The following is a 288,358-nucleotide window of genomic DNA, read 5'->3' as shown; positions in this document are numbered from 1 at the left end:
TTCAAAAACTGGAAGGAATGGGATATTGCTTATTGTCTGGGCAGTAACAGGAAAAGGAACAGAGTTTAGCAGGAGTCCAGATGCCTGAAGCGTGGCTGCATATTTGAGTCTGTACCAGTCACTCTGCTAGAGTAACAAACAGCCACAACACTGCTGAGTCTTATAATAATGAACAACTGTTTCTCGGTTTTAAGGGCTAAAGGTTAGCATTGGATCTGCTGGGCTCTGCTGGTATGATGTGTCTTCTCCTTCCAAGAACTGAGCAAGGAACAGCTTTTGATGACAACACTGCCCACAGCTAAGCATGAAAGGGGCAGGGCAGGAAGAAAGCTCGATTCCACATTGTCTTGTCTGGTGTCCTCAGTCGAGTCACGTGGTTACATTTTGCCCTTTTATCAAACTACAAGCTTCTTGAAGGCAGATATTAGGCTTTGGATTCCAAGTTCTTTGATCTTCTAGCGGGTTACCTTGGGCATGTGTTTTGGCTTTGTGTGATCTTGAGTTCCTCATCTGTTACATGGGGATAATAGGCCCACATTTAGGTCTGATGTGAGGAGTAAATGAGATAATACCTAAGTCGCTCCTGGGACAATAGAAGCTCAGTAAGTTTTCACTCTTGCCCTATTTGCCTGTCTTCTCTTTCCCCTCCTCCTCTTCTTCCTTTTATTGTCCTAGACATTCTTTTTCTCTTATTATAATTGTTTCATAGGACAAATTTTTCTTGACAAGTATATGTGTATTCTAACTGTTCTTGCCAAGTAGTTGGTGGGTTATCAGCATCACTGGAAATACTACAGCATGGTTTTTATTATTGACAGCATGCAGCTCTGTCAGAAGTTTTACTAGCACACCTGAGCTTCCTTATATACTTTCAAGCTTTCTCCTTAGTGTGGTCTCTTGTCATGTCATTTTTTTAGGAGGGTTTAGGAGATATCTGAGTTTAAAAAAATAAAGGAGAAAATGAGAAGAAGGGGAGGAAAAGTGCATTTTACAAATAAGGAGATCAAAGTATAAAGCAGTTGGTACAACTGTTCAGGTGATGAAATTAGGAAGTGGGGCTGGACAGCTATAGCTGGGAGTAGAACTGGCCTTGTATCTCCTCAGTCAACATCCTGTCCATTTGTACTTTGCAAGCACCCTCACAAAACATGATTTCCCGTGGCTTCTGCCTGGAAGTGTTTGGTCATTTCTTGCTGCATGCATTGTTGCAATTTCTCCCTGCAGGCGCGCTCGGCCAGGAGCCACTCCCCTGTGACCTATGACACGCCTTGCTGCCAGCCCCGGCTTCCTCAAAGGTTGCTCTCCTGTACGTCGCTTTCCTGCTGGTCATCACATTCTTTCTAGTGATGAACTTTCTAGATTGCTGATTCTTGCCAAACCAGTCCGTCCCTTACATTTGTTCTGTGAGTTCTCCAGGGAGGGTAGCCATTGTCTGTATCACGCAGTTGGTGATCAATGCTGTGTATATTGTTTGTGGAATATCGCACCTTACATAGGCAAAGGGAAAATGTATGGATGCACATATTTATCAGATATATTTTGGGCATCTATGATGTGTCAGGCAAGAGGTGTTGGGAGATAGGAGTTAAGAAAATTTTGATTGTAGAAGAAAGTACAGTTTTTCAACAGAAAAGAAGTAGAAACATAATTCAAGTTGTATTCCTTAGTTTCCTATGGCTGCTATAACAAATTTTCACAGACTTGGTGGTTTAAAATGACAGGAATTTATTCTTTTAAAACTTTGTATTCCAAGGACAAAGTCAGTATCACGGGTTTGCCAGGACTGTGTTCCTTTTAGGCTCCCTATCTCAAGACCCTTAATTTAATCACATATGTCCTTTTAATTTTTTGTCATATAATATTCATAGGTTCCAGGGATTAGGATATGAATATCTTTGGAGGATATTATTCAGCATACTATGCAGATCATGGGATCATAAATATCTTTAAGAAATTTTCACATAAGAATATTAAAAATAGAGTACTTAATTACTTAGTACTAAGAATTTTTGTCTGTATTTTATAATAGTTGTGTTATTTAGAATTGTATTGACCTATTTGTAACAGAACATTCCCCACTGACCACCACTTTTCAGAAGGTGACCTAAACAATAGAACTTTACTTTTCTTTGATAAAGATCATCCAGAAGCAGGCAGGCTAGGGCTGACTAGTGTACAGCTTTAAAGAATCATCAGATCCCAGTATCTTTCCATCTTTCCTCTCTGTCACACCTGCATTCCACCCTCAGGGTCACTTCGTGGTGACTCCCAGGCTGCTGCCGCTCCGGGCATTACACATGCCAGGCACAGCACCTTCTCCTCCCATCTCCACGTCTAGGATGTAATAGTTGCATGTAGATGCAGAGTTGCAAAGTTCGGGTTTCCACCTGAGCACATTGCCCACTTCTTTTTCTAAGAGAGAAAGGGAGCTGGCTACTGAAACTCCATCAGCATTCTCTTCACAGTAACACTCTTAAAACCATTTTTGGGAGCAACTTTTATATGTTAAAGCACAGCTTAGGTCTGGGAACACAAAGATGTGTTATGATGGTCTCTACACTTAAGTGACTTGCAATCTGGTTAGGAGACAGAATGTATAGAAAGGGATTTTAAAAATACACGTTAGTATCCAATGAGGGCTCTAGACAGTAAGTGCGTGTGGTACACCGTCTGAAAGAGGAGGGGTAAGTAGGACTGCGAACAGTTGGATGAATAGGGGACACTATTCCAACTGGAGTTTGTTATGAGGGCAAGTGTAAAGGCATGAATGCTCACGAAGTGACTGGTGAATACTGAGTAGGGATTTGGTCAGAGACGTGCATGGAGGAGGAAAGCAGTTCCCCACAGGAACCTCCGCTCACTCCCCGAGGGAGCAAGGAAGGGATCAGATTTGTGAGTAATGACAGAAATATTAAGAATGTTAGCATATGCCCAGAAACTCTGTAACTTCATATGAAGTGCCATACAAACACTTCACATCCTTTGAACAATTCTGCAAGGCGAGTATAGTATTTAGTTAGTTAGTTTTGGTGTAGTCATCATTCCTCCTCTGCAGGGTGGTCCCTTCCCAATCTCAGATGAGGACACATTCAGAGACTCATCCAAACCCCCAGCGGTTGGGAGGAAACTGCGGCACAACCGGTGGCAGCATCTGGAGAGAAGGTCTATGTGCGGTGGCGACTGTGATCCTTGGAGCTTCCGTTTGTGGGGATTCAGCCTATTCTTTAGTGCTCGGGTCATTGCTGCTCTTCCACGTCATGCCTTCTTATTGCTAATGTTGGTCAGAGGTAGTTTCCTCTGCTGACGGCAGACGAACTCTAACCTTTCAGTGTCAGAGAACATGCTGCAGGCAGCAGCCCCTCGGGATATGGGGGGCACTGGGAACCGCTTTTCAGTTAGGATTGGACAGAAGGCAGTTAGACCTCCGTTCAGATTTCAGGACATGAAACAGCAGACCCTGGTACTCAGTGGTGAGATAGATCAGTCAAGGTAGCACTTGTGTTGCTGGAGACTGTGTTTCCAGAGCCATAAAACTGGGGAAAGGTGGCTGCCCTCGACCCCAGGGAGGGGGACACGTCAGGGCTGCGTTTGAAGAGACAGTGGCAAGTTGATGCAAGGGATAGACATGCTCAAATCTTTAAAGCCTTAAAGGAACAGGAACAGAATGAATCTCGAAGTGTTTTTGTGACCAAGATAATATAATTGCTTACTGCTTGCAGCTGTAGAATAGATTTTTAAAAAGATTTTATTTGTGTACTTTCAGTGAGAGGGGAAGAGGGAAGAAAGAGAGGGAGAGAAACATCGATGTGTGAGGAAAACACCAATTGGCGGCCTCTTGTAGGCCACCATATGGGGACCCGGCTCACCGCCCAGGCAGGTGCCCTGACAGGGAACCGAACTGACAACCTTTCAGTCTGTGGAGCGATGCTCAACCCACTGAGCCACTTCAGCCAGGGCTGTAGAATGAGATTATTGAAAAGCAAATTCTATTTTTGTGAGTGACTTCTTTTTAAAAAAATTTTAATTTTATTGTCCTTCAAGTACAGTTGTCTGCCTTTCGCCCCCACCATCCCTCCCCGACCCCAGCCGTCCCCACCTCCCTCCCCTGACTCCACCCTGCCTTGGTTTTGTCCATGTGTCCTTTATTGTTGTTCCTGAAAACCCTTCGTCCCATTCCTCGCATCATCCCCTCCTACCGCCCCTCGGTCACTGTCAGATTTTACTTAATTTCAGTGTATGTGGTTATATTTTGCTTGCTTGTTTGTTTTGTTGATTAGGTTCCACTTCCAGGTGAGAGCATATGGTATTTGTCTTTCACCACCTGGCTTATTTCACTGAGCATAATGCTCTCCAATTCCATCCATGTAAATGCCACCTCACGTAGCTTTATGTTCAACTTACGGCATGAATGAGAAAAGAGTAGGATCTGCCTAGGGAACTAGAGAAAGCTAGGGGCACGGAGGGCACCTGGAGAATCCCAGATTTTGAAAACGCTCTGAATTTCCCTTCGCTCTTTCCTCCTCTAAGGAAGCCATAGTCCCTTTCAGAAGGAAATGAGCATTTCACCCATTATCTAACCATCGGGGTTTTCTGCTGATAATCATTTTCACTGATAATTGTGTGTGGACTCTAAGAGTAAATTGCAGAATCAGAGTTCAGTGATTCCACTTAGCGTTGTCACAGAATTTAGCAAATTCTAAAAACTGGGGCAACATTGATGGGGTTGGGATTTTTGAGGATTGACCCAGGATGACAACACGTGAATTTGGATCAGGTCAAATTGTTCCATAGGCATTTACTCACTAGACATCCTTTATTAGCATGGGCGTGATCCCAATGCAAACTTGGGCTGTCCAGCACAAACCTGGACGAGAGGCTGGCTCCCGCTACATGATGACAAAGTGCTAGAAATCCCTGGGCCTGGCATAGAGGAAGGAACTCAAGAGACAGAAAGGCTGAATTTCATTTATCAAATATGTCTCCGAGGGGGCCCAGAATTTTTCAAAGGCGGTTTACTAATTGTTCCAACCGGCCCCGAATGCTGCTGACCTGCATTGCCCAGGAAGTGGGCTTTCTGATCTCTATGAGGCCGGAAGGAGTCTCGGGTGGACACCGTGGGTGGTAGCAGTGCACTGCCAGAGGCAAAGCTAGCACGGTTATGATGCGAGGCAGCAGGGCCAATGCGATGCACAGGTACTTCTGGCTCCAGTTTATCATGGAGTCCTCAGGAGTGTAAGCAATGCACATTCCACTAAGATTCCCTACCCTGCCCTCCCCAGCTCCAAGTTCAGCAGGCAGGGGAGTGAATCAAGTTACCCCACTAGATAGTCACAGTTAGAGATGGAAGTTACTTGGTAGTCCTAGAGCTCCTTGACTGGAGTGGGGTCTTGATTAGGAAAGATGCTACGGTGTTATTAAGTATGGACACTGTGAACCTTCCTCCTGGCCCTCCCTGCAGCCACTGCCTAAGTACCTGTGCCCTGGAGAATGGGAAATTGTACAACTTTTTAGACACTATGGAAACTGGCTCTCATCAAACCTACGGCGTGTTGGAATGCCACTCCTGTCCCCTGCAGTGGAGGCTTATTGGGAGCAGATGACATATGGGTTTCTGACCCTTATTCACCTCATGGTGGGCCCAGGGAGACCCCAAGCTCATCCTGTAGATAGTACTCCAGTTACTGAAAGTGTTATTGGAATACATAACCTTAGCAAACTGTAGAATCACCACACTGGCTCCTTGGGCTGTGGTATAAAGGACCAAGAGGATGTCACTGGCGACCCTCTCATTAATGAAAGTGAACATATGAAACCGGCTGCACTGGGACTGGGACTGGGACTGCCGCCACTGGTGCCGGCATCGCAGACCAGGAGGACATGGGCTTGGCGGTTCCTACCACACGTTCACTCTTTTCCCCATCATTCCTCCCATCGGAGTGGAACACGGTGGTGGACTGTGATAAAGTTAACAAGGTGGTGATCTCAAACTGGTTGATGTTCCAGAGATGATCTCCTTACTAAAGCAAATTAATACATCTCCCAGAATTTGTTTTGCAGCCACTGATGCGGTGAAAGCATTTTCTTCCTTCAGATAAACAGGTTTGCCATCAGCTGGAGGGAAAGTGGCCCAAGTCTGAGGTCCTGTCAGTTCTCTGATTCTGGATCAGAACACATAGACTGTAGGGACCTTGACCAGCAGTTGGCAAACATTTTCTGTAAAAGGCGAGACAGTAAGCATCTTGGGCTCTAGCCCATATGGTGTCTGTTGCGACGACTCCACTCTGCTGTTTAGTGTGAAGGCAGCCGGAGACAGTATGCAAATGGCTGAGTGTGGCTGGGTTCCAACGACACCGTGTTTACCAAAGCAGGCTGAGGGCTGGATCTGGTCCGTGGGCCGCAGCTTTCCAACTCCTGATCTTGACCATCAATACCTGTAAGACGTGCTAGGCCTTATTATGGTGGTGACAGTGTGCAGACGGGACCTGGGAAGCAGGAAGTGGCAGGTGCCCTGTGACAGAGGGCGGGAGATGGAGTCTGAGGAAGCACAGGGGCTTGCCGCTCCAGCGGAAATCCAGGGCAGAGTTCAGTAATGGAGGAAAGCGAACGTCAAATTCTTCATCTCGACTTCCCTATCCTTAAGAATGAGGCACAATTCTTTGGATTGTGGAGCCAATGTGTGTCATATTTAGCTACCTGGCTTTGCCCATTTACTAGGAACACTGAGAAGCAGCTCGTGGCCCCATGGTTAGTTTTTAAAATAAACCTGTGTTGACACCAGGCTTTTCTGCATGTGAGCAGAGGACATGGCTCCCTGCGTGTGCATGGAAATGTTGGTGGGCCTGAGTGGGGACTGTCAGGCTGCCTCCCTCCCTCCCTCCCTCTGTGTGTAACTTATGAGTCAGGCTCCTGGAAGGACTGTGCTGAGCGTTACACATCATGAAACCCAGAAGGCTGAGCAGAGATCTCAGATTTCCTCTTAAGCTGAGTAACAGCTTAGCTCATCTTGATGTTAAGAGCTGTTCAAGGAGTTTGCTCATTCCAATGTGAACCTACCTTCTAGTTTAGCAGCTCGTCTATAAACCGAGCAGCAGAAACCTGCTCGCTTTTAATTTTTAAAAATATGTTTATTGATTTTAGAGAGAGAGAAAGAGAGAAACATCAGTGAAACATTGACTTGTTGCCCCCATGGGCATCCTGACAGGGAACAGAATCCTGCACCTTTTTGGTTTACGGGGCAAGGCTCCGACCAGTGGAGCCACACTGGCCAGGGCAGAAACCTGCTTCCTTTTAAAGGAGTGGTGAACGGGACAAGCGAGTAGGAAAGAGAGTAGGTAAAAGAAACACGGAGATAATCAGTGGGAGTGTAAAAGTGAACATTTCTCCTTACAAAGAGAAATGGATACTCAATGGGAAAGATTTAGGTAACACAGAAAAGCACAAAGAAAGAAGCACAACTTTTTTCCACCCAGAGATAACCACCATAACATATGGCCTGTTGTATTCTAATCTTTTTTCTATGCTATGACTCTGTGTGTGTGTATTTAACAGAATAATAGTACATATGCTCACTTATAACCTGCGCTTGAAGTTTGCAGTATAGTGATCATTTTTCCACGTCAGTAAATATTCTTATACAACATGACTTTGAGTGATTACATACAATCTCCTTAAACAGAAAATGCCTTAACTATCTTAGCTAGTGACTGCTGTTTTAAATTTAAGAATCCATGTCTCTTGCAGAGGCTATCTGCCAGTACAGAAAATTTTATGATTTTTATGATTATGTCTCCACAATAAGCTGTCACTATATATGGCTTTGCCGGATCACTGTGCAGTTTTGGAGTACATCTGAGGTCAAGAGCTATTCCATTAATTGAAATAATTAAGGTATCTCTGTTCTCGGTAGATTTTCCCAATTCTCCTTTTTATGACATTAGTCATAGTAACTAAAATGCATGTCATGTTTTAATGTAACCCCTGTCAGTTCTGGGAACACCATTTGTGCAGCAGTCATTTTCACCTAAAAGGCACAAAGCCAACTAACAAAACAGATCTATTACAATGTCACAAATGCGAGTCATTCATTTGGAAGGTGTTTACTGAGTACCGAAAAAGAACAGGGCAGGACCTTTCTGGGCGAGCAATATTCCATAGACATGGAGCTTCCACAATGAGCAAGGATGCTAGAAAAATATCACTTTTTTTCAAAGGATTTGCTTTCTATATAGAGGGATAAGATATGGAGCCAAGAGTAATTAAATAACTACAAAAGATGTCATAAGGCAGTGTTGAATGATGGGTGCAGGCAATAGGGGCTGTCATTTAAAGACCGTCAGCCCCTCAGGGTTGGAGCAGTCAGAAAAGGCTCCATGGACAAAACACTAACCCTTCAGAGGATGGAAGTCGGAGGGGAGAGCTGTAAGCTGAGGCTAGGAGACGTATGTTTGGCCTTGGGGAACAGTAAAGGGAGCCTCCCGGAAGTGTAGGAGAGGAAGTCAAGTCTGAAAGGACTGCTAGAGGAGAGAGGTCCTTGAATGTTAGGCTAGTGAGTTCGGACTCCACCCCCTCCTTCTCCCCCCCCCCCAACCCCACACATCACAGGAGGGGGCTTTTTAGCAGTAAAGTGACACAGTGGGCTGAACACCTTGGTGTGACAAAAGTCAGTTCTTAGTCTTAGGTTCTCTGAAATTTCTTCCGTAAGACTTTTAATTTATGTTGGAAGCTAAATTGTTTGAGCAGCATCACTTTATCCTTGCTCTTTGATGAAGATCCACATGTAGAAACCAGCCCTATGGTACGAATCCAGTTATAAATTCATGTGTAGAATTTGTAAAATTAACTTAAATAGTTCTAGTGATTGCACTAGAATTTTCTCTCCTGAAAAAGCATGATTAAGACATTGTCTGAGTTCAGTGAAGTTTCTCTTATTAACCTTTTTGTCTTGATACATTTTTATATTATGAAACAAATATAACATTGTTGAAGAGATTTTGAAAGCAGAAAAGCTCCTATAATCAAATTGAAATATAACTGTTTAACTTTTATGTCTTTCTAGTCTGGTTGAATGCATTTATTTTTACCCAGTTACAATAATGTATGAGCATTGTAAATATGTTAAGCTATGATACTATGATGTATTAAAGCAATCATTTCAAAGATTTGTTGAAACATCTTTGGATACATAGACACAATTTAATCATTTCTCCATGTTTAGATTGTTTCCTTTTTTCCCATTTTGATTAGAACTTTCACTGTGGAGTGTCATTGGTGTCTGGTGTGCAGAGATGAGAACTCAGGTGTGATAAGGTCTCTTGGGTCCTTGGGAGGCTGTGTGGGTATGTACGTATGTGCAGCACTAAAAATGTTCCCCACAGTTACAATCAGCTGGAAGACAGGCCTGTGGTATACAGGATGTGGCCGAGTGCCTACTGCAATTCCCTGCTTTTTCACAGTGATTTGCGCTTGGCTTTTTTCATCTAGTAATTTTATTTAGAGATTGTTCCATATCAGCACCTACAGTGCTCTTGTTTCTTTTCAATGGTACTGAATTTTATCCAATTCCTATGGATGGGTCTTTCATCTGTTCTTGATCTTCTGTACTATAAACAATGCTCCAACAATGATCCTCACAGTGTGGATGTATCTATAGCATAAATGTCTAGACGGGGAATTGCTGGGGAAAACAGTACAGAATACGCATATAAAATTATGATCGGTGTTGTTGATTTCCTTCCAAAGTGGTTTACCATTTTTATTCCCTCCAGCAATGTTTGTGATGGTCTGTTTCCCAAACCCAGGCCAACTCAGTGTATCTATCAGTTTGATGGGTAAAAAATGGTGTCTCAATTTAATTTGCATTGAACCTAAAAATACTTAACATTTTAAGTTTGGGATGCTTTTGAATCAAGTTTTTCTCCGTAATTGGACAAGCAAGCTTCATCCATGGATGTGAAACAGACACAGCTACTACTAGAGGGTGTAAGTTGGTGAGAATAAATAAAAAGCAAAAACTCCTGGCCAATGACGGAGATAGGAACAGTGTGTAATTTTTTTTTGTCTTTTTTCCTTCTCCGTTTCCATCAGGTAGCAGTAGTAGGAAGTTGTGGGTTACCCGAATGTCTCAGTGTGCTTGAGCCTTGCTGGAAGGCATGGAAATTTAGGAAAGCAAGGCGAGAGAGGGCTTGTCCGTCCACTTCTCAAATTCCAGGTACCCCTCCTTTCTGCCTAGCAGAGGCAGCATATCTGCAGAATCAGGGAGAATAATAAAGAAATAATGGAGGAAAAAAAGAATTTAAGGATAATTTGATGTGGGAGAGGCGTTTTGAGTCACTATTTCTTTCTATTACTGCATTTCACGAACTGGCAGGAATCACAGGGTATTACGTTCAGTGTAGTAAGGGAACCTCAATGGAACGGAACCCGTGTTTTAGGTTTTTTTTTTTTTAGAAAATGGAGTATGCTGTGAGTCACGCTCTATTCGCAAAGCCCCCCATTCATTATTTATTTGGGGGGACTGGACGTGCATGACAGGAATATATGTGCTTGCGCGTAAGACCCCCAAATCAGGCAAGGTTGGACTGGGAGACCTGTATTAAGCAGAAGACCGTACAAATACACTGAAAAATATAATGCCCGTCCCCCCCCCGCCCAGTAAATTCTTGGCTCCCCCCATATGTAAGAAACATCTGTATCATCGCACAAATACAGTTTATCTTCACTGGATCCTATTCTCTTTTGATGAGCTTTAGATGTTAAGTGAGGAACAAGCGTGAGTGCGGGTAACACCAAAGTGCACGGAGCAAATTTAGATTTGGGCCCGACCTTAGGGTCCAGATTTGCACGCGGAGTTCCGCCCCTACCCAATCAGGGGAAGTCCCCGTTCTACCTCCAGTTATTTTAAAAGCAAGCGGTTTTTAGAGCCCCGTTCTGCTCTTTGTGCTCGGAGTCGCTCCCTCGCAACCTAACGAATTAGGGTAAAAAAACTCCGCGGCGGTGCCCCACCGCTGGCCGCCCGCGTGAGCAAGAAGCGTCCGTCGCCCGCGCCGCGTTCCCGAGCCCACGCCCCCCGCCGCCGCCGCGGCCCAGCCCGGCCCCGTCCCCTCTCCAGCGCCCCCTCCCCGGCGCGCTGCGGCTGGCCCTCCCCGGAGCCCCGCCTGACGCTGCAGCTGGGCCCGCGATTCGCCATTGGATTAAAAATAGCAGCGTCCCCCACCCCCCGCCCCGCCCGCCGGCCCCAGGCCCCCGGTGCCCGCGCCCGCCCCGCGGCCCGCTCTCCCGGCCCGCCCGCTCCGCTCCCGTCGCCCGCGCAGCCCGCCGCCGCCGCGGGCAGACCCGGCACCGCGCTCCGCTCGGCTCGGCTCGGCTCGGCTGAGCGCCGCGGCCATGCAGCGCCGGGGCGCCCTGCTCGGCGTGCCGGGCGGCAGCGGCAGCAGGAAGATGGCTGCAGGGGACGTCGGCGAGCTGCTGGTGCCCCACATGCCCACCATCCGCGTGCCCAGGTCCGGGGACAGGGTCTACAAGAACGAGTGCGCCTTCTCCTACGACTCGCCGGTAAGCGGGGCTCCGCGGCGCTCCCGGCGCCTCGGGGGAGGGTCCCGGCGCGGGGGCCTGGGGCGGCTGCGAGCGCGGACTGGGCGGCACGTGAAGCGGGAGGGGGAGATGCGCCGCGGCCGCCGGGGACCTCCTCCGCCGGACGCCGAGTTGGCTCAGGGGCCCCGCGGCTCGGCGGCCGCTCGGCGCTGCCTGCAGCCCACGGCCGGGTCGCCAGGGGGGTTTGCGCCGCCAGCTTCCCAGGGCCTCCGTTACCTCCCGCCTGCCCGCAGCTCGGCCGCCGTTTGAAAGACCGAGCGGAAGAGCCCCCGATCGGAACTGCGTGTTGCCCGGGGTTTGCCTCCTCCCTGGGGCGAGAGCGGAGGGGCGTAGGTGGACGGGATTGATCCCCGCCGAGGCCCAGGGCCCTTCTCGTGGACCATTCGCTCTGCCCAGGGATTCCCACTCCAGGACAACGTTAATTTCCTCTCCGAGCTTAGCTTCCTTCACTTTCCATTTCTCCCCCTTCTTTTCTCTCCGTAAGAATGTCAGAAGAAACCTGCTGGTACATCTACTCGGACAACAGAAATGGGGGGGCTCCTGGATTATTATGGTTTCCTTAAACCTCTCCCCTTACCCCATTTAAGTGAGTCACTTGGACTGAAATGCACTAGTATAAATTGTTGAGAGTTCAATCTCGAGTAGTGACCTCAGAGACCGGAGGGTGAAGTTAAGACCGATCCCTGCCTTCCACCCAGGGCGCCGAAGGTGGTTTTCACCAGGTTGTGTGTGTATGTATGAGAAAGAAAAGGAGGATGAATGTCCCTTTCAGGAGTCAAAATGGGCTTCAAAGTGACTCAGCTGTCTGGCGTTTATCATGCCTTTCTGAGGACCAGGTTATTTTTATCCACCCACTTTAGGTCTCATGTGTCACCCGCAGATCTCAGTACAGCTGGGAGGTGCACGGATTGGAGGGGCTGAGGCAGGGTTCACAGTAGTCTGACATATTTTATTCGTATCATGCCGAGTACTGTTGGAGGGAAAAACCCAACCCTATGAGTGGTAATTTTTCAAAGTGATCTGTCTTTGTCTTGTGGGTTATTTGGCTACTTCGAAGAGTGTTGTTTGGCATACACCGGAGCGCCAGAATTCGTGCCCTCCCTGTGACATTTAGTGTTTGTTTTATGTTAATTCCAGATCATTTGGGGGAGAAAAATCTCACTTATTTGTTCATTACATATTTTTTCTTTTGAAAAGGTTTATGTTGCGTGGAATGAAATGGTTGTATTTACTTAGCATATTGTGAACACACCATTTACAATGACTGTCAGCAATGGCATCAAATTCTGTTATCCAGAAAGTATTTCCAAATGCCATTTTCTGATTTTTGGGTCCAGTGTCGGCCAGGTTCTTGCTAATAGCTCCTAAGGGTGAGGGATGATTGCCCTCACTTAATGAACAGATTGTGAATGCCGGGAAGAAAAAAGGGGCCAAGTCCAGTGGAGAGCACAGTATGTCCAGTGGGTAAAACCACTTTTTCTGTGTTAGGTCTGGTTGCCCTTCAAATATATATATTTAAATTTTTATTAGAAATCTTTACCTCATTATATGCTGTATAGCAGGCGTGAAAAAGTTGATGATTTTAATTCACTTCTACAAAATAGTTACTGGGAGCTTCCTGTGTGCCAAACACTATTCTGGCAGCATCTTGTCCGGTGTAAAATGATGATTCCATTCATGTCATAATAGTTCCTTGGGGGAAGATTGGGCTTATTTACAAGGCTGGTGAATCAGTATATTTCATTATGTGTTCTGGGGAAGAAGAGAAGGAAGGTTTTGTAACAAATTTTATGAAAGCACAGTGCGTGATAATGTGAGATCTTTCCGTATGGTACTTAACACTTCGTCATGAATCCAACAAGATTTCTTGTGCACCTACCATGTGCCAACTCACATAGGCATGGCTGAAAGAACCCTACAGAACAAAATTCATTGGTTCCAAACATACTGGAAACTTTAATCCATAATGACCATAGGACTGTTGAAGAGAAAAGGCCAAAACTGTTTGAGTGACAAAAAATAGTCATCCTTGCTTTGGATACTTTTGAAAAAGGTCATAGATGAAGATAGAAATAAAGACCAACTTTCTAAGCAATGTCAGTCACATGCATGAACACGTAAAGCGTGAATGTTATTTTCTTAATGTGCTTGGGATGTATTTGGAAAGAAAAGATTGCTTTAACAAGAAATGAGTCAGAGCCAGGTGGGGAGTAGAAGATGGGGTCCCTGAATACCTGGAACAGGATCTGGATTTTATATGCGTGTGGGCAGTCTTAGAAAGCTACTGGAAGTCATGTGATTTGAAGTGGTGATAGAGCAAGACCGAACTGATCAGCTCTCACCATGTGTCTCGCATAGACATGTTGTGAGCACCCTTGTGGGTGTAAGTAGTGAGTGGGGTGGCAGGGTGCTCATTTCAGTGTTCCTGCCCTTCCCTCCTCCTTACTTTCTAGGGCTTAGCGCTTAGCAGGGACTTAGTAACATTTCTTCTGGGATAAGTGAGAATTTGGTGTTTCACCTGCCAGTCTGCTTTCACCCCAGGCCCAGTTTGCCACCTTCACCTGTAGGTTGTCCTCTCCGTGACTTGGTTCATCTTGCAAGGTCTGTAATGTGACCTTCCGGGAGAGTGGGGACTGTGCATCGTTGTGTCCTCAGCAGCCTCCCCAGCATCCGGTACATATGACAGGAACTCAATGAATGTCTAGGAAATGTGTGAATTACATGAGGTTTCAGGTTTGGAAATTGGCAAGGATACAATGTACGGGAAACTTTGGGAAAGGAATCACGTGGGATTATGTAGAATGGTGACTTCACTGATTGTGGGGGGCAGATACGAAAGTGAGCCAGACAGGCAGAATCCTTGCTCTGTCACCCAGCTGTAACTGCTATGTGCCTCAGTTTCTCCATCTGTAAAATGGGGCTCATAATAGAAGCTATCTCATGGAGTTGTATTGTGGATTGAATAAATCAGTGTGCTAAGTGTGCCTGGCCAGTTGATACTCATGGAGCCAGAAAAGAAAGGAATGCAGTCAATCATGGTTGTAAGCCTGAGTGTTTGGTTGTGAGGGCTTATGTGAAAAGTTTGGTGTGGTTAGTGGGGAAATGGGTTCGCACTTCTGCTCACAAGTCTTCAAGGACCACTGTGCAATATCTGCTCCCATCCCTAGTATCGTCCAGCCCTCATTCATCACAGTGTACTCAGTCTCGCTTCCCCTCAGTTTCCAGGTTGCCAGCTCCAGGCAGCCTGGGCTGGAGAGAGTGTGTGAGAGTCATTTCCTTTTCCAGGACCACCTTCCTTTTCTTGATCATCTCTCTGGGTTCTACCTCATTTTTCCCTTTCTGCTTCAGACTTCACCCTTTCCTCTGAGGCCTCCACTGTTTCTTAGGGGCTGCATCATACACCATAGCAGTTAGTTATAGTCTGTCTTCCATGATTTGTCATTATTTTATTTTCTTTTACCCATTTAACTGGTAGTTTTAAAACATTGAGTGTGTGTGAAGCCTCATACGAGGCATTAGTTATGGGAGGAGCTGGGCCACTGTTGTGCTTCTATGCCTTTCCCACCTGTCTGGGGTGGAGAGCTTATCTTACGTCTTGTCCTAGCTGGAATCAACTGAAAGATCGAGACCAGGGCTGAGGCCTGGGCAGTTTATTTTGGAAAGGTATCCCAGGGGACAGAAGTGGAAGATGTCCAATGGAATAGTGACAAAGGGGAGGAAGGAAAGCCCTCACTCTTCCATGGTGGTATTTGTGCTGGAGAGGCTGAGAATCCCTGTCACCAGCCGCAGCTGCGACGGGAGAGAACCTGAGGCAGTGAGGCTAGGTCCTCGGGCAAACAGCTCTCTGCACCAAAGGGTGGCCTGAGAGGACGTGAGACCAGCAGAGTCAGCGCTCCCACACCTCCTCTTTCCTCCCAGTGTCCGTCAGCACTATTTTTGTAAAAAGGAGTCTCCCCCCCCCCCCCCCCGCCCCATTCTCCAAAGCCCTGAGATCTCTTGGTGGTGTTGAGATGTCAGAGTTGGTTCTCTGCTTTCCTGGGAGTCTTTGCCAAACTCAGCTGGATGGGGCTCCATGGGGGGACTGGTGTAGCTGCCTGTTGGGAAGGGCTTTGAGGTCATTTACTTGTGGGAAAGCTTCATATTAGGGGCTTAGTATGTCCTTCTGTGATATTATGATTTATAATAAGGAATGGATACTTCATGTTTGTTCCCAGCACAGAACTCCCCAAACCCTTGGAATTTCCTAAATGAGAAGGGCTAAGAAGGTGTTCGTTATTCATAACAAGCTCCTTTTAACCACACCCTGTAAGCACCGTTTTGTTTTCTGTCTCAGTTCTAGGTCCCCCATGTAAGTGAAGTCACACAGTATTTGACCTTTTGTGTCTGGCTTATTTCACTTAGCATATCCTCACGGTGCATGCATGTTGTAGTATGTGTCAGAATTTCCTTCCTTTGGAAGCTCGAACACCATTCCATTGCAGGTGTGTACCGCACTTTGTCTACACGTTCCTCTGTTGATGGGCGTTGGGCTGTTTCCACCTTTTGGCTGTCATGTGTGAAGCTGCTGTGATTGCTGGTGTGCACGTGTCTGAGTCCCGTTTCGGCTGCTGTGTTGTCATGCATGCTGACTTCACGCAGTGAGACTCGCCATCATAGTGCCTACTTGGAAGGGAAAACAATTTCATGTAGGATCTATGTGGAAAAATTGTGATCCTAATGGATAAACAGGAACTGATATAAAATATAAAATAGTAAAGTAAAATTTAGGGAGCACAGACTGTTTTCTTTGAAGATACAAACCTAAACTAAGTCTAATTAGTTTCACAAAGCAGAAGCTCCCTGCCCAGAGCCGCTGATTGAAAGGTGGTTTCACGGCACAGCCCCTCAAAGTCTTTGGCCCTTTGCAAATATTTTTGAAGACCCCAAAGTGCTGTTATGTGGTTTCTGTCTACCGATAGTTACTATCTTAGAAACTAAGGCAGAAAAATTGAAAATAGCTTCCATTCCATTAGCTCAAGTGGTGATGTCATCAGGTGTTGCGAAGACTGAAACATGCCACCGTGTGCTCGTGAGAGAACAGGAGTGAAAAAGGCAGATACGTTTGTGTGACAAAAACAAGTCGACATTGCAGATTACTTGAAGGGCCTTAGAAGAGGGCATCACAGCGTTCCCGGATCGTACTCTGAAAACTGAGGTTCTAAGGTTTATGCAGAAAAGTGCAGCTGGTCCCTCCAGTGCCAAACCCACTCTCACTGTGGCTTCTGTGGGTTCACTTTTTTACATTTGTGGTGATTGAATAGTTAATTGGTTGTGAACCTTAGCTCAGCCAGAAATATCGTCTCGTACATTCTTGTTATGAAGCAAATTAAAATGTAGAATATGCAACTCCTTTTGAAAAAATTTGCAGCTACTGGGACAGGAATTGTCCGCTCTTTCAGAGGTGAGAAGTCTTTGTTTTGTTTGCTGTGAGCTTCACTGGAGTGTGAGCTGGCCGGATGCTTCTTTGGGGAACCTTATCTTGGAGGATCATGACTTTTTTCCTTTGACCACTGGTTAGGAGACTTCTGTCAGCTCTTGCCTGCAGAGCCTGTCTGCCAGTACCCAGGGGGCCCAGTGGGAGGGGAGGACAGGGTGGCCTCAGCACCCGCACATTGGTACTGGCTGGAGTTGTCCTCTGTCTGGTTCTCCACCCTATCCCTGTTTTGCTGTGGTGGCTGGGAACCGGGACACCTTTGACGGCAGGCTGCTGATTCTGAACCTGCCAGTGAGAGAGTCAGAGGCAAAGAGAAGAAGCAGTGATGGCTGATGCAGCGTGGCATGTGGCGGATGTGGGGTTTTCCTCGTTCTTGGGACTCAAAGCCACCTCGGGCGAGGGGAGGCTGGGATCACCTGTGCAGTTTTTTGTGAGGCTTGTGTGTCTTGATTAACTGAACATGAGTGGTGGTTTCTCTGACCTTGGCTCTCACAGCTCTTGCCATGGTTCTGTATGCCTTCAAGCCCTGGTACTAAATCCCTTCCTGCCCGAAATATCCAGGATAGTTTGTATTTCCAGACTAACGCTGGACTGATACACGTTACCCCTCCATCTCCAAGTCCCTGTGTACTCAGGATGGAGCCCCTATTCTCAACTGAGCCTAGTGTCCCATGGGGGATGGGACCCGAGTCCTTTGTTTTTACCCGCTTTGGAGCAAATCACCAGCAGTTTGCTGGTCGAGGGACGCTTGGAGTGTAGGAGGGCTCTGGGGCACTGACTGCTATCGGGACAGATTTCCAACCCTTGTTTTAGTCCCTGCTGTACCCCAACTGCCAGAGTTACCTGAGGCTGTCGCTGTGGAGTCTTTTGGGAATTCTGGAGTGTCAATCAGAGTGTATTTTGGCTTTCCCTGCTACAGACTTAGCATTCAGCTTTGTCAGCTTGTCTTAGTCTTTTTAGCATTTACCCATCTGCCATCCAGGTTCCAGATTTTGTTGCTATGGTTTATGTTTTCTCAGAAAGTCCTTTCACTGTTCTTTTATTTGGGCTGCAGAAAGGAGTGAAATTGATGTGTGTGTGTAGTCTGCCCTGGGCTCTCTGGAGTCCTACTTTTCCAAACTAATAATCAAGAAGTCGCTAGCTGCCTCTTTTTGGCACTTGTTAATTACCTTTAAAGTTGTATCATTTTTACAGTTCTGGGATGTACCATATGATGCTGACTGTGTCAGGGAGCAAGAAAGTTTGTCATCTTGGCTGTATCAAATCTGGACACCTGTGCAATTGCAAATTCTGTGTTTATTCCCCGCATCACCCTTCCTGCAGACGGGAGCTCACGTACGGTGCTAGGTGCTGCCATCATTTAGAGCCCTGACTAGGAGATGCCCCGACTCTCTCCCTCACCTTTAAAACAATTGTGTAAAGTGCATGTAATGGAAACTTGACTTTCTTAACCATTTTAGGGTGTGCAGTGGTATCAAGGACTTTCATATTGTGCAACCATCACCACTGTCCATGTCCAGAACTTTTCATCTTGCAAAACTGAAATACTATCCCTGTCGGCAGTAACTCCCATTCCCTGTCCCCTCAGCCCCCAGCCCTTGGCAAGCACAGTTCTGCTTTGTCTCCATGAATTGTCTGCTGTAGGTGTCTGATGTAAGTAAGATCCTATAGGGTTTGTCCTTTTGTGACTGACTTATTTCACTTATCATAACATTTTTAAGGTTCATGTGTTGTATCACGTGTTGGAATTTCCTTCCCCTTGAAAGCAGAATGATACTCCACTGTATGTGTATACCACAGTTTGTTTACCCACTTGTCTGTTGGTGGACACTAGGGTTGCTTCCTCCTTGTGGCTGTTGTGAAGAATTCTGCCAGGATCCCAGGTGCACCTTCCTTTCTTTTACTTCGCATCCCACTAGCGACCAGGTTCCCAGGTTCCTGCATAGCCTCCTCTCTCCTTCCCCATTGCCAAGGGTCACGCCCTCATCGTCTCCTGCCTGGACTCTTGCAGAAACCTTGTAACCTACCTCCTTGCCTCCCTTCCTGTCCGTCACATTGTATTGTCCGTTGTCTTTCTGAAACGTCGGTCTTTTCTTGTCATTTCCCTGCCTAGAAATTTTCAACAGCACCAAACAGGCTGTTCCAATACAGCACGTGCTGACCCAACTTTCCTGGCTAGAGTTGTCATTTAGCCCCTGCCATGTGGTTGCATTCAGTTTGGCCCAGAGGGTGCTGTGTGCTCAGATGTGCGGAGCTCAGCGTGGAATGCCTTCTGCCAGCCCCAGCCCATCACCCCCAGCAGTAAAACCCTACTGGTCCTTAAACAGCAGCTCAGGTGTTCTCTGTGCTTCCTCTCCCTGGGCCCCAGCTGAATTAGACATTGATTGTCCTGCACTTTCAAAGTACTTTGTACATCTCTGTCATGGCCAGGATACTGACTGCGGAAGACCTGGAGTAGCCGAGGTCTTTGAGAATTAAAGAGGAAGAAGTGCAGGAGGGAAAAGCCTGCCATTTGTGATTCCGTGTTTAGCAGGCAGCCAGCATTGTATTTTTTATTTTATTATGTTATCTGACAAGCCATAAACTTGACCCTTGAAAAACTAGGGAGAGGTATTAGCCAAGTGTTTTGTGTGTTGTGAATGTTGGTGCCCCGAGCGATCTTGGTAGAAGCTATCACACATGGTGTCCCTCAGGGAGATGACAGAGGGCTGGTCTCTGTGCCACGGCCTCGCGTGCAGTATTACGGGGGTCAGACGAGGACTCCCCTTGTCCCCATGCACAGGGAAGATGTGCACAAGAGCACCAGTGTTTAGGGTTAGAGCAGGACAGTGCAGCCATGACAAGAATTCAGTGAATCTGAACAAGTCACGAGATTAGAGATGTCGCTTCAGGGGCACAGTATGTGCCTCTCGTGATAACATTGAATGTAAAATATTTGTTCTGTATTTACTAGCGAGTATTCACACTTAGTTAGAGCCCACCGTACACCCGGCACTGCGCTCAGTGCCGTGGGTGGTGGGGCGGGCGGGGGTATTTAGGGGGAAACAGAGGACCCTGGGGAAGGGAGTGATGACGTGGACCTTCCTGTCACAGCGGAGGAGGGCGAGCGCCAAGTCTGAGTCTCTGTCACGAGGGAAACCCTCTACTGGGTACTCTTGTGTCTGTCGTCTTATGTAATTATGGTAGTAATTGGCTTAGAGATGATCATCGCTGTTGCTGCCGTGTTTTACAGATGAGGAAACTGAGGGTCAGAGGTTAGGTAGCTTGTTCAAGGACTTGCTCTAAGACTGATACGTGACAGAGATGGGACTTAGCCCTGATGTGTCACGAAGTTGGACCCTGAAGCACATCTGGGATAGCCCTTCAGTGTGGCAGGGGGACAGCCTGAGGACAGTGGTTATTTGGCGTGGCCATCCTGGAAGTAGGATGAGGACTGGTGGGTTGGGAGGTGGGGAGCTCTGGAATAGGAATTCACTCAGGAGTCTCTCGTGATATTGGAGCGGGTGTGCTTTCCTTAGGGTGATGCCAGTGGGGGTAAAAGTAGTTGGGAGGTGGGCATAAACTCAGTGGAAATTTTCATGAATGGTATGACCCAACTTACTGCCAGACTATGCAGTGAATGAAGGAGTGGGAGGAGTTAAAGGCAACTTCACACCTTGTGGCTTGGGACATGGGGTGAATCAAGGATGTAAATTAGGAAGGTCAGATGGTCAAATGCAAGTGGACAAGTCCCGTATGGCCACTGGGAAAATAAGGGACTGGAGCTCTGCAGAGTCTGGCGGTCCCTTGTTTATCGACCCAGGACTTCTGAGGGGCCCAGGGACCCACCTCCTTGCTGCTAGGACCTTTTCTCCCCAAGTTGTAGAGGAACCAGCGACCAGTACAGGCCTCTTGCCCTCCCACTGATTGGCTCAACTTTCAGAGAAACTCAGGAGTCTGGGCAGTATTTTTTTTCCCAGAGTTAGAAATTTGAACAGATAATGATGCTGCATCAGTAGTTATAGACGGAATGCATATACACTGAAATAAGATCACTCTAGGGGAAATTTGCCCCATGTTTACTACATGGTTGATTGACCAAGAGGTTGATGTTCTTGAGTTGCAGTTGTGAAAGCTGTGTCCTGATCAAACCAAGTGTTGCTTTTTTTTGTCCTGGTTAATGCTTTGGGTGTGGCTGTAAAGTGGTGACCTGGACATAGATATCTCTGTCCCCAGCAGCTCTTAGAAATATACTTGGCGGTCTGTTACTGGGATTAGTGGGTTGGATTGGCCCCGAGGAAAGAGAACATAGGGTCCTGAAGGTAAGGAATGGGGCAGGGAGATGGGATGCATCGTATCCTTTGGGAGCAGCTGCTGAATTGCACCTTTGGACATGCCACTGGGGCAGGTCCTGCCGCTGAGTCTGCAGCTGAGGCTTTGGAAGGAGCCTCAGTCCATGTGGACCGTCTCACTCGGCTCCCACCAGCTGGGTGGGACCATGGGCAGATCCACTGGCTGGACACAAGCCGATGAGGGTGGGTGGACTCTGGGGTCACCAGACTCTGCAACTACTTCTGCAGGGTCCAGAGCCCAGCACCCTGGGTCTTGCCAGGGAGCTGTTAGCCTGGAGCAGCCACCTCCCAGGGGCTTCAGCTGCCTTTTCAAGCTTGGGGAGTGGAGCTGGCAGGACCTGCCGAAGCCCTTGTCCTCCCCCGCAGGGCAGCCTGGCAGACAGAGCCCCTGGGACAAGCTACTTACTTGAGTGGCCTGGCTGTCCTTTGCCCGACCCTTTTATTTGCTTGAAATGAAACAGCTTGAACAACAACAACAAAAAGGAAGGAACCGCTCTTTTCCCCAGGCCCCATGATGGCGCGTGCTTGCCGGCAGCCGCCCACCTGGCTCCTGACGCCAGCAGGACATCTGTCTCTCAGTTGCTCCAGGCAGCACGTGGTGGGGCAGGGTGGAAGGGGGTGGGTCAGCCTGGCCTGGGTCCAAATCCCCCCACCCTTTTACTACTCAGTGGCGATTCGACTTCAGCAAGTACCTTAATTTTCCTGAATTTCTCTGGGCCTTAGTCCTCTCTGTCATACCCACTGTGCACAGTTGTAATCACGGCTGCTCATTAAACGTGACTTACTGCCACCTGTCTCGTTACTGGGGTTTAGTGGGAGGGAGCCCTCTGAGAAGAGGGCGAAGTGGGATTTATAAGGTCTTGGCTTTGCCAGAGAGACGTGCTGTACTCGGTAGCTCTGCAGGAGGTTCTCCATGCCCTAAAGTGGACACCTCGGGCACGGTGTGCGCTGGCCCTGTTCGGGGGAACTCTGTTCAGTTCAGGGCTGTTATTTATACTCAAGTTCAGCTCCATGTGATGGGCTTTCATGGGTTAGCCCGGAAAGCTAAATCCTCATGTATAATGTAGTTTATCAGGAGAAATGTATCCTGAAGAAAAACTGTCTCTTTTAGAAAATAATAACCCATGACTGTGAACGGTTTTTACCTTTGACAAGGGGGTTTCACATTGTTTTTTTTTGGGTGTAAGCTGGGAAGCACTTCGGTGCAATATGGCTTCCTTTTAGCGCCACTGCAGACGCTCACCTCAGTGTCTTCATCCTCTGCCGACCTTTAACTCGCCCGCTTGTGCTGTGAGCCCCAGAGGAGCTGCTCTTCGTGCCCCCGCACCCCTGCTGCCCCAGCGATTCGGGTCCTCACTGCTCCAGATGCCCAGAGCAAGGGTTTGGTTTTATACTTTGGAGGCAAAAAGTTAATAAATGGTGCCTCAGTGGGACAGTACATTTATATTCTATCAAACCTAGCTGTTCGGAAGGCTTTAGCCTTGCAGCTCTAGGGCGTAGGTGTCCTCTGCAGAGAGGAAGACCCCCAAGTCGGAGCAAGCTGGGAGAACCATTACTGCATTAACATTTCTATTTTTTTCCTGACACATCATGGCCACGGTACGATTTATGAGTCCAGCAGAGAGGCCTCCACCTTCTTGGGATGATATGTATTTGCTCTTTTCTCTTTATCTTTACAGACAAGTTTATTTCAGTGGATTTGCTGTTGAAACCAAAATTCCGGGTTTTGCGAGTACCGTATCTCCCACCGTATCTGGTAGTTCTGCCGTGCTGGTCAGCTGCTGAGCTCCGGCCTGTCTCCGACAGTGCGTTTCTGTGTGTTTCCCCTCCTGTGGGCTGCGTCCTGGCTGCACTTGATCTGGAGCCTGTTTTACTTTCTTATCGCACATTTGCTTCCCATCTGCAAGCATTTAATTTTGTGTTTAAAAATCGTCGTCTGTTTGTTTTGCTCTAGGAGCCAGAATGTGCTGGGGATTTGTACGTTGGAATACTCATGTCTACCATTCAGATACAGAAGTGTGCGAGAGGCTGAATTAATAGGCAGATGGCTGCTTCATGAAAGCAAGGATTGAGCAGAGAGCAGTGGGCAGTCTTGTGAAGTAATGAGTCAAAACACTGAGGAGTTGTCCTTGCGTTGGCCCTTTTCCACACACCCCTGGGTCTAATCCATCTTCCAGGCTTCCGGGCTGTCTGCTAAAATCACGTCCTGAATCTGCCCAAGTTTGCCCATCGCGGCTGAGAGCCTCCTCCCCCTTTCCCCTGCCCCTCCCCCAGGCTCAGCCACCACGGCGTCGCCTTGTGGAGACAGGGGCTGTGGGAAGAGCTTTCTGTGGTGATGGGATGGTGCTGTGTCAGCCTCTTCCAGTGAGTTAGCCCCTCGCCACAGGCAGCCATTGAGCAGTTGGAAATGTGTTCAGTGTGACTGAGAAATGGAACTTCTAATTTAACCTAATTTAAATTAATTTAGATTTAAACCTTCCCGTGTGGCCAGTGGCTTCTGTATTGGTCGGCGTGGGTCTAGAATGTATAATAGCCTTGTAACCATATGTTCTCCTGACACCCCTCCCGGTAGTGCTCCCCCGCAGCCAGAGTGAGCTTTTAAAAATGGAGGTCGGGGTGTGGCACTGCCCACTCTAAAGCCCCCCAGAGGGCTTTGCATCCCACTGGGTGGGAGCTCCAGATCTTCTCAGGCCCTGAAGCCACTTCTGCTGGCCTCTGGGGACCTGTCCTCCTCGTGTCCTGCTACCTCCTCCCCTCACGTGACTCTAGCATCCTGCCTTTCTCCCTGGGTTTTGGGGATGTGGCCAGGCTTTCTCTGGAGCTGTGGCCTTTGTACGTGCTTTTTGGTCTAGCCAGGGGCTCTTCCCACTTTGCTCTCCTGGCCCCTCATCCTGGAGCTGTTCCCTCACCCCTCCCACCCCGTCCCCTGGGCTGCATGGTGACCCCAGCCCTCTTGTCTCTCCACCCTCCGTCCTGCTTCTCTGTTACACTGTCTGCTGGAAATGACCCTCTCTGTCTCATTTGTGTTCTGTCTCTTCTTACTAGGATGTTCGCGTGTCATCGGGGCGCCTGCCTTGCTTGTCTCTCTCTCTCCCAGCTGAATAAACTCCTGCTGTGTACCCCCACCAACCTCTCTCGTCCCGAGGACGGCATCATGGCCTCATTCTCTGTCACAGCTGTTTCCAGACCCCACACAGACTGTCCCCCTTCTGTGAGCGTGGATGGCATCCAGCTGGGGACAGTGTCCTCGATTTGTTTCATTTTCTCTTGTAATCACATTCTAGTCTGCCCGCCTGAGATTACAGTCCTCATTTCCTCTCTTTCCCTTCTGTGCTCCCCAATTTTCTTGGCTACACATTTCAAAGTAATCTCTTAGTTATTTCAGATTGTACTTTTCACCTGAGTAATGAGACTGTGCAGCGCCTTAGAGCTGTGACGTTGTCTTGCTAAAGCGTAAGAAGAACTTTGGTGAAGAGAAGGGAACATTGGGAGGATTGCCTGTGCTATTCCATATGCATACATTTGGTTCTAAATACATTCAGTTGAGGAAAATTTTAGTATTCTGGAATAAGAATGAGAAAATGCCAAACGACAGTGTGAAGAAAAAACCCCATGTTATCTCCCCCTGCTGAGGTGACGTTCGTGCCACACAGTGTGTGTGTCACCTAGATCGTAACAGCACGCTCACGGTTCGGTCACCTGCTTCCTCCGCTCGGAAATACCTCTCAATAAATACCACAAGCCAATTTTAAATGGCTCAGGAGCGTTAAATTTCATGGATGTGCTGTAAATTACTAAACAAATCTGTTGTTGGACATCAGGTTATTTCCTTTCACTATCACGGGCACCTAATTTACTTAACATATTTTCTTTTCCTTTTTAAAATCGCTGTTCTGGAAAATACTGTGTTCTTTCTCTTTTTGTCTCCCTTTGGCAGGAGTGTGTGGGACGCAGTCTTGTGGGATATCAGCATGTCATTTGCCCTGTACGAGGCTTTGTTGTGACTCCGTCCACCTACCTCATGTTTCCCTTTGTGGCGGTGACCGCTTGTTTTCCACACTGCCCTGTGGTTCTAAAAACAAGTGTCACGCAGCGGCTCTGTTTCCCGAGCCTGCCGCCGCTCACACGCTCATGCTCCCTTCCTGCCTTCCAGCGGAGGCTGGTCTCCAAGAACACGCCGTCGTAAACAAAGTTCTCCGAACACCTCCTGATTGACAATGCGGGGTATTTTTATTTAAAATGACTGTTCACTGGCTACTCTGAAACATGATGTAACCTTGACCTTTATATTCACCACTGTTTTTAATGTTCTTTTAAATGGCAGGTAGTATAATACAAGGTGACTTCTTCCTTGATGTCACTTCTAAACAGTACGTAGGGTACTGCATCGTAAAGCGATAACTAAATGGCTGTGGATCCGTCGTGTCTATAGTGAAATGCAGTGGAGAATGTGTTTAAATAATGCGCAGGCTTCTGTAATGCTGCTCTCCTCTCTTACCATTGGGTCATCAGTGGGAGAAGTTTTCAAAGAAGCATTATAAAGCCTCAGAGAAGTGTTGAGTGATTGTTTCTTTCTTTTTAAAAAACATTTTATTTTAGAGAGAGGGAAAGAGAGGGAGGAAGCAGGGGAGAGAAATGTCAGTGTGTGGCTGCCTTTCACGTGCCCCCAGGCATGTGCCCTGACTGGGAATTGAACTGATGACCTTTCGGTTTGCAGGCCAATGCTCAATCCAGTGCTCCACAGCAGCCAGGGTCTGAGTGGTATTTCTTGACTTTTCTGTGATTTTAGGTTTCTGAGTAAAGTCTGTGCATCTCGATCAAGTTTCTGTTTGGTGCATGATGAAAATGATCATTGGAATCTTCTTTAGCTAAGAACGTGCGGAGAAGAGCGTGCTGATGGCCCCCATGGCCATCCCCCCTTTAGCCATTCTGGGTGGGGTGTCCTCTGAGAGTAGGAGCCAGATAAGGGTCCAGGGTGGGATGGCTGTGGGGCGGCAGCCTCTGTCCCAGAGAGCCCTGTGAGCTTGGTCGCAGAAGGTAGGACAGCTGGAACAGTGGGTTCAAGTGTCCAAGCTGCTAAGAATGCGACTTTAGCCAAACAAACCAGAAAAGCTAGTATTTCTGCTGGGGCCTCAGGCTGTGTTCCGTGCATGACCATTGGTTTTCTTTTGACGATCCCCATTACTGAGTCATGCCAAAGGCTTGAAATGGAGCCTGTGCTAGGAACTATTGAAGAAAAGGGCACCGAGGACAAATTTGAGAGAGAGATTAAACTGTGTAACAGAAGGACAGACTAATGACACAGAACCTGCCATTCATTCCACGAGTGTTGTTCCATCCTGCTCTGTACCAGCTGCGGCTTTGGGAATTCGGCGATGCATGTGACACGGTTTCCTGCTCGCCAGGAGCCACTGCGCAGCTCAGCTTCTCGGTCTACGGGCCTCAAATGAAGGAGGCTTGGGTTCCTCACAGCCACAGATTTCAAATAGCAAGATTCTAGCAGTTGTGAACTGAAAGTGGGTTTGGGGCTCAGGACTGTCAGCGTGGGCAGACGAGCGGGGAGATGTGGGAATTGGTGGTGGGCGGAGGCCTGCAGGTGGCCCGTGGGCGGGTGGACTGGTGTGGTACCTGGGGAGCAGCTTCTGTTGTGCAGACCGTGCCATGGGTAGCTGGTTTTGATGGCGCTGCTCTGAAGGCTTGCGGCCTGATGTGGTGCCCCCAAAGATCCTAGAAGTGACGCTTTCCTGGCAGTTCACCCAGCTCTTGCCCAGTGCTCCGCAAAGTGTAGCCACCTGACTGGTGCCAAGAGATAGGCACAGACATTGAAAGTGAGTATTTACCAATTTCTGTAGCAACTTGACTTTGCAACCAAGTTCAAGTACGTGAACAGGATGTCGATCCATGTAGGTTTTGCGGGACTTCTATGTGTAAATTCACATCTGGCCGGAGCTGGGAACTGGTGCGCTTGGGACCCTGTCCCCTTCCCTAATGAATAGAAGCAGAACGAAACAACCTCGTCCTGCATGGCATTGGTTTGAGAAACAGCATTCCAGGCCTAACATGGAGGTAGCGGGAGGTGAGGCTGTGGGCCCCAAAGTCAGGGACTTAAAATCGATCTAGGGCCCTGGCTGGCATAGCTCAGTGGATTGAGCGCGGGCCTGCGAACCAGAGTATCGCGGTTCAATTCCCAGTCAGGGCACATGCCTGGGTTGCAGGCCAGTTCCCAGCAGGGGACGCATGAGAGGCAACCATACATTGATGTTTCTCTCCCACTCTTTCTCCTTCCCTTCCCTTCTCTCTCTCGAAAAAAAAAAAATCGATCTAAAGCCATTTGCCACATTCCATTTTCGGTTCAGGTCTCCGTCAGTGTGCAGACGCTCCTCACCGCCCCTTCTTCCCTTTCCTTCTGGTCACCGGCCTGGGTTCTCTTTTCATGGATGTTATTTTTCTGTGTACATTGTATGCAATTCTGTGCACGTGTTCTGTACACATTACACACAATTCACAAACTCATCATCATAAGGAGTATTAAAGTCTTCGTTGTGTTCACATGCCATAGTTCTTAGCTCCTGTTTGGAGCCATTGCTCCTTTTGCCTGTTATAAATAGTACATCCATGAATATTTTTGAACAAAGTGTTTCTTTTTAAATTTTCTTGGGGTTCCCAGAGTCTGTATCCAAAGAAGAAGTGGTTTTATTGCTCCACAGACACACAGAGCTGATTTACATTGTGGGAGTGGATATATAGACTTCCTCTGAGGCTCCAGGCCGTGCAATTACAATACTTTTTTGTTTTGCTAGTTTGGTAGGCTTATATACTCTCCTTGAGATTGTTTTAATGTGCTTACTTCAGGAGGTGAGGATGTGATGATTTGATTTTAATATTTTCCCACATTTAAGACTAAACAGTCTTAAAAAGACTCTTACCAAGTTGAAAGTGGATGTTGACATCTTGTGTGTAATTTTATCAACTTTACATGGAATGCATGTAAGCTTTTCTTTGTTGTATTTCATATCTTTACCATTCTGTTGTTGGTTGTCTCATTGTTTTGTTATATTTGGTGGTGTAAAACTTGTTCATTAGTGTTTATATATTTATACTCAACTGTGCTGTCTCCTTTGCGATTCTGTGTTTTCTTGGCCAGAAGTTATTTTCCCCTCCACAAGGGGAATAAATATGCTATTCTGCTCTTTTCTAGTTTTTAAAATGCTGTCTCTTGGATCGCTCGGGACCTTATTACAGTGTTTGGTATAAGATGTGGATCTAGGTTAATTTTCCTCTATACCGAAGTCTAACTGTACCAGTAACTTTTGTTAGTGATTTCCCCCTTATTCCTGTGATTCTTGTGATTCTTGTGGCTTGACATAGTAAGTTTTTGATATTTAGAATGAATATATTTTTGGAATCTCCATTATTATACTACCATTTGTTTCAAAAATTAACCCAACGTATGTGCGTTTTGTTTGTAATCTATTTTAATAAAGCGTCCCACCACCATGACTTAGAAAGAACATCATTTTACATCCTTTCCTCTTATTCTTCGAGTTGTGTTTCACTGTTAGTTGGTATAGTTCTCTAAATCTACCTGATTTTTAAAAATTGTTTAATTTTTATTTTCTTTTAAAGGCATTGCATAAGTCCTAAGACAAAGGACACCGGACGTGAAGAAAGAGGCCCGCCCCAGTCTGTCCGATCTAGTGCAGTCACTTCTCTTCTCGTGCGTGCCCTGCTAGCTTGACTACAGAGCCGGGCTGCGATCCTTGTTTCTGCACTTTTAGCACTGTGACTACGCAGAAGTCCTGCCTGACTTCTGGCTGCACTGTTGGCCCCATGAAGACAAGTGCTTTGGGTGCTCTTGGAAGCAGCGATTTTAGGGGGGTTGTGGCTGGGTAATGAGCAGAGGAGGCTGAGGGTTCGAAAACCTTATGAGTCAGTCAGCTTGTCTCCGACCCAGGCTGTAAACCCTTCTCTGTGCTTTGGTCACAGAGGAATTGGGAGAGATGTGTCAGCACAGACTTGTCACCATTAGTGAAAGAAGCTGTATGTGCCATGGGGTATTGACTGTGTATGTGGCAAAAACTGCCTGACGGGGCCAATATTTAGACATGAGTGAGGCAAGAGGGGAGAAAATGTAGATCGTTAGACTGGGGCGTTTGTTCTGTATGAGGTAGCTTCTCATGTGTTCTGTCTCAGTGTGTCCTGAATTTTTAGAATTACTGGCAAGTTCCCTGGGTGGTCTCCCCATCTCAGAGCTGCTAGCAGAGGGGCACATGTGGCTTCAGAGGGCATCCGTGTGCCCGATGGACGATGCCTGTGAGGTTTTAACAGAACCCTTCCCGGTGTGGCGGGGTTCGTCTCTGAGCGAGCGCCATGGCATTTTTCTGTGCGATTATGGACTTTGTGACAGTATCAAGTGACTCCAGAAACTGAGAATGAATGTTTAGTATATTAAATTTTTTATCTAATTCCCTAATAATTCAAAAACTCTTGGCAATGAAATTAGCAAAGACTTTATGATTATTTCAGAGATTATAAACTCTTACATTGGATCACTACTCTACACTTAAACATTTTTCTTCTTCTACTTGATAATTTCCTGGTTTCTTACTAGTTGCCTAATGTATTTTTCTGACAGATTAGTATTTGTTACCCCCTAGCCTGAGTGGCTGTCAGTCACTTTTTCCTTCTACCTGCTGTTTCCCCTTGTGAAAGGATTGAAATAATAGGAGATGCATGTAATACACAGAACTTTTAGCTTGCAGTGAATAATTACCAATATCTGTGTGGTACATTACAGCACAGAATGTGTTTCATCTTCTTTGAGGTTCATGAAACCCTGAGCGGTGGGAATTATTGGTACAGCCATCTTTATAGAGGTGGATACTTGCAGCTCAGAGACTGTGTAGCAACCTGCCTTCGTCTACAAGGTGATTAGTGGCAGTTCAGAAACTCTGGTTGCAAATCTCATGTTTCCCCTGTGTATCTCCTGGTTATCATTCTTTTGGACAGAATTGCATTTTATTGGAAGAGAATGCAAGTGTTTTGTTTTGTTTTTTTAAATCACAGTATGTGGTGCTCAACTTAATGGGCTCAATGAGTCATTGACCACTATAATGATGCTGTATGTTTTTTCTTGAGGATCATGACTATGCAAAAGAAGATGCTTATTTTAAAAAGTATTTTGAAAATACTTTCCAAACTTACTGATCAAGTGAATGTAGTGTGAAGAACTTTCTAATTTTATTCAAATGATCTCATTTAAGGGAAAAATTTATCCATAAGAACAAGCTGTAGAATTCTGAGTTTTTGGATGCTCCTTTATAGTCAAGCTTTAAAAATTCACTTTGGAGGTATCTGTTGCCAGAATATAAAATCAAGGTTGATTTTTGTCTATCAGCCTGTACCCCACAGCCTTGCTCTGTTCATGCATTGGTTTTACTGGTTGTTATTTCTAGTAGTTGATAGATTCCTTCCAATTTCCCATATAAACAATAATGTCTTCAGCAAATTGAGACCATTTTACTTTTTTCTTTGTCATCTTCATACTCTTTTCCTTTGATTTTAGCAATGTATATGCTACAGTAATCGTCACGAGTTTGAATTAGTTATAATGTTCTCATTGTGATAAGACTCCTTTATGTCTGGCTTGTAAACCATGCAGACAGTGTTGGAGAATTTTATTAAAAGTTATAATTTCAAAACATGTACTGATTCTCATTAGCAATATATGAAAAATAATTTTTGAGTTATTAGGACTTAACATTTTTTTCATATATTGATAATGAGCATCGGTATATGTTTTGAAATTGTAAAGGGAGGACACATGGTGATGGAAGGAGACTTGACCTGGTGTGGTGACCGCACAGTGCAATATACAGCTGATGTGTTACAGAATTGTACACCCGAAACCTATATAATTTTACTAACCACTTTAACCCCAGTAAGTTCAATAAAAATTTAAGAAATGCAATGTCAGGAATTTTGATAGGTGTTCGTTGGCAATTCTGGCAGTACTTTAGGAACTTTTAAAAGTTTACAGCAGTGAGACAAACAGGATCTTACTGAAAATCCACTCCACTGAGGCAGTGGGGTAATTTTAGATGCTAAGTTTACAGAGAAGCATGTCAGGCTGAGTGAGAGAAAAGGAGAGATGAGGTTGGGGTGGAAGTCAAGTATCTAAAGTGCAAACAATGTTTTGACTATTCATGGTAACAAAATGCCTATAATTAAATAATATTTGAGATATTGCACGGGGGGATAAAAAGAAAGAAGTCCAAATTTACCTCAGACGCTTCCAAGCTGTGTGAACATGGACAAATGACATACTTAGTTTTTTTTTAAAGAACTGTAAAATGGAAGTAATAATAAGCAGCTTGCAGTATTGTTTGGATCAGAAATAATATATGTCAAGCACTTGGCACATATTAGGCATGCAATAATGTGTACTGATAGCTATGATTGTTACAGGACTCCGTTCTTTAGCATTTACTTATTAAATCATTATTTAGGTATTAAATTGTTACACTTTATTCGTGGATACTAGCAAGTATCACGTGTCATCAGAGGAAGGGAACAATATCTTTGAAGAACTCTGTCTTGCTAAAAGCGTATAAACACTGTGTACTGGAGTCTTGCCCTGACCAGTGAGGAAGTAACAGTGACAGACCACTGCGGGGATAGTACTTTAATCATTTGCCAACTTCCTTCTGTCCCTTATTGTCATTTACTCTCTTGTGGGGTGTCAGACAACCATGCTTACTTCCCAGGACCTTGAGGACCTTGCTGCTGTGACCCTGTGCTCCCTTGTCCAAGGAGCACCCAGCACCTGGGGTTGGGGAGACGCTGCCACTGTGGATGTCTGTGGGGTCACTGGCAGTCACTGCCGATGACTCTGACAGCCAGGCGGCCTTTGCCCTTTGCCAGGCTTTGTCTTCATCATTCCCCTTCCTTCCCCTTCCCTTTCTCTGTGTCCAGACTGCTTGGTGAGGCGTCCTTGGCTAATGGTGTCACCTCTTTCTTCTAGAATTCCGAAGGTGGACTCTATGTGTGCATGAATACGTTTTTGGCCTTTGGAAGGGAACACGTTGAAAGACATTTTCGAAAAACCGGACAGAGTGTGTACATGCACCTGAAAAGACATGTGCGAGAGGTGAGAGATGCATATTTGGAGAACTGCCTTGGTGTCCTTCCTGTAACATTGTCTTACGGTGTCTGTCACGTGGGGATTTTACTGTGCCGTGTAACCCCTGGTTCTCTGATGATGGGAAACAGAACAGGGCTGTTCGTAGAAATTCATAGAGTCCCCCAAATCTTTCCTTAACCAGATTTATTTTTCTCTTCCTCTGAACCTCTGCTTCCAGTTAAGAAGATATGAGTGGACTGATGGAAAAATATTAAAGTAAAAAAATACAAAAAGGTACAGAAAATAATACAAGATACACTCATGAATCTAAAAGTTAGAAATAAAAAGTATCTGGATCTTTTTTGCTTCATACTGTTTTTTCAGCAAGAGAAAGAGCTTTCTGGAAAGTTGGAGTCTGTTTTGTTTCCCTCACTCCCAGAAGTGACCATAGTCATAAAGTTGTTGTTTCTCATTCCTGTGCATGTCATTATATTTTATTTATGAGTAGGTATTCATCATCGATATGTAGACTGATTATGTGTTTTAAAGATGTAGATAAATAGTGCCATACTCTTACTTGTAATTCTGTGTAAAACTTTCCCTCTCAGGGAAACAGTTTTGAAGTCTGTCCATGTTGTGATGCATTTGGATGTACTTAATTCAATCGAATAGTTGTTTGGTATTCTACCTCGCCATTTGTTATTCCGTTCCATTGATGAACATTTAGCTTGTTTCTATTTTTTTTTGCTTCTATTAACAATGTAACAGTTAACATTCTTATACTTTTCTCCTGGGGTACAGGTTCAAGTTTTTTTAGGAAATATATGTAGAAGAGGTAATGTTGGTGGGGGTGTGTTCATCCTTACTTTTACTAGATGTTGAGAAATTGTTCCCCAGATCGGCTGCGCCAATGTAAACTCCTGTCTGCAGTGAACTCCTGGGTTTCCACAGCACCAGTCTGATGGCTGTGAAGTAGCATGAAGATATTTGGCATTTCCTTCTGTGAGAGTTGGAATTCTTTATTTATGTTTATTGGCCATTCTGGTTTTCTCTTCTCCAAAGAGGCGCGTTGCCTGTTTATATTTTTGACCTATTTCTCAGTGGATTTTTCTTTTCGTTAAAACTTTTATTTAGTTCTTTTCACATTCTGGATATAAAAACTCTTTGCTCTGTGAATTATTTTGTAGAAGAAAAGCTTTGAATTCTGATATACTAAACTTTTATAAATTGTGCTTTTTGTATGGTGACTGAGAAATTGTTTTCCAACTTAACGCCATAAAGGTATTTCTTCTGATGCTTTTCTTTTTTGAGAAGTGCATGTGTGTGTGCACATGTGTGTTTTAACATTTCAGATCTTTAATCCATCTATAATTTATTTTTACATTTCTGTGAAGTGTGGGAATCTACATTTTATTTTCCATGTTGATAACCAGTTGTCCCACTATTACTAGAGTTGCTCAGTCTTTCCCAATAATTCATAGTGCCACTTTTTTTTTCTTTTAAAGATTTTATTTATTTATTTTTAGACAGAGGGAGAGGGAGAGAGGGAAACATCAGTGTGTGATTGCCTCTCACACGCCCCCTGCTGGGGGCCTGGCCCATAACCGAGGCATGTGCCCTAAGTGGGAATCGAACTTGCGACCCTTTGCTTCGCAGGCTGGCACTCAGTCCACTGAGCCATGCCAGCCAGGGCACAGTGCCATCTTTTTTTTATATTTTTAACTTGCTGTTACCACATGGATCTCTTTGAGAGCTGAGTTCTTTTCTGTTGATTTTCTTGGCTGTTTTTTGGTCTCTGCATTGGTGTGACAAGCCTTGCTAGTGCAAGCACTTTTTCCATGTTAATTTTTCCCAGAACTTTTCTGGGTTTAGACATTTATTTTTTTATATGCATTTTGGAATCAGTTCATCTAGTTTAAAAAATCCTGTTGAGATTTTGATTGTGATCACATCTAACCTGTTGATTAATCTGTAGTCCATATCATCATATAAGTTTCATGAGGGCAGGTAATTTTGTGTTTTGTTCTCTCCTGTGTCCTCAAGCACTTAACAGTGCCCTACACATAGTAGGTGCTTCATAAACATGTACTGAATGACTACTCAACGAGCCATAGCTTTCTGTTTATTCATGGCTCTTTTATGTCCTTCAACAACATTTTGTAACTTTCAGTAAAGGAGCTTATATTTTTTTAGCTTGTTTAAAGGTATGCTGTGATTTTTGTAACCACCGTAACCGCTGTCTTTTATTTTTTATGCATTTTAATTGGCGATTGGTGATATTTGGAGATATTATTAATTTTCAAATGTTGATTTGATGTTTACCGACACCGTTCAACTTTCACTTTGGTTCTAATAGTTTGTAGATTATCTTGGATCTTCTAAATCATCAATTTTCAACCTTTTTCATCTCATGGCACACATAAACTAATTACTAAAATTCTGTAGCACACTAAAGTATATATTTTTTACCAGTCTTACAAAAAATAGGTATAATTTTGATTTATTCACACCAGACACCTATGGTGGTGTTGGCTGCTGTCATTTTTTATTCTTTGACAATCTAAGGGAAAAGAGGGTCAGTGCTCTCGACTGAATAGTTGGGTATTGCATGTTTAAAAAATGTTTGCAGCACTCCAGTCGAAAATCGCTGTTCTAAGTCATCAGTGCTGATTGAAGTTCATCTACTCTGTCACCCTCGCCTACTGAACATGTCCTCTGTTTAGATTTTGGACAGTGAGGACAGATTCCAAATTAGACAGTAGGGAGAGGAGGGTGAAGAGGAGGAAGAAAGGCCAAGAGGTCAGAGAAGCCATAAACCCAGTGATTAGCTTTAAAATAATCTAATGTTGGCTCAATATTGCATGATTTACATTCACTACTCCTGTTAGTTGGGGCATAGCAGTTCTTGGGAAGTCCTCTCTGTCCCACACATTTCTTAGTATCAAGTGATGGCAATTTTACAGAACTGGTGGTGAGGGGAGAATGTAACAGGCCCAGAGACTCGAAATAACTCAGTCACGGTCACGGAGTTAGTGGCAGAACTGTGGAATGCTGATAATCTCGTACAGTTAGCTCTGCCTCTGAAAGTTTAAGTTAAATACAGGGTCTAGCACAAATAATGCCCCCTTTTTAAGTACAAAATCATAAGCATGTAATTTTGTAACATAATATCACACTCAAGCACACCATATGACATTTTAGGTGAAATGCACAAATTAAAGCTACAAATTATTACAGCCATATTATTACCCTGCCAACCACACTCACACAGGCCTTACTTCTGCCCGACCCTGAATTTCACTCTCCGATCACAACCCTCTCTTGGTGTGGCTCTTTCACTCATTTAGTTTGATTCGTTGTCCCTCTTTGACACCTTCAGGCCTGTGGCTTGTCCAGGCAGCCACTTCCCCTGTTTCGTTAGCCTGCTCATCAGTTAGGATGCAGGACTGCAAACATTCTCTTATCACCGATACCCTCAGTGACCCTTATCCCCTTGTCGTGCCTCCTTAACTGTCCTCAGAACTCCAGCCAGCGTTCACATTGGTGTCATTCTCTGCGTTCAGGTGCACACAGTTAGGAATCCTGCACTACCGTGGCGTCTGGGGCCCTGTCCTGTTCCTGGCCCTCCCCCTCTGCTGGGCCCTGTCCTTGCCCAGCAAGCCAGGTCTGTACTCTCTCCTGCTCCAGACTTTGGACACTTCCCTCCCTCCTTGATTCTCAGAAAATGATTTGCCTTGTACTTTATGGAGGAAACAGGGACCCCAGGACAGAAACTCTCCGAACCCCTTTCTTGCCTCCTGGGAGGTCAGGTGCATCCAGTTCCTCTGTCTCAGCCAAAAGCTTGCTCTCTCTGTCCTCTTGGTCCCGTCTCCTCCTACCTGCTCGTTCACTAACTCCACTCCCTCTGATATGCCCAGTCGCTCCCTCTTCTGGCTTTTTTTCTCCCACCTTAAAAAAGCACACGCTACAGAATTGCCCCTTTAATGTGCCCTCCTTTAGTCAGCCCATGCTTCGATTAAAGCGTCTTTAAAAAACCTCTCTGCTCTCGTCATCTCCAGTGCACCTCCCGTTGAGTCCAGCCTTTCAGACCGCCCTTCTTCACCTTCCTTCCCTGGCATGGCTTCCTTCACTCACCCTTCAGGCATGGCATTGCCTAGGGTTTCCATCTGACCTTCTGTCTTTTCTCTGAAAGCTGCTCTTCCTCGTTACTGTCGTGCACATCTTGGTTTAACCACTGCCTCTGACCTGATGACTCCCACATCAGTGTCTTTCCAGAGCTGAAGATCTGACTCTGACCAGGCTTTTTCTACTTGAAGCATCTCATAGGTACTGCAGACTCACTGTGCCCAGCCTGAATAAGTTATCTGTCCTCTTTCTGAAAGAGCGAAGAGTTGCTCTTTGTCTTGAATTCTGGAGACCTAGACATCCTCAGGATCCTGCTTTCGTTCCATGACTGGTTGGTGGCCAAACCTTGTCTGGGGCAGCCAGATAGCTCTGAGGTCCACCCCGCCCCCTGCATCCCTTTCTTCCGGAGTGCTCATCAGCCCCCAGAAGGACTAGTGCTGTAGCTTCCTGACTAGTTTCCTTCCCTCAGACTTGCCGCCCTCAGTCTACCCAGTCTGCGTGCTGTGCCAGAGCAAACTTTCCAAATGCTTGTATCTGTGCATCTTGTCTCAAATCTCTGATGTCTCTCCCTTTGTTGCAGGGTGAAGTCCAGACTCTTTTGCGTGTGATTACAAGGCCCTCGGTGATGGGCCCATGGAGCCTTTCTGACCCTCAGTTTTACTCCACTAGCCTTGTGCTCTAGACACAACAGACCACTTCTCTTTTTTGGAACACACAGATTTTATGCCTTTGTACAGGTTTTTTGTTTGTCTGTTTGTCTGGATGCATTACTTCTACCCCTACCCCTCTTTTACCTGTTGCATTCCCTGTGGTCAGCACATCCATCTCTCTGTTCCTCATCCGTCATCTGTCCATTCACCATCCACCCAGCAACTTGTTGCTGAGCAGCTGTCGTATGCCAGGCCTGCTGTTCTTCTTACTTGATTATCTCTGGCCACGTACTGCACCTCCTGAAGAACTGTCATTTCCTCCTTATTGTCATTATCGAAGTCGGTAAGTCTGAAGGAAGGATGCCATAAGCTTCTGTAGAGACATTCGAAGGGACCTGCAGGATTGTTAAATGTGCGCACGGAACAGGTTTATTTTACCTTTTTGAGGCAGGTAAGTGGAGGAGAGAGGAACAGAGGCTCTGAGGCTGGGGAGGAACGGGTTCCAAGAGAGTGACATATATTTGGCATTAGTATTTGGAGAAACAGGGTTCTGAGCTGAAGTGTTCAGTAATTCTGACATTCCTAAAATGTGAACTATAAACTTACAGTAGAAGCTGTGAAAATATCGTGTGAGAATCACGAAGATGAGTCGCCTTCAATGCCAAATGGTAAAATGTGGGCAAGGAGACTTAGAGCTGATAACAGCAGGGACCAACGACGCTGCCGTCCCACGTGACCACGGGAAAAGGTGTCGGAGTTCGACCCGCACCCCGCCCTGTGTCGGAAATGTGCTCTTCTTCTGTTAGCTGAAAGAATGTACAGAATGTACAAGGTGGACATGCTGTTTTGACCATGAAAACAAACATTTTTATAATCCTGTTTGAGAGTAAAATTTATTGTGTGTCAGAGGGTAACAAATGACCTCTTTTGCACGAACACGTGATGGGCATTCATTTCATCGCTGCCAGGGATTTCTGTGAAGCTTCGGGTGGTAACATCGCCAGCCACGAAATGTTGAGGGGAGTTAGATTGATACGTAGTATGACCAGCATATCAGTGACTATCTATTGCTATTGATTAAACCTTTCAACAGTAATAGTTGGGCATGCCCAGGCCCAGCCGCTGGGGACCTAGCAGGTAGCAGAGGGAGCGTCCTCCACAGTCGCTCCCGTGTTGGGCGTGGACTCCGGCCCCTTGGGAGGATGTGCTGACTTGAAGTTGAAGCATCTACTTGTAATTCACTTTGATGCCTGGTTCCACTTCCCTTTCCAGTAGTGCTTTCTTTATAACTTGGTGAAAATAATCAGGTGGAACAATAGCATTGCCCTTCACTTACCTCCATTGACCTGGGTCAAGTTCCTGTTTATCCTGGAATCTCGAATCCAGGTTGAAGATTTGCTCTGGACTTTTATAAAACCTGGGAACCTCTGAGATTTACCTCCCCCCTCCCCTCAGTCATCTGTTCCATGGGTTGCATTTTAACAATTTCTTGTTTTCTTTTCAGAAGGTAAAAGGGGCATCCGGTGGAGCTTTACCAAAAAGGAGGAATTCCAAGATTTTTTTAGGTAATGTACATTGTTATCAATAATGTGCCTAGATTCTGTGTGTGTGCACATGTGTGTGTGCATGTGTGTGTTTGATTCAGTATACTAGGTTGCTCATTGCTCTACAAGTGAAGAATGAGTGGAGCCGGTTTGCCTTGGGATGGTTGACTGCATCTCATGCTCACTGCTCACTGAGTGGTGAAGATGTCACCACTGTGCTCTTAGCCGGTTAGCCTTTCAAAGCCCTCCTGCCTGCAGTCACTGGGGAGCAGTTGTGATTTTGCATCTGGTCTTCTTCTTGCTGCATTTAAAGAAAAGCCAGTTTCATGTCTTTCTTTTTTTAAAAATATTAGCCAAACGACAAGAGTTCATTGGGGTTTTACTTTTTCCACTGATGTCCTGTCGTGTCTCAGAATCCTGTGTTGCATGCAGTAGTCGCGCCTCCTTAATCCTGTCTGATCTGGCTCGTTCCTCACTCTCTTTTCACCTTTAATAATTGTGACTTTTTTGAAGAGTAGTGACCGGTTACCTCTTTTTTTTTTCCAGTAGTGATCAGTTACTGTGTAGTATGTACCTCAATTTGGGTTTGTTTGATGGTTCCTCAGTATAATAAGTCTGAGGTCATGTGTTTTTGGCAAGTGTCCCGGAGGGTGACATGTGCCCCTCAGCATGACAGCAGGGGCACGAGGTGCAGTGTCTTCAGGCTGGTGAGGTTCAAGGTGTCTGCTGGGTTTCTCCCCTGTGAAGTTACAGTGTAACTAATAAATGCGTTGGAGCGGTATTTGGAGACTAGGCTGGTACCTTGTTTCTCCTGAAGGTTTTGCTTGCCAATTTTATCATCCATCAGTGGACCTCACCTACAGCTGTGATTGCTGTGGTGGTCGCCTAACAGTGATGTTCTGTCTCCTTCGTTCAGAAGAGCTGAATTTGCCTATGCAAATGAGTACCGGTTTCTGGTACCATGTTATCATCATCACATGCCATAGCAAGCTTCCGACAGGGTTTTCTCGGGAGAAAAAGTAGTTTGCTGATGTCTGACGAAGCAAGTTCAAATCCCTAAATGCCTGGGATTATTGTTTGCAAGGAATTTCAGAATCATTTGCATATTATAGTTTCATTTCGGTAAAAACACTTGTACACACATATGTACGCATACACACACATAGTCATACATGTATATCGACACATGCACACACATATGATATGCACATGTGTACATAATGTATGTACACATGTATATAGTTGTTTGCATGGGAAATAATAGAATAAATAATAAATAATACAATAATAAACCATGTTTCATGTACTCAGCTGTAAACTTACTTTTGCCCCATGCTGTATATCTAAATATTGATATGTTTGTATATGTGCACACACCTACACATGTAGGTCCATGCATGTATGCATCCATGTGTTTGTACACACATGTGCATACATGACTGAGGGTCTGGAAGAGTCTGTCAGAATACATTCCAAATTGTTAAAAGTAGCTCTTCCTTGGTGGGGGGATTGAGGTGATTTTTATTTTCTTCTTTTTGCTTCTCTGTTTTTAACTTTTTCTATAATGAATGTACATTATTGTTGAAATGAAAAGGCATGTTCGTTATTCGTAAAGTAAAGCCACTGGAGACAGTCACAGGGCTGGTTTTTCTTCCTGCTTTGATTCTCCCTCTTGTCCTCTAACCTGTTTCTTTTACTCACAAGACTTCAGGGCTTGATTTCCTTAGTGGTCATTTGTGCTAGATGGTAGTGCCAAGTAACTGTTGTAAAAATTAACCCAAAGGTAAGCACTGAGGTTTTGTGCTGCATTCGCTCCCCGGGAGCGCTGACCCACCAGCCTCCCCTACAGACTGCTCTGCGTGTCCCCAGCATTCCATGTCCCCAGAGACAGAGAGGTGCTCACAACTCACAGCCCAGCAAAAATGCCCTCTTCGGGCTGTACCAGTTGTTTTCACAGCTAAATTTGAACATCATTAGTACTCATTAGCACTCCCAGCCCATTTCTTTCTACCATCTTATACCAGATGCATCACAAATTTATGTTGGCTACTTAATCCCAGCAAGAATTTGCTTTTGCAAGCCCTCGTTTACAGCCTTCCCAGCCGATGCTGCCCATCTTCCAGCGGCAGGCACTTTTCCCTGTTGCCCTGATCGTGGCTCTGTCTTAAAGTTGGCGTGGTCTGTAAGTGAACTGCAGTGAAGGGCTGTATTAAGATTACACATGGCTTATGTAACAGAAAATTTAAACTACTGGTGAGCTTAAACAAGATAGTTGTTTATTTCTCTCATGCATAGAGGATGTGGGAAAGCAGCAAGTGCGGGCTGATGTGACAGCTTCATGTTCTATTAGAGTCTAGAGTCTTCCCATATTTCTGCTTTACTCTCCATGCTGACCTGTGATTTTTAACCTCATGCTTATTTCATGTTCCCAGAATGGCTGCTGGAACTCCAGCCATCATACCCTACCTGGAAAGCAAGAAAGATGAAGAGGGAAGGACAAAAATGTAATTTCTCAGTGGAGTTGCTTTTTTTGTGTGTGTGTCAGATTTCTTACAGATCTTTAAGCAGCACTTTAGTTTATATGTCTCTGGTTAGAACTTGGGCACATGGCCACACCAGGTGCTGCACAGGAGACTGGAAAGTAAAGTCTATTAACTGGCTTCATTAAGTAAAGCCTATTTACTATACAAGAAGGGGGGTGGATGCCAGGAGGCAGCTCGCAGCTTCCGCCAAAGATTCCTTCCCTAAAAGGAGCATTGGGGTTGTGTCTTCATGGAGAGGAAGAGAATCAGAACTCTCTTGCCGTCTCTCTTGTTCGTTTGAATAGAAAGTACTCTCTCACTGCTGTCGACATGTAGTTATGATGCCCCTGCTCCTTCCCGAAACTCATGCAGATGACTAACACTTTCTCCTGGAGGGGGGCTTTTTTCCACATTCACTTGATGACTAGCGAATAATTCCTTTTCCTTTGGTTTAGCAGTCACATGAAAACCATCGAACCAGTCGGCTATGACCTTCAGTACTGGTTTTATAAGGAACGCTGAGGCCATTCGCTGGTGCGCAGTGGCTTACCCCGCGTCTCCTGAGCACCATCCTGCCCTCAGCAGTCAGGGTACCTTCCTGCTTTGTTGGTGTCCATCGGGGAAACCACAGCTCAGCACCCTTCCTCGGCTCTAGTTTTGCTGGGGTGTGTGTGTGTATACGAGTTTTACCAACATTGACAACTATGGGTAACTTTCGAATCATTTACACTTTATACTTCTTTTTGCATTTAGCATTTCAAAATTTTCTTTCGAATGTATGACCCATGGAGAAAGCTTAAAATTGCAAAGTTATAAGAGGATCTATAATAAAGAACAAATTTCTTTCTCTCCCTTCCGTGTCCCCCAGCTTCCTGGTTGGTCTCCCCAGAAACAGTGTTTTGTGTTTGTTTTTAAGATTTTATTTATTTATCTTTAAAGAGGAAGGGAAGGAGCGAAATATCAATGTCTGGTGCCTCTCATGAGTCCCCCGCTGGGAACTGGCCTGCAACCCAGGCATGTGCCCTGACTGGGAATTGAACTGCAATCATGTGGTTTGCAGGCCCGCACGCAGTTCACTGAGCTGCACCAGCCAGGGCTCAGTGTTTTCTTTTTGTATATCCTTATATATCGCCTGTATTCTTTCAGCGATAGTCTATACGTATACCATGCTTTTAGACTTTTTCCTGTAGGCCGTGGTGAGCCTGTAACACTTTGATTCCCCAGCTGTGCTCTGAGGCAGCCTGGGGTGCTGCAGCCGACTCACAGGTGCCCCTTGGGATGCACCTTTAACTCCTGAAGGGCACACAGTGGTGCTTGAACAGTGCATGAACCATGAGCTCATGTCTTTTCACTATAGAGTATCCAGTATTCCTTTCAATGACTTCATCTCTTTGTGAGGCTGGTTTTTGGTGGTTTCTGTGGTAAAAGATTAGTACCAGGTGAAAATGAATGTGGAATGGAAAAAGGGAGGCATTGTCTGGCCTGATTCAAAAAGAAGCTGTCGTGCCTGACAGGTGCACCCATCCCACAAGTATGGAGTTGTGGCTGTTTAAGAATGAATAGAAACATTTTGTTCTTTCAATTTATGTGCATTATTTTTCCAAATGGCTACTAAGTAGTTAGAACATAAATACTTATTAAGTTGTTGGGGCCTAACTACTAACTAAATAAACAGAATGTGAGGACTTTGTGGGCTGGGGGACTTCCTGATGCTGTGTACAAATTGCTGGGATGCTATGAGCTGAGAAAGTGTGAGTAGCTCTGCGTGAATGTTTCAAATGAGGAAGGGGCACTATTACAGAAGGATAACTTACAACAGTATGACAGGTTGTGCATTTTAGAAATAAGCTGATACAATGCTTACTGTTTGTAAACGAGGAGAGGAGGGGATGTGAGGGAGTCTAGGATCTTTAAAGAAATACCCAGCACTTGAGATGTGATTCTGGCCTAATCTGACACGTTTTCATAATAAAACTACACATGTGTATAAATGTCTAAATAACTGCTAATGCATTTCATAAGAATACCATATTTTTGATATGTTATAAAAGTAGTGTTAAATATTCAAATTTTTGTTAAGGACCCCATCCCTCCAGCATTCATAAATAGGAGTGAATGAGTTAGGTGCTTCCGTGCCTGAGGGCTGGGACTTCAAAGAGCTACCTCGACCTCAGAGAGCTTACAGTCTATTTTGGGGGGCTTTGGCCTTGGCATTTCTACCTGATGAGACACAGGCTGTACGGAAGTTCCAGGAGTGGGGTTGTTTGGAAGGCTCACCTGTGCCTGTCGTGGTCAGGAGGCCCCAGGGACTGGGGCTGTCTCTCGTCTGAAGCAGGAGGGTCTGTGCTCACAGGCTTTTCCCCCCACACCTTGCGTGAAGGGTAAATGGTTGGTGGGATGGCACAGCCCGGGGCAGGCAGGCTGCTCTCCCCCAGCACACAGACCGAAGTCAGCGCAGTCAGGCCAAGGGAACGCTGAGCTGGGCGCGGGGCCCTGGCGTTCCGCAGGGGTCCAGTCCCCCGCACTGCTTCGCAGTCGGGGCAGCCTCCTTCCTGGAGGTGGCTGTGACCTCAGCCGCTTCTCCCGGGGGTCTGAGAGGCTCACTCAGGTAGACTTGAGGAAGTGGTATTTTTATCTAAATTTTTTTTAAACTTAGGGGAGGGGCAGGAATTACCAGTTACTAGCCACAATGGGAAGTGATCGCTAGGAGAAGTTGGGGGTCCCTGTAGGTTTCTCAGCTACATATTTTTGGGGTGGTGAGACTCTTAATTAGAAAAACTTGGGAATTATAGAATTATGCTTTGGATTGTGGGGTCATATATATTCAGGAAAAACCCTAGATCTGTCCCTTAAAATAAGAGTGTAGGTGCTCTCTGTTGGTTTTCTCTAATTTAAATCAAGATGTTTGGAAAGATCATGGTCCCCTTTCATTGTATTGAATTAAAAATAAAAGTGAACTATAAACTAAGTGTTGAGAAACACAGCAAAGGTCTGCTTTTTTTTTTTCATGACAGTGGTCTCGCTTCTTTTGAAACATGTAGCAGTTATCAGTTAACAAAACAAGCAGCCGAAACCATAGCAACCCTCTGATGCTCTTGTGGTGCTGTTGTCTTGAGTGTGGTGGGTTTTAACTTCTGTGTGTCCTCTCACAGACACTTGCTGGGTATGTGGCGTGTGCTGCCCATCGCGTAGGGGCCGGGGACATGGAAGGTGGATACGACCCATTTCCTGCTCTTTCAGCTTAGTCTGGAAGCATTCCAAGTTATATGTTCTCCACGTTTGGATCACATGGCAGATCTGCATGTGGTATCGTGGTCTTCCTCAAACTTCCCAGGACTGCTTTGGAGCTGGGCAGCCTGAAGGAAAGGAGGCACTTTTGGTCCTGTGGCCAGGAGTGTAGAGAAGGTGGTGATGGTGATGATGAAGGTGATGGTAGCTGCTGTCCGTGGAGCCCCTGAGGCCTGCCGAGCCCTCTGTGAGGTGCCTTACACCCTTCCCTTGTTGAACCCGCTCAGCGGTCTTGTGGAGTAGATAAGGTTATCTTTCGCTCACTCTTGAGGGAAACGAACCTGGAAAGAACTTGCCCAGCGTTACAGAGCTACTGAATGTCAGGGTGGAGTTTTCTTGGACTTAGTTTATCATTGTTTTTGCCCAGGTGAGATTTGAATCAGCATTAAGTGAGCATGTTTTCTGTGATAGACACCTACGTAGTATGTCAAGTAGGCTGAATTTGCATGTTAACAACAGGAGATTTGTACTTTGGTTACTTAAAATTGTTATAAATGATACAATAAAGAAAAATGTAAGAATAGAGAAAAGTTCACCCACCTGGTATTTTCATTTTCTCAGGTTTCTTTCCAGTTCTTGTTTGTGAGTGTAACTTCCACAAAGTTGTCTTTACAGTGAAAGTGGTTTTGTATTTTTAGCATTACTATAGCATAAATGTTTTCATGTTTCTACCCACTCTAAATAAATCTCATTTGAATAATAGTCTATTGGGTTGAACACCATCCCACAGACATGGGGGCATTTAAATTTTTATAACGTAGAATATAGATGTAGAATATAACATATAAGATAGGTATAGATATTGAGGCATTCAAATTTTTGTGATGTAGAATGACTGTCTTTGAGTCATTTCCTTGAACAGAATGCCCTTCTTAAACTCTTAGAATCTTCTTTAACATTGTTTTTTGGGAAATAAAACTCTTACAGCTGACAACATTTTTGTTTCTCCAAAATTTTCTACATTTCTACATTTTGTACATTCTATTTTCTACATTTCTGCATCTTGTCATTTAGGATCTTTCATTAAACTGTTTACTGCTCTTTCATTTTCTTCTCAAAACTGCTCTCCCTTTGGAGAATTCAGGAGCAGAGCTGTACACAAAAAGATACTAGGTTTTGGTTGGCGGCAGACAACAGGGTAATGACAGAATCTGGATCCTTTGGCATTCAGCTGGCCGCTTTGTCCTGTGAAGTAACTTTCTCGTATCTATAGAGCCCGTGTTTGTGTACCTGTTTATGTGTGGGTTTGTGTGTGTGCGAGTGGAGTGTGGCTCGGTAGCTCCTTGTCACCATAGTTCCAAACATCTAAATACACGAACATGACCTGGCGTGCTGGCATCCTGTGAACTCGAGGCTGAAATGTCTGTGTAAGTGCTGTGAGCTGTGACGAGACATTTCCCTGAGCCTTCACCTGACCTTTACTAGAGATCAGCCAAGCAAAGGGGCGGTGACTTGGTACAATAGTCTAGAGGACCTCATGTATCTTACGGAAAATTCTCCTCAGCCCGAGGGCAGCAGGACAGTTTATGTTGTGGAGTTCCCCCTCCGATGAACCATGCAATATCTCAGCAACTCAGAGCGGGGGAAGAGGAGTGAGAGGCAGAGAGGGAAAGACAGAAGTTGAGATTTTATTTTTCAATAATAGCTACTATTATTGATGACCTATTCTGTGCCAGGTCGCTTGTCTACAGTTTCTTATTTATTCCCCATACAAAGTGTATGAGATAAGTGTTATTATCTCCATTCTGCAAATGAGGGAACTTAAGGCTTAGAGAGTTTGTGACTTGCTCAAAGTCGTATTAATATTTGGAGCCAGAACTGAACCTGGGTTTATCTACTACCCCGAAACCCATGTGCTTTCTTCCATATTACAGTTTTGGGAAGAACACTCCAACCCATTCTCGTGAAGTCAGGAGCCAGGCACCCAACAAATCATAACGAACAGTCAGTACTCTAAACATCTTTAAAGAATTGAATATCTACACGTGTTTCACTGTAAAACTGTATGATATGATTCAGTCTTCTTTATACTACTCTGTCACTTACCAATAAGTGTTCACGACTCAGGACTGATGGAAAGGCCTTTTACTCTTGCTTCGGGGCAGGTGGTTGGTCCTGTCGGAGGAGGGAGTTGTCAATGTCATGCCCTTGGTCTGTCTTCCCCGTGGATTTCTGGCTTTCCCAGTGAGTGCTGCCTTGGTGTGGAATGTTCTTTCTTCACGTCTTGTTCTTTGTTTTTGTTTTCTCCTCAGATCTAGATACTGATGACGATTTAAATAGCGACGATTATGAATATGAAGATGAAGCCAAACTTGTTATATTCCCAGACCACTATGAAATAGCACTACCAAATATTGAGGAGTTACCTGCCCTGGTCAGTGAGTGTGCACGGCTGCTAGCTAGATGCGCGTGACTCTCTGTGTCAGGTGTGTGTGTGTGTGGTGTGTGTGCACTTGGGGGTGGGGAAGGTGGGTTGAATGAGAGAAGAATGAGCACGAACAGAAGCATAAAAACCTGATCAGGGTTCCATCTCAGGAGCTTTTGGCCAAATACCCCTCGCTGCTTGTTATGTCCCGTGCTGTTTGGGCTTGGGGCTCCTTGGGCTGGCCGCCTCCAGGTGGGCTGGCCGCCTCCAGGTGGGCTGGCTTCTTGCTGCCTGTGACTCACAGTCTGTTGCTTAGATTTTTCAAACTGTGCCTCCCAGATGTGCAGGGGCTGCTGCAGAGGGTATGTCTTCTGATCAGAGGGACGACTATATTTTTATCTCGTCTGCATGTTGGCCTTCCATGTACAGTTTTGTTTGAGTTGAAATAAAAGAGCCACTGTGGAAACCACAGCAGTGTGATGATAAAAAGAACCCAGTACTGACGTGTCACGGCTCCGCAAAAGCTCTCCGGTAACCTGAGCCTGCTCTTCAGTTTTGTTCCTCACGAGGACTAAGCTAACTTTCTAGGCATTAGACTTTAGATTCAGTGGTGAGTTTTTTTCTCTTCCCTTCCTGTTTTCTCTGTGGCATGACTTTCATTCTCCTGAACTTAAAGCTGGGGGTGGGGTTGGTGGTGGTGGGAGGCGGCCAGCTTCTCTTTTACTTTGATTTTCGAATCCTGAAAGTGGGCACAAGAGTTCCTCGGGGACCATAACCATTTTCCTGTTCTCTCTTCATTCCTGTATTGTCTCTGCCGCTGCATCCTTCTTGCTCTTGTTTTCTTTCTTTTCCTCTTTTCCACTTTGTGTACACCCTGAGTTCTCAGGTAGCTGTGGGCCAGGGGTCAGCGTCCATTTGAGTGCAGATGTGCCAGTTTATTTTTCCCCTTCTCAAACTCTGCCAGAGCCAGAGCCAGGACTTTAGGACCCAGAGTCTTCAGGACTTTGTGTGACCTCTCCACGGCCACCTGCTCACTTGCCCTGACACGTGGGGACTTCTGTGCTTGAAGTTCCCATGTCATTAGGGGCCAGGTTTCCACCACTTTGCTCCTAACTTACTTTATGCCTAAATATGTGACCACAGAAATGAAAATTCTCTGTGCGTAGGTATTGTAGCTGTTTCTTCTAGTTATCAGATGCAACATCCTTTAGTACTGAGTACACACCTTTAGTAAGGCACACAGAATTAACTGACCTCCACTTTTCCCGATTCCCTGTGTTGACTCATGTGGTTGTTACCAAGGATGAAACATGTGAGTGGACGGAATGGTCTTGCCGCGTCCCACTGCCTGGTGCCATGCGCTGACGCTTCCATCTTTGCAGTGCTTACTGAGAGTTGTTGTCGCTGTTCTCTGGTGTAGCTCTCTGTCTGTTGTCAGAGAAGAGGTGAAGAAGCACATTGTGAATAAATGTCATGAGAAATGATTTATCTGCTATTCACTTATGAAGGAAAAGTTTTTATGTGGAGAAGCTAATAAAAAGTGTTTAAATACTTTAAATTATTCCTATATTCAGAGCATAATTTGAAGTATGAATACTTTTATTTAAAAGTACAGTGATATAGAAATCTGAATTCAGCTATATATATATGTGTGTGTTTATATATATATATCATAATTTTTAATAGTCTTTTAGAATGAAGAAATATTTTAAGAACTAAAAGAAGAAAGAATTATTTGGAAGGGGAGATCGAAGGAAAAGCCTAGATTTATCTGGTAGAATCTATACTACATTTTCTTTTCATGCTTTTGCTACATTTTGGTGTTTAGAATTTTTCTTTTCAAGCTTTTAAATAACAAAAGTTCTTGAGCTCAAAATCACCCAGCTGGGACACCCTCTTCCTTCATCCCTTGAGCTTCTCAGAACTAGAAAAATTCAGTTTCAGAAACTTACTCTGTGGATTCTACCAAGAACTGCACTACCTCTTAGCAACGCAGGGTTCACACAGGCGGGGCATTTGGGGCTCAGTAAGGCTCGTGTGACCCGGGACCCAGTGCCTTCTGTTAGGCGTCGGCACTGAAGCAGGGGTGTGCTCGCAAATGGTCAGCAACCCGCTCCCCGGGGGGAAGCCCTGCTTTGCAGTGCTTATTGATTTCTGTGGTGTGCATATTGCCACCGCGGCTGATTTCAGGCTAATGACATGCTGTCACCGAGTGCTGTGTTGGCAAGAGGTACACAGCAGCATGCCGTTATAAATAATTTCTGCCATCCACATAATGCAGATGTGAAAAACCTCAAGAGACCATAGGTAATAATAGTCAGATATAATAAGACCATTACAAAGTGTTTTGAATATTTGTTACCTTAAAAATATTTTTTAATGATAAGTTTATATAATTTAACTTTTAATAATGGCTGTGTTTAATAACCATCATACAGAATTTCTTACTATTTAACAATTGTGTGTGTGAGCCTGTTTGAGCCAGTTCCAGGGCCCCACTGAACCTGAGGCCTCTGGAGACTTGGGGTGGAGCTGGGACATTCATTACCAGGAACAAGGTCTCTCACTTCACTCAGACACCAGATCCAGGGAAAGATAATTCACAGTATAATTACAGGATGATGTGTCCTGTCCTTCTCAGATCCACACGAGGGGCCTCTATAAGTGATTTTAGGTGATATTTTCAAAACACTAGCTCAGTGTTTTTGAGTGGCCCAGAAGTGAAGGAAATTTTGTTGAGTGTCACAAGGAAGGATATTCAAAGGAAAGACATTATATCCAAAGCTTAATCAAAAATATTGTGTATTGCGAACCAGGACAGGTCACAAATATCTAGTGGGGTTGAAAAAATTCAGAGGAGGAATGGGAAGGGCTTGAGGTAGACAGGGTACCAAGGAGGGGGTTAAAAATAACAGAGCAGACTAGAAAGATGAGGATGTGTAGCCAGAGTGGGAGGGCAGCTTAAAAAAATCTCCTAAAACAGGACGGCTGCTGGTGAACTCAGCCCTGTTCCCCAGGGCCAGCCCTGGAAGGGGGGATAGAGGTGGATGTTGGTTACTGAAGGGAAACGGTAGCCAGATAGCAACACTTATGGTGAGAACCTTTTACAGAAGGTTTTCACTTACATTTTTGGATGTCTGCTCTGGAATGGAGTAAAAGCTCTGTGAAGGCAGGAGTGTTCCCCTCACTCCTGACCGTGCCTCGCCCGTGTTGTCAGTTGGTCGGGTTCAGTATGACCCAGGGGCGTTTAAACTGGGGAAGGAGAGGATCTAATATTCACAGCAGATCACTGTGGCTGCCGGAGGAAAGAGACCGTTGCGGGGCTGCTGTGCGGCCGTTGGGGTGAGCAGGTTCCAAACCGGTTTTGGATGTCGGACTGACAGGCATTGCCCGTGGGCCGGGTGGGGGTGGGACGGCAGCAGGGAGGGAGCTTCCTCCCTCGTCTCTGAGTGAATTCTAGGGTCAGTCCGTGCTCCTCAGGGGAAACACTCTGCGTGAAGTTCAACCAATGATTGCGCAGGATGTTAGCGATGCGGAATGTAAGTTTTTGTTTAAAAATTTTATTTTTAACAGTTCAGTGGCTTTTATTGTGTTCTGAGTTGGGCACCCACCGCTGCATCTCGTTCTAGAATGTTTTTATCGCCCTACAGCCATCACCTCTCAGCCTGCCATCCCTCCTCACCTCCTCCCCCAGCCTCCGGCGGTCACTGATCTGCTTTCTGTCTCTGCAGATTTGCTCAGGCTGGACGTTTCATGTAAATGTCACCAGATAACACGTGGTTCTTTGTGGCTGGCACTTTTTCACTCAGCATATATTTCCAGGATTTACCCATGTTGTAGCGTGTATCAGTACTCCATTTCTTTTTATTGCTAAGTAACAGTCTGTTGTATGTGCATACGACATTTTACTCATTTATCATTAATAGACATTTGGGTTGTTTCTACTTTTTGGCTACTATAAAATGCTTCTGTGAACATTTGTGTGTAAGTTTTGGTGTGAACACGTGTTTTCACTGATCTTGGGGTATATACCTGGGAATGGAATTCCTGGGTCCTGTGGTAACTCTGTTAAATTGTGTTAGGACCCGCAAAACTAGTTTTCAAAGAGGCTGCACCATTTTGCATTCCTACCAGAATATGTTTTGAAAGACAGCCAGAAATAACTTATATCATTTAGCAAATAGCAAATGTGATGATGGGCACATATCCAGGATCAGTTGGGTTTGGGAGAAAGCAGAGGGTCTGCCCTCTCCCTCCCCATGGCCATCACTGATTTGCTCACAGTGTGGACTGATCTGGTGCGGAGACACCAGGCGTGTCCCCGTCCATGTTTGCACCTGATTAAGCCATAGAGCCATGCTGCTGCCTTCCACTCAGTGCCCTTGACCCTGCACCATTGTGTGATGAGTTGAGGACATTGGATGCCTGGGTGTCTGTCTGTCTGTCAGGAAGAAAAACGCCCCACTGGGGGGAAGCTGAGGCCCTCCCGCAGCTAATTTTGTCCTTGGAAATTGTCCACCTTAGACTTCCACTCTGCTTGCTGAGAGGTAGGAGTTGTTACACCTAAATCCCGTGCTGGGCTTGCTAACCGGTTGGGGTTCCTTGCTGTCTTGTGCCACCGTCCAGGCTGCACACCATAGGCCAGGGGCCAACCCCAGCTGGGTCCAGGCAGCCTCCTGCCTGCTGGGGTCAGGAAACTAGGATCTTGCTTTTGTGGTAACCGTAACCATTTGAATTTTCTTAGATAGGCTGTATTTATTAATAAACTTTTAAATTCATTTTATAGAAGTTGCTATTCTCTCAGACTGTTTAAATATATTACATTTGGGTGTGTCTTCCAGGTAACAATTGCTTGTGATGCAGTTCTTAGCTCAAAATCTCCATACAGAAAGCAGGACCCAGACACGTGGGAAAATGAATTGCCAGTATCCAAGTATGCCAGTAACCTCACCCAGCTGGACAATGGAGTCAGGATTCCTCCAAGGTGAGCGTCAGAAAGGGAAATGGAATGTTACCCTCTAAAACCAGCCAAAAGAAGACCTACTTTCTACATCTTCTCCGAATTAGCAGTTCACATCATTTTCTTATCAGATGCCTTTTATTAAAAATGAACTCAGAATTTTTCTCTAAAATCATCTCTACCTTTGGAGTAGATGCCGAACCTGGCTGGCCCACACCCCTGAGCCGGTCCCCACCTGCAGCTCCGCTGGAGGGCTTTCTCTGCCTGCAGAAGCCATGCAGGCCTGTGCCTGGGATGGTCAGACATGCTAAGGAGTTCATGCTCCTTCCTGTTTTCCTGAAACAGCCCTGCCAACCAGAAACTGTGGAGTGGCTGGGGAAATAGCCCCGATCCCCACCACTTAGGCGGGGCAACGGTCTCCAGGAGTTTCCCCCGCAGCTGCCCAGGGGGCCTTCCTGTGCTTTGCAGTCTCACTTCCCTGTGGTGCTTCCTGGGATCACCTCCTAAATAAGCCATTCGCATTCACATTTTTGTCTCAAAGCCTGCTTCTCGGGAACCCAACTTACAACCATCTTTGGTTGTCGAGTTTTCGGCTGGAGTGCTCTCTGGGCCGCGTTAGCTCCCCTGTTAGGTGCTGGTGTGTCCAGAGGCAGATGCCAGAAGGAAAGAGCAGGTGGATTAGAAGTGCGTCCAGTCTTGTTGAACCCTAACTATTCTGTGTAGTCTTCATGAAGGCACCTGAGTTTCTCCTCTTCACAGTGAGGATGGCGATACAGATGCAGAGGCATGACGGTTAGAACTAAACGGTAGGGTATCTGGTGCATATCCGACATTTAACCTTTAGTTAAGTTGATTTCCTTTCTACTTAATTTTTGCGATCTTGTAGGGTTTTGTTTAAACTAGTGTTCTTAGGTGTGGTTAATGCTTTTGAACTTTAGATGTTTATATACATGATATCCTTAATGTTTTAAGCTTACTCAAGCTCCACTGTCCCTGACATAGGAATTTTAAGGAAATGGCCTGCCCTCAGGTTCTGTGTGAGTTTTCTGAAGCAAAAAGGGTGTTGCAGAGGGGATGGGGGCAGCTGGTTCCCCCAGGGTGAGGGGCAGGGTACTGAGTGGTCCTGCTGCTCCTCGAGGGGTCTCAGGTTATCCCATTGATGGTTTACTGATGGCTTACTGGAGGCACTTCGTTCCTTCCACATTAATTTTCTGATTCTGCTGTGCACGCCCACTGTACTAACCCTCTGCAATGATTTTCCAGCGGTTGGAAGTGTGCCAGGTGTGACCTGCGGGAAAACCTCTGGTTGAACCTGACCGATGGCTCCGTGCTGTGCGGGAAGTGGTTCTTTGACAGCTCCGGGGGCAACGGGCATGCGCTGGAGCATTACAGAGACACGGGCTACCCTCTCGCGGTGAAGCTGGGAACCATCACCCCTGACGGGGCGGGTGAGTGTGTCTGTACTGACTCAGGGACCTGGCGGAGGCTCCCTCCTGCATTTAACCTGAGGGTTGGAGGGTGTAGGCTCCAGATTCTGACAGGCTCAGGTTTGAATCCTGATTCTGCCTCTCATTAGCTGTCAGGTCTTGGGTGAGTTTTCAAATTCTTCTAAGTGTCAGGTTCCTCATCTTGAGGCTAATCATGGGCTCTGGGCCCAGTGCACACAGAAAGGTCTTAATAAAAGTTAGCTGCTTTTGTTACTGTCTTTCTGTATATCTCTTGGCTAAGAGGGCAGCAGCAGGAACCAGGCCTCGGGAAGCGAATGTGCACAGTCTGACCCAGCATTAGAACTGTGGGGGAAGCCCTAGGCTTCATTCTGCGGTTTAGTGTTATTTCAGGAACAGATGGCTCATTCCGGAGAAGGTGGGTTTTGAAGGGAAGACAACGTCCGGAGTGCCCGCCACCGCTGGCAGCGCCGGTGCTCACGTGCTGCGAGGGGTTGGGACTGGTTCCTGTTTGGACTGCCAGCTTCAGAATTGTTTTCTTTTCTTTATGGTCTCACATCGTATGTTTTAAAACCATAGCTTTGGCCATGTTTATAGAGTTAATTCCTTCTACCATTTTGTGAGGAAAGAAGAAATAATGCTGTAGTCCGTAGGACAGACTTCAGCATCGAGCGGTGGCCGTCGGAACCCACCCTCTGAGCATCACTGAGAACATGGGTTAAGCACGGGTCTGGCTCAGCACCTAGGTCAGGTCCTTCTTCTCCATCTCCCCAGGCGTTAGAACCTCTTTCTTCTTTATTTTAAGGGAAGACGAGTTTTTAGGAGAAATATGAAGATCCTTGTCTTTTCTCTGTTTTCTTTCTGTGACTGACTAGCCTGCCTCAGCGTTGACTGGCTAGGACCTCTTCACTAAACACGGTGTACTTGTCCGTTGCCTTTTCCATCCAGCTGGTTTTGTTTCCCACTTGTTTTCCACCTCGGGGCTGGCAGTTAGGTCCCGTTGAGATTTTTTTGATACACATTTTGGATAATTTTCCTGTTTCTAAAGTTAGGGGGCTTTTTTTTTTAACTCATTAGGGAAAAGTAGCTGCAAGAGGCCCAGGTGCTGGTGCCAAACATCCCTCCACCCCCGAGCAAACAAAACTCTACACAAGCCAGGCTGAATCCTGAGATTTCCAGGACCTGGAGAGGAAATTCAGGATGCGCAGTTGGATCCGGGTCCCAGCAAAGTGTGGGCAGGTCATCGCTCTGCTGACTGACTCCTTGAGAAGGCACCCGTCATTGTGTTTTTGTGGCACCACAGAGAGGGGTTGGCAATGTAGGGATTCTGTTGGATAAAATGACAAGGGGAGACTAACTTGAATGTTTCTCCTCTGTGTGCTGTCTTGCGAAGTGTTTTGATAAGGCCAGTTATTACAAGTCCAGCTCATGGAAGAAACCTATCCAAAAGTACAATTGTTCATATACGAGGCTTAGTTTTAGGGTTTTAGTTGGTGGAAGACTGGACTATCTCTTACTTATCTTTGGGTTCCATGCAGAATCTTATACATAGTAGGCTTGCATACTTTTGTTAAATGAACCAAAATGTTAGTATTTAAATAATTAGATTTTATTTAAATGTATGCTAATAATAAAGGCAAAGGTTTAATTTTCCAGAAGGCTTTTTTTTCCAGTGTGAAACTTATTTTTAAACTGCAATTTAGAGTACATCTGAAGATTTTTTTCTAGCTTGAGGAAGGGAAGTTTATATTTGCTTCTTAATTATCCAAGAAGCAGATGTTCAGTGTAACATATTTAGAAAACAGAGAAAAGTGTAGAGAGGTAAATAAAATTCACTAGCAATACCGCTTGCCAGACGAATTACTTCTAACAATTAGCATATCTTCTTTCATTCCTTTTGCTTCTTTAAGGCCTTGATTAGTTCTTATACAAAGAACATCCCCTACCATATTTTTACCAAACTTGAATGGCATTGTATAAAAATACCTTCTTTCTCCCTATTTAACTTTAAATGGTGTTTCATGCTGTTAAGCGTTCCTCAGTGCCCCATGGTAGTCCCATAAATCGTTTGTTTCACCATTCCCCTGTGGGTTGTCGTAATGGTTTTGCTGTTCTGATGGACATTCTTGTACATATACAAAGCTTTGGGTGTTTTTCTAATTCTTTTTTTTTTCTTTAGAATAAATTCTTGGGAACAAAGGGCTGATCCTTTAAAATTTTTCAGTTGCCAAGTTTCTTGATTTAAACAGTCATGGTAACTTACATTCCCAACAGTGGTGTATGAAAATACCCATTTCACTAGATCTTGGACAACTTTAGGTACTTAGAAAATTTAAAAACCTTTGCTAATCTGGTATCTTATTTTAATTTGCTTTACTAGTGAGGCTGAACATTTTTTATAGTGTTCTTGGCCATTCATAGTTATTTTTGTGAATTTCCGAGGCTGATTTTCTACTTGGTTTATGTATAGGTATTTTCTTAATTGGCTTTAAAAAACCAGCTATCAAGAATATTAACCCAGTATCTGCCACTAAGTTTTTTTTTAGAGGAAGGAGCACTTTTAAGGATTCCTTTATTATCTAATTGACAGTGTTTGAATCACAGGTGAATGAAACACCAGCAGTAGTAGTGAGGATCTCACACCTGTGGTGAGGGCTCTGGCGTTCATTTGCTGAAATGATGCTCACTTTCTGAAAAAAGATCAGGATTTGATTCCTGCTTATTTTGTGCAGAGTTGGTTTTAATACAGATGATTATTTTCAATTTCATTATTAGTTCATAAAAGTTTATGTGATGCATCAATTCTATTTTAGTTTCTTTTAAATCTGTATTTAATTGGTTGCTAACTATAGCTTATTGTTCGTTTAAAAGCCAAATAAGTTCATGAAAACATGCATAAAGTTTCCTGAAATATCCTGTGATGCACCTTGTGTGTGCTGAGGCCCAGAAGGGCAGGGCGCCCTTTGGGGGTGGGGTGGCCACCTCCCGGGGAAGGTACCACAGCTGAGGGTCGCATCACCCATACTCACTAGGCTAACGGAGGGCGATTCAACTCACAAGAGACAAAATCTCAGATTCAGGGTGTTTATTTTTTAGTTTATAATGGGAACCACAACTGCCGGCTTGACCAGGACATTCCTTCCTTGTGGGAAGCTGAATTATATTTAGAATATTGTTTAGTAAACATTGAATCCAAGTAGGTTGTGGACTCAAATATTTAATGGTAGTGATCCAATTATCCTGGTCTCCTGCTCCCCTATAAGGATGTACCTGTTCAGCGGGAAAGTCCTACTCATCTTGAGGTCTCAACTTAGAATTAGTTCTTCCAAGAAGCCCTAATCCACCAGGCGAGCCATTGTGGTGGCGTGGGTAACAAAAATGGGCCCCATATCAAATTCCACTCTGAGTCCCCATGGGTACAGCAACAAACAAGTCTGGAAACAGATCACTGTGCTTTCCTCTGTGGGAGGAGACGTGGGTTTGGCAAAAGCAAGGGCGAGGTTCTTGGTGGGAAGGGAGTGAGAAGGCGTTTTCTCCTTCCAGCGGACACTGGTTTATCTGAGATCGTGCCTCAGTGCCTTGTGTGATCGGAGGAGTCTTCCTGAGATGCCCAGGGCAGTTATGAAGTCGCCTAGCCCACTGGCCTCTGCACCAGCTCCATAGATTCTCAAGGTGGTCTTTTTCTTTGGTCATCTTCATTCTTGACCTGGGCATGTGTTCCTTTGAGTTACTCAGAGCCTTCGGGTTTGAAATCACAGCATTGATGACTTCATTTTAGTTTTGACCTGGCTTGTGCTCCCGCTGTGTGCCTCTGTAGCACTGTGTGCTTCTCCATGGTAGCATTTTCCCGCAAGATCCCGTAACTGTGTCTAATGATGGCGCCCCAGACAGCAGCACCTGAGCACTGTGTTTGCTCTACACCATGTATCTCTAGCGTCTAATGTCGCCTCTTGTACCTAATAGGTGCTCAGTCTATATCTGTGGAGTAAATAGATGAAGGAAGACACATCAATAAAATTTGCTCCTCTGATTCACCTTTTTCTGTCTGTCTTTTTTCCCCTTAATTTTGTTGATGTCTTTTTTCTTGTTTTCGTTTCCTGACTATAGTCTAGGTTTTGTCTGGCATGGAAGTGATACTGTCTAAGGTGATGCCTACCCCTGACCTCGTTCATTTCGTATGTATTTCTCTAGTAATGCTGGAGCCTTCTCTGGTTTCTCTTCTGGTCTGTGGCAGAGGGTCTGTAGACAACACCAGTAGACGCTCAGGGTGGAGACAGTGTGGGTGGATGGGTCAGCGCTCACTCTGACGGGAACCTTTCCTCTCAGAACTGGGTGTTCGACCAAGAGTTCTGTTTTTCTCTCCACTCAACCTGTGAGAAAAGGGCAGTGAAGCCGGCTTTCCAGATTTTCTCTTTCTAAACACAAGAGTGTGTTGAGGTACATCTTCACCTCTCCCCCTTCTGCTTTCCTGTGTGGGAATTGGAGGGCAGGATTTGGACTTCTGCTGTTTTCTGGGGCTTAGGAAGAGATCCCAAAGTCACAGTATGAACCCACACCCAAGACAATGTCTGTCGAGGCCCTGGACACCAAACCAGCATTTCTTCTAAGATTATTTGAAATGGTAGAAGTTTAAACTCGTGAGGGCAGGGGCCCTGCTTGACTAACTTAACAACACATTCTCAGTATCTGTGTGCATCTGGTGTTCAGTGCACACTCACCAGGTACAGGGGCAAGTGAGTGCGTGCGTGCGCCAGCCCGTGGGGGGGAGCGGGGCTGGCCGGTGGTGCACTGAGCGCCCTGCCACCCGACGGTCAGGTCAGTCCCTGGGAACCAAACCGCTGGTGAGAAGGTCTTTTCAATCGAGATACTATAATAAATTCTAAAAAATAATAAAAAGGCAAAACCAACAACCATAGAAAAACCTCATTTAAAGGTAACAAATGATTACCAATTGATATAATTCCTTACAGCGTCTTAGTCTTGGTCTCAGTTTTCATTTCTGTTCCCTGTTTCCTCAGTTGATTTTGGAACTTACTGCATGTACTATTTTCTCACTGCCACATCAATGGGTTATTCACGCTCTAAAACTATTGAAAGTCTTTTTCCTTCTGTGGATCTCTTTATGCTCTTCCTAGTTTAGTTTGTCATTTAACTGGAAACAAAACAATGGTTGGTTTCCTCGTAAAGCGAAGGTAGGTGCTTGTGAAGCGTTACTTGGGCTCTTCCTGGGAGGACCCCTCTCTAGCCTCCTAACCGTGCCGCTCGGCTCCAAGCTTCTAAGTCAAGTTAGGGGTGGGCGAGAGTCATGCTTGTCAGGCAATGCTTATTTGTTACAACAGTTTCTGAGCTAAGTCTTGACTTTGCTAAAGCTGAAGTTAAGAGATAAAGCGAATTTCCCAGTGAAAAATGTAGAAACCAGGACTTTCAGCTTTCAAGTTCACTTCAGATTTTTTTTTCTGTGACTACATGTCATTTATAAATTCCTCAAGAAAATATCATCATTCATTTTTAGATTACTTGTTTATTACTCGCTAAACTGCTTTTGTCGTTGGAGTAAGACATGAATATAGTGTCTGACCGAATCACGCTGTGTCTTTGGAGCAATTAATGACTAGAGATAGGAAATGGTAATTTCTCCATGTGGCATGAGTCCAGGGGGTTAAGATCCACAGATTGCTCTGTGATTTTCACTCATTTCAAAAGTCTAGGCCCATACTAATAGTGCAGTTCTGGCAATTTTATTATTTTCAAATAGAGCTCTGATAGTGAGAAGCTTAAAGTCTAAAGACTTCCAGACGACCTCACTCCTTAATAATAACCAATGTTAAAATGCCCAGGGAATGTCATTTTTAACTTCCAGCCAGTATTTGAGTGGTATTTTTCTGTCGCTTGTCATAGATGAAAAGTACTGTCGATCTATTTATTTCAAGTCATTAGTTCAAATATTTTGTTGGTGTTTTTAGTATTTAAACTTCTTGGAAATTTTTTCTTTATTGGGTTGGGGATTTTGCCTTTTGTTTTTGTTTTTGAAACACTGAATTGTATTTAAAAAAGAATATAAATGGAGGCTAGTACCCACAAATTAAAATGGGCCTCTAGGGAAAGAGGGATAGAGGAAAAAACTGTACAACGTTTAATCTATTAATAATAGAAAGACTGTCTTCCTCTGGTAACAGTGAATCTCCATGAATCTAGGTGTGGGTCAAAGGGGCACCATAGTTTCTGTGTATAACTTTTTCTCTCCTCTTGGTCATGTTCCAAAGAGCAGGAAACTGTTTGGATAGTCTCTCTTTACTGTCCTAAAGGATGATGTCTTTTTATTTTATTTTTTTAAATTTATTTATTTTTAGAGAGAAAGGGAAGGAGAGAAGGAGAGAAACATCAATGTATGGTTGCCTCTCGTGAGTCCCCCGCTGGGAACTGGCCTGCAACCCAGGCTTGTGCCCTGAGTGGGAATTGAACTGGCGATCCTTTGCTTCACAGGCCCGCCTCAGTCCACTGAGCCACACCAGCCAGGGCAGGATGATATCTTTTATGTCTGTTTCCTTTGGAATAAATTTCATTCTTCAAATTTAGGATTGAAGAAATTGTGGTTTTCAACTCTGCATGCCCGTTAAAGGCCTGGGACGGTGCTTCACCAAATGTGTTGGTCTCCCGAGAGGTTTAGGGAAGGCGTCCGGCGTGAGGGAGAAAGGACGGGGTCAGGAATCAGAATACCTGGGTCTGGGCCACCTGCGGGGTTTGAGGCCAATGATGTAACCTTTCTCAGTCTCTTTTCCTCACCTGCAAAGTGGTCCTGACACTGTTCCCTCTCCTACATCACTCTGCTGGGTGAGGACAGATAAGGCAGTGGTTCCATTAGCATTTAGGGACCTTATTATTAAAATGCAGATTCTCATTCAGTAGGTCCATGTGGAGCCTGGGGTCTCTACACTTTGAGAAGCCAGGTTCTGTCTGGAGCTTTCTCTTGTCAGGTCAAATATTAGGATCCTGAGGAGAGAAGCCCCACCTCAGCACAGAGCTGCCCAACATTAGTAACTACCCCTCGGGGCCCTGGGGCGGGGGTGGGGGGTGGGGGGGCAGGGCCTGGGGCAGCCGGAGCCCCTCCAGTCACCCTGCTGTGTCAGATGCATCGCATCTTCAGTGTGTGCTCTGAGGGGCACACGTTTGGGAAGCACTGCACAGTCCTCACACATCCCTCCCCGGCTTTGTGAGGTGTGGACACCAAAGTGGGAAAGAAGGGAAAGGAGCAGGTGGGAGGTGGAAGGGGGCAAGCTGTTGGGTCTGAGACTGTAGAGCGTTCCAGGAGCAGAGGTGTGCCCTGTCCTGGACCTGACACCCCAGTCCAGTCACTCAGCTGCCGCCGGGGGCCTGTGTGCGCCCCTTGGGTCCTCCTGCCTGGGCACACGGGGTCACCCCTCTCTTCCCTCAGCCTCTCTCCTCCAGAACGTATAGTTGTGCCACTGTGGTTTTGGCTAGAAAACTCAAATGTCAGGCATTTTTGTTTGTCTGATTTTAAATTATTTTAACTTTAGACATTGCTCTTTTCTAATTTCAGAAAATCTTTTTTAAAAAAAATTAACTTCCTGAAATGTCACAAGAATTGATATATGGACACATTTATGAAAAACCCCTATTTATTATGTTTGGTGTTCATCATCTGCCTTTCCCCAGTAGAATGTGACTCAGGGAAGCTTTTGTTTTATTCATTGATGTATCCCAAGCTGGGTGCACAGTAGGAGCTCCATGAATAAATGCTGAATATTGAATGACTTGATTACAGCTTACTTTCTCCTCACCCTCTAGATGTTTATTCTTTTCAAGAAGAGGAACCTGTTTTGGACCCGCATTTGGCCAAGCACTTGGCGCATTTTGGAATTGACATGCTTCACATGCACGGGGTGAGAGTGTCTGCGCTCCGTCTATGTTTCCACCTCGTGGGGAGGGAACTGTCTGGTTTTTTTTAAATACATAACTTCTCCAAAATGAATGTTCACTTTTGAGGTTTTAGGTTTTAATGGTTGCATTTACTTCTTGAATGTAATTAATTAGCATTTTCTTTTGGTCACCAGCTTGGACCTTTTTATGGCCTAATAAAAATGGCACTTCGTCAAGGTTTGTTTAGTTGGAGTTTACTTGTAAAATCTCCATTGACGGAGAGGTGCCTGAGTCACCCTTTGTTCACCAAAGGGAGAAGGTACGAGAGGTGACCTTTAAAATGACCTGGGACCAACCTCACTTCAATTAATCTCTGGAAGAGAAGCAGGGCCCTGCGGGGGGTGGAAGGAATAAGCCAACACACTACTGTTGGTGGAGGAGCTTTGCTTCATTTCCTGCTGTGTTTTCGAGGTGCTCTCCTGGCCGTGTGGCGTTGGTCCTGCAGGGAGCTACTTCGGTGCGCGTGTTGTGTGTCCACCCGCCCGGGCTACCTCCTGCTCCTCACGTTCTCCTGTCTCCTCTTTCCCACTCGCGTCACTCGTTCATTCCTCTGCTCCTCCGGCAGCCCCCTCCTGTCTCAGGGCCCTCCTGAGCCCCACAGTCTCATGGCACTTTCTTCTCCAACTTTGCCTTTTTGTTTGCTGTGTTGTGTTTTATCCTCTCTTGAAATTATTCCACTTGCTTCTTTCTTTCGATTCTTATTTTTCTTTTTTCCTCCTCCTATCTCCTCTTTTCAGTCTCTTTTAAGTCTTTTAAATGTGGGGGTTTTTAACTGTGGAAAGACATAACATAAAGTTTCCCACTTTAACCATTGTTAAGTGTACAGTTCTGTGGCATTAAGTATGTTTACATTGTGCAGCCATCACCACCGCAGTCCCCTTTAATTGGGTTGTTCATTTTTCTGTTTAGTTGGGGAAAAAAGGGCAGAAACATTCATTGCCGTTAGAAATAATTCTAACAGTTAAGTGATGATCTCACCGAAAACTCCGCAAACGATGATCACAGCTAAAGTAGTTTCTCTTCAACGACTTTGTCCCAGACAGAGAATGGGCTCCGGGACAATGACATCAAGCCGCGGGTCAGCGAGTGGGAAGTGATCCAGGAGACGGGGACGAAGCTGAAGCCCATGTACGGCCCCGGGTACACGGGCCTCAAGAACCTGGGCAACAGCTGCTACCTCAGCTCCGTCATGCAGGCCATCTTCAGCATCCCGGAATTCCAGAGAGCGTGAGTGTCCCCTGGTGTGTGCTGGGGAAGCCCGCCTTCACGGGCTGCAGGGCATTTCACCACCTCACCCGTCGGGGGGAGCTTCTTGCCCTGACGCTGGGTGAGAACCCTTGTCAAGTGTTGAGGGAATCAGGTGAGACAAGGAGAACTGTGTGAACCGAAAAACCTCCCACAGGGATTTGTCACACTAATCATGGCTTGTGTTATTAGACCAGCACCCTCTGTGCCGAGAAAATGTTAATCATTAATCTTCACAGCAAGCCTGCCCTAGGAGAGATTCAGTGGTCTGGAGGGTTTAGGCTTTTGGGATTTTTTTTGACCATTCAAAGTGTGATTCGCAGATTGGTCCTTGTCTTCACACTGCTGGATGTGGCTCTGCAGTGAGACAGGAATGAGATTGAGAGTGAGCACTTAGCAATTTTAATAGCAATTAGACATGGCCATGTTTTATACGTAGCATTTTATTTTTCTAATGATTTGTTTTTATCATATTTTTAAAACGTGCCATCTACATGAGTTGAAATGATGAAAAGCTGGTCTATCACTGAAGATACTTTGGGAGGCGCTGACTTCGGGCACTCCCTCCCGGTGCTCATGCAGGCTGCCTTCCTTCTTCCACACCGAGGGCAGAGCGGCCTCCTGTGGCCACCTTCTTCCTTCGCCGCGTGGGGACAGGACTGGACCCACGCCAAGACGGGACCTGCGGCGGGGGTCCCCTGGGCAGCCACTGCCCAAGTTTGGAACACAGTCTCCGGTGCTTTCCAGAGAGGGCAGGTTTGCCCCTTGGTTCAGAACGGGCGGGAACACGTGTGTGCTGAGACAGATGGGCAGGTGGCACACCGGCCGTCACACAGGACAGTTTTTTACTCAACGGAGTGGATGTGCTGACTTCAGTAGGAGTTAGTACAAAAGTATAGCAGATATCCTTTTCCTTCCTCTCTTGGTATTTGAAGACTTACCTCTTACCATCTTCTGGTTTTAGAAATTTATGCCAGTTTTGCATGCCTGGTTTTCATTTTTTTTCATCCAGCCGATAAAGAGTGAGTTCTGTTCTGCTCAGCAGTGTGCCAGGTGTGGGGAGTTCAGTGGTAAACAAGGGACATGGTTCCTGATCCCGCCTGGGGAAACGGACATTAAATAAATAGCCGTAAGAACAGCTGCATGGTTATAGACATGGTGAGCTCCGTGAAGGAGAAGGCCAGGAGGTGGCCAGGAGGGTCTCTGGAGACAGGACACGCCAGGGGCCATAGACTTGGAGGGATGTTTAGGGGGAGTGAGGACAGGGTGCCCGACAGACGGAAGGGCAGATCCGAAACTCTGAGAAGGGAATACCTTCTCCAAGGTTTTTATCTGTAGCTACATCTTGTATGTCTCATGTTCCAAGAATTTTTTGAAACATTGAAGGAATGTCCTACGGTAGGTATTATATAATTATTATTTTTGTTGAACTAGAGTGGAGAAACTTGTGGTTTTTTGTTACAAAGCCTAACGGCACTTTTAGTGATTTACAACCCATAGTTTTTTTAAAATTTTTTTTTTCAAATTTAATCTTTAGGCCCTGGCTGGCGTAGCTCAGTGGATTGAGCGCGGGCCTGCGAACCAGAGTATTGCGGTTCGATTCCCAGTCAGGGCACATGCCTGGGTTGCAGGCCAGTTCCCCGCACGAGAGGCAACCAGACACTGATATTTCTCTCCCACTCTTTCTCCTTCCCTTCCCCTCTCTCTCGAAAAAAAAAAAATTTAATCTTTATTTTTTTAGTACTATTTAGTCCCCTTATAACACAGCCTATAGTTTTTGAAAAATTCTTTCCACACTCCAGACTTTGATGAACATTACCTTTCTTAATTTTTTCTTCAATAAAAAAATGTACTTTATGCCAGTGATTCAAATCTCTCACCTCAATCTTGTTTTAAGGGTTTTAGAATTTTATATTATCCAATATTTTTTATTCTGGGTTCTGAACATTTATTGTAGATACTAGGACACAAGCAATTCATTATTCATAGTCTTTTTTAAAAAATTTTCCTACCAAATATCATTGGACTGAAACACCTTCTGTTCACACACGTTTCCCCCAGCAGGACTGACTCAGCGGAGTCAGGTCCAGGAGCAGGGCCTCTGTTTGTAAGTAGGGAGAGTGACTCACAGCGGGATTACAGGACCTGCGCACGATCACCGTGTGATTTGAGAACGTCAGCCTGACTCTTGGATACCCTGTCTGGCGTTTGGACCCCGTTTACATCTCAAAATAATTCTGATGAGGATCAAATCTAAATAAGCTGGTGTGCACATTGAATGACAACTAACGTGGATTCTCAGATAGCAAAACTCTGTTTTTTTCTTTGACAACCACTAGATTACAAACTGAAGATGTAATATGTGTTTAAAAAATTACCTAGTGTTCCTTCAGTATTTTAAGTTAATTTTGTTATAATGGATAATATTCCTCATTGATTAGAAAAGGAATATAAGTTACTAGCAGAATGAATTTTTTGAAAGTATATTTTCAAAGATTCTATTTATGTATTTTTTTTTGAGAGAGGAGAAGGGAAGGGGAAATAGAGGGAGAGAAACATCAGTGTGTGGTTGCTTCTCACATATTCCCCACTGGGAACTGGCCTGCAACCCAGGCGTGTGCCCTGACTGGGAATGGAACTAGCGACCCTTTGGTTTGCAGCCCGTGCTCAGTCCACTAAGCTACACCAGCCAGGCACAAAGTGGATTTTTTTGACATAAAAAATTTACTGTTTAACTTTATTCCTCTCCACCAGTCTTGCCTGAAAACATAATCCTTTTCACAAATGTTCATCTTCCCAGTGAATTTGTTTTGTCAAATTTCAAGGTATGAAAAGACTAGACCGTATTGAGTTAATCATATTGTATATCACTAAGATTCATCAGTGTGGCCTCTGGCTCTGAATAGTTTTGTTCCAAAGGTTGATTTATCTATTAATTAGCTCTTGGTCTGTTGAAAAATTTCTGGTTGGAATTGTGGCCCTAGGGACACATCCAAAAGCCGTTTCAGTGGCTGAAGCGGACTCTGCCCCCAAGAAGCATGCTCTGTTCATTCTGATTTAGGTACATAATTTGGGACACAAATTCTGAGTGTGTAGGTAGCAAGTGTCACTAGTGGAGGTTTCGAGTAGTTGAGGGATCCAGTTGAGGTCATTGCTAACTACTAGGTGTCATGATTGTCTGCTGAGACTTTATTGTAGTAATGATTTTTCTGTAGGGTTGCAGGTAGTCAGTTATGGAAATAGTTTATGTGATTACACATCGTGAATGTATTCATTCAAGCATCTATTTACTGAGTGTCTTTTACATGTCAGATACTGTTCTGGTGCTAGAGAGGCAATGATTAGGTCGAGTCTCTGCCTTCATGGAGATTATTCTAGTATGTAATTTTGAGCGAGACAGATAATAAACAAGAACCATAAGTAAATGATAGAGTTGCAAATAGTGATGCATGCCAGGAAGAAAGGAAGCCAGGGTCAGGTGATGAGGCATTAGGAAGGGTGGGAGGTGACTTGTGTTCAGGCCAGAGAAGGATCTGTGCAGGGAGTGTTCCAGGGAAGAGACAGCAGGTTGCCTGACCCCAAAGCAGGAGTGAGCTTGGCGTGCCCTTGGGGCAGCAGGGAGGGCAGGTGGCCGAGGCACTGTGGCCTGGGGCGAGGGGTGGGAATGAGGTCAGAGATGTGTGCAGAGCAGGGTGCGTGTAGGGTCAGGGAAAGGGATCTGCTTCTGGATTCTTTCAGGCTCAGAGTCAAAATCTGAAGAGGGGAAAGTGGACAACACAAAGCAGAGGATGTGAAATAGGCAACGAATTTAGGACGTGAAAGGAATGATTGCACGGTGAGGTTAGAGGTGGGTGGTTAGTGTTAGCACTGCCATCAGGATGGACTGGTCAGAAGAGGGCTGTGGACTGTCCAAGGGTCTGAGGATGGGCAGGTGCCACCAGGCAGTTCAGAGCCCAGCTTTGCAGGCAGGCTGCCTGGGGCCGCTCTGGGCTTTATCACCCCCTCCCCAGGTGGCTTGGAAAGCTACCTAATAACTTTGCATCCCAATTACTTGTATCTCTCAGATGGAGCAATGATACTAATCACTTCCTCATGTAGTTGTAATGAAGACTCAACCAGGTAACACAGGAAACCCTTGAGAAGTGAGAGTTGTCCCTGCTGTTCCCACCATTACTCATTTGGACGTGATTGGACCGATTCCCAACCTTACCATTTGGTTTTGGGACGGCAGATGCGATGGTCTGAGCCACTGGTCCTTGACTCTGGCTGCATGTTGGAGTCACTTGGGAAACTCCTGAAAGAGGCCAAATTCCAGGCCTCAGTCTCAGGCCGTGAAATCAGAACACGGGAGTGGGGTGGGGAAGTTAGCGGCTCTGGCTTTTGCATTTTTTTCAAGAAACTCTTTAGGGGATTCTACCTCACAGCCAAGGGTGAGGTCCACTGATAGAAACACAAGCATTTTAGGGAGGTCCCTGAATGTGGCTGTGGAGGCGGGAGCTCAGGAAAACGTTCCTTCAGGGGGACGATTGGACTTTGAAAGGTAAGAAGTTCTTAACGAGGACGATGCCTTATTTTGGTTCTGTTCTCTCCGTTTCTGTGTTTTGACCATCACTTCCCATTTTCTAGGTATGTAGGAAATCTCCCAAGAATATTTGACTACTCTCCTTTAGATCCAACACAAGATTTCAACACACAGATGTAAGTGCCTAATTTAGTTTTTAAGAAAAGTCTCCAGTAAAAATATCTCTAGTGGTTCTTTCTGGGTTGCAGAATTAAAGTTAGTTCTCTTTATTTTATTCTTTATGTATTTTTTAAAGTGTTCTAAAATGAACATATGTTACGTAAAAAATTCGTTTTTACTTTAGAGAGAGAGGAAGTTGGGGGGCGGGGGGAGAGAGACATCAGTTTGTTGTCCCACTTACTTAGGGTTTCGTTGGCTGAGGCTGGCAGGCGCCCTGGCTGGGGGTCGGAGCTGCAGCCCTGGTGGAAGGGGCCGGCGCTCTGACCACTGAACCACCCACCCAGGGCTCAGGTGTTACTCTGATAAGAATAAAGACATTACTAAGATTATCTGTAAAGTCCTGAGGAAAATTTGAAAAGGGAATCAGTATCAAGTAGAATCAACTGAATGAGTTGCGTGTGAGTAATTGAGACAAAGCGGCTCTCCTGAAAACAGCTACACTTAATGAAATTCGCAGAGAACTTTAGTGTCTCTGACGGGCAGCAACAACGGCCTTTCCGTTTTGTTTCTCCCTCCCTCCCTCCCAGGACTAAGTTAGGACACGGCCTTCTCTCAGGCCAGTATTCGAAACCTCCCGTGAAATCCGAACTCATCGAACAGGTGATGAAAGAGGAACATAAGGTATGTGTCTGAGTGGCTGCGGTCGGTGCAGGGCGGAGGGGTTTCACCAGCTAGAATGTGGGGTCCTAGGATTTGGCAGATGGGCTGCTGTGAATTTATTTAACGCGCTGGTGGGACAGCTGTCTCACTTGGGCGTGCAGGGCGTCGGTCTGCGTGCTCTTACAAAGGGGTCAGCCAGGGTGGGGTTTCTGGCGACAGGTGCTGTGCAGATTCTATGTGATTGCCATCATTAAGGCTCTTCACAAAATTCTTCGTGAAATGGAGCTGAGATGGAAGGAGGGAACTTTATAAAATACAAACATTTCCCCTTGGTAATGCAGTCTTGGCCCTCATAGTGCCTTTCTCCCCCTAAGCCTCAGCTTTGTTTGCTAGAGTTTCTCAAGAGGCTGGTTGTTAGAAAACAACACACACTTTCCAAGACGCCGCCCCCGCCCCCCACCCCCCTAGCTGAGGGTGCTGAATTTCTGGAGGGGGCTGGGCAGCTTTCTTTGGTAAGCTGCCAGGGGGTTTGTAAGTGCACTCAAGTCCAAAAACCCAGTTGGCCATTTAGTCATTATGAATCGATAGAGTGATTGAAAGATGTGCCTCACCCAACAGGCAGACGTGTATTTCCACGTACCTGCAGGGCGGGCTGCTGACGCCCCTCTGCGCTGCTCTGTTACACAACTCCAGAGGGCGATCCTCGCAACCCGGTCTGTTTGAGCGGTGCCCTTGGAATTCCGCACTGCATAGCTCATGCAGCTGCATCTGGCTGCCTTGGCCCCCATCACGCAGATGTCCTGGGTGGAATGCGGGCCCCGCTTCCCCCACACCTGCTCTGCCTTCAGAGTGCCCTATTTTGACTTAGTGGGTGAGTTCTTCTGCTTCTCTGTCTTGAGTGTTTGACCTCCATGCTCTCGTCTTACTTCAGTCATCCTTAACTAATGCCTACAGACTGCAAGTAAGAATTGAAAGCAATTAAACTCTTTGTAATGAAGCCAGTTAGTAGGAGAAATGGAGCAAGTGGGAGAAGGGAGATTATGAACATACAGAGGCCATGTTTGGGGGTGGGGAGAAGGAAGTTGGTCGTGAGGGGGGCGGAAAGGGGTGTGGACGTTCAGAGTGGCTAGACCGGGACATCAGAGTGTTGGGGGGGGTAGGGAGATGTATTCTCTAGTTAGTTGCATTGTTATCCAGCCTTGCAAGGTAATGAGTTTCTTATCCAGCCAAGACAGGAAGGCCCTGGTCTGGGACGTGGTTGAGGAGGTGGTTTCAGTGTAGAGCTGGGGCTTCTTTGACTTATTCATGCTTCTTCTACCTCCAAGCCCTTGGGAAGCTTTGAGAAGGTAGTGGTGAATAAAACTTGGTTCAAAATTTTGTTTTTGATCACACTTATCCTGGGGTTTTTATCTAGGCAGGTACTTCTTGGGCCACTCCCAGGGGCACAGTCCACCCTCCCCGGTGGAGGAGGAGACCTGACTGGGACGTGGGAGCATCCCAGCCTGCAAGGGGCTGTGGGACCATGGCAAGCCATGTGGGCTTGTGGTCTCAGCAGTCAAATGGCAGAAATGGTCTCTGGGTGGTGTTTGTGAGTATTGCAAATGTGAGGGTGCCCTCTCTGGTACAAATAAAGTCTGTGAACATTATATGACTGTTGTTAGGCTTTTGGACTCTTCATTTGAGGAAATGTGAAATGAAAATCCATCAGTGTAGCGATGCTTGGAACTAAAACATTTTTGTTAATATCACAGAGTCCTTTTACATGAGAAAAAAATAGTTCTTATATGAATAAGCTACATTATTAACTCAGTCTGCCAACAGTGGTTGGGGCCCTTTCCCGCTCCCTGCTGTTGGATTTCATTACTATTGTGCAGGAGCTCTGTGATCTCTAGGGTCTGAGGGGTGCAGGTGGGAACCGCTGCTCTGTCTGGCTCAAGGGGTGCCACCTGGCAGCATCTAGGCCATTTATGTCCTGCAGGTGTGTTTTGCTTGGCTCACGCACAAATGTCTGACTTTCCAGCTTCTCTTGAACACTCAGAACCTCCGGCGGTTCCAGGCCTAGCAGTGGGCTGGAGCTGGGTAGCACTCCTTCACACCGCCCCCGGCTGGCTCCCGTCTTTCACTGATTCATGACCTAGCTGATAGGCTGTGTATTTGGGTGTGTAACCCTTGATCTGGATGATTTGTACAAGCCTTTGTTGGCTCTGAGGCGCCACATTCAATACGGTCCCTTGATCATTCAAAATGAGCTTGAATTGATCATTCTGTGTGGTCCCGAAGGTGTTAGTTTCAACCTTAAACAGGCAAGTAATGTGTAGTAAAATCTCTGCTTCCCTTCACGGTGGAGGGTGTACTCTCTGGGGCAGCAGGAGTTTCACCGGCAGTTGGTTTCAGAGGAACCAGGTTGTGAGAATCTTTCCTCTCTCAGGTATCGGGGGCCCTTTGGTCTTGTCCCAGGCCTTTGGTGTTTGTGACTTGTAGAGGAGCCTGATGTGCCCCCAAAGAGGAAAGAAGATGTACCGAAGCGGGCAAGAGGATGGATTACAAGAGGAAGGTGTGGTGGAGGGGAGAGAGCAGAGAGGGTCAGAGCTGGGTGGCGGGCACGCCTTTTTGCAGGACCTCCCCCGCTGCTATGAACACTAACACTGCCCAGTTCTCCTGTGTGTTCCCTGGTGCTCAGAAACCTTGCCTCACCCTCTAGTGAGTGGGAGGCCTGGGCTTTCCACCGGGCAGTCCAGTCCTGGGTCTGTGCATTGACCGTGGCACCGTCCTGCTTCCCTCGCAGTTGTTCCAACACTTGTTTCAGGCTCTCGGTGCCTCCGTGTGTGGCTGCTGGTGGGTGGATGACAAGGGGGTGCGTCGAGTTTGCAGAACGACCAGGTAGACCAGTCACCTCTCACCTCTGGGATTCTTACCTCCGTCTGACATTTCGGATCATTTCCAGAATATATTCCTGGTATTAAAGTGGCCTGCTGCAGACCAAGGTGAAACCTAGTTTTTACATGTGCATACCCGCGGGACTGTTGCATCTGTGAAAGGATTGCAGTGTTTGGGGGAGGCACTGCCATTTCTACATACATTTTTTAATTGATTTAAAAAATTAACTTGTGTCTGTGGTAGATAAAACCTCACTATAAAAGAATACAGTTCCTTCTTCAAAAAAGATATTCCTGTTTTCCATGCATTCTAAGATAGCGCTTTCGCAGATTTTAATACTGAGTACGCTATAGTTTGTTTTCCTTCTGAAGATAACATGTTTTAAACAATTCTGTATTCTGAACAAACTGTTTCTTAAGCAGGAATTCATTATATATTCCATCTAAATAATCCTTGATACATAGTTGCTAGCCTCAGTTTTTGATAAAAATGTTCTACTTGGAGGTGATGTAATTTTAGCCCCAAACTAAGAACTTCATTTTCACCAAGCTCCATTTTCTTGGGTTAGGCAGTTACAACAGTTTAACTCACCTTCTGAAACATGAAACATGGCTTGGGGGTGCCCTGTGTTCCTTTCGCTTAGGAGTCTGGGGTTTGGATCTGGGTTAGGAACTGCCGTCCAGGGTTACATTAGAAGTGTGAATCAGCAGATGACAGTACCCTTGTGTACTGGGAGCAGGCCGAGGCGGGTCTGTTCCCTTTCCTGTGGTGTCACAGTGTATATGTCCCGCCAAGATGGATTTATTTCCATTCCTGTAGCCTTACAATGTGCATGTCTGTACAGGAGTTGCTCTGATGTGACACGAAACCTCTGTCTTGCTGCTTGTTTATTAATTAAAGCATTAGGCTCAGGGGACCGTGTCTGGCTGCCTTCTTGGTTCAGCGGTCAACAGGAAGCCCGTGTAAGCATATGGGAAAGATTCTGAACACCCTAGTCCTCTCCCTAGTGTTAGCTCATCTGTTCTGCAGTTGCTGGTGGATAAAGTAAGTACAGTATCCTATAAATACAAACAGTTCCTCAGGTGGTTGCTGTTTTGGAGAGTATCTGGGGCTCTGTCTCACAAAGTCACTTGTCAGGACCAGCCGTTGCTTTAGGTGTCCGAGGGCTGGTGCACAGTGGGGGTGTGAGCTCTCTGAAGGCAGCTCTGACTCTCAGTCACTTTTGTATTCTCCTTCTCGTCTTGTGCAGTGATAGGTCTGTGGGGGGACGCTTGGGTGATGTCAGCAACCCACTGCCAACCAGGAAACCTGGTTTCTTTGACTTTAGTTCTTTGGTTCTTATTTGGGCTTTCAGTTTCTTGTAAGTAAGAAACTGCCTCATCCGGAGCCTGGCACCCCTTTTAAAAAAAAAAAAAGTTATTTAAATTTGCAAATATACACAGAAGTAGAGAGCAGAGTATACTGTGTCTCCGTGGGCCACCAGGGAACTTTAGCCGTCACCACTCTGCCAGCCTGCTTTCCTCTGTCCCCCACACTGAACTCTTGCCTTCCTTCCTCTCCATTCTCTGAGTATTTTCACCTGTAAATAGTCAACATGCATCTATAACTAGAATACTTTCTTTTTAAAAAAATATAAATATGTTACCATTTCAAAGTGTGAGAAGCACAGCAACAGAATGAGCAGCTGCCCCGTCATAAATCCATAACCAGCCGTATCTGGGCTTTTCCTGCGGCAGCAGCTGCATCTTTTTCAAGTCCCCTCTTTTTCCTTTTGCACCGCATTGATTTGTTGCAGGAGCTGGATCATTTGCCCAGGATTCCTCTAACAGTTGCTTCCTTGAGCTGTAGATTAGCTTGTGTTTCTTATATGTTGGAAGTTAGATCTGGAAGCTTAATTAGATTCAGGCTCAGCTTTTTCATTGACTTTCTGATATATAAGATATGAGTGAACACAGTAATAGGTGAGCATGGGAGTTTGTGAGACCTCCCTTCTGAAATCAGAAACAGCACCAGGGTGGGGCGTGGGTGCAGGCGGACAGGGCTGGCTAATGATCAGGCCTTGTGTGCGGAGCAGCTGAGCGTGAGCTGCAAAGCTCAAACCCGGCTGTGAGAGCCAGGAGCTGGTCTGCGGCACGGAGTGCAGAAGGAGAGGTACCATCTCCCTGGTGAGGAAGCTTTTTCAAATAACTTCTCAGGGACCAACAATTCTCAAGCTGTAGCTGAACCACTGAACAAAGGATTAAGAAAGGTCTGTTGAAGGAAAGGAAATGGGCACAGGAAGAGAAGAGGCGTGGAAGGGGGATGAGTGAGGCTGGGTACAGTTCATGCTGAGTGTCTGGGGCTTCCTGGGCTTTTCCCCAGGGTCTTGGTTGAAGCGTCTGCTCCCAGTCGGGTGACCACAGGGTGGCACAGAGCGGCAGGCAGCCTTTCAGAATGTAGTGACCTGTCGAACTTTCTGAAGCAACTGCTTTGGTATGGATTGGCAGGCCACACCAAGCTGGAAGCATGGCCTGTGAGAAGGGAGAAAGGGCACCGTCCGGAATAGGCAGTGAGTGTGTGCTCGTGTGAATACCGGCACAGGAACACATAATGCAAAAGCATTTATTTCAAGTGGAGCCTCCACGCTGCTGATAGAGGGGAATACTTGCTGGCCTGGCCTGTGGTGTTGGCCTCAGTGGTGCCCAGCGCGGGTCTGAAGAGGGCTTACGCAGAGTCCAGGGCATACTGTGTTGGTGAGATGGACTCGGGGTCATCAGAGATGAGAACTCGTCACTTGTGTGCAAGAAGCAGTATTAGGACCTGAGAGAGAGAGAGAGACAGACAGACAAAAGACAGAGACAGAAAGGCTGACTTTTCTAGCTGTGATCCGGGGCCAGTTTTCTCATCTGTGAAGTGGGGTAAATGATAACAACATTAATCACCTCATGAGGTGTGAGATAAGCAAGATGCACAAACAAAGTGCTCAGAACTATGCCTGGACCTAGTAAATATTCACCCAGGTACCTAGAAGAGTGTCTGGCGTTTACAGCACTCAGCAAATTTCTGCCGAGTGGATGAATGTCAGCCATCAGGCACAAAGAGAAGGGTTATTTTTGCCCGCTGGTATTGGCCAATACCACGGAGACATGCATCAGCATCGTAAGTGAAGAAAGTTACCGCTTTCACGTAGTTTTCAGGAGGTGCGTGTACAGGAGGTGAGGTGAGTTACCAGGTGTGCCGCAGTTTGCCACGTGTGGTGCACATCCATGTTTTTGCCCAAACTTTCAGGGAAAAAAATCTTTCGTCTTGACTTGCTAATTCAGTTATTTGTTTACTTGTTTATTTATTTATTTATACTTAGATACCTGTTTTTTGGTATTGTAAAGGAATTTCAGCATTTATTTTTTAACATATTATGGTACAAGAAATTTTATCTAACAAATAATTACAAAACACAAGAACAGATACAAAGTGTTTCAGGCACTACCCATGTATAATGCACATTCTTATTTTTCCCTCAAAAATTTGGGCAAAACAGTGCGTGTTATACGTGGCAGAATATGGTAACTTGGTCTTCACATATCACTGGAAGCACATCGAAGCCATGTGTGTGTAAGCCGGTCACTTGTGTCCACGTCCCACGTCCTCAGAATTCTCTGAGAGCCGCCGTTTCAGGTCCCCTACAGCGTCCTCTCCCGTTTGTTACAGATCGTGTCTGTCAGTGCTCAGAGGGCCCAGTCCCAGGAGTGCTCTGCAGATGTAGGTAGTAAGGACATGGGGGGTGACCAGAGTGGGTACATTTTCAGTGAGACAGGAAGTTCATCTGAGCTTTATTAGAAACGGTGTTTAGTTCATGCACGTTGGGGAGGTTTTATATGTAGAGCCGCCCCTTGGCCAGTGGCTATGGGAGTTCTCCCATCACCTGCTGCATCTGACTGTGTGATTTGGTGCACACCTGTCGCGGTGTCCTGTCCCTAGGCATTGACCAGGATGCCCAGGAGATCTCAAAGAAGTGTGGGATGTGGCCTCCATGAGCCAGCTACAGTCAGGCTGAGGAGACGGGCCAGGCAGGCTGAAAGTGAGAGGAGGTCGGGGCACTTGCTGGCCCACAGAGCAAGTTCTCTGGACGTCAGAGGAGGGGACAAGGCCTGGAAGCTGAGCGCGTGGTGGTTTGAGATGTGGGTAGACAGCAGCCACACGTATGCAGAGAGCTCATGAATTTCTTCTTTAGCTTGATTGGCCAGGTGAGGTTTGTGTCACTGAGACCTACTATGTGCTCTGGCCACCACTCCGTTTTTGCTACAGAGAGCCAGGACCTGCATCAGAACTGGGCGTTTGTTCTGCTCTTTGTGAGCTGTGTGATAATATGGTTGTAAGACCACTGTCAGTTGAGAGACCTATCAGGCACTTCTCTGCAGTCTCAATTTCCCTAGCTGTACAATGGGGGTAATGCTTGTACCTCTTCATAGGGTCCTTGTATTAGGTGCCCCATTATTAGATGGGGGGAACTGGAGGGGATGAAGGAAACGGTGTTATCATGAGCTCACCTCTGTCGTCAGGTGATGTGGACTCTTCCCAATCGTTGCCTAGATTTCGTTCATGTTACCAGCATTAAAAAATCCAGTTCGCCTCAAAGTCGGTTTACAGCTTCTCCCCCCTACCAAGCTCAGGAGTCTCAGACACCAGCGGTGCAGCAGGGTCAGGGTCAGCATCCACTAGCATTGTTTCCACATCAGTAGTTCTTTAGTGAGGACCCCCGCTTGTCCCCTGAGGGACCCCCACCAGTACCTTTCCTGATGCCCTGTGCAGCTGGCTCTGTTATCCCCCACTCTGGCTCCTGCCCCGAGACTCCTCGGCCAGCTGACCTCCCCTCATGTTATGCAGCGTCCCTCCTGGAGGAGCCTGGCTGCCTTCTATGCTATCCTTTAGCCTCTGGGGACGTTCGCACGTTCTTGTCCTGCCGGAGTTGTCCCTGCCACTCCCTCTTGCCACTCTGCCACCCTGGCAGCTGCAGTCAGTCTTTTCCTCCTTCTCTGGGTGAGGGACATGCTCTGGGCCACTCCCTGTGCTGTGGAGTCTGGAGCAGCTCTGCAGAAGTCACTGGGGCACGCAGTGCCCTTTCCCATCTCTGCCAGGGGTTCTGTAGGCCTGCTTTGCGTTGGGCTGTGATGGACAGTTCAGATACAGAGTGTCTCTCTTAGAAAGTGGGATATGGATCATGTCTTCATTTTGACTTAACAGGAAGAGTCACGCCCTGTTCTCAGACCAAGTTCAGAGTGCAGGGCCGGTGTGTACTAAACATCCAGTGTACATTGGTGTTCTCCTTCAGCTTCTCTGGGCTTCAGTTTTCTCATCTGAAAATTAGGCTTTATGGTAATCCCCACTCTACTTGCCACTTAATGCTGTTAATGTGTGGGGAAAATGCACATTTATAAGTCGATTTTATTTTTCTATTTCAGCCTCAACAGAACGGGATCTCTCCACGCATGTTTAAGGCCTTTGTAAGCAAAAGTCACCCGGAGTTCTCCTCTAACCGACAGCAAGATGCCCAGGAATTCTTCTTGCACCTGGTCAATCTAGTAGAGGTGAGCCAGAGATGCGCAAAGGGTTGTGAGACGTGTGCCCAGCTCCCAAGTGCAGCCCTTTCTGGCTTGGCCGGGCGCCCCCACAGCCCCTTACCTAAGCCTCTCACTGCCCGAGCTCAGCCCCAGTCGACTTCTGTGAGGTTTCTCTGCTCGGCCCGCTTGATGTGACAGCTCCTCGTGTCCTGTTTTCTAGGCACTTGTAGGTCTCCTTGCTCTCCGTTTATTTGTACGTGTTATAGGAGTGTTTATCAGTTACTTCACTCACCATCCTTTTTACTTTTCCTTTGTTTTTTGGTGACAGAACTTCTTGAGGGTCTTACGTGGTCTTTGGAGTCCTCGGGCCACTACTCAGAGGTGGCCACACTTGGCTCACAGCAGAGTTGAGTCACAGTAAATGCTGTGGTTTTTAAAAGCTACTAAGAATTTATGATTAAAAAATTTCCTCCTCTTAAAAATGACTGTTTTTCTCCTGATTACATATGTTCTTTGTGGAAAACATAGAAAGGTACAGAGGAGAAATATCAGAATCACCCATGATACCAGGCCAGTGTTAACATTTGGTGTCTGGTCACCAGACATTTTCCAGGTGCATATTTATTAATTCCCTGCATGTGGTTTCTCGGCAGTGTTTCTGGGCCGTGTCGTTTACATATTCGAATTTAGTGGGGTTTCTTTTCATTTGTATATAATTTATTTACACGTGTGTGTTTGTATAATCACATACATGGCTTCATTTTCCCAGGCTGGCCTTTGCTTTCTTCCATTCCCTTTAGTGTGGCTTCCTCATCTCCTTTCTTCTCAGAAAGGGCTGCCCAGGGCAGTCCTTCTCCTGTGACTTTTAATGGCTGCATAATATTAATTCACAAGAGGAGTCATAATTATGAAGCCAGTCCTCATTTGGGGACTTAAGATAAACACCAGTGTTTTGCTGTTCAAGTTCTCTGGTGAAATGGGATTGTTTCGTAACACCCAGGTCTCTACGTCAGTCGTATTTGATTTTATGCTAATTTTTATTTATGGCTTACTATTCAAAAACCCACTAACCTGATGTAATCTAACCTTCAGAGGAACCGCATTGGCTCCGAAAATCCGAGCGATGTTTTTCGGTTTTTGGTGGAAGAACGCATTCAGTGCTGTCAGACCCGAAAAGTACGCTACACGGAGAGGGTGGATTACCTGATGCAGTTACCTGTGGCCATGGAGGCGGCAACCAACAAGGGTAAGGCATCTGCTGTGGGGACTCGCCTGGTGCTTCCTCCCGTGTGAGCCCCCAGCAGGCCGCCCCCACCCGGCAGCCCCCGCTCCGCTCCGCCAGGACACCCAGCCCGGACGGCTTGGGTTCGCCCTCTCTTTTCATCTCTCCCTCAGTCCCCGTGGGACTTTCTTTTGAAAAGAATCAAACACATCACAGACTTTTTGAAGGGATTATGGGTGGAATGGTTTCACTGCCTATAAATTTGACCAAGTGTTTGGCCTGGAGTCAGCTCAGCTTGGGGGATAATATTTCTAACTGGACATGTGGAAAGTTTTTTAACAGCATCATCGTAAGTTGTGCTGTGGAGTCTGAGGCAAATGACCAGAACCGCACTTTTTGAACTGAAACACTCGAGCAGAGGCCTCGTGGTGTGATCCGGCTTCGGCCTCCGAGTGTCCCCGTTGCCCCTTGTAGACGATGAAGTGTTGCGGGTGCGGCGAGCCCCCTTCACGCAGGGCGAAGGCGGAGATACTGCAGCCAGGTCGGGGTCTGAGGGGCGGGTCCTTCAGTCTGTCCGCTGTGGCTCTTTCCGGCAGAGTAGATACAATTCTGTGTCTTAGAATTGACACTTTAAAAGCAGAAAAAGGCAAAATACCTGCCAGGTTGCTTCTGTCATATGAATGAGCCATTCTGTAGACTCCAGCAGCTTCCTGGGTGCCCTTTTCCTCTTTTTTGGGGAACCAACTTTATTATGCTAATTGGAAAGTGATGATCTTGGTGATTTCAAGGTAAAAAGATTTCTGTTTCCTATAAGCTCTTGCAGCTTTTAAATTCTTATCCTTTATTAGGGTAGAAATGAGGGCCAGGGTGTGTGGTTCATTTCCCTTTTAGAACTAGGCTTAACCTTCTCTTGCGGACCTCAGGGATACTGACTCACGTTCTGCTCAGTTCTGCTCAGGTCTCAGCTCTGTGATCCTGTTTGACTCACTGTTAAAATTTATGAGTGGTAACTATTTTGTTGAGAAAGGAGACTGATAATTTAGTTAGCCCCTGGATATTGTTTGCTGGAATACCGAATGCCAGAATCCTAGATATAAGTATATTATAAACCGATGGTGGACTGGGAGATGAATTTTAAAAGCATAGTCAGATGTGTTTAAGGAAACATGTATAAGTGTGCCTAAAAACTGAATCAGTAGGGACTTTTTTTTCTTTTTGGAATACAAAAGGAATTCCCAGAAATGCCCCTTCAAAATCCACATAAAATTTGGACTCGCAGGGAGTTTCCAAGAGCAGATCTGCTGGCTCCTGGGACGTTCGCAGTGGGCTCCCTTGCGCTCCCGTCCTCCCTGGCGTTCAGTCCTGCGAGCAGGGCTGGTGTTGGGGGGTTCTCTGGGTTGGCGTCCCTGCGATCTGAGGCGGGGAGGGAGCGCAGCAGGACGTTGTCTTGGTGGTGTGGGTCCCACTGGCTGTGCTGTGCAGAACTGCAGTCCTTACAGTTCCCTTTGCTCCCTGGCTCACACCCTCCGTGACCTTGTTTAGTGAGAAGGTCTTAGGGAGAGGTGAGCCCTGCAGTTTCTTTCACTGCGAAATTCTCTGTGTGATGAATTTGTGATTGGAAGGTGGCATTTGAGTAAACCAGCCTTGACCTCTGGACAAATGAGAGACCAAGTTTATGCATCACTTATACCACATGCATGGTGTGAACCTCTCCCACCTGGTCCAGGGTTCACAGTTCCCTTTTTGTCACTATCAAAGGGAAACCGGCAAAAAACATGAATGGCTCAACGCAGCCTGTCAGTGCTCCTCTAAAGACACCCCAGGAACAGCCTCGTGCGGGTTTTTCTGGATCTGTGAAGGGCAGCAAGTAAGCAACCCTGCCCCAGCCTTCAGGGAAGAAGCCTTCAGGGAAGATTGTCCAAAGGGGGTGTTTTTCATTTTGAGAAGATAAGAGTGAGGCTCTAATGGGTTAGATCAGTTGGTTAGAATGTTGTCCTGATATGCCAAGGTTATGGGTTTGATCCCCAGTCAGGGCACATACAAGCATCAGCCAATGAATGCATAAATAAGTGGAACAAGAACAGCAAAAAAAAAGAAAAATGATGTTTCTCTTTCTCTCTCTCTCCAAAATATTTCTATATATGTATATATAGATAAATCTGTCTGTAACAGAAGACAAGAGCAATTGCAAAGACATTCAGTTGCTTGTTCTTTTACTCAGATGAGCTGATCGCCTATGAACTGACGAGAAGGGAAGCAGAAGCCAACCGAAGACCCCTTCCTGAGTTGGTCCGTGCCAAGATACCGTTTAGTGCCTGCCTGCAGGCCTTTTCTGAGCCAGAAAACGTGGATGATTTCTGGAGCAGTGCCCTGCAGGCAAAGTCTGCGGGTGTGAAGTAAGTGTGTGTGTGTGTACACGCACATGCACATCTGTGTGCTTATTTGGTGGTGGTAGGGTGCGGAGGGTGATTTAAGAGGCGGGAGCTGGGGTAGGGCGTGGGGTAGGGCGTTGTGGGAATCTGTGCGTGCTTGCTTGTGTGTGGTGGTGAGATTATGATTCACACAGCCTCAGTTGTTCCACCCTTCACTTGTGTGAGACCCCCCAGTGAAGCAGGCTTATTGTGTGCTAGGGAAGGAACGCCTTTTTTTTTTTTTTATTAAGAAGGTGTAGCCAACCGCTCCCCCTCCAAAGAAATGATATTATTGAAGAAATCACAAAAATATCTATGCCTGTCTTCATTATTTAAACTCTAACAGATTTTAATTCCATAATTAAATATTTGGCTGGGAACTTAGTTGACTGTGCTCCCACCCGCAGGCCAGGGGCCTCTCAGTGGGCATGTTCAGGTGGGCTGCCTGGGACTCGGGCTGGACGTGTCCTGTTTCCACACTGTCGGCCTCGTTGTCAGGTATATGAAGCATTTTTTCTTTGGTCGACACTGTAGTGAATTTTATACACTCCAGCCCTTGCTGACACTTTGTAGGTTTAGAAAATGAGGACATACAGTGGCATAAAATGATGGGAGGTCTGGAAGGCTGACTCTGGGAGTTTTCCTACTTTTAGATGTGCTTTGGCTGTTTCTATTCTAGGCTGAGACTGAACTCTAGTTGGTGGAAAGGGGTGTGCAGGATGGAAGAACTGTCCCACCTCAACCACCAGCAATAGTCAAACCTAAGTCACTGTTCTCTGCCACAGCCCTCTCCTGGGATTCCTCCGTCTTAGATAATTGACCTCATATGTCAAAAATGGGTAAACAAAAAGAACTTATTTCAAAAGCTAAAACCCTATTTTCTTAAAATAATTTACAAAAGGGTTCTTTACATCAGATGAGGATTAGTATTAGTTCATTCAGTTATCAGTTATCCACTGCAGGGTAAGTTTTCATCCTGGGGCCACTCGGGTTGTGTGTGTACATGTGTGTACACACACATACATGTATGTGTGTGCATGCATGCGCACGTGTGCTTGCAGGTGATAGCTGGTATGTGAAATGTCACTATTCACTTCATTGCAGCTTGGACACAGCTTTGGGTAGTTAAGTGTCTGCACACAATACCAGTGGTAGAAACAATGTCTGTAATTATTGCCCCCAGCTTTATTGAGATGTAATTGACATAAAACACTGTCAGTTTAAGGTGTACAACATGTCGATTGAACTTTGTTTTTCTTACTGTAAGTATTCACAGTAGGCTGAAGAATCCTCAACCATTGCTCCTTTTCTGTGAGAGTCTTTCTTTCTCAGGGAGAGTCAGTGATATGCTCGGATTTGGAGTGAAGTAAGTGGCATATCAAAGAGCCACCACAATTCATGTCTTACTCTTTTTGGACCTTGCTCTGTCCCAGTACTGTGACTTCTCTACAGCACTAGGGGGCAGCAGTGATTTGCAGTTGTGTTCTGTATTCTGGGAGGAAGCGTTCCAAGTTCAAGGCACTGACTTAGATTTGGAAAGTGAAGTTTACAGGGAGACTGTCCAAGAAATTTTTATTCTAGGAGATATTTCTAGTACATGTATACAGCTAATTTTATTTCTTTCCATATACCTACCACATTCATGTTGACACTGAAATAGAAATGATTAAGATGACAAATATTGAGAGAATGAGCTGGAACTGGGAAATGAATTAGGTGTGCAAATTGAATAGTCTGTGTATAAAATGCCAAACTCAAGTCCAGGCAATTCAGCCTTTCTTACCCAGAATATTTATACCTCTGGGATCCATGAGACCATGGATTTAGGTGCAGTAGTATTTTAAGGAGGTCCTGGAAGTTCCAATTTTCAGCCTCGACAGAAGTTCCCGAGATCCCCCCTGTGCCACCTCTGTGCTGTAAGGTAGTGATTCTTGGTGGGAGCAGAGGTGGGAGCGTGTCAGGATTGCTCGGGGGACTTTTTCAAACCTACATCCAAACACATAATGCAAAAGGTAAAGGGGTTAAAAAGTACAACTTGGTGGTTACAAAATAGTCATGGGGATGTAAAGTACAGTGAGGGAGGATAGTCAATACTATTATGATAACTGTGTGTGCTGTCAGGTGGGTCCTGGAAATATCGGGGGAGAACTATGAAGTATGTGACTGTCTAACCAGTATGCTGTACACCTGAAATGAATACAAAATAATGTTGACTGTAACAAAACAAAACAAAACAAAACATAATGCATGCATGTCTACACACACCTACAAAGATATGTAACATATACTAAATTCCACCAAGGGTTTTAGAGAAAACTGACATCTGGTTGAAAAGCACTTTCCAGAAACATAAAATGGCCCAGTAAAAGAAATAATTTGGTGATGGGTCCAAAACCCTACTGAAAGGACAGCACTCTCCTACTTTAAGCATCGTCTTTTCATGCAAACCAGGGTGAATGAGCAGGAGTGGGTGAGTGTGTCTGCCTGTGTCTGTCTGCGGTGGCTCCGCCTCGGCCCCGTCATCAGAACTGCGGGTGCACCTCACACGAGGCGTGTGATGCCGTGCTCACAGTTCCCAGGGCCTCGTTTCCCTGACATAATCGATCCCTTGTGTTTCCCAGAACGTCCCGCTTTGCCTCATTTCCTGAGTACTTGGTAGTGCAGATAAAGAAGTTCACTTTTGGCCTCGACTGGGTTCCCAAAAAATTTGGTAGGTATCTTGTGCATGCTTTTGCTTAAAACATCAAATTGGCCATTTAAAAAATATGGCGTATGAAATAGCCATGAGTAATTGGCTATTTCATACACAGTGAGTTCCATTTCTTTCTTTTTCTGATATTTCTATCTTTGTCTTTTGAAAAAGAATATGTGATAAACACTGATGATAAAATTAGCACGTGCTGATCCACCCCTCTAGTCATGGGTTTGAAGTGCATGAATTCTGGGAGTAGAAAAAGGACCCCCATGTCACCATGTAAATAGTGCTTCCCGAATGTTAAGGTGCATACAGGTTGCCCGGGAACCTTGGTGAAATGCTGATGCCAATTTAGCAGGCCTGGGACAGGGCTTGGGATTCTTTATTTCTTTATTACTTTATCATTGAACATTTTATTTTTAAAAATTATTCTTTATTGAATTTTTGAGGGGTGACATTAATTAATAAAATTATACAGGTTTCAAGTGTACAGTTCTGTAGTGTATCATCTGTATATTGTACTGTGTGTTCAGCACCCTAAGTCAAAGCTTCTGTCACCATTTCCCCCCTTTCCCCTCTTCTACCTCAGTCCCCCTTCTCCTCTGATAATCACCACACTGTTGTCTGGGTCTCTGAGATCTTTGTTTTGCTCAGTCCCGTCACCTTTTTCACCCAGCTCCCCAAATGCCTTCCCCTCTGACAGCTGTCAGTCTGTTCTCTGTGTCTATGAGTCTGTTTCTATTTTGTTTGTTAGTTTATTTAGTTCATTATATTCCACATTTAAATAAAATCATATGGTACTTGCCTTTTTTCTCACTGGCTTATTTCACGTAGTATAGTACTCTTCAGGTCCATTCATGATGTTGAAAAAGTTAAAATTTCCTTCTTTTTTTTATGGCCAAATAGTGTTCCATCACATAAATGTCCCACAGCTTTTTTTATCCACTCATCTACTAGTGGGCACTTGGGCTGCTTCCAGATCTGGGGTCTTGAAAATAATGCTGCAGTGAACACAGGGGTGCATATATTCTGTCAAAATAATGTTTTTCGGTTCTTTCAGATACATACCCAGAAATGGAATCACTGGGTCATGAGGCAGTTCCATTTGGAAGTTTTTGAGGAAATTCCATAGTGTTTTGCACAGTGACTGCACCAGTCTGCATTCCCACCAGCAGTGCACTAGGGTTCCCTTTTCTCCACATCCCCTCTAATACTTGTTTGTTGATGTATTGATGAGAGCCATTGTAACAAGTGTGAGGTGATATCTCATTGTGGTTATAATTTGCATCTCTCTGATCACTGGTGACATTGAGCATCTTTTCGTATGTCTATTGGCCGTCTGTATGTCCTCTTTGGAGAAATGTCTATTCAGGTCCTTTGCCCATTTTTTAATTGGGTTGTTTGTTTTCTTTGGTGTTGAGTTTTTAGAAGTTCTTCATAAATTTTGGATAATAACCCTTTATCAAATGTATCATTGGTAAATATGTTCTCCCATTCAGTGGGTCGCCTTTCCATTTTGTTGATGGTTTTCTTTGCTATGCAAAAACATTTTAGTTTGATGTAGTCCCATTTATTTATTTTCTTTTGTTCCCCTTGCCTTGAGGTGATATATCAGAAAATACTTTTTATTTATTTTTATAAGTTGATCTTTTACATAACTTTTTAGACTCTATTTTATTTCCTCTTTTATTATTTCCTTTCTTCTCCTTACTTTGAGCTTTGTTTATTGTTATTTTTCTAATTTTTTAAAGTGTAAAGTTAGATTGAGATTTATTTTTGTTTTTTGAGATAGGCTGGTAATGCTATGAATTTCCCTCTTAGGATTGCTCTCACTGTGTCCTCATTGGTTTTGGGTTGTTCTGCCCTCATTTTGATTGTTTCAAGGTATCTTTTTGATTTTTTTCTTGATCTCATTGTTGACCCATTCGTTGTTTAGTAACACATTATTTAGCCTCCATGTCTTTGTGTATTGTTTAGTTTTTTTCTTGTGGTTGATTTTTTGTTTCACCATTATGGTCAGAGAACATTCTTGATATGATGTCAATCTACTTAAATTTATTGAGACTGGTTTTGTGTCTTAACGTGTTCTATATTGGAAAATATTCCATGTGCACTAGAAAAAATAGGTATTTTGCTGCTTTGGGGTGAAATGATCTGAAGATATCAATTAAATCCATCTGAATGAGTGTGTCATGTAAGGCCACCATCTCCTTGTTGAGTTTCTGTCTGGAAGTTCTATCTATTGATGTCAGAATCCCCTACTGTTACTTTATTACTGTCGCTCTCTCCCTTTTTGTCTGCCAGTATTTGCTTTATATATTTAGGTGCTTCTGTATTGGGTGTGCACATGTTCACTAGTGTTATATGCCCTTGTTGGGTTGCTCATTTCTTCACTGTGTAGCGTCCTCCTTTGTCTGTTATGATGGTCTTTGTTTTAAAGTCTATTTTTTCTGATATAAGTACTGCTACCCCAGGTTTTTCATTTCCATTTCCATGAAATATCTTTTTTCATCCCTTTACTTTTAGTTTGTCTTTCACTCTGAGATGGGTCTTTTGGAGGCAGCATATATATGGGTCTTGTTTCTTTACCCGGTCAGCTACCCTGTGTCTTTTGATTGGATCATTTAATGCATTTACATTTAAAGTGATTGTTGATGGGTTCACATTTATTGCCATTTTATTCTTTTAACTATATTCCTCCATTTTCCTTCTTTTTAAAGAAAACCCTTTCACGTGGGATTCTTTCTTTTTTATTGTTGTTCAAGTATGGTTGTCTCCATTTTCTCCCCAACAGACCCCACCCCCACCCCAGCCAACCTCCTCGCCCCTGCTAATCCCACCCACTTTGGCTTTGTCCAGATGTCCTTTATTTTGAGCAGGCTCCCAGGTAATGCTGGTACTGCTGCTCCAAAGCCACACTTGGAGGTGCAAGTGTAGTAACTGAAAACGTATTCTTCTCTTAGCACTGTTCCTGTGCTTCTGAAGCAGGCAAATGACGGTCTCTTAGATAGTACAAGTCTTATCAGTAAATAAAATGAATATAGTCAGTTGCATTAAAAAGGGGCGTGATTTTGGCTTAATTAGATTTCTTTCTTGCTACTTTTAAAAACCCTCGATCATTGTTAGAGGACAATGCATAAGAATGTATTTTTCTGCCGTCATGGTCTAATTGCAAGGGTGTTCTTAGGCTGCCCTTAGTGGCACACAGGATCGAAGTCCAGTTTCCACAGAAAGATGTCCCGATTTATGCTCTGTGGTTTCTCATGCAAGTACCTCAGACTGTTTGCCAGTCTGTCAAAGTTATGTTTTGAGCATTTAAAAACAAACTACTCAGGTTTTATGTTGGTTAATTAAGGACTCATCTGTTTATCTGAAGGGAATGGGTAAAAAGAATGGAAAATCAACTGTGATTTCCCAGAATCCTCCAGCCCTAACAGTTTACACAGCAGTTGTTTGACATTCTACTGGGCTGCGACTGATTCTCTGGCAGATTTTTACTCTTCCTGGTGGAATGATTTTGAGGGCACAGAGGAGGGCAGAGGGCAGGATGCTCATTACCTTCGCCTTTTCTCCGCAGCCCTGAGAATTACCTGAGAAAACAATTTCTTCTTCTGAAGGCTCTGAGCTGCTTTGGAAACAGTTCTCTTATTTTCCTTTGTCCTTAGAATTCCTATAAAGAAGCAAAAATTCAGATGAGATTTCATAAACTTGCTGATTTAAAGTCCCAAGGCTTTGTGTAATGAACGTGACTTTTTCCGTTGAGGAACAATTGTACTGGTTGTGTGGGTCAGACATATTTGTTTTTGCTGCCCCTTGAGATTAAATTTTTTTTTTTAACTCAGCTGTTTCTTTTGGTTGTCATTTTAAAGGAGGACTATTATACTAGGCATCTTAACTGGTTTAGGAGATACCGTTTTCAGGCTGCTTGCTGGCCAAGAGACATGCCCTACACCAACATTTGAACCCATTTATTTTTTTATCTGAATATATGCGATACTAAATATAACCAGATATTAGACTGATAAATTTTGTATTTTATAAGTCAACACAAGAAGAACTGAGATGAGAAGTTAAAAACAATGTACTCCAATACTAGTACACTTCAGATTCAACTAATACCTTTAAAACTTCATTCTTTATTTATCAACTTTGTTAAGTCACATTACATATCATGGGGTTAAACCTTACTTAAATCATATTACTCATCACAAACTAGGGGTTACAAACTCAAATGCCCAATGAGGACAGGGTGAAGAAATGGGCTGGGTGTAAAAGACCATTTGGTATGAAAAGAAATGGTAGCTAGCCAGCTTGGTCTTTCTTGGGTGTCATGCTTTGGACACCCAAAAAATGTTAGAAAACATTCTAACATTCTAGAAAAATGTTAGAAAAACATTTTTCTAATAGAAGAATCATAGTAGCACAAATACAACGCTCAGGCTCATGAGGAGTGGTGAGGTCTGTGACAGACTGTTGCAGAGGGCTCCCACGGGAGAATCTGCTTCGTTTTCCAAAATAAGGTAGAAATCTGGATTTCTAAATTAAAATTTTCTGATTTAAAACTTGAAATTTGTGGCTAAACATACTAAAAACACACAGAAAGTATCTGGGCTACAAATGATCTATCAGCTGCTGGTCAGCGACTTCTGGCTTAGCCATTTGTCCTTGTTTATTGTAAAATCCTGCCACCCTCTGTCCTTCCCCCTGGGTCTCCATTAAAACCTCATTAGTCCTGATGAGTCTCCTGGTCCAGTGATTACTCCAGGGATCTGAAAAGCCCCCCTTAGCTCTGCCTAGACATACGTATGTAGAGTTAGTGGTGCTGATTTTAGGAGGTGGTTATGGGATTTTGCAGAATCCATTCAATATAGTCTTTCATTTTGCAGATGTTTCCATTGACATGCCAGACCTACTTGATATCAGCCATCTCCGAGCCAGGGGGTTACAGCCAGGAGAGGAGGAGCTTCCAGACATCAGCCCCCCCATAGTCATTCCTGATGACTCAAAAGGTATCATCTTTCAGGGGGATGTTCCCCTCCTCGCCACCCTCTTCTGCTGAAACAGTCACTTTCCCCCAACCACTCTGTTGTCCTTTGACTGCCTTCCTCTGTTGTAACCCATCACAGACACACAGAATTGAGGCCTGGCTGCAACCGTAAACTTAAACTAGACATGGCCCAGACCCATCACGAGTAGTTGGAAAGCACTTGTGGAGACCACTGGCAACGGAGGGCAGCCAGTCCCCAGAAAGGTTTTAGGTTATGTTGCCTCTGGCTTTGCTTTCTTCCTCTCTCTACCTCTCCCAAACGGACCTGTAGGGGAGAAGGAATGTGTTTCCAGGAGGCTCCTGGTATAGGGGAGCTGTGTTGTTCTCCAGATGCCTTTGGACAACCAAAGGGGACATTCAACAGTGTGTGTTGGTTTTAAACATCTTGCCCACATGTCATTTCCCCATCTTCATTACTGCTTCATAGCAAGCGAGTGGTTTGAGTTTCTCTTTCACTTTGCTGAATTGGTCGTTGTTCATAATGCTTGACTTTAGAAGGGAGAAGGACATGCAAAAAATAGTTGCCTCACCTTTGTGATTTCAAGGACAGTGCTGAAAAATCTCGGTTCCATTATTAGTTCACTTATTCTCACAAAATCATTTTCGCTCTGGCTTTGTTTGCCCACCCGTTTACTGTTCATCTTCCTGAAGAGTTAATTTTAAGTGAATAACTGAGAGGGATAGAGCACTCTGGGCCTCTCTACCACAGGTGTTTCATCAGTCGAGCAGTGAATATTATTGGTGACTCAGTTTGGGTGCACAAGGAGAGTAAGGTGAATCCAAGATAGGATTCCAGATGGGCATCTTTGTTCCATCGTTCTCTAATGCTGAGTCACATATTAGAGCACAGAGTGTGACGAGACCACGCCTGGGACACTCTGAACTCTGGGTACAGGTCATTCTTTAAAGGAGTTTAAGAAAGATCAGTATGAATATCACAGAAGTACAAGATGGCTTATTAGCACTACTCCTGCTTTCTCTGAGATTCATAATAGAATCCTTGGCTTTTAATTATACAGAGTTCTTAGAAATACAAGGAGAGAACTGGTTTAGCTCATTAAGATGCTAATCAGAGCATTATGTTTTATCTGCTCCAAAGGCCGGAGACCTGGAGTTTTTCCTCCTTATGGTAATGATTGTATGTTGGGCAGGCAGGGTGCTCCGGCAGCAGTGTGGGGTCCTGAGGGGCGACAGAGGCCGGGAGTGTTCTGCATGGATTCTTCTTCTTTTCATAAAGCAGTCTGCCATGGTTCGGTCTCATTTTTCGCTCTCTCCCTTAATTTCCAGATCGCCTGATGAACCAACTGATAGACCGTATGTATCTTTTAAAAACTTTTCCCAGTGTCCTAGAATTATTATTGGTACACTTGTCTGTGGGGTTCAGTAAAGGGGCATTTTTCTATAAGTGTGTATATGCAGCATTTCCTCAGTGGAAATGATTCTTTGTCTGCAAGTTGAGGTAGCAAATAGAAACTAGTGACATGGTGACTAAGTGGCCCTGTAGCTCGGAAGGGTGGCTATTAGTATGAGAGCCATGTAGGACTGTGAGACTTAGAATAATTGACTTAGTTTCTCTGTGCCTCAGTTTCCTCATGAATGAGTAGGGGCTGTCGACGCCATTGCTTTCCTCTCTGGCCGAATGAGGAGGCCTTTGTCCACAGTGGAAGCAAAGCGGCCGGTCACTTCCTACGCTCCCAGTGCTGACACACAATGAAGAAGACACACAGCTGACAGGACACTGTAGTATTGATTAGAACTCCCAAGGTTATTCGTTTCATTTGATCATGTGTTAATTTTGTGGCCTCTTATTTCCTTTAATCCTCTTGGTTTTCTACAAAGAATATTAAAAAATAAACTATTTATAGTGAACATTTAGATATTAGGAGAAAGAGGGAGTGTTTAAATACTCTGAATATTTTTGTCTACAAAGACTTTCTGGAGACAAACCACTGTTAACATTTGGGCTCTCTGTTTCCCAGACTTGATTACTGGGAAACTGATTACTGTTTCCTTTGATTACTGATGGACCTAAAGGCCCGCGATGACTTCCTGTGAGGTTTAAGGAACAGGCCTTCTGGGCTGTAGATAATGCTGTTTTCTTCAAATTTCAGTCATCAGAGAGACTGCTGAGAGGTCTTGAGTATGATATGAAAGGCCGAAGTGGTTACACTCAATCTCTCCTCACAAAGTTAGACAATTGTTTTCAGAGCTTGGGTTGCCCAGGTGATTATCAGATTCCTATTGAGGGCAAAGGTTTAGGTCAGCTCAACTCCAATAGTTTAATATTTGGATGGCTTACAGCAAAACAAAACAAAGTTGAACCACCATTTGTAGACCAAACAAAATAGCACTTTCTTTGGATGGCGTGTGGGTGAGGGGGTGAAGGGAAGCTGAGACAAGAAGAGGGTTTACCTTTTGACATCAGAAGGCCCTGTTGTGGTCCATAGCATCCGACATCGATGAGTCCTCGGTGATGCAGCTGGCCGAGATGGGTTTCCCTCTGGAAGCGTGTCGAAAGGCTGTATACTTCACTGGAAATATGGGAGCTGAGGTCGCCTTCAACTGGATCATTGTTCACATGGAAGAGCCAGGTACGTGGTGGAGAAATGGAATAGCTTTGGAGTCTGATGCAGTCCCTGGTGATGCCTTGGTCCTTCTGTGTCCTCTGGATCTGTGCCTAGAGTGACTTTCTAGCTCATAATCTGCTGCAGTGTGTATGCATGGTGTGTGTGTGTGTGTAGCAAAGTCACAGTGTTTGTCTTTCCTCTTTTTTTTTTAAGTAGTAGCTTTGTTGAGATATAATTCAGCCTTTAAAGTGGTAGAAAGACCACAGGAAACATGTGGGATATGGTTCCAGCTGGGAGATGATAAGGGCTCAAAATAGAAAAATGTGCATGAAGACATGGGGTCTGTTTAGTTATATTTTACTTTTATCTAGTTTAGTAAGGTAATTCACTCATTGAAAGTATACACTTCAGTGGTTTTCAGTAAATTTACCGAGTTGTGCAGCTGTGACCACTCTCTAACTTGAGAACAGTTTTGTCCCCTGAAAAGAAATCCTGTACACATTAGCAGTCACTGTCCATTCCCCACTCTTCCTGGCCCCTGGCAGCTACTTTCTGGCTCTGTAGACTCGTCTGTTTTGGACATTTCATACAAATGGAATCGTACAAATGGATCTCTTGTGTCTGGTTTCTCTCACTTAGCAGAGCGCTTTCAATGTTCATCTGTGTTGTAGCACCTGTCAGTACTTCATTCCTTCTTATGACTGAATAATAACCTTACTGTATAGACACACTGCATTTTATTTATCCTTTTATCAGTCAATGGCTACTTAGGTGGTGTCCACTTTTTGGTTATTATTAACAGTGTAGCTATAAATACTTGGTATGGACATGTTTTCATTTCTCTTGAGTGGAGTTGCTGTATCATATGGTACCTCTATGTTTAACTTCTTGAGGAACTGCCAAATTGTTTTCAACAGTGGCTGCACCGTTTTACATTCCACCAGCAAGATGTGGGGGGTTCAGTTTCTGCACATCCTCACCAATCCGGGTATTAATGTTTTCAGTGTAGTCATTCCAGTGGATGGGAAGTGGTATTTCATTGTGGTTTGATTTGCATTTTCCTAATGACTTAATGATATAGAGTATCCTTTCATATTATTGGTCATTTATATATCTTTGGAGAAATGTCTGTTCAAATCTTTTGCCTATTTTTAATGAGATTATTTGTATTTTTGTTGTTGAATCCTGAGAGTTTTTGTATTCTGAATATCAGCACCTTAGATAATGTGTTTTGGAAATATTTTCTCCCATTCTGTGAGTTTTCATGTTTTTTGATGGCATCTTTGGAAACAAGTTTTTAATTTTGATGAAGTATAATTTATCTATTTTTAACATTACCATTTATCCCCCTTATACTCTGTCCCCCTACAATCGCTACACTGTCATCCATGTCTATGAGTCCTTTTTCGTTTTTGTTTGATCTTTTGTCACATGTTCATCTGGTCTTGTATCTGAGAAACCATTACCTAACCTCAGGTCACAAAGATTCACTCATGTTTTCTTCTAAGAGGTTTGTAATTTTAGCTCACATTGGGTCAGTGGTCCATTTTGAGTTAATTCTGTGTGTGGTGTGAAGTAGAGGCCCACCTCCACTCTCCCGCATGTAGTTACACAACTGCCTAACCACCATTGTTGAGAAGAATGTGTTCTCCCCATTGAATGGTCTCGGTAACTTTGTTGAAAATCATTTGACAATAGGTATACGAGGTCTGTCCAGAAGGTATCCATCCATGTAATATGAAAAAGAGAGACATTTATTGAAGAAGATACAAGATACAAGAAATGTTGTACATAGGATAATGACACCTCAGTCCTCTTCAAAGTAGGCATTTTGGGACTTCACACAGTTCTGCCACTTGCCATTGGCTGCTCTTTCATATTTTCCTAAATCTCATCAATAGTCTGAAATCTCTTCCCTTTAAAAGCTTATTTTACTTTGGGGAAAGCCAGAAGTTGCTGGGCACCAAATCTGGACTGTAGGCGGGGTTGAGTCACCTGGGTGATTTGATGGTTCCCCAAAAAACTCTGCATGAGATGTGATGCATGAACAGGTTTGTTGTCGTGATGAAGCTGCTAATCACCACCTGCCCATAGCTGCAGCATCATTCTGAATCATCCAGGTAGTTTCCGTGGATGAATGTTCAAGCTTAACACAATATTTAATGCACATTTGTTGCTCTACTTGCTCAGTCATTTTGAATGCAACAGCCACAGAGTACACGTGCTCACTCAATGGTGTCTACTGCCCCCACTGACTAGTACAGTGGAGTCATCACTGCTCATGCACATGCATTCCAGTCCACTCCCCTGGGCTGCCAGGTTTACATCAATGTTGCACAAACTGCTCTCATTATATTAACAATGGCTGGACTTTTTCCGGACAGACCTCATATGTGGGCCTATTTCTGGACACTCAATTCTATTTGATTGATCTATGTTTATCTTTATGCCAGTACTAACTGTCTTGATTATTGTGACTTTGTAGATATTTTTTCCTTCTTGGCTTTGAAGAGTTTATTTTATAAAGACCAAAAAATGAAAGAAGACCTAAGTGTGATTATTTTCCCCAGATTTTGCTGAACCATTGACCATGCCTGGTTATGGAGGGGCAGCTTCTGCTGGAGCCTCTGTTTTTGGTGCTACTGGGTTGGATAACCAGCCTCCGGAGGAGATTATAGCCATCATTACCTCCATGGGGTTCCATCGAAATCAGGCCGTTCAGGCGCTGCGAGCCACGGTAAGCAGGAGAGGCTGTGGTGGATCCCTTCCTCTTATTGGAGTGATTTGTGTTTCGTCAGTAGCAATTGAGACTTTCCAGTGTCCTTTGATCATTTTGCGTCATGTTTGTCTCACTCTGTACCCCACCATGGATGGCCCACAGGGATTTATTTGCATATAGTATATGTAAAGCTCTAATAAATGAATGAGAGTATCATACAGAGAGTTTAAAACGAGGGAGACAGTTAAAAATAGGGAGGCATTACAGCTGGGGCAAGATGACCAAACTCAAAGAAACTCCACGTCATCTTAATGTTTATTGACAGGGTCAGAGATTTGACTTGGGGCTTGCTTGTGCCCTTAGAGCAGAGAGGGGTGCATGAGTTCAATAAGGCAGTTCTTCAGGAGAAATTAAGCTTTTCTGATACCATGACCTTGGAGAAGTGTCCTCAAAAGTCCTGGTGAAGACTGCATGTCTCCTTGGAATTCTCTGCTTCTGTTTCTCTCTGCACATGAGAGAAGTTTCTTCTGGTATTCCTGAACTTTGTGATACTGGCGGGAGAGAAGGCACCATGAAGCTGTAGGGTAGATAGAAGTCTTCCTTTTACAGTGCAGGTAGCTGTTTAATATTGAGGGAAAGTACTTGTTTTTTTAAACCCATCCCTCCTTGCTACCCACCGTTCCATTTTGAGGAGTTGTCTGCTGCTGATTCCTTCTCGCCTGTCCTGGTTGGTTGCCTGCTGGGGCGCATTGCTAGTCCACGGCCGAAACATCGCACCTTGCATTTGTTTAGCTGGGGGTGCTTGCTTATGTCAAGGGGTACTGCTTATTTTACTTGCTTTACTCTTTCATTGGAGATTCTCACTATGTCCAAATAAACTCATTACCCCTCCAGTGACACTGAGACAGGGGAGATGGACATATTTTTCTGGTCGGTTGGTTTGAACTGCATGGGGGTCGGTTTAAAACAATTTAACTTAACAAACCGGTGTTGTCATCATTAATCAAGGCATTCATTTTGTCTTTGCTGCAGTTCAACCATTGTGCCAACATTTGGGGAGCGGAGGCATTAATGTAGTACTCACGTGGGCACCCTTCTACCTGGCATGGTTGTTTGCAGGAAATACAGTTGGTAGAGAATGTAGTGTGTGCAATTATCGTGGCCGTAGAAAGGGCTGCACTCAAACAAATGCCAAACTTTTTGGCATTCTGCACTGAGTCATTATCGGCATTAGCCTGCAGAAATGCTGAGCAAAGACTGATAGGGGCTTTGGAATGCTGATCTGCTGCTCAGAACTGTTTTCCAGTGAATCGAGTTACAGGCCTCTGCTGGGAGACGTGCAGAATTGCCAAATGCATTTTATATGCAGAGTCAGAGCTTCTTCCTCTGAAGACACTCAGGACTAATGAATTCAGGCCTCCCGCCCCAGCTGCTTGACTCCCTGGTTCAAATGGTCGGGATATAATGAGGCCTGGGGACTGCATACATTGTAAACATGTTTTATTTTATTAGAATAGTAACCTGGAAAGAGCACTGGATTGGATCTTCAGCCACCCTGAGTTTGAGGAGGACAGTGACTTTGTGATTGAGATGGAGAATAATGCCAATGCCAACATCATTTCCGAGGCCAAGCCCGAAGGACCTAGAGTCAAGGATGGATCTGGAAGTAAGTTCCTGCCTGAGGGCTGGTCTGAGCAGCTGTGACTGTGCCCTCAGCTCAGGACTTTCCCCCCCACTGTTCCCTCGTGTCGAAACCTTTGCCGTCATTCCAACATGAGCACGCATTTCATCTCCTAAATGGTGTGTTTTGCCACTTTTTATGGCCACGGTGATCTGATAACGCCTTGGACAAACTCAGAGTCCTGTCACCTAGTAGTGTGTGTCCTTGAGTGTAGTGGCAGCTTTGACCTTGTCCTGTGAGATGAAATGTTTTCGTGTAGCGTGGAAGTTTTTGTCTGAAAGAGAGCATCTATTTTCATGTGGTATTTTGAGCAGGCGAAGAGCAGTCTCACACCTGTGACCCTGTCATTGTCCACATTCACTGCTGATAATTTTCTGGAGAGTTGTCGGGGGGCAGGAAGAATTGTTATAGGCCAGTGCTCCACCTTTTAAGGGCAAACACTTAATGCATGTCTCTGTGTGCCTGGCACTGTTCTAAACACTGTGCATATATACAGTCATTTAATCCTTAACACACCAATTTTATAGGTGAGAAAACAGAGGCACAGAAAGATTAGGTACCTTGCCTTCGGTCACATAGCTCTTAAGAGGTGGGGCCAAGATTCAGACCCACAATCCATGTTCTTTAGCATTGTGATCACCCTGCTTCTCAGACTGTCATTGCCACAGAATAATGTTCATTGTCTTTAGCCTGGCATTTGTCACTTCCTCCAGTCAGGTGTCAGCCTACCTTGTCTCTCAGTGTCATTTCTTCTGCACCCCCCCCCTCCTGCCCAAGTTCACATGCCACAGCACCAGCCCCCTCAGCTGTCATTGACCCCCTTCTTCACTCAGGTGAATGCTTAGTTGTGAAATGCCCTTCTCTCCCTTCACCGCCCACTAAAATCCCTACCATGGTTCGGAACTGGGCGCAGATCCTGTCTCTGGGGGGGCTTTCCCAGGCCTTGTCAAAATCAGTCCATTCTTACTTCACAGGCTCGTGATAATTATACCAGGTTGACAACACCTCCATTGCGCCACCTCAGTCCTTACAATAATCCTACATGGTGGGTTTTACAGATGAAAAAACCGAGGGAAAGAAGGTTAGTTGCCAAGGTCACGTAGCCAGTACTGGGTAGAACCCGAATTCCGACCCAGGCAGTCTGCCTCCAGAGCCCGTGCCCAGGGCCGCTGTGACGTAGCGTGGGTTTGTTCTGCTGGTAGAGGCATCAGATTCATCATGGAGTGAAATCAGGCATGTCGGTCTCCGTCTCCCAGCTGACTGGAAGCTTGGGGCAGACAGAGGCCATTTTACTTTTATAAAGCTTCCGGTGTCTAGCACGTAGAAAACACCAAGTGAAATGTAAGTGGGTTTAATTAAGTTCACACTAGCAGTGTTTGTTCCTGTTGTCACATGGCTGTAGCTGTGCTTCTTCATGGTCTTCTTCATGGTGGTGGGAAACTGTCTTTTTCTTCTACATAAAATAGGTAAGAAAAGGATGAGAGAGTGTTCTCCCAGCTTCCGTAGTCATCTGAAGGATCTTGTATTACATTTTGGAGACCAGTGCTTTCGCCTAAAATATTAAGCTCTATTAACAGACAAGTTACTCAATAACCGTAAGCAGGATTTATTATGTGTTACATGTCCATTGGCTCATTGCTTCCTGGACTTCCTGTTATGGACGTTTTGGTGAGTCCTTCTCACCAAACAAATAAACCCCAAGATGGGGCCACTGTAAAGCTGCCAAGATATTTGGCTGCAGAAGGAGGGAGAGCGTGATCATTAGGGATTTTTCCGTCTTCTGGTGGAGCCTAGAGGGACCCGGCCACTCTCTCAAAGATGGTCATTAATGATATGAACAGCCACATCCTCTCCTTGGGCTTCCTGAACTCAGTGATCTGCAGATGTTCCTGGGACCACTAGTTTTGAGGTGCATCCTTGGTACTGGGATGTGGTACTTTGAAGCACCCTTAAATTTAAAGGCACTATGGGTCCAACTCTGTGGCCTTGTTCCTCATTGCCTCCAAATTTCGGTCACGTGGTGGGGATGGGGAAGGAGACAGTGATATGCTGTAAGTCACATACGGGATGTGCAGAACCTAAGGGCAGTAGTAGGTGAAATTTTTAATTATGAAAAACCAACAAACGTAAACCACCCTAACTCCGAAAGTGATTTCGCGTGTGAACAGACGTTAAAGTAGCCTTTTTAACACTGTGCCTGGTCCCTAAGAGGTGACCAGCAAATGAATGGTTGAATGAAGAACTGAGTGAATACCAGGGGGGAGTGGTCACATGGGTAGGTTTTTTTGGTTTTTCCACCATGTGCCACACGGAGGAATCAGCGTTCTATTTTGTGTTACTTTGCATGTATCACAGGAAAGGAAAAAGACGTTTCCTTGTGCTTTGTTCCGTTAACACCTGAACTCATGTCAGTGGCTTCTCTCTTCTTTCTTTAAAAAATTTATCATTTATATTATTTTTAATAATTAAAAGGATATATAATAATTTTAGCAACTTCAAAAATACAGATATTTTAAGAGGAAACTAAAAATGACTCTACAGTCTTTCTGCTCAGTCATAACAGCTATTAATGTTTTTTAATTATATTTTACTGATTATGCTAATATGGTTGTCCAGATTTTTCTGCCTTTGCCCCTCTCCACCCAGCACTTCTTACTCCCTCAAGCAATCCCTCCACCATTGTTCATGTCCATGGGTCATGTGCACAAGTTCTTTGGCTACTTCATTTCCTATATTGTACTTTACATCCCCATGGCTATTCTGTAACTATCAATTTGTACTTCTCAATCCCCTCACTTCTTCACCTATTCCCCCACACTCCACCCCCCATCTGGCAACTGTCAAAACTGTCTTCGTATCCATGGTTCTGTCTCTGTTCCTGTTTGCTTATTTTTTACCTTCAATTGTTAATAGATATATATTTTTTGCCATTTTATTGTTCATAGTTTTGATCTTCTCTTTCTTAAATAAGTTCCTTTAACATTTCATATAATAATGGTTTGGTGATGATGAACTCCTTTATTTTTTTCTTGTCTGGGAAGCTCTTTATTTGCCCTTTGATTTTAAATGGTAGCTTTGCTGGGAAGAGCAATCTTGGCTGTGGGTCTCTGCTTTTCATGACTCTGAATATTTCTTGCCAATTCCACCAAGCCTGCAAAGTTACTTCTGAGAAATCAGCTGACAGTCTAATGGGAACTCTCCTGTAGGTGATTAACTTCTTTTCTCTTGCTTCTTTTAAGATTCTCTCTTTATCTTTTTCCTTTGGCATTTTAATTATGATGTGTCTTGAAGTGGAGCTGTTTGTATCCATCTTGTTTGGGACTCTCTGTGCTTCTGGACTGGTATGCGTATTTCCTTCACCAACTTAGGGAAGTTTTCTTTCATTATTTTTTAAATAGCTTTCCAATTTCTTGCTCTTTCTCTTTTCCTTCTGGTACCCCTATGATGTGAATGTTGGACCTCAAAGTTGTCCTATCCTCAGGGACAACTTCAGAGGTTAGTTAAACTATCCTAAATTTTTTGGATTCTTTTTTCTTGTTCTGGTTGTTTTCTTTTTTCTTCCTTATGTTCCAAGTCATTAATTTGATTCTCAGCTTCATTGACTTCACTGTTGGTTCTCCGTAAATTGCTCCTTATTTCAAATAGTGTATCCTTTCTTTCTGACTGTATCCTTTTCATGCTCTTGAGGTCCTCATTAAATTTATTGAGCATCCTTATAACCAGTGTTTTGAACTCTGCCTCTGGTAGATTGCTTATCTCCATTTTGTTTAGTTCTTTTTCTGGAGTTTTGATCTGTTCTTTCATTTGGGTCATGTGTCTTCATCTCCTCATTTTGGCAGCCTTCCTGTGTTGTTTCTGTGTATTAGGTAGAGCTGCTTTGACTCTGTCTTGGTAGCGTGACCTCATGTAGTAGGTGTCCTGTAGGGTCCAACCACTCTTAATGTTTTGTGTTATTCTTCAGACCTTTCTGTGTAAATACATAGAACTGAATGCAAATGTTTATATTTATAAAAAATATGAATTCTGTTCTATACATGGTATTTTATAGTCTGCTTTTCCCCTAACTCTGGGCATTCATATATGTAAGTCTAGGTCATAGAACACATATTAATAACATTTCATTGTGTAGATGTACCATAATTTATATACCAAATTTTAGGCTACCTAGTTATTATTTAAATAAAAGATAATTACAGAAAGAGTTTCAAATGATGAGGTTATTTGTAAATTCAGAAGCTGAGGGTAGTGATTTTTTAAATTTTTCTTAAAGGATGAATTCTGTTGATAGAACTACAGCAAATGCCCCTCTGAATCACTATCTCGATAATAAACATTTGTTCACATTTAAGTTTCTTCTTTTTCTTCCCTATTAAAAATAATTCTGTAGTGAGCATTCTTGAGCCCTCATTTTATTATTTCCTTAGGATAATTTCTGGAAGTGAAGTTTTTGAGTCAAAACCTTAGTTTTTTTTCCCAGTTTTAATACAGGATTGTTACCTCACCCCCCAGAACACACCCTGGCACTTCTATTCACTGTTGGGCTGAACATTGTTTGTAATTTTTAATATTTTTGTCTCATTCTTTTTCTTCTTGTGTTAATTACTTCTTCATTTTCTTTGGTCCATTTTCCATTTTTATTGAGGTTTTCAGCTGTTTTTTATGGACTTGTTAGAGAATTTCATGTATTAGCTATTAGTTTGGGAATATTGGCATCTTTACAGTATTTGGTATTTTCTTACCAGAAACATGTTGTTCTCTTCCTTTGATTCCTCTTTCCCTCGTCCAGCCCCTGTGAAGCTATATGGTTTTCTTTATAAATGTCCTGTACATTTCTGGCTCAGTTACTTCTCATAATTCCATTTTCTGTGTTACGAATAAAAATTTTCCCATTATATTTTCTGAATTGTTATTGCTGGATTTTGGAAAGTTCCTGATCTTATAATTGCTCATTTTGTGGGGCTTTGACTAGAATTACATTAAATTGATAGATTAATTTGGGGAGATGTATATTCTATATAGGTACAGTACCTTTTTTTGTTGGTTGGTGAATTGGTGGACATATTTTAATGTGAGGAGACATATATTTAAAGACAATTTAAGGGTGAGGGAGTCCTGTCTGGCTAGCTCGGGTGGTTATAGCATTGTCCCATTACTCCAAGGTTGTGGGTTCAATCCCTGGTCAGGGCACGTGCAAGAATCAACCAATGATGAATGCATAGATAAGTGAAACAAATTGATGTTTTTCTCTCTCTCTTTTTCCCTTCCTTTCTCTCTCTAAAATCACTTAAAAAATTAAATGTAAATGCAATTGGTATTTGGGAGCAAACTAGAGAGCCAAAAGACAGACAGACAAACCAAATAAAACCAACAGTCTCCATTTTCAGGGTTCTGTTGCAAGTGGCAGGAGTGCTGAGCAATGCTTATCGAGGCAGAAAAAAAGTATTGTATCATTAAAGCTGGAAAGTCCCAAGCAGATTCGACTCAGGCTTGCTCTCGAGTCTGGGACTGAAACTCTTTCGCCTGAGTGTGCCTGTTGGCTCTGCTTCCTCTGGGTTGGTTCCAGTCTCAGACAGGCTCTCCCGAGTGACCACAGGAGGGCTGCCTGTGCCTCCAGCAGCTGCCCGTCTTCAGGTTGGCATCCAGCAGGAAGAGTGCCTGTCGCCTCAGCAAAGGTCCCGGGAACCTGAGACTCAGGTGTGTGTGCACATCCTCCCGGTCTCCGGCCCCCGGCCCCATGCCCGGAGCCTGAGGGTGGAGACATTTTCCTTCCCAGCTTGTGAGCTGGAAAGGGAAGTGTTGGCCCCTTCAAGCCCTGGTTCAAGTGCGGGCCTGGACTAGCAGAATCAGTATCACCTCTGAATTTATTAGAAATGCAAATTCTTGGGCCCTACCCAAACCTACGGGATCAGGACCTCTGGGAGCAGGCCCAGCCGTCTGTGTTTCAGCAGGCCTCTGAGTGGTTCTCATTCCATTTGAATCGGAGAAACACACCTTAAAAGCAAGATTGGGTTACTGTTGCCTAAGGAGAAGGAGAGTGGCTACTGAGGCCTGACTCTCCAGGTTCATGTTGAAAAGGACAAGTTTGGTGTTTGAATTGGATACAAGTGACTTACAAGGACAGGGATCAAATAAGCCCTCATGTCAAATGGTTTGGGGTGGGGGATTGAGCACAAAAGGAGAAACGTGTCATGGACGTGGACAACAGTGTGGTGATGGGGGAAGGAGCATAAGGGGGACAAATGGTAATGGAAAAACACGGTAAAAAGAAAGTATAAAAATTCTTTGGGGGAATATATTAATTGAAATTCATTGTTGCCACCTTTTTGCTATTACATGAAGTTCTTTTATTTAAATGTTACCTAATTTGCTTAGCAGGGCAGGCACTGTTAACACCTGGTGAATGGCAGCTGGCGTCACCAGATGTGCCCTCCAGGAGTTTTCTTCCCTCCCACAGCAGGGCGTTCAGACCGCGGCTCCCACGGGCGAAGTGACGTTTCGTGTAGGCCGGCTTGGAATTCAGGGCCGTCTGATTTTGGAGCCTGTGCATGTTTCTCTTTACCCCCAGCGAGTCATCTTGTTTCAAGTTTTTTATATTGGGATGGGCATGGGGATCTATTTTTTTGGAGGGCTGTATTTATCATCATTTCAGGGCTAGCATCTAACTTTCTGTCGTGTTTTTTAAAATTTCAAAGAAGTGGAAAATCAGGCTTTTAAGTCTAACTTATTTGGGCTTCTGCCATTTGCAAAAAAACCATTTCTGTTTCTGTATTACACTTAATGAGCATTTAATTTTTTTTTAAAATAAAGAACTGGCTGCCAATGTAATTACAATGGGGTTAGGCTGTGTTACTCAAAACCTGCTTTGGCTCTGTCAACCTCATCACTGGATTGGTTCAGACATCCACTGCTGCCCCTGAGATTTTCCAGTAAGGGAAGCCGAGAGGCATTTCATGTAGATAATGGTTGCCCAGACCCCTGAGGAATGCAGCGGCAATAGGGTCTGGAGAGCAGAAGGTGCAGCCTCATAGGGGGAGCTAAGTGACCGTGAAGCCGCACATACCTACTTAATGCACCTGGGCTCTGATTCTCTTCCTGCTCCAGCATCTGTTTGTAATTCCTGTTTTTTTTTTCCTTTCAATGGTGTTATTGGAAGTTAAGCTAACTGTGGAGTCAGCTCATTTCCACTAAAGTATGAAGGACTGAGAATGACTGGTCTTGGAGGGAAGTGTGTGCTATTTGGAGTTATAGGCAGCAATAAGAAAGAGAAGTCAAGGGGGGTTGGTAATTTTGAGGCGGCTGGGGTTGGGGAGGCCGTTTGGAGACCCTTTTGAAGTCTGTCCATGTTGTCAGCTGCCTTAAACAGTGACCGATTTATCCAAATCCTCCTCCTCTTTTTGGGAACTCAGAAGTTTTCTAAGTACAACTGTTGGGGATAGATGTCATTTGCAGATATAGGGTATTTATGAGTCAGATGTTAGTCAACTGGGGATAATGTTTTCCCCTTTGTTGCACAGAGGGAGTTGGGGATGGGTAATGAAACAAATTGTTCGAGTTAGGAAGATTCAGTTGGAAAACTCAGTTTGGATTTCTCGGCAGAAGGCTGCAGAGCCCCTGGGGTCTCAGTGGTCATTTCAAGGAATCTTCTGGTGTGTCTGTATTCTGAGCACTCTCTGCAGACCCCGATAGTATGTCTGACACTTATGAGTTATTGCTGCTCTTCAAATACATGTGCATGCTACAGTGTTTTATAAAATATAATTTAATTGCATTCCTGAATCTACAGTTGCTTTGTGCATTATGTGTTGTTGAACTGTGATTTTCAAAAAGGTAGAGTCATGACTCTCAAGTACATGTAAACTGAACACATACCAGATTTTCTTTGACTCAATTAATGATGGAAGCAGTTTAATGTTATTACTGATTCAAAAGCATCTGAAAAGCTAAGGATATTTAAAAAGAATTTGATTGCTAAGTTAGACATAAAACTGATTTCTACCAGGACCATAAATACTGGTGGTTATATGTTCCACTGGACAGAACTTTTTTGTATATTTACCAAACAAACATCTACAAGTTAAATAACTTCACTAAATCTAGGACCTTAATCATTAGTAAGCAGTGACAAACTATAAGTTCTTTCCAGTACCCGAGGGCCAGGAACACTTTCTCTTTTCTTTTTTAAATATATTTTATTAATTATGCCATTACAGTTGTTCTATTTCCCCCTCTTCATCCCCCTCCACCCTGTACACCCCCTCCCTCACCATTCCCCCCTTTAGTTTATGATCACATGTCTCAAGTTCTTTAGATTCTGTATCTCCCCTACTATTCTTGCCCTCCCCTATCTATTTTCTGCCTACCATCTATGCTACTTATTTTCTGTAACTTCTCTCTTCTTCTCCTTCTCCCACTCCCCTGTTGCTAACCCTCCATGTGATATCCATTTCTATGGTTCCCTTCCTGATCTAGCTGTCCTCTTAGTTTGCTTTTGTTTTAGGTGTGGTTGTTAATAACTGTGAGTTTGCTGTCCTTTCACTGTTCATCTTTTTTATCTTCTTTTTCTTAGGTAAGTCCCTTTAACATTTCATATAATAAGGGCTTGGTGATGATGAACTCCTTGAATTTGATCTTATCTGAGAAGCACTTCATCTGCCCTTCCATTCTAAATGAAAGCTTTGCTGGATAGAGCAATCTTGGACGTAGGTCTTTGGATTTCATGACTTGTAATACTTCTTTTTAGCCCCTTCTTGCCTGTAAGGTCTCTTTTGAGAAATTCGCTGACAGTCTGATGGGAACTCCTTTGTAGGTGACTGTCCCCTTATCTCTTGCTGCTTCTAGAATTATCTCCTTCATTTTAATGTTGGCTAATGTAATGATGATGTGCCTTGGTGTGTTCCTTCTTGGGTCCAACTTCTTTGGGACTCTCTGAGCTTCCTGGATTTCCTGGAAGTCCATTTCCTTTGCCAGAATGGGGAAGTTCTCCTTTATTAGTTGTTCAAATAAGGTTTCCACCCGTGGCTGTTCCTCTTCCCCTTCTGGTACCCCAATAATTCAAATGTTGGAGTGTTTAAAGATGTCCTGAGCCTCTCCTCATTTTTTTTGAATTCTTGTTTTTTCATCCCTTTCTGTTTGGTCATTTTTTTCCTTCTTCTGGTCCACTCCTTTGATTTGAGTCCCAGTTTCCTTTCCATTACAATTGGTTTCCTGTGCAATTCCCTTCATTTCAATTAGTTTAGCCTTCATATGTTCCTCTAATTTGTGACTAAAATCAACCAGTTCTGTGAGCATCCTGATCACCAGTGTTTTGAACTGTGCATCTGAAAGTTTGGCTATTTCTTCATTGCTTAGATTTATCGTCTCTGGGGCTCTGAGTTGTTCTTGAGCCATGTTTTGATCTGTTCGTGCCTGTTACCTATGAGGAATGGAGCCTTAGTTGTTCACCAGGGTGGGGCCACCCAGGTCACTGGTTTGTGAAGCTGTATGTGGGGGCAGGGTCGGAGAGGGACAGTGGCGGTTCCCTCTGCAGCTTCCTGCCGCTGGGGCCTGCTAGCTCTGTCTCACTGCTGGCTCCTTCACCGGTTTATCTGCATGCAAATGTGTGACCTTGATCAGCCCTCAGTGGGTCCGCCAGCTTCTCCACACCTGGGATCCGCCCACTGCCCGTGCGCCTGGGTCTCACTTTGGTTGGTCAGGTGGATCTTTCCTGCCCGCCCCTGCTCTGCTGCTGGCTCTGCCCCTCTTACTGGTTTGGCTGAAGGGTTCGTTATTGTCAGACTTCCGTGTAGTTCAATTTTCTGTGGTCTGGCTGCGTTTTTGTTGCTAAAACTTTGTTGTTTTTAAACTTGGTTGTGCAAGAAGGTACAGTGCTTCCACCTACGCCTCCATCTTGGCGGAAGTCTTCTCTCTTTTACCAGATAGTAAATACATGTTTCAGGCTTTGTGGGCCATACACATGGCATCTCATGTTTTTGTTCTCCTCCTCCTTCCCTCTCTCCTTGGTGGTACGAAAATAGGCCGTGGGCTGGATTTGCCCTCTAGGTCATTGCAGCGTGCTGGTCCCTGCCCTCGCTAACCCTGCGGAAGCCTCCCGTCCATCCCACATGAGTGAGATTGCCGCTGCCTCTTCTACTTTCCAAGTTGCATATTCTTTTCTTTTCTGACAGTATTTCTCAAAGAATAAATGCTTTTTTGGCAAATAGGGGTGGTGGTGGTAAAATGTTGCCTTTAAAAATTCTTCATATTAGAAAGGTTGGGAATATTTTTCTAAGTTCAGAAAAGGACGGGTTTTGTTGGGAGAGAGAAATGGGGCAGAAGGATGCTAGTTTCAGTTACTGTTTAATTCTGGTTAGAGGACACTTGTCACTACATGTTAATAAACACAGTGGTTCAGGCAGTTGTGTTCACTAGTTCCGGTACTTTGAAAGTTTCTCTGTTCAAAGTCAACAAACTGACAGTGACCAGAGGAGAGGGGAAAGGGAGACAATGAGGGAAAGAAGGGGAAGGATCAAGTCAAGGAACATGTATAAAAGACCCTTGGACTAGGACAACGACCGGGCGGAGGGTTGGGGAGGATTGAATGTGGAAGAGGGGGATGGGCGGGGAAGGGGGGAGACCAATGGGGGGAAATGTAGACAACTGTAATTGAACAACAGTAAAAAATTTTAAAAAAAGAAGGCATTAAAAATGATAAAAATGAAAAAGAAAGAAAGCCAATCAATATTTTATTTTATTTATTTATTTTTAAAGATTTTATTTATTTATTTATCTTTAGAGGGGAAGGGAAGGAGGGAGGGAGAGAAACATCAATGTATGGTTGCCTTTCGTGCGTCCCCTGCTGGGAACTGGCCTGCAGGGAACTGGCCTGCAACCCTGGCATGTGCCCTGACTGGGAATCGAACCGCGATTGTCTGCTTCGCAGGCCCGCGCTCAATCCACTGAGCTACACCAGCCAGGGCAGGCCAATCAATATTTTAAACACGATTTACCTTGCTTTACACTCCTTTTCCTATCCACATGAAAAAGGTGTGTGTACATTTTGGGGGGAGTATGTGAAATGCTCTTTTTTAGAAAGAGTCCTCTGGGAACTTGGAGAAGAATCAGCAAGAGCTCCCCTCCTTAGTTTATTCACCTTGACTTTCTCTTTGGAAACAAATACTAATCGAGATTTTTTTTTACCTGTTGAGTTTTTGCAAATGTGTTGAGACTGATTCTCTCTCATGCTATTTTTTCCTAGTAGGAGATCTTGAATAATGCATGGGGTGGGTGTTTGTATTGGTAAACATGGCTAATTTTAATTGTAGGACTAAGATTTTTGCTAATATATTTTCTTTATTTTTTATAATTCTGAGTCTACATGTGAGTTGGTTTTAACCAAAGAGGGGGAAAATGCCCTTGGGGGTTTAATGACATGTTAGGTGTATTGGGTGTGTAGATTTAACCTTTTCTCTGTGTCTGTCTGTCTCGTCGGCTGTGTTGGTGTCTGAGCAATGTTTCGTTGCCGTGACCCTGGCTTACAGTGGGAAGTGCCCATTTAAATACTCTGACCAATTATTTAAGTGATTGTTTTGAAGGACAGTTCCTTGGTGTGGATGGGGAGGCTTGGTAGGGGTATTGTGTCCTTTCTTTTTTTATTTTTCTTTTAGAGAAAAGTTTTTTTATTAAATATTTTGTTATTCTGTTAACTAGTTGTCCCAGTTTTCCCCCCTTTGCCCTGCTCCACCCAGTCCCCTCCCCACAGTAAGTCCTCACACCTTTGTCCATGTTCATGGGTCATTTGTACATGTTCTTTGTCTAGTCCCTTCCCCTTCTTTGCACCATTATCCCCTCCCCCGCTCCCTCTGGTTGCTGTCAGTCTGTTCCTTGTTTCTGTGCCTCTGGTTCTATTTTGCTTGTTAGTTTTCATACTCTTTCTTTATTTCATGAAAATTCTAAGACAGCAGTTGCATTTGGGGAGACCAGCACTGCATTTCTCAAACCGGAGATTTGGAATTTGATATAGAATGATTCAAAAAGAGCTTTAAAAACCAGCCAGGGTCAAGAAACATGAGCAGATCTGGGCCCACACCCGCTTGCTCACAGGGGTGGCCGGGTTCTTAGTGTTGGGGGTAAAAGGGCGGGCAGATCGGGTAGGGCCCTTTAACTCTACCCAGAAGATTTGTGCCAGGCACAATGATGTCATTCACAGCTGTCTTTGCCTGGTTTCTGCTTTCAAACCTGGGAGGTTTTTGGTTATTAGTTGGGGTAAGAGCTAGGTAATGGTATGAGGGGCAATTGCCTCTGATTCATTTCTCTTTTAAGTCATTATTTTACTAATGTATACTCTATACTTTGGTAGTAGTTTATAAAAATACATATAGTAGGAGATGATATAAAAAACAAGGAAACAGTGAAGGGAGTCATTCCTTCATTCACCCATGTATTTATTTGTTCAACAAATACTTCTCGAGTGCCTTCTGCATACTAAGCACTGCTCATGTGGCTAGAATATTCCAGTAAACAAAGCAGACGTACTTCCTGTCATCCTGGAGCTCTACTTTAGCCTGGGATACAAGGACGTGGACAGTAACAGATGCACACGTAATGGTGTACCGTGGCGGGTGTTACCTCATGTTGTGTGGACAACAGTGCAGCAAGGCCAGAGTGGGAGTGGAAGGGAGGGTCGCTCTTTTGTAAGTCAGCTTAAGAAGGCCTCTCTGATGTGACATTTGATCTGAGACGTTGAGGATGTGAGGGGTGGGCCATGTGACAGCTGAAAGCAGAGTTTCAGAGGGAGAGAATGGTAGGTGTAGAGGCTGGAGGGACTGAGCACGCTGGGTGTGTTTGCGGAGCAGCCAGGCGTCTGGAGTAGCTGCGTGGAGTGAGTGAGAGGGCCAGGAGGGGTGAGGGTGTCACGGGCTACTGGGAAAGATTTTACTCTGGGGTAGAGAACACTGCCGGAGGGTTTTTGACAGTAACAACCCAAGTCGACTGCCCTTTCAAGACCACTCTGATGGTCCTACTGAGAATAGCCGGTAAGGGGCAAGGGAGGAAGCGGGGACTCCAGCTAGGAGGTTATTATAAAAATTCAGGTAAGAGGTGATGGCAGCTTGGATCAGGGGTTACTAGTGTGAGGTGGTAAGAAGTGGTTAGATTCTGGGAATATTTTGGAGGAAATGCTGACAGGATTGCTGATGGATTGGGTATGTATAAAGAGTGTGTGAGAGCTGTCAAGATTCTGTCCTCAAATATTGGAAGAATGGCATCACCATTGACTGAGGGAAATGAGGCTGTGAGAAGAGAATGTTCAGCAAACTGGAAACGAAAGGGAACTTCCTCAACTTGGTAAAAAGCGTCTACAGTTCATGCCCCACTTACTGGTGAGAGACTGAATGCTTTGCTCCTAGGATCAGGAACAAGACGGAATGTCCACTGTTGCCACTTCTATTTAGCATTGTAAGAAGAGGTTCTAGCCAGGCAGTGAGGCCAGAGAAAGGAATAAAGAGCATCCAGATTAACAAGGAAGAAGTAAAACTATCTCTTTGCAGGTAACAGTTTTATATGTAGAAAACCCTAAAGAATCCACTAAAAAACTATTGGAACTAATAAGCAGGTTCCACAAGTTTGTAGGAACAAGATCAATATATGCAATTTAGTTGTATCACATATATTAGTAATGAACACTCTGGAATTTAAGAAAATAATTCCATTAATGCCATGAGACTGGATGAGGTCAGTCAGGATAGTGAAAAAGGAGGTCTGAGGTCCGAACCCCTGTCAGTCCGCATGGAAAGGTCAGGGAGATGAGCAGCCAGTGAGGGGGCTGGACCACCAAGTAAGGGTTGTGACCTGGGGCACATCCCTGCGGAAGAAGGACATGGTCAGCAGTGTGTAATGGGCTGAAGGAGGTGTAAGACGAGGAGGGGGGTTCACAGCTCGTAAGGGTTGAGGATGGCTGAATAGCAGAGAGAGAGAATGGGAGAGGGGGGGGAAAGGAAAAAGTCTGTCCGGAACCAGTACTTTGAAAAATGCAATCAAGATTGAGTACAAGAAAAATGAATAGGCAAGCCTTTTTTTCCCTTATTAAATGCAACAGACATGAATATTCTTCTCAGGTCATTATAAAAGTTTGTAAACAGTCAGTTTCTGTACCTGTTTTGCTGTAATCTATAAGTTTGCAGAGCAGATTGGTACTTGTCCGTGGAGCCCACTTTGTGTTGTGTTGGTCTGGGTTTGGCCAGGAGAGCGGGAGCTGAAATTCATTCATTCAACACGGATTTGATACAAAGTCCCGTGCTTTGTGGCAGGAGGTGCTTGTTAGAGAGTAAACATCTGTCTCACCCTCTGTGAGGCTGTGTATCTCCTTGTTCACAAGGCATGAAGCCTGAATTTGGTTTATGTAGTTTATAATCTTGAACAAGTCAGAAGCCACAAGGAGGGTATTCTGAAGCATTGTCTCTTTCCATGAATGAAAACAGCTATCTGCTGTCTTCCTCACAGTCCTGACATTTGTATGGTATTTTATTCTGAATTGCTCATTGAACCCTCATCCAACCTCATGAAGTGGGTGGATTTTCATTTTTGTGAAGACATGAGCCCAGAGAGGTGAAGCAACCTTTCCACCCATATGCTGCTTGAATGTGAGAGAGCCAGGATTTTCCTGTGAAACCCACGAACTTGCCACCAGATCAGACTGCAGGATTTTTAAAACCCTGCCAGATGTGAAGTTAATGTCAGCTGTATGTTGATTATGTCCTGGTTTGTTATGAATTTGAAGGTTGAATTTGGTGTCGCTTTGAGTGGGTGTGTTCTTGGTCTAGCAAGGTAAGTAGACCTTGTCATTCAATTTCAACAGGTGCTGGATTACACACTTACTGGCATTAAATTCTGTTCAGAAGTGCTTTGATTTCTAGAAATGCTGCCTTGTCACTGAGTTGTCTCCTCTTCCACAGCGTACGAACTGTTTGCATTCATCAGTCACATGGGAACATCTACGATGAGTGGTCATTACGTTTGCCACATCAAAAAGGAAGGAAGGTGAGTCTTTCTCAGAAGGTAAATGTTGTCTGTTTTATTGAGTGACTCCTGTGTGTTAGGCCCTGTACTAGGTGCTCATGTATTGTTACTTCATTTGGTTTTCACAGTGGCCTTATACTCTAAAGGCCATTTTACATCCCAAAACACTGAGGCTCAAGGAGGCCGAATAGCTCGATCTTACCTAGTAAGTAGCTGTGTCAGAACTGGTATTCAAAGCCACTCTGGACCTTTCTGGCTGCACACCAAGGTAACTTTCCCAAATAAAGGTGCATGCTGCAGCAGAGTGTATATCATATTTGGACTCTCTAGATTAAGCCAACGAAAGAAAACCAGATTAAATTTGGATCTCAGATGAACAGTGAATAACTTTTTAGTATAATTATGTCTCAAATATTGCATGGGACATACTTATACTGAAAAATTATTTGTTGTTTACCCATTATTCAGTTTGATGGGGTATCCTGTGATTTATTCGGCAGCCCTAAGCAGTCATTGTTTTGCTTTATTGCAGCCTTGCAGCAGGCTGCTTGGCTGCTTAGGTAGAATTGTTGGGTGTGTGGTGAACTGGGAATGAGACGGATGTAAGTTGCACCCAACTTCAGAACCTTCCCCTGGGGCCAGACGCCCACAGGCCAGGCTGGTTTCCCCCTCTTGGAGCTCCCCACCCATCGGCCTGTGGGTCAGCACTCCTACTCGAGGCAGTGCTTGGACCACAGGGACCCTGCAGAAGCACATGACCTTGGCCTCTGCTGCAGGATGCTGCTTCTCACTGCATGCCTCTCATGGCACAACTGACCAGTTCTCGCTCGAACCTCCATTGTGTTTCTCTTTGGTGTATCTTTTAGTCTTATCTTGGCTTCATTCATAAAATAGTTGAGCACAGAGACTTGATTTGTACTGAATTCTTTTTATTATCAAACTTGATAGCTCTTTTAAAAATACTTAAGAGAAATAGTTTAATTATAATTCAAAAGCCACAAAATTCATCACTTTGATACAATATAAAAGCATATAAAAATGTCATCTGGAAGCCTAGTGGTAATAATTATCTATATTTGGGTATATTTCTCTTTGTTTTATTATTTTCATTGGGAGAGAGTGTGTAAGTCTATCTATGCACATACTACATATAAATGTACTTCATATTTAAATATAAATATAAGTTTATATTTATAACTTCTTGAAAAGCTTAATATATCCATATAATTTTGTAGCCTGCTTTTTCTCACTTTGGATTCTATTGTGATTATTTTCTCGAACTACCAAATATTCTTTGAGACACTTTAATAGTTGTATAACTGTTCACTGCATGACTGTTTACTTCTGATTTTCAGGTAGTTTTATACCAAGTCCTTGAAACAAACAATGCGGTACATAATTTTTTTATTGAATTTCTGAGGTTATTTATGGATTTCTGCAAAGAGTTAAGAGATCAAAGTGTTTGAAGTGTTAGGAGGCTCTTTTAGTAACTACTTTTTGATTGAACTTGAGAATAAAAAAGCAATTGTAACTTCCCATTGTCATTCTGTTCCTTTTTACACAACACACTTGTGTTTGGTTATCTTGAAATGTCTCGATTCTTGTAAGTGTGGCACAGTAACTTCTTTCTGTAAAGTGTCCTGGAATCGACTCAGATCCCTCAATCACTTCTGCCTTTTATTTTCAGATGGGTGATCTACAATGACCACAAAGTCTGTGCCTCAGAACGGCCCCCTAAGGACCTGGGCTACATGTACTTTTACCGCAGGATACCGAGCTAGACCTCAGACGTACGATCGGCGACCAGCCATATGCCTTTTTAATTTGCCAAAAAAAAGGAAAAACGGAAGTTGGGACAGCCAGACATGAAGGAATACGTGGGGGTATTTATAGTTTATTTAAAGAACATCATTTGACGCCTTCTGAAATGAGACTGGGAAGACATTTCTATTAGTGATGATACACTACTGTAGACAGTTCTTCTTTTTATAAATGTTCAAGGAGAGAATGATTAAAAAAGAAAAGTATTCCTATTGCTGGTGGGGAATCTGCCACCAGCACGTCAAAGACAGGAATGTGCCACTGGCCCTCTGTTTTGCTTTAGGGGTCAGTGCTGTGGACTCACCCACACCAAAGGAAAAGCCCACTGTGGTTTCATGTCCAAAATCAGTAACTAGGCGGGGCTTTGTTTGTGATATCATTTTTTCCTTCAACACAATAATTTTTGACCTACCCATGTATAGTAGATGAGAGCACCTGTAATGAAATTTTTAATTTAATCAATTCAAGATGCAGAACACAGTTGTACGACTGTGTGAGAGTGTCGAGACCTTTACAGTCAAGGAGGGAATCTGTGGGGGGTTGGTCTTCGAAGGCTAAGACAGTGGGCATTCAGCATAGCTGGAACAGAGCAAGTAAGTATTTTAAAGAAACTATAACTCAGGAGCAGTTTAAAAATTAGTTCCCCACTTAACATTTTGCCATGAAAAGGACTAAGGTGTCCCTTTAAGTGCTGTCCAGGGTTCCCAGCATTTGGTGGCGTAACCACGCCAGAGGCCCACAGTAGCCCAGCGGTATTCTTGGCTGAAGTAGATGGATTGTTTCCCAGCAGCTCTCCCCCTGAAACATAATGTGTATTTTTAGCTGATCACTTCTTCCTACAACACATGACAACTCCTTGGAATCATGTTAAGGGCCCCAAATTTGTCTGTAATTTTCTTGTCCCCGAGCTCTTTGCCTGCCTCCATGTCTACATTTTCCGAGGCCAGAGTCTCACCTGTGTCCTTTCTTGGCTGACTCGCCTCCACTGTGTATCTGCTGCCACCAACAATGTGATCTTGGGCACTTGAAGGGTTTTAGAGGCAAAGACACTTGGTCTGCCATTATGAAAGGCCATCATTTCCATCTGGTATGTCAGCGTATTAGTTTCAACCTAGGGTCAGAGTTTCCAGTGTGATGAAAACGTGGAATGATAGTGCTGTAGAATTTTCCCACTGCCCCGCACCGAATTCAGTCTCTCTGAGTTTCTATTTCAGGTTATTCAGTCAAATGCAAAAGGATTTGTTGCTGTCCACTTAACATGGATATGGTTGGTAGAAAGGACCTTGCTAGAAACTATAGGAAAATAAAATAGAAGCAGCTGGGTGAAATGCAGCGTGGACAGTGGATTATGACCTGGTGAGTTGTGAATTGTCTGGCCAACAGGGCCTGTCGCACAGGAGAGCAGTGAACACGGGGCACGGAGCCCAGGGCCGTGCCCGAGACCGGGCTGCTGCTCCTGGCTGGGCAAGTCCCTCCACCTCCCTGTGCCTCACCTTCTTCGTCTGCACAGTGGAGTGGGGACACCGCTTTTTTTCCAGCTGTGCTTCAAAGGCACGGTGACATGCGACGAGACGCGCCTTTGAAGAGAAGTAGCAGGTGGTGTGCCCTGGTGGGTCCAGCGCAGTGTGCTCCCTTCCTTTCCTGGCCTGGCGTTTCCTTCAGTTTGGGAGCAAATGGGATTGGCATACGGAGGGGGCTCATGGTGCAGTAATTCTCTACTAAACTCTGCCCACTGGTGTCACATACATATTAACGCCAACTTGGAGGTCCTAAAGCAGCCCACCCCGTACACGAGTCCTTGGCTCCTGTAGAAATCCCCACGCTAAGCAGCCTTACAAAATCTAGTCTCCTTAGGGCAGAATAAGTATCCTCGACTAATGACTCCAAACACACATCAAAAATGACCGGTTCTCAATGCTGTTACAAAGCAAAGGCCTTTTCGGGGGGATGTGGGGAGATGATTGGGGATTTGAATTGAACTGTGGACAAAGATAACAAGTGTATTTTCAACAAAATAAAAATTTTATAATAAAGCTTTGCATAATGAATGGTATAAAATCAGTATAGAAAATTATGGACTATACAATATTTAATGAAATAGAAAAATTAATTTAGCCCAGTTGATGCCTAAACATGTTGTAAAAATGTGTAACCCGGCTGCCTTTTTTTCCTGCCTCAAAAAACAAAGGGCTATTTCTACAAGGCAAAGTTTTGTATATGTGCTATTCTTTATCTCAGATGGACAATTGGAGAAAAACTGGAGCAAATAATGAGTTTCTTTCTTGCTTAAAAATGTATTTATATGTATTCCTTAGTATATATACAAGGCAGGTTTCCCTGGAATAAATGTCTGGAACATACCGCTTAACTTTACACATGTATGTAGATGAGATTATTTGTAACTGAAAACTGGACTGATGTATGGATTTTGTCACTGGATTATCAGCCAGTCAGGAGCTGTGTGTGTGAGGCGTGGCACTTTCGTTGTGAGGTTCTTACCATGTGTGGGTGTGCATGTGAAAGAGAGCCCCTTCTCCTGTAAATGTCTTTTGATATCCATTTGTGTAAAATCCCAATGAATGTGTCTTTGGAAAATACAGCGCATCAAAGTTTTAATTTTGTCAGTTGACCTAGATGCCCATATCACTAATCAGAAATCCAGTTTGGTTCAAATTGAGATTTTTTTTTAAGGGAAAGAAGTATACAGAAAGGACTGTTGGAAGAATCACATTTTAATGCCATTTTACATCAACATTGCTTCGATATTTTGACTTAGCTGTTTTCTCCCATGAACAAGAGAATGTGCCTGCCGCTCCCTGTGCTCACCGGGGCTGCAGGAGGCCTGGTGTGAGCAGCTGGGCTCTGGGCTCCCCAACGGCATCGATTTCCCGGAGCCTCGCTTGCAGGTCCTGGTGGGCAGACCTGGCTTTGCGGCCTGACTCCCCCAGGAGACTGATGGGGCCGAGCCGCTCCACCTCTCGAGGCCTTTGTCTTTAAAGTGAGTGTGTTAGACCAGACGAGCCCGGACAGAGGTCCCTTCTTGTACTAACAGTCCATTCTGTTTTTTTTCCCATGGTTACTACCGGGGTCAGCTGTGCGAGATGGGATGGATCGCATAGATTAGATGTTGTGCTTTTGGTTCCTTACAGCTTATCGACCCTAGTTCAGGGCCTATCTCACTTAATGCCCCCACCCTGACTTCTCTTCCTACTTTCTTTGCTAATTTTCCCATTTTTCCACCACTGTTGGAACTCTCCACTTTGCAGTCCGTGAGGTACTTTGTTACCATCCCCCTCAAAAACAAAAAAATCCATTTAAAGAACCCCCCGCTCTGAAAAACCTCAGAACCACCTTCTACTAACTCTGTCACATTTATAGACTGTTTTCTTATTCTGATTCAGTTCTAGCTGTGATCCTCAAGTAGATGCGGAGACAATTGTCTGTCACAGAAAAATGGCTTTTTGTCTCCTAGGATCATGGTGGCCAAACCACCTCATCCGGGGGACCAGGGATCAGAGTAGATAAAGTCTGGTTCTGTCCTTCACCCCAGGGCAGAAATCCTAGGTCGAAAAACAAGGGTCTGAATAAGGTTGTAGAAGTTGGTGGATAAGATCACTTACGCCGTGCCACAGAGATTCCCTACTCGGCGAATCATCCTGAGAGTTTCTGTTAAGACTCTCTGGACCTGTGCTACTCAGTACAGTAGTCAGTAGCCACACGTGGCTGATCAATGGCCTCTTGAAATTTGGCTTGTCCTGACTGAGATTGTGAAGCCTTCGTACCAAAACAATTTTAAAAAAAGGAATGTAAAATATTTTTATCTATTTTATAGTGATTACGTGCTGAAATGACAATATTTTAGATATATTGAACAACGTACTAAAATTAAACTTACTCCTTTTAATCTTTTTTTAATGTGGCTACCAAAAAATTTAAAGTCAGACACATGACTCTCATGGGGCAGTGCTGGTCCCGACGTAGGTGGGGGCAGGCAGCAGGGTGCCTTGGCGTGGACAGCAGTTCTCCGAAGCATCTAGATAGAGGAAGCAACAGAAGGATTTTTGCTGGAGTCGGGAGCACTGTGAGGCCCAGGATACCTTCCAGAAAACAAGATTTTTCTATGTAAAAAACAATATGTGTAAGACTCCAATTAAAAGACAAAAGCAAATGAGCCCCAAACCCTCTTCCTTCAGCTTTGCCTAGAAGCTGCTAACTTGAGACGTTCCGAGCAACTTCCGGGTGCCAAGGACGTCAGCCACGTGAGGGTGCTGGGCGGATGGGTTTCCCCTCCCCAGGTGGCGTTCAGTCTGTTCAGAGCTGGTGTGTTGAGAAGTGTCAGTCTTGCCGCTCCAGATGCGCCGCTCCTCTCGGCCTTGGCAGAGGCTGAGCTTGTCGCCTGTGCCCACCTGCCCAGCAGGTGTTCATGTTGGCTCCTGAAAGTGTTTGTATTTATTTGATTTTGCACTAGTCACAGTTGGTGTTTAAAATATCTCAAATGTTTTGGGAAAGTATTTGCCTGGGATGGAAAGAGAGATGGATGATTTATTGCTTCAGTTGTTTTAAAATTAAAAGCTATTCTCACAATCTGAGGTTCCTTTATGACTATTTTTTCTTCTTTTACAAAGTGCCAAGTAAACTAATTCTCTTTGTAGGTTCTCATCCATCAGTGGAACAGGTAACATGAGACAGCGACTAATTTTATTTCCTTTCAGGGTTTCTTTGTGTGGGCCGCCTGGTTCCATCAATAGCGGAACATCAGCCATGACAAATGACACCTGTGAAGGAGGGTGGGGCCAAGACAGGGAGAGATCTAGTGTCTTAGACTTTCTATACTGGATCTCAAGTGGAATACTGGAGTCAGTTGAGACCTTTCTGAGGTTCCCTTTCAGTTTGCAGGTGGCTACCTTAATGTAGGGACCAGCAGAACAGACACTGGTTGCATCAGGGTATCTCAGCATTGCTGTAACACCATGTTTCCAGGCTGAATAAATTCCCTGTGTCTGCTGTGACAAATTACCACAAAGTGAGTGACTTAACACAGTACATTTGGTAGGTCAGAAGTCCCAAATGGGTCTCACAGAGCTAACATCAAGGTGTCAGCAGGGAAGCTGTCTATTCCTTGCCTTTTTCAGCTGCAAGAAGCTGCTTGCATTCCTTGGCTTACGGCTTCCTGACAGGGTTGCCCTTGGTCCCGTGGATACACCCATTGTCATATCGCTGACTGGGTCTTCTGCCTCCCGCTTACAAGGATGCTTGTGATGACATTGGGCCCACCCAGAGAGTCCAGAATAACCTTATCTCAAGATCCTCAGTCACCTGCAGTGTTCCTTTTGCGTGTATGATAACACATTGACAGGTTTTAGGGGTCAGGAGGTGGACACCTTTGGGAGTCATTATTTTACCCGCCATATAGGGTATGCTAAGATGTGTTCATTTAATGCTTACAATTTTAAGAAGAATGTGTGTATATTTTAATCCTTACCCAAGGACATTTTTTCATTGCTTTTAGAGAGGATGGGGTTGAGGGGAGAGAGAGAGACAGAGGATCATCAACATGAGAAACACTGATTGGTTGCCTCCCATCTGCACCCCAAATGGCGGGGGGGTGGAACTCACAACCTAGGTAGGTGCCCTGACCAGGAATTGAACTCCCAACCCTTCTGTTCATGGGATGATGCTCCAACTGAGACACACTGGCCAGGGCTGAACCTGTATATGTTGAAAAAGCCAAGTAAGATGACCAGCGATGGTATTGTGCCATGTGTTTCGGTGAGGGAGTAAGAGGAGAAGTGACCACGATGGGAGCGGTTATTTGTGACTCAGAACCGTCACGCACATCTGCCGTGTTCCGTGGTGCCCAGTGCTGTGCCCTGTTAGAACTTTACTGTCCTGCTTTTCAAATGGAGTAACAACAAACTTCACTCAGTGGGAAATTGAATAGGAAAATGGTGAGTTATTCTCGTCTTTATGCAAACAGTTATTTAAAGATCTTTGAGGAAGAGTCAGTGATGTAGGGAGGCAAGGTGGTATAATGGCAAAAATAGAGGCATATAGATGAGTTCAAATCCTGTTCCCAACAGACTAGCTGTGCGCTTTGGAAAGCATTTCGTATCTTGAGACTCCGTCTTCTTATCTCTGCAGTGGGCATGATGACCCTTGGGATGAGTTATGTAGAGCATCTGACAGTCTGGTGGACAACAGGATATTTTTCCTGTGCTCTTTTACATTACCATTGTAACCCATATACCTCAGTATTCTTATCCTGTGGAGGTTTTGGCCTTTTTTTTTTTCAGTTTAAAACCATTTAAAAAAATTATACCAACATCGTTAACTTTTTTCAAAAGTATTTTTCTAGAGATAGTTCCTTTAAGCCAATTTATTTTGTTAATCTGTAGTGTAGTTCATCATTCAATAAATACAAAACATCTACTATGTGCGAGGCATTATTTTTCCTAGATGTATCAGTAAATAGACAAGGATCTCTGCTCTCGTTGAGTTTATTATCTAGCAAGGAGTGACTGCTACTAAATAAAAATAAGTAAATTACATATAATGTTGAAAGATATTAAGTGCTGTGGAAAGAAATACTCGTAGGTCAGGGTGTGGAGCTTCAGGTGGTGGCCCAGATAGAGCCCTCAGGGAGGACAAGGAGGTGAGCTTGGGAGCAAGACTTGAAGGCAACGAAGACATCGTCCTGACGGATGTTTGGGGGGGAGGATGTGCTTGTCAGCGGCACCAGCTGGAGCAGAGGCTGCACTGTGGGAACATAACCGGTTTGTCAGAGCAGCAGCGCAGAGACCGGGGGTTTGAGAGGACATGAGGGGGAAGAGGAGTGGGAGAGAAGGCGTGGCTTTTGAGTGCTAAAGGGGAGCCATTGCAAGGACCTAAGCAGAGCGATGCCTGATCTGAGCAGTGTCAGGAAGTTTGTTCTTTGTTTAGATTAGATGATAGAAGGGCAGGGACGGAGGTAGGAGCTACTGTGGTGAGCAAGGTGAGAGAGGAAGGTGGCTCAGACAGATGGGGTGGTAGCAGTGGGTGTATGTATAGTAAGGTTGGCCAGATTCTGGCTACGTTGGATGGTGAAGGCCAGTAGGATTTTCCGACAGATAGGATGAGGAATGTGAGGGAATGAGAATAGCTAAGGCTGACCTCAAAGTTTTTGTTCTGAGTAACTGAAGAAGGTAGTTGCAATCAGTTAAGATAGGGAAGACTTGATGGGGTTGGGGGATGGTAGGAAAGGTGGTCAGGAGCCCAGAGTGGGATGTGTTGAGTTTGAAATGCCTATTAGACCTCTATTTGATGTCGAGTAGGAAGCTGAATATGCTACTCTGGATCTTGAGAGAAATTTCCTCGGCCTGGCATAGTCTTTGCCCAGTGGGGGTGGGATACATAAAAAAGTTTTGAATTATGCAAGGGCTTGGGAGAGGAGCCATAATATTTTTTTACTTTATGTAGAATAACAGTGAAGCAGGAAAGAAAGGTACCCAGCTTGATTTGACAGAGAAAATGGAATTCCACCAAGGTCAAGTGCTGCTGCAAATCAAGAGAGGGGACAATGAAGAGGGAGAGGGAATGCTTCAGTCTCCTGATATAATCAGTCTTCATCCAAGCCTGCTGTTGCCTCCATCACCAACCTGACCATTCAAGGACTCTTAGGAAAGGTTTCAGAGACACGGAAATTTCTGACTCTGTCTTCTCTCCGTTCGGGGGTGAATCTGCCCTTGATCTCTGGGCTCTGAGAAGGCCTCCTGTGGTCTCCCACCTTTAGACATCTCCTGAGGTCTCCCCAGCCCCAGCCTTCACTACCCTGAGTTCCTTTCTCCCTGAATACACACACACCAAGCTCATTCCTTAGCATCTTGCACTAGCTATTGACTCTGCCAGGAATGCTTGTCCCAAACCGCACTTGGCCAGCTTCTTTGTGTTGTTTAAATCTTAGCCCAAATGTCACCTAGGAGAAACATTTCTTGACTACCTATAGACAATGCCTTGTTTCCCTTGTTCTTCTAGCACTTCGTAGCACATAACATTGTTTTTTGTAAAGTATTTGATCTCTTATAGAAATCAAAGCTCTTCAAGGGCACGTTTGATTTAATTTACTTAACTGCCTTGGTGAACTAGAATAGTACCTGCACATAGTAGGTGCTCAAATATTTATTGACTAACCAAAAAGAAAAAGAAAAAAAAAGACCCTAAAACTGAAATATATTTTAACACTTTTATTCTTAAAAAAATCACAAAATTCAATTTTAGGTTAAATAATATTGTAGTCTTAAAAAATTAACAAAAGAGGAAGCACTTAAAGTTCTGTTTTACCTCGAAAAATGCATTCCCGATTTCCAGTTAACTCATGCAAAATCATGTGTAGTGATACTCAACGAAAGGACCTTGTAACCAGTAGTACAAATTGGATTATATTTGAGTTGAAGTAATTCTGATCCCCAAATGTCATTTTGAAAGATTTCTGAAAAGATCTTGAAGCCACAAAGTTTATTTGAAAACATAGTTTAAAATTGCACAAATATAAATACAATTTAATAATGTGAAGAGGAACGCATGCTTCCAATAATAGTACAAAAATACTACCTTAATCTTGATACTTTGTATATTATAAGCCAACTGAATAAATTAAAGACATCAATATAGTAGATTATTTTTATGGTGGTAATTTTATTTCAAAGAGCAACACAGAGAACTACTAAGAAGAAGCCTTAATACCCAACAGAGTTGTGCTATGATACATAATATTTCACCAAATACACAGACATATTACCACATAGTATGCCAGTAACTTTTACACCCCGCCCCCTGCATTGCCGTTAATTTACTATGGGTCACTTAATTTGCGGTATTAATGTAGAAACTCAATGTAAACATTTAAGTTAAATTCCTGTTTGATATCTATTTTAGCTTAAAAATGAAATTGTGAGATTTTAAACAATTACTGAGCATAATAAGGAAGCATCACAGAAGAATGTCTCAAAACAATATTTTTAGGTTAGACTAGATATACAGTATTCATAGATATACAAAATATATAGAAATGTCTTTTCTAAATAGTTAATAAATGCTTGTTATAGTTTGTAAAAAGTTTATTAAATTAATCGGGTTTTCTTCAACCAATGTAAACAAATTTGGGCAATGAAAATTGAAGAGGGTTAGGGTTAGGCAGGATGGGGAAAATCGAAAGGAGGTTGGTTAAACTTTAGGCTGTATCTCCTCTAACGGCTGGACCCCTTTCCAGCCACGAACGCGTGCTCACACGGCGCGATTTCCCTGTGGTGTCTGTGTGCACGTTTTCTGTGCCTCAGTGAACACGCCTCACAGTCTGGTTGAGCGTGTCTGTCCCCTGTGCCTTTTCATGTCATACCATTTCCCTCTCCAAGAGACTCAAAAGAAAAAAAAAGCACGTTTTATGGTTAAGCAAACTGTCCTTTTTTTCCATCTTAATAGTACTTTGAGTGCAGCTTTCTAAAAGGGTCCCACTGAGCCATTCGGGGCTTTGCTAGGGACACTGTCACACTGTGAGTTAGCGCTCTGTCATAGAGAAACCTGTTCTGAGTCCGGGGCCTGTGTTTGTAGAGTGTCATTTGGTCATTCTGTGAAGGCTGCAAGTAGTGGAAACTTCACTCAAGGCAAAATACCACGTGTGAGTTTGTTACACCTCACACTTCAATTTTCTCCTCTTAACTCTAATGCCTCCACACGAGGGTTTTGGCTGTGTTTGGGGGTTCTGTCTCCGAGCTCGAATGTGTGGGTAGGGGGTGTGGGGGTGTGAAATGGTGACAACTGCTCAATGGTTCAAGAGCCTCTACTGCCTTCCTGAGCTTTGCTCCCTGCAATTCTGGTTTCCTTGTCCTCATTTTTTTCACACAGCAGGGATGACAAAAAAAGGCAGTGAGAAGACTTCAGAGTTGGTCTGAGTGACCCCAAAATCACCTCGTCACCCCCGAACTGCAGCGTTTTTAGACACATTGACCAAGTCCAGCTTCTTCAGGGATGTGGACTCGAGTAGCTGGCCTACCATATGAACGGGGCCGTGTCGAGGGCAAGGGGCGACATCCACACACCAGCTGCGTGACACTTGTGGATATTAAGGCTCCATGTTCACTTCGCCTTGTAGTGGTTTTCATGTGCCTGACATTACCCTGACCCCTCACCTTATTCGGAATGTATTTCTCATTCCTAAACTTTCAGGAAACAATTTGAAATGCACTATTCAGCATTTAGAACCCAAAGCTGAGCTGAAGCAGTCAACACGATTGTGTTTAGGAGCTTTCAGATACATGGATTTTGCTTAAGTTTTACATCTGTTTGCCTTCACTGGTTGTTAAAAGTCATTTGGATGGCCCAGTACCTGGATTCCTCAGAGGATTAGTTTGGTACTGGCTGCAACTCTGCTCAGACAGACACGTGAATATCTGTTCAGTTTGGTGTGATGGCCTGTAAACAATCTCAAGGACAGGATATTAAAAACAAACACAAAACCCATAACACAAAGGTCATGACAATGCTTCCTTGTTCAGGAGCAAGGGAAAATAAGCTAACCTATAAAACTTAATCATGCTCTGGGTAAATTTACATTCAGTAAAGTTATGTTGCATGCTTTGGTTAATAATTTAAGTAGGCAGATTTGCAAGTACTAATGCATGCATTATTTTTGTACCTGAGGTTAAATGTTTTATTTTTTAAAAATTCCCTTTTTACAAACCTTATGCCAGAGTTCATCTCCCAACACTCTTCAAAAAAAATATGTATCTACTTCTTAGTTCAAAACAGTTTATAGTTCAACCAGTTCTGTAAATACTGAGAAGATAAACTGTGTAGCAAAATCTAGAGAGGGAATGAACTTGACATTATTTTACAAAGTTAAAATGATGTATGTGCATTAAATTACATATGTGCAATAGTTTCTACAATAGGAGGCCTGAAAAAGATGGCACACGAATTAAGCCTTCAGAATACCCTGTTTCTAGAATGCTTTCAGAAGCATTTCAAGGCAGAATTGAACAGCAACAACCCAGTGAAAGTATAGCCCACTCCTGTGGAACTGATTCAGGGACAAATGGAGAAAGGACACAAAAAGACCATCTTCCTTTTTATATTCCCAAGGAGCTCACAAAGTTTATGGTAAATAGTTTGGGAGCTCCTGTTACAAGTGGGACTAGGACAATTGTGTTTAAGTTTTGCTTGTGTAGCAAGAATATATTACAAAGATTTATCTAGTTAGGAGTATCTAAACATGGACCCTAAATTCAACACACTAGCTCTCTTTAAAGAAAAAGAATGAAGAAATGGCATAAAACTGTGAAAGTAAGTGTGTCCTGGACATGCCAACACAGCTCAATATCATTAATTTGCTGTTTTAGTTGAAACTCTGGTTGAGAAAGCACAGCTGACAGTTTTCTATGGAAGTGTCTTTGTGGACAAGAGCTGCCTTTCTTTCAGGGAGTCACCGGGAGTGATCTTGGGAAAAATCGAAGGGAATGATGACTCAATGAGCAGCCCAGCAGGTAAATGCTTTACTCCTTCCCCCTCTTCTCTGTGCCTCCAGCTCCTCCTCGCGTCAGGGTGTGCGGCACAGATAGCCCACTGCACACAGACATAATGCATTTGGAATTCAGCGATGGTTGCTGGCCTTCTCTGCATTTTCATTGAGTCTCCTGGTGAAATCAGGCCTTGAAAGTCACATCTATGCAACTGAGTGGCCACTCTTGTAAAATTGTATTATCCTTTGGAGATCCTGGGCTGTCACTGAGTAATAAAAAGAAAAAAGAAACTGAAAGCCTTCCCAGAGTGCCTCAGAGGGAACCAGGGTCATTCTACTCTTCCAAATGAAAAGGGTCATATAAATGACAATTTTATTCCATGACAATAAGATACCAAAAAAGTTTTGCCTTAAAAAATGTGTATTCAATTAAAAAAAGATGTATGCAATAAAGACTTCTAAAATTTTGCTACTTAATTTGGGTGGTGCTCTGATTTGCTTTTTAGTAACTGTTTTAAATTAATTTTATTAAAAATATCATTGAAAAATGTCCCGGGCAATAATTCTACACTTCTTAACAGGGAACAGCTTATGAAATTTTTAGTTCTGATGGATACTAGATATATCCGAGAAAGTCCTCCCAAATGCTCTGCAAATTACCAAATTATGATGAGAACAGAAAACTGTTTACTCTCCCCTAAAACAACTCCTTTGAGTTTGAGTTGCTTTGTATTCAAAGAGCAAATTGAAATAGGCCCCGAATCTGCCACCACTTGGCAACCATCGAGTTACATCAAAGTATTGCATATCCACTCCACTGGCAGACATTAAATTGTTACCGATCTCATGTGCATAGGGGCTGCAGAGCTAAGAATGCAGCCTGTAATTATTACTGGGAATTCAGTTACTGTTGAAAGTATAGAACGGTATCACACACAGAACGTTTGTAAAAGTTGCTTTGTAATGGATGTGAGTCAGCTGGCCAGCGGAATGAATGTCCAGAGATGGGGAGGAGGCAGCAGCAGGCCGAGAAGGGGCGCTGTTCCATCAGGGACACTCAAACAGGCAGCTACCACTGGTTGGAGGCTGGCCCTAAGAGTCCTTCCCTGGCCAAGTTTCTAGGATTCTAAAATTGTCAAGAATATCATTCTTGCAAATATCGCTGAGCTCTAGGGAAGCAGGTGGTGACTGCGGAGTCACCACTGCCTGGCGGTGAGTGCCTTACGGCCTCTCTCTCCTGATGACCGTCCAGGTGGAGGCTCACTGGCCCAGGTGAGCTTCAACAGAGAGTGTCCAAGCTTGTGCCTCAGCGCCCGAGACTCTTTGCAGGGGGTGGGGTCCAGCCTTGTGGTGTCTGGGCCACACAGGAAGAAGAGTTGTCTTGGGCCAAACATTAAATACACAAACACGAATGAAAACAAAAACATCTCACAATGTTTTAAGTAAATTTACAATTTTGTGTTGGGCCATATTCATAGCCATCCTGGGCCACATGTGGCCTGTGGGCCACAGGTTGGACACCCTATATGTGTAAGCCTCAAGGATTTGTCATTTCATGTTCACCTGAGACCACTCCCCATGTCAAGAATCTCGAATGTAACAGAGGGGACAACTTCCACCTGCACCTCTGGTTCAGGGTGGGCGTGGATCCCCTCTCACAAAAAGAAGCTCACTCCCCCATCAACTCCACTGTCTTCATGTATATGCTGTTTTGCTTGGTAGCTGTAGTCGTTAGTATAACCACCCATTACTGACCAAAGAATGTGAAGAAAGCTGGGATCGGAGTGCCCTGGGCAAGACTTGGAGAAAGGAAGGAGACAAACTGAAGAGGAATGAGAAAACTTACTGGGGCAAATTACCAGAATTGGGCATTGGTGAAACTATATTGTGGGCAGCATTTTACAAACAACTTTTCTAATCCTTTAAAAAATTATGTCTGTCCAAACCATCACTAAGCCCCCAACAAGCACAAAACACTCCGAAGAACCGAGTGGAATGTAATTAATGAAATAAAACACCACTGCTAACAGGAAGTCCTGGTAAGTTGATAAATGTTCCAAACGAGCCCTAGGGCCACACGTCTTTCCGAGGAAACCTCTGCCATTCAGTGGGATTCAGCTGGAAAATACTGATCTCTCTCACTTAGAATGCAAAAGGGTGAGCGATGCAGATTATTATAGAACTAAGAAAACACAATCGTTAGGACGCGTGTGTTTATCACTCCTAAGAAATACTATTTAAAATGCTAGCAGTTTAAAAGGAATATCAGTGTGCAGAACAGCTAGTGAGCGAGGAAAATATGATATTTAAACAAGTTAATGTTAACTCAGTAGAAATCATGATATCATCACACGTTTGCCCTGCAGACAATGCATGAAGACACAGTATCTTATCTCCTGCTTAAATTCACACAGTCCCAGACAGCATGTGAATAAGGTCTGTGTTTGCATATTTATACCCTACGTCATACCTGCTTTTAAGAAAAACACTCCTTCAAAATCCTACCCTGTGAAAAAACTATTTTCAGGAATTTTTATTTGGTCCACTGATCTAACAAGGCTGAGTTCTCAAATCTTTTACCCCAAAGTTAAAAATTGGAGCAACAAAACAAAACTCCAGCAAGGCATAAATAAGATATTAAAGTGCATATATACAGTCCCCAAAAAGTTTTGATTGGGAACAGCAAAAGTTTCTAGTGCAAAAACTGCTTTTGACAGCAAAGCCTCTCTGGAATCAAAAAGCTACAGTAGAAGTTAAAATTGGAATAGGTTTAAGCAATGCCTCTCTTTAGTTAATATTTGTGCATGCACGTTGGCCCAGACTATGTTCAGTCTTTCTGAAAGGGGGAATTTCAGAGGACAGTTCAGAAATAGTTGGAATTCCCTGATCTGAGGCAGTGTTTTCTCCAGGTGTCCCATGAGCACGTTCCTTAGATGTGTCATCAGCTACCAGTGGGGACAAAAACCCGAAGATGTTTTGAGATAAGCTTGCAACTTGTGAAAAGAGTATTCACATAGTCACTTAATCTCGGTTTGTCTTGAGCCTCTTCATTCTTCTTTCGAGCCTGACCTTGACTCTCTAGACAACATGTTGTGCTTTTGGATCTAAACAGAGCCTGGGCATTGTCTGTGGGAATTCCCTTGGGTTTTATCACCACGGCATTTTGAACGTCTGGTTTCACCTTTTTGGAATGAAAAATTAAATAGGTTTGCGTTTCTCAGTGATGTATACAGGCAAAGGGTTATTGTTATTATTTTCCTTTTCCTTCAAGGATCCAAGTTGAAAGCTCTCAGGAGGACGTCCAAGTCACCGAGATTAGCCGCCTGGAAGAGTTCTGGTTGGTCCATCAGAGAGAGCGCGATTCGGAGGGCAGACCAGATGTTCCCAGAGATGGCAGGATGGGGAACTTGCTGTTGATTCCGGCTCTTTCTCTGCAGACTGAGGGCAGTGAGAAAATTGCTGACTGCTTCTCTAAGAGGGGAGAAAAAGAGACACTTGAGCATATGGCACGTTTCAAAAAGAGCAAACAAGACAATAATAATGGATGAAGTTATTTTAGTCTAAAACCCCAAACCACCTTTCTATGGTGTCTTGGGTCATCAGAGGAACAACTTTCTGATTCTGTCATGATTCTTCCATGAAAAGTCATTGTTAAATGTAGTGAAATTGGAAAGAAGAGAGCAAAGCAATTTTTATTTTAGGAATGTCATGTGGGAGAGGAAGAATAATGACCAAACCATTGCTCACTCTTTAATGCATTCACTTTTCCCCTACCGCAGGAGTGATGTGAAGATGTAATCCGTTTGCAGATGTGGTTTATGTAACGAGGGTTGAAAGGAAGCATCTGGCCTCACTCAAAGTAAGTGGCCTGACTTTTCCTATTGGCGGTGGAAAGAGGCAACGCAGCGGGGTTCAGCTGAGTTTGTCATCAGAGCCCCAAGGCTGGAATCCTTAGGTTTAAAGCACTGAGTACACAAAGCAAAGTTTATCCTTGGATTATTTTTGTTAGTTGAATTGTTAACTTTTCAATTATTTTCCATAGAAACAGCTGTAAACCTACTTTTGCACCACTCTGTGTTACTGTCAAGGAGGATGAGATTTCTTTTTTCATTAAGAAGGGGCCCTCACTTTTGACACGGTTAAGATTCATTGGTCTAAGCTTCACGCTGGAGCTCCGACGGACAGCAGGGCAGTGTTTGCAGCTGTACCCAAGTTTTGGGCCAACAATGTCCGCTCCTTATTTCAACTGTATGCAGTACTAGGGTAGGGCTTGACCCTGATGCTTTATGGAAAGTGTAGATGACACGGTGAGTGTTACAGCTCATACGCACTCGCCTGCAGCTCTTGGGCGAGAGGTCCCAGACTTCGGTGGGTACTGAAGTATTTGTACCAGCTCCTGGCTCTCTTCCAAGTCACATTTCTATTGAGGGTCGTTATTCATATGCACTTGTTTACACCTCAAGTTAAACTTATTTTCAGAATTCATTTAAGGTTTAGGTCTTACTTGGTCTCTTTTTGTCAGGAAAAAAATGCAAGGTGTTTATCACATCACAAGGTTTCCCATACCCAGCATGACAGTTTAAGGCCTACCAGGCTTAGCCGAGATGTTCCAAAGTTGCCATTTGATCCAGATGGACAGATTTAGTCCCAAAGGATACAGGATGCACAGACACATTTGCGTTTCAGATAAAAAACAAATGATTTTCAGGATAAGTATGCCCCATGCAAAGTATGCCCCATGCAATACTCGGAAAATACTTACCCTAAACATTTTGTTACTGTTTATATGAAATTCAGACTTAACCAGGCACTTGTATTTTATGTAGCAGCCCTAACATTGACTTGCTTTTGTACAGGATACTGTCTGCTTGAGGATAAAAGGTTCCCACCTGTCAGGGACCTTCACGGCCTCCGGCAAATAGTTACCCCTGCTGAGGCTTGTATCTGCGAATGCCAAGAAAGTGTTTTATTGGCTCCTCAAGTATGTTTTCTACACTAAGAAGTTATAATTAAGAAAAAAACTCATCTGGAAGTTTTATAAAAGCCTCCTTTAATTCAACTCAATATGCCTGTATGTATTTATGTACTTACATCTTTCCTTGTTCCAAAAAAAAAGACCTAAAATGTTTCATAAAACATAAGTGAATAAAAGGGGTAAAGGTAAAATCGGTTTAGGGAAATCAGACAGAGCCAGGAGTGAAGTTAACATACAAAACAGACACTGTCAGGCCATGGAGACCGGTCCCCTCCAGCTCTCCGCACAGCTGATGCGAACGAGCCCCTCAGCAAGCTGCCCCTTCCACCATGTTGTTCACAAAATAAAACAGACCAGCCGCTCAGGGGCCACTCCCTTCCCCTGGCTTTGACCTGAGCAAGATGCTTCTGGGGGACAGAGTATAATCCAGTGACTAATGAATGTTCTTTCTAGGATCCCTTTGTTATAAGTGAAGCAGCTGGTTTCTAAAGCCTCAGTATTTGCCAAAGGCACGATGTCTTAATGCAGTTCAGAAATGGCAATTCTTCAGAGGTCAAAAGAATGCAACCCAGTGATGGAGCTCTCTGATGACTCATCCAAATCATAGTGACACTGATGCCGCTGCGACCGCAGTGACGATCATACACTAACTCCTGCTCTGTGCCAGGCAGTTACACTTGAGCTGCACGATAATCCCGGGAGATCGGCATTATTAATGCCTGCTTTTTTTTTTAAGAAGGTGAAGAAACTGAGGGTCAAAGTTATGTACTCAGTGTCATAAACCAATAAATGGCAGAACTATGATTTGAACCCAAGCGCGTCTAATTCTAAAAGCCTGGCTCTTCCTGAGAATGAAAAAGGGTTTGACTTTTTTTTGGGGGGGTGGGGTTTAAAACTAACATTTAGTCCTCTTTTTTTCCAGTTATGAAAACAATGCCTGTTTACTTAGCAAATTTTAAAAAAATAGAAAAAGAAAGAAGAAAAAAGCCACACTTTGATTACACAAAAGAAACAAAGGTCATCTGTGGTCCCCGCCGACCCACTGCCGGGGAAGACGCGAGAGGACGAAGACCCGGGTGGCAGCGAGCAGTCGCGAGGGAAGAACGACGTTACACGTCATAAGTCCACCATTTAAAAGTACTTCCCTTCAGAATTTTTTTATTACTCACTTTATTAGTAAATTAGATTTAGAAAACCTGGATTCTGGCTGGTGCTTTGCCAAAAACTGGCCCTGGACTCTTCTTAAGTCATTTTGTCATTTTGCTGGGTTCTCCTGTGCCCCCACACCCAGGTTTTCTTTTCCTTCCCTGGAAAGTGGTTTGGACTATTCATGTTTCTCAAAGAGTTGCTCTTGGCGGGGTGTTACAGAACCAGCTAACTTGTCCCAACCGGGCTGACTGAATCAAAATCTCTAGAGGAGGGGCCTGGGAGTCTGCATTTCCCAAGATGCCCGTGCTATTGCTGCTCTAGATCTTTAGAGTGGAGAAGCTCTGAAGCCAATTGTTCCTGCTTCAATAGGCCTCAGGGTCACAAGTTTCCACGCTTAACCTTAACAGGAGGAGGAGGAGGATTCCTCCCACAAAGCAGACATTTTTTAGCGGCAAACAACCTTTCAGGTTGTTCAGTCTCAGCCCTGAGCGGGGCTCTTGGCCCCCTGCTGGCGGCCATACTTCACCTGTAGGCGCCCAGGTTGATGCAGCTTATGCCCAGATTGTATCTGGATCGGATGAAGCCGGGCTGGATCTCCAGCGCGCGCGTGTAGGCCTCCACGGCTTCCTCGCTGCGGTCTCCGTTGGCCAAGGTCGCCCCCAGACGGTTCCATAATGAATAGTCCTGATGAGGAAAGGGGAGTGCTCTAATAACCAGCACAAGCCACAACGATGGAATAGTCTCAGATTCCTCGCAGAAGGAGGACGATGGCTAAAAATTTACCCAGTGCTCACAGACAGGGGCCATGACCTGGCAAATGACTCAGGAATCTTTATGGCTACTTTGTGAAATGACTCTCATTCATCAGGGAGCAGCTACCATTTGATGCTGTCAGGCAGTTCACGTTTCTATTTTAGGTACTTAAGTATTAACAGCCACAGTAGCATCTGTTAGTACTGATCACTTTAAACCATTGGAAGCAGGGAAATAAAATGTAGCAAAAATGTACAAAGTACGTCCCGTGAATTTTTTATTTTTAAAGAAAGAACCTCACGGTTTCTTGCTGCACACTTACCTCTGGTCGAACAGTTAAGGCAGCGTTAAAAGCATCAATTGCTCTATTAAATTCCCCGCTCAGGTGGAACAGCACCCCCAGACCTGTCTGCAGATCTGGGTCGATCACATCTCCATTTTGATGGGCAGCTTCCAGATACAATTCCTTCACTCCTTCCAGAACAGAGCTACCAGGGGGGAAATTAGATTTGTGATCCAAATAGTATGAGCACAAATGATTTACTATTATGTTCTCTGTTCTGAGAAAACATGACAGAATGGAAACATTTTGCTTAAAATATCCTAGCTTAGAGAGAACGGTGAATACTGCGTGGTGAAAACAGCTGCTGGTGGTTCTAAGTATCTTGTGCACAAACAGGGTTAGGAGGGGAGAGTTCCGCCGGCCCTCTGAGTGCCTGCGGACAGCACCCTAGGGCCACGGGCCCCCAGGCCTCCGGGAGGAAGGGTTTAACATATCGTGATGAATTGCTGTTAGAAACAAAATTCCAGAAGAACGGACTTACACTTTTCCTCATACCTAATTCTCAGGCTTTATAAAACCTGGCACATTGCTACTTATTATAACTTATTTCGGGTTAATTATATGCCCACATTTGGCTTTAGAGTATGGCACTTGGATAAATGTCCGTGAGTGCCCGCAGTGTGGACCAGGTGTCCCAGAGCTGGCTCTGATCTCGGCTCAACCTCTCCGATCAGTGCTGCCCCTCTGGCAGACTGCTTCCCCGCAAGCCACCTGGCCTGGGTGGTGGCGCGGGCCTGAGGCTCGTTAATTACCGTTATGGTGATTAATTGTGTGTAAGGGTGTAATTAATGAGAAGGATACCTATCAACCGGAGACTTGGACATCCTCCGCGTGAGGCCTGGAGATCCCTTCTTGCTCTTCACAAGGTATTTGTACTTTGGATTTTGCTTAATCCAATTCTTCAGAGCTTCGCAGGCATCCTGCTGATGGCCGGTGTTAGTGTAACTCACAGCCAAAGCCATCAGAGCTTTCAAGTTATTGGGCTGCAATTCTAAGCACCTGAAAGGAGGGGGGGGGGAGCCAATTTCAGATTTGTTTTGAAGCCAGAGTCTGAACAGTTCTTTAGAAAATTTGAGGTTTTTATTAGTTAAATGGTACGAAAGCATTGCTAAGTTTATGTTAAGCCTCTGAAGAATATCACAGCGATTATCTATGTGAAAATTGGGATCTAGGAATATATTTTTTCTTTTTTATTGAATGTATTGGGGTGACATGGGTTAATAAAATTATATAGGTTTTAGGTGTGCAGTTCTACAATACAGCATCTGTATATATCTTTTGTGTTCACTGCCCCCAGTCAAGTCTCCTACCAGCCTGTGTCCCCCCATATTCTCCTCTACCTCCCCCACCCCATTCCCTCTGATAATCACCACACTGCTGTATAGACCTAATCCCTTCACCTTTCTCACCCCGTCCCCCAGCCCCCCTCCCCTCTGACAGCTGTCAGTCTGTTCTCTGTGTCTATGAGTCTATTTTGATTTTGCTTGTTTGTTTTGTTCATTAGATTCCACACACGAGTGAAATCATATTGTATTTGTCTTTCTCTCACTGGCTTATTTCGCTGAGCATAAAGCTCTCTAGGTCCATTGAGGGACCTAAGCATATTTTTAAGAAAGTTAAAACTCATCCTGATTCGAGTTAGGTTTGGTGATTTTAATAAATGATTTTAAAACTATAGAAACTATGGCTAATCCCTGCACATAATTTATCAGTAGTTAATCTAATGAGAAGTAGGGGTATCATTATTTCAATGCTGCTCTACTATCATTATATTAAATGCCCCTTATCTGCAAAGCAAACTGACTTGAATTAGATTTGGACATCCAGAGATGAAAGATTAAACAGTCTTTCGCAAAGGAGAAGAAAATCCTGTGTTTCCAGGCTATTGATGTGGGTTTACAGGAAGGCCCGGGCTACAGCTGCTCTCCCTTATGCTATTCCCCTGGCCTCTAGCAAAGGCTTTTCAAACTTTGATGTGCATGGGAATCAGCCAGGATCTGCTCAGTGCAGATCCTGACAGAGAGGGCCTGGGTGGGCCCAAGGCTGTGCAGGCCTCACAGGCTCCCAGGTGATGACCATGCTGGTAGCCCCAGGATAAGACTTTGTGCAGCAAGTCCTACGTGGCACCTATAGCAGTGCTTTAGGAAGAGGTTTATACGTAAGGAGGAGTAGAGAAAGTGGAAGCCTGTTTGGTAGGGTCTGTCCATTCCTCCTCCCCCCCCCCCGTCAGAGTTTTACTAGGGGCTCTAATCAAGTCTGGTGGGATGCCACACCCACCCAAAGTAGTCTAGGGCTTTCGTCAGGTGCGCAGGGATTACACATGCAGGTTGCTGAAACTATTTCAGGAGATGCTCTGTAGACCAGGAGCTAAAATTGCACTGAGATAATTTTGAGTATGTATTTTTTTTCTGAAGTAAACTTTCAGAAGCTTCAGATAGGAACTTAAGAGAAACTATTTATGGAATGAGTATTTCATGATTGCTTTTTAACACAAACTTCTGTGTGAACGAAGGTCAATTGATTTCTGCCAAACATTGTGGTGTAGGAACATTATGTCTTTGTAAGTTCTTATTTTTGGAGCTAAGTGTAAATTATATGTGCATCTCAGCACTTATTCTGGCCAGATTCTTTGCAATGTATTTAAAGGTCACAAGATAAATCTCCAACAAGAGGCAGTCCATTAGCAAGCGTCCACCAGTCCCGTGATTTTGCACTTAGCTTCATCTACCTCTGGAGGGCGACAATCGCTGCTTGCTCATTTTCATTCTCTGCCTGGGTTATCCCGAGGAACTGCCATGCCTACAAAAAACAACTGATGTCAGCATCGCGAGAGGAAGCAGAATCACTCCTGTGCAGTAGTGGGTGTGTTTACCTCCAACAGACCCCTCTATGCAGACCAGCCTGTTTCAGATGCGAGAGTCTCGTGTAAGGAAAAAAATATTACATTAATTTCTTCATTCAAAGTCTCTTGTGACATCTGGGTCAAGATCCTTTGTCTTAATTTACAAACTCTCAGTATTTATTGTCTCCTGTGACCCATGGAAACCTCTGAGTTTCTGAGCTAGTAGGTATCTTAAAACCATAAGATGAAAGTATGCATTTGTGAGGAAAAAAAGGTATAAAAATAGCCCCAAAATGTAGCTAAATAGTCTTAAGTTTATAATATGAAATCTCAAGATACACAAAACGAAATCAGCTTGTATAAGTGAAAGGCAGGCAGTTTTTAAAGAGGCAACAAGAAACTTAGGACCAAGGAAAACAAGACGAAAACCCGTACGGCACGTGTGCAGCTCTGACAGAGGGTTGGGCCAATCTGACATTGTCGTCAGATTTGCTGGGAGAGAGAGAGGGTGGGTGCATCCAAATTTTAGGGATTTAAAAAAGTTTGGGCAGCCCCAGCTGACTTGGCTCAGTGGATTGAGCACCAACCTGCGAATCAAAGAGTCGCTGGTTTGATTCCCAGTCAGGCACAGGCCTGGGTTGTGGGCCAGGTCCCCAGTGGGGGACACATATGAGGCAACCACATATTGATGTTTCTCTTTCTTTCTCCCTTCCTTCCCTTCTCTCTAGAAATAAATAAGTAAGTAAATAAATATCTTAAAAATAAATATGAAGGTTTGGGCAGTGCATAACTCTCCCACATTTTTAAAGCAAACTGTATGAAAATATACAGAGTCGCCTTAAAGTGCTACAAAATTGTATCAGTTTTTTCCCTTATGGGTAATTATTACAAACTCATAAAAGTACTAATTATTTCTCCCCACAGTATCAGTGATTCTTTCAAATGTGTACACAGCTGCCTCTATTTTTATTTCACCTTCTGCACATAGAATGCTTCTTTAGACTGAAGAAGCAGTCTTTCTCTGAGGGCCTCTTTCTGGGCTCTGGGTGCCACCTCACGCTCCCTCCCTGGGTCGTCCATCATCTCAGCACCGGGGTCCACACAAATTCGGCAGCCCGGGTCCAGTCTAGGAGCCAGTAGTAACCGAGTGTCCAAATTTCCTTATTTAGGAATCTGGGGTAATAACATATGCTTTTTAAAAACCTCCCAGAGTTGTTGTGTCAAATGATATAATAATACACATGAAAATACACAGCATTCAGAAATGCGAGATGACATTATTATTTGTGTGTGTGTGTGGGGGGGGGTTGCCTGTATGTTTCTGTTAATGCAGTTATTTTCTCTTCTACAGTGATGCAAGTATCTCTTTTAAAATTCTAATATTTTGGTTCAGAACTCCAGCTCTTAGTTCAATTTCATTTCATTATCAATGTTTTGACTAACTGGATACCAGCGGCTTTAGTGATCCGTTTACTTGTTCTTTCCACACAGACTAACCAATAGCAGTAATAAAGGCTAAGCATTGATGTGCCAGGCGCTCAGCTGACTCTACTTCATTTGTACGAACTAATTTAATCCTTACAAAACCCAATGAGAAAGTTATTATAATGGCGATTCCCACTTTACACGGAAGGGAACGGAGGTTGAGGGCGTTTAAACGACCTGTTCCAGATCGCACGGCCGTCGGCGGGCGAACCCCCAGCGGAGGCAACCCGCCCGGCGCGGCAGACTGGAAGTGGGCCCCCTGTTCTGGGCCGCCTTCTCGGCACCACACAGGCTCCTGCCTAAAATTTCTCTAATTCCCTGGGACTAGGCCTTATGCCTTCTGGAAATGACAAACCAGGAAAAAGACTTCAGACCCGCCACTGTCTTACGACAGGCCCTCACAGGTTCGGAAGTGCAGCGGACAAAGTCGGGGTGCAGAAGCCTCGTGGGTGGTCTCCCGGCCTTGCTTCCAATCACGCCTCAGAGGCAGGTTTTTATAACATGCTCTTTCCTGGTTCCAGCGTGAGGTTCGAACACTTGCCGACCTCCTGTTGCCTGCTGCTCTCCCCTCCCTCTTTCGCAGACCCAGTGTCTCAGCTCCCTGCTGTGTTGGATTAATCCTCTGTCCTGGAAAACTCGGCTTTGGACCCCCTTGCAGGGGGGCTGCGTCAGTGGTCTGGCTCTCCGCTCTCCTAGCCTCTTGTGCATTTGCGTGTGTTACACTGCGCTGATTTATATTCACTTGTCCCTCCACACGGACCACTAAACGTGTCTTTTCCTTGGTTCCATTTTCCAGCTGTTCAGTGTGCTGAGCCCGAGTGCGGCCCAAGTCCTGGGACGTAATATATGTTCAATAAATGTGGACTGAGTAAATCGATGGTGACATACGCTGTGGCTCGACCCAGACAAGACCGCACACTGCCCCCTGCAGGCTGCCACTGTGCTTCCAGGGAGGCAACTTTAGCTTTCCATTGCCTGTCCCCACCTTCTAGTTTTGGGGCACCACAGACAGATACTGCAGATTTGGTTAGAAAACAGGCTGTATCGCTCTAACCCAGGTTAACTCCTTTGAGAATCATTGCTTGATGAAAATGCCACTCGGTAGAGCCCCGAGAACCCCTCTGTCCCTCATTAGCACGCACAGCCACCCCCTGAGCCCGGCAGGATGAAGGGGAAAGGAAGGACACCTCTGCGTCTCCAGGGTCCTGAAGAATGGCCGCCTCCATGAACAGGATGGTGACTGGGAGGTCCCCCTCCTTCAGCCTCTTCAAACCTTCCTCAAATGCGCCGGGCCAGTCCTTGAAGGGGTTTTCGGTGTGGAAGTAATAGCCCTGCAACACAGAAGGGCCAGCGCAGGCCCACTGGCTTATTCTCACACTCAGTCGGTTCCTCTGGAATTTTAATGAAATTACTTAATTCATTTAAATTAATAGATTCATTTAATTGCAATGAAATTTCTTTTTAAATTTTTAATAAATGTTTTTATTATGGTGAAATTTTACTTTATATGCATAATGTAAAATTAACCATTTAGATTTCAATGATGGGGGGTTGGAGGTTGGGTGGAGGAGGGCAAAGGACAGGGAAATGGGGGCCATCTGTAATAGTGTCAACATTAAAAAATATTTCAGCTCCTGTTTTTCCCTTATTTTGGATGTACATTCTCATTGTATGAATTTTAGGTTTTGTTATTGAATAATACATAAAGAAACAAAAAGTTGCCCATAACGGCAGAACTTAAATATGACCACTGCTAATATTTTGGAGTGTGTTGTCTTTCTGATATTTCTTTTGTTCACTTTGTTTCGGACACTCCCTGCGGCCCCCACCCAGGACTTTAAAGACTCTGAGTTTTTGCACCCGTTTTTGCTCTGTGCTGCCCCCTGAAGCGTTACTCTATGCTCTGCACATCTATGCTCTGCTTCGGGCGGACCGTGGCCCTCTGGGGGCTACAAAGCATCGGAACAGCTAGGACTTTGTTTGCCTTCCCACTCTTCAAACCAGTGTTTACCCTGCCGGTGGCTGCATAGCCCACTGAGAAAGTGTGTTTTAAATTTATAGATCCTCTTTTTACTGTAACAATTAAAAAAATGCAGAATGTACAACTAATCTGGTATTTTTCTGTGGCTATATAAATTAAACAAATAAGCTCATACCACATGGGCAGTTTTGTAGCTTAAGCCCCACTTACTTTTAGTTATTAGAATTATTTATATTAAAATTTACTCAGCCAGACTCCTATTGATGGACTTTTAGATTACTTTAGTTTTTTTGTGTTCACAGATAAAGATACAGGGAAAGCCTCAGGCTCAAATCTTCCTTTGCATTGATTATTACCTTTGACTTCCGCAGGGGTTCGTTAGGCTAAAAGCTGTGAATTGTTGAGAGGCCCTTGACAGGTGAAGTCGAATTGTTTTTGAGAAAGTATGCACCACTTTAAACTCTCATTAGAAATACCTGAGAGACAATATTTTGCAACATGAGGTAGCACAGGTTATCATAAAAGCTTTCTAATTTGATAGATACAATTAAGCTAGTCTGTTCAGGATGCTACTTAGGTTTTAAAACAGATTGAACAGAGGCCTTCAGAAAGACAAAAGCCATATAAATTTCTGAAATGTTTGTTCTATATCTGTGAAATATGTCATGGGTACTTTAACAGGGATTGCATTGAATCTATAAATCGCTTTGGGTAGTATGGCCATTTTGGGGGTGGGGAGAAAATGCACACAATTGTAATTGAACAACAATAAAATAATTTTTTAAAAAAGACAAAAGCCCTTATCAAAAGCCATCAAGTTTATGCAGTGGGGTGTGGGTACCGGGACCTGGGACTGAGGAGCTCAGGGCCCTAGCCAGGCCTCGGGCCAAGGATGAGTTCAGAGTGTGGTGATCTCTGTCAATGTTCTTTCTTCTTACTTAGTTTTTTTCTTTTTTAAAGACAGTTATTTTTAAGGAAAAGGTTGTTCTGGCCTACCGAGGGACAAAAAATATTTTTAGGAAGAGAAAGACATTTTGATGACTATGTAGATTAAATTACCCAGAACTAAATATTATTAATAGTTCCTCCACAAAAACAATAATGTAAGCATAAACTATGTATGATACCCCCTTCCCAGTGTAGAAAATCTCCGCATCACTTTTTATTTTTCAAGTCATTTAAACTTATTTCTCAAGGTAATTTTTCCCCCAACTGTTTTTAAAAGCATAAATCCAAGGGCAACTGGGACTCCATGGGTAATTTGGCTGGTCGTTCCGTTCATTCACTCACATTAGCTAGGGCGCCTGTCAAGGAAATAGCTCTGAGGAGTCCTCTTGGGACCTGACCTGGTTGTGGGTAGGTTGTCTTTGCCGCTGAGTTTCTTTGCTGGCTGTATAACGATTGCCTGTGAAATACGGTCCTAAGCCCTGCTTCGGTCCCCTGCCCATTGATCTCCCTTCTGTTAGCTCATCAACATGACTCACCCGTCTGACAGAAAGCATTGTGGGGTTAGCCAGGGTCTTTTTCCAACCCACCCTCAAGGTCACTTAGTTTAGGTAACTTGCCAGCAGTCAGGATCCAAGCTCTGGCCAGCTGCCAAACACCCGTATTTACATGATTAGAGATAAGGGTATTCCATTCTAGCTTTGCTGCTTTCATACATTGGGTGATTATATTGTTTTCTTTTACTAGAATTTCTTCTAGGTCCTATTGCCATTAAATTGTCTGTTTGAGTCTTGGATTTTTCACAAAACAATTACCAACTAATTTATAAGCATATGATCCAATGTGGATGAGAAATGGATCAGCATGAATAAGAAGAGAATCGGTCACCTTCTCGCTAGCGGAGATGGTAACTTGGTTCTGGGCTTCTTGGTTCTCAGATATCCAGTCCCTCCGGGCCATTTCTTCCCATTCTGCTTGCATCTTATCCCAAAACTCTGTATCTGACTAAGAGACAGGAAAAAGGAAGCGAGATGGATTTAAGAGCAGGCTATATCATTTGGTTTATTTCCAGAAAGACAGTTTTCCTTACAGATCAAAGTGAGTCCCGAGGAGGAGTAAAATGCTGACCCCGGCCATCTCCGATGACGCTCATGGCTGAAGAGCTTTCAGAGAGCGCTCAGTGGTCAGAGTGTTGAACTGGGTTAACTGTACTTTCTCCAGCAGGAACATTGCTACCATGTGAAGGACCTGGATCACATATACCAAATTCAGCGAAAAAGTCCATTGCTTGAGCAATTTCAAGTGGGGGTGCCAGGCACACATTTGAGGACGGATGGCCTTTCCTGCAGTTGCTCCTGGGATCTGAGCAGGTGGAACCGCAGCTTTGGGGCTGGCTGGGTGGTGATGTGGGTGGGGGGCAGTGGGCTGTGCACAAGGGAAAGTATTATTGGTTGACCCCACTCTGTGGCAAGTGCTGTGCTGGGAGAAAACTGAGCCTTGAGGGTGATGGTCACATAGTGAGGGTCCAACAGGATCTGATCCCTGGTCTGGCTCCCAGGGCCATGCTTATCCCCTTACGACAAACTTAGCCTGCTGGTGCTAAAGAATGAAGGATCCTGGCTTTGGGTATGAACTTGACTGAGTCTTCTTCAAGGTCTTTTCTATGGCAGGGTGATTTTTATTTGAAAAGTATTGCTTGTTTCCCTTACAATTTTCTTTTATATCTTTCAAAAGGGAAACCTGGCCATTTGTTTACTTCAGAGGGGGTTTGTGTTCTGGATGGAAGAAGAATTTTTCTGCAAGATCTGTTCCACACTGGCTTCTATCTGGCTAAGCCAGAAAAGGGTGGTTTAAGTGTCCCGGGGAAAGGAAAAGCGGGGAAGTATCTTAAAGAATGGAAGAGAGGAGGGGAACTTTCTGGGGTGGAGAAAGAAGGTGGTAGGTTCTGAGGTGAGTGGGAAACTGGGGCTTAGCTGTCTGGTGTTTCTCTGGCAAATTAGACTGACCTCCCAGGGGATGACAGAGGGTGTGACTGGGGTGGGGTGGGGCTGACTTGAGCTCTGATGCTCAGGTGTCAGGGAAATAGAGAAAAACGAAATTTCAAGGCAGCACGTGGGGTTTGGTCGGCTGTTGGCAGTCAGCACCGCGAACAGCAGGGTGCAGACTTGGTCCTTGTTTTCTGGCAAAACGTAGGCTTTCCAGATCAGGTGTCCGAGACTACGTTTACCTTGCCGGTGTGGTAAGAGAGATGCTTGGAAACCACTTTATTTTCTTTAGAGAAAACAAAGAAATCGGTATTTCTCGAACACCTGAGTCTGGGGCTGACATCCATACTCTACCTGCAAATCTCGTTTCTGTGATTCTCAGTCCTGAGACTTGTTGACACACCGTCAACTTGACTTGAGGTTGCCCTCTGCCTTTTAGTCCTCCCAGCCTCACCCTCCACTGCAGCCTCGTGGCTGGTGCTGGGCGTGCTGGGGTGGGAACTCTCCTTCAGAGTTGCTTTGAATGATAAATATGACCTTATTTCTTCTGCATACAAATGTTCAGGGAATAAAGGCAGCCCAGTGTGACTAACCCTGGACTAGGAAATAAATAAAGGTCTGTTCTCTTCCTTTGCTATATCCAGGGTACCCATTCCTACCACTGACGTGGGTCCTGTCACTTCAGCAGGGGCCTCCCCTGGATGAAGGCCACCACGTATCCAGGCTAACATTAGTAACAAAATTCAAAATTTCTTTTTCAATGAGTCTTTCTAGTAGAATATCAAACTAGACAGACCGTGGGATCTCAGGTACACGCAGCGATGGCTGGCTGAAAGGCTAGGAAGAATCTGCCGTCACGTTAAGAGTAATCTCTTTGAATGAAGGGATGATGGGTGGTGTTTTTCGTGCTTCTTTACAATTTTCTGTACTTCCTGAATTTTCTGATTTTGCATTGATTTTATAATAATAAAGGTTAAAGGCAAGAGTAAAAAAATAAATTAGCTTTCCTTGGTAAGTACCGTGAAACCTGAACATTTAGATACTGAGGCATTTAGAGACTGTTCTTGGAGACTCATTGTCTTGACTAGCATTTCAAAGACACAGGTTCAAGTTGCCTTCACAGATGCCAAGACAAATATGTCAAGTGAATTTTACAATGTTTGCTGACTTCCCCCCCCCATAGGTAATGTGAAATGCTGATGACTTTCAGTACTTTGTAAGGCAGTGCGAGTCCCTAAAATTTAAAGCTATGACAACTCTTCTGAATGAAAGAATGAGAAGGGTTTTATAACGTGTACATCTTGGTTACAAAAGGATGCATCCCCTTTCCTGTGGTTTCAAGGTAGAGCAGTAGATGCTTAAACAAGACTGCTGGGGAAAACGGCCAAGCCGCAGCTGAGGGGGGCTGTGAGGCTCTCTTTGGATGAGATTCTCCCGGAATTACCACCACCACCTAGCATAAGTTCTGACTAATTAAACTGCACAGCACAGCTTCATTTAATTACAGAAGACTACTTTTAGCACAATCAATTTTCACCCCATCTCGAAATCCAGACTTCATTCATGTAACTGCAATTAACACTGCTTCTTTTTTAAATTTTTAATCAATTTCAGAGAAACCTGAGACATATTTGAATTTAAACATTTTAGACAGGACAGAGAGGATTTGACATATCGATGATTTTCTTAGTTGTTCTGAGATTTTGGTAGATTGTTTTTTATATTCTACAGGCTAGTGATCTGCTTATACCAGAAATGATGTATTGTTTGCAAACTATTTTCATTTTTAAAAATAGCTTTCTGGCTATCATAATGGTAGGTAGTCATTAAAAAAGGACTTGGGATACGCAGTACGATGGTTTAGAACAGCAGCTTTCTCCTCAGATGAACCTGGGAACAAATTCTGGCGCCTTCACTGACCTTCTGCAAGTACCTTCCCTCTCTGGGGCGCATTTCCCTTATCTTTGAGATGAAGATCTACGACTGTGACCTTGGTTGGTCATTAAAAGGGCTACATAAGGAAATGTATCTGTGGCATAAAGCACATGATATGTACTCAATAAAAGTAGCTGTACTCAGTGTTTTGGCAGCATTGGAAAATATAAAAAATGACCAAAAATCACCCACCACCTCAAAGTTCAAATACATATCAGTGAATACTTGGTGTTTTAATTTGCGGTAAATACATGTTCCTCTTCCAGATAGCTTTCTTTTTGCCATCTAAATCTTTCCCTTCTAACTAATTGTTCAAAAATAGGAAAGTTAAGAATATTATAGCAAAAATGGAATTTACAAAGAGTTCATTGCAACATGGAATAGCCCTTGGGTTATGATGTTTCTTCATATGACAGAAAACAGCAAAGAATGTGCTGGGGAAGCACCAGTAGCAGCACTTCCGGGGGGTGAGACCACGAGTGATTTGCCCCAACACCTTTCCTTGTGCTTTTCAGCATTTCCCAAGTTTCCTGTTACTAGCATGTGTTCTTTTGGAGAAAAAGTAAGATTTGGTTTAAAAATGCTGACTTCTTTTCAGTTTTACTTTCTCCAGAGATCCCACACTGGAGCAATTTCTTGCCTCTCTGCATCCCTTCAACACAGATATTCTGCGTTAGTGGTTTGGAACAGGAGAGGGGCGTGCTGGCAAGTGCCACTACCCTGTGAGCTGAGCAAGTCGTCGGAACCCCTTTGTACATTATTCTTCCTTATTTGTAAAGTGGGAAGACTGGGTTTGTTAGACAAATAGCTCAGACTTCTTCATCTATGCAGATCGATTCAGAAGATCAGAAAAGGGGGAAAGGAAGCCTGTTCACTGATGTCCAAAAATTATACTTCAAAGCACTTTCCCCAAATTACATTTGACATTTTCCCTTCACTTTTTGATGGTAAAACTAGCAAATGAAAAATTTTATAAAAACCATGACAATAAAATTAATTATATTAAACTATAATAAGAAAATCAGTAATTTAAACTAGAACCAGGAAAATTTCAGGATAGCAACATACTGTCAGTTCCCACTTACCAGTCTATTTTGGTCATCCTTGAGTTAAAGTTTTGACTTTGTAATCAGACATAACTATTGGTTAGAAAGACCCTGGGGTTACGTTGTGAAAGAACTGATGGCTGTGAGACTATAATCCAACTGGCCCATTAGGAGTCTGGCTTTCTACTTGCCTCTTTAGATATCCATTGATTAACTGTGGCTGGACCAACACTTTAAAAACAACCAACCCTCCTGTTCTGTACATTCTATACACACACTTGCATGGTGAGAGATGAAAAGCCACTGTGCAAGCCTGGGTAAACTGTTTGTCACCACAAACACATTTTGTGGAAGGGAAATTACGTGCAGTCAGCCTGGGGCCTCATCGCCCTAAGATCCAGTAGCCCAGGCCGGTGAAGAGTGGCTGAGCCGTCCCCACTCGCCACATGTGTGGTTGACTAGGAGCTCAGCATTAGTTGAGGATTCCAGTGCCCAGAGGACATATTCAACCTGTGGCTGCAGTTGTGGACGTGCAGCACCCTGATCGAGGCCGGCAGAGAATTTGGATTGGTCGGAATTAGTCTGAGCTCTAGATGCAGTCCTGGGTGTCCCATGGCATGAGGGGTCATTGACAAAGGAGTCGACACGGGCAAGAGTGAAAGTGCAAGAGCCACCCTGTTTATGTAGCAATTCACCAGCATAGGTGGGAGGGGTGGGGCGGGCTGAGAAAGCTGGCTTAGCCTTGCTGAGCAGAGAAGACCACCAAGATGAGTGCATCTGGCAGTTCCAGGGGGGCAACCTTCTATCAAACACGTCATGAAGCTGCCTAAAAATGGAACAGGCTGCTTCCTCCACAGAAGGATGTGTTCTCCAACATTAGAAGTCTTCAAACATAGACAGAATGACGCATGTCAGGAGTGCTGTAAAGATGATTCAGAGATCAGATGGAGCTTTGACCCAATAAATTCTTCAGTCTCTTACAACCCCGAGTGAGGGTCTCTGGTGTAACACCATTAATGAGTGGATTTATTGAGTGAAACAAATATAAGCTCAAAGTGAATAAAATCTCAATGAGATGAGAAATGGGTCTGTCCTTCATGCTCCTTTCTCAGTCTGAACAGAATGGGGAGGAAAACCCATGGGCTCTGGCATCGGGCAGAACAGTGTGGCTCCCAGCCATGCCCCTCACATGTGACCTCTTAAATTTAGTTTCCTCACCTGTAAAATGTAAAAAGTCTCCGAGGGTGGTTGTGCACATTACGTGGAACAATGTATGCAAAGTGCTTAGAACTTGTAACATTGAGAGCTCAGGAATTGGCAGTTAATGCTACTTTATATTTGCAAATGAAGAGGAATGTCTCCCAGGATAGTGAGAAGATGAAATCTGACAAACTGTAAACTGTGGTTCAGAAGTGTTGAAAAACAAACAAAAAAAAATTGGTACTAGCACTGAATACAGATTTTCCAGTTGCCTCTGGGGTAGACATGCTTCCTCGTTTAAGGGAGCCGACCATCACTGCAGATGTCGCAGGCATCTGGGCAAATAGCCTGAGGCTCTCACCAAACGACGAGCCAGCAGATCAGCTGCAGAAACGTGGAGCAGAAAAATCGGAAATGATGAGCAGGAGAAAAAAGGGCACAGGAGGCTGGCAATAATGCCACACAAGGCTTGAGCAGGATGTCAGGAGGCAACCAAGAGCTGTTTCTAACAGGGGATCTGAGAGACTTTTCTGTTCTTTCTATTCTTCCTCTTCTGGGGAGGGGTAAAGAGAAATGGAGTATTAAAGCACAGTGAGCAAAACCCATTGTCCAAAAGGGCAGGTGTCATTAGCCTGTTTGTTAGCAAACAAATGCCTTTCCAGAAGCCGAGTTGCAAGTGATTGTATCTATGTTTGTGGTTCCAGCAGGTGTTTGTATTCACAACAAAGAACTGCCCTTAAGGTGCACTGGAAACCACAGGTTTGGAGACCAAGCCTGGCTTTGCTGCCACTTAGGGAGTAAGGTTTTGTGGGGTCAGCATCTGAGAGGCTGTTGATTTCTCCCAGGCCTCCTGGCTGCTCTCTGAGCAACTGGCAGCATGTTTTAGTGAGGAAATTGTCGGGGGTCCTGGGGTGTGAGCCTTGTCTCCTGTTCCACGTGACAGTAAGTCACGCGATAAAGGACTGGCCCGTGGACTGTGAGCTGCCAACAGTGTGACTCGGTTCCAGAGGGGGTTTCTTCTCCTTTAGCCACGTCTACAGGTAGGGAGAAGCTGCTGGGAAACTCTCCCATAGTTTTAAAAAGTAAACTATTAGAAGTATTCCTTAAACCTAAACTATGTGTTTACGCTTTGCCTTACAGGACTGTTAACAAACAAAACAAAACACCTAGATGTGGATGCTGCTCTCAAGAAGCTCACTGTCCAGTGATAACATAAAAACAGAGGCGACTGTGATTCAGGGTAGGGTGAACGAACAGTGCAAAGAGAAATAAAGTTACTTGCTCAGAGTCACACTAGTCTGGTAAGTAACAGGACCAGAATTCAAGATGTTGCATTCTTTCCTTTCGCGGCAGACTGCAGATTCCACAATGGCCACCCCCCTGCGGAGCCCTGTGGGTGCATGAGCCTGAGAAACATCGTGTTAAACCTAGAGGCCAGATCTAGCCCAGAAACATTTTTCCTCCTAATCCTAGGTAGGAAATTTCACATCAAACCCTGGATTTCAGAACCTTCACGATGGGCTGTTAACACTAGACCCATAGAAGGAGCCACTCCCGGTGGTCCGTGTGGTTTTCCACGTTGCCGTAGTCACTACCACAGCATCACCTTCATCTGCCTGGCTCCCTGGAGGAGCTGAGCTGTCCCTTCTGGACAAAAAAGAACAGGTTCTTTGCTGTGTGACTTCCCAGTATCTTCAAATGCTAATATACATGTTAAATATCTAAGAGGTGGATGACCTTGTGTGTGTGTGTGTGTGTGTGTGTGAGAGAGAGAGAGAGAGAGAGAGAGAGAGAGAGAGAGAGAGAGAGAGAGAGGTTTAGGGTCCTCCAGGACACAGCCTGTAAACTGCTGAGCTTGAGTCCCACCTAGCACATCAGCATCCAAAGTTCCACAAAAACAGAGACTGCCGGCAGGATAAATTTGGTGTATCCTGCGAAACTGTGAGAAATAGGAATTTACCACATAGTTTGTTTTGATATGATTGTTTCCAGTGAGACTGATCTCCAATCAGCCAGCAGGTTCCCTAACCCTCACATCCTCTGCGTGAATCAGAATTCGTCAAGACTTTGTTGTTGTCATTGTTCCAGAAAAGGAAGTGAAACCTAGTACGTGGAGGGGAGAGTTAAAATAATTTCTGTATGTTTTTGGGAAGACAACTCATTTGATGTGTTTATCTTTTTAATAGTAGCTAGCCTTTGAAACTACATATGATAATGTATACAGATTGGACAAAGACTGGATGAAACATGAGAAAATGAAAACAGTTAATTTATTAGTGTATTGGGATTTCTGGGTAGTTCCTAACCTTTCTTCCTCCAACCTCTTGATTTCCCTTATTGTTGTTGCTTTTAAAATAACCTAAGAGCGACTATTGATAAAAATTTATTATTTTTTGGTGACCAACTTTTAAGTTCTATAATTGTTTTAGGGCCCGAAAAACACGCAAACATTCTTTATATTGGGAATAGTGATTAAGGGCAGGAGTTTGGGAGCTAGACAGGTCGGAATTCCAGCTCCATCAGTGAACCGCAGTGTAACCTCGCACAAGTTACTGAATCTATGTTCCAGTTTTCTCACGTTAAAATAGGACATGGCTGCTGTAAAGCACCGGGCTACCCACCGGGGGTAGCGTGTACAGCTATGACTAAAACAAGCTTAGGCTGTCAAACAAGTTTAGGATGTCTGTGCATGTAAACAGGCTCCCTGCTCCTCCCCTTTCCTCTGTTGCAGGACAAGGCTGCCAGAGAGATTGGCTTAGAGGCAGTTTCCTTTCCAACATCATTCCTGGCAATAAAGAATTTTACCTTCTATCTAAATGCCATGTTCACACTATCTTCCACTGTGGAAATATTGCCCCCTCTACCATCTTTTAGGGTTATTTGTGGGAAAAAACGGGCCAGTCATTTTGATGGACAACTTAGATTGAAAAATCACTCACATTGTTTTGAACATACTGAACTGGTATTTTGACTTTCTCCCCTTTTCTTTTTGACTACGTGATTGTCACCGCAGTGGGCCAGATGTGAAGACAGAGCCTCAGTCCAGTTTGTTATGAAGGTGTTGGGAAAGAAAGTGCCATAAGCCACTTTCGTGGACACTGAAATCAACCAGCTGACTCAAGGGCATAGCAAGGACTCTGAAAAGCTACCAGGAGCCCCCTCGACTTGGACCAGGGTCATGGTATCACGGGGAGAGGAGGCTGTGTTTGTGCTACATGGAGCTACTTCTCGTTGTTCAGAACTAACTACTGTGGAGCTAGGTAGTTTCTGTTGCACCCACCAATGCCTTAAAAAGATTCCAGATGGTCAAAATTATCACACGTTCTCCTTGTGTATTGATTTATTGGCCTGTGAGGATTAATTTGGTTAGAAGTCGGGAAATATTTTCTCTGCCAAGGATGCTGGGCATTGCATCCAGCTTTTTGGCAGCAACTGACTCATACCCAGCATCAAAACACAGAAAAGAAGCCCCATGAAATGCCAGGTCTGTGATTCCTTGGTCCGGGAGAAAATCAGCCATCATAACACTCTTTTCTACAGAACCTAACAAACAATGGAGAGGAGTTATGGGTGGACTGACATTCCTCTATTTTCACTGACGGTATTAGGCTGTACTGGCAAGATTTGCTGGATTTTAACGAATGATATATCCCTGCAGTAGTCTCAGGAGCTACAGTGTAATTCGGAACACATTTCGAAGGGCCAGGCATACCTTGTTTTTAAAAGAAATGCTTAGATGTACAAGATAGTAGTGCTTTTCTAATGTCTATTAAATGGATTTTTTCATACATAACATTTTTATTGATGTGATTTATTATATATACTTACACATTTAATTCATTCATTTAGCCAAATTATTGACAAGGCTACTATGTAGCAGGCAATGTCCTAGTTCCCTGAGTATAGTAATGAACAAGACCTATGCTAATCCTGCTGCTGGAGTGTGCGGTCTGGTGGGGCAGAGACAAACAATACAGTATTGTAAGCTCGGGGAGACAAGGTAGTCGAGTAGCAAGGAGGAGAGAAACCCAACTTAGACTTAGGAGTTCAGGGATTCTCCCAGAAGCAATGTAAGCCAACTGAGACTCTAAGAGTGAACAGAAGTTAGCCAGGTAATGGGGTGATGGAGAACATTTCTGATAGGAGGAAAAACATGTGCAAAAGCTAAGAGAAAGATTATATGGCCTCTTCCAGGGACTGAAGATTTATGATGATGCCAGCATAGACAAGAGGATGTAGAAGCAAGAATGGTCCGTATCGTGGAGAACCTTATATAGCTAGGTCAACGGGTTTGGACTCTAAGGACAAGTGGAGAGTCATTATGCAGATCTGTGTTTTAGAATTCTCTCTGGCTGAAGTGAAGAGAATGGACTAAGTGGAGCCTTCCGTTGTGCACTTAGGAGGCAGTGAGAGCAGTTGCAACGCTGTTATAGTTGTCCCTGTAAGACACACCAGAGTAGGACATTGGCAGTGGAGATGGAGAAAAATGGGTGGATTTGAGAGATATGTAGTAGAATGAATAGGACTGGTGTTTCATTAGATGTTAGGGGAGAGATAAATGTTGGAGGGTGGGAAGGAGACAGAAACTGGGGGTGTCGAGGAGAGAGAGGGGAAACTTTTTCTCGGAGGATCCCATTCCCTGAGTCAAAGAGCAGAAAAGGTAACACAGGGTTACAGTGAAGAGCTCAGATCTGGGTAAGTTCAGCGTGAGGTGCCTTTGGAACGCCGGAGCAGAGATGTTGAGAAGGCTGTGTGCCATGTGGCTTTGGTCTCGGGAGGAAGTCAGAGCCAGAGATCTGGATCTTGGCGTCACCGGCATGTGAATGTTGATGGGCATCACACAAGGGGATGTGTTCAACCGGTGAGATTGTGTTAGGATCAGAGAGCAGGCTGCAGGGCTTGCACTCCCTGGAACAAGGAATAGGCAGAGCAGGAAGAACCTACTCCAGAGGGAGGAGGATTGTGGGGTGGGAAAGTCCAACAGAAGAGAATCCTTAAGTGGAGGAAGTGTCTAACAGTGCCCAACGCTCCCCAGAGCTTTAGCTGAGCTCGGGTGTACCTGGGAGTGTGACTACCAGTGAATAAGTGATGCTTTCGTCCGAGCAATGTCTGTGGAATGAGTGCAAGCCAGATCACCCCGGACTGAAGGCAAATGAAAAGACACACGTTGTCATACATTGTTCTAACAGTAAATAAAACCATCTTTGGAGTGTGTTTGGAGTTATCAAAAGTGTGAAATAGCTGAAAAACCCTGATCTTCATTTAACCAGCTTTCCCCATCTTCAATTTTATACATTAATAACTACCTACCCCTCCCTCCACCCCCATCCATCTTCTTATCTATCTAACTAATCCTTAACTGTTAAACCAGATGCCACATTTGAACCATGGCCAAGACTAAGGATAAAAATGGGGTAGAGAAAGGAACAGCTATGTTTTCTTTCTTTTTTTTTGTTCTCATAGAATCTGAGCATCACAACAGGAAGTAAGAAGCGGTAGGAACATATGGTTCCCTCCCTCCCTATGGGGATGAGTGGTGTGGGGGGCAGGAGAGAGATGAATTAGAGGCTATTGCAGTAATCTGGGATGAGACTAGGGGGATTGCAACAGGGGAAGAGCTAATCAGAGATTTTCTAAGTGAACAAGTAAGAGGATTTAGTGATAAAACTGCATTGCTTCCTACAAAGAGCAACAAGGTTGTCACCTTGAATGTATCTAATTTTTAAAGAGCTTTCAAGTGTATTAACTCATTTGACCTTCAGAAATGATTTGCTCAATGCCCCTAGCTAGTTAATAACTGAACCAGGGCCAGACCCGTGTCTCACAATTCCTGTTCTGTACCCTCTTCACAGCTGTGCCCTCGTGTCCCTCCTCCTGCCCTGCAGTGCTAGCCCGTCCCCAGTGTGTAGGGTCAGTCAGTGTTGTTGCTCGGCAAACAGCATCCTGGCTGGAGGAAAGAGCAGAGCAGAGCCCTTCTGCTTGTCTCTTGTCACTTAATTTTCTGAGACAAACCAAGTTCATTCTGTTTAGAACTACAAGGTCACAGATTTTGGACTCAGCTTCTTTTCTATCAGGAATGAAGGAAACTACAATAGAATGTTAAAACAGAACTTTTTTAGCCTAAGTTCTGGCTATGATTCCAAAAATATATATAATGAAACAATTGGTGCCTATTACCTCTGTAGGATTTACAAAAGGAATGGTTTTATATACATTAAATACATACATACACACACATGTGATATATATGTATATATGGGGGATAGATGAGATAGATATAAATGACATCATCTATCTATCTATCTATCTATCTATCTATCTATCTATCTATCTATCTATCTATATCATGTGTCCCCCAACATTTAGCTTATGGTTCTTATAAAACAGCTAACATTGAAGGGAGTGGGGGAGCGCATTTCCATGAAGTGAATGGTCAGGGAGGGCTGTTTCTCACGACCAGGTTTAGGCCACGAAGGGACACGCCATCCTGGAGCTGTGGTGAATTCCAAGAGGACTTCCTGGAAGGGTGAGGATGGTGACCTTCTCAGTGGAACTGCAGATGGCTGTTCCCAGTAGGAGTCTCTGAGAGATCCACAAAAGCAGAACATGAGAGAATGTACTTGCGTGAAACATCCACTGATCCCAGAGAACACCTAGGCCAGGCCATGGGGTACCTGCCACGTGAGGCTGGACCCCTTCCCCTACTCCTCACTGTTCTGGTCCCACCCTGGAGGACTCAGAGACTGACAAGTGAGTGGAGGGGGGAAAAAGCAAAGCCAACAGACAGAAGGTTCCCCTGGCGGCTTCCCCACTACAGAGGATCAGGCCCAAGGTCACTCCTGGTTTGGGGAGGCAAGAAGCTCTAAATTGTGAACATGGGAAGGAGTCATTTAACTATTACAGAGGAATTCATGTCTTAGTTATTGACACAGCGTTGTTGGAGATCAAAAGAATCTGGAGGATTTCTCATTATCTTAGAGTGATTAGAAAGCTACGGGACTTTTATGGACTGAATTACGTTTCTTTAAAAGATACCATGAAGTCCCCAACTCTGGTATCTGTGAAAGTGATGTTGAAAAATAGAGTCTTTGCAGATGTAATCAAGTTCAGACGAGGTTCTTACGGTGGACCCTGGTGTCCTTAGAAGAAGAAGGGAGTTTGGACACAGACACAGAGGAAGACAGGCCGAGTGAAGGTGGGAGAGAGATCGGAGGGATCAGCTGCTGGAAGCTGGAAGAAGCAAGGAAAGACCCGACTCTAGGGCTCCGGGGAGAGCCTGGCCCTGCCTGCACCTTAATTTCACACTTCCGGCCTCCAGACTGTGAGACAGGATGTTTCTTTTGTTTTTAGCCACCTGTTTTGTGGTGTTTTTGTTACAACAGCCATGGGGAAATTAACATAAACGCCCAACCTGTGATTTCAGTCAGAGGTTGGGATAATCCTAGCTCACAAATGGGGTTTGAATGGAAGTAGACAATAAAGTAAAGCTTTTTTTTGACTTTTACCCTATCGAGTTCTGCTCACTAAACACAGTGACGGCCACGAATCCTAGCGCACGACACGTGCTCCACAAATACCTGTTGTGACCCATGGTTCCCCGAGCTGACAGAGAGGTGCTGCTTCTTGCACTCTTTCCCTTGACTCGTCAAAGGAGCTTCCGGGCATCATTTTCGTTTTACAAATGAGGAAGCTGAGGTCACAGAGATTAAATACCTTGCCAATGGAAAATGGCTCACAGGGCAAAACCTGAGATTTAGATCTAGGTCTTCCTGATGCCACTCTGTGCTTTTCCACTCCATTGTCATCAAATTAGTCCAAAGAAATTGGGTAGATACTCAATGGCTTGTGTCCTCTTGGTTCAGAGAACGATGCCTCATATGAAATGATTTTGTGGAATCTGACTGCAGGGATATATTTTCTTGGTGATTTTGGTTCTTAAAAAGACCAAGTCAACAGTCTTGGTCTATAGAAAAACAGGCGGAGAGTAGGTTGTATTACTTAAATTTAATATGTATTGAACTTTTAATTCTAGGCCAACGTTTTTGAACTAGTAAGCTAAAACAGACAGTTCTTGACCTCAGGGACTGCACAGTCACCAGGAAGGAATTCTTCGGGGGGTGTTGAAAATATTTTAAGGAGATGTCAGAAGATATGGGTGCTTGTCCTGGTGTTACCACTGCTTAGCTGTGTGGTCTCAGACAGGCCAAATAACCTTTTTCATTACCAAATTTTCAGGAAGTTTTTCTGTAAACTGTGAAAAGTTAGAGTCAGGCGACATTATTATTAATTATTATTATTATTGAAATATTTTGTAACCACCTTTCTTATCTGATTTAAATGTCTGAAGAAATGCTATACAATATATCAGCCAGTAATAGATGCTGTTAAATATTCAGGCACAAACAACCTTATTTACGTGCTGTCAAGACAAAACTGCATTAGGGACTGTTTTTTTCATGGAGACAGATCTTCTGATTTATTTTTTTAAAGGATATTTAGAATCTGAAAAACATTGCTGACTCAAGAGAAATACAACGATCAATTGCTGCACCTAAGCTATGCTGCCATAATGCTTAAATAATGAAAAGATTGTCTTCAGAGATAATTGTAGCCCCACATTTTAACTAAGTATTTAATGACAGTAAACTATAAACAGGCTCTGTTTTCATATGGGGAATCCACAGAGCCTATTAACTGTCCAGATGGCAGGGAATAGAAGGATTACAAGGTATGTAAATTAGGGATCATCCTAGTCTTTCAAACTAGACTTGAATAGGTGTTAAAAGCATATTTTGGAGACTTTCTAAATATGAGAGGGAAAGGACTTTTATTTCCTTTAGGTATTTGTTTCTGGGTATTTTTTGGATAAAATACTTTAAAAGCATATAAGTTATGTAATAGTCTTTCCTTGCATACACATTAGAAAAAAATTAACAGAGTTAATTTTTCTACCTAGATATAATTAGTGGGAGCATATCAGTATATCTTATTTTAGGTTTTCCCCATATATTTACATATAAAAATATTAACTAATGAACTCTCAGTCTTACGGCCAATTATTTCCTTCTTGAGTTTCAGTTTTCTTATCTCTAGAAAAAAGTTAAAAATACTAACACCATAGAGTAGTTGTGAGGATTAAATTTCATAATACTTGTCAAATATTTAGCCAAGTAGCTGGAATATAATCATGTTCAACCAAATTATTTCATTATTTACTTTTTTTCATTTACTGATTTTTAGAGAGGGGGAAGAAAAGAGAAACATTAATTTGTTGTTCCACTTATTTATGCATTTATTGGTTGATTCTTATAGGTGACCTGACTGGGTATTGAACCTACAGCCTTGGCATATTAGGACAACGGTCTAACCGACTGAGCTCCCCCATGAAAATGGAGCCTTTCTGTACATGTGGTTGTTTAATTTTTTACCAGGGATGTGTTTACATGCTAGTAAATGTACAACCATTACATCATTTCAAGGATCCTGTAGTATCCCATTTATAGATTTATCATCTTCTATTTCTGCTACTCTAAAATTGGCATCAAGTATCCTGGGGCATGTATCTCTATGCATGTGAGTGATTATTTCTCAAGGATTATTAAGGAATAGCTGGGTTAAAAGGTACAAACATTTTAAAGTTTTTGATATATATTGCGAAGTTGCCTTTTAAAGTATTTTATAAGTCCATTTTTTTCCACTGGTGCTGAGTATTATCATTAAAAAGATTCTTTGCCACAGAGGCAATTAATGAAGCTAACTTTTTTCCACATACATATTCTTGGTTATTAGAAAATTTGTAAAAGATCTTTGGTTGGTGGGAAGACTTTCAGTGATTCAAGTTGCATATTTCTTCTTGCAGATTCAAGTTGCAGATCCCAGGCCCAGATGACCTTGGCATGACCACAGCCTCTCCCAAGGAGCTCCAGAACCAACATACCCACTGGCCAGCTTCAGACCATACCAGAGCACCACTCATCCACCGATACGAATGACACGCCCAAAAGGCAGACTTGACCGGTGCCAGAAAACTGCTAAGGTGAATCTTGCTCCGTAGGGTCAGCCACTGCAAAGCAGCTCCTCCACTGTAGTCATAACCAATTCTCACAACCAATTAAGTGGAGGGTCAATTTCTCCCACTGATGTGCCAGCAGCAAGCAAGGCTCACAATAGGAGGGCACACATGACCCACACAAGGGACACACCTTGAGCACTTGGCTCAGGTAACCAGAGAGACTATGCCCTGGGCCCCACAGGACATCTACTACATTAAGACTACTCTATCAAGGCTGGGAGACATAGCAGTTCTACCTAACTGGTAGAGACAAATACTGGGAGGCAGCCAAAATGAGGAGATAAAGAAACATGTCCTAAAAGAAAGAACAGAACAAAACTCCAGAGAAAGAAGTAAACAAAATGGAGATAAGCAATCTATCAGCTGCAGAGTTCAAAACACTTGGTTATAAGGATAACCAAGAGATAGGAAACATAAAAATGGAGATAGAAAGCATGAAGCAAAAAACTGTTACAAATGAAGAACTGCTACAAATACAGAAGGAATCAAGAGTAGATTAGATGAGCCCTGGCTGGTGTAGCTCAGTGGATTGAGCACAGGCTGTGAACCTAAGGGTCGCTAGTTCGATTCCCAGTCAGGGCACATGCCTGGGTTGCAGACCAGGTTGCCAGTGGGGGCCACATAGGAGGCAACCACACATTGATGTTTCTCTAGCCCTCTCCCTCCCTTTCCCTGTCTAAAAAGTCTTTTAAAAAAAAGAGTAGATTAGATGAGGAAGAGGATCAAGTTATCAATTTGGAAGATAAGATAGCAGAAAACACTGAATCAGAACAGCAAAAAGAAATAAGAATCTAAAAAAAACGAGGAGGCTAGTTTAAGGGGCCTCTGGAACAACATCAATAAAAATAACATCCATACCATAGGGGTACCAGAAGAAGGGAGAGAGAGAGCAAGAAATTAAACACCTATTTGAAGAAAATTTTCCTAACCTGATGAAAGAAATTGAAATATAAGCCCAGGAAGTGCAGAGAGTCTTAAACAAATGAACCCAAAGAGGCCCACATCAAAATATTGAACATCATAATTAAAATGCCAAATGTTAGAAACAAAGAATCCTAAAAGCAGCAAGAAAAAGCAATTAGTTACCTACGAGGGAGCTCCCATTAGACTATCAGCTGATTTCTCAACAGAAACATCACAGGCCAGAATAAATTGGCACGAAATACTCACAGTGATGAAGCAAAAGAATCTATAACCAAGATTGCCCAGCAAAGCTATTATTAAGAATTGAAGGACAGATAAAGAACTTCCTAGACAAGAAAAAGCTAAAGGAGTTCATCATCACTAAACCAGTATTATAGGAAATATTAAAGGGGCTTCTTTTTTTTTCTTTTAAAAAATTTATTTATCTTTAGAAGGGAAGGGAAGGAGAGAAGAACAGAAACATCAATGTATGGTTGCTTCTGGTGCATCCCCTGCTGGGAACTGGCCCCTGCTGGGAACTGGCCTGCAACCCAGGCATGTGCCCTGACGGGGAATCGAACCGCGGTCTTTTGGTTCGCAGGCCCGTGCTCAATTCACTGAGCTACACCAGCCAGGGCCTAAAGGGATTTCTTTAAGAAGAAAAAAAGATTAAAAATAGGAATAATGAAATGGCAATAATTTCATATCTATCAATAATTACTTTAAATGGAAATGGATTGAGTGCTCCAATAAAAAGACATAGGGTAGTGGAATGGATAAGGAAACAAGACTCTTACACAGTCTGTCTATAAGAGACTCACGTTAGATTGAGAGTCACACATAAACTGAAAGTAAAGGGATGAAAAAATATTTCATGAAAATGGAAAGAGAAAAAAAAGCTGTGGTAGCAATACTTATACCATAAATAGACTTTAAAACAAAAGCTATAAAGAGACAAAGACGGACACAGCAATTCCCCTTCTGGTATTTACCTGAAGAAACCTAACACATTAATTCAATAAGACATGAACATCCATATGTTTACTGCAGTGTTATGTAATAGAGCCAAGATATGGAAGACATCTAAGTGTCCATCAATAGATGAATGGATAAAGAAGAAGTGGTGCATATATACAATGGAATATTACTCAGCCATAAAAAAGAATGAAACCTTACCATTTACAATAACATGGATGGACTTAGGGAAAGGCAAGTACCATACGATTTCACTTGTATGTGGAATCTAAAAAACAAACAAAGAAATGGAACAGAAACAAATGTGTACACAGGGAACATTTTGATGGTTGACAGATGGGAGGGAGGAAGGGGCATGGATGAAAAAGGGAAATGGATTAAGATATACAAGCTGGTAGTTGGAAATAGTCATGGGGATGTAAAATATAGCATAGGGAATAGAGTCAATACTATTGTAATAACTATGTATCGTGTCACATGGGTCCTAGATTTATTGGGGTGACCACTTCATAAATTATATAAATGTATAAGCACTATGCTGTACACCTGAAACTAATATAATATTGCATGTCAATTGTAACTGGAAAATGAAGCATTATTTAAAAAGAAACATAAATAATTTAACCAATGTACTGATTCTTTTCACTAAGAAGAAAACACTATATATATTTTAAGTATTATTCTCCCACCCCCTCAGGGCTCTGATGTAGCTTGCTTCCTAATGATAGGCATTAAGGAGAAAAAAGTTTCCAACACAGGCTGTTAAAGCTTTTGGTTGCTATGGTGACCATAGTGCATGAACTAATCAGCAAATCTAGAATCTGGTAATCTTGTTGAGGGAAGAGGTTTTCTCCTCTGGGAAGGGAAAATCTACTCTTCCTGGTAGAAAAGGTGGGGATTCATTCTGGCAGGTCATATGTGATGATATGATACTACTAATTTTCTTTTTCCTTTGGCCTTGAGGTAAGGAAACATAAAGATTTGACTATAAGTAAAGATTCAGGATAAGTTTCAATTTCCAGAAGATTATTAATTTTTTTTTTACAAAATCAGGTGTAGATTATAAAGTATTTGACATAAACGAATGGTTTTTGAGTAATTAAAACTTAATTGTTCCTAGGTGTTTGTATTTTTTCTTTGAATATACTGTAATTAAGGACAGTGTTTTTCAAATGGTGACAATATTGGTTGTGTTTTTTAGCTCAAGATTACATTAAAAATAAAAGTGGGACACACCCTTCAATCAATCTTTTGCCAGGCAAAACAAGACGGAGGGGCCGATTCGGCCTGCGGGCCTTGTGTCTGCCACCTGTGTCATAGACACTGCCGCTGGTTAAGCTTTCCTAAAGAAAATAGGGCAGAAATGTCCACGAGAGTGCTAGATTGTCAAATTAGGATATCGTGCTAATAACACTATTGTCCAAACTGCAGGAAACAAAGAGGTTTATTTGGGCGCATTCAGCAGAAGGTTGAATTCTATTTCTCAATGCCATCTAAACTCACATGACTTTTGTACTCTTCCTTCATTTGCACTCACACAATTTGTGGTTATCATTCTAGCGAGTGGGGATATGACTAACTAAGAAAAAGTCCCTGCTGCCATAGAGTTTCCAGTTTAGAGGAAGCAGATAAAGAGTAAAAAAAATACATGGATAAGTAAATACTATAATTTGAAATAGTTGTTGGCACTTTAAGAAACAATTATGGAGATAAAGTACACTTTGTGTGGAAAGAAAAAGAAATAATTATATAGCACAATTATGGAGGACTTCTTTCAGAAAAGGTGATTAAGGAAGACCTCTTAAAGGGGTCTAAGACCTAAATAACCCCGTAAGAGCATTTGAGGCAGAGAATACAGAGATGGAAATAGCTTGGGAAGAATGGGCAGAAAAGCCAGTGGGGCTAGAATGTCTTACTGGGGTGGGGGGGAGGGACAAGAGGGAATGATAACAGGGGCCAGATCATGTCTGTGGAGCATAGGAAAGGACGTTATTTTTCATTTTATTTGTGATGGGGAAGTATTAACAGCTTTTAACTGCCTTTACTGGCAGGGGAGTGATAGGATCTTATGTGCCCTTTGAGAAGAGATCTTGGAATTCTCTAGGGGGCAAAGCTGGAAGCTGGGGGACAAGGGAGGAGGCTGTGGCCGTGGTTGGGGCAAGGGACGTTGCTGGTGTGGAGGAACGTTTGCACAAGGCTGACAACAGATTCGGTTGAATTCCTTTAGTTTGGATGTTACTCCAGTAAGACCTTCTGTTGGATTGGATGTGAGGCTTTAGAGGAAGAAAGGGTATCTATCTTGCAGGGTTTTGTTTCTTAGCAGATAGTGGTGCTATTATTGAACTGGGGTGGGGACTGGTTTGGGATGAAAAACAAAGAGTTAGGTGTTAGATAAATTAAGGGTACAATGAATACTAGAACCAGAGTGGCAGCATCAGTAGGCAATTGGATATTCCCTTGGGATCTCTGGGGAGAAGTATGCTTGAGAAATCAGATTGAGAGCCATGAAGGTACAGTCAGCCTTTAAATGCACAGAACTGGAAGGGACAGTGAAGGGACAACGTAGGAGGGGAGAGAGGAGCAAGGGCTGTGTCCTGGGGCCCTGTGATGTCAGGAAGGCAGCGACGAGTGGAGGGGCCAGCACTCCAGGGGCCAGGGGCCAGGGGCTTGCTGTTACTGTGGTGCCTACGATGCTGTGTTAGGGTTCTTTCTGACCATCTTTCACCCGATTTTGAGCCACCTGAGGGCAGGGATGGTGTGTCTCATTTCACTCTCACTCTTACTTAGTGTCGGGTATGACTGCAATAGCCACGTAACAAGAGTAATGTTATTTTAACCAAATAAATGACTGCAGGATTCAATTTATGGGGATCAATTCAATTTCCTAGTCAACTTTAGGTTGTTCCCCCTCACTCGTGCGTTACCCAAAATCCCAGGAGCAGGTCTCTGTTTAGATCACCAAACCTGCAGGGCAAGGTGGCAGGGTACCTGAGAGCTCTCTGCTTTGTGCTTCTTTTCCTGAAGCAAGAAAGGCGTTCTGTCTGTACGTATCACATCTGTATTTTATACAGAGGAGCTGCTTTTGACAGGGCTTTGGGAACATAACCATTTCATGACAGAAACAATTTAGATATCGCTGGTGTAGCGGAGATAAAAGCACACGGCATGGTTCAAGTCATGTCGCGAAGGTTCCCGAGCAGTCAGCATAGCTCAGTGGGTTTACGAAGAAGGCTCCTGTTCCTTTGAAAATATTTCAGAGATCCTGTAAAAATACTGAACTGGAATAATTTTCCTGGATCACAGTGCTGCTCCACGGACGTCACCCTTAGCAACGAGGCAAAACTTTTCAAAGCTGCTGCGTTCCTGCCTGCTGCTGCCAGGCAGATGGGACAGCTGCGAGGCGGAACCGAGCCCCTCCGCGCAGGTCGGATGTCATCAGGGCCCCGCAGCACAGTGCTGAAGCCAGGACTGTCTGCACACGAAGGGCCGGAGCAGGGTGTGAGAGGGGTTCACGTGGGATGTTCGTAATATACAAAGAACAAAGTTAGCCTTGGGGTGTTCATAGATGAAACCTGAACTTACTAAAGAAAGGTTTAAAAAGAGGACGCATGTTCATGTCATTCATCCATCCCAATTCCTGGCACAACTGTAAAGAATGTCAAACCACAGTTTTTCAGTGTGGGAAATAATAATTTTGTGAGTGCCACAGTCTTTTCAGTCATTTTTGTTGAACCTTGAGCATCAGCCTAGACACGTGACATGTCCCTTGTAATTAGTTTTCTTGAAATTTGTTAACTTTAATAAACATACAAATAAAGGGGGAAAACACCAAAGAATAACAGAGGAAATCTGGAAAGAAGGTGAAGGAAAGCAGTAAAAAATGGAAGGATTAAAAATATATTATTTTAGGAACTTTATAGGAACACAGATCTAGAAATGATTTTAGAAGAAACTGGAAAATACATTTTGGGCAATGTGGTAGTAAGAAATCTCGCATTTTCACTTTACTATGGGAACCTTGACAAGGAACTTGTTAGGTAAAGATTAGGTAATGAGAGAATTCAGGTGGGATTGAAAAAAGTGACTGAAGCTGGTGATGTAAGTCTATGCAAGGAATTCAGCAACAGATCTGCTCATAACTAGATGTTCTCTTTTCATCTCAGGGCTTAAATCGCTGCAGCAGGAATTTAGATTAGACTTAAAGAAAATGTACTCTGATTGAAATGATTGCAAGGCATTGAAATGGGTCACCTAGGAAAGATTTAGAATATTCCTTCTTAGCAATTGCTAAAAACAGAACTTGTACTTAAGGATGGCCCTAGGCAAAAGTGAAGAATCATACACTCACAGACTGGCACAGCAGGAGGCCGCCTTAAAAATCATTGAAGCAGGAGGTTCCCAAACTTGTCTGCACATTGAATGACCTGGGAAGTGTTTTCAAAATTCCAAGACCCAGGCCAGGGCCAGGGCCAATGAAATAGTCTCTGGGGGTGGGACACAGGCATCAGGATTTTTGGAAACTCTCTAGGTAGTTCCAATGGGCAGCCACATTAGGGTGCTATGGATAAAACTGTAGGAGACCATTCTGCGTGGCGTGGGCCCAGCTCCCACTCAGAGATGCACAGGACCCACACCCATGGATAGGTTCTCCCGTGGGGAATCAGGCCTGCAATATGCCTAGGCCACTTTGAGTCTGGCTTTTTGCTAAAAACTCCTTCACCCGGATTTGTGGCAAACATTTACTGCAAAATAACTTCCTAAAATCCATGCTAAACCTTCTAAGGACTTGTGGTAACTGTTTAACCACTTGTGCCTTTTCATTTGTAAATATCCCTCTTCTGTGATGTGATTATCGGCATTGGCTCCCTTATTTTCTGTAAAAGGTAACCACCTAAAGCAACCTGTGCATAGTAAATGAGGACCATCAAGTAATGTGCCGAGAAACCCAATACAGGCTGGTCATGGCAAGGGCCGAGGCTTTTGCTCCCCTTGAGAGAAAAGCCATGCCGTCCCTTTTCCTCCAGCGGACTCGGTCGTCCGTGTGAATGTCTCATTTCATCCAAAATGACTTGAACACTGTGGGCTGGTGTCTGCATCATAAAATCTAATGGTCTCAAGTTACAGATGAAAAAATTGAGGCCCAGAGAGGGAAAGGGATGTTCCCAAGTTTGCCAGAGCAGGGAGTGGCAGAAGTGAATGAGGGCCCAGGTCTCCTAACCTTTAAAAAAAAAATTTAGTTACTTATTTTTAGAGAGCAGGGAAGGGAGGGAGAAAGAGAGGGAGAAAAACATCAATGTGCGGTTGCCTCTTGTGTGCCCCATACTGGGGACCTGGCCCCAACCCAGGCATGTGCCCTGACTGGGAGTCAAACCTTGACCCTTTGGTTTGTAGGCCCGTGCTCAATCCACTGAGCTACACCAGCCAGCCCAGGTCTCTTAACCTTGATCTCATACACATGTTTATGAAAGCAATATATTATTATTATAAATAATTAAAAAACATTGAAATTGCCAATGAAAATTAACAATCTCTCAATCTCTCCACCCAGAGATAAATTAAAACCCTTGTATTTCCTTCTATTCTTTTCTCAAAGTCCATGTGTACTTTTAAATTTGGGAAAGTGGTGGCAGGGAAATGAAGGCAACTATGTTTGAAGAAAAATAAAAACATGCCAAAAATAAATTTTTGTAAAGGTCAGGCTCCTCCCTTTGAGAATGGTGGCAGGCTTTTTGGAAAGCCAGGGAGCTAGAGGTGCAGATGGTGCTGGGGACACTGGGCCACACCTCTGCCCTTTCTCTCCCTCTTGTGTGGTGGACACACAGCACGAGGCCTCATCTTTCCTGATGTCTGCATTTAGCCTGAGAACCAGGTGGGTTCAGGATGGACTATGTTAAGCCCTGAGTAATGAGGCAAAGTCCAAGTGGGAAAGGCCTGCCTTGGGGACTTAGTGTCAACAGCTGCACATACATAATAGGGACACTGGGGGAAGCTGCATTGAGAAGCTGCACTGATTTCACTCATGCGGCCCCTCTACTTCCATTATACCAGAGATCCTTGCCTGGATAAGTCAAGACCTCTACCTAAATTCATAGTGGTCTATGATTATGTGTGTGTATATGTGTATGGGTGTGTGTGTTCTCAACCACCCCAATCAACTTGAAGGGTGCAAAACTATTATTTTGAATGGGGTGTAGCTTTATTACTGGTCCAAATAATCACTGTGATTTGGTAAATCCATAAAATTAAACCTCATTAATAAAAAATAACTCAATTCCAATTTTGAAGAAAAAATTGTATTCTTGCCACCTGACCAGTTAAATCTAAAAGCTAATTTATGAAGTGACTCTTAAATCTGATGGCCACTGTCAATCTCCATGCTTCCCAAAGCAATCTATAGATTCAATGCGATTCCTAGCAAGATTTCAATGTCATATTTCACAGAACTAGAACAAATACTTCAAAAATTTATACAGAAACACAAAAGACCTCACATAACAACAGCAATCTTGAGAAAGAAAAAAAAAGTTGGAGGAATCACACTACCTGTTATCAAACTATACTATAAGGCCATAGTAATCAAAACAGCATGGCACTGGCATAAAAACAGACACACAGATCAACTGAACAGAATAGAGAGCCCAGAAAGAAACCCATAACTTTATAGGCAGTTAATATTCCACAGAGCAACCAAGCATGTATGATGGGTTAAAGATAGTCTATTCAATAAATGGTGTTGGGAAAATTGGACAGATATGTGCAGAAAAATGAAACCAGGCTACCTTCTTACACCACACACAACAATAAATTCAAAATGAACTAAAGACTTAAATATTAGACCTGAAACCATAAAAATCCTAGAAGAAAACACAGACAGTAAAATCTCAGACATTGCTCATAGCAATATTTTATCAGATATATCTTCTCAGGCAAGGGAAACAAAATAAAAAATAAACAAATGGGACAACAACAAATTGAAAAGTTTCTGCACAGCAAAGGAAAATATCAACAAAATAAAAAAGAACCCATGGATTGGGAGAATGCATGTGCTGATATATCTGATAAGGTGTTGATATCTAAAATTTATAAAGAACTTACAACACTCAACACCAAAAGAACCCCAAACAATCCAATTAAAAAATGGGCAAAGAATCTGAATAGACACTTCTCCAAGGAGGACATACAAATGTCCAATAGACTTAGGAAAAGAGGCTCAACATCACCAATCATCAGAGAAATGCAAATTAAAACCACAGTGAGATATCACCTCACACCTGTCAGAATGGCCATCATCAATTCATGAACAATATATGAGTGATGGCTAGGATATGGAGACCCTTTTGCCCTGTGGGTAGGAATGCAGACTGGTGCAGCCACTGTGGAAAGCAGTGTGGAGATGCATCCAAAGCAGGATGAAACACAGTCCTGCCTGTAAAAAAGAGGTCAGAGTCCAATGTGGAGATGGAAATGTAAACCTATAATAATTCCACTGCTGGGATTATATCCTAAGAATCCTAAAACATCAATATCAAAGAACCTATGCACCACAATGTTCATAGCAGCACAATTTACAATAGCCAAGAGTTGGAAGCAACCTAGGTGCCCATCGGTAAATGAATGGATCCAAAAATTGTGGTACATATACACAATGGAATTCTATGCCGCAGAGAGAAAGAAGGAGCTACTACCCTTTGCAACAACATGGATGGAACTGGAAAGCATTATGCTGAGTGAAATAAGCCAGGGGTTGAAAGACAAATACTATATGATCTCACCTTTAACAGGAAGCTAAACAACAAAACAAACAAGCAAGCAGAAAAAAAACCCCAAAAAACAAAAAACAAAGACACTGAAATAGAGAACAAGGGGATAGTGACCAGAGGGGAGAAGGAAGGGAAGTTAAGGGGAAAATGGGGGAGGGATTTGGAGGAACAAATAGGAAGGACACAGGGTCGAGAACTAAGGGGGGTGGAAATGGGAGGGAGGTGGGGGGCACGGGGCGGGGGAAGCTGGGATGGGAGAAATAGACAAAAAACTGTACTTGAAAAATAACTAAATAAAATTAAAAAAAAAGATAAAAGTTAAAAAAAATAACTATACCATGTGATAAGCTATACTCAGGAGCGATCTGAGCTGCTCATACCTGCACTTCTTCTACTTCTTTAAGGGCAGAGACAATCTTACTCAATTTTCTATTTGTAGCACCCAGCACAGTGCCTGGCCCATAGAAGAAGCTGAAACATGTCTGACGAATTTGAAGGCAGAAGCACCTGGTGGGACTAACTAGCTAAACACAATTCTGGGTGCTGACTGGCTCTTCCCCTCCCTGCTAAGGCAGTATTTCTGGTGTGTAATTGCAGGCTTGCTGACTGCCCTTGTGCCCTTCCTCCTCTGCAGATGCCGCACAGTTCTCTCTAGGGATCTCCTTCCTGGAGGCAGCTTCAGGCTTCTCTGAGCTCCTTGGGCTCCTTCCCTGCTTTCCACTTCTGTTCCTCCCTGTGCTCCTTCCTAGGGACCTGCTGTTGCTGACAGTGCATTTAGGCTGCTGGCTAGGGAGAAAACCTGGGAGGAAGCTCTTCTCCATTCTTACTGAGGGAAGATGCATTAAAAAAAGCCCCAAATAGGAATTTTTAGTTCTTTGTCCTAAAATTACAAAACTTTGAGCAGAGATAAATTCACAGTGATTTTTTTTTTCAATGAAGGCAAAAAGCCTATGGAGGCAAAAAGTCTCCACCATACAAGGCCTCATGAGATCACCTTGACCTTGAGCTTGAGCCATGTCAGCCTTTGCACAGAATAGTTCCCAGGTCATTTATGATGTGCAATAAATATGCATGTGCATCCGCCATCTTTTCTCCAGTAGAAGATACTGCATTTTAGGACATTTTAGCTCAGACATTAGTTGCATTATATGTTGTCAGGTGCTACTTAGTATAAGAAAAACTAGTTTGTGCCATGCAGGAAACAAAATGTGCCCAGCGCTGCTCCACAGAAAATTGGCTGGTGCTTCCTGCATTCTTTTACGTGTGTCTCACTGACTGACACCGAGACCAAGACAAACCCAGGGGATGATGCTTCAGCACAGTCCCCGGCAAGAACCTGAATCCCATAAACAGAACTGCTTGTTTATGTTAGTATGAAAATGCAGGTCCTAAATTTTATTAAGAGGTGACGTGGCACTTTACATGCAATGGTATCTATGCAATGTTAGAACAAATTGCCTACATTAGGTGACTAACAATCACCTAATGTAGATAACTATCTACCCATTAATTCGACAAATATGTACTGAATACTTACTAGGTATCAGACATTGTCCTAGATATTGAGGTACAGTGGTAATAAGAGAGAAGGACCCCTTTCTCACGGGGGTTACATTTTAAAACAGAAAGACAACAAATGGACAAATAAATCAAAACAAACCAGTGAGAAATATGAGGAAGAAAAACACAGCTCTAGGTGCTGTGCCAGCAACAGGGTGGTCAGGGCCAGGCTTTCCTGAGGCCCTGACACTCGAGCTAAAACTCGAGGAGGAGAAGGATCTGGCCAGGTGAGGATGAGGGGCGAGAGTTTTCTCTGTGGGAAGACAGAGCCGATGGGCAGTGGGCTGCTTTGGGAGGAGAGGAGGAGGGCGTCAGTGCCCCAGGGCTGAGGAGGGGACTGTGAGGCAGGAGCTGTGAACAGGGGGCCAGCTGCCGGGTCATTAGGCAGGATGGTGACAAAAAATAATAAATAAAATAAAAAGTTAGCACTTAAGAATGGAAATAGACCGTGAAATAGAAAGAATATCAAAATCAGATGACATAAAATATAAAATGGAGACTGTGGAAAAACTCAGCTTAGAAAATGATTTTCATCTCGGTCTCAACTATTGTTAAGAACTGTCTGTATGCTGAAGTCAGTCTGTGGTACTGTTCTTTAATTGTCTAGAAATGAAGAAAGGGCACTTTTAGTTCTTTTAAGAATCTTATATCCTTCTGTAATGTCTATAACTTACCACTTTTCCCTTGATTACCAACATAACACATGTTTATGATGGAATATTTGGAAAATACAGATAAACTAAGAGGCGAAATAAAATATCCCAAATCCAGCCATCCATTTCAACACACACTCTCTTTATCCTTCACTGTATAGTGTGGTGATTCAGGGTCTGCGTAAAAATCATGACTTTGTAGCTTGCTAAATTAGGGTTGTTCATTTGTCGGTCTATCTTAATTGATTATACAATGACACATAACTGCAATCTGGTTAAGCTTCTATTTCTCACCTGCAAAGTGAGAGTAGTAGCACCATGTTCTTCATAGGACTCTGAGGGGTAAACGAGAATCCACGTAATGGTCCCGATTCAGTGCCTGGCTCACAGCCCATACTTGAACATGTTAGGGATTATGCTCTTTTTGCCTTACAAAGTTGGGATCCTATTTTAAAACTGTCAGTATATAAATTATTATTCCAATTATCACTACATTTTTACACGATCTTATTTTTAGTTTTTTAAAGCTACATTATAGAGATAATAGAGATATATTTTGGTTAATTCTATATCATGAGACATTTAGGCTGTTTCCAATTTTTTATCATTTTTACTATTTCAAACAATTCTAAAGATAAAATATCATAAAATTTCACAATTATTCCTCTGAGGTAGATGCTAAGAAGTGGCTGGGTCAAGGGGGTGTATATTTCCAAGACTCTGATGCATTTTAATATGTCTTCTGCTATGCATTTAGATTATACCCTGGATAAGAATAATGGCAGGAAGCACAGAGTCCGTGTGTGTGTGGGGGGGTTTGTGGTCTGATGTACCATTAGCTTAGTGAAACATTCCCCATCCCTCACCTTTTTCGTTCACACCTGTTCTCACCTTCTGATCAGCAATCATCTCTCTTATTCCTTCGGGAAGCTTCTCAGTTCTAGGCTTCCAGCCAAGCAAATTTGCTTACAATTTTCTGATTTGCTGGAAATTTTGTACTTACCATTTATAGGATTTTAGTCTGTTAGAAGCCCAATTTCCTCACCTCACAGATAAGGAAACAAAAGTAGATGGAACAAGTGACTTGTCCAAACTGGTCCTCTGGTCCGCGGTACTGTTAGACAGCTAATTAAGGCTGGCTCATTATCTCTAGTCCCTAGTTCAGCAGCCCGCACATATAGACAGCCAGTAATGTTTGTCGAATGAATGACTACCGAAGTAACTTACAGCTTCCCAGGATTTTGTAACTGGAAAGGACCGTACAGGTATGGGCACTGAGGCCCATATTGTTGATGAAATGAAGCTATTAGAGAGAGGTTGAAATAGCAACAGAGGAGAGACAAGGAGAAGACAGGAGAAGATAAGCCTTCGAGGGGCGAGGCGGGTATCACTGTAGAGGGGGGATCCAGCTGATTCTGCCTTGTTCCCCAGAGGGCAAAGTCAAGACAAAGCAAAACTGGAAGTATGCCAATTTCAGCATAAAATGGGGAAGGGCTTTTTAATAGTTAAGACTGTTGAGAACTAAAATAGGTTTTCCTGAACAGAAGTGAGTTGTCCCTAATTAGAGGTGTTAAAGTAGAAACAGGGTATTTTGGAATAAATAACTTGCCAAGTATGGTTGAATAGAAAAAACTTGGTTTGTGTACCTGGTTGGGATACATAACTTCCAAGGTGTCTACCAAAACCAAGATGATATGATTTTGTGAGTATGTATCTGTATATCACTCTATATCTATATCTATATCTATATCTATATCTATCTATATATAACACAGAGATAGAGATAGATAGATACATAGATAGATGGATAAGTTTTGTCTTGTTGGTATGTTACTTTGAAGTGTGAACTTATTGTCTTTCTCATTATAAATAGGACCAGATAAACTGTCTGTACTAATCCAAGATGTTATGGTTTCAAATAACTGTCTCTTTAGTGCTAATTCAGTGCACCACATGTAGTAGGAGGTCAAAAGATGAATTTAAATTAGCTCTTAAGTCTGAAAAAAATCTACATGTAAGATAAATTAAGCTATGGGCTCCATGCAGTTGGGCAGTGTGGTCTCAATCAAATATATAAGTTGATCACATTCAAGAGCTCTAAATATGAATTAATTTTTTTAAATAAAAAGGTTAAAATTAAAGAAGAAATTTGGGTAGATTGTACTGTGATGAGATAAAAGTGTTCTTGTACTGCGTTTCTGAATGATGATGTGAAATTATGGCTGGGATTATTTCCTAGAATACAAAGACTCCTTTTACTATGAAACTGAAAATATGATTTAATTGTATTTCAAGCATGGAGTTACTGAAAGACTGCTCTTAGTGTAAGAATTTTGCTCAAATTTTAGCAATAAGACAGCTAATAAATGAACCCTATTACAGGAATACTTTAAATCTTCAAGATTGCCCATCAGCTATAGAATGGAGATCCTGACCAGTTCCTACTTGGGTTTGGGGGGAGCTCCACTCTCAGACAGTGAAGCAACAAAGCTGGGACGGGTCCCACAGGTGGCGTCACTGAAGCACTCATTGTGATTCTCACCAGAAAGAAAGCGGATAAAAAAACAGCAAAGAGTGCCGTGTTTGGTTTCCCTTCTTCCTTCCTTCCTTCCTTCCTTTCTTCCTTCCTTCCTTCCTTCCTTCCTTCCTTCCTTCCTTCCTTCCTTCCTTCCTTCCTTCCTTCTTTCCTCTTCCTCCTCTCTTTCTTGCTCATTAAAAGGCTAATAAGAAAATTATTATTCAAATTAAGTCTCTCATTTGATTTATCAAACCTGTCATTGGAATATTCTTTTTTATTTTTATTTTTCAATTACAGGTGACATTCAATATTATATCAGTTTCAGGTGCACAGTATAGAGGTTAGACACTTGCATAACCCACGAGGTGATCTCTCCATAATTCAAGGACCCACCTGGCACTGTTCATAGTCACTCTAATATTATGAACTACATTCCCTGTTTGCACTTTACACTCCCATGACCATTTTGTAACTACTAATTTGTATTTCTTAATTCCTTCACCTTTCTATCTATCCCTCCAACCCCCTCTCACCTGACAACCATCAGTTTGCTCTCTGTATCTGTCAATTTGTTTTTTTGTTCATTAATTTTGTTTTTTAGATTAGAAAAGATATGCATTCCTAGGTTTACTGCAACATTATTTGCAATAGACAAGATATGGACGCAACCTAACTGTCCATCAATAGACAATTGAATAAAGAAGATGTGGTATGTATACATACAATGGAATATTACTCGGATATAAAAAGCATGAAATCTTACCATTTGTTTTGGATACTCTTAACAGCAAAAAAATTACAGCTTGAATCAAGATAGGCCCTCCATTGGCCGGAGTATTTCAGTCATGCCTTCTCGGTTAGGAGAATGTACAGTATTTCTGGGGCAGCAAGACCTTCTATGTTTCAGGCCTTGTGTACATGCCAGAGAGCTAAAAATGTCAGGTGTGGATCTTGGCCTCATGGAGACACAGAGACGAGGCATAGCATAGGCGCATCATAGAACCCAGATGAGCCTCAGAGTTCTCCACATGGTCGCTGCAAATCCACCACAGACTCTATTAGTCACTGCAGGCAGGAAGTCAAAGTTCTCTGGTAATGGGTCTCATTCTAACAGTCATAGCCATGGTTATTTCATATCTGTAAAGTAAGACTCATTTTATATGCTTCCTGCCGAAATTGTATTTTTTGAATGCCCGTCTCAGAAACACGACACAAAAACAGTTTTAGAAAAGTTACCTCCACTGCTGCTTTTGCCCTTTCAAACTCCTCTTCTAAGGAGTGGTTTCTGGAGAGCAGGGCACTTCCCCAGCGCTGCTCTTTGGTCAGCCGAGCCTGAAATAAAGCAGACCCACGGTGTTACAATATTGGAATCCCAAAGCACGAAAGTACAATTATTTTTCCTTTTCCCATATTCCCCTAGAGTTTAAGCAGCACTTGCAACTGACGTCATTTCTGGAGTACTTTGCAAGCACGATATTTCCCAAACTGGCACGGTGCCAAACTGTGCGAGTGCACACAGGCATGACTCATCTAACAGGGGCTCAGCCCTGGTCACGTTGAAACCAAAGACCGTACTTTAATTAGCCTTGGTGCTAGGTGCTAATATTTTAGTAAGTCTCCCATATGATTCTAACAGGCAGCTGGAATGGAGAATCTCCATTAAAAGACTAGACCTAGAAGCTGATATTCAAGCTTTCGGCTTGTTAGAAAAAATGACCAGCCTCAGGTAAAACTGGGGAAGCTGTAGAAATGAACGGTGGTGGGAAGGTCTTTCTCGTAAAGTGTGTAGCAGGTCTGCATGCTGGGTTGTCCTTCCTTGGCCTTCCCTCTGCTGGCGCACATCTGCCTTATGTCCCATTTGCTGAGGACTTGGCTCTCTGTTAAATAACAGTCATGTAGGTGAAATCAGGGCTGGTAACGCTAACTGCTGCACTGTCACAATTAACGGGCCCAGCGAAGAGTCTGCTGGAATTTTTAAACATATTGTTAATTTTCAATTTGACAAACAATGAATGCTTTCTTTTTGAAAAATTAACTGTGGAAAGTAAGAGGTGCACCTCTAGCCTATTTTGTTTGTAGGCCTGTGGAAGGCCCATAGACCACGGAGGCAGGGAGGGAACAGGACCCAAACATAGACGTGAGATGAACCGTCACAGGTTCTGGGGGTTTAGGTGCAGACATATCTTTTTGCTGGCTACCATTCATCCGGTCACAACCGTTATCTGACACTCTCGGGTCACCATGTTTGATTAACAAATATATAGGTGCAGATGGCTTACAACCTCTCCAACTTGTAAATGTGAGTCTGCTAGAGAAGTAAACCCCGAAGGTGACAGAATACTTTTTTCTTGTCAAGAGTTACACAGTCCTGTCTCTAACTTGGCAAACTGATTTTGGCATTTCTTTTCCAGCTGCTTATATGAGTCTCCAACCCTTAATCTGTTGCTTTTGGAATCTATTCTTAGGTCTTCCTGCTGGTTCCTTCATTAATGAAATGAAAAAGAAGTAAATTTCAAACTGTGGATGCATGGCAAGACATGAGCTTTGTGTATTTGTGTAATAATATCATGAATGAGTTGTGAACGGCATTGAGAGAAGAAAAAGAAAGCACCAGTATTTTTGTGCCAAGCCACCTTCTATCCCAGGCACTTTTCACCGGTGAGATGCAATCTGTCCTTCCCGTGAAGCCTGACCTCACAGGACTCCACTGCTGCCACCAGCTTCCCTTCATCAATGTTTCATGACCCGAGTGGATTAGGAGTCACAGGAGACAAAGGGAGAAGAGGAAAATCTCTCCCTCAGGATTCTAGACTTAACAGTTCACATTCTCTATACCACCTAAGACAGCAAGTATAAATAGAATATTACCATGCAAAGGAAATTATATTTTGCTAGTACAATTGCTATTCAGGTAAATAGTATTTTCCATGCCATTAGAAAGGCTTTGGATTATTACTAAATAGGTGTCATCTACCTCACATTTGAAAGCCATATTTTTACCCAGAGAAGCATGAGATGAACATTATAAAATACAGGTAAATACTGAATGTAAAAAAAGCGGTTTTCAAGTTGAGATTCATGTGCAACTAAAGATTATTACGGGCAAACCTGTGATACCGGAAAGCCTGTGTAAGCAGCGCCTGTAAACAGTGGCTGTGGCTTAGTGTTTACCTAGAGGGATGGCAAACCAGACCGGACACCATTCATTTGTGTTGCAGCTGTTCTGCCGCCACGGTAGTGCTCTGTATCAGTAGGTCTCAAGCCTTAGTGGGCATCAGGATCGCCTGGAGGTCTGACTCAGATGCAGCTTACTGGGTCCACCCCTAGGGTTTCTGGTTCCGTAGGTGGGGTGAAGCCCCAGAATCTGCTTTCTAACAAGTTCGCAGGTGATGCTGATCAGGCCGGTGGAGGGACCACAGTAGGAGAACTTTGGGTCTCGGTACCGACATGGTGAACTCAGGAGTTTGCAAATGTACTCTGACAGAGACGTTGCTTTTCTTCTTTGCATGATTTTGAAAAAATGCTCCATGTTTACAGCAACCTCCTGGAAGTGCCTTAGCATTGAAAACAGCATTTTAATTGGTCTAAGCTAATTGGATTTTAGGGTCTTGCAACTCTCCAAAGAAGAAAGCATTAGTTCCTTTGGCTTTGATTGTTCTGAATTATAGGCACTAGATGAAGGGAAAGAAGAAAGAAATTAACTCTTTAAAAAGACTGTTATGTTTTATGTCCCTTATTCAAAATTGTGAATGTGATCACAATTACGATTTGAAACTGGCCGTGTCGGTGGCTGCGGTGGTGCTGGCATAACTTTGTCAGCCGTCTCTATGCCAGTCATTTATCGCTTCTCGTGCGTTGCTTTTATGTGGCTGCCAAAGATCTCCCACCGGAACATGTTTTTAGAAAGCTCAGCATCTTTTCAAAAGAAATGGAAGGGGAAAAGGGATCTGCATAACTGTAGAAGAGAAAATGTAACAACCAACAGACCTGAGGTGACAATATAACAAAGTCATGAAAAATGTAACCTCTGGAGTCAGACTGCCTGGGGCCAGACCCATTTGCTGGTGACCTGGGACAAACGACTTCAGCTCTGTAATCCTCAGTCTGCACAGTGTGCATTCATTTACAGAATCAATAAAGGAACTGAGAACGAGGATTCGTGTAAACATACACACAAAATGCTCAGTACATAGTAAGTGCTCAATAAAACTTGGCCTTTGTTTTCATCTTTCTGGTTAGTATTCATCAGGTGTGTCTTTAGAAATACCTTAAAAAAATATCTGTGCCTCCAGCACTTTTGTTCAGTGGTTACTGACGGACGACTGGTTGGATTCTTACACTACAACAGATGATTTAAACACTTGCTTCAGTGAAATGCTTAGATTTTTTTTCTTGCTCAGTCAGCAGACGTTTATCATAGAAAGCTCGCAAATAAGCTCTACTTTCAAATTCTGAGCTTTGTGCAAGGAGGGGGCATATGGTTCCCATCTCCATCCAGCTATGAAATTCTGTATTGTAGAGCATCAAGGCGAAACATTGCTGATGTTGAAAAGAGACGGACAGTCTATTATCATGAATAACTCAAAGGTACTTTTGAAACTAGCTTCAAAATGATCAAGAATTAATTTTTTTGTTTTTCTACTCTTTAACCATTAACCACAACGTACAAATTATTAAATTTGGCAAGTGTGTATTGTTTCTTCTTTTTGTTAGCATTCTCTAATTTTTCACTTCAACGAGTATTTGTTGAGTGCTTTCTATGTACAGATTTCCTACTAGGCCAAAAAAGGTCGTTCAGCTTTCTTCCCGTCCTCCTTGCCCTCCTGCCTGTCCTTGCCTTTCTTTCCTTATTTCCTTCCTTCCACCTTTGCTTGCTTCCCTCCCCATTGGCAGCTCACTGCATAGGTCTAGGAGGGGCAAGGGGATGAGTATGTGGCTCCCGTGCCATCTTCTAACAGGCAAAACTACATTTATAGTGTACTACCTGTTCCTAAGAGATAGAAAGGCCTTGCTACTTCCTCCAGTCAAATCTCTGTTTCTAACTTTTTCACAACCTCACTATGGCTTTATGAATTGTAGACACTCAATCACAGTTGTTGAATCAAAGTGGAATAAAATGGAAGCCATCCACATTTCTACGAGTTTGAGAATGAACTTGGCAGGGGGAGGCACAGAATTGTATGTAGCTTCAGATCAGATGACAATCCTAATTTATCTTAAAAAGTTTCTGGAAGAGAGTGATAACTATTCTTTAGAATCACTTAACTCATATTAACCCTATAAACGTAGCAATCAGGTTTGCAATGAGAACTGAAACAGATGGTCTGGGAGTTTTCTCAGGTGGATAAGCTTGAGGTGGCTGATTCAAGGTGAGGGGTGGTTAAGAACAAGGGTTTTCCAAGCTGACAGGTGTCAATCCAATGCTGGCTCCTGTCCTCCTCAGCTGTGTCACCTGGGGAAAGTTATTCCACTCTCTAAGTGGAATAACTTTTCATCTGAGAAATAGGGATATTAATTTCCAGGATTACGGTAAGCATGTCAAAGAATGTATTAGAACTATTTCACATTTTACACATGAAGTGTGTAGTACGACAGCTATGAAATGCATTTCCTTTGCATCACTAGTTTAAAAATTTAGACAACATATCTGCACGTACATCTTAAAGTTCATATTGTTATGTTTTGGGACAGTGCCATCCCAATGGGATTATAACTATGCACAAGGAATCACTTGCAGTGGCAAGCCAGCAAAATCAGAGAGTTGCAAGATTGGGACTAAGTGTCAGAGAACCTGGCCGCCGCACGTCGTGCATTTTCGTGAAGCCCAGCGGGATGGGCGAAGAGCCTGTCTGGGAGCTCTCCTTCCCGTGTCCAGACTGGAGAAAGAAACCCTTGAGCCGTCGGTCTCCAGCAGAAGTTGGAGTTTTTTCTTTTGCCTCGCCGCTCTCTCAGTCCATTTATGGAAACAGCTAATTTTACATCATTACTTTCTGTGTTTCTCTTCAGTTTTTCCAATGTTTTCTAATTTTTTAGATTGCATAGTTTCTTTAAACATTGAACTCCAGGGCATACTAAATACATAGTTTGTGTCAAAAAGTTTATTCTTAAATATTTAGAGATCATGTAATTTATTATAGTATCTTGTCACTCTGATTAGTGTATTCAAAACCCTTTGTGGAAGAGACTGTACTTTGTCTTCCCTTTGCTCCATCTGGATAAGAAATGAGCTAATGTAAGAATTCTTCTTATTGCGAACTTCCATTTTATTTGATTCTGAAATATGCTTTTTAAACAAGGCTTGCAAATGGCTCCTCCCCTGTTGGGCCTAGGATTATTTAAGTTGGCCTGAAAGAGGAGAAAACATTTCCTTGATTTCCCTGTGAGCTCTCTGAGTGACAAGTTTTGGGGGTGGAGCAGTGACAAGTTTTGGAGAGTCGAAGTTGTTTACTGAATAGTTTGCAAGTCAGTTTTGAGTGTTTATACTACCTTCATCATTTTTCTATGTAAAGGGATCATATATTTAAGAGCAATCTCCTTCTAATAGTAAAAACATTTTGTTTTTTATTAAAAGTAGATTAGTCAGTCTACTCTTTGCCATTCGAATGACAGTATTTCAGATGATTAAATCTCAAGTTCATGAAATTTTCCTAATTTAACCATAGGCTGGAAGTACAATGAAAAAAGACTGTGAATTTACTTAGTTAAGGGAAAGCTTGATAAATAAACACACAGTATTTTTAAAAAATGAAGGGTTATATTCTTTACAAAGAAGTAACTCAAAGGAGTCATTATGGTTCATCTAGACAGAGAACTGTCACAGTGCATTTTGTTTTATTTTATTTTATGTTTTCAAAACATTTTATTAATTTTAGAGAGAGGGGAAGGAAGGGAGAAAGAGAGGGAGAGAAATGTTGGTGTTTGAAAGAAACATCACTTGGTTGCCTCTCACATAGGCCCACAGCTCAGACACAAGCCCTGACCAAGAATTGAACTGGCGACCTTCCTCTCTGTGGGATGGAGCCCAACCGACTGGACTACACTGGTCAGGGCACAGTGCATTTTCAATAGTTTTGAAGGACAATATTGGGAATCTCATACGAATTTTCTGAAGCACATTGTTTTTGCTTAAAGGCACACTGTTGGGTCAGTGGTGGGATGAAATCAGACAACCAGCAGGAGAGTAGCAGTCATTGGAATAATAAGATACTGCATCGTGGGTCTCCACGGCAACCAGGACCCCAGCTGGTCTTCCCCCTCCTCCAGCTCCATGCAGAGCCAAGTCTCCCCTAGCTTGTGAAACAAACATCCTAGTTCTACTTTAAATTGTCCCAAGGATTCCACTTCATGAGACGGTACCAATTACATTAGTCAAGTCTAAATTTCTAACGCTTTTATTAAGAAACGTTTCTCTAATAAAAGTTATTATTTTGCTTTTAAAAAAGACACATTTAGAATGAACCCAGAGGAGGAAAATATATTTCATGCTACATTTACAATTCATTAAGCTTCCCAGGGTTCTTTGTTCTGGATGTTAGTTGAGCTGCTTTCCAGCAGAGTTCTGGGGGCAGTAACCTCCACCCTTTCTTGCCCAGGGTGAAGTGCATGCGGGAGGTGCTATTGGTTAGACAGCCAAGTCTCTGTCACTTACTAGTTGTGGATGCACAGTTTTCTAAATCTCACTGTGCTTCATTTCTCCATCTGTCAAGTGAGGGTAATAAATTAACTCATGGAGCCATTTGTCAGTATTAAATGTATTTATAATACATATTAGCAGACCTTATCATAGCATTTAATAATATTTGCTATTATCATAATTATCCCTCTACTTTGCCTCAAATAATATATTTCTCTTTTTAGTTTCAATATCTTATCTAGTAAGCGCAAGAGAATTTTTCTGGCTTACTTCATTCGACCCCCTGTTTTTAACTAAATTGTAGAGTGTATGAATGTAGACACATTTCTTCAGAGATCTTGGTGGCTTTAGATCCAGGCTGTACCCTTGTAAAGCGTTTGAGTGAATGGAAAGATTGAGACTTGGCTTTCTCGGCAGTGGTGACCACAGGCGATAGCTGGTGATAGACAAGTCAGTTACACTGTAGAGGAGAGTCAGGCAGTGGGCAAAGCCCCACCCCGCCGCCGCCAGGGGTGAGCTGGGTTGCCCCAGAAAAGGAGTTTTACTTCTCTGAGACCCTTTAAAGGATCTTTAAAGTGAGGCCAATAATAGTTCACAGGAGTGTTTCAGTGTTAGATATGACACATGTAAGGCAGAGTCGAGCGCGTAATCCTCAGCGGGCACGCTCACAAACGGGAGCTCTTAGTGTTGCCATTACTGCTAATACTATAATTATTTATTCCTTCTTTGAAATTTGTTTCAACATGGCAGTCAGGCTCCTGATGTGTAATAAGCACCCTGTTCCACGGGCCATGGAAGGAAATGAGCACTCAAGATGTAATTTCCTCTTCTTTGTTTCTGCTACATCGGCAGTGCTGGTAATGGAGCAGTACGAATTTTGTACTGCCCACTCATGCAACACTGAGTGCTGGAAATAGGAAAAGGTGCCACCGACGCCCGATTTCATTACCTCATTTTCCAGTCCAGGCACGGAGACAGATACTCAGTAAGAAAGGACATGGTAATACGAAATAAAGAAAACATACTTAGAACTTTTGGTGAAAATTTAAATAAAATATTTAAGATATAAACCATCTCTGAGAAAAGACGGGTTCATGGAAGAATTGATGCGTTACCTGCGTGGGAGGTACTAGCTCCAACTCGGCCGACTCGGAGTTCAGCGCGCTTTTCCCACTGCTCAGCTCTGGCTGGGATCTGTGCTCTGAGGACCTGCACGGGATCAATGAAGGCAGCTAATGAACACTGGGAAAAAGATTTGGCTCGAAACCCGGCCGAGAAACCTAGGTAACGGGGATCATGGGGAGCCACGGGAACAAAGCTCTCACCAGGATTTTGATGAAAAAGATAACTTTCATACGTTTTTATTATAATGATCATCTTTGGGATTTAAGTGGCTGCGATGTGCTAGGTGTTATGGCCTCTGATTTAGAATTCAGTCCAATTATGTGCAAAAACTAAAGGAATGCAATGCCACTTCTCTAACAAAGTTCTGCTTTATTAAAAAGTATTATTTTGAGGGCAGGAGAGATTCTCACAAAGCCTCTCAGGTGTGATTTAACCCTCGTATAGAACATAAAATGTCATAACAAGTGGAGGTGTGTGAGGGGCAAAAGGGGACTAAAACACACTGTCCTTTAGGAAGCTGTAAAAATATGGCAAAATGCAGGAGGCCAATTTTTCTCACAGCCTCCAAGGATCACCCTGAAATAGTAAATTATCTGACAGTGACGATGAATAAAGTCAGAAAAGGTTACCTGTGCAACCAGACACCTTTAATTTAACTATCACTCATGTCACATATTGAACACACACATCGGCCAACACATGTATGTACCTATTTTGATCAACTCAATTACACATTCAGAAAATTACCAACAAATATTGAATATTGAATGAATATTGGCTGATTTTTGACAGTTTAGATGAAATAATTTAGTTTTAGAAGCCACAGTAATGAACATTGATACGTAAGAGGTTATACATGGCACCAAGTATTTGGACTGACTTAACTCATTGGCTATCTCAGTGCGTGAGAGGAAAAACCTACACAACGAACACATAAATGGTTATTTTCTGATTTAAAATATCTTACCACAACAGCTCTTTGGAACCAGTTCTAGATGAGCATGATTTTCTCTCTGCCATTGGATGGCCCTTGTGGTCGCCATGAAACTTAACCTCATCCCATTTTTCCAGTTGTGTTTGAATGTCTAGGAAGGAGACAGGAAGGGGGTGAGGGAGCATATGAGGACCAGAGAGAGGAAGAGAGATCGGTTAAGACTGGGAAGTGTTATCCTAGTGAACTTTACTCAACTGATGTTTTCAAACCCTAAGACCATTTCATTGAGGTGACTTGATAATTGAAGCATGTTCAGCTAAATAAAAATGAAACCTATTAAAGAAATTAGATTGCTTTTACAGTCAAGCAATCAAGTTGTTTTACCTGAATTTATTTCAAGAGCTGCGCACATTCTGAATCCTGTGTGTGAGTCCACGGACCCTCGTGGGAAAGAGCTTATGGAGCACTATATTCTACCGACCTCCAGGTAAGACAGTGGCTGGGAGGCACTTCTGGCATGTTTCTAGAAAGAAATTCTGTTTAAAGAGGCTCCCTGTTAAAAGGAGGTGAGAATAAACTGGGGCACCTTTCACAGCTTTTGTACAGACTGCTTAATTTCTCACCAAAGGAGGGAGTTAACAGTGGGGATGGAGAGAAAGGAGGCAATGGGGAAAGCCCAGAGAATGCCAGCACCATCTTCTCCTCGTGGCTTCATCCTTACAGATGAAGAACCTGGAGGGTCCTCTCTGGTTAACAAGCATGTGACCATAAATAAACTGCCCAGACAACCTTGGGGTCCATTTTTTTCCTTATGAAAAGATAGGTTTGCAGTTATATCCTCCAAAGTTCTCTAAATATTTTTATAACTTCTTACAGAAATATTTTCTCAAAAGCAGAGAAGTTTAAGTTTCTTTATAGTTACAGTGTGTTATATTGTAATGTGTTTAATAATATATTTTTATACAAATGTATAAATTTCATGTACTCATTTGTGTAGCTGAATAAACCCTGAACACGCTGATGATGAAGAAGTATTAGAGAGGTATAAAGTCTTCCTCCAAAGAGTCAGGCCTCAAAGAGAGGCAGGGCAGGGGGGAAGGGATCCTCGTATGCAGCTGGTTTGAAATAGGTGTTGTTCTGCTCCCGTCCTCTATCTTCTGTCTCTGGATGACGTCATCTACACCCATAAATGTGATGTCCATTCCTCGGCTTCAGACGGTCAGATCTCCATTTCCTGCTCAGCCCTCTCTCCTGAGTTCTAGAAGTACACATTTAAGAGTCTTCTGGACATTTTCACAGAGAAGTCCCACAGTTTCCTCAAATAAAAAATAGGTTTACAGTTGCGAGCTTGCAAAACACAGAGTTTCTTCTTCTTCTTTGTTAAGCATTGTATTATTTTCCATAAGAACAACTGTAAACCTAATTTTTCCCCACCCTGTAGAAAAGGCTCAAAATGGAACCCAGTGGTTTCCACCTTGTCTTTCTCCCTCCCTCTGTCCCTCTTGGATCCTCATCACAGAGTCTGGCACATTCTACATGTCTTCCTTGCTGGCAAACACACGTCTTCTCAGTCCACAAGTCCTGTGTGAGTTTTTTCTAAATGTGTCTTCCTCTAATCATCCCCTCTGTCGCTATCCTAGATGTTTGTATTGGTCTTTCTATTCCCACTCCTTTCTATATACACCTACCAGATAAAAGTTTTTATTTAAGGTTAGAATCTGTCGATGTCACTCTCAGGTGGAAAATCCTTGAACCCTGCCAAACCCAAGGGCACGGCTTCCGAGAACTCCCATTATCTTGACCCCAAGAGATTCTCAGAGTTATTTTTCACTATTTGAATACTATAATGATACTTGTATTTGCTTGAAAAGATATAATTTTCTTGTGTTTGTCTATTTGTGTGTGAATCCCTTTCTCTTCTGCATCAAAAAGATGTCCTGTCCCTTCCTCCTCTCCTCTCTCTGATCTGCATTTTTCATCTGGAAAATTCCCACTCACCCCTCAAGAGTCCGCTCCCATAGCACCTCCCTTCTACAGCCTGCTGGCGGGGTCAGGGGCTCCATGAAGGTGCTCTTGTAGGAAGCAACCTGGGTTTCCCTGTATTGCAACATATACAGTAGCTCCCCTTATCTACAAGGGACACTTTCCAACACCCTCAGTGGATGCTGAAACTGTGGGTGCTACTGAGCCCTATACATACCATGTTTTTTCCTATATATACACACCTAAGATAAAGTTCAATTTAAAAATTAGGCAATTTTACTGATAGAAGATTCATTCTTACCATAGGACTTTGCAACCTCAGCATATGACTTTTTTCTTTCCTTATTAAATTGAGCACTTTCACCTTTTCACTTCAAGGAAGAACTTAACAGATTCTTTTTGGCACCTCCGAATTGCCCGCATCACTCTCCTGCCCTTCGGAGCCACTATTAAGTAAGCACTGCAGTACCACAGCACTTAATCTGATCACTGAGACAGCTACTAAGTGACGAGTGGGCAGGTAGTGTATACAGTGTGGAGAAGCTGCACAAAGGGATGATTCACACCCTGGGCGGGATGCGGCCAGACAGCTCGAGATTTCATCATGCTACCCAGGATGGCACGTCATTTAAAACCCATAAATTGTTTACTTCTGGAATTTTCCATTTAACATTTTCAGACCACAGGTAACTGAAACTTCAGAAAGTGAAGCTGCATGCACAGGGGACTACTGCAGTGCACGTTTTATTATACTCACGGAATCTTTTTTCTCTCTGCCCACTAGACTGGAAGCTTACTGAAATAGAATGTAAACTTAACTAAGGTTGAGAGCTTATATGATTTATCTATGTATTTCTGGCACCTCTTGTAGTGGGACACATGAAGTGAATACATTAATTCGTGACCATCTAACAGGTACACATCACAGTATGAAGCGATTTCACATATATATATTCCCTTTAATATTCGCCACCTTATGGATAAGTTACTAATATGCTAATTTTATGAATATTTACCCATGCATGTATGTGTACATGTGCACACCAAGTCAGTCACAGCCTGGAAAAAAAAGAGTTACCTTTGGCTTTCTAAAATACCCGCCACCTTTATTTCTCCTGAGAAGGAAGAGCTTACTATGACTAGTTCCATGAGCTGAGGGTCTCCTTTCTCAGGAACATGTACAGTGGATACTAGTATGGGCTTTGAAGTTAATTAAGAGCTAACCTCAAATCCCAGTTCTTCTTCATACTGACTGAGCTCTTGGGCAAATCACTTAAATTTGAAATCCTGGTTTCTCACTTCTTTTCAAAGAGTTGGGAAGGAATTAAAGGGCTAATATATATAAAACATGTAACACAGTTCTGGACATCATAAGCCATCAATAGATGGGAGCTGGTGATTGTATTGAATGTATCTTCTTCACACCTATTACAAGTTAGCATTCCATCTGGTTGGTTGTTCCTGGACCTTGTGTTACAGTTGTCTGTCTGTCTGTCTGTCTGTCTATCTCTCTGTCAGTGGGCTCTCTTCCTCTAGACTGAGTGCTCCCAGAGAGCAACATTCATGCCTGATTTTACCTGTAACTCCAGTGCCTAGCGTGGTGTCTGCTACCTGTGAGGAACTCAGTGTATGTGGGTTGAATAAATACACGAACGACTCCCTCTCAGTTACGCAAAGTGGAACCCCCAACTGTCATTTCATCCAAGCACAAAAGAAGTGTGTTCTGCCCAGTTTTCTACACAGAATTAACCCTTCCCGCTCCTTTGCCCATGGTTTTAATGTCACTTGGGGAACTTCCTTGTCCTCGAGGCGAGGGAGAGCAGCAACAGACACTAGCTATTGCCTCACCTAAATCTAAGGATGACGTCTCCGGGCCTCGAGGCGGCTGACCCCTCTGCTCAGCATCCGCACCGATTAGATCAGACCCGTCAGCCTTCTTCTTGAGGGATGAGGTTTTCGACGAGGCCTCCGACCTCTTGACTTTGGTTTGGGTTTGTGAGACGGGTTCGCTCAGGTCCAGGAGATCTAAGCCTGTGGTCAATACTATCAGAGACCAAAGAGGTTAAGATAAGCCCAGCCGGAGTTCTGAAATTATTCTTTAAAACTAGATTTCAGTTGGGTGCAGAAGGAATTTGTGTTTGTAGCGTAGGTTGGAAGTACCAAATTAAGTCAGGTCGTCATTGATTTGTAAGGACAGTTGGTATTTACACAGGGAGGTTCGCTGCCTGTCCTTTTCCCACATGGTACGAATCTGCAGGGCGGGATTTAGATCAGCCTCACCAGTGACGCAGGCTTAAATGAAATTCAAATGATAAAATCGAATCTGAGTTCAGGTACTATTTAGGTTACTGTTTTGCTTTATTTACAGAGAGGTTTATTTTAGAATGCAGTTTTTCCAGAGAAGAGTCAATCTACCATTTTCAGGGATATGCTTGTGAAACAATTATGAAGATGATTTGGTAAAGTTTCTGAATGTCTTTGTGTTTTAATTTCAAACCACGCAAGTAAACATCGTATAATGGAATGCTGTTAATTACATTTTATCTAATTAAGTGGTTTAATCAGAAAATGGCTTGCTGTTTGGGCTGAACTAGAAAGGTGTTTTATAATACACAGTTGATGAATGGCTACACATGGTAATGTCTTTGCTGCTTAATATGCAAGTTTAAGTTTCAATGTAACAAATCAAAAAAAGTCTAATGAGACTTTTACCTCCTAGCAGGTTGATTACATTGTATTAAATACTGTAATGTAGATGGAAATAGTAATTTGTTCAAATGCAAACCAGGCAAATGAGAATTAAACAGGCAGGCTTTGAAACTCTTCTTTCTTCTTGCTGTTACAAGTCACCGGTGCAAGTCACCGGTGTTTGACTAGCGTGTTGTGGGAGGCTGGCTTCTGAACTGGCCTGGTGCTGTGTGGCCCAGCATCTCTTCACTCCACTAGCTCAGAAACACCATCAAAGTGACAACAAAACCCCTTGCGTTAACCCTTCCTGGCACCATCTACTGGGACAGCACCACTCCTTCTTCTGATCTACCAACTTTCCCTCTTGGTAGGAAACAGATTTGTGTTGATGTCTCACCTCTCTTCCACCTGCTTCCTCTTGTACTGAGGGCAGGATCAGGGCTCCACTGAGCTCACAGCCAGAGTTCCTTCAGTTCTGCACTGTCCTTGTGAGCTAAGCACCCCTGTGGGATCCTTAAGCTAGCATGTCATGCTTTACTCTCCATGATCTTGTCTTCTGATTTCAGTTATAAATCGCAGTGGCTGCATGTTGATGATGAAATGGAAAGACCTGCCTACATCACTGCTTAGCTGTGTGACTTGGAATAAGTTTCTTGACCTCTCTGAGTTTTGGTTTCCTCATCTACAAAATGTGGAATTAGTAGGCTATCTTTTAAGTATGATACAGAAATAAAATTTTCTGATTTGTTAGTCAAATGTGTAAAATGTCATGCATACAATAAGTACTCAATAAATGTTATTTCCATTCGTTGGTGGTCAATTCGTGATGCTTTTCTTTCCTTTTCCTATCAGTTCTTCTATTTTCTCCTCCTATAATCTCCTCCTATTTTCCTTGGTCCTTTCTATTTCAGGCACGAATCAGCTCCACACACTGACAGCAAGAGGAAGCACCAGTGGGAATAAAACGGAGGATGAGACAAAGATAGTGGTTCCACAGAAGATGTTATAAAGTGAATTTATCATAAGATGGCCTGAAAGTGTCAGCTTACTGCACCCGAGGCTTCCTGAGGAGATGGGGGCCCTTCCCAGTGCTGAGCTGCTCTGCGATCTGAGGACCGTTTTGTGGCTAACGAGTACTTGAATGTGGGGGAAAGAAGTGGCTTTCAGAGCTAAGGCACCTGGCTTGATAGCTACAATTTAAGCGTGGTACGCAGTCAAAATAGGCTAGGTCGCCACACGTTTCCTGTCCTTCAAACGTTTAAACAAAAGTTTCCTATCCACTGTATGTCAGTAGTGGTCCTAGGCCCCTGGTGATTTCTTTATAATAGAGGGAAGAAAGAGGAACGCGGCCTCTGAAATGCCACATAGGTCCTTTTAACTCATTGTTGAAAACAGTTAGGAATTAGTCACTTGTTCCCACTCTACTTTTAGAAGCAACTTATATAGAACTTGTCTACTTGTGTATAGGAAGTATGTTTGTTACAAATAATAACAGGTAAGTAGTCATTTAATTCTGTATTGCTTCTCAGCATTCAGAGTAAATGAATTGCTAAGAGTGAATTGTGGATTCAAACTTGGCTCAGTAACATTCCTTCCCCCTCCAAACTGTCCTCAGCACTTCCGGCGTTGGTTCTGAGCTCTCACTCCTTTGTTCTTTTCCCAGCAAATGTGGAACCCATGCTTGGCACAGACGAAAGGCCCAATGTGTTACCCAGGTGATGAAGGGGGTGGCACGGAGGTCGCACAGAAAAGCTTTGAAGCTGGAGAATCCCCAGGGACCACAGTTTCAAAAGCACAGAAGGATGGATGCCACCCTTTGCCCTTTGGAGGAAGACAAATCACATTTTAGTGTGTGTATGTGCACATATGTGTAACTAAGAATTAAAAATAAAGGGTCTCGCTGTTCCACATGGGCTTCAAAGATAACATCACTCACCACAGATGAGGGTGTCTGCTCTGCTGATGTTCTTAAACCTAATTTAAAAGTTTCTCGTCGGCATATGAAGGTTTGGGTTCCAGAATATGTGTGTTTAAATTAAGATAACCACCTCTTACAGTGGGATGTGGAAATGTATGTGTCCAAGTGGTGTGTGTGTGTGTGTGTGTGAGAGAGAGAGAGAGAGAAAGAGAGAGAGAGAGAGAGTTTATGCTGTTGGCTTCTTCCTTGGAGATGGAGGAAGGGACCACTGGCAAAGGAATTCTGGATAGCCTGTGGAAGCTTGGAAAAGGCACGGAAATGAATTCTCCTTTAGAGCTCCCAGGCAAGATGCAACCCTGCCAACACCTTGATTGTAGGCCTGCTGACTTCCAGAACCATAGGATAATAAATCTGTGTTGTTTCAAGCTACTAAACATGTGGTAATTTGTTGCAGCAGGAACAGGAAACTAATACAGCTGGTAGGACGGTGTCCATTAGAGGATTCAACACAGGCCCCTCCCTCCCAAGTGCTCTTGACCACTCCTCTCTACACTTGACCTGAACCACCCGAAATGAACTGACGCTACTGATGTGGCTTCCATTATTTTTTGTTTAGGTCCCAATTTTTGGGCAGGTTGGGCTGTCTGAGGCATAACTTAAGTAGTTGGAGATTTCAGAAATGTTGTTTTTGGATAACCTATTTTCATTGGGTGAAATTTCCTGAAGATAGAACACATAAGTATTTGTTTCCATCTATTTCGAGGACGCCTGATTGAGGATCACCCCCCACTGAACTGGAGGGCCCCCCGAGGGCACTCAAGGTGTCTGTGCATTCTGGATTACTTGGGCCCTGGGAGGTGAGGCTGCTAACCACAGAACAAAATACCATCTGCAATGAAGCCCTGATTTGATGCTTTGGCGGTGAACACAGTGCTATGAACTGTGAGGATGAAAAGAGAGGCTGAATCTTGGGACAGCCCTGACTGGTGCGGTCACAGAATGTGCCGCGAGGAGCTGGGAGGACCTTTGTTCTCTTTTCTAAGCTGGCATTCCAGAAAACATCGTATTCTCTAATGCACTGGCTACGAAGCAAAGTCCTTCAGGAAGAATTCTGCCAGTGACGTGAAATAGATAAATTAGACTTAAATAATTCAACCAACTGTTGCCTTCTTACTGACATACGTAATTAATGCTGCTTCCCACATTTCTAAGTTTTTACCAAAGGCCTGTCATTGGGCTCATGGCTACTTGGGCTTCATAAATGTGCATTTTGCGAATATTACACTAATTTTGCAGTTAAGGTGTTTAATTAGGGGGCCGTGGTGGAATGGTGAACTTTGTTAAGGCTGCCTTTCCCCCCGTATATACAGAGACCTCAAATAGGTACTGTGTGTGGGCACTCATCTCAAGAAGTGAGATTATTATTTTTTAAACCACGAAAAATCGTTGTATAGTAAATTTCTACTTAATGGCTCAAGTTTATGGATAAAAGTCTTTTAGATTATGTAGGTTGGTAAATGCAGACCTATTTTTCTTGTGTTTCAGAAAAGAGTCTTTCCTATATTCTGACATGTATTAGATTTTCTTTGGATATTACAGGTGATAAGTTATTATTGCAAATTATATAATAATTATTTGTCCTATGATATAGTCACTATCTTAAAATATTTATTGAGTTGTTACTTTCAGAACACTTGTTATATGCATCTGTGTATAATATGTATTTATTTGCCTTTTTAAAATCAATGATACAAGCAATGATATTGAGCTACTTACCACCTACAAATATAGTGTGAGGTCAATGAATTAGCTATATATTAGATTACAAATGAATTAAAGATAATTTAGGATGTTAATAGCAGGAAAAAAATCAGCTTGAAGTTATCATCATTGGATGACAAGAAGTTACTTCTAGTGCAGAAAGTAAAAAAGATAATTGAAATACTGAAGACAAAATGATCATTTAAAACTCTCTCAAGGTAGAAGATTGATAAAAAATAAATCTCATTATTTAACTGACCTTTGGAAGAGAGAAATATTTCTTTGTGTTAATTTATATAAGAACTATATTCCTTAAACATTTAAGTAAATGTCAAGATGGTGGCACACTGACTTTAATTTTTTATTGGAAGAAAATACCCAGTAAAAATGCCTCTCTTTTTAATATAAGGTTCTTCAAAGTTCAGCTTGACTGACCTGGTACACACCTGAAGCAGGATCTCTTCCGTATTTTAGTCCGAGGCTGTTTACTATGCATTGCGAGTGTGAAGATGTACATAGTGCCTGGTATGCCATAGATAACATTCAGTGACTGTTCTGATTTCTCAATGTAATTTCATACTCTGCTAGAAAATGACAGTGTTTCATTCAAAAATTACTATTTTTATCAAAAATTTGGATAGTAAATGATAAATCTATCCCCTTCCTAGAACTTTTAACTATAAAATAATTGGAACAAATTAGAATTCTTTCCAAGGTGTTTGAATGCTAAAACACTTCCTTTTCAAAGATGTGTAATAATGTGATGTTGCATATTGAGATATAAATTGTGGGCTTTGTAATAATTAAAAAATAATCATATTTCTTAGGTATTAAAGCATATAGTGTTAGGCCCTGGCTGGTGTAGCTCAGTGGATTGAGCACGGGCCTGCGAACCAGAGTATCACGGTTTGATTCCCAGTCAGGGCACATGCCTGGGTTGCAGGCCAGTTCCCAGCAGGGGACACACGAGAGGCAACCATACATTGATATTTCTCTTCCTTTCTCCTTCCCTTCCCCTCTAAAGATAAATAAATAAAATCTTTTAAAAAAAGCATATAGTGTTGCCCTGGCCAGATAGCTCAGGTGGCTGGAGTGTCCTCACAGGCACCAAAAGTTTGAGGGTTTGATTGCCAGCTGAAGTACATATGCAAGCCAACTGATCGATGTTTCTCTCTCTCTTTCTCTCTGAAAAATCAGTAAACATATCTCTGGGTGAGAATTTAAAAAAACAGTGTTTCTGCCCTAAGATATACTTTAAGATTAAAAACCACTATCACAGAAGAATCTTCCTTCAGGATAAAAATCTGTGTGACCCAGATGTATTGAATGCTGAGGCTGAGAAAAGGAAATTCTAGTCTCAAAATATCACTTTTCCCGACTCCCTACTTTGAAGGGTGTTATGGACTGAATTGTGTCCCCCCAGAAAAACCTCATCTTTTGAAGTCTCAACCCCCAGTACCTCAGAATGTGACTTCATTTGGCAAGAGGGTCATTGGAGATATAATTAGTTGAGTCACAATGGAGTAGGAGGCCTTATAAAAAGGGGACATTTGGAGACATACACATAGGAAGGATGTCAGGTGAAGATCGGGGTTATGCTGCTGCAAGCTAAGGAACTACCAGAAACTAGGAGAGAGGCCTAGAATAGATCCTTCCCAAGCACTTTCAGAGGGAGAATAGCCCTACTGACCTTGATTTTGTACTTCTAGGTTCCGGAATTGCCAGACAATAAATTTCTGTTGCTTCATCTATGCAGGTGGAAACACTTTGCCATTTGCAGGCCTGGAGCCGATACAGAGGCCATACTGTAGGTTTGGGTATTGCAAGAAATTATACATACTATTGATTTTTTCTCCAATATTTCACTTGTCTCTCTTTTATGTGCTAGAAAAACCAACATGAAAGTAGCTTTTGAGTCATATATCATGTTGCTCTTTCTGGGGGGGCTCTTCCTAAGTGACTTAGTTTTAGCATCAGTTAGAACTGGCAAGTGCAGAGGGTACTGGAATCAAGATCTGAGAATTCTATGCTTGGCAGCTTTTCTGAGGATAGCGGGACTTCTCAGTGCACCCAGTTCTCAGGGATTTCCCTGCAGTTAGAAACACAAGGCTCCTCTGCATTGTTCCAGGGGTAGCTTTCCTGGTTTGAAGGGGAGAAATCCAGTTTCGTAGATCAGGAGGATGAATCTGATCCGACAGCATGTGAATTTACTTAATTTCCTGCCTGAAATGTAACAAGCACAATTTTATTTGCTTGACTACTCAAAGTGATAGCTAAGTTCAGAAAATGACTGCGTTGGTGTGACGTACAGAAAACCAGTGAGTTTACAAAGGGAAGTGTTGGAGGTACTGTTTCTCAGCCGATGGCTAACAAGAATGATAGCACCTGTTAGAGCTCACACCGTGTTCAGTACTTACCTAGATTGCTTCCTTTAATTTTCCCAAGTAACCCATGAGATCTAGATCTTACTATTGCTAGGTAGATTAGGAAAAAGATTTAATTTAGTTAAGCAACTTGCCTGAAGACACAGCTGCTAAGTGGCAGAGCTGAGGTGTGAAATCACCACCTTTGACCCCAGAGACTGTAGACTATACTCCCACATAGAGTGCCTCTCCCTTATGTTAATTACTCTTGTGGTTGTAATTTTTAGCACTCTTTAAAAATCATAATTTCCTTCATCTGTGATTTTCTTAGATTAAAAGTATAATGAAAATACTTCAGGCAATGGCGAGCTGAGGACATATTGGGGAAATAGAAGGAATTTAACAAGATGGTGTGTGATTATCATATCCTTTCTTTGTTAAATTCTCTCCTGCAACCAACGAACCTTTACTCTCTGATTCTGAACATCATTTTTTCATTCCTACTTGAACAACATGCCTTCGAATATGAATGTTGAGTGAATGGGATCAATGCAGAAAGGCTGCCTCTGATATAGAAGGGGAAAATTAGCTTTTGACGCAAATCTTATGTTGCTCCCCCAGGGTGGGCCCTACGTAAGTGACTTAGTTTTAGTATCTATGAGAATAGGAAAGTGGGAGGGCACCTGAGAAGGTGTGAGTCATACCTGAGGCAACCTAAAATCCTCGTTGCATGAATACTTGTTAGTGCCTAACAGATGATGATTACTGTTTGAGTATGCTTAATTTCAGGATAACGTACAAACAAACTGTTGTAAGAGGGAGCGAGTGACTCATTTACATGACATGAAAATGAAATTGGCTGTACAATATCCGAAGTCCCTACGACATTTTAATTGTCATTTCAGTCCACTTCAAGGGGCTGCCTATATTTTTATATTACTTGACTTTTGTCATATAAAGAATTTTCAGGCAGAACTTGGAAAATGTTACTTTGAAATTGATGCTTTTGTTTTAAAGATTTCCTACCATGATGCGACTTGAGATGAGGTGTAAATATGAAAATAAACGCATAGAAAAATGATTCATTGCTAATAGTGGCCTGCTAATGTTCAGAAAATTTGCGTACTATATATTATAGTTTCTTATAGTATAATGAAAGTGATTTATTCCTTAGGGTGAATGGTATATGTTCTAAAGTTTAAGTTGGTTGCAAACATTATCCTCCACTTAAAATGAATTATGGAAAAGAACCGTCTATTTGACTAGAGTGAAAATTAACTCTACTTGAGAATCAGTTACAAGTGAAAGAATTACCAGCTGTGTTGGACGTTACTGGCCTTGCTATTGCCTCCGATTTGGTTTCACAGAGAAAGTCATCGATGGAGGGACTCAGGAGGGGTCTGCTTTCTTGCTGTTCATTCACCAGCTGAGAACAAATGAACACAGGTGTCAAAGGGCATGTTAAACTGCAGAATCAGACAAGTTAAAATGCAGCCTTGCAACAAAATGAGAATAGCAAGCCTACCAAAAAATAAATAAACCAATAAATAATGGGGTAAGGACAAGAAAGAAAAAAAATACCAGGGGTAGGAAATGAGCCTTTTAGCACTGTGAACGTTTTTGATGCAGCCAACTTCAATTTTTAAAGCTCAAGCCTTTGTTCCTCCTCCTAGAACAGTTTTAGAATTATTCTCTGATTTCAATATGAAGAAAATGATAGCTATTGAATATCTGTTCCTAAGGGCCAATCCTACTCTTCACTTGGACAATAAGCTCCTACTGAGACCTGGAACAGTAGCTTCGGACTTTGAGGTGACACATTCTGGTTAGGACTGTTCAGTCAGTGTTTTGTGGTAACAGCAGACACACAGATCTGTGTGCGTTGGTGGGTATTCTTTCTCCCCCTCTTAAAAGCTCAAGTCAGCTACTGGCACATACCCTTCCTTACATTTCCTTGGAATGCTTCTGTAGTGCATAACAAATGTTATTTAGAAAAAGTACAAAATATTGTTGTATTAACTGTCCTGACATATTAACTACATATCCAGTAGCTTTGTCTGTGAAAATCCATATATAAAACAGATGTCTGTGAATTCCATTATATTTTCCCACTGGCTTATTCTCTAATTTCAGGTCTGATTTCTCAAGGGTCTCTATTTATCAGGGGCAGCCATCTATTTACTACCAGTTTTTCTGAACTTCTTGAATCCAGACTTCCTTAAGTTCTGCTTCTGTGGTTAAGAGAAAAAATATACTTCCGATACAAAAGTGGTTAATCCCTAAATTAACTCTCAATGTCAGGAGATTTTATATTGGCCTTTCTTAAAATAGGCATAGCAATCTAGTTTTATACATATTATCAAAAAAGGTGTGTCTAAAATAGCTAGATTTTTAAAATACTTCTTTGCAAGGCTGTATTTTAAGAACATAGAAAATAACAAACAAAGTGTTTTTTGAACATTACCAAATCAAAGTATTTTATGTGACTCAACTCATTTTCACTCCATTATTTCCTTAATACAGTATCAGTGGTATTACAACTTAGAGGTTATGGACGATGGCAAGAGACCTAAAATTGATGGTAAATGTAAGAGGAAAAATGCAATGCTATTATTATTACCGAAGGGGGACTATGGAAACATTTAGTGATTATTTGGGGACTGAAAACCAAGAAGCACATCTGGTACTTATTCCTGTTCATCCTATGATTTAAACATGGATAAATCTCAGATCTTCTCTAGAGTTTACGATTTTGACGTAGAGTTAGCAATTTGATTTTCATATGTGGGTATTATCAAGGAGTAAGCCCTGAGACTACCCATTTCCTTTTAATGTTCAAATTACAGTGATAGGAATTTCTTCAATTATTATAAGTTTAGTTTTACTATGTCTAAAGACTCACAGGTTTTTCTAGGAATCAAATTATCCAAGGTCTGTTTGGGTGTTAGCCTTTTTTTGAGAAGATGCTCCTTTAAACTCTGAATGCCTTTTAAATTTTGTTTTCTGAATTTGAACAGTCTCGGGAATCATTCTTATTTATATTAAAATATAACTTTTAATGTTGAGAGACTATGAGCCTTTTATGTTTCTGGGATAAAATATATTTGAAGTTTTGTGAATACCATGGTCTATTTAAACTTAAGAGTGATTTATAATATTGTCTGGTATAAAAGTCAATTTGATTACTGAAAATGTAGTTGAAAGTGCTGACATAGAATATAATATACTAGAAAGTGAAGAAAGGGTTAAACATCAGTGATTCTGTGTGTTCTTCTGAATCCATAAAACTTCCCATATACTTTTTCTGAAAATATGATTAGTCTTCTAGGACCTGTATTTCATTTATAGTTTGTTCATGTAAAAACTGTGTATGAAGGCACTTCCAAAGGCCACATATGGTAACATGTATTTCTTGGTAGCACTTGCCCTTTTAACCTTATGTGCTCACAGTAATGACCCATCTAGTGTGATATTACCAGATGGTGTGATGGTCCTGACTTAGCCACAGGGCTAATCTCTAGGCTGTGTCATTCTCATTTCAAATGAGACTGGGTTCTGCTGTGCTACGAACATTCATGGAAGGTGAAAGTCATCATCGAATATGGCACCACGCTCTACTCAAACAAGTTAGTGTAACAGGCTTGCATGGACTCAGCAATGCGTTCTGATTACTTGGTCTCTGGTTCTAGGTCTCAGAGATGTGTTGGCTAAAGTGCATACGGTACAAAGAGTAAATATAACAACTGCAACTTTAAAAGTTTTATATATGTATGTGCAATCTCACAACTATCTCTTTGATAGACATGACTCCTCTGAAGAAGTCTGATGATAATGATAGATAACTAAAGATAATTTAGTTATTGTCTTAGTCATGATTTCAAGATCAATAATTAATTTAAAGATAAGTTATAGTCCACAAAAATCCCCATGTACTTTTTCTTTACTTTGGATACAATTAAATTCCTTTGAAAAACAGACATAAATTATCTGTAGTTTTAGAAGTCCAGGGTGTTAGGTTTCCGTACATGCTTTTAGTTGTAAACACTGAAAAATGATAGCCTACATTTGATAAAAAGAATTCTAGAAAGTAAGACCTTTGTGCACATAAATACCTAAATGGAAAAAAAAAGGGAAAAAAGCACAACTAATGGAGAGGCTTGTCCTTTTAGGAAAGTCTGCTTTATCGAGGGTAATAGGACTTTTTTAGGAGTTTCTCACCTCCTGCACACTTCAGACTAATTTTGTGGAGAAAACATCTCTAGCAATCTCAGATTTTCTCCACTGAAGAGGAGGGTGTTCAGAGAGACCCTAGGGAACCCAGGACAAGGCTTAGCTCCTCCGATCTTCTCCTCATCTTCTGCCTCATAAGGTCTGTGTCTCTTCCACACTTACTGTCTTGTTTCTGACCACATTTCACACCTGTACCGATGGAGTTGTTGTCTCTGCCCAATCCCCTTGAACTTAGCTGCTCTCGTGCTCTCTGCCATGGATACAAATCAGAGCGCATAAACTCCTTTCTGAGTCAGTATTTTTCAAGATGCAGCACAATCTAGCTTTTGGGAAATGCTGGGGTTGGAGTTGGGGACAGTAGTCAGACTTGGAGGTGAAGAAGATAAAGGGCCAGATTTCAGATAGCATGGGAAGGTAATTTTGGAACTGAAAGTTTTTTGATTTTGATTGACATGTGGAAGATAAAACAGGAGATACCATAAAGAAATCTTTTTCATAAACTCTGAGGTCAGAGGCTATGGCTTACTCATATTTATATTCTTCACAACTTCAAATAGAATGTCTTCGTATAAGAAGGGCTCAATAAATGGCTACCAAATGGGACATTGACTTTGCAGAAACTGAGGATATAAAAAGATCTATCTTAAACAGTCCAATTTTGAACTGTATCTTCAGTCAGGTGAATTTAGGAATCATTGTTTTAACCATACTAAGTCCAATTTTATTTTTCTTTGTATAGGTAAGAATAGCTTTTCACATGGCCTCCTGCTCTGCATTTTCAAACAAGTTCATGGTTTTCTTATGGTGACTTGAGAATAAGTAATTCTTTTAGGTCATAAAAGAAATTGCAAACTAAACAGAATCCCCTGAATAGTTCCCCTAAGCTTTACTTTCAAATCGTATACCATATATTCTCTCATTATTCCTTGATAGGATACTGTATTTCTTCCTCTTAGAATTACTTCCTCCAGTCTAAAAATACTTTATGAACTTGCAATATTTCATCCTTTGGGTACAGAGTACATTGGTGTTATAAAATAGTGAAAGGTGAATCAATTGGTTTTCATTTTATTAAAATAACTGATTTGGAGTAATGGCAATCTTTGTCTAATTGACCACTATACTGAGTTAAAGAGATCTACTTCAATAATTGCTAAGGCGTATGCCTCACTTTGTTCACATTTAAAATTTGTATTTCTTATTCTCCTTTGGTTCTCTTCTTAATGTTTAGATAAGTTCAAAGGCCTTTTTAATGGCGATACATCCTTATTTCTCTTCCAGGACCCGCTCTCCCACACCTGGGGAACTTCGGTGCCCGGCAGGGACTGCCTTCTCACAGCATCTCCACACTCACCTCCTTTACCCAGTCTGTTTTCCTCCCACTAGACTGTGCCCTCTTTGTGAGTAGAGACCTCATCCACTTAATTTTTGTGTCTCAGAGTTGCAGTATAATAAATGTTGACTGATTTTATATAGTTTAATTGAATGGCAAATTGCAGAAAAGAATGATTGCATGGGCATCCTCAATTTTATACTGGGTTTGATCAACTCAGAGAAGCAAGGGGGCCTCAGAAATGTTTACCAATTTCCTGACCAGTTTTAAACCACACATTTAGGTCCATTTCCCCCCGTTATCACATCATTTAAGTGTTTGGAAACCTGGAGGTAGGTAAAGAAACATTTCCAAATGCAAGGTTTCCATTAAAAAGGCAGAGATGCAAAGAGTGGATGCCTAAGGAGAAAAATTGAACTAAAGGCACAGGCCGGCTCCACGACACCCTTGGAAGAAGGACGTAGACCCATGACAATGGGAGGCCAGTGATAGTTCAAGACTCGACACCGCTGCCTCAGTCAGGGATTTTAAATCTGAGATTCAAACTTGGAGATTTTGAGGGAAAACCCTTACACAGTCAATGGACATGAAAACAAAAGGAAACAGAAGTTAGAGGATCGGTGAGACCTTGCATGGAGGGGCTTTGTGTCACTCAGAATTCGAACAATTATCGAACCTCGCACTTTCTTTGTAGTCACAGGTCGTGAATGAAATATTCAGTCAATAGACTCATGACTTAGACTGGGTTAGTTGATGTGGCTACTATTGGCCACCACAGGACAAAAGCGGTTCTTATTTCATATCGGAACTGGGTTTTGTGATGAACAAAATGCAGACAATATCATCCAGCTTTAATGAGTTATGGTCTGTTTTTAAACTATCTAAAAATGCATTTTCCTTAGTTCAACTTCAGTTTCTCTAATTTTAATGTTAAAAAGGAAATGATGATACGATCCAAGCTACAGGGGAACACTTAACCAAAGTGACAGAAGAGTGTTTTGCTTTTGAATACGGTCTGTTACTTAAGCTCCAGCATATGTTTCCATAGCTTGTTTCTGACTAAAATCTAAGCTTATTTGTCTTTAACCAATATATTGCTTAGGTGTTTCACTAAAAAATATACAGCTAAAGGTTTGTGGTAACTTATATCATTACAAATTAACTTCTAACCAAAATACATTTTATATGATCAAACGAGGTCTGTAAAGATAATAATTTACTATTCCATAATTTTACACTTCAGATTGATGATCTCAAACTGTTGTTTTAGTTTAAAGTAAATACTATGTTTTTGTTTTTAAACATTTTAGTACTTAATAATTTTAAGTTATAACATTGAAGCCAGGAATTTAAAAAACATAAAAATATTTGTAATATTTGTAATATTGATTTAAAATTATAATATATACTATGTCTTTTATCTCATTTAAATAATAGAAAAATTAAGATAGTTTTATTTCTATGTAAATAAAAACACAAATATGCTTTTAATAGGTATATCTTGAGGCATTTTGAAATGCCTTTATTATTTGTGACATTGTTGATTCAAAGCATGTGTCATTTGTTGTATAGGTTTCATTCATAATATTGTAATTGAACTATTTGTTTATAGCTTTATTAGTCTTACCCAAATTTAGAAATCTGTGCAATGCCCATCAAAACTGTTACCATATCAAAACTAAGGTAACTGACTAAATCCATTGAAAAGACAAGACAACTAAATCATTATCTTAAGTCCCTTAAGTGGTCAGGCTTTGGTAGCTTTGTCAGGCTAACTGACACTGGAGAGAACTAATTTCTCGTGAGCTAATAGTACTAATGGTTCTGCCCCACCCCACTTTTTATACAGTGTGTGGGTCTCTGGGGACCTTCTTGTAAAGGACTACCATGTGATAACTTCGAACTCTTTGACTTGATCTAAATCTCAACTGACTACAAATATTTTCCTGACATGATAGATTTGTAAATGTGAATTTATTCATGGGAAAATGAATAGGTATTACTCTTTACAACATGGGAAGTACTAACATTAGGGCAGGCAGGAGAACACACTTAAAGCAATTGTTTCAAGTTAGTAATAGAAGGATATATTTAGTAGCCTTAAGAATGTTTTTCCAATCAAGGACATTACCTTTTTAATTTTTATTAGACACAAACAATTAAATCACTATTAAGGTGTAAGGGATAGGGGCAGATAGAAAAACAAAGGCTGAGTTTGCCCACCCCAAATTTCCTAAACAAGAAGAGATGTGGAACACACAGTTGTAAGACACTGTGCTCTGTAGCAAAAAATGAATGGGACGCACCTTGCTAAAAAAAAGTGCCAGGAGATGTGGTTAAAAGGGAAATTTCTTAAGGTCCCTTATGAGAGAAAATATTTGTTCACGTCATCTCATTTTCAAAAAGAATACGTTTTCTACAACATGATGAATCTCTGGTACATAGTTTTCCCCTCTATCCTCACACTCGACTTATTTACCCCATCACGGTCCAGGGCAGTGCTGTTCCATAGAAATATAAAGAGAGCCTGGGAATTTTAAACTTCCTAATAGCAATTTTTTTAAAGTGAAAAGAAACAGGTGAAAATAATTTTAACAATATACTTTATTTAGCCAAGTATAGCCAAAATATTATCATTTCAAGATGTAATCAATATAAAATTATTAATGTGCCAGTTTATATTATTTTTTAAAAAATGTTTTTAAGGTTTTATTTTATTTATTTTTAGAGGCAGGGGAAGGGAGGGAGCAAAACATCAATGTATGGTTGCCTCTCATGTGGCCGTCACTGGGGACCTGGCCTGCCACCCAGGCATGTGCCCTGCCTGGGGATTGAACTGGTGACTCTTTGGTTTGCAGCCCACGCTCAGTCCACTGAGCCATACCAGCCAGGGCTATACTATTTTTCTTTGGACTGAAGCTCCAAAATCTGGTGTGTATTTTATACTTACAGTACATCTCAGGTTGGGGTGGTACAAAGTACTCAAGCGCCACAGTGGCTAGAGCCTACTGCATTGGACAGCACAGGTCTAGAGAAACTTTCTTCAAAGATTTGCTGATTCCCCTATTTTGTTTTTCCTCTTATCTCTTCATCAATGCACACTTGTTTATGTGCTGTTTGACTTACAGTGTTAGTCTAGCACGAACTTGAGCTCCTTTGAAGTGCTTGACGTATTGTTCATTACTACAGACACAAAAGAGCAATTCTCAGGGGCTCAGCCATCTCTGAGTTTAGGTCGCCTGGCCAAGTCTTCTGTTTTGTTCACTTTATTCGATGTGTTATAAATGACTTCACTGGAATAAGTCTGGCTCTCAAAGTGACTGTAGTAATCACACAATACAAAGAAATGCTTCAATGTAAATTATTCAGCACTTACAATCTGTTGAATAAAGAGTGACAAAACAAGTTAGGAACTCTTTCAAGGACTTAATCTGTATTTTATCCATTGTGATCAACTCAGGACATTACAGAGAGAGCAGCAATTGGCTTCAGACATATCTGAAACCTGTCAATGAGCAGCTGGCATCGACATACTAGTGATGAAGATGAGCCAATGTATTCAGCAGTATGTGGTACTATGTCATAAGGGGCTTTACAGAGGACATGGGACAGACATGTTTCAAGATGCTCATACATTCACAGGATCACGAGTAAGAATGTGGTATGGTACACGGACTGGATGCTGTGGTTGCCATGAGGAGTACTCACTTTTTCAGAGCATTCTGCTGCTTTTTGGCCTGTGCATAGCAGGGAGGAAGCCACTTGTATACAGTGGAAAAAGTTTATCAACTAATAAAACTGCATTTGACTGAGAGATCATTGTATCAAGATGTCACTGAATTAACTCCATAAAATTATCAATATAACATGTGCATTACATTTTATGAATCAGAATTTTGTTTGCTGATTCATAAACTAGCCAGTAGGCAACAAGAATATGATGCATCAAAGAAAGCATTATATAATCTTCATGCAATAACTAATACTTCAAAAACAGTTAATGCAAATTAGACAGGGATCAAATAAGGAACTTGGCACGCACAAATGTTCTGAATGTGGAAAAAATGGTAATAATCACAATTTTTTCTAAATTAAAAATAAAAATATTATTTTGCATTAAATTTTAAATTCCAGCTTAGGTTTGATAATCATTTTGGACATTTGAAAAGCATTACTGGAAACTACATACCAATGCATGGTTTTGGGGAAAAAAGAATTTTGGGGGCCAGAGCCTGTCCTGGATTGTTATGCCCTGAAGTTCTCTGTTGTAGCACAGCTACGCCAGCTGCAAATCTGGACAGGTCTTATCCACTGATGTGTGTGGCTCTGTCCTCAGCCAAGAACTCAAAGTGGTTCTCGCTTACCTTAGCATTTCTCTGAGAAACTACAGACTGGATCTTTTGAGCAAGGATTTGACAAAGGGCAAGAGATCAATGTGAAACTGTGCATGTTTAACTGTGCAAGTTGTGTAAAGAATGGAGACCTTGGTAAATATCAAGCAAATTTCTTTCCAATGACTACTGTGTCATTGGGAAGCATTTCTTCTTCATAGATAAAAAACTCACAACGTAAAACTTATCCCGAAGTCCTGGGAATCATTAATAACCTTTTTAAATATTCAAGTTTGATGTTATATGTTGTTATAATTTCCATTACTTACAACATAGTGTTTGGAATGAAATTAAACCACACATGTTGGCAGCAGCTGGGGATGTGATCTGATGATATTCTAAAAATACGTCGCCATAATCTAGCTTTTGATATAAATACTTTTCATAAGAAATGTAAATGGACATTTTTTCTAATTCTAGACATGTTCATATAATTGGAACTGAATCACTGCATTTACTATTGCATTTTGGAAAAAAGAAATGTTTAAGATAACAATCTAATCTAAGTTATAAGATAAATGCAAGTAAAATATTTTTCATTTAAGAATTTAAAACTGATAGTTCCACAGAGTGGTGATGAATATATTATACATATTTATGTGGCTTTTACAGGGTGTTTCAAAAGCCCCTGAGGACATACAGGATTCACAGCCTCAGCATGTCTTTGCATATAAACACAAACTTTTTTTCTATACTTGTTATAATAAATGCTGAAAATGGCCCTCATGTGCTGATAATAGAGATATTTTTGTTGTCAAGGTCACTAAGCAGCAGAGGGGTCACAGATGCCATTTTCTGCAGGGGGACTCAGGGACTTCTGGCTCATTCCTGTAAATTAGTTTTCCAGATAAATATGTATAGACACATATGCATTATGCATAGTCACAACATAAATATATTTAACATTTAAGAAAATTTAGATATTCTACTGGTAAACTGACATATGTATACAATATAACTTGTATTTATTCATAGGAATTTGATTTTTTGGTTGTTTTTCAAATGTATGATTAACTTAACATTTATTTCCCAAAGTTGTTAATAAGACTCCTTTATAAAGAAGCAACATGTTTTCCTTGCACATACATTTTTTTAAACTAAAGTTGAGTAATGAAAATTAATATTCGCAAATAAATAACTAAATGATGGAATTTTCCTTTTTTTAATCAGTTTTGGTTTTCATTTTATATTGTATAATTGTTTCATTGAAACTGTACTTTTTAAAGAATTAATTCAAGTTAATGTTTTTTTTTTTTTTTTGCTAGTTAAAAATCATAATGTCTGATATATTAACATATGTCAGCTTCCTACAGCAACCCTATGGGTCTGCCCACCTGTGATGTCATAGTAAGGAGGGGCTTTTCTTCAGCAGACTCCTCCCTCGGTATCTCCTTCATCACCATGGCAACAGCCTTATCGGCCGCCCTAGAGCCTTTTCCCTATAACAGTGAAATCAACAATGACTTGTGTCAGGAGAAATCTTTAACTTATTATTTATTACAAGATATTCTAATGTTTAAAGAGCAATCCAACATAAATGAAGAGGTAGGCTCCTGCAAGTGAGTCTTGAGGCTTTTGGCTGAAGAGAAAAAACACAAAATCTGAAAAAAGATTGTTTGTGAATTTTTAGTTAGCTCCTTTTTCACCTTTACAGCTGACATTCTATTTAATTTTAACATAGTATTTTATATGTATAATATATTTTAAGGCAATTTACATGACATGAACATCATTTTTATAGTATAGATTTTAAAACATTATGGATTGCCTACTATGTTCATTTATAAATTATTCCTATATAATTCCTAAAAGCTTTGCATAACAATGAGAAGTCCTGGACAAAGATCACACCAGGGTCTGACTCCCACCGAGGGCTCGGTGAGAGGTCTCTGGAGTCTGTCATTTTGAGTGGATTGGGCATAAAAAGAGTAAAAGTGTCATAAAAACCTCTCAAAATTCTTCAGTCGCCTAATATCACGGGAATTCACCCAGCTTATTTTGTAGAGGTAGTATGAAAAAAAATTGTAACTCTGTTTTTGAGACCAAAGAATTTTCATAGAATTTTAGAATGTCTCCTCTTTGGAGAATCTTGTAAATTCAGATGTAAATAAAAATGATTAATAAGGCATTGATAGATACAGGTATAAATATAGATCTAGGTATATGTTTCTCCCTGCATTTTTTGTCTCATTACAGGCAGAGTCATAGACTTTACAGGGGGAGGCTGGCTTTCTGTCTTTTTGGTTTACTAGATTATTAAATTTTTGATAGTAGATATGGTATAATTGAAAAAATAAAATATCGCTTTTTTAATCCAAATAGAAACATCTCATACTATGTACAAATTAAATAATCTTTAAGCACTTTAAAAAGAAAAAAACTTCCATTTTCATAGGTCTCTGGGCAAAGCCTCCCTGGAGAAAATAGTTTTATACTAACAGCATACATGAATATCCGTGTTGTAAGTCTACCTAAAATACAAGTGTAGCACACAGAGATATTATAGCAAAGAAACAAAAATGGACATACGGGTTTGTTGTCTGAAAGGGAATTAAGAGCTAGGGTCAATAGTAACTCCAGAGGTTAATAAATCTTGATACTTGCTATGCAATGCAATGCAAAAGGACCAAATTATGTTATTATGGTCTTGCACAGGGATTTAAGGATTTAGGAGGTAGGTTTATTCTGGGAGAAAAAGCATTGTCCATTTTTTCAGTCATTCATTTCTAAAATGTAACAAGTGGCAGCTTTTATTTATGAAAATGAAGAAAACTTTATAGTTGCTAGATTTTAAAATGTATGAATCTCTTTACAGTGCTCAAAGTTTATTTCTTTGCTTTTTTATTCAAGAACTAGCATTACTGAATGATAAAGTTATTTCCATGGTGGAGTATCAACTACAAGAGATTTTATTCATCAGCTAAAACAGTAGTTACTATCACACAACTACTATCACATAACTACTATTACACAACTACTAACAGTAGTTCTGAAAAGTTTATAGGACCAGAATCCTTAGAATAACTGACTTGTGGAAGAATAAAGGGAAATACTGATTGACTACATAAAAAATTGGGGTGCATAATGATCCCAGGTTTATTATTTTATGATGCAATGTGAACTTCCTAAAATAGAGAGGCATACACCTTGGAATTCTGGGAAAAGATTTGTTATGGCACTATGAAACTATTTTACATTTGTTCAAAATATAAAAATTATTTCAGTGAAACATTATATTCTATAAGCTTTATAGCTACACTCATTTACAGATTATAGTTTAACAAATATTTTTGCAGTTTAGTTTTTTTTCAAAAGAGCAAAATCATTTGTGAAGAATTCTCTCCATGCTCCAAGAAGTTCTAATAAGATAGCAATAAACAGGGTGGCATGCTTATATTTAAATCCCTAACATACTTAAAAGAACAAACCTAATGTTATAAGGTATAATTAAAAAAAATAATTCAGACTCTAATTTTGAGCTAAGAAAAAAAGTCAATTGATGAGCATCTCAAAAAATTTCAGGTCAATATATCAATACACTATTTATTTGAAATGCTACCAATCCATAAACTACATATAGATATTTTTCACATGTGCAACTATAATAGCTAGAATTAGCAACGGACATGCCATTTCACTAAAACAAACAAAAAACAAAACAAAATAAAAATTAGTCCTTTCATGCTGAACTCTAGAACAAAGCAGTGGTCAGCTAGAAAGGAGGTATAATTAACACATGCGGTGCTTTTTATTTCTTGCAGAAAAACCCACCAAAGCCAGAGTCAGGTCACTTTTTTGAAGACAGTGCCACTTTTTCTTCAAGGTTACACCTACTACCTGAAAAGAGTCATGATACCCATGTTAGTGCCTGCTTGCAGTCCTCGCAGTTTTTTTTTCTTTATAGCCTTTAGCTTTTGAGTTATTACCCCAACAGCCTCACTGCTTTACAAGGGTGGTGCGGTCCGAGACCAGAACGGGAAGGTCTGCCACAATGACATTGCCATGGCTCCAGAGACAGGGTCTAACACCGCTGCCAAGTCAAGTGAATGCACCTACATATCAAAGCAAGATTTCTCCTGGATCATATTGCCATCTCCACCTGGTATCTTAAAATTAAGCTGTGTTATTTCTGACTTGTCCATTTATCTTTTGGAATAACATATCTAAAATTCAGAACCCAGCTGATAACTGATTTGGCAATTCATGAAACTATAGAACTTTGCTTATCAGCAGCTCTGCAAGGTGGACAGTAATACGACTGCACAGGTTTTTTTTCCTTTTTGAAGTCAGTGGCTTAAGAACTGTATGTGCACAATTATCTGGAGTTCAAGCTCAATTTCTAAATATAACCACACCAGAGGATAAATAAATATTAACTTATTACTTGAAATATCATGAAGACAGCAGAAATGGAATATTCACTGAATATACACTCAAGCATGTAAGTACACATTAAGATCACATTAAGCCTGTATGCTTTTACATGGTCCTAGGCAACAACAGAAAAGAATGGTGGGACTTTAAGTTGATTACCACATCATGACACCCTCCAGCAATTATTTCAGCCTATTTCTTTTAAAATAATATTTCAAGACCACATGTTTCCACTTTCTTGTTGAGTTTCTTGAGATATTTTTAAGCTTGTTTTTTTTTTGTGGTAATTTGCTGTAGAAAATTCTTTGATATTTCTCTTTATCACAGAGTTCCCTCAGCAATGAAATATATAAAATTATAGCTTCTCCAGCAAATAATATTTCTTGAGAATAATTTTTCATTAACTTCTATTATAAGAGCAGGCATAAATGAGTGAAACACAGAGAGCATAGCAAGTAATACTAAAATTATTAAGAAAACCCAATTTTGGCTCACTTTTAAAAAAGTATATAATATAAGAAACAGAGTAAAAAGTACTGGAAGTCACAGGATCTTCTCAGGCTGGATGCCAGGCTGTGAAGCTACCAGATGTCTTGAGATGAGGGGTGTTGGCTCCAGGCCTGCCTCACAAGGGAGGGAACTAAAGTATCTGGAGAAGCTACTGTGTGCTGGGCGCTCTGCTAGGTGCTTTATGCATTTTTACTTCTTTAATTGCATGAGACCTCTGTGGGGAAAAATGATCTATGCTAGGTGGTTTGGGACATGGAGGCTAAGAGAAACAGTGATTTGGCCAAGGCCTCAAAGCTAGAACGGGGCTGAGCCAGGATGGGAACCCAGAGTCTGAGCCCTGTGCTTGTCTCTCACACTCTCATCTCTTCACTTGGCTTCAGGAGGCTGGAGGGCTCTCCCGGGCAGCTCTCGCTGCCTGCTGTTGCTGACGGCCATACCTGCAGGTGTTTAAGAAACCATCCAAATTTTGGGCAGCAACCACTTCTCCATACAATGATACAGTCTGAATCAAGCAAATATTTTTGAGAAATATTTTCTTCAATCCACAATGGTCGATAAGAATCAGGTACCCATAACTTCACTCATAAGCACAATTCTAACAAAATGTTTGTTTCTTCTATCTCCATGGAAAACTAAACTCAGCATGTCATGTACCACATTTCTTTTTATTCTGTAAATCTTATTAGGTTCATAATAAGCTTTAGTATACATGTAATTCTGATTAAAATGCTAACTCAATGCTGTTAAATGCCATCTTTACTAGGATTTTTCTGAGATCTTAGTTTGGGTGCATGCAATGTATTTCCATGGTTCCACAGTCCATTCATTAGCGATTTTCTGGTTGCAAACTCAATTACTACTATATAAAGTTTTCTACTTTAAAAAACTTTTAATTATTTTTAATCTATCAATAATAATCCAGGTTCTTTTTATCAAAGATATTAAATAGAAGCTGTGGAGATATTCTAAATTAGGAGAAAATTAAAAGACTACAGTATTAGTCAACTCTAGCAACCCCACATTGTCTACTGCCTGAATTTAAAAACTCTTCCTTTTATTCTGATTAAAAAATTAATATATGATTTTCAAAATTGAGAAAAAAGATAAGTAAATAAAAAAACAAGCCTGATGTTTTCATGCATTTCCCCCCAAATTTTGTCTTTATAGCATTGAAGGTAAAACAGTGTTTTAGGATGAATGTTTTAAAGCTACTCAAACTACCATCAAATTTATAAGTATGAATGTGTTCAATATATTCCTTTATATGTACAGACCTGTAAACGAATACCTGCCATCTATAACATTTTGGCAACTCTGTTAGAAATGAAATGATGTTCAGTTTTGTATATGCTAAAAAATTCTGTATCCCGTAGGTTCTGGACCCTGATGTGAAATGCACCTGCAAGAAACTGGCTACAAAAAGGTTAATTTCTGATGGCTCTTCTCTGTTGTCATTCGTGTGCAGAGCCAGGATTACATTCCTTTACTCAGGAAGGTAAATGTCAGGGTGTGATGCTCTCTCCAAACTTCCAACACGGGAAAATGTCAGAGCCAAGTTTCCCAGTGTGCTCTGCATGCTGGCCACACCTGTCTGTCTGCCCACACTTTCTCCCTTCACAGTTCAGTGTGTTCCTGCACATTTTCCTTCCAACATAGAGGATGGTTACCATGATGGTTCTGTCACAGTTACCTTTAACTTATTTTCCCCCAACAGAATGTTTTGTAAATTTGTTTATATTTTAAATATATTTTATTGAGTATGCTATTACAGTTGTCCCATATTTTTCTCCCCTTTATTCCCCTCTTCCCTGTACCCCCTCCACCATCATTCCCCTACCTTAGTTCATGTCCGCGGGTTGTACATCCAAGTTTTTTGGCTTCTCCATTTCCTGTATTATTCATACCCCACCCCCATCTATTTTGTACCTGCCATTTATGCTGCTTAATCCCTGTACCTTTACACCCATTCTCACCCCTCGCCCTGAATGTTTTGTAAATTTAAAAAGGGACACAAATAATCTGAACTAAATTTGGGTATGCTGGTCAATCCTTATTTCCAAACATCCCAAAGGAAGCACAGATGTAGATATAAACAATTGGGAAGTATGGACAGAGTTCTGTCTTTTCTTAACTAGAGATTCACATGTGGAATTCAGAAATCCTCATAAATTCACCATTGGTTCAGTGATCTGTTTTTAGCTGGAAACAATGTGATTTCTGATTCCTTGATATGGGTAGTAAAATCACAGTGAAGTAATTGGTTTCTGTCTATTTAAAATAATGACACTGGGCATTTAAAAACACAGGACTCCTTCAGTACCTTTTGTCTACCTCCAGCATTAGTTGTATTTTGAGCAAGCTTCCCTAAGCCATCACCTTTTGTGGGAAGTCTTCTGAGATGAATGAGGAATGACCGTCCTGACATTCTACTGTAGAACTCCTGTGCCTTTGGTTTGTGTTACGCGCTGATTGGCAATTTTGGGGACAGCCTTCCTGACTGCGTCTGTGGTGGTGGAGAAAGTCGTGAGTAACGACCTCTATGGCCTCTAACCTTCATCCTCCTCCAGTGAAAGTCGCTGGGTTCTAAGCCCACCACGGACACGTTTACTTTACTTAACCTGAATGATTGGTGCTGGGGGACATTTATGACTTTCGTGGGACCCTTCCTCCATAAAAAATGTTAAAAATTGTATTTTATGACTAAGTGGGTATAAAGACAAATATTCCTGATTAGGTTTACTGTTCCATATTCACTATTATACTAGTACTTTTGGGGGCTCTGATTTTAAGAGAGACTAAAATAATGACATTTTGATGGCCCTGAAAAGTATCTCAGGTCCTGTGAACTGTGTCCACTGTGCCTGGTGCCTTGGTGGACGCGGGCGGTGCCTTCTCAGCAGTTGGCGTTGCTTCCCCACGGCTGCTCCGCTGTCACTAGAGCCCATCTGTCGTCACCTCTAGGCGGTTCATTTTGGTTCGTTTCGGCAACAACTGCTTCAACTCCCCTCCTCTGCCTCCACTCCCACCAGGGTTGTTCCTGCCCTCATGGACCCCTTTGCTGAGACTCTCCCTATTTTTGTCAGGATCCGTGTTTCTTTTAACAATGCTGCAGCCTCCTGACCCCACCCCCCATACACCATTTTGCTTTCCACAGTTTCTGTTACCTGAGGTCAACAGCAGTCTGGAAATATTAAGTGAAAGATTCCAGAAATAAGCATTTCATAAGTTCTAACTTCTATGTGCTTCCGAGCAGCGTGAGAGAAACTTCTGCGGTCTTGATCTGCCCACCTGGGGTGTGAATCACCCCCTGTACAGCGTGGTGCATCATGCTGAGGGCACTATAGACTTATTGGTCACTTAGCAGCTGTGTTGGTGATCAGGCCGTCACAGTGCTTATGTTCATGTGACCCTCGTTTGACCTAGTAAGTGCCTCCAAAGTGCAAGAGTAGTAAGGCTGGCAATTTGGCTATGCCAAAGAGAAGCCGTAAAATACTTCCTTTAAGTGAAAAAGTATGTCTGTGTGGGAAACATCATAGTATATTTAGGGTTTGGTACTATCCAAGGTTTCAGGTATCCACTGGAGGTCTTGGAATGTATCCCCTGCAGATACAGGGGAACTACTATATTCATAAATCTTATTGGATGCTCAATTAGTAGCTTCCATCATGTAGTTCTTAATGCATTCTCGGAAAACTTGGACCATTTGGGCCCGAGACAGTGACCGCCGGAATGTGAGGTTGACCTCAAGTGGAGCCTCTCCATTGGATGGTGGGCCTCGGCCCTTGTCTTCCCCTGTCTCAGGGTGTGTTCCTAACTATCCTGGGGCACTTCTGAGGACGCGGAGTCAAACTGTGTCTCTACATTTACTGAAAAACGTCAGCGCTTAGTGATCAGAGTCTCCAATGGGTTCCAAAGCACTCCTTGCCATTTTCCCCAATAATGCAGCGGGTCATATGAGCAATAAAACTGCTCAGTACTCTAACTTCCTGAGTTATCCATGCAGACTAAGCTCCCCCCAGGGACCCTGTTATAGTCCTTTATTTTTGTAAAATGTTCTTTCACCATTTCATCAACAAATCCACCTCGTGAGAGCAAAGATTGTACTTATTTCTTTTGAACTGTTTTCAATTATTTGGTGTAGTTCTTTGTAGACACATAGCAGACACTCAAGTTTACTTGTGTGTATCCAATACAAGTACTGAATAGTTCTCCCATGTTATTTAAAATACCGAAATGACATAATACGGCCAGCTTCGACAGAAGGTGATTCTGACTTAGATATGACTTAATTAGATTTTAAATGAAGTTTCCAGCATCTAAATAAAAACTTATTAAAGTTAAATAAAGTGTTGCCAAGCAGAGGTGCTGAATATTTGCTATGAGGGATAAATAAAACTTCTTTTTAATTAATAGGATCTATTTGTTTATGATCCATCGTTTGTTTGTTCCTCTGAGAAGCGCAAACACCCCCCACCTCTCTCTCCCTGTGTCCCTGAGGCCTATTTACTCTGTTTGCTCAGCAAGCTTCCTGGACAAGTGGTCACAGTAACATCACTCAGTTCCCACTCACCTGTTACCAGTTCTGAATTAGTAAAGCTTTACTCTCAGGATCACTGTTATTAATGCGGCTCTAAATCACTTGGAACCTATTTTATGTTAACATTGAGCTTCTCTGTTACACACCTGCAAGTAACTTTTGCTACCTGGTGGTCTGGCTTAAAAATTGTTTTCTTTTCATCTTTTTTAGCCTTATATTGAGGATAACATTAATAATACATATCTGAGAATTAAGAAGTAAATGTGGATGAGATATAACGATGATAAAGCCAAAATTTCTTATTTATATTTTGAGAGGGCTTTGTATGAAATATGTAACCAAAATGTGATCTTAATTACTAATTAATACTAATTAATTAATTAACAACCCCTAATACTAATTAAGGGGTTAGTATTGTTATTTTCGATTTCTTCTTCTAAATATTTCAGATGATTTACAAAACAGGCACACTTTGGGGGATTATTCTAAGAAAAGGAAAATGCCTAGAAACACACAGTCCTAAAGACTTTTTTGTTATTTTTTCTTTTAGAAAAATGTCCCCCCAAATACAAGTACTCTAGACTGCTCATATCTTGCGGAAATGGTTGGATATCCCAACACTCAAGATAAAGCAAAGTGTTATGGAATCATTCATCACCAGCATGGTTAGTTGCTTAAATTATGCTTAATTGATGGTGTTTCAGGCAGGAAAGGCGAAATTGGCTGTTTCCTGGGAGGAAGCGAGAGAAGAGGCCTTGAGGTCTTGTTTCTAAATACACCCAAGCAGCCAGGCTGGAGCTGGAATGTTGACGGTCGGTGGTAGGAACTGTGGGAGGATTCATGGACAAACACTTGACTTTTAAAATCATTCCCATGTTCACCATATTTTCTATGATTGAGAAGATTTGCAGAATATAACAAATAAGAACCTTGTCGGTAAATATGTGGTCAAGACCATGAAAAAGTTTCCTGGGATTGACCGGATTAACTGTGAAACTCTTCTACTTGTTAGTGGTTATATGTATTCCTCACCAGCTTGCCTCTACTAAATAAAATATACATACCAAGCCAAAAAATAAGCCACAGAAAAGAATTTCATCCCCTTGCTAAATTAGAGGCCTTTAAATGTTGATCTTTATTATCTTAGAGCAAAGAGATCAAATCTCTCGTTTTTTTAAACAGATGGGAAGACCATATGTTAAATATGCTATTACGAAATTATTGAGTTGGAGACAGCAAATTTACCCAGATGTCATAAGGTAGAATTACACTGTGTCCATTTTCATTCTAGAGGAGGACTATTAACTAGTGAACTGGAATTCATGCTCCTTATGAATGTTTCAGGCAAATTCTGTTACTAATTTATGAACAAGAGTTGTGTCTTGGAGCCTCACTATTCAGTAGTGTTCTTTGTGGCTTTCCTCATTTTTCTGGTAGATGCAGATGTTTTTACTAGTTTTTCCCTCAGTCATCAATTGCCTTGGTTTTTGCTGATGAACTTAGAAAAAGTGAATTCTAGAAACTAGGTTAAATTCACAAGCCAGTAGATCTCAAGATCTGCAACTAAAGTACCCCATCTGTCTGAATTTCCTGAAACAGCTCCAAGCAAGAAGCTTGAGGCTTTGGGATTTCCTGAAATTCTGGGTCAGACCCTGGCACCACTGCTTATTTTGACAGTCCTTGGAGGTCATTGGCAGTGTGTGATTTGGCTCCTCCCTAATGCTTCCAGTTTCCTTGAAAGGGAATGCACAGTTTCTCTCACTTTGTAGAGAGGAGTTAGGGAAAGACCAGAGAGACCCCGGAGCTGTGAGCCGCAGTCAGTGGGTGACCAGGTGTGGTCAAGGTGATCACCACCTAATGGGACCAATGCAGCCTCCACACCAGTCAGTGGAGGAGAAAGTGGGATGGCCAGCCATGTGGCATGTTGGCACTGATCCTGGGACAGGGGTCAGAAGACAGGATTTTCAATTCCAGACCTGCCTTTTATAAATTATTCTTTCTAAGCTTCCATTTTATGCTGGATAAACACATTATCTACCTACTTCATAAATCTGTGAGAACTAAATAAGACCATCTATGAAAGCATTTCCACAATGCCTGGCACATTGTAGGTACTCAGTAATATTCATTGACCATGAACTCTACTGCTGAGCTCATGGATCCGATAGCATAATGGTCTGTATCAGGTAAGTGGCAAAAGATGAAAAATTATGTTTGTGAGGTTCATCCATGGCTTCAGTAGCAATAGTTCCTACATTCTCACCACTATATAGCTTTCCATCATCTGAATGTACCATGATTCATCCATTCAATTTTGATGGATATTTGAGTTGTTTCCAGTTTCCAGTGTATAGAAAACATTGCCATAGTAAAAAAGACGGAGGGGGGAGAAGGAAAGAGGAAAGAAAACAGGGGGGGGGAAATGTAAAAAAATTGTACTTGAGTTTAGAAGCCACAGGGAACATAAGAGGGGTGAACAACTGAAAAACAGGTGTGAAAAGAGTAGACTTGAGTAACAGCAGCAGAGGCAGACAATAGTCAGTGTGGCTAAGGGGCCTTATCCATAAACAAATTAAGAGGAAGTCTGAGTCTCTGCAGCCAAAAAGCAAAGACCAGGGTTGCAATGACCTGAATCAAAAGGGACTAATAAGGCATGGAAATTAAGGATCAGCCACAAGACTGAGATGCTGAATCCAGCCATTGGTAGAGAATGAGAAACTGGGTTCTAGTGAGTTGGGACTAATAACCGAGCACATCTCCCCAAATTTATATGTCGAAGGCCCAACTCCCGGTACCTCAGTCATTTGTGACTGTGTTTGGAGGTAGGGTCTTTACTAAAGAGGCAATTAAGTTAAAATGAGGTCATTAAGGTGGACCCTAAGCCAATGTACTTGGTCCTATGAGAGAAAATTAGGACACAGACAAAAATCCACATGAAAGTAAAGGGACAAGACCAAGCTGTCCAAAGCCAAGGAGAGAGGTTTCAGAGAAGCCAACCCTGCCAACACCTTGATCTCAAACGTCCAGCCTCCAGAATAGCGGGGCAATATGTTTTTATCATTTCAGCCACCTGGTCTGTGGTACTTTGTTATGGAAGCCCTAGGAAACCAACGAAAGAACTAAATAACTCCTGTGAAAGATTTCAAAATGGCTTATTTTTGTACCTCAGTAAATTGTTTAGAAAAACCCAAAGATGATTCATAACAGAGTTATTTTAAGACTTTTTAGCAAATTCCTTTTGTTATTTCTAATCTGACCAAAAGGACTTTATAGATATTGAAAACCAGAAGTTCTGAGCCCAGCATGCTACAGTTGGCTTCTATGGCCATGTTTGGTAAGGGACCATAACCTACTTGTCAGAGCATTGCCCAGGAGAAGTTCAAGTGTAGATTGTGCCTGCAGTGGTCATCTAGTGCCAACAGGAGCCTTCCCAAACTGAATTGAAGTTTTAGCGACATGACCTCAAAATATAGATGGAAACTTCTTGAAGAGAATTTTCTTGTGAAAAAATAAACTTATTTGATTTTGAAATCTGAATGCTCTAAAAATGCTATTTATTCCCAACTAAAAGTTTATGAAATTATATATATTTTACAGACTTCATTTAATTAATATATACATCAGTTAAAATACATAATTGGTAGGTACATAAAAATGGAACAATGGAAGAATAGAACAATTGGAAAGTAATCATGTAATACAGGTAGTTTTAGTTTTCAAAAGTTCTTGCTAATATCTCTGCAACTTTTGGGGGGCAGAGTTACATCTGGGCTCTGGCTGTCAGATGCAACCTGGACTGTTCCGTGTGAGGATGTCACCCTGGGATGACATCAACAGGGGACTTTAAATGAATCAGGACCCCTGGAGTGCCTAATGTTTAAAATAAAGCTAATGTCCTTTGTTCTAATCACCATCAATATGTAACTCACATTTCAATTGTTATGCAGATGATGTACCAGTTCATCTTACTTTTCTGTCTGACTTTCTGGCTATTCACAGTCCTAATGAATTCCAAATCTATAGGACACTATTCTAAATATCCATATATGTATGAAATTTGCTCTTGAAGCTACTGTTTAACTGCTTAGTTAAAAAAACCTTTCTTTCAGTTCTCTCCGCTATCATATATGTTGACACCCACGAACAGGAAAGGCTGAGTGAGAGAGGACCACCTGCCAGGCTGCTCCAGCTCACCAGGGTTCAGTGGTTTGGAAGCCAGTGTCTGAACCGTGCCAAGACTCGTGTGCCACTCTCCTTGTTACATATTTCATTTTTGGAGGTTATCCTTCAACTTACACACCACAAGGGGGAGGAAATAGTTACCGAGTTTTGACTTTTTCAGGTATTATTCCAACTGTGCATCTGTCAACTCTAAGTTGTCAAGAAAGAGAGAGAGAGAAAGAGAATAGACCTGGCTTTTATATATATGGGGTCACTGAGACTAGTCAGGTGGGTCCCTGTTAACAGAGAATGGGACATGACGTTGGAAACCAGGGTGTGAGACCAGATATGACACTTTCCAGTCTTCTGTGACCTTAGGCAGATGGCTCAGTTTTCTTGACGCCGGGGAGTGAGAATGGTACTCAGAACTGCTTTACTGACTTCCAGGGATTTTGTGTGTCGAAGTAAGCATTCAATATACTATAATAATTCTATAAATCAGCAAAATCCCATTAGCTGAGTACCTTATATTCTGTAATTGGCAGTCTATAATATCTGAAAGAATTATTTATTATTTTGGAAGAGTAATTTTATAATGTGACACTATAATGAAAGGAAACATTTAATGAGCTTGTAACAATGAAGTCGAGGTAGGTCTGGATCTGGCACATTCAAGCAGCAGTTGCAAAACTGCAAGATGCCCTAAGCTTGCTAATGAACGCACAGACTGTTCTGTGTGCTCTAGGACTGACCGATACAGAGACATATCAGAACATCGATTCAACCCAAGTTATGGAATCACAGTAAAAAAATGAACTTCCACTTTCAATGTCTAAGAAAGAATTCAACATAGAGGACCTTAAGATCACTGAAACATTTCTAGCAGTTCTGAAAGAATGTATTCTCTTAATGAGTTTGAAGGTTTATAAACGGGCACCACATTCACATGCTGTATTTCTTGAATTAGGACAGTGGGGTGGCCTGTCATGGAGCCCACGGGGGTATTGGGTCCCTTTTGCACTTGGCTTCCGGCAGATTGCCTGTCTTTCCTCGACCGGAAACATGTGCCCCAAGTGGCCCTGCATAGGTAAAGGAGTAACTTGATAATATCAACTTGAAGTAGCCTGTGAAGTTTTTCTCAGTCTCCTAAAAATGTATTGTCTGCTCACCCCTACACTTTCTTCCTCCTAACTCTCAGATATAAATCAAAAGAGATTAAATTAACATTTAAAAGAGATTTGGCCTGAACTTGTTTTAACTTGCTAAATAATGCATTATGGTCTCTGAGGTTCAAAGATAAAAGCAACAACATGATGCTGATATTTCATTAGGCAGATTGAAGTGGCTTCTAATTCCAGATCCATGTTATGTCTCAGGAAAAAAATTAATTTCTTTAAGATGCTAGCTGCTCCCACATCAATATACTTGAGTTTTTATTAAACTTTCAAAATGTTTCCAGGAATTAAATGGGTCTTAGGTTCTGCACTTAGGCTATTCTGTAAGCACTGAACTGAAGAAAACTCAAAATAGTTTAATCTTATCAAAGTGTACTGTTTTTCTGAAAATTTATTACCCCGCCCCATATTAACAACACCACACTGTCCTTCTAGCCACTTGTAATCTATTCAGATATAGTATGACAAAAATCTAATTAACCAGTATCCTCAATGAATCTTTCCACAAAATTTCATCTTTAGAAGAAGAAATTAATTTATAAGCAAACAAGCTCATTTGAAGGATTCTAAAGATTCCAGATTACATCCCGCAGTCAGTACAAATTCACCTCTGACAGCTGCGTCTGGGACCATTCGGGTAGGGGAGATGCGCCGAGTGAGCCCTGAGGCCTGCAGTGTCCCCGTCCTTCAAAGACAGAATTGGGTGCAGTAGATTGCACTTAGTAATGCAGAATGAAGCACTGGTACATTTTAGAAAGGTTGGTCACTATAAAAGGTGTTTTCTTTTAGTCAACCTTGATATGATAAAAAAATTTCAACTATCTGTGAGTGTTCTGGTTAAATGAATCTTTGTGCTATTTCACTAGACTTCAAAACACAAAGACTTATTTTTAATTTCTTTATACATAAATCCTGCTTTCCCCTTTTTATTACCCTAAAAGCCATAGAAGAGCAGTTATTTTAAAGCCCCACTTCCTAGTTTGTTTGCTTAGTGCATCATAAATCACAGTTACTTTTAGTTATAACATATATACAAGTTTTGCCATATATATCTAATATCCATGTCTATATTGATATCATGACTAATTTATTCAACAGAATAAACTATAATAAATGTTTGCAAAGATTTCATTGCAAATGTATTTTAAGAGACTTTATATACCATAGGAAAAACAACCTAGTCTGTTGAACTTTCTATATTAAAGTCATCAAGATTTAAAAATTCCAAAAATATTTTTTTCTTTCTGACCTTTCCAACAGCTTAAAAACTAATTCTTTCAGTAGGCTTAGCATTACTCTGACCTTTTCTCTGAAAAGTGAAAATAAAATGGTTTGCATTTTTCTCTCATTAAAAAAGTGCTTACTTATTAGAGAATATTAAATTGAAAATAGAATGTATTTCTTGAATTTGGATATTTTAATACCATAACGGTTTTGATTAAAAAAATAAAACCAACTATATCACAGAAAACAAGGACAGCTTTTTTAAGAATTTAACCTGGATTCCTCTATTACAGGACTTACTGTCCATTTAGGTCTGATTTAATGAGTACTATAAAATATTTACTCATTTATTTGTTTTCATTTTATTTTATTTTAAAGTAAGTTAGTAATAATAAATAACATGAATTAGTAAAATTAAATTTTTATGAGTGTAAATAAATCCTATGGGGGATCCAAGATGGTGGTGGAGGAGGTGGACCACGCTGGAATTACAGCTAAAATATTGAGCAAATAACCTGAATAACCAACTGAAAACTATATGAACAGAGGTCTTACAACCAAGGATTTATAGAAGAAGTTACATCAAGACTGATAGGAAGGGCAGAGGTGCAAAAAGGGCTGGCCCCACTCACACAGGCAGCTGCTGAGATTCTGGAAAGATAGCTCAGTGGCAAAGGTTCCCTCCTGACAGGTATGGGGTCTCAGTCCCAAGCTGGGCTCCTCAGCCCAGAGCACCAGAGCCGGGAAAAAGTGCCCAGATAACATCTGGTTATGAAAATCAGTGAGGATTCTGAGTGCCAGGGGAGATACAGGAGTCTGCTACAAACACAGGTGCCCTCTTAAAGGACCAACACACAAAATCTAGTTTGCAGCCACTTACCCTGGGTTCCAAGGGAGGGAGGGCAGAGCAGACTACAGTTCTGTGAGGAAAGACGGGGGTCAGCCACTGGGACCCTTATGCTGAGTCACTTTCCTGTACCGCACGCAGGTGCCGTTTTTCTTGTGTGGAGCCTGCCCTTCTACGTGGCATCAGCCGGGGAGAAAGCAATAGCCCTATCCTGTGGAATCCTTATCACCCCAACCTGTGGAGCTTGTGCCCTGCTGAGGAGTCAGCTGCCTGGGCCAGGATGTAGAGGTCTGGGCATACTCAGGGGATGTCAGTGACGGAGTTACGTGGCTGTGGCACTAGGGTCATACCCCCACCTTTCCATGAACCTGATGGATGCCTCCTCCTCAAGTGAGATCTGTTAGCCCCACTCTCTGGACTTTTGGAAGCCTCACCTTCTCCCCCTCCTGGTGGCTCCACCCTTTAGAGGTCTGGAGAGAATCCAGGACAGACTGAGTTGCATGGCTCTAGGACAAAGAAAAATTTTCCCTCGCATGTATGAGCAGTGCAGAGTCCTCCCTTCACACAGCCAAATCTTGGTCTGTTTGGGCCTCATAAACACTGCTGGCCTCATCGTGACAACTACCTGAGACTGCAACCCAGCACAAAGGTGTGCCAGCACCCAGTGATGGCAGCTAAATTTGGCATGTCCTGGCACATTTGCTGACTGGCCTCAGACCCAGCACTGGCAATGAGTTTGAACCTGTGTCAGTGTGGTGCACATCACTTGCCCTTGCCAGGTGACTCACTGAGAACCTACTTCATGCAGCTTGAGTACTGCCAGAGGCTCTTTCACTGACTGAGACTAACGGGCAGCTGGCAGGTGGAGGCAGGTAATGCAAATTTCAGGGTGCCTCAGGGCTTTTGCTGACCTGTCCTTAGGCCCAGTGCTGGTAAAGGTTGGCCTTAGTGTAGCTTGTTCTTCCATACACCTAGACCCAGCAGAGGAAGCCACAAACTATGGATCAATTTGTAACTCCAAACTGGTTGCCCAGGGTCTGTACCAGAGGTCTTCCCAAGAGGCCCCAGAGCCACCACATCCAGTAGCCAGCTTCAGAAAACACAAGAGCAGGAATTAATTAGCCTCACAAGTAACATACCCAAAGAGGGATCTTAGCAGGCACTAGACCCTGCTGAGGCAAATTCCACTCCATGTGGTCAGCATCTGTATAGCAGCTTGTACACTGTGGTCAGGGTTGATCCTCACAGTTAGCCAGCCTGAAGGTTTATCACACACACAAATGGGTCAATAGCAATGAAGATTCAATTACAACAGAAGGGTTCATATAACTCACACAAAGGATATTCCTGAAGCACCCAGCTCAGGTGATAAAGGAAATTGCACCACTGGGGTCCACAGGACACCTATTACATAAGACCATTCTTGCAGGACATGGAGTCATAGCAGATCTACTTAACACATAAAAGCAAACACAAAGAGGCAGCCAAAATGGGTAGAAGGAGAGATGTGCCCCAAATTAAAGAACATGAGAAATCTCAAGAAAAAGAGCCAAATAAAATGGAGGCCAACCAATTTGTCTGATATAGAGTTTGATGAAGTCCTATTTGTTTATTCTTTCCTTTATGTCCCTTGTTCTAGGGGACAGATCAGTGAAAATATTGCTGCAAAGAATCTGAGATTTTCCTGCCTATGTTCTCTCCTAGGACTAGTATGGTATCATGGCTTATATTTAACTCTTTTATCCATCTTGAGTTAATTTTTGTGTATGGTATAGGTTGGTGGTTGGGTTTCATTTTTTTTGCATGTAGCTGTCCAGATCTCCCAACATCATTTGTTGAAGAGGCTCTTTTTATTCCATTTTATGCTTCTGTCCCTTTGTCAAATATCAATTGGGCATAGAGACTTGGGTTTATTTCTGGGCTCTGTGTTCTGTTTCCATTGATCTATATGTCTGTTCTTATGCCAATACCAGACTGTTCTAATTACTGTGGCCTTGTAATATAGTTTGATGTCAGATATGGTGATCCCTCCTACTTTATTCTTCTTTCTCAAAATTGCTGTGGCTTTTTGGGGTTGTTTATGGTTCCATATAAATTTTTTAAATGTTTGTTCTGTATCTTTGAAATATGTCATCGGTATTTTCCTAGATACAAAGCTTCTGCATGGCTAAAGATATCATCAGCAAAATGAAAAGAGAACCAACTGTATGGGAAAATATATTTGCCAATGATATCTCAGACAAGGGTTTGATCTCCAAAATATATAAACAACTCACATGATTCCACTTCAGGAAGACAAACAATCCAGTTAAAAATGGGCAAAGGACCTGAATGGGCACTTCTCCAGGAAGGACATACAGAGGGCCCAGAGACATATGAAAGGATGCTCAGCATTCTGGTCATCAGAGAGATGCAGATTAAAACCACAATGAGATACCACTTCACACTGATCAGAATCGTCATCATAAACAAATCAACAAATAATAAGTGCTGATGAGGCTGTGGAGAAAAAGGAAACCCTAGTACACTGTTGGTGGGAATGCAGATGGATGTAGCCACTGTGGGAAACGGTATGGCATTTTCTTAAAAAGCTAAAATGGAACTGCCTTCTGACCCAGCAATTTCACTGCTGTAAGAATCCTGGAACACCAATTTAAAAGAACCTATCTATGCACCCTAATGTTTATAGCAGCACAATTTACAATAGCCAAATGCTGGAAACAACCTAGGTGCCCATCAGTAAATGAGTGTATCAAAAAACTGTGGTACATTTACACAATGGAATATTATACAGCATAAAGAAAGAAGGAGCTCCTACCCTTCACAACAGCATGGATGGAACTGGAGAGTATTATGCTAAGTGAAGTAAGCCAGGCAGTGAAAGATAAATGCCATATGATCTCACCTATAAGTGGAACTTAACAACAAAACAGACAAGCAAGGAAAATATAACCAGAGACATGGAAATAAAGAACAAACTGACAGTAACCAGAGGGAAAGGGGTAAGGGGATAAGGGAGGAAAGAAGGGAAAGGGTCATCAAGGAACCTCTAGAGAGGACCCATGGACAAAGTCAAAGGAGGGAAGGATTGAGGGTGGGAGGTAGGGGGTGTGGGAGGATACAGTGGTGGGAAAATGGAGACAACTGTACCTGAACAACAATAAAAAGAGTTTAAAAAATAGAGTTTGAAAAAAATGGGCACAAGGATGCTAAATGAACTTAGAACTATAACAGTATGAAAAAAGACAGAAACCACAAAACAGTCACAAATTAAGAATACAATATCTGAAATGATTACAGCAGAAGGAATAAACAGTAGGGTGGATGAAGCATAGGATTAAATCAGTGATTTGGAAGAAAAGATGACAGAAAACACCTAATCAGAACAGCAAAAAGAAAAAAAGAGTAAAAAAAGAGGATAGTTTTGGGGACTTTTGGCACAACAGGGAGTTTTATAATATCTACATCTTAGGTATACCAGAGGAAGGAGAGAGAGTGCAAGGGATTGAGAATCTACTTGAAGAAATAATGACTGAAAACTTTGCTAACCTGGTGAAGGAAAAAAACACACAAATCCAGGCAATTCACAGAGTCCCAAACAACCTGAATCCAAAGACACCCACTTCAAAACACACCATAATTTAAATGGCAAAGGTTAAAGACAAAGAGAGGATCTTAAGAGCAGCAAGAGAAAGACAATTAGTTACTTACAAGAAAGCTCTCATAAGACTGGCAGCTGTTTTTTCAACAGAAACATTGCAGACCAGAAGGGATTGGCATAAAGTATTCAAAATTATCAAAAGCAACAATGAAGACTACTTTACCCAGCAAGGCTATGCTTTAAAATTGAAGAAAAATAAAAAGCTTCCTACACAAGAAAAAGCTAAAGGAGTCTGTCTGATTATAAGAAATGTTAAAGGGGCTTCCTAGAAGAGGAGAATGAAGAGGAGGAGGAGGAAGAGGATGTAGAGGCGGCCAATAGACACGAAATAATGTTCAATGTCATGGATCATTGGAGAGATACAAATTAAAACCACAATGAGATATCACCTCATACCTGTCTGAATGGCTATCATCAATACATCAACAATCAACAAGTCTTGGTAAGGATGCAGAAAACAGGGAACCCTCAATGCCCTGTTGATGGTGATGCTGACTGGTGCAGCCACTGTGGAAAGCAGTATGGAGTTATGTCAAAAAATTAAAAATGAAATGTTTTATGACCCAGTGATTTCATTTCTGGGAACATATCTGAAGAAACCCAAAATACCTATTTGGAAGAATATACTCACCCCTATGTTCATTAAAGCATTATTTACAGTAGCAAAGATTTGGAAGGAGACCAAGTGTCCATCAGTAGATGAGTAGATAAAAAGGCTGTGGTATACTTACACAATGGAATACTATTCAGCCATAAAAAGAAGGAAATCTTATCTTTTGTGAGAGCATAAATGAACCTGAAGAGTATTATGCTAAGTGAAATAAACCAGTCAGAGAAAGACAAGTACCATATGATTTCATTTATATGTGGAATCTACTGAACAAAATCAATAAACAAAATAGAAACAGACTCGTAGATACAGAGAACAGATTGACAGCTGTCAGAAGGGAGGAAGTTTGGGGGCTGGATGAAGAAGGTGAAGGGATTGAGCAAAATCCCCCCTAAACTTGTAGACACAAACAGTATGGTGATTACCAGAGGAAAAGGGGAGTGTGGGGAGGTAGAAAAGGGCAAAGGGGGGATAAATGGTGATGGAAGGAGACTTGACTTGGGGTGGGGAACACACAATACAATATACAGTGATATACTATAGAATTGTATAACAGAAACCAGTATAATTTTACTAACCAATGTCATCCCAATAAATTCATTAAAAAAGTCATCTCTCCTCCTAGGGAATTCTACCCTAGGAGAGGGTATTGGATAATATAATGAATGTTGTCCTAAAAAGTAACTTTAAGGGAGGCATCATAAAGAACATATTCTATTAAGCTGCTTCTTATTGTGTCTTTCCACACTGGCTAATAGAATTCACTAGAGCATAATCTAACAAACATTATTATGCCAGTTGAACATGAGCTTAAAGGAACTCACAGAATGAAGGCTTTTCTTTAAGGCTGCAGTGTCTGCACAGGTGGCATGCATCTCTCGCATGCTGGCAACTCACATTTGAACTAAATTCCAAATGGATTCTGTTCAATTGTCTGCTTTTAGTCCATCTAAAATTTTTACATCCATCCCCACAATCCTTATGACTACTTTTTCAGTACTTTGCAGCCTACCAGGTATCATCAAGACTATGGTGAGACTTAAGAGAGACATATGGGGCCCAAGAATCAGAGAGAGATGACTCAGCCAGCATCCTGCCTTGGTGTGTGAGGGTAGGGACGGTTACTATGCCATCTGGAGCATGACAATGAGAACACAGTGCCTGGCTCTTCCTGATATAGCTTGCAGTCCATCTGGGCCTCTAGACATCCATTCACATTTGCATTCAGGCACATCCCCTACTACTCCAACTCCTACACCTTTTGGCAGAAAATATCCACACAGCTGGATTGCATTCATAGAGTGTTTTTTATTTTTGCCTCATTAAACAGTGGCTTTCCTAAAGCAATGTGTATTTTAAAAATATAATTTAGCCTAGAAAAAAATCATTTAACAGAGGAGACATCTCAGGGAAGTGTTTCAGCAAAAGCCTTAGCAAGGGGAACAAAAGCATGTTGCTTCTGTTTGTTTTGTGGATGGGTCACACAATTCTTCCTGCTTTACCCCCTACAATACATAAGTATTTATTATATATTCTAGAAAAGTCCTCTCTGGAGCTAGCTGGGCAGATTTGTAACTGCTGTGATTACGATTTGTTGCCTGTAAGATTATGAGTTAGAGACCAGTGAGACATCCAGTCAACAAACATTGCCAAGAACCGTACCATGCTGGGGAGATGTGGGTAAGCAAAACAGATGGATGTGATCCTTATAATTTGGAAGGGATAAGCAGTATCACACAAATATTTTCAAGGGTCATAAATGTCATCAGGGAGAAGCAGAGGGTACTATGGGAAAAAACAATAGTGGGATGTAAGACAAATATCTCCTCCTTTAGTTAGTTAGGTGTGCCAGCAAAGGATTCTTTCTCTTGTGACTGACTATTCATTGCTGTCTTTAGAATTTGAGAGCTCCCAGCTTTGGTTTCACATATCATACCTCTGTTTGAAGGACAAAGTATTCACTGAAACTATTGTAAGCTGGTGATCAGAATGCCCTTCAACTAATTTAAAAATCTACCTAATTAATGTAGGAAGATCAATCTTGCCTTTAATGAAAAAGGATCCCATATTATTTAAGAGGAAATGAATTATTTAATTAGGAAATTTAATATATTAGTTATTTGCTTTATATTCCCTGTTCAAAGACTGCAAGGGAGTTCTTGATTATTCCAATAAAGGACGAATTGGCATAAATATTTGTCCAGTGAGACTGGACTCAAGTTTCTCCATGGAACACTGGGAGAACTACCCCTGTTGCAGCAGAGTCAGTGGTTCTCGAAATGCAGCAGCTGCACAAGGGCATCAGCATCACCTGGAAACGTGCTAGAAATGTGAGTTCTTGGACCGTACTCTCAACCCACTGAACTAGAAACTCTAGGGGTGTAGCCATCAAGCTGTGTTGGTTCTCCAGAAGATTCTGATGCTAAAGTTTGAAAACCACTGGCATAGTGGTTAAAATCATGAGTTTGGAATCGGCCAGACCAGGCTGATTCAGCTCCTCACTCTACCACTTAGTAGCTGTATGACTACAGGTAACAGTCTCTTTAATCCCCAGTTTCTCATTTGTACGATGGCCACAGTAATAATAGCGTCTTACTTGTAGTTTTGATGTAAGGATCCAAAGAAACAATCCTTGTAAAGGAAGCACAGTACGTATTTCAAAGTGTTGGCTGTTAACTTTCATAGAGTTTTAGCTGTTTTTCATTTATGTGATTAGGATAATTAGGTTATCGACTTTGTTTACTTGCAGGACAAATGGGGCTGTATTTACTTCTGATCAGGAGACACCATGTTTCAGTGGGCAGTGGATATCAAAACTATCATCAGAGTTATTGATATATTAAAAAAACAGAAAAGCCCCCAAACTAAGATATGTAATAAAGAGATATCCTTTGGCTACCACACTGGGGGCACTGGGCACAGAAGCATCTCTTAGACAAGGAGGTTTCCACAGGCTTCAGTTTTATCTGGGGTAGGTTTGACCCAGACCACATCAGAGTGACCTCTGACTTGGGCTCTGAGATCAAGTCCTCCTATTGCCTGGCCAGCACAGCTGATTCCTGTCCCTTTAGACCCCTTTCTCTGAACCTCTCCTACGGTGCTGACCATTTCTGCCATATATCATAGTTCTTTATGAGGATGTCATTGCTGTACATCTAGATGTCACTTTCTTGAGACATCTTCATACCTCCCTCTTCTCCTATGATCATGCCTAGCCTCTGGGATGGAATGAATATCACTGGGATGAATAAATGAGTGAATTAATGGTTTCAAACATAGACAAGCACTCACTGTAAGAAAAGAGACAAGCAAGCCGTTTTATCTTCCTCCAAAGTGATATTTGATTGTTATTTATTACCTAGAAAAGAAATGGAAACAAGTGGATTTTGCCTAATAGACCTGATTGGCAAATGGCGTACCCTGTTCTCATTAAGAGAACATACCCTGTGTGATTTCAGGCCAGTGACTTCATCTTGTAGGACAATGAAACTATGCCCACTTACAAAGAGGATCAATACAATATCAGATTATTTTTGTATTTTAGGATAAAGTGCAGTACAGTGTACATAGGAGGTGCTCAATCGATACTGGCTGAATAAATGAATGAAAGAAAAAGAGCTGTGGAGAGCTAAACTTGGCCAAGCAAGAAGCAAGCAATCAAGCAAACATAATAACATGGCGTCTTTATCACTTTCATCTTAGAAGCCAGACATTCTGGCTCTTTGTTACTCAAGTTGGAAGGCTGTGTGCAGAATCTGAGAGGTAGAGATCAGAAAATCCAGTAGACGAAAGAGTTCGCATTAGGAATTCATCTTCCTCTTCCCCAGGGAGGAAGCTCAAGGCCAGAGAAAGTGCCTTTCTTAAAAGTTTTTTTCAGCAGTGATTTCTGTTCAGTAATAATCCTTGTCATTATTTGAACACTGCCTAATATTATATTTCTTTTTTTAATTTAATTTTTTGAGTAAGTGCTCGATGGCTCAAAAAAATAAATAAAAGGGTAACCAGTAGAAAATGTTTCTCATGCTTTTATTTCCTGTCCCTCTAATTCATCCATGTATAGTGCCCATTCATAAGGAAGTACTGTGATTAGTTTCTTAAGTATCTTTCCAGAGTTTTGTTATATTTATTCAAGCAAATAATACATTATACATATTATTTTCCCACCCTTTTAATGGTAAGAGATTATATTCTATATCAATTATTCTATACTTGGCTTTTACCACTTAATACATCTTGATAGTTTTTAATAACAGTACATAAAGAATTCTTCATTCTTATTATATTTACATAATATTGAATTGTGAGGGTATACTTTAATGTATTTATCTAGTGTCTTATTAATGATTATTTATATTATTTCCTATTATTACCATTATAATCATTGCTATACTAAGTAACCTTGAACATAGTGCTATATATTTTCAAGGAGCAAAATTAACTCACTACCCCTAAATTTAGAAAAATTATCTTGATTTTAGGCAAGACACAAACAAAAAACAATACTGGTACTCTATATTAGTGTTAACATTTCAATCACTTGATTTTTGTTATTCTGTCTATTACTCTGGCCAAATCTTCTATTACATAATAATAAAACTATAGCACAAAATATAAGCATAGATATGCTTATATTAGTTATGTTAGTTGTAAAGTTATGAAAGAAAATGTCAGCATTATGAGATTTCTGAAAGATTATATTGAAAATTGTTTTTCTCTCTGTGGTCTATACCATGTGCCATTTAATCCACATATGGCTTTATTCTTGATTTCAAACCAATCCTCACCCTCCAAATGTTCCTGCCATTTCCAACATTCCTGTCTTCATTCCGTTGCTCAGATCAAACACCTAATAATGATCCAGAGCTCTCTCTTTCTGTCACCTCCAACATCCAATCCATTAGCAAGTTTGGCCATCTCTACCTTCGAAATAAATCTTGAATCTGCCCGCGCTGCCATCCTGCCCTTGCCTTTCACCTGGAGTACTGAACTAGCATCCTCACTGACCTGCTTCCACTTTTCCCCTCCCCTCTGTAGTATCGTGCTTAACAATCAGATTGGTCCTTTGAAAAGGCAAATCAAGTCATGTCACAGTCCTCTGTCTCAACCAACCATGCACAATTGGCCTCCCACTTACCTTTTCAGCCTTGAGTTAGGCCCTCTGTTGCTCATGCACTGTGCCCAGTCACACTTGCTGGTCTTGGAACAGAACAAGGTTCATTCTCATCCCAAGGCTTTGCAGTTACTCTGCCCTTGTCTTCTACCAGACCCTTCTGGCTCCTTTTCATGTTCAGGTCTCAACTCAAGTTGCCTTTTCCTCAGAGTGGCCCCCGGTCACATTATCAAAAACTGTGCCCCCATCACTCTCTGTCCCTTTATCTTGTGCTTATTCTCTTCATGGGACTTATCACCAATTATGAATATTTTTCTAAGTGGTTGCTGCTGTCTTTCTGCTAGACAGACTGTTCAGCAGAGTCCTGCTTTCTCCTTTGCTGCTGCACCTACAGAACTTAGAGTAGTGCCTGGCATACGGTAATGTGTTCAGTAATATCTGTGGAATATCTAGATGAATTATAAAATATAATTTGTTTAACTGTGCATACTTCTTGAATAGTTTTGGAAATGCTAGAATATGTAAAATGAAGCTCCAACTCATAGAAAAGTTATTGTCCAAAACAGCTTTAATAATGACAGTGTAATGTCGCATTTTATTATGTCTCATAAAAAAAAGCCATGGCATAAAGTTGGCAGACCTGGGTTTTTGTTAAAAATATATACATATTTATATATATACATACACATGCACATATACACATGTTCACACACATGTGCACACACACATATATCCTGGGGAATTTTGGGCAAATTGCTTACGCTATCTGTAGCTCAGTTTTCTCATTTGTAAAATGGGGGTTTGAATGATATGAACTTAGGTTATATTTTAATTATCTATTAATTAAACAAGTATATGTGTTAGACATGTAAAGTGTCTCAGGAACTGTGCTAGGCGTTTGGGATCCTTGGTGAACAAGACCAATGACAGAACTAAATTCATGGAGCTGAGAGCTTAGTGAGGGAGTCACATTTTATTACTGCTGATTAGTGTGACAAGATGTACATGGTCCAATGACAGCACAGAATGGAGACCTTGACCAAGTCTTGGATGTCAGGATAGACAGAGCACATGACCTGAGTGCTAATGGGTAGTTCTAGTTAATTAGGCACAGAGGATGTGGGAGCTTTCTGGGCTGAGGAGACAGCTGTGGCAGCGTAAGGAGGGTGACACATTCTAAGAAGGGGAAAGAGGCCAATGCGGCTGCCCACAGAGTGACAGGGAGAGGTAGGCAGGGGCTAGACTGTTTCTCAAGGTGTGATGTGCAGATGTGTGAACTGTCTATTTGTTAATATACTGAGATGATTCAAGTACAGAAATTGAAAGTATGTGTTCAGAAATTTTTATAGCAATTTCACAAAGTAACTTTATGTATGCTATATCTAATAAGAAAGTTGGTATCTCATTGTGGTTTTAATTTGCATCTCTCTGATGACTTGTGATGCGGAGCATCCTTTCCTATGTCTCTGGGTCCTCTGTGTGTCCTTGGAGAAGTGTCTGTTCAGGTCCTTTGCCCATTTTTTAATTGGATTGTTTGTCTTCCTGGAGTGGAGTCATGTGAGTTCTTTATATATTTTGGAGATCAAACCCTTGTCTGATGTATCATTGGCAAATATGTTTTCCCATATGGTTGGTTCCCTTTTTATTTTGCTGATGTTTTCTTTAGCAGTGCAACAAATGAGCAAAATAGAACCAGAGACATGGAAATAAAGAACAAATTGGCAGGGACCAGAGAGGAGGCAGGAGGGAGGTAAAGGGGGAAAGAAGCGGAACGTGTACAAAGGAACCATGACAAGGACAATGGGGAGGGACTGTCTCCGGGAGTGGGGCTGGACGGGGCAGGGAGGAGGGACCAGGCGGTGGAACGGAGACAACTGTGCCTGGAGAACAATAAAAAAAGAAGAAGAAAAAAAAGTTGGGTCTGCATTTCGTGCGACTTTATTTTTACTTCGTTTATCTGAATAATTAGTCTTTGTTGTATTTTTTAAAGCATCAGTCCTCCACAGACTGGACGTTAAAAACAAGACAAAACTAAACTGACCCTTCAGCAAAGAAAGCTTATGGGGCTCTGGGATGGACCTTGAGAGCGAGTTAAAGACTTTGGTCTTTGTCTCGCAAGAAATAGATGTAAAGTGTAGTCAGTGTTTATGTAGCATACTAATTAACATACATGTAATTAACAGTTAACTGAGAGGAAAAACAGTTCAGCCAGCAATTTCCTTTACTTCAACAATGGCTGAGTAAAACCAACCGACAGGCACTTACAGGAATCTGGGCCGTGAGCCTCTGCACGGGACTTATTTGTTTCCGTGTCTCCAGAGCCTGCTTAATTACAGAGGGATGTTCAATAATGTTTGCTGGATTAAATTATAACCATAATTCAGAAGAGTCCTTCTAAATTTGCAGCCTGAGACCCAACTGGGAGCACCCACCCCACTCCCTTTTGGGTCCCTGTTTTGTTCAAGGCTCACTGTTCTTGAAGAAAGAAGGGGCATCTGCAGAGGATGGGGGTGGGAGTGAGGCAGGGCTAAGGCCTCGCAGAGACACACAGCTTTCCCACCCCGACCTCACAAACAGTGGTCACAGTGGCCCTTAAAAACAATTAAGAACATAGGGTGGGTGGCAGTTAAACAGTTGTGTATCTTAGTTACAATCTCAACTTTTCTGGGTTGCATTTCTGGGTTGAATTTTAAGCACTTTCCTTCATTTTCCAAAAGTAACCATCATTTACCACCAGCAGCTCACAGTTCCTTCTGTGTTAGATCTAAAACTCTTCTAAAAACCCAGCAGTCCCTTGTGATGTTACAGAGAAGAACTGTACAAAGGGCTGGAGTTGGCTTACACTCATTCAGTTTTAGCACATGGAGAATACAACTCCCAGAACAGAAATCCCAGTTTTTATCGAAGGCAATCAAATACAAACTCACTCCAGCAAAGTCACCTAAGATCCAGGAACTCAAAGTCTTGGAATTCTATTATCATTCACTACAACCCTGTTAGCCTGATAACTGAAATTTGTAAGCAGTTGTCCCTGTCTCTAGTCTGAGTTGTTGAGCCTCCAACTGTAATTCTATCTTTCTTTCCTGAGTTAAATTAAGTTATTAAAGGGAAATATGTCATGCTGTTAGGGCTCACATGATACTAACTTATCCCACTGAGTTTTAATGATCTTATAAGGAGGAAAGCAATGGCAAGAATTATTTGAAACAAGGCGTAATCCCAAGTGACATGTTTAAAAATCCCAAATTCTGTGCAAAGAATAGCTCTAGCCTTGCAAACATGGTTAAAATCAGGTTGCTTCCCTAGCTGGCAGCAGGGGGCAGCAGATGAGAGCTGGCGCTGGCTCGGTGACAGGGGTTTCAAGGATGGAAATTTTGCAGTGGAAAAATCCTCAAAGTGCTTAAATCTAAATATGGAAAACCTACGAGTTGATTCCTCATTTTAAATAAAGATCTGAGTTATAAAGAATTTTGCATTTCATTTTAGTTCATATTCTTGTTTGTATTAAGTTGAACCTCGTGAAATTGCCATCTTTTGTGTGAGTCAAAAGCTATTAATTATTGGCCATTTTAAAGGGTTAAACCTAATATTTTGGAGCAGAAGTTATAGATAGAAGTACTCTTCAAGTCCCCATGAAGGACAGGCACATGTGTGCACACAGCTACAGACCCCTGTTCACAAAGAGGACGAGTCCTCGTGGACAAGGGGCCAGTTCCTGTCTACCCCCCCCTTTTCCCAGCCCCCACGACTGTGACATGAGTATTCCCGACCCTCATCCATGGTGTTCCTGAACAGACCACATCTGCAGCTGCCCCTGCCCACTCTGCAGCTCTGTCCCAGTACCCAGTGAGACTCACCTGGCTCTCACTGTTGTTCTCACTGCTCAATCAGATCAGGACACAGTTGTGGTTCAAGTCACAGGCTCCACAGAGCTCCCCTATCTTTCAGAACCAGCACTTGGAAAACAAGGTTTCTATGTCCTAGTTGCTGAACCTTGAATGAGTTCTTGGTCTCTTCTTTCAGTGGTTCTCAAACTGTGGCCCAGGGCTTGGAGCAGAAGCAACACATCATGTAGCAACTTGTTAAAAAAGCAGATCCTTGGCCAAATGTACTGAATCAGACATTCTGGAGGTGGGGTCTCATAATCTGAGTTGTAACAATCCTTCTGGGTGATTCAGGTGAGGGCTGAAGTTTGAGAACCCTGGACTAGGTCATAAAACCGAATTTTTTTCTTTGATCTTTGTTTTCTGTTATCAATGGCCTTTTACAAACTTCTTTTTCTAGACAGTTTTTAATTGTCTTCTTACCAGTTTAAAGTTCAGCTGAATACCAGGCCTGTAGCTGGGTCTCTGTTATGCATGGAATGACTTACTAGTTGCCAAATGTCACCCTCCTGGGGTGCTGATGTCGCCCACGTTGGGCTCTGCAACGTTAGCTTCTGCCACCTGTTGGGACCCAGGAAGCTGTCCATTACATAAACTGCAACTGGAGTTTGTGGTGCCCATGGACTTGGTGCCTTGCCTCCCTACATGACTCTCCCATGACCGAGCTCTTACCCGAGACCTGTCCTGCCTCGGTGGGCAGGTCCTGCTCTACATCTGCTCCTTCTCTACTTTATTAGGACCGAACAACCATCTTTGAATTTGAAATATGGTGAATGCTGTCTATGTTGTTTAAAATTACATTTGAACACTTCACATAAGAGGAAATGTTAGCATTTGTCATTTGGAGTGCATAATTTAACTCTAAAAAGAGGCCTGACTATTTCCTTTTTTTCCCCAAAGACATTTTATGCTTCCTTAAACCTTTCATCACTTTCTTCTGTGTCATGAAATGGAGGAAAAGGGAAATGCCACCTCATAAAAATGTGAATTTTGAGAAAGAAATGGTATTACTTAAGCACAGCTTCCAATTTTCTTTCAGACAACACCTGCTTGCTTATTTGTCCACTTCCCCACTAGACGAGCCACCTGAGGAAGAAATCGTTTGTCTTGCTCATTATTGTCTGTCCAGCACTGTCCTGTAAAATGGCAGGTGCTCAATGAATGTTTGAGAAATGAACAAATGTAATGCACACACACTGACATGGAAAAACTTAAAAAATATATGCCTTTGGATTATCTAGATTATTGAACATTACCAAAATATAAATGGGTTGTTTACATTTGACCAAGGTTTAAGCTCCACATTTAATGTCAGGTTGAAGATGGGGAGCTTACTTGAATTAGTGCCAGGGTTGGGTATCTGTCAAAGAAGGACTTGGCAAAGCCAGTGCCCTTACGATGCAGATCATCATCACGTCTTAGGCTATAAATAGCTCAAGGAACATCTGCTCACCCCCTTTCATTTTTTGGAGGAAGAAACTGAGCCCTGTAGAGTTGAAGTTAGTTTTAAAAGGTCAACTAGCTGGTTGGCAGCAAACTTAGACCAGAGCCCAGTCTTCCTGACTGCTGAGTTTTTTTCAGCCTGCTTTTAAAATCAGTTTGGGCAATTATTTATAATGGTAGGACTGAATTGGAAAGGATGCCTTTTCCCCAAATACTTTCCCCCCCAAGAATATAAATATCTTAAAAAACGACAAGCTGCCTGGAGCCATATGCTCTGATGTATTTAAATTATTCTTATCTATTACTGTTAAGAGAAACTTGCTTTGTGTTTTTCTCCTAAACAGGTTCAAAGAAGTGTTGTTTCCCAGCTTATAAATGAAAAGTTCCTTGGATACAGTACGGTGCAATGAACTCAAGCGCTAACCAGAGAGGTCCTGAGATATTCAGTAAAGTTCACATACATCCTAACTCAGTTTTCTTTAACTTCACTTGTAATAAAATAAAATTGAGATGTCCATTTTTATCTGTAAGATGGGCAAAGATTAAAAACTGAAACCGTTTTGGCTGGAGTATAAGGAAATAGAAGTTGCACACTGTAGGGACTTTGACACAATCTTTTTGGAAGGTGGTTTTAAACTACTCTCCAAACTTTTAAGTTTGGATCAAACTTTTAAATGCACATGGTCTCCTGACACCAGTTTTGTTTCTAGCTATTATCCTAATGTTAAAATCAGAAAAGTGCAGAGAAGACCAGGTACAAGGATGTTTGTCCCAAGACTATTCAGAATTATGAAAAACCGGTAACAACCCAAAGTCTATGAATTGCAGATTAATTATATGCATTATAATAATTCACAAAACAAAATTCTATGTAGTTATTAAAAATATAAAACATACTTGTCGGTCCTGAGATACAAAGATCTCCAGGACATAGGAAAGGGGGAAAATAAGGTTCATAACTTCAAGTTTGATATGATCATATTTATGTGAAATTGTGTGTGTGTGTGAGTGTGTGTGATTATAAGGAGGCACATGGAAGAATAAGCTTCAAAATGTTGAAAGTGATTACTTCAGGGTGATGAGTTTGAGCTTTATTTGCTTTTTTTGTGTTTGCTAGAATTGCATACATGAGCGGGTATAAACTTTATAGAAAGAAGGAAACACCAAAAGATTTGTCTTTATATTTTAAGCAAAACGAAGCTGAAGCCATTTTGGTATTGGCAAGTTCTGCTTTATCCTTCTGAGGAAGGAATGCTAGGCAAACTCTTAGAAGAGATTTCGAAAGCCACAGGTGTTACAGTTAGACTTGACTGTTATTCCAAATTGGAAAAATAAAGGTTAATTTCAGCTCCACTTACGTCCTTAATGTTTTTAAAGACAGTTTTGATGAAATAACTCGTGACCCCAGACTTGTGTTCGCACACATCTTGTACTGTTTCCAGTGCTGATGGCTGTTCCTGGGCCCTGCGTGCTCTTCCTGCCCCTGGGTCCGGTGACTCTGGTTACCAGGAAACCTACAGCGGCCGTGGAAAGACGATGGCCACCCACTGCATAATTGCTATGGGCACATGTGCCTTCCACGCAGGAGCTGCCATCCACTGCACCAGCTGGTACCACTAATGTTGGCACATGGAGGGAGCTTGTCCTAGGTTAAGTGGCCAGAGGCAGTGGAGCAACGTGCAAGTCCCTCCTTTGAGACAACTAATTTCAACCCCAGTGAAATATCTATTGTGAAACTTAACTGATATTGGACAATAGTCTGAAATTTGGAAACGTTGATAAGATATAGTTCTAGTTAATTATGTTGAAGTCTTTATTTTTTCTCTTCCTGTTCCAAGGTATAGCTAGAAGGCCCATGTGTCTAGTGTCAAGTGAGCATGAGGAGAGTGGCAGTGCTTAAAAACGTGTTGGATGTAGTTCCACTTTATATTAAACTTCTGTGGGTCCCTGAAGAGCCTCATCCCTAGAGGTCCTGATTCAGGTCTGCAGGGAGCCTCTGAATCTGTGTGGATAATAAGCTTCCAGGTGGTGCTGGTGGACGACCTTGAGTGTGTTCCCTGTATTTTCTGACAGATGAGAGTTTGAATTGTGGCCCATTCTGGCATGCTTGATGGAAGAAGAAACTTCACTATCTGGGAAGTTTATCCCAATACTCAGAAGGACCCAATGGGACACAAAAGAGGAAGGAATCTCCTCCCAGGCCAGTCTGGCAGATCTGCACATTCAGCCCGGCAACTGATGGGCATAGCAGACGCCCCGGGCAGCTTGCTTTCACATCGAGTCTGCACTAACCCTGTCCAGATTGAGCAGGCTGGCATACAGTTCAGGCATACGAAATAGCTGCTACTCTGGAAGTTACCCTATATGTATTTGTGTAAAGTAAAATTTGCATTTACATAAAGCATATTTTTGTGCAAGCAGATATGGCAGGATATATACACACAGACACACACACACATATATACACAGTGCCCGGCAGAAGAAAGGCTTGCTTGAGAGTGGTTGGTAGGGTAATAATATGGGTATAATAATTTATAGTTTTAATTTGATCACTAAAAATATCATATGGGATGCTTGAATATGTTATAGAATTAGATGCTTATGGTTTTATAATAAAAGATTTTGTAATAAAAAGGGGTGTTATTTGTGCTGGAATATATATATACACACACATATACATATATATGTGTGTGTATATATATACTATGTAATATATAGTAGTATATATATTACATAGTGTATATATATGTAATTGGAAAGGATGTGTGTACAAAACTAGGCATTAAGCTAAATGTATGTTGGGTAGACTGGGCTATGTAGGGAGCAGGAAGGGCAGTGAGAATCGATATTTATTTAGCCTCCATCATCTACCATGTGCTGTTAAGAAACTACATAAATTGTCTCAACTAATCTTAGCACAAATGGCACAGGGAGATGGGCTCTATGATCCTTATTCAGTGAAATGATGTCTCAGAGGTTAAACAGCTTGCCTGGTAAAATTATGGGACATCAGGTCTGGAATTTGATTTTAGTTATATCTGGTTTCAAGGTCTGTATGCTCTCTTCTCATTGGCACAACATGGAGAAAATAAAAATTATTTAACCAAAAATATTATTATGAACCTAATATTGATTTGCATTTTATAGACTATTCATTTACTACTCTGGTCATGTGGGGTCTTTGCTAGGTGCATGAAAGGGCTCAACACCAACCCTGTAACTGTTTGGAAACTACCATCTCTAAAATATTGATTATTTAATGTGGTAGCATTTGATTTGATTAATGTACTTTTTAAAAACATTGTGGGTTTTTTGGTAGTTCGATCTCTTGAATTAAAGAGTGATTGTGTTTATGTTCCTCCCCATTACAAATGGCCAGATGTCAATTATACAGCATTTTGGAGAGCAAAGGACTGGATTTGGGCAGAAGTATTCTGACCATGAATCAAATCCCAAAAAGAAACCAAGTTAAGAAAAGTCCTGTGGGGTTTTGTCGTATCAGAATTCTTTCTGTAAAAGTGTCATGTCTGCAGAGGCATGGAGCTGAGAGGATTTACATTAGCCCTAACTTATAACATGAGATATACTACTGCAGCCACAAATTATGATAGTTTTGGAGAATTTATAGCAAGATGGGAAACGATAATGTATAATGTTATGTGAAAAAAGCAGAAGCCAAGTGTATATGCAGGGTGATTTCAATGAAGGAAAACCATATATATGCATAGAAAAAAGATTTGGAGACCTAAAATATAGTAGTAATTATATTTTGGGGATATACTTATGGGTCATTTCTGCTTTTTTAAAAAACCTGTATGCATTTTGTTTTCCTTTTTATTGAACTTATCAGGGGACACTGGTTAACAAAATTATATAGGTTTCTGGTGCACAATTCTACAACATATCATCTGTACACTATTGTGTGTTCACCACCCCAAGTCAAGTCTCTGTCCATCACCATTTATCCCCTTGTACCTCCCTCCATCTCACCCAGCCCCTGTCCTCCCAGCCATCACCATACTGTTGTCCATGTCCATGAGTTTTTTCTATTTTTCTTTTTTGCTCAATCCCCCCATACACATCCCCCACGTAGCCCCCGGCCTCAACAGCTGACAGCCTGATCTCTATCTGTGAGTCTGTCTCTATTTTGCTTGTTAGTTAATTTTGTTCATTAGATGTATTTTGCTCATTAGATGTATTTTTTGTACTTAGGTGTATTTAATAATGTTCATCTAATTTTGTTCATTAGATGTATTTTTTGTTGTTTATTTTCTACTATGAGCATATATTACTTTCATTAGAGAAAACGTATCTTTTAAGGTTAACCACTGACTACTTCTCTACAAAGTTAAAGCAGGCCATGCAGGTTATTTTGAAAGTTGTCATGGCAGCCCACCTTCTACTGTGTGTGTGTAAGAGTGGTGGGAATAGGGTCTGAGGGTCGTAGGGTTGGAACAAACAGCTCCTGACTGCTGGGATTTTCCTCCTGCCATTATTTTCAGGGTTCTGGATTCAGGTTCACACATTGGCAAAGTACTTCACTATCTTTCAGGGTAAAAGATGCTAATACATTTCAGGTGGAATTCATCTATGCATTTGAACATGTGAAATAGGAAGGAGAGGAAGAAGTTTTAGTCTGTGGAAGAGATAACCTACCTTAGAATTTTTAAAGGATAAAGGGAGGTAATAAACAACTTAGGACAGGGCTTGGCATTTAGGAAATGCTAGCTCTTACTACTGAATTAAAATGAGCTACTTTTACTGTCTAATTCAGGCTTTGGATTAAACAATTCCCCCCTTTTTTGTTCCTTCTAAGTAACCTAATTTTGCTCTATTAACTTCCAAGAAACCTTCAATTTGCAAAAGAAGCTTGACTATCAAGGAATTAGGCCTTTGCTAGGAGGCTTTGTGTGGGTGTCCTTGACGAGGGAAGGGACAGTGTTTCATGTGCTTTCCCAAAGGTCTGGTTACCACGGAGAAGGATCGAGAAGATCGGGGATTTATAAGATTCTTTACCTATCAGCCTTCCTTCCCTGTGCCTTCTCTGAGATTGCCTCGAAAGGCTTGGCCCTTGCTCTGTAGCTACAAGTGCTGTCTTCAGTGTTGACCTTTGTGCTGGATGGAATACACTTGACAGCTTGCATGACAGCATGAGTTTCCCCAGTTACTTATGTTCCAGGTGTATAAAACTATCACTGGACTGGGTGAGGCTGGTGCATTGTTGTGTACTAAACTGGTATCAGTGGGATATGACAATTATCTAATCAGCAGACACATGTGTATTGTGCCTTTAATATACACAAGGTGCTAGAAGAAATATAAACAAAGGTATAAAAGTAGATTCTACTCTTAAGGAATATCAAGAAATCTTCTGTGATGGTGTTTACCATTTTCAAGAGTAAAAAGTTCATATTGTTTTATATTTAGGGGAATACTAAAGAAATTCAAATACAGTGTGGAGTCTAGTTAATACTAATGTGCCAAAGAACCAGTGTTGGTTCATTAGTTTTGACACATGTACCATAGTAATGCAAGACTCTGACAAGAGGGGAAAGTGAAGGCAGAGTACACAGGGACTCTGTATTATCTTTGTACTTTTCTGTAAATCCAAAACTACTCTAAAAGAAAAAGTTTATTTAAAAAGTCAAATAGCATTTATTGAGGACTCAGTAGTTTTGCCTAGGAGTATACTTATAATCCTTCAACCCTGGCCTCTTTTCATGTAACCATCATTTAACAATCACCTTAAGTTTATTTTCTTCAGGAAAGCCCAACACGTTCACCAGTTTCAGTAGCAAGGCCTAGTTCCCAGGCTCTGGGGTTGCCCTTGCTGTGGAATATGACGTGTACAACCAGACGAGGTGAAACTCAGGCCAGCTCTTTGACGCGGGGGAGGCAGGGTGTCCTCAGTGTTTCCGAATATCGGGTTTTAAGGTTTTGGTCAATGTGGCATCTTAGGGTAATGGTACCGTTTCTTAGGGCCACCCAAGATTCACCAAGTTTTGTGCATTTGGAACAGGAAGGAGGTAGGACCATAGGTTTTTATTCTATGAAATGATAATGCTGTATCCCCTCTGGGCTTCGGTTTCTTCGTCTGAAAAGCAGGATGTCATCGCCCAGTTCTCGCTTTGCTTGGTTGATTTTGACTGTGCCCAAGGCAGGGCAGCAGCAGCACCACCACCTCTACCACTTCTTCCGCCACTTCCACCAACTCCATCTTTGCCACCTCCTCTGCCTCTACCACCCTCACTGCTCCTAACACTTCCACCACCTCTATCATCTCCACCTTCACCTCCTCCAGTTCTCTTACCTCCACCACTTCTACCACCTCTGCCACTACCTCCCCCATCTCCTCTAGCACTTCCATCACCACCACCATCACCACCATGCCTCCTGCACCTCCACCAACTTCCCTATCACTTTTATTATCACCACATAATTATGGCACAAGAAGGCTTACTACACATCATAAATATTGACCTGAAGAGGTAAAGATCCTTAAGACCAACTCTGCAGAGGTGAAAATAGGGATGAACCCTCCGAAATAAAGCTCCATAGAGATGAAAGTACTCATGACCTCCAGGAAATCCCTTCTTTCACCTATTAAAATGTGGGCCCTTTTATCTCCATTGAGTTCAATAGAGTAAAGATGCTAGAGAAAGCAACCTGCCCATTTTTAACATGAATGGATGGAAAGTTAGGAGATATTTAATTTGCTAATTCTTTCAAAATTGTGCATATGCACAAAAGGCTTTCAAATCTGGTTGCTCTGGAAATTCAGTAGAGCTGTCCGGTATAATTAGATCAGCATGATGAATTCAAACTTCTAACCATTATTTAACACTTTGTTGGGCAAGGGAAATAGCATGTTTAATAAAATTACTTGTATCCATTAGGCTTGGCATTATAAGGTTTATTAGCATAGTAACACAATATAGGAGTTTATGGGGATAATGCCACAGAGCAATGCAATGAAAGGGTGAATACTTTAAGTAGAAGAAAAAAGATTTTAAGGAAGGCATGTCTCAAGGAGGGGTAGGGGTGTTTGCTAAAAGCTTGAATTTTTTTCTTAGAGTGTTTAAAATTTATGGGGGACATTGCTCCATCTCAGCAACTGATGCAGGGTGTGCTGTATCTTGTAAATGCTCTGGGGCCTGCAGCTAACTGCTGCTTGTGCAGAATGAGACCAATGCTGGCCTGTCTCAAGCCATTAGACCCTCGGTTTACATCTTTTCTATATTTCAGAGCACCGTTACCTATTGCATTAGAAGTTAAATTCTGATGCAGCGATTCTCAGAAGTGTCTTAATCGTAGGGATCATAAAAGATGAGCCCCAAACAGATGGCTGGGCCTCCTGGATGTGGACTAGGGACAAGATTGATTTGTGCTATTTGAAATCTGCCCCATGACCTGGTGCCATTTGAATTCCTATGGGAAATTCAATGCACCTAAGAATTACACTTGTTTCCTTGTCCTGAATATTAAGTTTCCTACACGTCCTTCTTTTTATGAAAATGGAGGTTCTGGACAATAGTATTTGGTTGAATAGGCACCATCTGAAATAAAGATAGTTTTTAAAAAAGCCAGCAGTGATCAGCCCTGAAAAATAATAAATGCATTTCACTAGAAAGTGAAATAAAGCAAAGACTTCTCAAAATTTTTAGTCCAGTAGTTTTCAAAGTGTGGTCCCTAGACCAGAAGCACCTGAATCCTCCAAGAACTTGTGAAAAATACGTATTCTCTACTGAAGCCAAAACTCGGACAGTAGGGCCCAGTAATCTGCATTGATGGTCATCCTGGAAGCCTGAATGAAAGCAAGATATTCTGGAGGGTTCAGAAGAGAGTAAATAAAATACTTAGATCTTGGAGAACTAAAGCTTCAAAGATGTCTGAAGACACTGAAAAGGCTGAAGCTTAGGTTTGAATGCATGTGCCTTTCTGTGTTAACCTCAGGTACATAGAATTCTAGGTGTGGAGGAGACTGTAGAACAGACAGCCCCTCATTTATACAAATGCACTGAGGTCCGATGAACTGACAATTCCCACTCCTAAACTACTCCCATTAACCAGAACTGAGTAACCCAATTACCACATTCATGAGCCATGAAGAGGTTACATGGCTGGGCCAAGAGCTGCCCTTGATCCCCACGGAGTGACCAGGCAGGTCCAGCGTGGCCAAGTCTCCTTGGAGAGTGGCCTGAGAAGAGTAGAGTCTGGTGGTACAAAACTGAAAAATTGGGGACACACTCAGAAAGAATGACTACATGTCATTTATTACCAATATATCATCCTATAAAATGAGGGTGGATAAAAAAAATGAGAGTGGTATGATCACGGGCAAATACAGGCATACCTTGTTTTATCGTGTTTTGCTTTGTTGTACTTCACAGATACTGCATTTTTTTACAATATGAAGGCAAAAGAGCAACTCTTACAGGGGTCAAATAGATGGGGATTTAGTCTCACCCGAGACTAAACTTCGGGTGATGAACACATAATACAATACCCAGATGATGTACTATAACATTGTACACTTGAAACTTATGAAAACTTATTGACTAAGGTTACCCAAATAAATTTAACAAAATTTTATTTATTTTATTGTTCTAAAATATTCATAACATCAAACTTACCATGCTAGCCAATTTTCAGTGTATAGGTTAGTGTATAGTGGTGTTACGTACCTTCACCTTGTAGTGCATCCATTTTCACCGTCCATCTCTCCCACTACTTTTTCTTCTTCTCAAACTGAACTCTGGACCCATTAAAAACCTATTCCCTGCCCCCTTCTGCCCCTGGCAACCACCATTCTACTTTATTTCTCTTTGAATTTATTGGGCAACTCCAGGTTCTTCATATATATACACACAACCATACAATATCTATCCCTTTACATCTAGCTTATTTCACTAAGTATAGTGTTATGGTAAGTATTTGACACTCAGTGATTCATGTAATTCTCACAAGAGCCCTATCAGGTTGATGGCAATCCCCCCATTTTACAGATGAAGTATACATGGCATAACCCGGGTTTGAACCTGGTTTGTGTCGTGCTAAAGCCCCGGCCTTCCACCACCACACTAATTCATCTGGTGGGGAAGAGTGGGCAGTCAAAGCAGTTACAAAAATTAAAAACATAACCCCCCCTAATTTTTAGTATAGCTCACATTAGCTATAGGAACAGGGCATGTCTCCCTTTGAGAGTAACAAAAGTATTCATCAGTCATTTCAAAAAGAAGGTTGGTAGTTGGAAGAGGATTTGAATCCTAAGGTTCATTTTGCTTTTTACTGCCACAGGGAAAATCTACTCCTTTATGGAATCCTCCCAGCGAGTGGCTGTCAGATTGCAAGAACTGTGACAGCCTTTTCTGTGTCACTCCAAAGAAGCAAGGGCCACCTTTTTCCTGTGAGAGCTCCTTTCTGTGGCTGCTTCTTCTGTTTGACTGTTTCAGGACACTTTGCACCTGCAGCCCGAGAAGGGCCAAGCCCAGTGTGGTGCACATCTCAGGGCCGATTGGGAGTGGGGAGTGTCTACAGTGGCCAGAGCAATGATGGCACTCCCGGATCCTGTGACCACTCCCTCTTTTGTGGGCCCGAGGTGCCCAGCTTTCCTCCCTTTCTGGGATCTTTTGGTCCTCACCTACCTCGTGTTACACCCACATCCTCCCTCTCTGCCCCAGCCCATGAGATGGGTGGCTTTTTTCCTAGCCCTTGCCTTCCCCTGGAAACACGCAGGGAAGACAACAGGCAGAGACAAAGCTCACCACTCAACCGAGCCGCCCAGATACCACACCCTGGTTTAGTCCCCTGGTTTAGTCCCCTGGTGGGACAGGAGCTAGAATAACCCAAGGGCCAACTCTCAAGTTGACTTTTTCTTTTTCTCCCCATACTTTTATCTACTATAAAAGTGGATACAGTAGAAAGAGCGTAACATTTTGGCACCAGGAGGCCTGGGGTCCAATTCTGGCTCTGTGGTTTATCATCTATGTGGCCTTGACAATGCACTAATGCCCTCTGGACTTCAGTTTTCTCATCTCTAATATGGAATAATAATAATACTGGCACCCAAAGTTATGTAACAATCACATAATATAACATATACCAAAGCACGTGCAAAAATAAAGCTAGTGCTGATTTTAGCACAGGAGTTGATTTTTTAACTTAAATATAGTTTTAGAACCATGCATAATTTTCTATTTATGGTGCATAAAGTTTGCCCTGGATTTAAAGCAGCATTTTTATATTAAGTCAGCTCCCCCATCAGCATTTGCACTGCATGAACACTCACAGTATGCCCAGTGGTCACCTTGGCAGTAGAGAGAAATCATCCCCTCTTTTAGCAAAGACAGCCAAGCCGGTACTTACTACCTTTCATAAATGAGTGAATTGCTCATTTGTTGCACAATGAATCATATCTACTTCCTCATTTCCTAAAATGAAATCATCTAATGAATTGGATGAACAAAGATAAAAACTAGCTTTTAATTTATTTATTCAAAGTACTTAAATGTGTAACAATTAGCCTGCAGTAAATTACTCTGAGGAGAACAGAAACTCATGTTCGGTTAGTCAATTCTTCGCTATTGTATTTAAATGTGGAAAGTCAGTTTCTGCCCAGTGGAAGCTTATTCTCCAGGAAGCTGAATGCAAATCTGAATTCTGCGAGCGATGTTTTTTCTACCACGTGGAGAATCAAGAAAGAAAGACTAGGCAGTGCGTGCCAGGCATGTGACATCTCTGGCCCATGCTGTCATTATATTCGAGAAAGAAAAACAAGGGTTGAATTCTTAGATGTTTGAGTTAGACAAAGGTCTCTTGAAGGGCTCAGTTACAATTCTCCACACAATGCTTAATTCTACCAGTTCTACTCCAACTCCTTTTTTCCCCCTACATCAACTATTCAGATTCCCTGGGCAAAAAAGAAGGAAACAGGATCAGATAAGCCTTTCTGATAAAATTAGGCAACTCAAATATTAAGTGCAAGAGATACTTAGTTTCAATGGGACTCTTGAAAAACTTTCCAGAAGAATGTGTCCTCCCAAAGAAACTATAATGACTGAAAAAAATCTGTAAACTTATAGCCGCTCACATTACAGTAATAACCATTTATAAATATACAGACTACTTCTCCATATAAAAATAGATCATGATGTCAATATATTTTCATCAGGACTCATTCCAAATTTTAGAAAGGAGAGAGAATACATCAGAAATTGGAGAAATATGTGCCCACAGGCGTTTTCGTTGGAAGAACAACTACTAACTTAGATGATAGTACATTGCTGCCTTCAGAGATGCATGAACAATGGGAGTTTATTATAATCAACTCAGCCTTCTAAGAAAAATGTTTAACAAGAATCAAAAGATTCTATGGTTCTGTTGGAAAGGCTTAGGCAGTCTGGAAACGTGAGTTCAAATCTGGTCTTAGGCAGTTTTCATAGCCTCTCAGTCTCAGGGCCCATCATTTATGGAAATGGGGTAACACTGCCCACCTCCCAGGCTGCTCGAGTTTGGGAAGTGCAGCGCGGCCTGGCACGTGCCAGGAGCTTCAGAGACGTCAGTTTCCCTCCCCATTACCTCTTTCTCCCTTCAGTTTAATAAATATGTTAAAAAACTAGTTTACGCTATTTAAAGTGACCATATCTTATGTCACTTCTGTATTGAGTTCATAAACGATTCTTATAAATTTTGTAAGATTCTAATTAATGTTGATTTTAAGGCACTTTTAGTAAGTAGCTTTTCTGTTACTGCTTAAGGAAGGAACACAAACCTTTAAACCTTTACTGAGCACGTAAGACACATCAGTGTGCTTCCCCCAACAGTCTGCAAGCCCCACGTCTATACATGCAGAAACAGAAACTCACTGAAGTGAAGTGCAAGATTACAAAACTAGTAAGTGGCAGAATCGGGTCTCAAATGCAGATCTCTTAAGCTCTCCCTCTACATCCTCTTCACAAAGCAAGATCCCCTCTCAGCATGATTATTTCTTGATATTTTGCTGTAATGCAGACCTCAGAGTCATATTTGAAATGACAAAAGCAGTGTAAAGCTTGCAGTCAGAACATCTCCTGTCTTACTGTCTGCTTTAGACACAGTTGAGTGACAAATTTGACAATTTGCTACTGGTTCACTTGTGATCCAGCTGGATGGAAACAAGTTAACTGCAGTCCCTGTATCATGTTGCCAGGAACCAGGATGGGCTGGCGGCTGGGAGTTCTCAGGTTGCTCTTTCTTGACAAGGTTTGGGCAGTGTGCAGTGGGCTAAAGCTTGAGCGCTGGGACAGACTTCCTGAACGATGATGACTCAGGACTCCAAGCTGGTATCCCCACTGCGGGAGGGGCGCAGTCATTAAGAGCACGGACTTCTCATTAAAGTCCTCTCTCTGTTATGTACTCTTTTGTGCCCTTGAACAACCTACTTAATCTAATTCTCAATATCCTCATCTTTTAACTGGCAGTTACCTCTCAAGGTTAAGATAAAGGTTGAATAAATAATGTCTATATACTTCTTAGCATGATGCTAAGGAGGGTTCTGCATCACTACAACTTCCACAGGGGCCAGCCCACTGCATGGCCCATACTGGAGGCTCAGAAAATGTTTGACAGAATCGGTCCTCCCGCGCAGGGGAAGAAACCTCAGGGGTGCTGTGGTATTTACTCAGCTCAGCGCCCTGTTCCCCTGGCGCAGAGCTCACTGTGGCACAGCACCAGTCTCTGCTGGACAGGAAGGCCTATTAAACGTACCAGATCAGAGCCCCTCCTTTTACTTCCGCACATTAGTCCTGGTTATTCCACTCAAAGTCACACAATATATTCTCTGTTTCTTCTATGTGGTTGCAGAGTGAAACTGAATGACTGTGGCCTTTTACAAAGTTGGGAAAGGGGGCAAAATGTGTAAAAGTTGGTGGCTTGCAAGCCGAATTCACTGTATACCAAAATGTGTCTTGTTGACCTGCAGTATTGAAGAATTTTGCATTTAAATATTCTAGTTGGGGCATTCATTCTCTGGTTTGCCACAGTCCTCACTTCTCCCTACTGCCCTGTACCCAGCTTCACTCTTTTCTCTCCCAGCCTCTGATTTTGTGACCTGTGGTAAACACAAAGAGGAAATGTTTTGAAGTCTGACTGTTCTGAACTTGAATCCGAGCTCTTGCTGATGTATAACATAGGGTTAGTAAACCAGCCTCCGTGACTTAGTTTCCTCAGTGGTAAACCGGATGCTCCCACCTGCCTTTCAAGTGCCTAGAACAGTGCGCACACAGGGCAGCGACTTAGGAGATAAGAATCAACTACACAACAGCTTTGTGTCTCCATTGAAATTCCTTGTTTACAGGTTAAATATGGAGACCGAAGGAAAAAAATCAGAGATGAAGAATTAGGTGAGAAACTATTTCAGAACAGAAATGATGATGAGAATGAGGAAAATGTAAGAAAAGATAAAACAACCAGTTTGCAAAGTGCACAGAGACTCTTGCTAACTCTGAGTAGAGCCAGGAACAAGGTTTCAGTGACTCCTGAAAAGGCAGAAGCTCCAGGCGAGGTGAGCTAGAGCTGAGCCCAACTCCGGGGCAATTACATCAGGATCCCAGGGGAGGGGTGGGGTAGGATCGAAGCACCAGTATTTTTAAAAAGTCGACAGTTGTGCATGGTGCAGATCCCCACAATGCAGCACACAGCTGCAGTGCCAGAGAGGCCTTCAATTTGCGGGGGCAGTTTTTGTGGGTTTGGGCTCTCCTGAACACCGACAGTCCACCTCTAACTGGTGCATGATAGAGCTGGGGTGTCCATATGGATTTCTGCATTGACAGAAAGAGAAGAATCAATGAGTAATATGTGACATGTATGATTAACTCTGTGGGCCAAAGTCAGTAGCAGTGGGTATGCATTGAGTAGTTGCTGGCTGCATGGGGTTCCACAGTACATGAGACATAACCCCCTCCTTGGGTAATTTTCAAATGAATGGAGGCTCTCACAAACTAATGGGCAGGACAAATGAGGCAAAACCCTTATAGAGGCATAGAGAAAGTACGCTTGTCTGAGAAATCTGCAGTGGCCTTTCTCAGTGCCACAGACTAGGTACATTCATCTGTCAGAAGGAGGATTGACATTTCTAACCATTAAAAATGCTTTCAGAAAGGTTAAACTTAAACTCTTAAACTGAAAAGGTAATAATAATGATAACAATTATAGTGCCCTTTATTGATCATCTACTATTGATAATTTCTAATTTTCATACCAACTGTATAAAACAGCTATGACTATCTTCATTTTCAGCCAAAGAAAAGCATTTTAGTGGGGTTAAGAATATTGTCCATAATCACAGCTAGAAAGCAGCAGAGTCAGGATTAAAAGCCAGGCTTGTTTGAAAGGTTTATTCTATTAAATAGCTCGATTCTCCAAAACGAAGCAGACACAACATAGAGATAGTGCTCACATGAAACAAACGGCATTTCTTCCCATCTGTAGTTTCCAATGCCCTTTTCCAACAGTATTTTTAAGTGTTTTAATCAAGAAGTTATTCTGAAGGGGAAACAGTAAGAACAGGGATCAGATCTATTATTTAGAACATTGTTATTAATTAGATGCTTTTCCTTAATTAAAAGCATTAACAATCCAGGAACAAATAAAAATATGTTGGACTCTCCATAATTAAAATGAATTTCATGAATTTGTATTCCAGAGCAAGGGACCTGGAGGTTCAGTCCATAATTTCACACTCTGGTCCTTGCATCTGAGGTAGACACCTCTTAAAGTTATGAAATGACGAAACCACAAAAATGGTGGGCAGAACGCTGATGCAATTTTTATCTAGCAAACAGTCTTCCTTCCTCTAGGATTTTAGCTTCTGTTTGGTCTTTATCTAAAGCATTGGGCCCCAAACAGCTCAGCATCCCTCTCTTGTTTGACTTCGGTCAGCAAGGTGAGAAATTACGAGGTGGGAAATTGGCATTTGGAAATGGGTACTGACAGAGTTGTCATCTCGCTGGAGAAGATGAATGAGGAGGTAAATAGGAATACAGCATGGGAGAAATACAATTAGGTGTGTGGAGCTAAGGAGAGAATTAGAGTTTGGCAAAATTTCTTCCCTGCAGAAGCTACTGATTCAATCCAGGAAAATTATAAATGATGCTATCACTTTTAAAACTGGGTACGTGCAGTCTATATTTCTTGGCTTCTCCCCAACCCTGCATCCCCACCAGCCACTGAAAAAACAAGCACTAGATAAACAGAAGGGATGCCTGCCTACCTCAGATACTCTCTGTGGAAGCACAGGACTTGCTTGTTAATCTCAAGTCACTAAAGCTATTAATGCTCACTGTCAAGATGCACTTTTAACATAATTATATGTACTAGCAGCTAAGTTTTTCAGAGCATTTTTGCTCATGTTAATTTTATTTTATTATTTTTAATTTATTTATTTTAATTGTTGTTCAAGTACAGTTTTCTGTCTTTTACTCCCATCCCAGCCCACCCCCGCAGTGCTCCCCACCTCCCTCCCATTAGTTTTTGTCATGTGTCCTTTATACTTTTTCCTATAAACCCTTCCCCTTTTCCCCTGAAATTCCCTCCCCTCTCCCCTCTGGTCACTGTCAGCCTGTACGATTATATCCTAAGAACCCTGAAACACCAATGCAAAAGAACCTATGCACCCCAAGTGTTACAATAGCCAAGTGTTGGAAGCAACCTAGGTGCCCATCAGGAAATGAATGGATAAAAAAACTATGGTAGATTTACACAATGGAATTCTGTGCAGGAGAAAGAAGGAAGGAGCTCCTACCCTTTGCAACAGCATGGATGGAACTGGAAAGCATTGTACTGAATGAAATAAGCCAGACAGTGAAAGACAAATACCATATGATCTCACCTTTAACAGGAACCTAAACAACAAAACAAACAAGCAAGCAAAATATAACCAAAGACACTGAAATAGAGATCATGTTGATTTTAAACACAGCAATCAGTACTTCTCCGTTCATGGCAAGAGACCTTCACGGTACTTAAAGGCCACACGAGCAGCAAGCAGACCCTGTGATTAGCTTTTCCAGTTCTAATTTCACTATGTCTCGTCTGTTTAGATGAAACACATGGCTCTGTTTGTAGCTGATGTTTAGAACAGCATTATTTCTAGTCTGATTAATTGTTTAGGTTTTTCTCATTATTTTTTACATTTAGTCAGTTTGTAGTATTTTATTTTTAAAATTTCTTTTTGGGAAAATTAATCAGTATCAAAGTACAGAACTTGAAAAGAACAAAAAAGTAGTTTAAAGTTGGTTATTATTGCAGCATCCAGAGACAATTACTGTTGATATTTTAGAATGCTTCATTACAGTCTTTTTTTGCTAAGCACATTTTGACACAGTTGGATCTTTCTGAAATTTTGTCTTGCCTTTGTGATTTACTTCATATGTTGTAAGCATTTTTTCATGTCGATATAAACTCTGTAAGCAATAATTTTAAAGTTGTATGTGATACAGGAAACTGTTTTCTTCTTCAAATTTTCCCTTTAAAAAATCCCTTTTAAACAAATGAAAGGCCAACCAATTGCTATTTTTTAGATTTAGAGCCCATACAGTCTCTATTTTTATATAACTACTTTTACACATTTGGTAGAACTGCACACAGAAGAGCCTGCATTAGTGCCGGCCTACTGTCTATAGCAGGGAGCGTCATGCCTTGTTCTTAAGTGCAAATAGGGAACCTGCATCAAGCAGGTGGCCTTCTCCCCCGACTTTGACACGCTACCTTCCTCATGCAAGTGAGGCCTGTCCAGTCCTCAAAGGTAGAAGAAACTGGTAACTTCCTTCCACCAGCAGATGGAATCAGACTAGTCTTGAGCTCATGGCCAAGGGATGGAGAGGGACTGCATTTATTAAAAACCTCCTGGGGGCAGGAGAGTGCCAGGTGCTCAGAGCCCAAAGATGAAATGTATTTAGTTTATTTTTTTGTGAGGGCCCGGTCTGTACAGCTGGGTTCTCCCTTCAGTTGCTCTGGGACTCCGACCTCATCTTGCCTGAGATTCTGATACCTCACCTACCAGTTGTCAGTCTCCCTTCCTGAACCATCAGCTTTGCTGACCGGCTGCGGTAAATGACCTGATTCCCTGGTATTGTGAAACTGGCTGAGGCCCGAGCACTGCCTGAAATCCTATTGCCACCTGAACCCTCTGTTAGTGACACTTGCATTGCTCCTTGTACTGCCCAGCTTCTTTGTGGCCAGGTCAGCTTTTGCATCCCTCCCACCGCCCTGCGGTGCTGGGGTATCAGCATGGCTTACAGCAAGCTTGCTAAACAATTAGGACAGCCTTTTAAAACTAACCCCTCCTTCCCATCTTCTCACATCTCTTACTTGCTTGGATAGCAACTACTGGGCCTGTTAGGTACACCACACCCCAGGGAACACTATGAGGGTTAGTGCACAGTAAAGGCTGGACTTAGCTGTCGAGACACTGAGAATCTAGTTGAAATTATACAATCAAATGGGTAGGAAACAAAAGTAAGATCATGATAACATGGCACGAACTGACATTGTATGTCACTCAGGGTCAAAGCAAGTGAAATATTAGTGCAGGGGAGATTAAAGCACTCCTGACAAGTGAGTGATGGATGAGGAAATGCTGGGATGAAATTGGTGAGCATTCTGAAAGAGAGAGACATGAGTAGGGGTCTGGAGCAGAATGCATGAGTATGTTGGATGCCCAACATCACGAATGTGATGCCCAATGGCAAAGGGTGTTACACTGTACTGAAATCACCCATCCCACGAGATCCAAGCACTGTTGGCCTTTTGTTTAATTTTAGAATATGCACAAGTGAGTTTATTCCCTTTTGTATTGCTAAATGCTAACGATGACTACTGTGGATACTTTGCATATTCCCTAAAAATAATTCTTCCTATTTCTCCCACATACCTTCAGTAAACAATATTGGGCTTTGTGATTTTATAAGAAAAAATTGTTAAGAAAAATCTAAGAAAGGTACGATATATGCTTACTTTCTTTTGCTATGATTTCAGAGGTATAATTTATTTTTAACAATGTTAGAATGACAATTATTGCTGAGATAGCTAGCTTTCTACTCCAATTACCTTTTTTCCCTTAGTAACATGCTTTTTAGGTGGACATATTTCCTACCATACAGAATAAATAAATCTGTATTCCATAGGGGCTGCTCCTTTTTAGTAGCCAGCATATGATCATATGACTAAATTCTGGGCAAATAAATATAAGCAACACAAACAAAAAAACACCTCTATGGAACTTCTGGGAAGTGTCCTGGAAAGAAGAGGTGGATAAAAGGAGAGAAAGAGGGGAATTATTTATTTATTTATTTATTTACTTGTTTATAGACATAGGGGAAGTGGGGGAGAAAGAGGGAGAGAAACATCAGTATGTGGTTGTACTTGTGTGCCCCCTACTAGGGATCTGGCCTGCAACCCAGGTATATGCCCTGACTGGAACTCGAACCCATGACCCTTTGATTCGCAGCCCGTGCTGAATCCACTGAGCTACACCAGTCAGGGTGAGAATTTTTTTTTAAAAAAAGAGAAGATGGATAAACGTTCCTTTGCCACTTTCTCTCCACCTTTTTCCTTTCCTGTTACCTGGAACTCAGAGATAGTGGATGGAGATTCAGCAGCCATTTTGGAACATGAGGAGCAGGGCCTCTTCTAAGGTATAGCAGAGCACAGAGCTGGAAAAAAACCTGCATCCCTGATGACTTTGGAGAGCTCCTATGCAAGCCCTAAATGGTGTAAATCCAGACTCCTTTCAAGTGAGAGAGAAATAAACCTTGCCTTTAAAAAACCTCTTTGCTTAGGCATTATTTTCATAAATATAATAGAAAGCGCATATTTTAAAGAGCAGGAACCATGTTTTTGCCTCGTAGCTCACGGTGGATGTTCAACAATTTGTGATGATGGCCAAGTTAAAAGCAATGAAACAAAATACCTTAAATAACTGTATAAAGTTCCACTGCTGATACCATTCAATCTGTTTGCAGGTGTAACTGAGGAGGTTTGTATTCTTTAATAAAATTATCGATATATTTACCATTAACAGATTTCACTTTGTTTTGCTTTGAGAAGCGAGAAGTCTGTCTAATTTGTAAGTGTCTTTAATTTGAGAAATTAAACAGAGAAGTCTGTTTAATTTGAAGTGGCTTCCACAGAGGGTCATGGCTCTGCAGTGATGGAGAGCCTGAGAGCTCTGGGGACCTTGCCATGACTTGGGATGGAAACAGTAGAATAATGTTAGGAAATCCATTCCATCCCAAGTGATGGAGCAAAGAGACTCTCTCTGGAAGAGACTCAGAGGCCAATGTGGAGGAAATCATGAGGGAAATGAAAGAGCTGGAATGGGTGACCATGGTCAACTGGCATGAACACAGTGAGAAAGCAAGTGCTTGGCAACTAAGGAAGCTAGACGTGGGCAAGGGACTCAAAGTATCCCCCCAAGTGAAATAGTTTGCTCAGGTAACCACCTTTGGCTACTTTAGTTAAAAAATTATGAAAAATTTTAACTCTTGTGTTTCTCAACATTGTCAATTCCATACATCCCAGAAAGTTTGTGAGCAGTGATCTCATCTGGCTACTGGGCAATTTTGCTGCCTTAAGTTCCACAGATATATATTTTTCTTTTGCACCTGCCTTTGGATAGCTTTACTAATGAAATTGGATAAGAACAAGGTCAGGAATGATCTTGTAGTGGAAAAAAAAAAACCCTGCCATGAATATTAGGAGACTTGGTGCTCAGAATAGGAGAAAAACCTGATGAAATGAGCCATTTTTTCCAGTACCATTTATCTTCAGGCTAATTATGAGTGAAATATAGACATAGTTGTGTGCAAACTAGAAAATAGGACACTACATTCTTCATTTTTACTTGTTTCCTGTGTTTCAAGAGAACCTGCCCACTCCCGTTAGTTAGCACTTGGAAGGGACTGGGGATTCCAAAGCAGGTGACTCCTAGGGCTTTGCTTCAACCCTGACCCAGCCTTCCCTTTTTCTTTGCTGTGACTTTTTTTCTTTTTAAAGAAGACTCTTTTAAAAACCTTCCATGGGGGCTCAGCAATGTACAGTAAGTAACACTGCATCTTTAAATTAAACAAAATGTGGTGCAGTTTAATTTTCTTGACAAATTGTGGGAAGTCAGTTGGCATGAAGAACGTGAGCTTTGGAGGCAGTTTAAATTCATTCATTTAATTTTTTCCATTAATTTCATTTTTTGTCGCCTTACTAGTTATCAGGAGGGCTTCTCAACCCTCCTGAGTTTTGTTTTTTTTTTCCCCATCGTGAAAAACTGGCATAATAATAATACCTCTCAGTTTGTTGTCGGGCACATAGTAGGTACTCAACTATGTTAATTCCCTTTGTTCTGCCCACTCTCCTCTTCTGCCTATAATGTAACTCTTCTGAATAGTCATGGTATAAAGTTTGCTCTGCTCTGCTCCACCAGTCCCATCCACAACGCTTACACATCTGTTTTAAATGATCTCTGCACAAGCTGATTTTCCTAAATTTCTCTGTGCCCTCATTTCCTCGGTCCCCAAATCTGGCCTCGCCATGCATATTAAAACTTATATATGTTTGTTTGTGTGTTTTTTGGATTATTTTTCCTTCCCGATGGGCTGGAAGATTTGAAGATGCTGATTGGGAGCTTCCTTTGTGGGGTCAGAAGCAGATTTCTAAATAAGGAACAGTAATACGAACTCATTTGTGGTTACTAACTTTTTGTACCTGTATTCCCTGAAGTAACTGTTCTGAAAACAGCTTATTGATAAAGGACCTAATTTTCTTCAAAGTGATACAGAGCAGCTGCAAACGTCACCTTACTTTTTGTAAGAAGATGTTCTCCTTTTCTTTGGCACCTTGCTGAATCTAATTTGGTTTCTTTGTTTTGAGAGATATTATGTGACTTTTCCTCTAAGGACTGATTATGAATTCTGTGTGCTGTTGAGGTTTTTTTTGTTTTTTTTTTAAGTGGGAGACATGTTTCTAGCATTAGGGGACAGATGGGCTGTTTTACTTGGAATATGAAGTTTCTTGACTACAAAATAAAGTTTAGAAGCCTCAGCATAAGTTTGGCTTTTTCAGGAAACATAATTTGGTCATTAAAATACATTAATATAAAAATATTAAAAATAGATTCAGTAGGGATAAAAATACTAATGTTATTTCTGTAATGTTTTCAAGACAGTTGAAAAGTATAATATGAAAATATCCACTTTTTCTCCCATTAAGTTCAAAAGAACCACTTGAAAAGAAGTGTGATGTAATTTTACCACTTGTAAATTCATAAAATTAAGTTATACTTTGCCTCTATCCCCAAGTATCACTTATTTAAAAGTAATAATTACAGATGTGTTCGTTTTTCTACAGGGGATTTTATTGTTAAATTGCTCTGTAGCAGGAGAGGTGATTCACAGCCCCAGGGCATTAGTGAGCAGCTCCCTGCGGATGCTGCAGTCTTGGATTTACTCACCAGAAGTAATCCTCTTGAGTAGCTCAGAGGATTATTTTCTTTTAAGTTTTCTTTATGAAATTCTCCCAAAATTCTTGTGAGATAGAATTAGAGAAAATGTCATCACTTTGCTGATAGGAGAGTCAAGGCTGAGAGATTTGTTCAAGGTCAAACAGAAAGTTCCCAGCAGAGCCAGGAACTCGAACCCCAGCCTTCTTACGTGTGCTTTAGTTCTGCTGACGGACTTAGTACTTCCTGTACTTTTTGGATCTTTATTTATTTAGGAGTTTTGCATGTTGGGATACTAGCAAACATTTTAAAATCTGGAATGCACACTGCAAGACTATTCCATATGACATGTTCACAAAGAACATGTGTGAATGACCCACAGACACAGACGACAGTGTGGGAATTGATTGTGCGGGAGGGCAAAGGGGGGAAAATTGAGACAACTGTAGCAGAATAACAATAAAAAAGAAGTAAAAAGTAAGTTTTTGGTCATAAAATAAAATTCTAATACTATTCAGTCATACTTACTTATGGGTTTAAAGAATTAGAATCTTCCTGATTCATTTGTCATTTAGCACCTTCTACTGTATATTTTGAACTCTAATCCTACTTTTACTTGAAAAGATGAATAATATATTTCCAAAGGCAAGTGAATGTCTACATCAAAAAGTTTGAGTAAGAGTCAAAAGCCCAAAAATCTTTCACTCTTCCAAGAGCAGGTGAGATATTCATACCCTCACAATTATTCATTTCTATTACTGCCTTTCAATATGCAGAAGCCATAGGGCTTAATTCTATACCCCCACGAGCAGCATCTCCTTCATATAAGTTGCTTAGACTTTAATATGAGTCTTTAAGTATCTATTTTTTGGCCCAGGAATATCCTAGTGGTTCCATACATATATTTTCTGAACACACATGGTACCAAAATAGATTATAACCCAAGTTATATGTGACTCTAACAATATCTAGTCAATTTCTTTTCTCAGCAACCTTAAAAATTCATGCAAACCAAATTTATGCAAATCCATGCTTGTGATTTGGCTGTGGTCAGCCTTGGGAAGCAGAATCCTGTAGAACTGTCATGTAGGATGTGATTTAAACCTGAGGTTTTATGAGAGCAGTGAAATATGTGTTGTGGCATCTCCAGTGATATTTAAAGGTGCAGTAGGGATATGAAAAGATGACACTGTGCAAATTCCTGTAAACATCATGCATAATTCATGGCAATTCTGCATATGTCTAATGCACGTGATTTTCTTACAATCCCTTTCTCTCCTTTTTAATTTGATGACTTGTAGCTGGAAAGAAGGGAAAGAGGTGGATGGCCACTATACAAGCCAGGGAAAGTGGTGGGGAAAAATGCCTAAGGTACACCCTGCTTCAATATAAGGCGACCATTAGGCTGACATTTATAAAAACTACATGACAGTGAGGAAAATGAGTCTGGCGTAATGTTACATAGAGAGGCAGGTACAAAATTAAATGTGTACTGACTGCAACTGTGCACAAAAACATTGAGGTTGTGCCTGTGACTATGCAAAAATGAGAGGACACAAAATACAGGGTCTTCGGGAGCAAGGGTGATACTTCTCATTTTGCTCAAAGTGTCTGAGGAGAGGTTTGTCCACTCACATTCGCAGCATAGTAACCGGTGTGAAGGGACCCCAGGGGTGAGTGGCAGCCCTCTGGTGCTAACTGGAAAGGTTCATGGAGGAAGGCTGGAGCGTTGCCTTTGGGAGGATGCAGAAATCATGAGGAGCTTGGAGGGACAGAGTCGAGTTTGGCAAAAGCCTAAATCGGTGGCAGAATATCAATTCTGAGACCACTTTTCTAACTGGGCGTGCAGGGAAACTGGAGGGCTGCCAGCAACCTGAGATAAACTAACTTTACCGAACAGTTCAGCAAGGACGTCAGCCTGGGAGCAAAGGTCAGCGCCTGTGGGGCAGCCGTCGGAGCGACATTCTCACTGCACAGCCACTAGTCCCGTAATGGAAAGCTGCTCAATGACTGCCGCAGTGGCAGGCTTCCTGGCTGTCTCAGGTGTGGACATTTTTTAATGTGGTGAGCACAGAGATGATTCTAGGCACAAAGACAAGATTTAATTTATGAGAAGCACCTCAGATGGGAGGACGTGAAACACATGGCAACCCAATGCAATACGTGTTGACCTTTTATTGTTTACCTTATAAAGCTGTGCGGTCACCTGGTGCTGCCATTCAGTGCAGTGCAGTGTCTCAACGACTTCGGAGGTGGCATTTATCCAGGGAGTGGGCAACTGCCCTTCTTCACAAGTTTTCTTTCGTGTGTGTGAGTGTGTGTGTGTTTATGGCTATGTATTCATTCTCTCTCACATACACACACACACACTCACACGAGAATACTTCTTTTTGAAGCTTAACAAGCTTAACCTCTTGGTCTCCATCATTTGTACTTTCTTTCATAACAATCTGGGTCATAGATTGATTATTTTGTAAGTGCACTTTAATGAAGGTGGCTGGGAGGAATATTTGCAAGCTTAGGGACTTTCAGGTAAAGGACTTTAGATACTTGTCTTAACTCCCTTTCTTTTCTTTACCCAAATAATAAATGATCCTTTCTTGATACCAGAAATCTGAATAATCTAAAACAGTACCTCTCAAACCATTGCACATGAATCCCTTGAAAGAGTTGTGAAAATAGACTCCTGGGCCCTACCCTTAGGAATTCTGACTCAGCCTGAGGCTCAGAGCGTGAATTTCTAACTGTCTCCAGATGGTGCCAGTCCATGCGCCTCTCCTTGAGTAGCCAGGCTCCAAAAACTCCTTTGGTCCTTCCTTGTTCCCTAAGTGCAAGTCCCACCCAGGGAACACACGGAACACTGAGCAGACCTTGGAACTCTTTCAGGACCACGGCTAGGGAGGTACAGTCCGGGCTCCGCTGCGCCTCTGGAACTGGGCCCGGATACAGGTCCGCACTGTGCTGCGGGTTTGCTAAGGGCCGGGGCGGTGTTCACGCATCTCTGTGTCCCAGCACCTGGCAAACGCTTGGCAAGAAGTGGGCTGAGGAGAATTTTTCTAAACTAAATAAATGAACTAAAAGTTAAATCGTTTCTATGGAAATGATGTTATTTTTTTTCACAACAGCATCCTATCTACCTTTCCCCTGAAGTTATTTTAAGTTACCCCATAAAAGGGAAAAACAAAAGACAATTTGATTTTGGTCACATTGTTTTTCTTAGAACAAGCCTTTTTTTAAAAAAAGATTTTATTTATTTCTAGAGAGAGGGGAAGAGAGGGAGAAAGGGAGAAAAACACCAATGCCTGTCATTCACACCCTGACCACAGGGACTGAACCTGCAACCAAGGCATGTGCCAAACTGGGAATCAAACCAGCGACCCTTCGCTGTGCAGGATGACGCCCGACCAGCCGAAGCACATCGGATCAGGGCTGGAACTACTTTTTAAACGTACGATTCCATTTAGTGGTCTCTCCCGAACACTCCAGGCTAAATGTTGCCCGCATCCCCTGAGCTGCCTGAAGAAGGACCTTGGGAACAGGAAGAATCAAGCCTCCCTTTTTTAGAAGAACAAGAGTTAAAAATGTATTAAATGTAACTGTACATTTCCCCTATAACTAAGCCCCAGAAGACACATAGCAAAATGGCTTACGTATCAAATTTCTATAATCAACAGATTCTCAGATTTTTTGATATTTCTCTATTTGTTCCCTCTTCTTTTCAGGAACAGACTTTATTCTTGTCTTTTCCCTTCTCATTTCCCCGACATTTATAGGATTTAAGAAGGCTGCTCATCTACAGAGTCAAGGCGGCTTGGTTTTTCTCTCTCCTCTCTTAGCATTTTCACTCTCACAGGGGAAAGCCGCAATCAGACTTACGGGGATGCCTCCTGTCCTCCAATCTGTACCCTCATGTACCTGGGGGGTATATCAGATACTAAAGGCAAAAAGGGAGAAATAGCATGGCCCACTCGGGTGCTTCAAACTGTTCTGAGTGCGTGGGGCACGGAGCTGTGGGGGCACCGAAGGAGGAGAGCGGGATGGGGATCACGCACATCCTGGAAGCCCAACTGAGGTGTTTACATTTTACTCAGGAGACGGTGAGAAGCCTGGGTTCTCTCCCTATGCGGGGGTGCTTACCACCTGTGGGCTGGCACGAAGCCAAGGAGTGCTGGGCCCCCGGAGCTTGTCCTCTGTGGCCACCCCAGTTCCTGAGCCCACAAAGGGAGGACTTTAAATCAAGTTCTTTAGAGTCTGAATGGAAGGGTAAGCTTGCTTGTTCATGTAGTGAGAAGTAAATTGATTCCTTTTTCAAATATGCAATGTTTTCAAGGTTTTACGTCTTTAGTTTAAAAGTATAAGAAAAACTATGCCTAGTTGTGAGTTTCAATCTGCTTTCTCCTGTACTGAACAATTTGATGGAAAAAAATCAGCTGCTGTACCATCACTCATCTTTTTCAGAAATGACTTCTATAGTTTATAAATATTAGTGCAACAATTTCAGAGGCACATTTAATATTTAATGACAGAAGCTGATGGTGTAAGGAAGTGATAACTGGACAACCTTTGATGGGAAGAAAACTACTTCCAAGTTTAGTGCTTTTCTACAGAAGAATTCATTAAACATTCACAAATTATACAGATGAGATAATTTTGTTAGAAAAAGAGTGATGAATGAGTGTTTTTTTTTTCTATTCAGAACATCCCGCACAAAGCCGAGATGGTACACTGTCTCACCATTTCTTTAATAAGTCAGTTATTCATGTATTTCAAGAATGAGATCATTTACACAAAGAATACTATGATTAGGAATAAATAATAATTGTACTGAATGCTTATTTATGTGTGCATGTGTTTTTCCTGGATCACAAGATAGGAAGGAAGTAGTACTCACTTGGATTGGGAGTAGACCATGTGAAAAATTAATGACTGAAAATGGAAATGACAGAATTATAGAGTTGTTTTGGAGACAGGGAAGCAGGCAATGGAGCATTAAAAAAAGAGCAGGTTTGCAAGAACTGCATTTCTGTCAAACCTTATATATGCAGTGTCACAATAAGAGACACATCCCAGAGGCAGGGATCAGGGTGAGCCGAGCAGAAAGGAAAAGACACGTACTGCAAAGTGTGTATGGGGGAGAAATAAAATCACAGCCACAGAAATGACAAGGTCAGGGCAATAACAGGGCACAGGTTAGAGTCAGAAGGAGAAAGAAGGGAAGTTTACGCTCTAAACTCTTTCTGCTGTTTATGTATTCAGATAAAAAGACATTTTGTATGGTTTGTGTGTTCCTTTGTCATTTTTATGTATCAGATTTTGAATTGTAACAAATCCCTTCAGCATAAATATTTCCACCCATGATTGGATTTCAAAGCCTTTATGACAGCAGACGCTGATCCAATAGTAATCATGAGTTCACCTGCAGGGTTCATTAGACAGAAGCCCTGACAGCTCACTTCCAAATGGGTGGACTTGGAAGCTCCACGCTGTACTGTGGACGCGGTTCACAGGCCCCATGGCCACCTGAGGGGGAGGCAATATCCTGAACTAGGTGGAGAAAAATTGCTTCATATGGAGGAAATACTTTGCTAATCTCATTAGGTATATTTTAGGAGATTCAAACTCCACTTTTAAAATCTTTAATATCTTTGCTCTGATACATACTGAGAAGTTGTCACAAAGTTTGTGAGGATCTCTTTAGGAAGAATGAGGAAATGAGGAAGCGTCTCATATAAACATCCTTCCATTAAAAAGCTACCAGACAAACACAACAGATTTAGCTGTGCACTTGAAACAAACACCTCTCAAGTGATTTTCCTGGCTTGACTCGTATGTTTAGCTCACCAACAGGAGGGAGTGTCGAAGACAGGATAAGAAGCAGCCTGATATAAGAAGGCAGTTATGGGGATAGATAAATGAACCTAAGACTAGAGGCTACTGCAGACCCAAGTTTTAATATTTCCTGTAATATAAAATAACTTAGTGACATGGTCACCTGCTTTGAGACTCACGTAACTCATTTTGACTGGGCTAAAACCAATATAATTAAACTTCTTAGCAGCTGCATGCTTTAATCAAACAAAGCTTGTCTTCATCCCTAGGGGCTGACTTGTTCTTTATGGGGGCAGCATCGCAAATTCAGACTGAGGCCCTCTATTCAAGTGGCTGGGACCAGGTTCCCCAGAACACAAAGCATGTATGAAGGACCCATGCACACAGAGTCGTGTGAGGGGTTGACTATGGAAGTGGGGGACAGGCCAGGTGGAGGCGGGGATGGGGGAAAGTTGGGACAGCTGTAACAGCATAAACAATTCTTAAAAACCCCTCTGGATTAGGTTATCTTCTGAAGTTCTTCTCAGCTCTAATGTGTACATTTCTGACATCGATCAGATTAGCCAATTTAAAACAACAGTGAAAACCTGACCCCCCCCTCCAAAAAACCCCCCCAAAACCCACCAGTAAAAACACGACAAACCTTCCGCAGTGAAAGGTTGAATGGGCTCCTTTTCAAGCTGCGCTCCAAATGGTGGAGTCTGCTTTTTTTTAAGCATTATTGTCTCTATCATTTTCTTATATCACATCATTTTTTTATATCCAGCATGTCAGCTCACGTCATTTCCATTTTGCATTTCTTTTCTTAGGGAATAAACATGCTGCCAGCACTTTCCCCATTGGATTAAAAAGAAAAAAACAACAACAACCCAAGCTATTTGAAGATTTCCTAACACCTATATATTTTCCAACTTAAAAGTCTGTTTTTTCTTTTATCTCACATGTAATGAAAATTGTCTGAACAACATCTGAAAAAATAAAGCTATGTAATGGCATTTCAGGTGTGTGTTGAAATTGAGGTGGTAACGGAAGGTCTCTCTTGGTGATGACAGTTACTGAGCCTGTGGGTTGCATTCCTGTCTGGGTGCTCACGTTCAATAACGTAGGCTGGTACGTGGATTATTACCTGTGCTGCTAAATTAGCAAGAACAGAAGGTGACAAAAGTCCTGAATAGGTGGAAATATCAACAATACCTTCTGCTAATAAATATTTGTCCTACTCAATTTATCAAGTGAGGATTTTGTGTATTATAAATAACTGGGTCCCTTTTGAGGTACTTAAACTTCCTGGAGGATCTTAGGCCACTTAACAATGATACCTGGACACCTATTATTTTAATCAGATCAACAAGTAGATTACAGCCTCCTGGGGAGAGGGTGTGAAGCAGGAGAGAAACAGGAGGGGCAGAGGCCTACCCTGGCCATATTGACATCCTCCTCTGCTTTGATCTCAGAGTCTCCTGAGGATAACTGGTCTCAGACTGGAATTCCAGAGTTACATTCAGACCCAGACTGTTCTGTTTGACTACACACTGTTAAAAATGTTGAAATTGGTAATAAACGCTTAAAAAGCAGCAGGATAATTCTTTCTCTTGAAAAATTAGCGTATGGGGTGACACTGAGCCCATTTCCAACAAGATAGCAATTAGGGAGAGCTGGTAGGGACTGCCCCCTGCGCCCAGAAGGATCAGCTTCTGATATCACACACTGTCCCCCTCACTTCCTATTTTCCTTACACACAGTCTATCCCGCTCATTTCTGTATTTGGTTAAACCTAGGGGACATTTGTGTCAGGATAGATTTTACTGTCTAGAATTACTATAACTCAGTCTTGAAAAAACCCAAGGATTCTGCAGCTAATAAACCTGAGTTTTCCCAGCACACCCACCACAGTACTGCCATTTATAAAGCACTCACTACATGTCTTGCATGTTGTTAAGTGTTTACATACCAGAACTTATTTAATCCTCACAACTACTTTATCAAGTTGATGGTATTTCTCCCATTTTATAGTAGAATATCCTGAGGCTCAGAGAGGCTGGTTAATTTTTCTAAGGTAATACAGGTACCACATGACCTTAGCCTGTTTTCGTTCAGATTCTGGACTGTGAAGGCTCTGCTGTTAACCACTCTGTACCATCCTTGTTATAGTCACAATGTCGCACATGCGCGGTGAGAGACGAGCCAGCGCCCCCTATAATAATACACTAGTGTAAACACACTAGAGTACTTGACAGTGTCCTGCAGAAGGCATGCAGATGCTTAATAGTAAAGCAGTCGAAACAAGCAAAGTGGAAACATTATGATGCAACCACTTTCTCCAACTCGTCATTCAGGAAGTCTGAGTGGCTGCGGGAAGAGCGGAAGACAAAACAGCGGTGGCCCTGAACTCTACCGAGGCTTGGCTCTGACCAAGGGAGGCGGAGCTGGACGCAGGCACTGCAGAGAGCCGTCCCTCCGTGAACATTACAACAGATGTCTAAGCCAGCGGTAGTATCTCATCTCACAGATTAAAGAAAGACACTCAGAGAACCTAAATTGTTCTCCTAGCAAGTGGCAAAGCTGAGACAACAAACTAGGACTTGGCTTCCTACTTGGCTCTTTGTTGCCAGCCTCGGCATCATTCTACACAGAGTGACCCTCTGCATTTCCTGGACTTCTACCTTCAGACCTCAGTCTGAAATTAAGATTTTAGGTCTTCCCTTTCTGCTTTTCCTAGAGTCAAATAATGCTTAGGGGAATCACTACACTAAATTGAAGTGGGGAAATGTAAAGTCAAATACTGTGATTTCCCTCTCCTCTAAACTAAGTCACTCAGAGTTATTTTTATGTTACTTGATATAAAGGGAGACTATTTAGAAATAAAACACAGGGTAATCATGTTTTCTTCCACTAATTTTTCAGTTTAACCTCCCAGAAAACCTTCCCCTTTCTTATGCAATATTTATTGATGATAAATAGCCTTGCAGACAGGATGGCATCGATCGGGCTACAGGCAAGTCTCTGTTTACCCCAGTGTTGATTCCAGATAGAAGCACATTCGAACAGCTCCCATCTCTCGCCGCCAACACATAAGGCGGATTTTCACTGAATCATTTCCTATCCATCAATCTTTCCCGAGGAGAAGGCTAATGAGCCCATGTCTGCTGTGGGTGTAATCCGACAACCACAACTGCACAAGATGTTTTGTGCTTTCAGCGACTGCTCAGAGCACACTGATTCAGAATCTCCAGGTTGTCTCATTTATACACCTTGAGAGGAGTTTCTGTTCTTGGGGACCAAGTACAGAGTTCCAAGGAGGTATCCAGAGAAAGTGTTGTGTATGATACTAGGAGACAGGTGTCAGATGACACTCACGCTTTCCATGTCTCCCCAGAGGTAAATGGCATCTGAATTATATTTAGATTAAGTCACCACACTGATATGGCAAAGAAAGCACTGGCCAGATGGTGCTGAGTACAACGAGGCAGTGAAAAATATCACCCCACCATCCCTTTTACTACTTAGGAGTCTGAGGCTCCGGCCAGCTGCTTAGATGGGGGTATGATCACACTCTCTGTTAGTATCAGAAGGAAGCTGGTATCTGTTCCCACTCATCTGTTTTCTTATTATTCCATTTTTATTTCTTGTTCACCTGTATTTTCTTCTTTAGGATCTATTCCCATAAGGACCGCTGGGACAGAATTACAACCCTACTCAAATGCTTACTTGCAATTGAAAACAGGAGCAGATGGCTCTAGTTTGCTTCTTTTTCTTCAGAGAAAGATCAAAGAAATTCTAGTTTCCATTACTTTGTGCATAGGCTTCTCCTACACATTTAAAAGGACACGCTGAGAAAGGTTTTGGAGTAAGGAAAGTATGTGTTATCTCTCCCCATGGCGCTTCTCATGCCTGGCAGAGATCCTGTCTAAGGAAGCTGGGCAGGGAAGGGAAAATCAAGCAGATGTCAACTGTGGGGGCAACTTTGCCTGCCAAGTCCCCTGTCTGCCAAGGATTAAAGTGAAACTACCAAGACATGATCTGCTTGGGGAGGAGAGGTGGCTCATCACTCAGAGGAGAAAGGCCAAGAGCCCCTTCCTCCAGGGGATTTTATTGGGTTGTAATACACAGGAATACAGGTGGTAAGTATCAAACAGTAGATAACATTTCAAAGAAATCTGAGGGCTTAGTCTGAGTCAGTGTCTGTCAGGAAAGGGGGCTGCAGAAATTTTGGGAGACATACTCATTTCCTGCTTGGACCTTTATCATATGAATGAAAGCACTCTTAGCACAGCAGACTTCACAGGACTTTTAGGAATTCTTTCTTATACCTGATCACCCCGGATCCCACTCTAGCCAACAAGGGGCTGCACCGCCTCCCCCATCACAGGTTTTCAGGCTTAAGTGGATTATAGCCAGGAAGCGCTTCTCCTAGAGGACATGGGAACTCAGGCTATGTCAGAATAGCCGGGGTGTGTGTGGGGGGGCAAGGGTCTATCACTCTCTCTTTGTTGCAGCCCCCCGAGTCCTTCCATGATGGCCTCCCAAGTGATCGTGTCTGGCTTAGGTTGCCCCCCTCTGAGGGGTCTTACCTGTGTCTGACTAACCAACTCTGCATTGGGGACAGGGGATGAAGCAGAAGCAGCGTTTGCTACCAGACACAAGCTTTGCCTTCTTAGTGGCTCACAGACTGGAGGTTGCTCACTCAGTCTTAGCCATGGGGGGCAGTTACAACTCCTGAAACCAGACAGGGTGGTTCCCAACAGTCAATGATAACCTTTAGGTGCAATTTTGTATACATTTGCTACCCAGGCCATTTCTTTCTTGGTGAAGCATAGGAACCAAGAGGGCACTACACAGTTAAGACTGTGTGTGGAAAAGGTTATCCCTGTGAGGGCTCCTAGATATTGTCCATTATACTAATCCCTAGCAGATTGTTATTTTACATAATTAAGAACAATAAGGCAAAACAGCTTTTTAGGACACAGATGGGATGACCAGTGACGGGTCCCCAGAGAGAAGCTCTGTAGAATGACGGAGGGTGGGACTAGGTGTCCAGAGGGAGGGCTGGCTTTCTGTGCTCTCTCTGCACCTGACCAGGGACACTCAAGGCATCTTGCTTCACCTTTCTAGGTCTCCACAATCTTGTTTGCTAGAATGGGGTTGTGGGGTGGTGTTAGGGACTGAGTGTGTACCCCTCCGTCAAATTCATATGTTAAAGCCTTCACACTCAAATGTGGCTGTATTTGGATCAGGGTCTGTGAGGAGGTGATAAAGGTTAAATGAGGCCTGAAAGGTTGGGACACCAACCTTTAAGGAGACACCAGAGCTCTCTCTTTCTGCCACGTGAGAGATCAGGGAGAAGGCTCTCCCCAGACACCCTCAAGATGGACACCATCTTGACCTTGGACTTTCCAGCCTCCAGAACTGTGAGAAATAAATGTTATTTAAGCCACTCAGGCTATGGTATTTAGTCATGGCAGGTGAAGCAGATGAATGCAGGTGATAACAACTAGTTAATTAAAATGATGATGATCAACAGTTCATGGAGTACTGTTAGAAATTTTATCAGAGAAACTCTAGGAGGTAGAAAGGGCAAAGTATTATTTTACAAATAAGGAAATGTACCTCGCACAGTTTCAAGATCACTAGGCTACCAAGCAGAATTCAGTCAGACTGGAGACCTGGGTCTTTAAAGGCGTTTTTGGTTGTAAATGGTTGTGGCTTTCTTGTTTTCAGTGTTGTTATGTTGGATGTCTATGAGTTCCAGGTTTTAGATTTCTAGGTGACGAATGCCCAGTTACATAATGTCAAATTTATCACAAGCCATATATATTTTTCTTCTCTTTAGAACTGCAATGATGATCACCTTTGACCCAGTGGTCCTCAAAACGTGGTTCAGCAGGGGGAGCTGAGGACTTAGAAATGCAAATTTTGGGGCCCTACTGCAGCCCTACAGAGCTAGAAACTCTGGGGGCAGCTCTGTACTCTGGGTTCTACTGAGCTGTCCAGGGCATTTTGGGGCCACTAATATCTGAGAACCCTGTTCTTATCTATGTTCACTTACTGTTCCCCTTATAACTGGCTGGCATTCGACATATTGCACTAAAAGATATGCAGCTGCAACTCTGAGTCCTAGAACCAACTAGATCCATAACATACTGTTACACCCATTTTTAAAATGTTTGAACCTGTAAGTATATCCTTCATGTAATCATAATATTCTATAATTTGTGTTGGCCTTTGTTACCCCTTTTGTCTACATTTTTAGAAATTGAAAAAATTTTAGAAAAAAAGCTATTTAGGTCCAGCATATCACAAACCTTGAATTAAGTTTATGCTAATTAAAAATAGTGATTTAAAATATAACAAATTTAGAGGCTTTCAAGATAGCAATGGAGTAGGATGGAGCAGATACCAGTTCCTAGTACAAAAGGGAGAGAAACCTGTCTGATCGGAGGAGGAGAAGCCAGCAAGCCAGCAGTTGCCAAGCATCTATGAAAATAAGGGACCAGAAACCTCGACAGTCACGGAGGAACCAGACGAGTCACAATCAACTTGAAAATATATGAAAAGACCAGAGCTGGACCCATAGAAGAGGCCTCCCAATAGTAGAGTCAGAGAGACAAATTGCACTTTGCTGTAGGAGAGAAGCCAAAAGTTGCTGCATATTTGAGTAGGTGGAAGCAGAGAATGACAGGATAACCAGAAGAGACTGCACCACTGAAATTCACAGGCATTCCACCACAAAAGTTCACACCATAAACCCAGGAATTCAAAACAGATTAATCTAAGAAGTTGAGGCTAACAAGAAGAGTCTCACAAACAATGGGAAGACAAATAAACAATCCCCAAATGAAAGGAAAGGAGGAACCCTCAGAAAGAATGTTAGATGAAATAGAGGCAAGTCAACTATCAGATACTGAATTCAAAGCACTGGTTATCAGGAAGTTCAAAGAGCTCACAATGAGCTACCAGAAACTACAGGGGAGCTATAACGATCTCACCGTGAACTATATCAACATGAAAAAGGAAATGGAAACTATTAGCAAGGGCCAAGAGGAAATGAAGAATACAATTTCTGAATTAAAAAACACAGTAGAAAGCATTAAAAATAGGGTGGATGAGACAGAAGATCGAATTAGTGAGTTGGAGGACAAAGTAGAAAGCATCTCACAGAAAGAACAGGAAAGGGAAAAGAGGCTCAGAAAGAATGAAGAGGGATTAAGAGAAATGAAAGACAATATTAAACGTAATAATATCCGAATAATAGGAATACCAGAAAGAGAAGAAGAAGAACAAGGGATAGAAAACGTATTTGAAAGAGTAATGAGAGAAAATGTCCCTAATTTGATGAGAGAAAAAGTCACACAAATCCATGAATCACACAGAGTCCCAATCAAGAGGAACCCAAGGAGGCCCGCTTCAAGACACATCATCATTAAAATGGCAAAATTCCAAGACAAAGAGAGAATCTTAAAGGCAGCAAGGGAGAAAAAAGAAGTAACATACAAGGGAGCCCCAATAAGGTTAGCTACTGACTTCTCAATGGAAGCACTCCAAGCAAGAAGAGAATGGCAAGAAATATTCCAAGTAATGAGAACCAGAGGCCTACAACCAAGGCTACTTTACCCAGCAAGGCTCTCAATCAAGATAGAGGGCCAAATAAAGAGCTTCCAAGAAAAAAGAAGTCTAAAAGAATATGCTGCCACCAAACCAGCCCTACAAGAAATACTAAAAGGACTGATTTAAGGAAAGGAAGGAAAAGAGACACACAGAGAGGAACACAGGTACAAAAATGGCAATGAATAAGTACCTATCAATAATAACCTTAAACGTAAATGGATTAAATGCTCCAATCAAAAGACACAGAATAGCTCAATGGATAAGAAAGCATGACCCACACATATGCTGCCTACAAGAGACCCACCTCAGGACAAAAGACCATCACAGACTAAAAGTGAAATGCTGGAAACACATTTTCCAAGCAAATGGACAAGAAAATAAAGCTGGGGTAGCAATTCTCATATCAGACAAAATAGACTTCAAAAAAAGGGCTATAAAGAGAGACCCAGAAGGTCACTTCACAATACTCAAGGGAAGAATCCACCAAGAAGACATTAACATCGTAAATATATATGCACCCAACATAGGGGCACCCAAATATATCAAGAAAATCTTAGAGGACTTCAAGAAAGATATTGACAGCAACACAATTATAGTAGGGGATTTTAACACACCACTATCAAAAATGGACAGATCTTCCAAACAAAATATCAAAAAAGACATTGCAGCATTAAACAACACCCTCGATGAAATGGACCTAACTGATATTTAAAGAGCCCTTCATCCCAAAGAAGCTAAATACACATTCTTTTCAAATGCACATGGAACATTCTCAAAGATAGACCACATGATAGGACACAAAACGAGCCTCAACAAATTCAAGAATGTTGAAATCATACCAAGCATTCTCTCTGACTACAAGGGACTGAAACTGGAAACCAACCCCAAAAGAAAAAACCCAAAGCATCCAAAATCATGGAGACTGAATGGTATGCTATTAAACAACGAATTGGTCAAGAATGAAATTAGGGAAGAAATCAAAAAGTTTCTGGAAACAAATGAAAATGATCTCACAACAACCCAAAACTTATGGGACACAGTGAAGGCAGTCCTGAGAGGGAAGTTTATAGCAATACAGGCCTCCCTAAAAAAAACAGAAACATTTCAAACAAATGACCTTACTCTACGCCTGCAAGAACTCGAGGAACAACAACAAAAACAGCCCAAAGCAAGTAGAAGGAAGGAAATAACTAAGATTAGAGCAGAACTAAATGACATAGAGACTAAAAGTACAATTCTAAAGATCAATGAATCCAGGAGTTGGTTCTTTGAAAAAATAAACAAAATAGACAAGCCTTTAAGTAGGCTCATCAAGAAAAGAAGGGAACGGACACAAATAAACACAATCAGAAATGAAAGAGGAGAGATTACAACTGATACCACAGAAATAGAAAGGATTGTAAGAAATTACTATGAAGAACTGTATGCCAAGCAATTTGAAAACCTAGGGGAAATGGACACATTTCTAGAAAAAATAATCTCCCAAAACTCAATGAAAAAGAAGTAGAACACCCGAATAGACCAATAACAGCAAAAGAAATTGAAGCAGTAATCAAAAAACTCCCATCACACAAAAGCCCTGGACCAGATGGTTTCACAGGAGAATTCTACAAAGCATTTAAGGAAGAGCTAACCCCTATTCTTCACAGACTATTCCAAAAAATACAAAAGGATGGAAAACTCCCAAACTCCTTTTATGAAGCCAGCATCATCCTCATTCCTAAAACAGATAGAGACACAACAAAGAAAGAAAACTTCAGGCCAATATCGCTGATGAACATAGACGCTAAAATCCTCAACAAAATACTGGCAAATCACATCCAACAATATATCCAAAAGATTATACACCATGACAAAGTGGGATTCATCCCAGGGATGCAAGGATGGTTCAACATTCGAAAATAAATAAATGTAATTCATCACATAAACAAAAGCAAAGACAAAAACCACATGATCATATCAATAGATGCAGAAAAAGCTTTTGATAAGGTACAACACCCATTTATGGTAAAAACACTCAGCAAAGTGGGAATAGAGGGAGCATTCTTCAATATAATAAAGGCCATATATGAGAGACCTACAGCCAATATCATACTCAATGGGCAAAAACTAAAAGCTTTTCCACTAAGATCAGGAACAAGACAAGGATGTCCACTTTCACCACTTCTATTCAATATAGTTTTGGAAGTTTTGGCCACAGCGATCAGGTAGGAAAAAAAAATAAAAGGCATCCAAATAGGAAAGGAGGAAACAAAACTGTCACTGTTTGCAGATGACATGATAGTGTACATGGAAAATCCTATAGACTCTACCAAAAAACTGCTCAAACTAATTAATGAATTTGGCAAAACAGCAGGATACAAAGTCAATATCCAGAAATCAAAGGCATTTTTGTATACCAACAATGAATCAGCAGAAGTAGAAATCAAGAAAAAATCCCATTCGATATAGCAAAAAGAAAAATAAAATATCTGGGAATAAACCTAACCAAGGAGGTAAAAGACCTGTATGCAGAAAACTACACAGCCCTGAAGAAAGAAATCAGGGAAGGCACAAACAAATGGAAACATATACCTTGTTCATGGATTGGAAGAATTAACATCATCAAAATGTTCATACTACCCGAAGCAATATACAGATTCAATGCAATACCTATTAAAGTATCAATGGCATATTTCACAGACATAGAACAAACACTTCACAAATTTATATGGAACCATAAATGACCCCGAATAGCAGCTGCACTTTTGAGAAAGAAGAACAAAGTAGGAGGGATCACAATACCTGATATCAAAGTGTATTACAAGGCCACTGTAATCAAAACAACTTGGTACTGGCATAAAAACAGGCACATAGACCAATGGAACAGAACGGAGAGCCCAGAAATCAACCCAACCCTCTACAGTCAATTAATACTTGACAAAGGGGGCAGTAACATAAAATGGAGTAAAGATAGCCTCTTCAACAAATGGTGTTGGGAGAACTGGACAGCTATGTGCAAAAAAATGAAACTTGAGCACAAAATTACACCATACACCAAAATAAATTCAAGGTGGATAAAAGACTTAAATATAAGCTGTGAAACCATTAAAGTCCTAGAGGAGAACATTGGCAAGAAAATCTCAGATATTCCACGCAGCAACATTTTTACTGATATGTCCTCTAGAGCAAGGAATATAAAGGAAAGAATAAACAAATGGGATCTCATCAAAATAAAAAGCTTCTGCATGGCTAAAGAAAACAGTATTAAATGAAAAGACAACCAACTGTATGGGAAAACATATTTGCCAATGATCCCTCAGACAAAGGTTTAATCTCCAAAATATACAAAGAACTTACATGACTCCACTCTAAGAAGACATCTAACCCAATTAAAAAAAGGGAAAAGGACTTGAACAGACACTTCTCCAAGGAGGACATACAGAATATCCACAGACACATGAAGAAATGCTCAATATCATTAGCTATCAGAGAGATGCAAATTAAAACCACAATGAGATACCATTTACACCAGTCAGGATGGCTATCATAAACAAAGCAACAAACAACAAATGTTGGAGAGGGTGTGGGGAAAAAGGGTCCTTAGTTCACTGTTGGTGGGATTGCAGACTGGTACAACCATTATGGAAAACAGTATGGAATTTTCTAATAAAACTAAAAATCGACCTGTCTTTTGACCCAGCAATTCCACTGCTAGGATTATATCCTAAGAATCCTAAAACATCAGTATCAAAGAACCTATGCACCACAATGTTCATAGCAGCACAATTTACAATGGCCAAGAGATGGAAGCAACCTAGGTGCCTGTCAGTAAATGAATGGATCAAAAAATTGTGGTACATATACACAATGGAATTCTATGCAGCAGAGAGAAAGAAGGAGCTACCACCCTTTGCAACAACATGGATGGAACTGGAAAGCATTATGCTGAGTGAAATAGGCCAGGTGTTGAAAGACAAATACCATATGATCTCACCTTTAATAGGAAGCTAAACAACAAAACAAACAAGCAAGCAAAATAAAAACCAAGACACTGAAATAGAGAACAAGGGGACAGTGACCAGAGGGGAGAGGGAAGGGAATTTAAGGGGGAAAAATGAGAGAGATTTGGAGGAACAAGTATGAAGGACACAGGGGCGAGGACTGGGGGGGAGGAAATGGGAGGGAGGTGGGGAGCACGGGGCGGGGGTGGGCTGGGATGGGAGAAATAGACAAAAAAAACTATACTTGAAAAATAACTAAATAAAATTAAAAAATTAATTTTGCCCTTAAAATAAAGCACAATTTATAACTCTAACTTCTTTTTAAGTGGCTGGGGTACAATATGCTGTTGATAAGAGACATCCTTGATTAGACTGTCTAGTTAACTGTTCGTGCTGGCAATTGTGATCAGTGAATATGGTTGAAATAGTCAATTATGAAACTGAAAAAGACGAAATGAAGGCTAATATTTCCGAGCCCTATTGCCAAGTGAAATAAATGAATACTTATCCTGGTGAAAAAAATATATATAACAAATTTATTATTTATTCAAAGAGGTTAATGTTTTAATTCCTTACTCAAGGTACTTGGCTGTCTCCATCTGCACTCCCGCCCCTGAAATCTCAGTAACTTCACAGGAAATTCCTGTGCACATGAAACGCCTTCCTCAGCAAGCTCTGTCCCCTCCAATCAGGAGAGAATATTTCAATAAATAATATATATTTATTTATATTCTATCCAAAATATGTATTTAATTTGTCTTTTAATATTTATTCTAGAAACCAAACATAAAATTCATGAAATATATAAGTGATATATAGCAACCATATCTTTATATGTAATTGCAATAAAAGTTTATATATATTTTATGTCAAATATTTGGATTTTAGAGGCAGGATAATTTTAATCTAATATGTTTCCTTTGATTACCTTCCTAGGATTGGAGTTTAAAAACTCTAGGGATTTCTGGTGGAAAATATGAATGCTGATTCCAATGTGATACATTTCTATTTGAATGACTATATATATGTGTAATAACATATTATATGACACCTATTAGTTTAGGACATCAACAGTAATCTAAGCATTTTCTATATTGTTTTATATGCATTTATGCCAATAAAATTTCACAAAGAGAGAAGTACAATATTACCATTTAACAATAAAACTGTTGACATTTACAAAATTTTCTCATATAGTAGTAACACAGAAATAACCTTTTATCCCCTTAATGTTCAGGGGAAGCCAGGGAGAACAAAATGCATATACTCCGTGCTGCTTCTGTTACTAATTTGCCTATGTAAGCGAAATTGTGGGCTTTCTGTGGAAGTAAAAGACCTGCAAATCACATGACGAATAAAATGGCATATAGCTTGCCAGGCATTTGTAGAGCGGCAGCCTCTGAATGACGGATTTGATGAGATTAACAGACTTCTGTCCTTCACAGCCTCCAACCATTTTATCTGTCTTCTTCAGAGTTTCTTTTGGTACCATTTATTGAAAAAGCTATTTGCTATTATATGAAGATTGACTAACACATTTCCACCATGTTTCTTAAAGGTATAGGAATAATACATTAAACATAAAGATTCTTCCCCCAGTGAGTGTATATATAATAAAGAATATATAATATGTAATACAAAATCTATAATGTATAATCTCTTTATATAAAAATAACATAGTATTTATGAGATGAAGCAACATTAAACATGTATTTTACACAAATTTTTAACATAGATCTTTTAAATTCAGGAAGAATTTTTTTTTAGCATTATGGAGACTAACCAGAGCGCTTTCCCACATATTTTACTTGCAGGTATCAACATTGTTGTCATTGTTCTGATCTAGAATTTACTCACAGTATCAACACTTAATAAGCTCTCTGAAAAGGAAGAACTACCCTTATAACCAGCAGCGAATCCCAATGCCAAGTCATATTCATAATTACTCATCTTTTCAAACATGTTTGACATGAATGATTCAGCATATCTGGGTCGTTGCCAGTTGGTGCCAACTGGCACAGTGTCACTGGAGGAAACGTGATAACTACAGAGGCAAACAATGACTGGCAAACAAAGCACTCCCTTATTTGATCCAGGTATAGAAAGGGTTATTTTCTGAAGAAGCAGTAGAGTAGGTTGTCCCTCCCTCCTTCCCTTTCTCCCTCCCTCCCGTCCTTATTCCCCTCTCTGTCTCCCCCTCTATCATTTCTGAGATTCCTTAGCAGTTAATAAAATGTGTTTGGGCACAGCAATGTAACTCTTATGAAACATACCATGAGACCATGACCATGAGATAAAAAGAATCATGACTTCCTTGGGCTTTCCACTGTGAGATCTCAGTGTGTAATTTTATAGTTTTCATAATCCCCAAATTCAGTTAAAACAGAAAGAAGGTTTAGGGGAAAAAAGAAAGAAAAGAAAAGCAGGTTTGGGGTACTATGAAACTAGAGAAGTGCAAAAATGAGTAAGAATTTACATTCTACATGATTAAGAAGCAAATTAAATAACTTTAAAAAAAATAGAAAATATAGAGGCATGTGTATTCTCATAATATACTAAAGGGTTGCATTTTACTAGTTCATTCACCAGGTAGATCCAGCCCTTTGATCAAAGTGCCAGCCGACAAGCAGGATCTGTGGGACATGGCACAGTTAAAACAAGACTAACAGTCCAGTCGAGTACTTGGGCTCCAGCCCCACTTACCTTATTAACTAAACTGACGATTTGGCACTAAGTAGAAATACAGGAGCAAATACTCTCCACCCCTGTTTTACTTAGGAGCTGGAGAGTGAAGATAAGGCAATAAAAACATGGAGGTAATTTGGGGGAACCCTGTAAGATTGACATATCCTGCACCTCCCATGGGGATGTTTTATTTGGCCAGTTTTCCCTGAAGATTTGCTTTAGTTACCTTGGTTATTCCAGGTCTAGCAAGCAAGTCACTAAGTCAACTGTTTCTGCCTGCTATTTTCTGATGCTTGTTTTCTTCTTCTTTTTTTCTTCTCAGAAATATACACAATTGCTCCTTTCATGCAATCATCATATACAAAACAAACTGCACAATTAGGAAATTGTCCAAATTCAACTTGCCTTTCTGTAGCTTTCTTTCTTTCTAACCTCTCTTTGAAGTATTTATCTCCACCTGAGTTCACATCCCCCTCAGAGTCAATGCTACTCACATATAAAGTGAATGTGCAGTTAGCGTGTCTCCCAGTAATTAACGAAGATGTTAAGGGCTAATGCCAATTTAGTGGCGTGAGCTGGACGCCTTCCATTACCTGGTGTGTCATTGTTTATGGTCTATTAAGCAGTTTTCATTTCACCTTATGGGCCCATATAAAACCCAAGCTGGATGTTTCTCACATTATAGGCAGTATTGCAGAATATTAAAAGCTTCTTTTTGTTTTTTAAAAAAATCATCTCTAAATTTACTGAAGCCTAGCTGAAAAACTGGGCAAAGTATATATGTTTTAAACTTCTCTGTTTTTTTTAAATTTTTATTTAGTTATTTTTCAAGTACATTTTTTGTCTATTTCTCCCATCCCAGCCCCCCCCGCCTGTCTCCCCCCTCCCTCCCATCCCCCCCCCCCAGTCCTCATCCCTGTGTCTTTCATACTTGTTCCTCAAAATCCCTCCCCCTTTTTTCCCTTAAGTTCCCTTCCCTCTCCCCTCTGGTCGCTGCCCACTTGTTCTCTATTTCAGTGTCTTTGTTTTTATTCTGTTTGCTTGTTTGTTTTAAACTTCTCTGTTTTTAAAAGTCTTTTATACCCCTCTCCTTAAATCATATTCATTGTTTTACACTAATGGTAGTACTTCTCATTTTTAAAATAATGTACTTTCTGGTTTTTGTTTAAATCTGTTTTTCTAACCATAGTATCATGGTTGTTTTGATTCATCTTTCAAGTAGGGCTTTTAATTTTCCAAAAGTTCTCTTATCGTGTCTGCTTTACTTTTTACCATTCTTACATATGAACATACATGCTGACATGCAAAAGTCAGTGGACCAGAGGCATCACGGGGGAGCAGAGTTGCTTTCAAAATCCACCCCGTCATGCAGGCCTCCTTGGGCCTCCGTAAGGGCAGGGCCGACCTCAAAGGGCCCCAGTCGTCTGAAATCTACAGTGCAACAGAAGAAAACGTATGGAAGCATCACTTACCTGCTTTTGACCAACAATTATTTCGAGGTCTTCATCACTGCTTAGTTTTCCATATCCTTTTTCTTTACTTTTCTTGTGAAAGAATAATTTTAAATGATCATTTAGTTTCCATTAATTACCTTAATTCCCACTTAATACTTATAAAAGATAAAATTTACTTAGCCTTGTTCCTTAGTCATAACACTTCATTCTCTAGGTTAGTGTTTCATGGATGACAGCAGATGTTTTTTATTCTTAAGTTGTTTGTTTATAATTATTTATTTTCTGCTTAGTCTCTTCCATATGCCTTTAATCTTCTCTGAATATTGGTATGCTTTTTTTTCAGTTCTTAATACTTTAATATAAATAAGTTCTTCAAGAGTCTCAGTATAGCCCTGGCCAGGTTGCTCAGTGGTTAGAGCATCATTGTACCCATATGCTAAGGTTATGGGCTCATCCCCTGGTCAGGGCACAGAGCACATACAAGATTACATCAATAAATGTGTAAATAAGTTTAACAACAATCAATGTTTCTATTTTCTCTCTCCCTCTTCCCCCTTCCTCTGTCTCTAAAATCAATACAAATAAAATAAGAGGGACCCAGTACATTTTGCTTAAAGATTGAAATTGCACTTAGTAATACTAAATTGAAGATTTCAACTATTAAATGTTGTATTTTAATTCCTTATATATTTTTAAGAATAAGACAAGTATTATGCAACTCAGATAACAAATCTTTAGATTTTATATATTTGCTTATAAATCAGATAAAAACTAACATTGTAAAAATGACTCAGAAATAATTTTAAAAAGATACATAATTTTCAAAATTACATAGTTTGAAAAGTTAGAAGAGTATAGACCACCTTTAACAGTTACTTTGTTGGCATTTTGTCATTCCCCCATCCCCCGCCACGACCATTCTCCAGCTGCCCATTCCACTGAAAAACTTCTAACATTAGAAAAGGACATAGATCGTGGCAACCATTTTACTATTGTGCTTCCAGGAGAAAGTTCATTTATCTGAATCTTTTGTTTTCTCCCTCCTGCTGCATTGGCTGATCGGAATGCCCAAAATGACACGTTTCTTCATCATTTCAGAAATCAAAGTACCTCTGTAGAGGCCCAGTAACAAAAAGGAAAGAAAAAAATCACTATATGGTTAGCTTCAGTTCAAGCTTCTTATTTTTTAAAAAACAATCCTTTTTCTAGGTATTAGCTACATTAGCTACAATTAAGGGATTTAAAAATGTTTCTTTGTGTTTGCACCTACTGTGCCACATTAGACTCCCCATCTCACTGAAACAACAAACTACATCCTTCAGGGACCAGGACATGAACCTGTTTACATTGTGGAACATGATTCTTGTCTGTTTTTTTCCCATAACATTTCAAAACCATGTTTCCACATTTCCTCCCCAATAAACATACCTGCTTTTTGTGTTTTTTTCAGCAATAAAGGTTTCTGAATCTTCAAGTATTGGGATACATAAATAAAATCTCATTCATATATTAATGAATTTAGCCACTTAGAACAGAACAGATGGCCACAGTATTCTCTCTGTTGTTATTCTTGTCCTCATTTGAGGTTCCATTTCAGGATTAATGGGAAACAAAAAGAACAAGCTGGTTGCAGTCAAGCTGTCTTCCTATCACTTTGCTTTTGTATCCTTTTAGTCCACTGGTTGCCATAGGACATTGTCCACAGAACCACTAATGCAAAACATTTAGAAATGCCTTTCCAAATATTGATCTGTATACGTACCAAGTAGCTCATTTGCATGACCCGATTTCTGGACAAAAGGACATTAAGTAGAGATGGAATGTGGGTCCTTCCATCCATTTCACTGTCACACATCCCAGAATTCTTTGCACCAGTGGCAGTGGCTTCATTGCCAGAACTTGCTGACTGAAGAATCACAGCTTTTGCCCAGCAATAGTACTTATAATGTATGACAATAACTGAAGTATCCCTGAATCATTATCTTGGCTTTGTAAACATTGTGAAAATTTAGGCTACCACAAAAAGTCATTGAAACAAAATTTTCTCCTTTTCTAATTTTTATCCAAGCACTTCTGTTTCCTGACTGCTGTTCTAGTTCAGTGCTTTTTTAAAAAAACCCACCTATTATTAATTATATACATTTGTATATTTCACCCCACACATATGGACTACTCAGCTACTCAGCATCTTTGTCATAAAAGCTCTCAGTTTTTCCTTTTTAATGATCCACCCCAGACTTCCTTGTGATTAGCAAATCACTGCTGACTGATACAAAAATGTCAGCACTCACAGAACATAGAAGTCAAGGTTGCAATTTCTGCCAATACAAAATTCCACCTTTCCAATTTAACCCCAACTCCTTATCTGATATAGCAGTAAACTCTTCTGGGGAGAGGTTAGGACAGGGAATATTATAGCCCCAACTACTGTAAGTAGAAGTTGGTATTTTCCATAAGTGGGAGGGTGAATTTAGATTCTGCACTTAAACCCCTAGTCTCCAAACAGCACACAACTATACACAGTCAGAATCTTTACAGTCTTACTCTAGAGTTAAGCACTATTTTCTAGTTCACCCCCATAACCCCAGGGGGATTAAGCCTATTTCTAAACCGTAATGGTTATTCGCTCACTTACTGCTTATTTCTAGTGCGAGCATAATCCTCTTTGGAGCACTCAGCTCCCACTTTGACGGCTAAGCTCAGCCAGCTCAAGCGGGTGTCTTCAGCTCTCCTCCCTCCTCCCAGCTGGGGATCCCTGTCTTCTATCTACGCACTTTTGTCAAGCACAAAAAGCACATCCAGAGCTTCTGCGTGGTCTTTCACGTTAGCCAAAGGACTGAACTAGAAGGAGAAAGAAAGCTAAACTCTTCACTGTCCAAGCCCGAGGAGGCAGGGCTTGTGTGGGAGGAGAAGCCAGAGGGTAATCACTTCCTGTGCTCCTCCCACCTCTCCGGTCGGACAGGGGAGCTGAGATTTCAACTGAGGCAGGAAGGCCAGGCCCCTTCCCACCCCAGCCTCAGAGTGGTGTCTGCTTGGGGCCGATCTGTACACTGCTTACCTAAGTGCAGTCAGTTGCTGAGAGAGCATCAGTGCAGTGAAATGGTGAAGACTTTGAGGTGGGGAAAGTGAGGGAAGAGACAAAGGAAATAGTCATCATTTGCCAACAAGGCCTCATTTCCTGTGAGAAGCTTTCGGCTGAAGATAGGTGTCCCATCTCTAAAACCCTAAACATACTATCTCCCATCTTCCCCACGCCATTCCTAATCCTTTCTGAGGGACTGGAAACAGAAGTGTCCAGTCCTTTCCTAGCGCTGATAACTTTCTTAATGCCACCGAATCAGATCTGTTTTTTTTTTTTCTTGAGAGCATTGAGCCTAACAGCTAATCTTTCCTCTCTGCTGGCATTCCACCATCTCTCCTTAACCCTCTTTACCTCTCACTTCCCACCCCTCACTCTCTCCTCCACAAAAGTAGCATACAAAGGTATGTTTACTCACTGGAATTAAATACACCATAACACTTGGAAATTATACAGGGAAAATGTATGGTTGCAGATACAGCATGTATTACAGAAGAAGATTTTGCAAGTAACAGCAAAACAACAACAAAGTCTGATGGGATAGAAATGTGAAAATGAAGCACTCTAATGTTCAGTTTTAGAATAAGATTTTACTAGAAAATAACAGTATTAATTGAAAGGCACTACTTGTATCTGGGTTGAATTAAAGGGATTCTTCAAACTCATTAGTTACAGAATATATAAAGGATAGTTTGAAAAGAAAAAAGGAACACATGATTAGTTAACTGGACAAATTATCTTCAAATGTGATTTTTGCCAAACTATGGATGTCAACATAAATGTAAAGGTTAAAGATTATATGTTGATGTTTAAATTTTTTTACTACCACTTATTTAATACTAAAATGAATGATAAATAATAGACCTAAATTCATTAAAGCAAATGTTGCATGGAGACTATACAGACAAAAGTATAGGGACCTTCATATTCTCTTCTTCATGGTAGTCAGAAGGTACTCAGTTCCTATCTTCTCATTATCCTTATCTTCAATCCCTTCTGAAGGCTGCGAAATTGTTTAGTTTCCCCTGTTCTAAAAGATGACTTCCTCATATCTGCTTTCTCCTGAAGTAGCAATTTTCAACATTTTTCATCTCATAACACACATAAACAAATTACTAAAATTCTGAGGCACATCAAAAATGTATATTTTGCCAATCTGACAAAAACCAGGTATAATTTTGACTCATTCACATTGGGTCAAATGTGACTGTTGTGTTGGCTATGGTCATTTTTTAAATTTGCCAATGTAAGGGAAAAGAGAGGAGTGGCCCTGAATAAATACTCAGGTATTGCACATTTAAAAAAATTCTTCCAGGGGGAGAGGGATAAGGAGGGAAAGAAGGGGAAGGGTCTAGTCAAGGAACAGGTATAAATGACCCCCAGACATGGACACCAGGGTGGGGATTGACTTGTGGGGGTTTGGTGGGCAGGGGAGAGCAATGGGGGAAAATTGGGAAACTGTAATAGAACAATAAGAAAAAATACCAATGGAAAAAATTTAAAATAAAAATTCTACGGTATACCAGTGTGCCACTTGAGGCATACCTGTTGAAAATCGCTGCCCCAAAGGCATTCATTTAATCTCTCTTAATTCTTCACTGTCAAGCTTGAAAGAGTGATTCATTTTTACTAGCAATAGTTCCTTCTTATTTCTTTACTTCTAAACCAATCAAAATCAGGTTGCAATTTACTGTAATTGCATTCTTGACAATCACCAATGGGCTCCTAATTATCAGATTCTCTAGCACTTCTTTTTTAGAGCTAATTGTATGTTAGCCCCAAATGCAATTTGTGATTAACTACAGATGTCAAAATAAATGGAAATACTATTTCCTTCAGTGGTCAAGTTTGTATGAAGTATTTTTTAAAAATGTCTTTGCTGTTATTTACACAATTATGGCTATTAAATGGCGTCTCAATCAACTGAACAGAGTATCAGAGAGGACAAATTGGGAAAGGAGATGATGTGCTGAGAAGTTATTTCCTGAGTTTGTGGTATCTTTGGAAAGTTCATCTATGTGGAAATGTGCAGTCAGCCCTTTGGACATACAGGCCTATATATCTTAGATGAGAAGAGAGATAAGGGAGGACAAATAGATCGCTGAGGATAATCAGAACTGGAGCCTTGGATGGGCTCATTAAGATGAAGACTAAGACCAGAGTCCTGGAGAATGTTACATTTAAAGAATGGGCCGAAGGAAAGAACCCAGTGAAGGAGACTGAGTAGGAGAGTTCATGGTAGAGAGAGATCTGATCAAATCACTGCGGAGAGGTTGTAGAAGGAGGTTGTAGGAAGAGGTTGCCTGAAGCGATAGTAAAAAGTCTAGGATGGGATTGGCTGAGAAGCTGAATGCTTCCAGAATGCATGGAATTATGGGCCAGATATTTAATATAAAGAGAGGACAGAGACTGGCTCTCAGGCTGTCTTCCTTAAGGATGCCCAGATGATCGTGTTGCAGCTGCCTGTGTTTCCCAAAGGACGGTATTTTGGATGGGAGAAGAAACTCTGGGCATAGCTTAGGATCAGGCTGGCCTGGCAGAGGGTACGAGTTATTCTCTGAGTGTTCTAGAAGAGATGAGCTCTGAGGCAAAGCCTGCCAGTCTTCCAAAAATCATTAAAAACTAATGGGGGGTGGGGTGGGGAATGATAGGTGAATTCCGGTGTTAAAGATTTATTGATAAGATTAAGTGATTAAAGCTGTATGTGGAAAGCTGTTATTCCGAAATTGTGTAGCTTTTGAATAAAGACTCCTTTCCTTTCTCACCAAACCTTTGCCTCCAGAATTTTGCCTAGAGGGTGGGGTGGAGCAGCAGGCCCCCACTTCCTGTTTGGTAAGGGTCATACAAGTAGGAGAACCAGGAGAATGCAGTCAAAGGAAAAAAGAGTTCTGGATGGTGTCAAGGGCTGATGAAATGTTAAGGATGTGAATAGCAAACTTACATTGTATCTGGCAGTTTGGAAGTCATCAAGGATGAGGAATAGAAGAATTCCTGAAGATGGAGCCAAGATTAGAGTAAATTGATGAATGCAGGGTCAGTAAGGGAGTGAGAGAGGAGTTAGTTTCCCTTAGGAAAGCTTGGATGAAAAGGGAAAGGGAAAAATTGTGAAGATAGTAGAGCTCATGGTAAATGTTCTACCCACAGTTTAAAACAAAAAGGAAAAAGAGGAGCCAATAATGCTAGTGAAAAGACAAAAATATAGAGGGAAGGAATGATATGAGAGTTACTATAGTTGCTCCCAACCCTGTTGTGTAAAGTCTTTGAGTGTGTGTATAGTTCAAGAAGAAACTGATAAAAAAAAGTGAAAATGTGGGTATCAGAGGGCTAGAGGGGGGCAGTTCATGAGGCAAGAGAGTAAGGACAAAGCCCTTTTAGAGAAAAACTGCACATCTCTCTTTTAAAGTACAAAATTATGTTATATATATATTTTTATAGTTATATATCTATAGAACAAAAATAGGAGGGATATATATGAAATATTAAAAGTCCTTTTCTCTGAGAGATGAAATTATTTATGCTCTATGTGTTCTCTTTATACTTGGGGTACTTTTTGAGATAAGAATACATTTCTTTTCTAATAAAAAAAGTAAACAAAATATGATTGCTGAAGAGATCCATAAACTTGCTGTGGAAAAGACATTTAAAGTCCATTTTGTTGAAAAATGACTAGGTCAGGGTTTTACCTTTTATTATGTTTCTGGAGGAATAGAAGCTTTTTTTTAAAATGTAGAGATTCATGCTACAGTTATTGCTTATGTCCCTTGTGGCAAGTTGTTGGGATGGTGGAGTGAATGTTTTGTTTATTGCATTTAATATGCCCCTTTCCTCTTGACTCTCCCTCATGGTATTCAGTTGCTCAGTTCTTTGGCATCATTTTGGTCCCACGTCCCTCCCTCCCCTTTTAGTAAAATATGCAGAGTAACAGCTCAGGCACAAACATCACTGCTGCACAAGTCAGAGAAACAATAAAAAGGGAAAACAGAAGGAGAAATTTCTCCCAAAAGGAATAAAATTTTGAGCTTCCCCTGCTTAGGACATAAGCCTGGACTGACCTTTCACATAGAAAATAATCACTTTACCAATTAAAAAGACAAATTTCAGATCTTTTATTTTTCTTACATTTGGAGGAAATCAACTTTCTATGGGGAAAATGTCATCATTACAGAGAATCATTTACGGAGGAGCTTGTTAAATCTGGCATTTTTTAAGAACATTGTTTTTTTTCTTTTTAAAAGACATTCACTACTGGGATTTCCCCTCCCACAGTGATCATGTTATAGTAAAACAAAATAGCCACAGGGTGCAATTTTTTAGTTTTGGGCCAGGCATGAGCAAGCATAACATATGGCAATCAAAGTCAGTTCTAAAGGTATATCGCTGGGTGAAAAAGAAATATAAGGACAACAAATATGGTGATGCATTTTAAACTATGTTCTAAATCACAGACATCTGTTCATTCACTTAGTGACTTTAATTTTAAGGCTAAGCCTAATTGAGAAAATAGATATTCAAATGACTTATTATTGAATAATAAAATGGCAGTGGTGCACACAATTTTCCCTGCAGTCTCACAGTCCCTCCTCAATGCTGGTGTCCCTGTCTCAGGGCAGCTCTTGATCTTCAGGAGAATGACCTGAAGAGATGATAAAGGCCATTAAAAGTATTCCCTATTTCCAAGTTCTCCAAAGATGAGAATTCTTCAATATAAATGTCCACTAAAATTATTCAATTTTATGTTGTGCAATGGCATTTTCTTAAGTATACAAATGTATTATTAGGTATGTACCTTATATAGCTTTTCCAATATTTTGTCATGAAAAGTTGCAGACATACAACAAAGTTAAACAAATTTTATAGTGAGCACCTGCACACTTATTACCTAGATTCTACCACTAATACATTTTATTATTCTTGCTTTTTTGCACATCCATCCATGTGCTTTGATATATTTTTAAAGTATAAGACACACCATCACATTTCTATGCATTCTTTCTTAGGAGACTTATTTTGTTTAATTTACTTTTAAAACTCAGACAAGCAAAACCATTGGTTCAGTAAGCTTCCACAATAAGAGCACTACAAGTTCAGGATTTGTCCCCTACAGCTCTCCTGTAACAAGCAAATCAGTGAACCACATTTCCAGCACCGAGTGCTAGTGCTGGGTCCTACCACCAGGGTGAGGGAACAGGCGTTCTGATCAAAGGGCTGGGATTTCTATGGTTCTCAGTCAAAAGCAAGTGATCAAACAACTTTTTGAGACAGATCCATGGTGTGATAGATAGTTCCTGTCAATATTAATCCCCATGTCCTCATTTCATGTTTTTTGATCATCAATGTTTTCTCTAAACAACTTCACTTTACTCTGGGCCATGTAATAATTATTCACCTCTGTTACATGTAATAATAGTGGCAAGCCTCAGGACAGGGTGAGGATGGCTAAGGGCTTGGTGGGAAAGGGGTTATGTGTGCTTTAAGGAACGGTACTTGGGTGGTTTTTGAGATTAAGTAGGCAGAAAACAAAAACAACTTGAACTTTCAGTTATGTCAGATTTAGCAATGTTCCACATTATTTTGAGGACAATAAGGAAACTCTTCTTAACCTTACCTCACCCCCCGAACTAAACAAGACCATATTCAAAGAAAAAGCAACAAAAAAATGATGCCCTTCTTAATAGGAAGATTGAGTCCAATTCTTTCATCTGGAAGGTTCTTGTCTCTACAAATACAATTTTCTCATCTCCTCTAGGCCTGGCTCTTGGAGCTGTAAATGCAGTGGTATAGCACGCAATGACTAATATATAAACTTTTTTCAGCCTGCTGAAGATGATAATGATGGAAAAGTGATGTATTTTAACCTACTAGATTTCTTGCTGTTATGTGGCCTTGCTGCTATTTCCAGGCAAAGTGAAACTAACACGAACTCCCACATGGCAGTTTTACCTGCGGTCACTCAAACAGCAGGACAGGGGCAGTTGCTGATGTAAGATAGGAGCCTGAGGGAACTGACATCATTTCCAATCCCCAAATAGCAAATAAAGACTCCTATCATACAAAAAAGTCCTCATCTCCCCCAAACTAATCAACAGGTAAACGATATATTCTATATCTTTGAAGGTGGAGGAAAAACAAGAAATAATGTACAAGTATTTAGAGCTAAAACTATTACTTGATGTTCTGCTTCTGATCTCTGTTGAAGAGATTCTTATTTTTATGTGTTGGCCCTATAGGATGGGGATGTAACTGAGTTAACCCCGATCTCAGACACAGGTGTGATTGTCTTTGACCTCTCCAGTGGTTCCCTGTGCCCCTCACCAGCAGTTGGTGTATCTGGCATCACACAGCTGCTGCTGATTGCCTTTATAACAGTTGAACTGAACATGATAATTTTATGCTATTGCGAAAAAACCAGCAATCTTTGTACTTTAATAAAGAGGAGAGGAGGAAAAAACTAGCTGCTTCTATACTCACTCGGTTTCTCAGCATTGTATAAGCCTCTATTTTCCATTTTCATACGTTTTCTACACTTACACATTGCTTTGACACTTTGACATGTGCTTGAGAAAATTTTGTCTATGAAATTTTGTTTCTGACAAGAGTAAACCCAAGTTTGTATTTCAGTCATAAAATCCAGGCAAAGGTTAAAGTTGTTTACTTAAGCTACATCTATGTGATTGATTGACTTATAACCAGTCTTTTTTTTTATTATGGCTTAATAATTTTGAGGATCCTTTTCTCAGATGGATCTATGCATAGCCATGACAGCTTAAAATAAATCTTTCCTGTTCTCAGAGTGACAGATTTCCTGGAGGTACAGCTCATTGCAGCCCTGGACTCCCCCATGGCCTTGATCACCTCAGGACTCCTAATTCCCATCATTGCTTCATCAGTCTCCCTATGTCTTCTTTTGTTCATCCCCTTTCTACAATGACTTATAAATTCACCGATGACAACATTGTCAGATAAGACATGGCAATCCCTAGAGGGTGGGCAGGCCCAGGGTTCCTATCCATCTTCTTCATGGGTAAGGGCTTCTGGGCAACCACTTGTTGAGGGAGCTTTCTGAGCTGCAGGTTTATAGGAGCAGGAAAGATCCAGGCCATAGACAGATAGTTTATGTCCTGGACATGTGACAATCAGTGACAAGATTTAGACAGCAGAGTCCTGAGGACGCGTAGCCAATCACATACACTATGACAGATATCAGCAAACACCTAGCTTGATACAAAGAGTATTACTGCTAATGAGGGGGAAATATAGTGAAAGGCAAAGTTTAAATAATTTTATTTATGTAAAGTGTTGTTACCAACCACCCAAACTCAAATAGTCTGTGAATCCTTGACATCTAGAAATTGCATATTTGAGTCATGAAGACAAGATTTTCTAATTTGAGAAGATGCAAGGCAGAGCTTGTGACAATGTAGGACATTCAAGTATTTGATGAATTTGTTCAGGCAAAATTATATTAGTTTAGAACAGTGGTTGCTTCATGTTGTTATGTGGTCACACTTTTAGCACTAGGGATCCTAGATTCAGTCAATATGGTTATATGTTATTATTATCACAAGACTTGTAATAGGTAGTGGATTACCTCTGATATTTTCAGTAGATATGAAATCTGTTACTGGGAAAAATAAGCACAAATGCATTCAAATATACACAGCATATTTGGTACTTTGTTGATTTTTATAGAAAATTCTGTATGACCTACTGTATTTTTTGGACTGTAAGACGCACCCCCCCCCCACCAAATTTGGGAGAAATAATGGTTGTTGGTGCTGCTGTTGACTTCTATTTACATTTACATTGGTGAAATATTATGTTATTTATGTTATTAAGTATTTTGCCACATTTTTTGCTTCAAATTTTTTTCTTATTTTCCTCCTCTAAAACCTAGGTGCATCATATGGTATGAAAAATGAGGTAAGGAGCTGATAAAGAAATGGTCTTTAAAAATGAATAATTATAAAATTTCCCTTATTTAGTCATGCATAACAAGGTGATAATGAAATAAGGTGATAATGAAACAGATTTTGCCATATTTTTGGGCTACCTTACTGCTCTATCATGAGCTTCTTGAGGTCAGGGGCTGTGTTATTCATTCATTCTTTAAGTGTATTTGATCACCTACTATGAATGTGCTGAATTCTGGGGCATGCTAGGCAGGCTCTCACAAGCTTGGTGCGTAACTAGGGAAGGGAGATAATCAAACAAGCAATTATAAAAATGTGAAGAGCCGACTTCCGGCCAAGATGGAGGTGTAGGTAGATACACTGTACCTCCTCGCACAACCAAAATTAGGACAACAAAAATTTAGAAACAACCAACCAGAACTGAGAGAAAATTGAACTGTACAGAAGTCCAACAACCATTCATCCAGACTGGTAATAGGGGTGGAGTCAGCGGCTGGTGGAGAGGGGTTGAGGTAGGAAAAAGTGGTGGCTAGCAGACCCTAGCCACACAGGTGGTGGCTCCCAGACCATGAGCGTGGGGTGGCAACGAGCTGACCCAGTGAGGCACACAAGGTGGCTGGCTGACTGTGGACACACATTCATGCTCAGATAAACCAGATGAAAATGGGTGGCAAGACAGACCACACAAACCAGGGCCCCAGGGCTCCAGGGCCAGGAAATAAAGCCTAAAAGCACTGATTGAAAAACACTTGCGTGGGTTGAAGTGCCAGGAGAGACTCCCAGCCTCACAGGAGAGATCAATGGAGAGACCCACAGGGTCCTGAAATGTACACAAGCCCACCCACCCAGGAGCCAGCATCAGAAAAGCCCAATTTGCTTGTGGGAAGCAGCAGAAGAGATGGAAATACAAGAGGGAATGGAGCAAGTGCCATTGTTCCCTCTCTGACCCCGCCCTGACATACAGCATCACAACCCAGTGACTGGGTTGCCTTACTCTGGTGAACACCTAAGGCTCCTCCCCTCACTATGTCATAGGCATGACCAGACCAAAAAAAAAAAAAAGACTCAAGCAGAAGAACAGCTCAAAGCCCCAGAGCCAATACATCTAAGCAACCAAGAGATAGTCAACCTATCAGATGCACAGTTCAAAACACTAGTGATCAGGATGCTCACAGAATTGGTTGACTTTTGTTGCAAATTAGATGAAAAAATGAAGGCTACACTAAGTGAAATGAAGGAAAATGCACACGGAACCAATAGTGATGGAAGGGAAACTGGGACTCAAATCAATGGAGTGGACCAGAAGGAAGAAAGAAACAACCAAACAGAAAAGAAGGAAGAAACAAGAATTCACAAAAATGGGGAGAGGCTTAGGAACTTCCAGGACATCTTTAAACATTCCAACATCTGAATTATAGGGATACCAGAAGGGGAAGAGGAAGAGGAAGAGCAACAAGTGGAAAACTTATTTGAATAAATAATAAAGAAAAACTTCCCCAATCTGGCAAAGGAAACAGACTTCCAGGAAGTCCAGGAAGCTCAGAGAGTCCCAAAGAAGGTGAACCCAAGGAGGAACATACCAAGGCACATCATAATTATATTACCCAAGATTAAAATAAAGGAGAGAATTCTAGAAGCAGCAAGAGATAAGGGGATAGTTACCTACCAAGGAGTTCCCATCAGAATGTCGGCGGATTTCTCAAAAGAGACCTTACAGGCAAGATTGCTCTATATCTAGCAAAGCTTTCATTTAGAATGGAAGGGCAGATAAAGAGCTTCTTAGATAAGGTCAAGTTAAAGGAGTTCATCATTACCAAGGCCTTATTATATGAAATGTTAAAGGAACTTATCTAAGAAAAAGAAGATAAAAAATTATGAACAGTAAAAAGACAGCAAACTCAGTTATTAACAATCACACCTAAAAAAAGCAAATTAAGCAAACAACTAGAACAGGAACAGAACCACAGAAATGGAGATCACATGGAGGGTCAGCAACAGGGGAGTGGGAGGAGGAGAAGGGGGGAAAAGGTACAGAGAATAAGTAGCATAAATGGTGGGTAGAAAATAGACAGGGGGAGGGCAAGAATAGTATGGGAAATGTAGACGCTAAATAACTTATGACCCATGGACATGAACTAAAGGGGGGAATGTGGGTGGGAGGGGGTGTGAAAGGTGGAGGAGAATGAAGGGGGGAAATGGGACAATTGTAATAGCATAATCAATAAAATATATTAGAAAATGTGAAGAGCCTATGACAGAGGAGTCTGGGGATGTGAGGAGACTGTAGGTCTTCACTTCGTGTCAGGGTCCTAGCTGGGATCCGAGTGATAAGTAGAAGCCATTCAGGTGGAGCAGAGCGGCTGGTCTGTGGGCTTGGGGAGGTGATATGCAGAATGACAAAGGGGGAAGACCAAAGGTAAGAGAGATGGAAGGGCCTTCATCTGAGATGAGGATTGTGTGGCTACAGGACAGTTGGGATTTGGAGGAATGATCGCAGATGAGACCAGAAAGGGAGGCAGAGTTTTGAAAATCATGTCTTTATATTAAGGGCGATGTGGGGCCATTGCAGTGTTTTAAGCAGACAAGTGACATCATCGGATCTGTGCTTTAAGAAGCCCAGTCGCTAAAGTGGGACATAGACTGGAGGAAAGAAGACTGGAGGCAGGGAGAGCAACTGGAGGCTACCAGTGTCCAGTTTGCGACAGCTGTGGATCCTGTGTAAACAAGAGACAGCTGACCAAAACCAATTTTATCATGCCATGCTTAATTCATCACTTTGTATATCATGAGATTACTTATTTTAATGCTGGCTACTGTAAGTGATAAAAAGTATCCTTTTTTTTTTTTGTAGCCAGGAATTAAATGAGCAGTGACTGGGCCTACAACAGATACATTCTAGGTACCCAACTTAGTAATATGTAAAATCATTTTAGAAAAAAATTTGGTGAAACAAAAATCTTTTCAGAGATAGAGATAGGTAATTAGGAAAATTACCTCTTCTTTTTGTTGCTCAACAGAGAGAAGAAAGAGAGAGGATATATTCTGACTGACATAGAAAAAAGTTTGGACTTAGTGAAGGATATGAATTTTTGTACTCTGTAAAGTCCTGAAACAGTATCTAAATGTTTCGTGTTGTTTCTTGCTATTTGACAAAAACAAAAGAAATCTTTTTTAAAAAGTACAATGTGAGATTGTTCAGTGCTGCAGAGCATATAAAAGGGTTTATTGTGATTTTCAGAAATCAACAACAGAAAATCTTCATGCAAACCTAAGAACTAAACTGCCCAGAGCATAAAATCTTAAAAAGGAATGTATGTACTCAAACATACTTGGGAAAGCAAATGTTTTCTTGAAAAAGTTGAGATGGTATATTTAGAGCTTGGTTAAAATCACACAGTTGTTTCTGTTCGTTTTCCACTTGTCAAAAAATGAAACTTGAAAACAGGGGAAAGCTGGAGTAAGATAAGGTAAATGAAACACAATGTTTATCTTTTTGCTCAAGGTTTGTTTGGAGTCTTACTACTTAATAACTTTTGTTATTAATATTTAAAAATAATTACATATGACATGAAAATATTGAAGGACAGCCAGCTCCAAGTAAGCAAACCTCAAAGCCGTGGAATGAGCTTCTTTCCCTAAGACCAAAGCATTCCGGTGAGCACAGATGACCACTGACAGTTTCTTCAAACTGCAGTTCAAATCTTCACATTTTTCCTCTCTTAAGAATAAACCCCCAAACCACAGATGCTTCTTCTATTAGGGAAGTTACCACAAAATTTTAAAGAGACAATGCAAAAGGCTTCTTGGACAAAACAGAGCGGAGAAATTTCAGTGATTAAGAGCATGAAGCTCATATCAACTTGAGAGCTCTGCAAAGGTTCCTTCCAAGACTCCTTACAGTCTTTGACTAATCCCACAAAGTGATACTGATAATAAAGTACTGAGAAACAGAACTGTGGCTGATGCTCAATTACTTTAAATACATCTTTGGAAGTAGATACAGACCTTAACAAAGAATCCTTTAAAAACTCCTGTACTCTTGTAAAAGTGTCCTGGGTAGGCGATGGAGGGGGTTTTAAGGTGAAATGAAGCGAGGCTCTAGGAAGGAACACAGATACTACTGTGCCCCAAACGAAGAAAGCTTCTTATAATGATAAAAGCAGAAGCTTATCCTTATAAAAATACTAAATAATTTTTTAAAGTACAGAAGTGTGCCTATCACATTGTTGGTGCTTAGCAACTACTTAATAAAATAGTGTTGCTTTATAGCAAAAAGGAAAAAATTAAGTACTCCCGTTATCCCTAACCCCTGTTATTTTCTCTTGTTGATGCTATCCCCCCAAATTTTATACATAGAAATGCACGTATATGTATGTAT

The 288,358-nt window shown here is 42.1% G+C and overlaps 2 protein-coding genes, 1 long non-coding RNA gene and 1 other non-coding gene across 4 annotated transcripts; 2 read left to right on the top strand and 2 right to left on the bottom strand.

The window, feature by feature from the left end:
• Positions 1-11,287: 11,287 nt before the first annotated feature.
• On the top strand, positions 11,288-116,090 carry USP13 (ubiquitin specific peptidase 13). Its single transcript, XM_037136885.2, has 21 exons — positions 11,288-11,550; positions 32,417-32,542; positions 38,795-38,855; positions 46,897-47,018; positions 51,851-51,993; positions 53,233-53,417; positions 61,221-61,315; positions 62,392-62,579; positions 67,224-67,295; positions 67,866-67,959; positions 76,254-76,379; positions 77,445-77,598; positions 79,796-79,970; positions 82,607-82,695; positions 87,567-87,689; positions 89,015-89,041; positions 90,175-90,318; positions 92,865-93,031; positions 94,526-94,679; positions 109,622-109,706; positions 111,373-116,090. Exons 1-21 carry the CDS (start codon positions 11,383-11,385, stop codon positions 111,464-111,466), a joined length of 2,592 nt encoding a protein of 863 aa, XP_036992780.2. The 5' UTR covers positions 11,288-11,382; the 3' UTR covers positions 111,467-116,090.
• On the bottom strand, positions 29,018-29,192 carry LOC119043049 (small nucleolar RNA SNORA81). Its single transcript, XR_005081344.2, has one exon. It is a non-coding gene; the product is annotated as a small nucleolar RNA SNORA81 (small nucleolar RNA).
• Positions 116,091-124,494: 8,404 nt separating the features above from the next.
• Positions 124,495-274,882, bottom strand: PEX5L (peroxisomal biogenesis factor 5 like). The gene is made up of 15 exons (XM_037136887.2): positions 274,754-274,882; positions 273,010-273,081; positions 199,768-199,872; positions 189,794-189,905; positions 181,598-181,792; positions 177,800-177,917; positions 176,823-176,916; positions 169,311-169,406; positions 138,356-138,472; positions 135,729-135,872; positions 132,943-133,013; positions 131,016-131,213; positions 130,194-130,359; positions 129,645-129,802; positions 124,495-126,465 (listed from the first exon to the last, which is right to left on the bottom strand). The coding sequence occupies exons 1-15, from the start codon at positions 274,844-274,846 to the stop codon at positions 126,261-126,263; spliced, it is 1,944 nt and encodes a 647-aa protein (XP_036992782.2). The 5' UTR covers positions 274,847-274,882; the 3' UTR covers positions 124,495-126,260.
• LOC128626270 (uncharacterized) lies at positions 144,437-147,330 on the top strand. The gene is made up of 3 exons (XR_008390190.1): positions 144,437-144,673; positions 144,774-144,934; positions 146,647-147,330. It is a non-coding gene; the product is annotated as an uncharacterized LOC128626270 (long non-coding RNA).
• Positions 274,883-288,358: the final 13,476 nt, after the last annotated feature.

This window comes from Artibeus jamaicensis, unplaced genomic scaffold (assembly GCF_021234435.1).
Source record: "Artibeus jamaicensis isolate MK-2021 breed Jamaican fruit bat unplaced genomic scaffold, CSHL_Jam_final scaffold_474, whole genome shotgun sequence".
Lineage (NCBI taxonomy): Eukaryota > Metazoa > Chordata > Mammalia > Chiroptera > Phyllostomidae > Artibeus > Artibeus jamaicensis.
This window is presented reverse-complemented; position numbering and strand designations above follow the sequence as displayed.

Bases quoted from the DNA above. Each gene is read 5' to 3' on its own strand.
- USP13 (XM_037136885.2), top strand. From the start codon at position 11,383: ATGCAGCGCCGGGGCGCCCTGCTCGGCGTGCCGGGCGGCAGCGGCAGC. The intron at 11,551-32,416 runs GTAAGCGGGGCT...TCTTTCTTCTAG, and splicing joins CCTTCTCCTACGACTCGCCG to AATTCCGAAGGTGGACTCTA. The intron at 90,319-92,864 runs GTACGTGGTGGA...TATTTTCCCCAG, and splicing joins TGTTCACATGGAAGAGCCAG to ATTTTGCTGAACCATTGACC.
- PEX5L (XM_037136887.2), bottom strand. From the start codon at position 274,846: ATGTGTGACAGTGAAATGGATGGAAGGACCCACATTCCATCTCTACTT. The intron at 177,918-181,597 runs GTGAGGCAATAG...TCTCCTTCCTAG, and splicing joins GACGTCATCCTTAGATTTAG to ACATTCAAACACAACTGGAA. The intron at 135,873-138,355 runs GTGACCGATTCT...TCTGTGTTGCAG, and splicing joins CCATCTCCGCTAGCGAGAAG to GGCTATTACTTCCACACCGA.